Here is a 245,823-nt window from a genome sequence, read left to right on the forward strand (position 1 = left end):
ATTACCGCACATACATAAAATCAATCCAGATTAAACTGGATTTATCAAAGGAAGACATTAATTCAAAAACACATAGACTGTTTAATTCTATAAATAACTCAAATAAAAGATAAGAAACTCTACCTGTACCTATAACTCTGGCAGAGTTAATGGAAATTTCTTATTTGCAACTCTTTTGGCTTTGCACAATTTTTCATTCAACGGATAAAATCCATTATACAATTCATTAGGGGCCACAGTCTCCACCAATGGGATCACATCAAAAAAGTTTTCACTACACAGAGGGACAAGACAAGGTTGTCCACCGTAGTCCACCAACTCCAGATTCTCAAATGAATCTTCTCAAAACCACTCGCTGCAGCAATAACATATAAAAATAAAAAGTACATTGCAAAAAATTGGTCTTTATGCATCCCGATATTGCTCAATTTACAAGATCCATCGAATCACTCATAAAAACTCTATCACTTGTGAATGAGTTGTCCAAACTATGAAATTATTCTATAAATTAGTCAAAATCCACAATCTTGCCACTTAATAGAAATCATTGAAACCAAACTATCAACAATTCCTTTTTTGACTAATAATATTAAATACCATGGCATCTACATTTCCCTGAAATCTCTGACCCATTTCTTCTTAATCTTCTTAATCACCCTCCCACCCACACAATTCATAGATTCTAGATATAGATAATATATATATATATATAAGTTTCTATATCTATATCTATATCGATAATACATTATTAATACATTATTAATTGTTAATACATTACCTTTATGTAATGACTTAAGCTTATGTATAAGATATGATACATAAGCTTAAGTCATTACATAAAGGTAATGTATTAACAAAATGTTCCTTTTTTATGCAGCACTGATGGATTTGAAAAATTACTCAGATCATCATAGAAAGAAACATCCTTCTAAGACATAACTTAATTGCTATATTGTGTCAACATAATATTTTAGTTTTAATAAACTCAAACTTTTAAGGCAACTATTTTTTAAAGTTAATCAACAGTGTTTACAGTGTAGTTCAACATTCAAGAAATCAATGCTATTCTACATCTAGAGAGGTAACTATTTGAAGGGAAAACGTTTGGGGGTATCAACACATTTCTTTATTCTGACTGGTCAGAGAAATTAATTGTGAATATGTGTGCAAATTGATTGAGAATGCTGTGTGTGTGTTAGATGTTTCAGAATACTGAGTCAGCATTTGCCATTAATTACAGAGTATTTAGGATCATTCAGCTATAACTATAGTTGACCACTTTTTGAACATAAGTTCGTCCTTAAATGGAACTTGCTAAACATCTGTAATCAGCATTAGTTGACTGACTGACACATCATTAGTTAAAAAAATAAAATAAAATACATAATCATTAACTTGAAGTATACATGAGCATATGTGTGTTTGTTTAATGAATCATTTCTCCTACTTCCCCCATGGTTCTCCTCAGGGTATCTCTTTACCCCTATGTCAACATCTACATATATTGATTGCTGTTGACCTTTGACCTAGACCTGTCAAATTTGACAGTTAATGAAAATGCTCCTTTAAATCTCTCTACTGTCATCACATTGCTTACATTTACAGCATTTAGCAGATGCCCTTATCCAGAGTGACTTACAGTTGTGCTTTGTAGTCTCTGTCAAAAACACATCCTCTTGCTAGTTCACTAGGTCAAGGACTAAGAGTACCATTGGGACTAATCCCTGTTAGGGAGGTTAGTACAGTATGAAATGAAAACACAAAGCAAGGATTTCTTTTAAAATAGCAGATAAACAAAGTGCTAGTTCAAGTGCTTGGTGAATTGGTACATCTTTAGCCCAGTGACTCAGCTGTTTGTACAGGCAGGGGAGTTTATTCCTACAGCTGGGTGTCAGGACAGAGAAAAGACTTGATACCTTGTACCTTGAGAGATTGTGGGTCCAGTCGAGCTGAAGTGCTTTAAAGTACATGGGGACTGGTCCATTTTTGGCTTCGTAGAGAAGCATCAGATTTTTAAATGTCAAGCCAGTGAAGGGATCAACACTTATCAATGATGCTACAATGGAGCAGTTGTGCTGACATTCTCCAGATGGCTTCTCTTACTTCAGTGAATTAAATCAAAAGCTCATTCATTTTTTTTTTAATTATCTATTACATTACATTGTTGTACGTCCCTTCAACAATGTTTCATTATTGAATTGTGTCTAAGTGCAAGAATATGTTGCTTAAATTTGGTGAATAATAGGATTCAATGATTGTAATTTCAATATTGAACAAAATAATTATTATAATATTAATTATTACATTTTAGTATTATTTTAGCAGTTGGTGAGTATGGGTGTGACATTACTTTTCTGTCACAGAGGAAGAGGGGGGGTCATGTAAATTTAATCTTTTTTTGTTCTGTATTTTTCAGGTACCAGAGATCAGCAAGTAGATGAGGCACATGCACTGAGCGTGGATTGTAAGAAGAATGAGCACATAAAGCAACAAAGGCATTTATCTAAGTATAAGGAAAAGCAGGGTAAATGTGTATCCATCAAATCTACTGAAGACATAACTGATCAGTGTGTGCCTGAATGGTTTATATGGACATTAACACTAAGGACCTTCAAAGAAAAGAGTACATGGGTAACAAAGTTGAACTTTCAATGTAAGACATATTCTATTCTTTTCTGCTTCACCATGAACTAACTTGATTTTCAAGTCAACCAGATATTACACTTATTAGGTTAACACAATATAATGTCCCAACATAATTGTCAGTATTGTGGTATTGTTAAGTTTGCAGGTTTGCCATGGAAACTCAAGTTTTGTATGAGATATATAGAGTCCCCTCCCAAAGTATTGGAACAGCAAGGCCAATTCTTTTGTTTTTGCTATAAACTGAAGACATTTGGGTTTGAGATTAAAAGATGTATATGAGACAATAGATTCGAATTTCAGCTTTAATTTCCTGATGTTTACATCTAGATATGCAAAACAACTTAGAACATGGCACCTTTTGTTTGAACCCACCCATTTTTCAATTGTTCAAAAATATTGGAACATGTCAGCACCCGGTGTGCTCTATTAGATTCACTGTTTATACAATTACTAGCCCTAAATGTCTACTCTTGGTTTGAGCCCTGGGTTTCAGCAATTAAGACTGCAGTTGTTGTGTAATGGCTCTGATTGATTTTCTCTGCTTCAAAATGGCTTGCTTTTCTCCCATACACAGCTCTCTGGTCTTTTTTAACTGGAAGTGGCAGTGAACTGCACCAGAAGGTTTTTTTCTCGTTTTTGTTAACCGTACCACTATGTCCTGTAAACACTTGAAAACACTGAAAAACAGGGCTGCTGGAAAAAGAAGACATTTTTATACACAAGTTATAACAACAAATAGCAAATTTGTACATAATTTAGAACCAGACCCCCCTGGAACTTTGTAGCAAGCTTTCTGTCTTATATCTAAAATAAGCAAGCAAACTGTTGATGATGTCTTCCCCAAATCAAGAAACTGTTATTTGGGCTACAATTGACAATAGGTGTCTAATATTATTTTACCAGATTTACTTTAGAATTTCTTGATAATGAATTATGATTTTCTGAGAAGGTTTTCTTTTAGTAACAATAGAGAATGCCAAATCAGTCAAAAAGAGGACAAACAAAACATTTCAATCATTGCTAGACTCATATTTTATTGAACAACCTAGTTTGTCAATTAAAATGCACAGTACACCATCTGACAAATATTTAAAAAATGTAAATATAAAAACATTCAATATTTAACACTTTTCAGTAACAGTTACTAGACGTTTTAATCAAGTTTGGTTCATCAAATGAACAAACTAGTCACAATTTAATTATTAAACTTTTTAAAGACACCAAACATGCAAGGCTACAATTTTAGCATTATTACTGTCTAATACAACCACTGCTTTATCATAATTTGCAGATCCCTTTCAAGTTGCAAGTATCTGCTCCCAGAAAAAGACAAATACAATTTGTGTTTAATAACAAACTACATACCTATTATGTGGTAATACATAAAAATGTAAAAATGTGGAAATGAATGTCAGTAGAAACAGTAGAACAGTAGAAACTGTTTACTCATGGGTATTAAAGTAATGCTAACATTATTCATTATTGCATGGATGAATCCAACAAAATCATATAAGGTTTTGAAAGGATATTTAAATCAAGTACACAACACAAAAGGGACTACAACACAGTTTACATTAAACAAAGCTCTAAAGGGGGACTCTTACATGTAAAAATAAGTTCCATTTTATTTACTCGTCAGGCTTCCTCTTGGGTTTCTTGGGGTTCCTGGAACGACTCTTTGCTTTACACAGTGGACAGATGGGTGCATTGCGGTGAATTTGCTGGTGACAAGATAGGCATGCCTGTGTGCATAAGAATATGTTAGTAAAAACGATTCATAAAATTCTTTCTGCAGTGTGTCCATTCAAATGCCACAGTGCATGATGAGTCTTCTGTATTAAATAAGGTACATCATTTTGACACTGCATATCACAGTGCATTGTGGGAGTGTGTTAGTGTACTAGATATTCTCGACTATGCAGCTCATGTTTTAAGACTTGAGGTGAAAATATATACTTCACTTTCCCCATGTATCTGAGTGTGCACACAGCTGCAGTGTTCACATACTCACTTGCATATCTTACACAAATCTGGAGAATTAAAACTGGCATCCACTAGATGGCACATCAGAGCCAAAACATCTCAGGCCATCTTGCTTCCAAGTTGAGCTGCAATGTTCAGCGATTTCACGCACAGCAATGTTAAACAGACTGATGAGCTCCAGTTCACTTTAAAACTTTCTCCCGTGGGTGTGATTGCTGTCATGATCTGCACCTCAATTCAAAAACGTTAACCATACATCTAGAATTTCTCTAATCTAGAAAATCCAGAAGACTGGTACTCAAAACAGACACTGAATGTTTGTATTCAGTAACGATCAAGAATAGTACATAAGTATGTGATTTGAGACATGTCTGTTTATTCAGTTGCGGACACGGTGTTGCATGGCGGTTTACTGTCTCCATTATTAGGGCCCAAGCACTAGTGTGCAGGGCCCTATTGTTTTCCTAAGTGTTAATTATTATTATTATTATTATTATTATTAGGGCCCAAGCACTGAAAGTTTTATTATTATTTTTAAGGTTTTTGGGGCCCTTAACACGCTCAAAAAGTCATGAAATTTTGGATTTTGTGAAACGTGCATGCGGTGAACTTTTAAATACTCCTCCTAACATGATTGTCAGCAAACATGATTGTCAGCAAACTTGGTCAACATAATGCCAAGACATTGAGGATGCTAAATTGAGAATGGATTTTTGATATCTCTAACGGTTTCACCATGGCGAGGCAATACATTTATGGTGAAAATAGGGAAACAGGAAGTGTCTCATATCTTCTGCATGCATTGAGTGAATCCTCTTATATTTACTCGAATTGCCTCAAACTTGATCAGAATAATATCAAGGCACGGCTGATGTAAAATTGTAAAAGGATTTGTGATATCTTAAATAGTGTTGCCATGGTAACACATCAAACATTAATGCTCTTTTCGGGTGTTATCATGCTTAAAATTTCATGAAATTCAGCACACACATCAGAGCTGACATTATGCAAAGACACTGAGGATGCTAAATTGTGAATGGATTTTTGATAGTGTAGCAATGGCAAGGGAAACAGGATGAGTCTCATATCTTCTAAGTGCATTGTCTGATTTAGATCAAATTGGTGTTGTATGTTTGGTCATGGGGGCTATGTTGCACCCCCTTAAATGCATGTGCCCACTACACAATTACTTCACTACAATTAATTAATGGCTAATAAGGATAACAACATATATCTCTTATCTTCTTCATGCATTGTATCACCAAATATGACACAAATATAAGACATGGAAGCTGTTGTAAAGCCTTAGACCTGGGCTTAACCTAGCAGATCAGCACAAAACAAGTTATTCCACAAGATTTGCTTCACTATGCATTGTTTTCATACACCCACCGGGTGGCAATGGCACCATAGTGCTTGGGCCCGTCATCGCTGCTTGCAGCTATATTTTAAGTTGGTATTGCACCATACGGACCGGTCATGTTTATTTCTGAGGACGTGCACAAGAGATGCGCCAAACAACCACAGGATACATGGCTGGCCATCTTGTGTACATATAATTAACAGCAAGTATAAATCAGCCTTTATTCACAACACACTACAACAGACTGAACAACCTGATGCGCTGAAAGTGGCCTGTCATGACTTAAATCATGCAATTCCCTCCTCTGTGCTGTCAAACAATATGTGAAAAGTAACATAAGTGGAAACAAAATATCTTCTCTACCCTAATATTAAGGATGCCCTCCCCACTCTGGGAAAATTGGACAAATCCTTGGCAGCCAGACAAGATGCGACCACCAAGTCTAATAAAGTCTAGACACCAGATTCTGTGCTGGCATGGTTTGAGATCACAGACTGGGACATGTGCTATGATGACTATGAACAGACATTAATGGCCTCACCACTTAAGTGAGATCATGATCATTTCAACAAATAGTGAGGTGCTTCCCCAACAACAAGCTATGGATAACTAAGGGCATTAAGACACTTTATAATAAATGTTGCCTTCATGGCAGAAGATGCAGATCAAGCCAAGCATGTCCAAAAGGAAGCAAGCAGAACTCGATGCCAATGGCATCAAGAGGGACGCCTCCGCCACAAGCATAGTCCTCTTGTTATTAATTTGTATGCCAATATTTCATTATTTGTATGAAATAACCTTATAGTATACTTCAAACAGGAAGGTATTGAAGAAGCTATTCCAGACATTTGACATTGCTGTGACCTTGTTCCTGTTCGGATCAATTCCAATATCTAATCAATTCATCTGCTGGTTACAATGATAATTCTGTATAAATCCTAAAACTTTCAAACACTTGCTCTGGAGATGTAGCACTAAGAACAATCTTGGAGGGACATCTGGACAACCCAAAAACATAATGTGCATAAAAATAAATCCAAAAACAGAGTGGAACAATGGCTAAGAAAGAGCAACACCACAAGACATCTCAAAACCTGCATGTCAGCTGGGTGTGGTGCTCCAACATCTGTCTAATCTCTCTTTAATATTACAGATGGTGGCCGCATATTGGAAAATGACTTGTATTGTTCGTGTGCATAAAAAGGGATGTTCAGAGGAGTTGAAAGACTTCATAAATCACACTTGAAAATATTTTAAAGGTTTGTACTAAAGCAACTTAAGACCCTAAGATTATCAAGACCCTCTACAGTTATCAAACTGAAGTTATCAATATTGGTGTGGAGTATCGGTATTGGTGTGGAGGATGCTATTCAGTACCTGCATCACAGCGCCTATTCTCCCATGGGCAGACCAGGTAACATGGTAAGAATCATGTTCTTCAGCATTTCCAGTGCATTTAATACTATTCTACCAGTGTATTAGGGGAGGAGTTTAGTTTGTTGCAGGTCAGTGATGGAGTATGTCACCATGGCGACAGTCCTCATGTATTTCAGACACTTTTAATCAGAGTCTACACATCAGAGTTCAGGCACAAATCCAGTCTATGCCACCTCACAAAATACGCTGATGACTCATGGTGATAATGGAACGCATCAGTGAAGGGAAGAAGGAGAACTACAGGAGGTGGAGAGCTTTGTTGGGTAGTGTAAAGACATCAGCTCAATATCAGTAAAACAAAAGAGCTAGAGTTGAGGTTACCACCCATTTCCATCCTTAGAATGATGAAGTGTGAACTGCTATAAATTCCTTGGTGTGCAAATAAATGACATGTTTGACTGGGAGCACAATTCAGAGGCATTTCTCAAGAAGGTTCATTACAGGCTCTTCATTTTGCAGAAGTTGGCTTCATTTAGTCTGTGCACTGAACTCCTACAGAGACTCAAATAGAGGAGGATGATGGATAAATTGGATTCAATCCTTGCCCATGTCACTGATCCACTACACAGTTCACTGGGACAGCTCAGGAGCACTTTCAGTCCAAAGTGCAATACCTCTAAACCCTCTATTGCAACGACAGCCATTTGCATTCACAATGCAAATGTGTAATGTCACTGTTTTTATCATAGCTGATTAATATGTATCTATCAACTGATGTGGTCTGTAATACTGTAAATAGGCATTGCATCATAGTTTTATTACATGTTTCTAAGTGCAATATTCGTTTCAATAATTAAGATTCAATACCAGTATTCAGTATATTTCATAGTGCACAACTTCTAAGTGCAATTTTTTTCCTGGTTCAATAAGTGCATAATACATTATACTTTGTAATATACACTGCCTGGCCAAAAAAGGTGTTTGCATTTAAATGAGCAAATACTTAAAACCTATGATTGGATCATTATTACAGTGATTAATATGTTTCAGCTGGCAACAATTCTTTTAGCCCTAACTGATTCAGTGTGTAGCTTCTCACTGCTTAACAACTATGTCAGTTATTTTTTGCCAGGTACAGAATGTATGAATCAGGAAATAAATCAGGAAGACTGTTGGCAAGACTGGTGAAAGGCAGGCCAACAACTAATGTAATATCTTCATTAAAAGACAGCAGTGGTAGAACACATTATTTGACTAAGACAATAAATAGGCTTATGACAGAATATTACCCTCAACTTTATTCCTTCGATATCTCATCACCTGGATACCTCAAACATTTTATCAGGCAAATATATTTCTCATTCTCCAAAAAAAAAAAAACTCTGGATGAGTGTTCAGCATATCGCCCTATTTCTTTAATTAACACTGACAGCAAGATAAGGTCCTACTCTAAGGTCCTAGCTAGACATTTAGAGACATTTTGCCGTGTCTAATTAAACAAGATCAAACAAGATTCATACGTGACCGTCATTCATTTACCAACACAAGACATCTTCTTGGTATCATTCAATATTGTAGTCAGACTCAACAAAGAGCCTTGGTGGCTTTGCTTGATGCCGAGAAGGCGTTTGATTGTGTAGAGTGGACGTACCCCTTTGAGGTGTTGTGGCGATTTGGACTGAATTTTGTGAATTGGCTGCAGATACATTACAGATGGCCACAAGCCTCTATTTTGATAAATGGTATGTGCCTTTAATCTTAATCATGGAACTTGGCACGTGTGCCCTGTCGCCATTACTTTTTGCTTTGGTTCTTGAACTATTACTCGAGGCCATTCGAAGTCACGCAGATGTTATGGGTATTAACATTAACGGATAGAGACGTGATTGCTTTATGCGAGGACGAAATTTTATTGTTTTTGACTGGGCCTGAGAAGTCAGTGTCAGCTATCATCAAAATAATAAACACTTTCTGTTCCTTCTGAGGCTATAAAATAAGTTTCAGTAAGTCTAAGGCGATGCCCCTTGGAGCATAAGATGATATAAAGGCTTTGCCATCTCAATCCGTCTCATACAAGCTGCTACTGTTTTCTGTTTTTTTATGTGCACTACCTTGGGTTGGGCTGGGGGTGTGGTTGTGGGATTTATTTATTTATTTATTTATTTATTCTTTTTGTATGAGCTTCATTTAAACTTGTAATTTGTTTTTTTCAAAATTTTCAATAGTTTTGATTTTTGTTACATTGTACCTTGTATTTACTGTAAAAACAATAAATATTCAATAAAAAAAAAAAAGAAAAAAAAAAGTTAGTTGTTTTCTTGGCCTGCATCAAGCAAAGAAAACAACTAAGGAGACTTGAAATCACTGGAACTGGGATAGTGGTGAACTGTCAACTTTGCGGAAGAAATGTGGTCGGAAAAAAATCTTGAATGATCGTGATCAGAGAACTTTAAATGCTTGATGAAGTCACATCGTAAAAATTGAAAGCAGAACTCATGGCTATGTTTAGTTGTGAAAGTAAAAGCATTTCCACATGCACAATGCAACGAGACCTTACAGAACTGTACAGCTGTGTGGCCACAAGAAAGCCACTTGTTAGTGAGGCTAATTGGAAAAAAACGAATTCAGTTTGCTAGTGAGCATTAAGATAGGACAGTGGAGCAATGGAAAAAGATAATGTGGTCTGATGAGTCCAGATTTATCCTATTCCAAAGCGATGAGTAAGAAGGGAAGCGCTTGAATCGATGCACCTGTCATGCATAGTGCCTACTGCACAAGAATCTGGAGGCAGTGTTATGATCTGGGGTTGCTTCAATAGGTCAGGTCTAGGCTCAGCAACATTATGTGGCAATAAAATGAAGTCAGCCAAGTACCTGAATATACTGAATGACCAGGTTATACCGTCAATGGATTTTTTCTTCCCTGACAATGCCAAGATTCACCGAGCTCAAATTGTGAGAGTCGTTCAGGGAGCACGAGGAATCGTTTTCACACATGATCTGGTCACCACAGAGTCATGACCTTAACCCCATTGAAAGTCTCTGGGATGTACTGGAGAAGACTTTATGGAGTGGTTCAACTCTCCCATCCTCAATACAAGATCTCAGCCAAAAATTAATGCAACTCTGGATGGAAAAAATATTGTGACGTTGCATAATGCACGCTGTAATCAAAGCTAAAGGCGGTGCAATGAAATATTAAAGTGTGTAACCTTTTCTTTTGGCCAGGCTTTGTACTTACTTTCTTTTTTTTGCTCTTTTTAATTTTTAACTGTGCTAAATTTAAAGTTTATCTTACCTGGTCTTATCTCAAGTATTATTATAGCATAGTAACTACACTAACCATTACTACCATACCAACCAGATTTGTGATTTATTTCTGACCTTCATGGGTGGAGGCTGCTGTCTGAAAGTGGCCGGCTGCCGCGGGTCTTGTTTCCGTGAGACCTGAAGCTGTTGAGCAGCAGCTGCAGCTGCTGCTAGGGATTCAGGAATGATGGGCTCATGTGGCTCTTTCTGCCATTCAGCCTTCTGCTTCTCAAAGTAACTACATGGGAAAACAAGAGCCAGACTCTACACTTTAGTTTCTTTATAGAACACATGCAGCAGAATAGATTTTAGCCTGCCACAGAAAGGCACTTGATTAAGCTTGAAAAATTACTTACTCTAGTGAAAGCCTCTCCTCTTCCTCGTTAAGGTTGGGCAGCCGGTTCAGGCCAAGGGTCATTCTCAGAGCATCAACATGCTCCTTCAGGGGCTTGTATTCATCATGGAGGCGTCGTGTGGTCTCCAACAGTTTGTTCAGATCATTTTCCGACTGCTTGATGGTGCTCTCCATCTGCAGAAATCAAGGACACAAAAGAGACTTTAGCTCCCCCACCCATCTGGGTAGCAATCTAAATTGTATGAGCCAGCTTATCTAGTCTTAAAAAACTTTAACTTTTATTTAAAAAATGGTATTCTGGAACCACATTCCAATGCTATGCTCGACTAAAGCTTGTGTTGCAAGAGAGGGAAATAAGGGTCGTCCCTTTAAGATCACTAACTGTGGGTGTCGTGGTCCTGAGCGAAATGCATTATAGGTAATGTAGTTCGGAAGAAGTGTGCTTGTGTGTGCTCGTGTTGTGCTGTGCATTTCAGGGAAGGAAACAGGGAGGAAAAGTTTCTGTTTTGATTTCCTCTTAGTTTATTTCAGACCCATGGGCTCCGTTGCATAAGGGCAGTTACTTGGAGACCTATCAGACGAGCAACTGCTCCATTCTGATGTTGTCTTCTGATATTTTGTACAATTGCAATTATTTGTGAAATTAAAATGAAAGTAATCTAGCCAATTTCATTTAATTGTCTCAGTAATCTCTCTAATTTACAAAGATTTGAGGACATGCAAACCACAAAAGGTACACAATTTGCAATATACACAAAATTATGTACGGAAACAGCTCAAGGGCAGATTTCTTTTGCGATACACCAAAACTTATGCAACAATTTTATTCATGACGCACACCAGTTCATCAGTAAAAGGCCAATTAGATAGAAGCAGGCAGAAGACAACAAATTTTGCATACTTTTTTTTTTTTTTTTTTAAGAACTTTCATTTTGTCAATAACAGAAAAGTGCAAAAAGTGTATGGAAACTTGGCTTGTGATGTAAATATTAGTACCATGCTCTGTTTTTTGGTCACCCACCATCATTACTGCAAGCCAACAAATTTGCTGTATCTCATGCACAATAGTTCCTCGTTAAATGAGCGACATTGCCACATATTTTAACATAATGTTTCAAAAATGTCTGTTTTGAATTCCGTCCAAGAAAAAAAAAATTGGATGATATTTTAGTTAAATTAAAGGGGTGGACAAATTATAGATTTGTTACCCAGCACATCGTTAAAGGGAAAAAGTGAAAGCTCCAATATGCTGCCTAGTCTCATGTTTGTGTTGCCCGGAAATCAAACTGCCTATGCACAAAACACAAAGTGGTCACTAACGTAATGTACTAATGTATGGCAAGCTAGTTAGTTAAGTTCATTCATACAGACTAATGAAGAAACAAAAGCACGCATGAAATCCTAGGGAAGTGACAACTCTGTGTAGCCAATCATTAAAGGAAATTATTTGAGTCTAGCGTCTTCATCTCATTATGTTTAACTGCAAGGTGACTGCATGTTGTCCTAGAAGGACAATTACATAGCAGCTTTGCACTGCACTTAATTTTGCTCAGTTTAATTACATTTCCACATACGTGTGTGTTCTGAAAATCATCCATGCAAGCTAATTAATCTAAAATTTTTCTACCAACAGCCATAGCACACGTAGAGTGTAGGGTACACTATAGTTTCAGCACTGAGGTGTTTGAATCATGAAGTGCATTAAACAGGCACACCAAATAAAATGATTCTGACGAATGATAGCAAGGAGGGTTTTATCTTTCTCAGGTTGCTGGATGAGACAAAAAAGCTGGTGACATCAGCAGTCTACTGAACCTAGGCCTACTTGTCAGCCAAGAAACTATGAAAAAAAAAACTAATAGCCCGGACCCATAACCTGCTTGTACTGGGCTGCTCATTGTCTACCACTGAATTAGGTGGCTACATGAGATTACTGGAGCACTCATGCTCATCACAAGCCACACTTCAAAATCTCCCAAGAACTCCTCCTACTTTTATGAGTACTGTGATGGGAAACAGACACAGGTACTCAACCTAGGTACAGATAACTAGTACTGGATTTGTATTTAGTAACCATACCATACTTTCCAGTGGAGAAGTGCTATCAATGAAGCCCTCTTGTTCTGATACACACCACATTGATATCAGCATGGATCAGGCGCAGTTCCTCAACATGGGCCATCTTCTCCTGAAGGAGCAGGTCCATCTCCTGCTTGTATTCTCTCAGGTGTTTCTCTTCGGCTTCAAGGGCTTCAAACTCGCTCTTCAGCCTGGATTTGATCTTCTGCAGCTGGAGAGTTTTATTCCTAAAGTACATGTCGAAACAAAAAAAATAGACATCAAATGGAAAGATAGAAACTACGCAACTCCGACTTATTTGCGCCATGTCTATAAATTAAAAATAGTTTTATATAAGCAGTGTCCTTGCAATAATTCCCAACACATAAAATATCTGCTGCTAATGTTAGCCATTTATCTAGGCTTGCTCCTTTGTTCGGCAAACAATTATACACCATCTTGCCATCAAGACTCTATCTACCACAGCATCTACAAAAAAAACCAAACGTGGTACATGAATTCAGTGCGGGCAAAACGCGTTATGCATTAACACAAAGAACCTAAAATCACACAGCAGCTATTTATTGCACGCGTAACGTTGGTAAACCCAACCCAGAATCCAAATAAGCAAAGCAGATACACTGGCCAAACAGTAACGCGCTAGCTCGCTAGCCCACCGGCTACCATTGAATGAAGACGCGGGCATTTTTACCTTATTTCCAAAATGTTTTCTAATTTGCACATTATTTCTTGCTCATCTGTCATGGTCTCGAGTTTTTGATGTTACAGCGTCGGTTATTAAACGCTAATATTACCTAATATTAACTAATTATCCCAAAATCCGCGTGTAAATAAATACAACGCAGTTACAAGCAGCAGCTAACTGTACACGATAGCGCATGCGCAGATAAATTTACTGCCGCCGACGCGGTACGACTGTCTACGTGTTGTGCTGTTGAAATCACGGTGAACTGTCTGAAACAAAAAACTTTCTGACAATTCGTATCAAGGGCGAGGGAAGTAGGTGTGCTGAGGGCGCTGCAGCACGCCCGACTTCAAAGATTCCTTTAACTGCAGCTGCCAAATAATAATAATAATAATAATAATAATAATAATCGACTCGAGGCTTGAGGACAGAGGAGTCTGTGTTTTCCGGTTTCTCAGTAATATGACAAACTGCGTTTTGTCTCTTTACATTTAAGAAAGCTAAAGAGAGGCAACTGAGAGAACAACGTACATACACCTGCTATAACGGGAACAAACTCCCGTTTCGGGAAACTTGCTTACACTGACACTCGACATACCTTCCGTAAATGTTAAATAAACGTCTCCTAAAAGAAACTCACCATATACAGTCAGGACCATAAGCATTTGGACAATGACACAATTATGACAATGACACAATTATACAATGTCTCTGTACACCACAATGGATTTGAAATGAAACAATCAAGATGTGATTGAAATGCAGACTTTCAACTTTAATTCAAGGAGTTTAACAACAAAACAAAAAAAACGGATAAGCAGTTTCATGGCCAGGTGTGGCCTGTTTCCTTGTTATTTCATGACAAATTAAGGAGATAAACGGTCTGGAGTTCCAAGCCTTGAATTTGCATTTGGTTCAAAGCTTAGATAGTTTTTGGCTTCATCCAGCTGTTCTATGACATAACATTTCTACCTTGAAGTTACCCAACTTGGAAGTTTGGCTAACATTTTGTGGTTCTCTTCGCAGTCATTCAGTACATGGAGACCCTTAATATAAGACATGGCATTGCTACATGCTTGCAGAAAATCACTGAATTCCCTCAGCTTAATGTAGTCTTTTGGACCAATAATTGGCTAGCTGTTAAGCTTTTCGCACTCTTACGATGAAATGACCATATCCTTAAGCTTCTCCCATGCCTGTTGGTAGGGCTCCTCATCCTTTCTGTAAAAGCTGCCTTCCTGTACTGTCTTTCCTTTCCACTAACATACTTCTGCAAGTAGAAATGTTTGTCTGCTGGATTTGAGAACTTTGAAGCTTGCGTTCCATTCTATGAACTTTATAGGGTCACCTGAGAATACAGAAAGTTCTGGCGTTGGGAGTCTGATAAGAACAATCTCTTGTACTGTTTGGATTAAGGATGCTTCACTTTTTACAACTTGCTCTCTTTCACATCTTGTGCAAGAGATGACTGGACTGAGGTCATTTACCATATGCATGGCCTTGCTGTGCTCATTATTTTCCTTTGACTCTTCTTCCATGTACACCTTCAGTTTAGCTTCAATTACTTCAATATCTCTTTGATCCTACAGCTCTTTTATTTCTCTGCGCTGTGCATCAATGGCAGCTTCCATTTCAATTTCAGCTTTCTTTGCAGCTAACTGCACTGCTGCCTCTGCTCTCATTGCTGAAATGCTTAGTACATCTGAGCAAACATTGGGGCAGACACTTGACAAGTCTAGTGTGCTAAACAAGGTAGCTCCAGAAAGGGCATCCAAACCATCATCCACATGTGGCAGTGGATGTGCATGTTTGACAGTAATAGAGTTTAAAAATGTCTGTAATCAATACAAAATCTGTAGGAACCATCCTTCTTACAAACCAGTATAATTGGTGAGGCCCATGGGCTATGGCTAGGCTCAATTAAGCCAGCACCAAGAAGTTTCTGTACTTGTTTGTGGATTTCATATCTTAGGACAGGCGAGGTACAGTATGCTCTCTGATGCACAAGGGACACAGAGGATGTGTGTAGAGGATGTATGTTTGATTAAGGATGTATGTTTGATTAAGTCTAAGTGGTCTGTTTGGGCAGCTCAGTGTCTTTGTGAGTAGAATTAAGCAGATGAACTACAGGGAGGCCATTTTCAACATTAGAGAAACTACGAGCAACAGCTAGATCTTTGTCAAATGCAGCATTTGTTTCCAGAAATCCTTGAAATCCATTGAACTGAATTCCCATTTCTGTGGCACATGTAACTGAGGTGGGAACAACAAGCTCTGTCAAAGGGGGAACTAAGACCTGTGAGAGCAGGGACGCATTACAGCAAAAATGTGATGCTTCAGAGGAACTAAGAAGAGAAATTCTATCATTCTTAAACATGAAAACACCAGAGACTGTGTCAATTAATGCACCATGGGTTTTGAAAAAGTCCCACTGAAGAATGGCACCTGTCTAGAGTCTCGTACAACATACATGTCCATACTGAATATGTGTGAACCAAGGTGCAATGTGACAGTTAATGGGATGATGTTTCGGTGCAGGGATGTGTTGGTGTAATGTCTCTCTGATGAGTGACAAACAGCACAAGTGTCCAGGAAAACTCTGACTTCTTGAGTCCCTTTATATACGATGTCCAGGCTGTAGTGTCCACTGAAGAGACTGTGATGTTGCTATGGGCCACTGACAGTTTAGCTGAAGATTGGCCCTTGTCAGCTGATCTCGGTCCTCACCTGGGCTGATGCCATCCTTCGAATGGTATCTGTAGATGGGTTGAGAAGACACAGAGTCGTTGTATGCAACATATCTCTGCTGAGGGCTGAAGTGATGATCTGCTCTGTCGTGTCGTGAGGGTTTCTCATAGCTTTGCCACTGATGGTGGTTTGGGCTTGGGCTCCAGTTTGGTCTGCAATGGCTGTTACTGGAGTGTGCATGAGATCTTCCTCTGAAGTAAGGCTTATCTGCTGTGGTAAAAGGTTGATAGCAGGGAGATGCAATGCAGTGGTCGTCTCTGGCTCTCTCCAAGGAAGGTGATCTCCATTGATAGGTGAAATGAAGTTCAGGAGATGTCTCATGTGCAGTGCATTCTCCTTGTGTTCTCCCTCTTTTTTCCCTTGATGTGCAGTCTTAGTAATGAATTTTGAACCGAAGCAGCTCTATATGCAGTTACCAAAGTCTGCCACAAGAAGGATAAACATGCACATGTTTTAGAATGAGCAAGACAAAATCCTGACAAATCCTGGCAATGAGCCAGTCAGGAGGCACGTTTCTTTGTGTCACCGAAATAAAACGAAATAAATAACTATACTTCAAAAAGAAAACTCACACAAGCGTGGAATCGAAACTGCCCTAAAGTTATAAATATAGTCCATCTGAATAAAATCCACTGAACTGAAAACTTTACATGCAAAGCAAATTGGGTTTCAGTTGAAATATAGCCTCGAGTACAACTGTCCCAGAAAACCTGAAAAACAGCAGTAATTTATGAAAAACATCAGTAATTATGATTTTTTTTCTCTCTCTGGAACTGTAACAGCAACTTAGTCTCCAGTGGGTCAGATTTTTGCAATTTGTTACTATGTTTTTATTGCATGCACATTTCAGATTAGCCAATACTGAATGAAGATATGCAATGTGCATGCAGTCCCTGGTGACCTTGAAGAGAGTAACAAAAACTTGCTACAAAAAGTGCATTTTTTGTGTATTTTTAGCTGTTCCTGTGGTAAATACTGTAATATTACGTAAAATTTGGAGATTAGTGCTTTGATTTATGTATACGATGAAATGGTGTTAAACAGTACAATAACAATAACAACACTATTTCTTGTCAAACAGGAAGGCGAGTTTTCCAAGTTAGCAAAGACACCGCACAGCATGATCAAAACAATAGTGCAATATTGTGGCGTACTGTCTAATTTGTTAATATAACTCTATAATCTGTTTGATTTAAACAAATATTTTAATAAACCATTCATGTGACCTTAAATGGCACATGCTGTATATAACTGACTTTAAATGAAAATAATGATTTTTCTTTTTTTTTTTTTTTTTTACATATTATCAGGAAAATCATTAATGTGTTTTATTCCTCATACTAAATTTGTTAAAATTACTTCAGTGTGTTTAATTGAAAAGTTCTTCCATTTAGAATGCTGATTCATTGCCTAAAGATGACTGATCACACCACTTCTAATTTTATTATTTTGCCTTATTGGTAGTGCCAGTGTTATAGGAACAAAGCTTGTATGTGTTGGCTGGCTGGCTACATATAAGATGCCTGAATAAGCCTGCATCTTAACATAATCTAATGTGTGCCATTCCTGTACTTGCAGTGAAAGAGATCACAAGAAAACAGAGAAATTATAGTAGCTGTACAAAAATGGTTTTTGTTTTTTACATTAACAGATTCCCCCTCTTAATATATTAAAGATATTTGAAAATAGATTTTGGGGGGCTTAATGGGTACACAGACTCGACTAATAATATATACATAGATAAATTATTGTTTACATAAATAGAATATAAGTATGATAAAATTATAATTATCACATAAATATTTGAGGAAAAAAAACAATACATAAGTATGTACACTCACTTACCACTTTATTAAGGCCACCTGTACACCTACTCATTCATGAAATTATCTAATCAGCCAATCATGTGGCAGCAGTGCAGTCCATAAAATCACACAGATACAGGCCAGCAGCTTCAGTTAATGTTCAACCATCAGAATTGGGAAAAAAATGTGATCTCAGTGATTTTGACTCCATGATTGTTGGTGCCAGATGGGCTGGTCTCCTGAGATTTTCACACGCAGCAGTCTCTAGAGATTACTCAGAATGGTGCAATTAAGAAAAAACATCCAGTGAGCGGCAGTTCTGCGGACGGAAACGCCTTGTTGGTGAGAGAGGTCAATGGAGAATGGCTAATGGAGAAGAGCTGACAGCAAGGCTACAGTAACCATTCTGTACAATTGTGGTGAGCAGAAAAGCATCTCGGAATGCACAACACGTCAAAACACGTTGGGCTCCACTTCTGTCAGCCAAGAAGAGAAAGCTGATTCTGCAGTCACCAAAAGTGGACAGTTGAAGACTTGAAAAAGCCTGGTCTAATGAATCTTGATTTCTGCTGAGGCACACAGATGGTAGGGTCAGAATTTGGCAAGAACAGCATGAACCCAACTGTCTAGGCTAGAGGAGGAGGTGCAATGTGTGGGGAATGCTTCTTGGCAAAATTTTGGCCTGTTAATACCAGTCAATCATTGCTTGAATGTCACAGCCTATTTGAATATTGTTGCTGACTATATGCAGCCTTTCATGACCACAACCCATCTTCTAATCTGTCTAATTCCAGCATGATAATAGCAAAGGTCATCTCAAACTGATCCAAAGGTGAACTGGTTGCTAATGCACTGTAATACTCCAGGAATGCTGTCATCAGGAGGTCCTTGTAAAGTCCCGTCACCTTGATCCTTGGCATTGTTCATCCACATCTGGGCTGTCAAGTTCACCAAAATTGCAGTGTGGACCCCCTGGATGTTGTTAATCAAGACCACCAGATACAGTCTCTCCACCACACCAGATTGGGGAGCTGGTTGCTGTTCTGGGCATTCCTGTAGCATGACAGCCAGAGGTAGGACAACTGTGATGATCCATTGGCTAATCATTTCCCTTCCTCCCTTTTTTCTTGGGAACCTTGAAAATATAAAAAACAGAAATAATTATCTCCCCAGCCCTTTGAAGAACACCACTTAGGCAAACTAACCAAACAAATCATTCATCAGGATAACTAAACATTGGGAGAATTATTAATTTGGTTCTACATTTTATCAGTCATGTGAATTTTTGAGGCTTTCAACTGGTCCACATGAAACCATTTCCTGGTGGGTTGCTGGTTCATTCATTTGTAACAAAACTTGTATGTGGTATCCCACACACTGGGGTGGAAGCTACTATGGATGCACAAATAGGAGTACATTTGTTTAGCTCGCTATAGTCGATACACAGTTATCTGAGTTATCTGAGTTATCTTTATGTATAAATTTATGTAGTCCCTTGTAGTTCTGTGTTGTTCTGTGTTTTTCTTATTATGTAGCTCCTTGGTCCTGGAGGAACATTGTTTCGTTTCATTATGTACTAACTGGCTGTATATGGTTGAAATGACAATAAACTCCACTTGATTTGATTTGACTTATCAGCCACACTGGAGCAAGTTAGCATGAGCAGAATGGCCTAATAATAACTTGTTCGAGAAGAGAGTCAGTGGTATTTTGTAGGTAGACATTTGCCTCATCTGGATAATTGTACTGTCTAAGAGAAGGAGGATCAAGCCCTTGAATATTTACTTCAATGATACTAGGATCAGCTAAGGATCGTCTACAGATAACAGTGCATCCAAATCATAATTCTCCTTTTTAATCACATGTACCATGTGCACATCAGAATTTTCCACAAAATATTCTTTAGATTGAGGGTTAAGCCACATACAGTTATTAACATAATCATTATGTAGCTGCGCTTTCTCATTAGATAAGATACTAAAATGCTACCCCTGTCACCGATACTAAAACTATCAGTGCCAATTTGAAATGACAAACTATCAGACTGGAATACTAGAGATATTATGCCATCAAACCCCTCCAATGTTATTGTATTTCTGTTATTTCAAGGGGAGGATCAGAGGGAAGCACCTGAATCTACCAGCCAATCATAGAATCGGCCTCCAAAAGCAACATTTACAATTGGCCTACCAAAACTGTCTTGCAACGTAGGTGCTACTAGGATCACGGAGGCCTGAGAATCCTATGTGGGATTTGGAGTGGGTTGGTGTCTATATTCTTTAGAGCAGCCTGCAATTCAATTTTCTGCGCTTAGTTTCTCCATAGCAGTCTGCAGGTCACCAAGTTTTTTATTCACCTTGGAATACAGAGATGATTTTGGAGATTCCTGTCTTCTGGTAAACTTGCATTCTCTAGGAAAATATCCCTCTCTGCCAGATGAATAGCATACAATGGCCCCATTAGAATTAGAGGGTGGGGATCTTTCTTCCACATCCCTCTCTGCCTGTCTTGCATTTTTTCCAAGAAGCATTTTTCTGGACTGTATTCTGATTGGAGTGTTTACTATTGACAGCGGCTCTAGGAATGGATCTCCTGTCAGAGGCATTACTGTTATAAAACTGTGTCATTTTGGTGATTATCTCATCATAAAGGGACAAGTGCATCACATGCACTACCAAGGCACAATGAGTAATTACTTTGACCAATTAAAGCAGACTTAAATCTATCATCTTCTGAGGTAATGTCTATAATACCACTGTAAGTTATGAATGCATCCATAAGTCTCCCTGAAAATGCCACAGTATGTTCCCCTATCTTCTTTATAACCTCTGTAACATTTTCCCAATTAATGACTCTTGCCCCAACAATGCCTGTTTCCTCTCTCTCATTAGCTGTTTTATTTTTAACTTTATTGGAGAGAGCCCTAGCAAGAGTGGATGGAAAACACATAGTCACAAGCATACGCTTTAGTTAATCTGTGTACATTGCCATATCACTCCAAGCTAGCTAGAAAGTATAATGGGTCACATTTAATCAGTGACTCTAACTCAGTAGGGTTGAGGGGCCTAACAACAGTGGCAGTAACAGCCTTCTTCCTCACCAGGACGGACTGTTCTGGAAGACTGGATGGATGCCATAGGAAACCTAACTGTGTGATCAGAATATTGATCACATCAATACTTTTTGTTATTTTTTTTATTGGGCAACAGGGGACAGAGGACAAATAACAAAGAAGATAAAGAAAAAAATAGGAGACAGTATACCACAATTTGAGGTAAGGGACCAAGAAAAAAATATTATTAGGATGTTATTGTATGTTATTAGGAGGTATCAGCTCCCAAGTATGTCAGCAACGGGGACCAAGTGTCTAAATTTGAATTGCCAGTACAGGTAGCTCTGTCCAATATCCAATTGAGTACTATGACCTTTTTGGCAATTGTTAATGATGTTAGTATAAATGGTTGGTATTGCTGGGGTGTTTGAAGTGATGATAGATGACCCAATATTGTGATGGAAGGGCAGTGTGGGATGCTGATGCTATGGATCTCAGGCAGCCTGTTCAGGGGGACCAGAAGGACTAGATGTATGGACATTACCAGAGAGCATGATAGTAATCATCTGTGGAATTGAGGCAGCAGTATAATTGATGTAATGTGAAATGTGACCTGTGTAAATTCTTATATTGTATTAACTGAGTCTTAGTATTGCAAGACATAGAGAATATATTGCTGATTATGGTTTGCCAGTTTATTACTGTGTTCTCCAGGTTGAAATCTGATAACTATTTGTCTGTTGGGAAGGACGTTGAGTTGTCATGATTTAATAGGAGTTTATATACTTGTGATGTTATTTGTCTTGATTTGACTTGATTGAGTTTCTCATGAAGCTCAGGAAATGACAATGAAAATTGCAGATTGATTTTTTCTTTCATGACTGCTTTCAGAAGGTTGAAGGTAAGTTATATTTCTCTTGTAACTGGTTAAAGGTTACGAAAAAGCTACAATCGAATAGATATTCCAAACTGCTAACACCTCTCTCTTTCCAAGTCTGAAATATTCTGTGTTTTTTTTTTTTTTTTTTTTTTGGTTGGTTTTTTTTTTTGCTGATCTGGAACATGGGATTGTGCCATAGTGGGGTCAGAGTGGAAGGTGAGTGATGACTTAACGTTATATTGTTTGCTTTCCACCATGCAGTCAGAGTTGTATAAATAGTGTTGTTTATTAACAGGGATGGGTTTTAATGGAATTATCTATAAATGGTAAATCGTTCAAAGGCCAATTTTCGGTTATTGTCTGTTCAGTGTCTAAACATGTAGTATTTGTGTTATTTGTCCATGATCAAATGTACTGTAGTTGGTTAGAGAGGAAATAGTAATAAAAATTTGGAGCTTTGAGTCCAAATGGATTTTGATTTCTGGTTGATTTAGGGTTTTTTTCCTTTCCAGTAGAAAGAAGTTACAGCAGAATCAAGAGAGGGTAACTAGTTTTGTGTGGGTAGACAGGAGTCATTGAAAAAAGATAATTAATTTTTGGAACTATCTTCATTTTGATCTTTGAGGATTAGTCCATAAAAGTAATTTGTTCCTAAACAGATCTAAACAGATCTTCTTTTATCAATTGCAGTACATGTGTGAAATTAACCTTAAAGAGATCTTGAAGTTTCAAAGATATGATTCCTAGATATTTAATGGATGAGGTGATTGGTTTGAATGGTAGATCCTCAGCTCCAGCACTCCAGGGCAGGATAGACAGTGGAAGAATTTCTGATTTTGACCAGTCAGTTGAGTAATCAGACACCCTTCTGTACCTGTTTATCAAATAATGGAATGGCAGAAGGGACATTGATGGAACTGTTATAGAGAATGTCGTCTGCATAAAGGCCATTTTATGATGGCGTAAGTTATTCTGTAGTCCTGTAATGGTTTCTGTTGTCTCTGATTGCTGCAGCAAGTGGCTCTATGAATAATGCAAAAAGTAATGGTGACAACAGGCGTCCTTGTCTTGTTCCTCTGAGTAAGGTGAATAGTTTAGAGATATATCCATTAGTTATAACCGAGACTGTAGGTGAGTTAGTATTTTGATCCAGTTAATGAAATATTGCCCAAATCTGAAAAAAAAAAATTCTTTAAGGTAGCAAAGAGAAAAGGCCAGCATACCCTATCAAATGCCTTTGCAGCATCTAGGGATGAAATTATAGATGGGGTTTTATGGTAGGAGGCAGCTGTAGTGTTGCAGAGGTGTATAAGATTAAATAGTCTTAGCATATTTTTGGAGGAGTACCTCCCTTTAATGAAACTGGTCTGATATGGATTGACTAAGAAAAGTTTTACTGATTCTAGTCTGATAGAAATAGCCCTACTAAATATTTTTATGTCTATTTATTAATGATAGAGGCAATAGTTTGAGCATTTTGTGGTGTCTTTGTTTGGTTTTGTGATAAGTGAGATAAAAGTTCATATGTTGGGGTAAGGTTGGGTTATTTCAGATATCATTTGCATAAATAAAGGTGCACCAAAAGGCTAGCAATGCTTATAGAATTCTGCTGGGTAACAGTCTGGTCCTGGGGATTTATTGTTTGGCATGCATTGTAGTGCTAGCTGGAGTTCTACTGGAGTCAAATATAGGCCATTCAAGTGTATCAGATTGAGCTGTAATGAGTTGTGGAAAGGTGACAGTCCACAGAAAGGTGTTGATTTCTACTATTGAGATGTAACATTCTGGTTTGTAAAGATTTAAGTAATAAGATCTAAAATTATTGTTTATTTCCATTGGATCTTGGATGTTGTTTCCAGAGGTGACTTGCTAAGAGTTTATACCAGATTTAAAGTGTTCTTGGTACAATCTAAGAAGTAAGAATTCTGTTTGTTTTTTTGTTAATAGCGTTATGAAAAGTGAGGCAAGCATTTTGTTTTATTATTATTATTATTAGTAGTAGTAATAGTAGTAGTAGTAGTATATTTACCATAATAATAATAATAACAATAATAATAATAATAATAATAATAAAAATTTTATTTTTGGGGGCCAAGCACCCAGACTCAGTGAGCCACACATTCACAGACAAGCTACAATTGTTGCCTAAGCAATCACAGGAAAGCAGAGCCATAAGTTTAGGCAAAGGGATTCATGAGTCATTTGTAGTTTCAATCATGAAGTGTATGTTTTGACCACGGACAGTGGTGGAATTTTCTGACTGTAGGAGGAAAGGTCTAGATGAACAAATGGCATTGCTGCAGCATTGTTTAGACAGGTGTCAAGATGATGTGAGCCAAATTTGGTGAAGATGGGACAAAATTTGGAGGAGGAGGAGTAGCAAAAATGGCAGTTAGATGTAAGCATTTTTAGCATGTTATTGTTACTTTTGACCAGTAGGAAATCTATCAGGAAATTTGTTGCATAGCCTCAGGTCATGGTCCTGAAAAGACCAAGTTTTGTGTCAGTGTGTTGCTGAGATACAGTCTCACTTCCTGTTTGTGTCAAGTTGTTGCTGAGATACAGTCTCACTTCTTGTTTGGTGGCTTCACCATCAGATTTGCAGATTCGGACAAAACTGTTTTTCAAAACGGTTCAAAATTCTTTCGATAACTTTTGTGAGGCTTACTCTAAAGATGATGTGTCCAAATTGGGTGATGATTGGAGAAAATCAGTAGTAGAAGTAGTGAAAAAACAGTTTTTAACAAAATCCAAGATGGTTGACAGGAAAAAACACTTGAATTTCAGATGTTGGTGTGTGTTCACTTCTGCATACTCCAGGGAATTATAGGGAAAAAAACTGTGAATTTATCACAAACTCTTCAAATGATATCAGAAAAAAAAAAAAAGAAAGTTGATACAGTTCTTGACAACAAGGTGGCGCAGTCCCAAAACCTCTTGAGTATACATTCAGGGCATCGTCCTGAAGATACTTATCAAGTTGATGATACGTAGATGTCATGATGATATGTAGATGTATTACTGAGATACACCCTCATATCCTATTCTTTGCATTTGCCAGTGCGTTACAGGAGAACAGGTTTGAATATCAAAATTCCTTTGATAACTTTTGATCAGACGGGTCTCAAGATGATGAGATGGTGTAGCAAAAATGGCAATTAGATGTAAGAATTTTTGGCACGTTAATGTAGCTTTTGACCAGTAGGTGGCACTTTCACAAAATTTACTGCATAGCCTCAGGTCATGGTCCTGAAAATACCAAGTTTTGTGTCAGTGTACAAAGTTGTTGCTGAGATACAGCCTCACTTCCTGTTTGGCAGCTTCACCATCAGATTTGTTGGCCCATTACGGGCAAACCCTTACTCTGATGATGATTGGACAAAATTTGTAGGAGGAGTAGCGAAAAAACTGTGGGAAACTGATTTCATAGGGTGCATTGAACTCATCTCGACCATCCAGATGCCTGACTTTTAAATTTTGGACACAACTCAAAAGTTATGACCATAAATGTACTTACAAATTAGGCCCAAATTTGACCCGATGGTGGCACTAGAGCGTTGGCAACACTTCCAAATTTGTTCAGAATGTTCCTTAGACCCTCCCCAATGAGTGTGCCAAATTTCACAACTTTTTAACCAGATGGTTCTATGGGCTCCCATAGACACCCTAGCAAGAAGAAGAAGAAGAAGAAAACATAGAATAACAATAGGGTGCCTAAGCCCCTTTGGTGCTTGGCCCCATAATAATAATAATAATAATAATAATAATAATAATAATAATAATAATGCCATTGCTCATAATTTTATGACCAACACCTTCAATAACAACAGCAGCAACTGCAATAATTACTATAACAGTGATATTAATGATGGTTTGATCTAGTGGATGCAGGAGTTTGACTGCTGTACACAATTATGTGTGGTAATGACAAATATGAATAAATAATTGAATGAGTGAATGAATGTTTGGGTCTTTAAACAGAATGCCAATAATAAATGGTTTATCTTGTTTGAGACTCATCCAGGCGCTAAAATTGTTAGTCTCTTCAGGAGTGTTTGTATTTTCCCGAGGCTTCTAACATATTTGTGCTGTTTAAAAAAGTTCTAATTTTGCTACTATCAGGTCCAGTAGGTGCATTGTTAGACTGAAGAGCGTTTGATCTTTGTATTCAGATTCAAATTTGGATATCATCATTAGCATCACAATGCTATGTTTAGTTTCCATGAGAGAAACTGCAGTAGTTCCTGGCTGGACCTCCTTTTCTTTTTAGCAGCTGATGTTTGGCTTAGTTTGTCGGCCGGGGTCTTTGTTTTCGCTGATGAATCTGGTGCAAGAGTGCTAGTAAGCAGTGCTGGTGTCTCAGTTTTGGATGGTGATTCCACAGTTTTCTGTTGTTTTGGGCATCAGGCAAGTTAATGTACGAACTGAGGAAGAAGTCGGTGATATCGATGTTGGGTGTCAGGGAATCCAGATTTCGTCTCTTTCTCAGTTAATGTCTTGGGTATATATTTCCTTGCAAATGTAAATATCTTGCACTTTTAGAAGCATTATTTATGCTAATTGTTAAAGAGAACAATTGGTAAAGAGAAGGCTCACTGAGCTACTCCATGGTCACAGGGTTATCGTGTTATGTTCTGTCTCCTCCTGACCTTCTCTCTTAAAATTAAATATTTGTTAATTATTAAGCACAAACCAAAATGTGTTGGGTTGTGCCCTATTCTCCCCTATATCTCTATGATCACTACCCACCAAAACACAGTTTCTGTGAATTCCTGAAAGAAAAGTTGTTCTGGGGATGGTGACTCTGCAAAATTACCATCTACATCATCTGGCCAGGTTCAGGGTCTCTCCCAAGGTGCCGAAGACTTTCTACACTGGAGCTGTGGAGAGTCTTCTCACTGGAAACATCGCCACCTGGTTCGGAGGCACCATGGCCAAGGACCGGAATGTACTGTCCAGAGTGGTGAGGGTAGCTGAGAAGACCATCAGGACTTCTGTCCCCTGCATCACATACATTTACAACCAGCGATGCAAGACCAGGGCCAGGAGGATCGTAAAAGACTTTCACCAGCCCTGAAACAGTATCTTCTCAGTGCTCCCATCAGGGAAGTGCTACCGGATCCTGAGGACTAACACAGAGAGACTCAGAAGGAGTTTCTATCCTCAGGAAATCTGGCTACTGAATGAGGACACTTGAGAAGTCTACATATAACTCTACATCACACAGATACACACATACACAAACAGTTTGCACTATGGACAAACAAAAACTCTTGCTGTCTTGCAATATGAGATAATTTTTTGCACACTACATTCATCTAAAAGCTGCTAAGCATTCCTTCAAAAGCTGCTAAACATATTTTTACATATAACGTCTATATCTATCTACTAGATCCTATTCTATTTTATTTTTCTATTTTATTCATTATATTCTGCTTTTATTATGTAACACTGTTGCACTGTGGGATGAAGCACTAAGGAAAAACATTTCAGCACATTAATACATCACATGACACATGACAAATAAAGAACCATGAACCTTGAACCTTGAAACTTGCAGAGAGCCATCACAGAAGAAAAAAAGTTAAATTATATGTCCATCCAGACAACACAATGACAAATATTGACATTCTGACACAACGGATAATCTATGTGACCTAGTCCCAGTTTTGTCAATTTTCTTGGTAAAATGATAGGCTGAGCTTTGTATATGTGTGTTTTGTCTACAATGTAATCGACATCTGCATCAACAAGAGGTGTTGACTCAAGGTCTGGTCTGAGTCGGGTGAAAGCTAAAGAGTCTGCTACACAGCCATGTGGGCTACCTACATTCAAAATCTAAAGGAATCATGCCAGCCAGATTCACTGTAGAACAACGTCTGATACTTACATTAGGATAAGTGAGAAGAGATGAATAGGCCTGAATACGTGCCTGAGTCAAGACGAATCTACCTCGTTCTATTAGTTCCACTACTTTGTGATAAATATAAATGATTACAGGGTAGCCCATAGTTAACGTGGATGCTTTTTCATAAGCATAGTGTAAGGCAGCTAGCCCTTGTTGTAACATGAAGGATAGCCCTGTGCTACACTACCCAGTTTAGAGCTGTAGTATGCAATGGGTTGTTCCTTTTTGCCACTAAATGTTTCTTGCTTTAACACTGCTGAAGCATATCCATCTGTTCTATTTGCTACATACATGGAATGGTTTAGTGTAATCTGGGGTAGCTAGTGTAGGTGCAGTCTGAAGTTCCTTTTTGATGGATTCAAAGGCTAATAATGCATCACTGTTCCATGTTAGAGCTGAATGCAAATTCTGTAGTCCAGCTTGCTTTATAATTTCCCTCAGCAGTGCAGTTTTTACTGCATAGTCCTCTATCCAGTCTGAGCTGAAACCTGTCATACCAAGAAAAGTCATCATTTGTCCTACAGTCTGAGGCAATGGGGCCTTACTTATTCCTTCTAAATGGGTTGGTGTTATTGCTGTAGTTCCATGAGCTATCAGGCGGCCTAAATAGCATCCAGAGTTGTGCTAGTTTTTGTTGCATGTCTCTCTCTTGCCATCTGAGTTTTTGTTCATTTTTCCTGAAATGCTCTACTGCATGACCCACATGGTCACAGAATTCCTTGTGTGTTTTAGAGTTCAGACCAACCACTTCTTCGAGCTTGCTTTTTACTGCCGGAGGCATGGCATCCATCACAGCATTTCTGAACAATGTGGTCATTAGGGGATCACCTTCCGGATCACTTTCAGTCTCTTGTTTCCACCTTTTCAATTGTCTTTGCACATAAGTGGTTGGATTCTCTGTTACCCCAGCTGTTCTCCTTTTAGAGCTTTAGGGTTCCCCTGGGCTGGGGTACTCATTTCTTAGTACCTGCCACAGTGCTGGTCGACTTGGATCAAAAGCAGTTTAATCCATCTTTAGAGTGCCTACGGCCCCTCTCATGTTTGCTGCTGTAAGAAGTTCTTCCATCTTTTGCACCTCCCAGGATTTTTGCAAATAATGTTTTTATGTCTCCTGCTGCAAGTAATTTACCAGCGATCTCATCCTCAAAAATTTTTAGCCATTTATTTGCTCCACAATGGATGTCGGGGAGATGTGAGACCAGCTCATCGAGATCCTGTGTGGCTCAGGGCACATATTGGCCTTGTGTTCCCTTAATTAATATAGGCAATTCCCCTGCCCATAGTTTTGGATGTCAGAGTTGCTCCCTTGCTCTCAGGCACCTTTCTCCCTCACCCCGGGTCCATAAAGGAGTTCCCTCTTCTTCTTCCATATCTTCAAAATATAACTGTCTGCCTAAGACTCTCTTTTGTTCCCTTTATAATGGGTATCTATCCCTCACTGCTGACTATCCGCTTCTTCCCTTTTTCTGCTGTCTAAGATGCTCTTCTGTTTCTTTTAACTGCTCTTCTAATTTATCTGTCTCCTCATCTATTTCTTCACCTATACTCTGCCTGAGTCCTTCCTCATCCTCTCTTACCCACAATGTGCTATCTGCCTCCTGTTCTCCCACCCTTTTAATAGCTTCTCTTAATTGCTGATAGCAGTCAAGGGCTTTTCCTTTCTTTCTGTCTCACAATGCCAGTCCCCACTCTCTTTCCTGTGTACTTCTTCTACATCCCTTGTTTCCTGTTTCTCTAATTCAGCTTCCCCTCTAACATGCACAGTACCTGTTACCATTGGGAACTGTCCATTGGGTGGCTCTGGAGGGGCATATGGTGGTGGTCCCTTGAATGCCTCTTTCATCTTCTCCTTTGATTTTTTAATCATCATTTTTCAACAGCATTCCCGCTTGCTTCAAGTCTCATTCTTGTTTGAACAGTAACAATACTTCATTTTCTATCTCTTTTTTGGCTTCCCTTCTTGCTTTTATCTTTTATTTTATGATTTTTGATTAACGTTTCCATCTCCATGCATAAGGTCACATCAAATGATCCCTCAATTGGCCAGTTTGTGTTCAAGCCTCTGGTTCTCTTTTCCCACTTTTTTGACACTTTTACTGTGAGTTCTTTACACAAAGGGTGTTTGTTCTCTAACAACTCAACAAGGGTAGTTGCCATAATGAGTCTCTATAGTCTGAGCTTACTTATGGAATTATGAGAGCAGTCCATATTTAAAGTCACTACAGTCTTACTAAATGTCAGTCCTTCTATTGCTTATTAAATTAAACAGATATGTACACAGTGTTCTGAACTAAGCCCACATTGTATACATAACCTGCTAACAGGACAATTTTTCTATGTCTAAGAAGCATATAAGAAAACCCCAAGGGATATCTGATTTAAAGTTAACACTTATTCAATAAGCTGACATACTTAACCATAAAATATATCTGAGAAAAAAATGCAATTGTATATACTGCACAGCACATTCAGTGCTTCCTCACAGCATGCACACTCTCACCCTTACTCTCTTTCGCTCCTCCACTAACAATTAATCATAGAACGAAGCACTTAAGAAAACTATGCTGACTGTCCCCAGACATTCTACACAGTGTCTGCTATATGGAGCAATACTTAGAGCATAAACTCAAGAGCGGATTTAAATGGGTTAGTCCTTTTACACCCAGCACAAACCTCACATGCCACCCAGTAGAGATTGCAGTCCGCTGTCTGGATCACCATGGCTACCTCCAGGAGAATGCCCAAATAGCTACAGAACCATATATTTGGGATGTTATTATATGCACCTCTTTGTGCTATGAATATCCCAAAAACCTATATATATTGGTGTTTTTTTCCCCAACAGTCACAAAACAGACAGAAACAGCTCATTGGTCTGTCATATGGGAGCACTCTGATGTACACACTCTGGCATACATACTCCTTTTTCCTGGCTTACTGATTGGCTCACACAGTCATTCTGTCTCCAAAGAAACTTTGGAGCTTATCATTCATAACTTGTCTCCTTATCTACGGAGCTCATCATTCACTCACACTGGTCAGCGTGATGTAGTCACATCCATCTCTACCAGGTCACACTTAAGTGACAGTCCAGGAGAGGTACATGTCTAATATCCAGCCAAACACAGTTTATTTTTTCATGCGCACTTACACACACACACTAGGGGTCATGTAGAAAAATAAGGGGATGTGTTTTTTGACATTGGATTCCAGAAGTGTAGCCCAACTCTCACCTCTGCTGCTCACACACACACACACACAAACACACACACACTAGTTACACATGCTTGCTGTGGCAAGCAATACACAAACAAATAGCTCTCAAAAGGAAGACACACAGACAATCACCCACAGAAACCCCAAAACAGGGATAGCATATACAACACCAACAAGAGACAGACCAGAGCAACCAGAGCAAGAAGAGCTCTTTAACAACCCAAACCTTATTTACAGTGTTACACAGCTATATACTACTCTAGAGAGACTTGGAGACCACCCCTTCTGCTTCTTACCATGGAAGCGGTATCTGCAAGATTTAAACAGACACACTTGTCGATTGACTTCCCCAACACAAACAAGCTTATTACACTACAGAGCTATTTACCTGGCCACACTCGTCGATCCCCAACATGAACAAACTATTTACCTGGCCACACTCTTTTCATACTTATTTACATGTTTAACTGCTATCTATCAAAGCCCTTTTAACAGTAAAAACATCAAAACCCCTGTCTCCGTTATTTTTAGTTCATCTGGAGCCTTTTATGAGTGCTTAAACTGCCATAGACAAACCACAAGCGAACCACTCAAATATTATTCTAATGGCAAAAAAACTGCCTTACCTTTTTTCCACATCTGACAACTTGGGTTTTTCACAAGACCCAGCATTCCCATATATTCTTATGTTATTGTTTAAGGTAGTCTTTCTCACTTAAATTTACAGCTTGTTCCTGCTCTCCCCACTTAGCAGGATACCGATGCCTATGTAAGGTCATATGGATCACTTTCAGGCCTCCGTGTCACCTTGTGCACTATACTGGTTCCATACATCTATACCATTGAGGATTAAATAATATCAGATCTGAGTACACATTTTGTGGTTAATATTTTATGGTTCAATATTTCTATATCCTATGCCCGCACTGGCGATTTGCAGCAGCCTACTTGGATGATGTCGTGATCCACTTAAACACATGGGTGGACCACCTGCACTACCTCAGGGAGGTCCAGCATGAGCTCCAGAAGGCCAGGCTAACAGCCAACCCACAGAAGTGTCATCTGGGGCTGACCACGGCACAGTACCTGAGGTACCACATCGGCCAAGGCCTACTAAAGCCACAGAAAAAAAAGATTGAAATGATCAAAGAGTACCCATGACCAGCCTCGAAGGAACAGGTACGTGCCTTTCTGGGGTTGGCAGAGTATCGTTGGAGGATTGTCCCTAAATCCTCTCTAGCCTTCCCTCTCTCAGAATGAAGAAGGGATAATCAGACTGGTTTTGATGGTGTGAGGCAGCAGAGCAGGTGTTCAGGACACTGAAGCAGGTGTTCACCAGCTCACTAGTGCTGAGGAAGCCAGACATCTATAGGCCCTTCACCATGCACACTGATGCTTCAGAGACAGGTCTGGGTGCTGTGCTCTCCCAAACCTTCGATGGAGAAGAACACTTGGTGCTGTATGTGAGCAGAAAACTGAAATGCAGAAAGGTGGTATGCAGCCAAAGAACGAGAAGCCTGGCCATAAAATGAGCCATAGAGGAACTCTGTTACTACTTCTCTGGTAGGCAGTTCACCTTGGATGGCCAAGGCGAAGGATACAAATGCCCGCATATCCTGATGGTTTCTCTCATTGCAGGAGTTCTTGGTCCAGGTATAACATCGAGCAGGGTCCCACCACATCAGTGCTGACAGTCTCTCACAGAGGTATGGACCCTGGGCAAAAACACTGCCAACAGTAGGCTCAGAGCTGGGGGGCGGGCCTCCAGTCCGCACGCACAAATCACTGCACACTTCTTGCACGACTGCTGACTGGGTGCTGAACGGACAGCGCCACTTCAGCACCACTGTTATGGATGGCAAGCGAACACACGGCCAACAGGCGGGATGGAAGAATCGAGCACGGCTAGTGGCTGATAACGACTGCATCGGCTCCTCACCCTCCCAGAGAAGATGAGAGAGTATAAAAGGCTGCAGTGGGGTGAGCAATTTCTGTCTCCATGTACATGCTGACTCCTTTCAGTCTTCTCTTTACAGAGACTGACAACTGCAATGGTCACCTCCTGCACCACTCTGAGAGCTCTCATCCCCTGGTGTCCATGGGAATGCCCGAGACCTCTCAACACCGCCACGCCTGGCCCACACAGCCCACTGACACACCCTAGTGCCCCAACACAGCCCATGACCCTCAACACCAGCACTGCTCACACTGCCTGTATCACTACCCTGTCACTTCTATCTTCATTCATCCTGTCTCTGCCGTGTCTGAGTTCTGCCCATCGCTGCAACAAGTCACTACAATTCTTATTAAAATGAGCATGTAGCCTTAAACACTGGAATCTTCAGTGTCAGTCCAACATGATCTATCTCATACTCAGTATTACATATAGGACCATATAGGCCAATGCTATCTTCTTCATACAATAGCCATAGTGCATTTCCATGTCCATGTTCTGAATAAAAGATGTGTAAAAAATTATTATGATACCTGCATACAATAAAAGTGGAATTCTAAATAAAACGATACATTATGAAAATAATACATAATAATTAATTAACAGAAAATGTAAAATTGATAGTAGCCATAGCACCTTCATGGAAATGAAATGATACTTCCGTGGACTGCACTTTCCAAATTTGGTAATGTGGATCCTTTATTGCACAATGTTTCTGTATGGATTATTTTACTAAATAAAAGTACCATAATTTTTCAAAAACAAAATTAAAACAATGGCAAAACATTCTTTGAATACCATAGATTTTGTACGATTTTTTTTGTGTGCAGAACTCTTATGACGGGGGCTCAAAATGAAGTTCAAAATGTGGGACAGTGGAGGACTGTGATAGATTTAAATGTAATGTGTCTGCAGCCAAGCACAGTAGTTGGTTAATAAGACTAAACATCGAAAAGACAAAAAAGGTTCCTATGATATGATCAAATGCAGACCTTTATGCTATATACTGCCAATGTAATTTGGTATGTAGTTTATGACAATACCCAAAATGTGTAATACCCACATTTCAAATGTAGCATCATCATGATTTCAAAAGAAACTGAAAGACATTGTGTTCCCCCTGCACAAAACATCTGAGCTTAGCTTGGTGTTAAAATAACATTCAAAATCCTACAGGGCGCTAGCGGTAAGCAGCGGGAGTGACAGGACAGAATAAAAGCTTCTTAATTTCAGGTGACTGAACAAATATAACAAATATAGATTATACTAACATATTAATATACTACATTATATAACTAATATACAAATATAGTAGTATATTCCAGACTACACCAGTAGAGATCTCTGCTGTTTTAAAGGGTGGAAAGATAAAGCTGGAGACAAGATCTTCACAGAAAGTTCTACAGATGGGGAAATACAGGCGTGTTGTCAGAGGTCTGTTTCAGCCATTTCATGTAACTTTTCTCCCTTCCTGTCCAGCTAAATGGATGAAAGCCTACACAATATATAACAAGTTTTTAGGTCATTTATGTGGTAATGTTCAAAGAGGCTTTGCTCCTTGTATGATAAAAAGGTCTTCACATGACAACATGTACCATTTATCTATCTCCTTATGTACATTCTATCCACTTAGTTTAAGGTATGATATATCAGGTCAGAACACCCTGATACAGAACATGCCTTTCACTTACTGAAGAACTGAAGGCAGAAAGACCCACAAGCAAGCAGCAACTGAAGGTGGCTGCAGTGAAGACCTGGCAAAGCATCTCAAGGGAGGAAACTTTGGTGATTTGGGTATGTCCATGGACTCTAGACTTCAGGCAGTCATTGACTCTAAAGGATTTGCATCCAAGTATTAAATACTTTCTGCTCAGATTCAGTCAAATGGATACATTAGTCACCCCTTTATCTGGCCAATTCCCACACACAATATTGATACATATTGCCAGAACACTCTTACACCTAGAGGTCTGACCTAGAAATGAAAGGGAGGGTACATTTCCCTCTATACACCAGTGTAGGGTGTCAATCAACAGAATGTCAGTGAGGGACATTTAAATGCTGGATCACAACATTTAGACACACAAAAGAGCATGTGTCAAAATCACTTGGGATACCTATCACCCATGAGATACCTGCACTAATGCTGTATAAACTTGGAGTGCTTGCTGATATGGTGGGACCCAAACAATCTGTTTCTGGTTGCATTCAAGAGAACCAAAGAGAACCAAACCAACAAAACATAGGATACCTAGTTGGCACCAAAGAGGTGTGATTAGAGACGTATTTAATGTGCTCTCTCACGCACTCTTAAATGGTTGAATTCCGTTTAAGTCTTCTAATGCATAATAAAACTAATCCTTCAATTGCTACAACTACTCATTATGTCAAGAAACAATCCAACCATCTGATAATGATGCTGGAGAGAATTTAGGAGCAGGTCGAAGTGTGGCATTGCTAGCAATGGTGAATATTTTAGAAGTGCTGGAAAAGCACTGTAATGCTATCTCTGAGGAATTCAAGAGTGCATTTGCAAAATTAAGCTCCAAGCTCAACACCATCCAAACCACTGTTACATCTCAAGGTGAATATATCACATCCCTCGAGACATCGGCAGTGTGCAAAGAGTATTGAGAATTTGGAAGAAATAGTAGCGAGACTAACACATGATAACAACCAAATGGCAGACCAGCTAATCAACATGGAGGACTGCAGCAGATGGAAAAATCTTGGGATAGTGAAACTACCCGAATCCATGGAGGGACAGAAGCCATCTGTGTTCATCTCCGAGCTTGGTCCTGAAGTTCTGCCATCTCTGACAGTGTTTGACAGATGTCACTGGACTGCAGTACTGGGGTGGCTGCCATTTCGGGTCATGTAAGCGGGGAGTTGAAAATTCATCTAAATATGGAAGGTAAACAGGGGAGTAGATGGGGACTGAATTCTAGTCTTCTGCAGGATGAGGAATTCACCAAGAAGATGGCTAAGGGTTTGAAAACTTTATTTGAGATAAATTTGATAAACCAATGATAAGAAATAAGGATTTATTAGATTCACAACTTACAGAATAGGAGATCTGATCAGCTATTCTACCTATGAAAGCTGATAAATCTCCAGTGGTTGATGGACTCCTGGTGGAATATTATAAAGCATTACATTCAGTTTTAAACAGATTGATTATTGTAGATAACTAAAGCCTTAGCACTACATTTAGATAAATATGGCCACCACAGACTCCCATCACACACATTCCAACTCATCTGATTACTAATCACAGAAACTTGGATTCAATTACACTCCACAGTATTTAAGAACTCTCAGCCATCCCACTCATTGCAAAATATACACTAAATCATCATCCTATCCTGTGTCTCTTTCCGTAACTGTGTCGCTGGTCGCTTGCTGTGTAAACAGACCCTCCCTCATCAGTACATCTCTTGCGCTGTCATACTGTCATACCAGTTGTATGCAAACATGTATTTAGTCATAGTTTTTCTGGTTTTGATCTAGTTTCTGGTTTCCTCATTTTTGCTCTTTGCCTAGCCCAGTTTATGCTGCTTGCCTGACCATTGCCTGTTCTCTGACCTTGTTTTTATCTCACATTTTGGATCTGTCTGCAAGCTTTATCAATAAAGGTTTTGTTTGCCTGCAACTGCATCAGAATCTGATGCCTGACAGAATACTTCGACAATGTATGCAGCAGGTGACACAATGTATGGAGTCAGGCGTTAGTGGTACAGGGCTGCCTCATCAGAGAGCAACAACAGCAGATAGTCATACATCAATGCACAGCTAGCACAGCTCAATGCCACCAGCTTCGCTAGCTTCTCCAGCAGCAACCTCCCTATCAGCTTCCTCAATTAAGCTCACTTAATTTTCACAGGAGAGGACGATGATTTAGTACCCAAAAAGAACGCACAACCTGTAATATGGGGATGGTTTGGTTTTCAGAGAACAGTTACTCAACAAAATACCATCTTTTGCAAACTATGCAAGATGAAAATAGCCACAAAGGCGGGTAGCACAGCCTCAAGCAGCATACTGTCCTGTACAAGCAATGAATGAAACTCCGTGAGCCATCAGTAGCTTCGGCCTCTTCTTCTTCATCTGCCGAAAAATCTGGTAGGCCTATCATTCCAAAACAAAGCTGGCTGAATCATTCTCTTGCAGTGTGCCATATGCAAGAAATAGTAAAAAGTGGGAAGACATTACACATCGGCAGTTATGTTTCACATAGCCAAAGATATGCTATCTGTCAGTACTGTTGAAAGACCCGGTTTCAAGTGATTGCTTAAGACAGTCGACCCCCAATATAATTTGCCATGTTGTAAATACTTTGTTTTTTGTTGAGAAGTTATCTTAGATAACACACTTTGTGACCACTTCCATCCTGTGGATGAGCCAAACCTGCGAGCCATACCTCAATCTAACTATACATTTTATTGATGACTGGGAGCTAAAATCAGCTTGTCTGCAACCCAGTTACTTTCCCAATGAGCACACGAGAGATGTACACACTTTTGCAAGTATGCATCACAACTGTCAACGGGAACAATATTGTAAAAGCAGTGGAGTTGAATAAGTGGACAAGGCTACAGTGTTTCAGATATTGCCTTCATCTTGTTGTTGGTAAGTGTTTTAAGATGATGAATTTTATGTCGATCTAAACTGCAAGTGAATAATTTTCCAAAGTGTGTGTGTGTGTGTGTGTGTGTGTGTGAGCGTGTGCTAGAGGGAGCTAGTCTCATTTTGTGATAGTATAATTGTGTGTGTGTGTGTGTGTATGTGTGTGTGTGTGTGTGTGTGTTTGTCAGGGAGAGAGCATGGTATATGCTTTGGTTTCAAACTTCAGACTGGAATAGTTTGACTCTTAACAAAGTTAGGTTAAAGGAAATGGAGTGTATACTTTTTTTCTTTTTTTTTTCAAACTATTTTCACTGAGTGAAGCATGAGGGATTCCCACATTGAGTGCAGTACTTGTGTGTGCATGAAAATTGGAGCTAGCTTCTCACACAGCTGGAGAAGGAGAGGAGAACTTGCCAATGTCTAGAAAGACCTCAGTTACCAAGTCACCAGCTTATTACAGAGTCACCTACAAGGTAGGGATCCAGGGAACAAATGATTCGTCGAGTCCTGGAGCAAGAACCAGGCATAAGCAAAGTCCTTGTCTCTAATAACATGGCAAGACATTTACTGCCTACCTAGTATGACCTTGAGGTGCTGGAGTGTGCTTACAAAGCTCTACGGTCACTGCTAGATTTCAATGATGCATTGTTAGGTGAGGACAATGTGACAAACCAGTGCTTTCTCTGTTCAACACCAACATACTTGCACCTCAAGAGGAAGATACTGACTGCATCAAATCAAACAAAAACTCCATTTTGGAGTACCTCAATGATCCTGAGACCAGCAGGCTGTTGGATATTTGCTACCTCACTGATCCAAGGTTTAGATGAGTTACAGTCCCTACTTGCTAACACTTACTTTGAATCTGACGCTGTGGTGTCCATTCCAACAGCAAGTGCAGAAGCTCCACCTGAGCCACCAGCCTGAAAAAAGGAGATACTGGGGAGCTTCTTTAAAGAGGCAGCATCCTCCAGCAGCATCCTCTTCTTCTAGAGTTTTGTCTAGAGGCAGTTTACTTGCAATCTGCAAATGCTGACAGTGACAAAATCCACTTCAGTGGTGGAGAATCCATGAGGAAAATTTCCCAAAATGTGTAGAACTAGCCAAGAAGTACTTTTGTGTTCCAGCAACTAGTTCCCCATCTCAGAGAGTTTTTAGTGGACACATATTGTCATGCCACAGAGCATCTCTTAAACCAGAAACAGTTGATAGACGTGTTCATAGCTAAAAACTGCACAGTGTAAATTGCTCTAAAGAAGCTGACAGATTGCACTTTTTGTACCCATTTTTGCACACTTTCTTCATATTGTTACATTTAAATATAATTGAACAAAATTCCTTGTGTTCATTTACATGAAAGGATAAAAAAAAATTAAAACTTTAAGTACTAGTATGCACTAAAATAAACTAATAAACTGCACTTTGTTTTGTGCTTTTCATATTGTTATTTTGGTTCCTTTGAGTATGGTTGAATATCAATCCATGTGTTAATATACATCAGTGTAAAATATAGTACTGGTACTTTTAAGAAGCTGCCAGACTGAACTTTTGTGCCAGATTTGTACCTTTTTCTTCATATTGTTCTACTGGTACATAATGATACATGTGTTTTACATCAGTGTGAAATCATATACTTGAAATGTTATCTACTAAAAAAAAAGGAAGATTGCATTTTGTATCATTTTCTTCATAGATTTATATTGGTACATTCAAATAAATACGATTTTAAAAATGTTCCTTTTGTGTTCTTTTAGTAAAAAGCAGTAGGTAGTCATTAGGTTAGATCATTTTTTTAACTGTGTGTTTTTGCCCAAAACATTTTGTATGTGCTTTGTAGCAATAGCTGTTCTATCCAAATCATGTTTTTTAATGAGGCAAAAGAAAATCACATTTTTTAATTATTCTAGAGCAAATGCAAAAATATTGAGATATTTGAGTTTGAAATACTAAATATTGTCAAAAATTTATTGTCAAATTTTGAGATATCAAATTTTTAGGTATATCACCCGGCCATAGTCCGAAATATCAATGACGTTAAAAATGCTTGATAAAAATAACTTCGATGCATGAATCAAAATCAATTCATGATGTTCTCACACAGTCTCACAGCGTGAATCAGTTAATCAGGTTGTTGGATAGGGGATGGGGAACTCATTCTGTGAGTCATTCTCATTCTCACAGTCAGGCAAACTTTCTCTGATTGGTATATCAGTCTCCACCTGAAGCCATCTCCCACCTTACACATCCAGACAAGGCCATCACGCTTTAAGCAGGCCAGTGGTGCGTGCTGAACACGTGAGAGAGTGTATCATTGTAGCATTTCTCCTCTGCTCCATGTGGGTTTGGGAATAAAAAATGATTTGTTCATATATAGAATTAAATTGCTTTCCATTTCAACTGACTAAGCACCCTTATAGCAACATGAGCACATTTGCTCTGATTACATTTAGGAAAGTGGACATTGCTGCACATTGCACGGTGATATTGGCACTCACCCTGTAAGGAGCTCTGATGTACCATCTTGTCAGTTTAATTATGCCAAACAATACAGGTGACATGATGGAGCTTAAAGATAGCTGGGATATCTCTCTAGACCTGGGACCAACTCAGCACATAGTTCCAAGAGCATTATTGCTCTTTAAAATTTAAATCAGCTAATTAGCCAGTCATCATGGCAAGAAAATCGTTGTGGTGTCTAAAATTATGTTCTTGCCTTATTCTTCCATTGGCACTGTCTTCTAGCATTGCCAAAAATGCCACTGTGCCACAGCCAATGTGTCATTCTCTAGCCTATTTTTATCATTATTGTTACAACCCCAAGATGAGCCCAGGGGAGACTCAAGGTGAGAAATAGGTGGTTAACAAGTGGTAAAAGGAACTGCCTAGCTAGGCTTGTGACCAAAAAGGAGAGTTCACAGCAATACTTTTGTATAACAGAGTTTACTAGATTTTCCCTTTTTTTTACTATTAGCATGGTACATTGAGGGACACAAACATGCAAGATGTAAGATAAAGGTATTTAAGATTGATGTTTGTAACAAAGGGGCTGGACTCCAGTGGTGGTAAAAGAAAGAAAAAAAATATAACAAAAAGTCTTCCCTATTGTCAATTTGCTCACACACTCACCTAGAAACCAAAAGGAAACCAAAATGTCTAACTACTCAGGTCTTCCGTCACTAACATAAGTACAAGGGTTGGCACTTCCCTCTTCCCTAGGGTTATTTTCCTACATGCTGTGTGGTGTATGAGCACACTCTTGCTTACCTGCCCGAGCCTTAGTAAATAGCAAACTCACACAAAGTAGGGACTGAAGACATGACCCACACAAAGTGAAACACAACACGAAACAATGGAGCAAAACGGGCTGTAATTCTCTACATATCCACAGAGAGCCGCTAATTCCTACTGTTTATAAAATCTATGCATGGCTGAAAAGCTTCTGTAAATATATCCCTAATTTCCCTGACAATTATTTCTTTATAAATCCCAGTTTCTGCAAGGGAGGTTGCATACGCACATGCCATACCCAAGGCCAATTCTTTTCTTTTTGCTATACACTTAAGACATTTGGGTTTGAGATCAAAAGATGAATATGAGATGATAGATCAGAATTTCAGCTTTCATTCCCTGATATTTGTATATCGATGTGTTAAACAACTTAGAACATGGCACCTTTGATGGTATACCACCCAATATTTAGGTGAGCAAAAGTATTGAACCAGATAGTCTTAAAGTAAACATTTAACATTTAATATTTGGTTGCATATCACTTGCTTGCAATAACTGCATCAAGCTGGCAAACCACCGATACCACCAATCTGTTACATTCTTCTTTTGTGATGCTTTTCCCAGGCTTGTACTGTAGCTTTTTTCAGTTTTTTCAGTTGATGTTGATGTTGATGTAGCGACGTGCCACAGCAATGGCCAGAACATAAACACAGTAGAGGCCGGGTAGGTGCAAACACAAAGGGTTTATTGGGTTAAGGATTGGCAGGGTGGTGGTGTAGGGGTGTGTGTGCAGTGCAGACTGGCATGTGGTGGTGCTTGGGAGTGGTGTCTCTGTGGGCTCTGTGGGTTAAACTGTGTTCATGCCCACATTCTCCACCAGTGCAGCGACTCACCGCAGCAACAGGAAGAACACAGACACAGTAGAGGCCAGGAAGGTGCAAACACAAAGGGTTTACTGGATTAAGGAGTGACAAGGTGGTGGTGTAGGAGGGGTGTGTGCAGTGCAGGCTGGCGTGTGGTGGCGCTTGGGAGTGGGCTGGCGGATGGCGGGTGAGCTTCACTGTTGGCATTAATGTCGCTGTCATCGCTGTCAATGCTGCCTGGAACAGAGAGACAGAAAACAGCCAGTTTAGTGAGGAGACAGAATCTGCTCACCCCACTGCAGCTGCAGCGCCCTTTTATATTCTTTCCTCTTCTCTGTGAGGGTGAGGCACTGCCGCAGTTTTCATTGGCTGCCAGCAGTGCTCTATTCTTCCTCCCTGCCCCCTGCCATGAGCTCGCCAGCTCTCCAAAATGGTGGTGCAGAAGTGGCACTGTCTGTTTAGCACCCCATCAGGAGAACTTGTCACTTGGTGTGCACAGACTGGAGGCCTGCTGTCACAGTACCCTCCACCTCAGCTCCAAGCTCACTGTTTGGCAGTGTTTGTGCCCAGAGCCTGTACCTTCTTGATAGTTTGTTGATGTTGCTGTGGTGGGCCCCTGCTTGGTGTTGGACATTGAGCAAGAAGATGTGTGAAAAGCACATGTCATTTGGTGCACACGGACTGGAGGCCCACCATCACAGGGAGTTTCTCCCTTCAGTCTCCTCTTCAGGAGGTGAAATGCATGCTCATTTGGCTTAAGGTGTGGTGATTGATTTGCCCAGCCTAAAACCTTCCTCTTTTTTCCAATGATGAAGTCTTTTGTTGTGTTGGCAGTGTGTTTTGGGTCACTGTCTTGCTGCATGATGAATTTCTGCCGAATTAGATTGGATGCATGTCTCTGTAAACTGGAAGACAATGTTTCTGTAGACTTTTGAATTTATTCTGCTGCTACCATCATGAGTTACATCATCAATAAAGATTAATGAGTCTGTTACAGAAGCAGCCATGCAAGCCCATGCCACAATACTACCTCCACTGTGCTTGACTGATGAGCTTATATGTTTTGGATCATGAGCAGATCCGTTCCTTCTCCATGCCTTGGCCTTCCCAAAATTTTGGTAGAGGTTAACCTTTGTTCCAAAATGTTTGTGGCTCATCTCTGTATTTCTTTGTGAATTCCAATCTGGCATCTATTTACTGCCGATGAGTCTCTGGTCGTCATGTTGGTTTATCATTTTAACAGTAAATGCAGTCTTCACAGGCAAAACCCAGGGCTCAAACCAAGAACAGACATTCAGAGCAATTAATTCTTTAAACAATCAATGTAACAGGGCACAACTGGGCAACAAGAAACACTTGTCAGTCACATGTTCCAATATTTCTAAAAAGAACACTTGAAAAATGTGTGGGTTTAAACAAAAAGCTGCCATGTTCTAAGTTGTTTAACACATCCAGATGTAAATACCAGGAAATGAAAGCTGAAATTCTGATCCATCATCTCATATTAATCTTTTGGTCTCAAACATAAAAGTCTTCAGTGTATAGCAAAAACAATAGAATTGGCTTTGAATCAGAATCAGAAACAGCCAATCTTAACTGCCCGCTTCAGGGTCCTGGAAGTGTACAGGTCCTGAAGAGGGGGCAGAATGCAGCCAATCACTTTCTCAGCAGAGCGAATGACATGCTGCAGTCGGCAATGGCAGCAGCGTACCAAATGGTGATGGAGGAGGTGAGTATGGACTCGATAATGGAGGTGTAGAAGTGCACCATTATTGTCTTTGGTAGGTTGAACTTATTTAGCTGCCCCAGGAAGTACATCTGCTGGTGCACTTTTTAAGCATGACCCATTTGAGTCCTGGGTGATGGTTCCCAAGAAGCGGAAGGAGTCCACAGTATCGACTGGGGAGTCACACAGGATGATGGGGGCGGGTAGGGCTGGGTTCTTCCTGAAGTCTACCACCATCTCCACTGTTTTCACAGCAGTGAGCTTCAGGTTGTTCTGACTCCACCAGGTCACCACATGGTCAATCTCCCACCTGTAGGCAGACTCATGCCCCTCAGAGATGAGCCCAGTGAGGGTGGTGTCACGCACAAACTTCAACAGTTTGACGGACTGGTGACTGGAGGTCCAGGTGTTGGTGTACAGGGAGAAGAGTAGAGGAGAAAAAGCACAGCCTTGAGGGAACCAGTACTGATGGTCTGGGAGTCAGAGACATATTTTCCCAGTCTCACATGCTGCCTCCTGTCAGTCAGGAAGTCTGTGATCCACCTGTAGGTGGAATCAGGCACACTCAGCTGGGAGAGACTGTCCTGTAGCAGACCCAGGATGACTGTATTGAAAGCAGAGCTGACATCCACAAACGGTACCCTGGCATAGGTTCCTGAGGAGTCCAGATGCTCATGACCCTGTTGCCAGTTCACCGGGTGTCCTTCCTTGGACCAGTTTTGGTAGGTACTAACCATTGCATAGTGGGAACACCCCACAAGACCAGCTGTTTTGGAGATGCTCTGACCCAGTTGTCTAGCCAGCACAATTTGGCCCTTGTGAAAGTCGCTCTGATTCTTACACTTGCCTATTTCTCCTACTTCCAACACATAAACGTTGAGAACTGACTGTTCACCTGCTGCCCAATATATCCCACCCCCTGACAGGTGGTACTGTAATGAGATAATCAATGTTATTCACTCCACTTGTCAGTGGTTTTAATGTTATGACTGATCGATGTATATTCAATTCAATTCAATTTTATTTGTATAGCGCTTTTAACAATGAACATTGTCTCAAAGCAGCTTTACAGAACATAAGAAACAAAAAGAATGCAAACAGAAACAAAAACAGGCAAACAGTCCTAGATGTTAGACAAAATTATCCCTAGTGAGCAAGCCTGAGTCGACTGAGGCGACTGTGGCAAGGAAAAACTCCCTTAGATGATATGAGGAAGAAACCTTGAGAGGAACCAGACTCAAAAGGGAACCCATCCTCATTTGGGTGACACTGGAGAGTGTGATATGAATAGTTGTGAGCTGTGGAAAAGCTATTATGTATTGCTGTATTGCTAAGTAACTAGCTTGCCACAACCAAATGCATTGGAAAAAAATTATTCTGCTCAAAAATCTAGGCTATGTTAGTAAAATAAGCATTACTATGAAATATGTGGTACTTAAATTACAAAATTTCCTGAATATTTTTCTCTGAAATATTTTAACACTGTTTGCATCCTGTCTAATTGCACAAGTTAAATTATTAACACATCTGCAGCTATATTGCATATTAAAGTGGTTACTGAAAGTAAATGAGTAATATATCATTCATTATATGCTATATTATTTTCTATTAATTGTCACAGTGTAAATTTACAGTTCTGTCAACTTACTGATACTGGTGTAATATGTAGGTGAACTAAACAAAGCTAATACAACTAGCTGTATATGGTCGATAAAACATTGAATTGACAAAGCTTTCATTTTCTATTTCATCCAGCATTATAGAGTTGTCACCACAACTTAAAATAAACAGTTCACTGAACTTTAACTAAACCAACTAAATATTTTAGGGTCACTAGAACATTTTAAGTTGAAGGGGCTTGAAATTCTTTTTTTACAGTGAATTTGTAAGCTCATTGCTCATATTTTCTATCATTCTTAAATGATTGTTCGTGATTGTTATTAAAAGAAAATCTCTGAATATCATATGGCCATTATAATGAAACTGCATAAAAAAGGGCACGATTTTGACTTGCAGAAACACTGCAAGTGTGTCAACGCTTTATAGTAGGTTCTTATACCATATCAAGCGAATTTTTCTGATTGTTGTGAAACATAACAAACCTAAAAACCAAAGTAAATCTGGTAAAATACTATTAGATGGCTATTGTCAACTGGCTATTGTCAACAGTTAACTTGCTTACTCAGACAGAAGATAGAAAGCTTGCCAGAAAGTACCACAGAGTGTCTGGTTCAGGAGTTCAGTAAAGTTATGTTCTGTAAACTGCTATGTTGTTTTAATTTGTGAATGAAAATGTCTTCTTTTTTCCCAGAAGGCCTGTTTTTTCAGCATTTTCCAGTGTTTCCAGGGCATAGAGGTAGGGATAACAAAAAAGAAAACCCTGCCGGTATAGACCATGGTACAAATAATGGCATTGTGATACACCCTTAGTATGCAGTATGTTTAGATTATATTTTGCGTGCTAATATAAAGATTTATTTTTTTTTTTTTTTGCCTGAGCAAATCAAGACAAAGTTACAAAGTGTACTGCGAGGGTCAGATTGAGCTGCAGAACAGAACATGTTCAAGAAAGGCTGTGTGCAGCCACTCTTAAGGGATCTTAAAATAGAATTTTAGTATTGGAGCCATTATTGAACTTAAATATGTTTAGTAATATACGCTGAGCATGCAATCTTTAGGGACTAAGAAAATAAGCAATAAATGTCTCTATAAAACATTGAATTAACAAATATGTCTCTCAAATATGCCCTCTCTGTGTCTCTCTTTTCCTTCTATTTTTGTTAGGTACTATAAAATGGATCAATTCAATTCAGTTCAATTAAATTTTATTTGTATAGTGCTTTTAACAATGGACATTGTCACAAAGCAGCTTTACAGAAATAAATGGATTCACAAAAATATATTGTAAATATTTGAATTTATCACTGTGAATTTATCCCTAATAAGCAAGCCAGTGGCAATGGTGGCAAGGAAAAACTCCCCGAGATGATGTGAGGAAGAAACTTTGAGAGGAACCAGGCTCAAAAGGGAACCCATCCTCATCTGGGTGCAACGGATAGTGCGATTATAAATAAATCCCTTCTATTATTGTGTACTATATGGACAAATAGTGCAACTGTGCAACCAATAAATTCATCACAGTTTTTGCAAGAAGTCCGGCTGGTTAAAATCTATCCACTGTCCACTGATGGAGTCTTGAGTATGAAGCTGCTCGTGGCAACTGCAGCCCCAAAGCCACTACAGCAATCACAGACAAACCTGAGTGAACGTGTGAGAGTGAGGGGGCGACAGCATACAAACATCCCAGTTCACCACAACACACTATGCCTGTGAAACCCTCCAGACGTGCTCCTTTACCTAAGAAAACTATTCACAAAAGGCTTGACTAAAAAAAAATATGTTTTCAGTCTAGACTTAAACACTGAGTCTGTGTCTGAGCCCCGAACACTAAGAGGAAGGCTGTTCCATAACTGTAGGGCTTTGTAAGAGAAAGCTCTACCCCCAGCTGTAGCCCGCATTATTCGAGGTACCAACAAATAGCCTGCACCTTTTGATCTGAGTAGGCATAAAGATCATAAAAGACCAAAAGTTCGCTCAGGTACTGTGGCGCTAGACCATTTAGTGCTTTATAGGTCAATAGTAGTATTTTATAATCAATACGAAATTTGATTGGGAGCCAATGCAGTGTGGATAAGATAGGGGTGATGTGGTCATATCTTCTGGTTCTAGTAAGGACTCTCGCTGCTGCATTCTGGACTAACTGGAGCTTGTTTATGCATCTACTGGAACATCCAGACAGTAAGGCATTACAATAATCCAACCTAGAGGTAACAAAAGGATGAACTAATTTTTCTGCATCGTGTAGTGACAATATATTTCTTATTTTAGCAATATTTCTGAGATGAAAGAAAGCAATCCTAGTTATATTATCTACATGAGCTTCAAAAGAAAGACTAGAGTCGATAATCACACCCAGGTGTTTTACTGCTGCACATGAAACAGAAAGGCCACCCAGAGTTGTTATGTAATCAGAAAGCTTACTTCTAGCTGCATGTGGTCCTAGTACAAGTACTTCTGTCTTGTCAGAATTAAGTAAGAGAAAGTTAATAAGCATCCAGTTTCTAATGTCTTTTACACATTCCTCAACTTTATTAAGCTGGTTTCTGTCATCTGGCTTTGCTGAAACATACAACTGTGTGTCATCAGCGTAACAGTGGAAGCTAATACCATGCTTACGGATAATTTTGCCCAGAGGTAGCATATATAGAGAAAAGAGCAGAGGGCCTAAAACAGAGCCTTGTGGGACACCAAACTTTACCTTAGCATGAGAAGAGAAGTCACCATTTACGTTTACCAACTGATAACGATCAGTCAAATAAGACCTGAGCCAGGAAAGGGCTGTTCCCTTAATGCCTACCACATTTTCTGGTCTATCGAGGTGAATAGCATGATCAATGGTATCAAAAGCTGCACTAAGGTTAAGCAGCAAGGAGACACAACCCTGATCAGAGGCCAGTAGTAAGTCATTTACAACTTTTACCAGTGCTGTCTCTGTGCTATGATGAGGCCTAAATCCTGACTGATACATTTCATGAATGTTATTCCTATGTAAGTATGAGCATAGCTGCTGTGCTACAACCTTTTCTAGGACCTTGGAGATAAAGGGGAGGTTTGATATTGGTCTATAGTTAGACAGCTGACAGGGTTCAAGGTCCGGTTTTTTAATCAAGGGCTTGATAACTGCTAATTTAAAAGATTTAGGTACATAGCCAATGCTAAGGGAAGAATTGATTATCTTTAAAAGAGGTTTGATTGTTTCAGGAATTATCTGTTTGAGGAAACAAGTAGGTAAAGGATCTAGCATACAGGTTGATGATTTTGATGATGAAATTAGTGAAATTAGTTCAGTCTCTTCAAGGGGAGTAAAGCATTGTAGTTGTTTATCTAATATTATTATATTATCATCTACAGGGTTAGTTATAGAACTGTCCAGTTTTATATTAATAGTCTGAATTTCTAGCCTGATATTTTCAATCTTACCATTGAAAAAATTCATGAAGTCACCGCTGCTATATAATGATTGTGTGCGTGTTTCTATTGTGGTCTTATTCCTAGTTAATTTTGCTACAGTATTAAATAAGAATCTAGGATTATTTCTGTTATCTTCAATTAGGGTGGAGAGATACATTGATCTAGCAGCACTAAGAGCTTTCTTATAGCTCAAAAGGCTCTCCTTCCATGCTATTTGAAATACTACCAATTTAGTTTGACGCCATTTACGTTCTAGTTTTCGAGTGGTCTGTTTTAAAGTTCGTGTGTGATCGCTATACCAGGGTGCTAGCCTTTTCTCCCTAATTATTTTTCTTTTAAGTGGAGCTATCTTATCTAGCGAGTTGCAGAACGCTGATTCTAAACATTCAGTTGCCTGGTCAAGTTCTTTGGGATCAGACGGTGATCCAATCATGGTTAATAAATGTGGGAGATTACTGATAAAACTGTGCAGTTGTTGACGTGAACGTACGTTTGACACGGTGACGTGGCAAGGTGCATATACTATGATTAATATACATTTTAAATGAGATGAGGTAATGATCTGAGATAGTTTCAGACTGTGGACATGAGACTATATTTTCTATATTTAATCCGAATGTTAGTATTAAATCAAGAGTGTGACCACCACTATGGGTGGGTCCTATTACATTCTGATTAACCCCTACTGAATCAAGAATGGACACAGCTGCTGTTCTCAGAGGGTCATCTGGATTATCAAAATGAATATTAAAGTCTCCAACAATTAATGCCTTGTCTAAAGAAACAACCAGGTTAGAGATGAAATCCGCAAATTCGCATAGGAATCTGTGGGAGTCTGTAAATAATAATTACTGGAATCACCTGGGTAGACCTATTTTTAGTGGCTACGTATGTTATGTTAGAATAAAGAACTTCAAATGCGTTGAATTTATGACTAGGTTTTTGTGTGACGCCTAGATTATCATTATAGATGACTGCGATGCCTCCTCCTCTGCCAGTTAGACGGGGCTGATGTATGTAACTGTACCTGGGAGGACTAGCTTCATTTAATGCTACAAACTCATTTGGTTTAATCCACGTTTCTGTTAAACACAGTACATCAAACTCCTGATCAGTAATGGTTTCATTAACAATAAGCGCTTTAGAGGTAAGAGATCATCTGTAGCTTCAGATCAACGGTGCTGGCTATGTATTCGGTTTGGTTTAATTTTATGTTAATTAGGTTACTAAAACAAACTGTCTGAGTATGTCTATAATTTTGTTTAGCTCGGGGAACAGACACAGTCTCAATACGGTGGAACCTAAGTGACGACTCAGTGCAGCTAGCAGACGGTCGGTTTAGCCTGCTTGTCTGCTCCCTGGCCTTGGCCCTGGATTGTCACCGATTTACTAGGCCTGTTCTTAGACTATGTGCTATGCTGCAAGAAATGAGAGCAGCACCTTCTCGAGTGGGATGGATACCGTCCCGCCCTAACAGGCCAGCCTTGCCCTCAAAGTTAGTCCAATTATCTATAAAGCCCACATTGTTTTCGGAGCATCACCTGGACATCCAGCAGTTCAGCGACCATAACCTGCTGTAAGCTACATCGCCACGCCACATAGGGATGGGGCCAGTGCATACTACTGCATCGGACATCGCCTTCGCTAATTTACACACCTCTACCATGTTACTCTTAGTAACCTCAGACTGACGAAGGCGTATATCATTAGCTCCTACATGAATAACTATCTTTGAGAACCTATGCTTGCCTAAGACCCTAAGATTACCTGCTATGTCCGGTGCCCTGGCTCCCGGTATACACCTAACTAAAGCTGCTGGTGCCCCTAAAGGCCTAGCTAATTTCACAGTACATTATTGGGAAGATGTTCCAAGCTCTTTGAGCAGTACTTAATTTTTTGGTTTTGTTCTACAGGCAAAAACCTGTGCTTAAAGGTGGTGGTCTAGATGCTATTGAAAAATTGCACCCCAGATGGTTCTACTTAACAATCCTGGAAACCTTTGTATCTACTCACAGGTAATTTTAATAATCTGAATCACTTAAGTGGCAGTGTAATTCTACTCTGAATATGACTAACATTCTCTCTGTAAATATTGACTTTTGTTTTTTTGAGTCATTTTTGGACTTGAAGTTACCAAGTCTTAATATTTCCCTTTCTGATTACTCTTACAATAAACATTGTAAGTAACCACATTCTGTATTCCTGTTAATCACTGTTGATCAAATCATGGCAAAGCTCTATAAGTTTATAGAATTTTGTAACAGAAACACTGTTAAACACATCTTTTTGAACAGCAAAAAGCTGTAAACATTTTATCAGTAACATGCTGTATTTTTATTTATAGTAACTAACAGGCAGCTGGTTGTCAACTACAAACTGTGATTTTTGTATAGTGTTCAATCCTGTAGCAATCAAATAGAAAGAGTGCTGCAACCCACTAATTTGTGCCTATGCTTAACGTCAGTTCTTCAGGTTTTCTGTAGGTTTTAGCATGATTCATTAAAACTATAATAAATTTTTTATAAACAAACATTTTACATGTTGGTGCCATTCTCAAATCATTTTTTTATTCATTTTGTTTTGTTTGTTTGTTTGTATAGACACAATTAAGGTTAATTTTCTCTATTAGAATTGACAGAATCTTTATTTTAATTAGGTTTCTTGTATATGCCACAGTACACCACTGATCTTTAGACTGCAGGAGAACACCAATAAACTGTGCAATGCAATTTGTTTTAGTAGTACACTGCTGTGATATAAATATTTTTAACAGTGATGCACTGTTCCTCAAAGTCCTGTAAAATTGCAGTCAGCCACCAAAAGTACATTGTTATACATTAAATGAATTGTACACTTATGCAATCTTAAGATCAAAATGTATTGCTAAACAAAAAAAACATCAACAAAAAAAACCAGATCAAACTAGCAAACTAAAAACACCCTATGCATTTCTTGGCCTCAATTTAGTAACTGTCAAAGCACATTATAAGAAATAAAAGAAATATATTTCTGTGGCCTTGCTTTCAACTAGGCCTTGATACAACACTCAATAGTAAATATATCGTTTTTCACCCTAGCTCAGGTTTCTTCCCAAGAACACCTCCCAAATAAATGGCAGCTACTCAAAGTTGCCTAGGGAGTGAAAAGATCTGTTCATTTCGCCCTGTGGTGGACTGAATAAACACAATAAAAATACAAAGTACAAACACCAGCAGTGCAAAGGAGTGCTTTAAAATCAGGGAGGCTTCCCAAGTTACTTTTCCTTACTGTAAACAAAGATGGCTTATTATAAATACACCCATTTGGCTGTATGACAATGTGAAAGCAATGATAAATGCAGTTTACAAGGATTAGTTTAATTTTTTTTGTGTGTCTTGGTTTTATTAGGTAAATAGAGGTGAAGTAGAGAAAAAAATTAATAAATTATGTGCTTTGGCATCCCATGAAGTGCATATTCTTACCTTGAGCTCAGTGTTCCTGGGACAGGCTATGGATCCACCATTATTCATTCATTCACTATTATTCATCCTATAGTATGTCATTAAATAGCTACTATGATTTATTCTGAAACTACAAAAAAGAAAAATGTTTCTTTGTTTTAACTACTTCACTATGTAACTACATACATTTCCTTGTTTTACTATTACTGAATAATAAGCATTAAGATGAATAACTTGAATAATAATCCAGAGATTATATTATTTTAGCTGTTTGAGAAATCTAAAATTGAGATACAGTATATTTTATTATTATATTTATGCATCATAAGGGTAAAAGTAATCACAAGTTTGATGAATCTAGACCATTATTTTTCAACAATCCATATCACCATTTTGTTCACAAAATTAGATTTTTTGATTACAAATGATTAAAATTACAGTGATCCCATAAAGCCAAGTAGGAACAGTATACATTAAATGAAACATTATTAATTATAAACAAATAAGTACAAAAAAATCCCATTGTAATTGTAATAAAGTTGAGAAAAAGTTATGCAAATAAATTGCAGTGCGTAAAAGCAAAAGGTGCATGGTATATGGTACACGTCGTATATAGAAATACGACAGGAATTTTACGTATAAGTTGAGTGTAGTTATGAATGCAAAAATGTTTTTTCTTTACATTAGATTGGTTTGCTTTTCACAGACCAAACTTTAAAATGTCTGGATTCCTGGATATATTACAATCATGTAGAGAGATTATTTTATTAGATTCATTATCTCAACATGATATTTTAATTGTTTGCATTAAAATATAAATTTTACATATTAGAGACTTTTTGATGCCAGATGGAAGGATCAAATATTTGGAGAGTAATTGTAGAGTCTTTTGTTTTGCTTTATTCAAACAATATGTGCTACATATAAAAATATCAGTACAAACACTTGCAAAATCAAAGAGGCTTCCCAAGTCATTTTCCCTACTGTAAACATATAGCTTATTATAAATACTCATTTTGGCATATCAAAATGTGAAACCAATGAACAAAGGAGTTTACAAGGATAAGATTAATTTAAATTTTTTGTATAGATTAAAATTAGGTAAATTAGGGTTGGGTGAAGTAGAAGGAAAACATTTATTAATCAATATGTAATTCATATAAATTAATTATAAATTAATTAATAGGTGATACATTAATATGTATGATGAGGCATATGTAAATGTAAAAACAATGTATCCTTAGATCCAATAAGAATATAAGCATTGGTATAAGGATTTTTACTGTAGCTGTGGATAAATCAATGGCAATTTAAACATTTTTACACAGCTCCTTTCCAAGTAAATTATTTACATGTGGACATGTTGGTTTTTTTTCATGGTATATGATAAAAGATAATTTCAAAATCTTATCAAGACAATCACTGAGACATTGAGTCCCAATTTCCTGTATTGACAAATAGTTACTGTTCTCTTTATTTAATCTGTATTCATATTGTATATTCAAACCCTCCAATGGTGACATTATATTCAGGATGTAATAATTATAATGTAACATGTATGTTGAATTGTTGTTCTTTATTACTTGTCAGGTGTATTTGTATGTGAGAATATTTTCTGCTGCAGTGATTTGCTAAGCATGCCCTTTTTCACTGACTCTCTTTTAACCTATCGAGCTTTTATATGGAAGGATTGATCTATATTGGAAAAGTATTTAAACACTCTAGCTTTAGATCACCACTTTTATTTACACAACCCCATAGGAGTTTTCTCCACATGCCACAGTATTGATGAAGTAGTATATTTAATTATTGTTTATTTGATAAGGAGTTATGGTGATGTTTTCAAAAAGAAAATCTAGCAAATGAAGAAGTAACACTGTAAGCTATTTTGGTCCTCTAAGATAATATTTGGAAAAGAGCATTCCTCTGAAAGTATTCTATTTATAATCATAGACTGCAAGGACAAAAAAAAATATTCAGATGGTGTGGGGTAATATGTCTCTCAGCAGCAGTTTTGTCTTCATAAATTAACCAGAGCCAGCAACTAAAAAATAGCTTAGTTTGAAATATACTCCTTTCATCAATTCTGCCCATGTGGTTCACTTGCGAAGCAAAAGTTACATGGAAATGGGCTGAAAAAAAATGGAGTAGCCAAAGTATACATTTTATATTTTTGGTATTACAGAAGTTGCCAAATCATGGGCTTCCGCAACAAAGTGTCTGCAAAGAACTTAAAATACGTTATCCTGTTTTTTTTATCTTTACTTTAAACAAAAGCTTCATTCCAATCATAAGGAATTTTTTAATTTTTTAAATTTGGCCTAAATGCAGTTAAAGGAGAAAGTCTGAGGTTTAGTCAATGCAAAATGACATTCAGTCAAGCTTATTGTATCTGCCTAATCACAAAAAGTGCTGCAACTGTCCAGTTGTGTTCTTTGCATTGCCAATTTCACAAAACAATCCCAAAAAAGACATTCTGAAAATATACTATCATCACGTACTCCTATCAACAAGCATTTAACTTCCTTTTAACAGACAGGCCCTCTTCTTGCTGAGGCTTTATGGGAGCGTGTTCTTTTTCCCTAAAGTATTTCACTGTGATCCTCTTTTAAGGAGGAACATGAAGCAGTACACTGTAATGGCCTGGCAGTGGTAATGCAATCTGATACCTACATCTGCTCTCTCCAGCTGCTCAGACCTCAACTGCCCACAAAAAGAGATGGTGCAGATAGGAGCAACACATGGGACATTACCAGGCAAAAAAAACTCCTTTTTGGAGTTGCTTTCCAGAATGAGTGCACTTGTCCTCCCTTTCATACAAAGAAATGCTGTAGAGCAAAGATGCCTTCAAAAATAATGAAATTAAATCTTTCTGCATTAAAAAAAAATACTATAAAGAGCAGTAAGCAGTAATAAATGAAACAAAGTCAATATTTGGTGTGATGACCCTTTGCTTTAAAAAAAATTGTAGTCTCAGGTACAATTTGTGCAGTGTAATAAGAAAATTAGCTGCTAAGTTTCTGACCATCTTGCAGAACCAGCCACAGTTCTTCTGGAGACTTTAACTGTCGCACATGTTTCTTATTTTTGCAGCAAAACCCAGCAGCCTTCATTATGTTTTTTGTCTGAAAAATGGTCTCTTATGTAATATGCTGCTTTCTTTACTGATGTACAGACATTTTTCTGTAACACTTAATATTGTGCTGGAAAACTAATGTTTGGAAATCTAAAATGTTTTTGTACTGACTCGATAATGTAGAAGTCATAAAATAAAAATCTATAACAGAGTTCGTACTAAAAAAATAGGGTGCCTGTACTTTTGCACAGTAGTGCGTCTTAGAATTATGCCTAAAAAGTTCTACCTTGATCTCATTAGACCATAACACATTTTCCCACGTGGTTTTGGCAAAATGTAGGAAGGCTTGGAGGTTTTTTGTTTTTTTTTTCGTGAGAAAGGGCTTCTGTCTAGCCACCCTACCCCACAGCCCAGACGTGAAGAATACAAGAGATTCTTTTCACATGCAGGGAGTGACCAGTACCTGACAGATATTCCTGCAGCTTTTTTAATGTTGCTCTATGTCTCTTGGCAGCCTCCCTGATAAGTTTTCATCTTGTCCTTTTGTCTATTTTGGAGAGAAATTCTGTTCTTGGTAATGTCACTGTGGTTCCCCAAGATGGCTTAGATCTTTTGCTCCCCTGGCTCAGGCCTCTAAAATTACTAATTTTTACCTGTCAAACTGGCCCTATAGTATATTAGCTCTGTAAATGTAAGAAACTATGGCTTCATAATCTAAAGGAATTCTGTCTGATATTGATGCCTTTGCTGAATCTTTGTTGGAGAAACAGTGTGATTACAACTTGCTCAGCTCCAGTAGACGGTGAAAGACACCAATGTAAAGTTTGGTGCCAATCAGTCTGAGGTAGGCTTGCACACAAGTATCGCTCTAATAAGCTCTGGTTTAATAAGTATATGAAAGGACTCTCTAGTCAATGGAACTCAAGATGGCAGACATGGAAGACAGGAGCAGACGTTGTAACGTCTGCATTAATGGCCTGAAGAAAGGGCTTAAAGGCTCTAATGCTGTTCAATTCCTCACCATGTCTCTACCTAAATGGTTCCCTCTCTTGGCAACCTTCAGATTGAAATTATGCAGAGTCTGCTGGTGGTGGCATGGATGATCCTCTACCTTCCACCAGATGACAGGAGGATGAAGAGTCCATGGGATGGGTGAGAGGGGTCGTCCGCAATACTGCCAGCTTTGCGGATGCAGTATTGTTATAAGTGAAATCAATGGTGGGAAGAGAGACCCCAATGACCTTATCAGCTGTTCTCACAATCTGCTGTAGCATCTTCTCATTGCAGTTCCTGTACCACACAGTGAGACAGCTCGTCAGGATGCTATAATGTCCCTCTGTAGAAGGTAGTGAGGAGGGGAGCGGGGCGTTTGGATCTCTTCAGCCTTCACACGAAGTGGAGGTGCTGCTGGGCCTTTTTAGCTAGGCTGGTGGTGTTGAGAGTCCAGGAGAGGTCTGCTGTCATGTGCACACCAAGATGATTGTGGAATGATTGTGTTGAACGCTGAACTGAAGTCTATGAACAGCATCCTTACATAATTGTACTTTTGGTCCAGGTGAGTCAGAGAAGGGTGGATGGTAGCAGAAATGGCATCCTCTGTTGAGCAGCTGGGATAGTAGGAGGACTGAAATGGGTCCAGTGAGATGGGAACACTGCTCTGTGTTTCACAACTAGCCACTCAAAGCACTTCATGATGGTAAGTGCAAGTGCAACAGGAAGTCATTCAGGGAGGGCACAGAGATGATGGTGGTCATCTTGAAGCACACAGGGATGATTGCTTGGCTCGGGAAAATGTTGAAGATTACTGTAAGGACATCTGCAAGCTGATCAGCACATTTCCTGAGCACCAAGCCAGGTATGTTCTCAGGACCATCACCTTTCTGTGGGTTAATTCTAGACAGATTCTTCCCAACATCTACTGCAGACAGACTATTTGGTCAGTTGGAGTCAGGGTGTTCTTCCCTAATGGCATGTTCTCCTGTGCTTCGAACCTTGTGTAGAAATTGTTCAGTGCATCATGCCAGCAGGGAAGACCACCCTGACTCCCATCTATCCTGCTATCCTGAAAATTAAAGATGGGACTCAAATTCTTCACATCCCCTAAGGAAGCTGAGGATTCCCTTGCCTTATTATCAGACTTTTGAACATGGCTAATTCTGTGTAATGGTCATTTTTAATGGTTCTTTTTCTGTTGTCTGCATTTTGTTTTGTTTATAGTGTCATCTTTCTGTCATGTCAGTTATAGTGTCATGTTTCTGTCATGTCAGTTGCACTGGGGCTTATTTAATCAGATAATTAAAGATTTTGTGAGTGAGAGGGGTACAACATTGCACTTACCTTGTAGGAACTGACATTGGCATGTATATGCATACAGTGTTTTTATTTTTGGCCATGAACACCTCTGTTTTAGCTACTTCTCAGTAAATGGGAACAGTGATACTAGGTAATGGGTGAGCTTCTGTTTTTGGTTTGGAATTGTGGACGATAAAAGGCTATTCACAAGCAAGTCAATCTCTGAGTTTACTGAAACAAAAACACACTGACATTGCATTGTTACAGGAAATGCATTTGTTAAGCACAGACACTGGTCACTTAGCCAATAGGTTTTACCATACAACTGCATTTTCCTCATCTAAAACGAAAACTTAAGGAGTAATCCTTATAACACAACATAATTTCAAAACCAGAGTACTGAATACTTGGGCAGACACTGCAGGCAAAAATGTGATTGTTAAACTAGAATTCACAACAGGATGGTGGCACTCATCATTGTATCCCGCTAACATATTTGACAAAACTTTTTATGACCCAGTCACACAATAAGGGTTTTTTGTTCTGCCGCCTTGAGCATTATTTTTGCAACATTCTAACATTCTCTTTCTTATTGAATAATAGTGACTATAAATCTCAATTTATAACAGAGTGTGGTGAATTTATTACATTTAATGTTGGCTCTGTGGAAGATCTCAGGATATTATGGAATGCTATTAATGTGTTTACAAGGAGTAAATCTAAATGTACTGATGTAATAAAAAAAAGAAATGAATGGTATTTTAAAACAACACAGAATTTCAAATCCACGGAATGAGACAGTGCTATTATTTTTATGGTGCCAGGCCTAGTCATCATCTTTCTATTAAAACAGCAAGACCCCAGGCAAATAAATAATTGTTTCCAATTCCATTGTTTCTTTTACGCAAACCTATATAAATCACAAATTTCATAAGATAAAGATAGGTGGAACTATTGGACGATGCCCCAGATTTCTAGGACAGATTCAGTTAAGCTCAATAATCCAGTCTCACTAGACAATCTGAAAGAAGCGGCCCTTGACATGAAGAGAGACAAATCAACTGGCATGGATGAAATTCCTCCCGAATTTTATGTAACTTTCTGGGAACAACTGGGTCCTTTTCTTTTTGATTGTTTTAATCAAATAAGATATTTTCTTAAGGGATGTCAATTCTGATTTCTTTACTTTTAAAGAAGGGTAAAGATCCAACAGACAGTGCCAACTGCCACCCATTCAATCTTTTAAATTCTGATCTAGAAATTTACGCCAAGCTCCTGTCTCATCGTCTACAGGACCACTTACGCTTTTTAATTAATTGTGACCAGACAGGATTCATAAAATCAAAATTAGCAACAGATAATGTTAAGAGACTTTTACATATAATTGATGCCACAGTGGAAAGTAAAATACCCATGGTACTACTTTCTCTTGATGCTATGAAAGCCTTTGACAGACTGGAGTCAGTGGGTTTTGGAGAAGGTTTTATTCATATGATTAAGGACTTATATGCCAATCCTCAGCAATAATCTTAACTGGACCAACTTGCTCCTCTCTATTTCCAATTTCTAGATCCTCTCTTCAAGGCTGCCCGCTCAGTCCTGGGCTATTTTCTCTTAAACCTTTAGCAAAGATGATGTGCCAATCTACAAAGGTCTCACTTCTGTTCGTGATACTAAATATCATCTAGCTTTGTATGCTGATGATGTGTTAGTTTTTCTAGAAAGCCCCACACAATCTGTACAGTGTCATGCCAACACCGGAATCCACTGAGAACTCCAATTCCCAGAACACACTGCGGCATATAAACATGGCTGCTGCAGACTACAATTCCCAACACCTCTCCCCACTGGCACAATATCACTCACCAGAATACTAATCATGCGCACCTGTTTTCAATCACTCCCACACCCAATAAATACACAGACTTTCACATAACTCTACAAAGTAATGCTCACTGTTTCATTATCTGACTTACCAAGCCTTTGTTGATGTGTTTGCTATCTGGTTTTTGTACTTTGGAGTTTGTTTCTGTATTGCTGTTTGCTGATTGCCTGAATTTTTGTCTGCTCCTGATTACGAGTTTGCCTCATGCTTTGGATTTGTTTGGTAGTTTTAATAATCGTTTACAACTGCATCTGTCTCCGACTCATGACATATAGCATCTTTGACCATTTGTAAAAATTTGGAAGTTTGTATGGATATAGAATTAACTGGTCAAAGTAAATAAAACTGCCAAAATCTCACCTACTTACACCAATGTCCCTACAGTAAACAATTTAAATACTTATTTCAATTAGGAATCAAAATTTCCCCATGTAAACCATATTGCAAAACATATCTTGAAGCTTTGAATAATATTCAGGTAGATTTGGATAGATGGACCAGCCTCGCTATGTCTTTACAGGCCTGTATATCAATTATCATAATTAATATTATGCCTAAATTTTCTTAGCTCTGTGCTTTCTTTCTTCTACTTGCAGCTTTGGTCAGCACTGAAAGCACATAGTGTCCAATGGAAATTTCCTGTGCCCACTCACCCAATTAGTGATTTTTTTTCCCCCCGCAGAAACAATTCAAGGATGCAATTGTCAGATTATTATTATTTTATTTTTTATTTTTTTCAAATTGTCTTGGAGGCTGCATATATTACACTTCCATTGGACAAGCTTTTGAGATGTGATTGCTCAAGTTTAGATCCTGGCTTTAGTTAAAATGCTATGTGGTCTAATATTCAAGACTCATCTCATAACACTGATCATCAGCAAAATTCTCACTGATTATATGCATACAACGTATTTAACCCCTCTTAAACTCCACCATATGAATGTCGTAAGTGATCTCTTATGCAGACTGTGTCAAACAAAGGTACCAGGTACAGTTCTTCATATGATTTGGGACTGGAACAGCTGATCTTTATTTGGGGTTAATCAGAATTACTTACTTTTGAACATGGTAATTACTTTTACTTTTAAACTTTAGTTTAAATGTGCTTGGTTAACTCTGGGCACATTTTAGAAGGGTGTGCACACTTATGCAACCAGGTTCTTGTTGGTAAAGTTTTTGCTTTTTCCTTTTCTGCCTAAAATGCTTCTATTTGTTTTTCACTTGAATGTTGTTGATTGCTATATCACATTAAAGCTGGAAAAAGATCTGACTTGATTTATCTTGGTTTCATTTTTTTTACTCACAAACACCTGCAATTTTAACAGGGGTGTGTAGATTTTTTTTTATGTTCACTGTATTTGATTTGAGCAGCATCTCAAAGGGGGTTTTAAGAGGTAATTGTGTCAGAGGGTTGGTTTACAGAAGGGAATACACCAGGAGTGGTGAGGTTCAGAGACTGCCATGTTAAATCAACACTGTCTTGAGATGGAGGTGAAGATGGATGCAAATGTAGTTTGAGGTTTTATTACAGGGACTGGTGAACAAATCCAAAACAGTGTTCAAAAACATCATCCAATAACAGGCAACAGTCAGGCGATCAGCAAACATCTATACTTGGGCAAAATCCAAAATCATAAATGAGATGCAGAACAAAGTCAAACCAGAAAAACAATACATGAAAATAAAAGCTTGGTAAGTTCAGATACACACTGAGCATTACTTAACAATGTCAGTGTGGAACTGGAGTCCTTATATACTGTGTGGAGTAGATTGTGTTCAGGTGTGTGTGATTAGAAGTAAGTTGAATGTGAACGTGACAAGGTCAATGGGTGTTACGCAGTGTAGTCCATGGCAGCCATCTTTTTAGGCCACGGTGTGTTCTGGGAACGGAGATTCTTGTTGATTCCACTGTTGACCTGACAAACACAAAACTGCTCAATCTGGTAAAGAAAAATAAGTTATTATTTACAATGGTTTCCTTCAAAAGCCTATTTACAAAAATATTTACAAAAATAAACAGACATCAGGGTCTAGCAAAATGAAATACTCAATTAAAGCAAATGGTACTCAACTAAACATAAAGAAATTATTCCTCACACAGCTGAGATTCTAGAACAATGGGGCAAGGTTCAGGTCATGTCCTTCCTCTAGCACTGTGTGTCTGCAAATGAGAAACCCTTGTCATTTAGCAGCTCCCAGAATTCCCACTTCTGTTGGACTAGTCCACCTTAACAAAAATAATGGAAAACGCATTGTTTAACAGAAATAAACTTTTCCTCCATTAAACAAAAATAAATGTACATCAAGACACATGATTCTCATAATTTAAAGCATGAGCTTGTATACTTCGCTCTACACTTCACAATGTGTACCACCATTTAAAACATGTATGCACATCTCCATTCAAAAAAAAAGTGATAATATAGGACTTGTCAGCGCCATACTTGACCATAAACTTGAATAGCTGGAGCCCCAAAGACCACCTTGTAATTCTGGCATTGCTGTCCTTCATTCTTTAGAGCCACAAGGCCCTGTAGTCTGTTTCCAAGATGAATTCCTTGCCCACCAGTTAATATTATAATTGTCCATCACCCCATTTTATGGCCAGGCACTCTTTTTCCACTGTAATGTATCTAGTCTCCTGTGGGAACAGCTTCTAATGTACTGCAGTGGCTTCTGACCTTACCCTCACCCTGGGGCAGCATAGCCCCAAGACCCACTCCTAAGGCATCAGTCTGCATGGTAAAAGGTAAGTTGAAATCAGGGCTCTGGAGCACTGGGCCCTAGCGCATGGTCTCTTTCGGGTCCTGGAAAGCCTGTTCACAGACTTCGCTCCATGCCACCATGTTTGGTGTGGATTTGCGGATAAGGTCTGTCAACACAGCGGTGCAGCTGTACCATGTTTGATGCACCATGTTTGATGCAAATTTGCGATTAAGGTCTGTCAACACTGCAGCGCAGCTGGAGAAATCCTAAATGAATCGTCGGTACCAACTGACAAGCCTCAGAAAGGATTGAACTCCTCTCTTTGTAGTAGAGGGAGGGCAGCATTGGATTGCATTCACCTTGCTGACCTGAGCCTTGATAACCCCACCCCAGTTAGCACACCTCAGGCTTGGCCAAGACACATTTTGCAACATTGACCACCAGTCCAGCCAGGTGAATGTACGTGAAAATGTCCTTGAGGTGGTATAGGGGCTCCTCCCTTGAGGAGCTACAGTCACCTCCAAAAGTATTGGAATGGCAAGGGCAATTCTTTTTTTTTCCAATATACTGAAGACATTTGGGTTTTAGATCAAAAGATGAATATGAGACAATAGATCAGAATTTCAGCTTTCACTTCCTGATATTTACAACTAGATATGTTAAACAACTTAGAACATGGCACTTTCTGTTTGAACCCACTCATTTTTCAAGTGACCAAAAATATTGGAACATGTGACTGCCAGGCGTTTCTTGTTGCCCAGGTGTTCCCTGTTATATTGATTGTTTTAACAATTAATAGCTCTGAATGTTTACTCTTGGATTGAGCCCTGGGTTTCACCTGTGAAGACTGCATTTCTTGTTAAAAATGATAAACCAACATGAAGACCAGAGAGCTGTCTATGGGAGAAAAGCAAACCATTTTAAACTTGAAAAAAAGCCATTGCACAAGCATTGGGTCAATATAACAATTTGGAATGTTCTGAAAACAACTGTAGATGATGACAGAAACATTGTGAGAGCTGTGAAGAAAAACCCAAAAACAACAGTCAGTGACATCACCAAAAACATCCACAGGACAGGGTTGAAGGTATCACAGTTCACCGAAGTCTTTGAAGAAGACTTTGAGAGCAGAAATATAGAGACCATACCACAAGATGTAACCCCTTCATCAGCAGTATGAATTGGAAGGCCAGATTGGATTGCGCAAAGAAATACAGAGAGCCACAAAATTCTGGATCCAAGATTAACTTCTACCAAAGTGATGGAAATGCCAAAGTGTGTAGAAAGAAAGGATTTGCTCATGAGTGGTGCTACAGATGTTCAACAAAGGCCTTGATCCTGTCACCGCTTCTGTCTTTCCCGATGGTCATATCAAGCCTGCTGCTGAGCTATACACTGCAGGAGGGTGGCCCCCAGGCTTGTGTCATCAGCTGCAGCTCCGAGTTCTGCCTCCATTCAGAATGTTGCTCTTGTGTGTCCCTACTGATCACTGATCCTTTTCCACTGCCACCATGTTTTAAGAGGTGATCATATCCGAGGTATGATTTACAGAAAGGAATTCACCAGGTGTGGAGCGGATCAGAGACTTGCATGTTTAATAAACACAAAAGACAAGCACCTCTCACTGATCTCTTTACTGTGGCATTAAAAAGGAAAGCCTCTGTTATTGTGGGAGACTCTTCTCTTCCCCTGTATAGTTCTTTCCAGTCACTTCCCTCTGGCAGACGGTATAAAGTGCCTTTAGTGAAAAGGGCCAAGTATAAGAAGACCTTTATCCCAACTGCGATTGGTATTTTAAATAGGATCTTAAAATGAATTTTTTTATGTATTATTATAGTTGTGAAGTGATGTATGTAATGTAAAGTGTTGTTGTCTTTAGCCTTTTGTCTAAAGACAATTTTCTACCCTATATGGGATAGACAATAAAGCTTTTGAATTGTAATGAAAACTGCTCAGTCGAGTAAAGAAAAATAAGTTAATGTTTATAGTGGTTCCCTTAAAGAGCCTATTTACAAAAATATTTGCAAAAAACAGGCATGAAGGTCTAGCAAAATGAAATAAGCAATTAAAGCAGATGGTGCTCCACTAAATACAATGGAATTATTCCAAATACAGCTGAGGTTCTAGAATAATGGGGCTTACAAGGTTCAGGTCATGTCTTCCCTCTTCCCTCTTCCCTCCCTCGTCATTTAGCAGCTCCCAGAATTCCTGCTTTCGGTGGACCAATCCACCTTAACTAAAATGATGGTGGGAATATTGACTGAATAAACAGAATAAATAAACAAAATGCATTGTATAACAGAAAAAACTATTCGTCAATTAAACAGTAAAAATAAACATGCATCATGATTATAGAAATGAAACATCCTCAATGCATAATTACAAATCAAAGCAATATAGCATACACCACTGTGATTTCAAATGTCCCTTTAAAATACCTGCACAAAATGAGTGCGCTTTGTAATGGCTGCTGGTATACAGGAACTGGTAGAACATCTAATGCCTTGTGTTCATTATACTGTTTAAAATATAGACTGTATGTTAAGCTAAAACTTTGTGTGTGCACTGCTATTCCATGTAATAATGGTGGTGTTCTCGTAATTCAACACATGAGCTTGTATACTTTGCTCTACACTTTAGAATGTGCATCTCAATGCAATAATGCTGCCATACCGCTATAGTGTATAGAATGCAATTTCGAGTATGGATAAAAAAAAAAGACAAAACACTGTAGAGACATTATAAATGCAGAAATAAAATCTCTCTGCCTGATATTATTAAAATAAAGTATTTCTGTTAATGATGTTTTTGCGACATAAAAATAATTGTTTATGCTGACAGAGTTTAAGTTACTTTTGATGGCACAAGCAGGACTAACAAAGCAGATTATTTTGTTTATTACCTTATTTGGTTTTTGGGTGTATAGTGTCAGTGACACAGTATGTATAACTAAACAGCAACAATCACTGTTGATACCATTATCCAAAGACTTGTATTACTTTGACCCTAATATTTTGTTTGGTCTGTGATTATGGGCATATCCAACATTATGTTGCTTGTTCATTTTCTGTCATAGTGGCTGGCTAGTGCATGTTGTTAGGACTTGGACTATCTTGGCCTCTAGAGGCGGCTATTGCTTCTGTGTTTTGTGTTTTTGTTTTGACAGCCATGTGCCTTGTGCCCCGCCTAGTCCTCATTACTTACACCTGTTTTCAGTTTGCCCCCTTGATTTGTTTGTGTATTTATACCCCCTCAGTTTGGCCTCTTGTCACAGAGTCTTTGTGCTGTGATGTTTAAGACTAGTAACCTCTGTTCCGTGGTCCTTACATATGTCTTTGTGTTGTTTTTGGTACTTTGCTTTCTTGTGAACTTTTTGGACTTTGAATTTGCCGTTGTTGGATCTTCTGAGCGTTTGGATTTTTGCCTCTTCTTTTCTGATTTTTGGTTTCTTGGACTGTGCACTTTTTGATTTTTTTTTATTTTTTCCCTTGTATCTTCTGAGCGTTTGGATTATACTTTTGTTATTTTTTGCCTTGGATTTTGGATCTTAATTAATAAACTGTTTCCTTTACTCTACTCTCGCCTCACTCCTTTGCACTTGAGTTATTCCCCTGGTGGCCTAGTGGGGGTTTGCTGGATTACTACACCAGCGACCCGGGTTCGATTCCCAGCAAAACCTTAACACATGTATCATTATTACTTCTTCTTCTTATTATTATTATAATACACCTGAGCGGGGGGCATTTCACCACTCCTATAGGTTTACTACCTTCGATTTCACTTCCACCACAGCTTATGATTTTTATTTTGAAGAGTCCTCATTCTGACATGCGTAATGAAAGACCCAGACAGTATAGAATCAAAGCAGTACGTATATCGCCATTGTCACTCAATGTGCCGCACTGCATTCTATTCACTCATTATCGAGCTCTGTTCAGAAAGACAGACAGACAGAGACACAGACAAACAGCACTAGATGATGAGCTGTTATCTACTAACACTACCTCTCATCCTATGGAAAGACGAGGGGAAAAGAAGGGGTTCTGTAGTTTAGGGGAGGGTGGGAGAGACGTTTTTGTTGTTAGCCTTTTTTCTAGCTTTACATTTCTGGGCCTGTTTGAGCAAGAAAGGATGATATTGTTCTTGTTCAGCAGGCAGTTCCCATGACAGGAAAGGAGATTGTGAACTTTCACCTCACTGGTAGTGCCTGTTGGCAGGCATGTACTTCTATGTGTGTGTTCCAATGCAGACAGGTTTCAACTGGAACAAGGAGAACCATGAAGAGGCTGGGATTTTTTTTTTTTAATCTCAAAATACAGTGAAATAGCATGTTGCTTAAAGTAAATGCTCTTAAATAAATTACAATCTTGGGAATTAAACAGCTACCGATATCTTGGCTCACACAGATTGATGCCTGAGTCAAGTGAGGTCATAGGACAGCTTGTTTGAATTAATATATTTATGACAGCTCTCAGAGGATGAGATTGTTGATGGCAAAGTGGGTCATGGGTCAAAATATTGAATTATTAGTATTGAATTAATAATTAATTCTGTGATATGATAATCATCCTTCCTCCACAGATTACTCTAAGGTGATACCAGCATCTCAAATGTTTTGAAAGAGATGCCAAAGCACGGACATATTTGGTAGGATTTTCTCTCTGACAGACTTTTTCCTTCAACAGAATAGCATTATCAGCAAGTTTCCTGTCAAACATTGTTAAATGAGGCCCAGAATCAGAAAAACATATCACACATACACATATCCATCCATCCACCCATCCATCCCAAAATGACAAATATTATGCTTTTCATGGTCTTAATAACAAATCATTGTTCAGGAAATTAACAAGAATTAAATAAATAAATAAAAATTTCTTTAAAGGTTTAAGCCTTGTGGCCCTTGATGCATCAGGTGTGGCAGATAACCAAAAAATGGCTAATCTTTTAAATAAAAAAAAACACATCCCAGAAGATATTTTTGGAAACTTTTGTACACCCAGATGTGTTAATTTGAATTTTACATCAAACATTTTAATCATTATCATGATTTTACCTTTGAGTACAAGAAGACTATATAAGTGATTTTCCCTGTTTCTAGCTTTCCCCAAACAGTTCACTGCAGCAAAAGTAAACGAGCAAATGGTGGCACAGGAGATCTTAGGAGTGCATTTGTTCTTTTTTATTGTAATTCTTGCTAATTTCCTGACCAATGATTTTTGTTAAAACCATTAAAAGCTTTATATATATATATATATATATATATATATATATATATATATATATATATATATATATATATATATATATATAAGAACACATATGGAATCTTCACATTTTCTCAGTCTCATGAGGTAGTCACCTGAAATGGTTTTCCAACAATCTTGAAGGAGTTCCCAGAGGTGTTGACTACTTGTTGGCTGCTTTTCCTTCACTCTCCAGTCCAACTCATCCCAAACATCTCAACTGGAGTTCGATTGGGTGATTGTGGAGGCCAGGTCATCTGATGCAGCACTCCATCACTCTCCTTCTTGGACAAATAGCTCTTACATAACCTAGAGGTGTGTTTGGGGTCATTGTCCTGTTGGAAAACAAATGATGGCCCCACTAAGTGCACACCAGATGGGATGGCATGTCTCTGCAAAATGCTGTCGTAGCCATGCTGGTTAAGTGTGCCCTAAATTTTGACTAAGTCACCAACAGTGTCACCAGCAAAGCACCCCCACACCATCACACCTCCTCCTCCATGCTTCACAGTGGGAACCACACATTCACGAACCGTCCATTCACCCTCTCGACATCTAACAAAGACACAGCAGTTAGAACCAAAAATCTCACTGATCTAATGTCCATTCCTTGTGTTTCCTGGCCCAAGCAAGTCTCTTCTGCTTGTTGTTCTTCCGAAGTAATGGTTTCTTTGCCGCAATTCAGCCATGAAGGCCTGACAGTGGATGTTGAAATATGTCTGCCACTTGAACTCCAAGAAGCATTTATGTGGGCTGTAATCTGAGGTGCTGTAAATTGGCGGTTTCTGAGGCTGGTAATTCTAATAAACTTATCCTCTGCAGCAGAAGTAGCTCTTGGTCTTCCTTTCCTGGGACGGTCCTCATTTCATCATAGTGTTTGATGGTTTTGGCAACTGCACTTGCGGATACATTCAAAGTTCTTGAGATTTTTTGGATTGACTGAGCTTCATTTCTTAAAGTAAGTGATGGACTGTCTTTTCTCTTTACTTAACTGAGTGTTTCTTGCCATAATATGGATTTGTACAGTAGTTAGTAGCACTGAACAAGTCAACTGATGGTTTAATGGTCTTCACATTAAGAAGGTAAGAAATGTCACAAATTAACTCTTGACAAGGCACACCTGTGAATTGAAAACCATTCCAGGTGACTACCTCGTGAATCTGATGAGAGAATTCCAAGAGTGTGCCAAGCTGTCATCAAAGCTAAATGTAGCTACTTTGGACAATCTAAAATGTAAAACATATTCTGGGACATCTTGCATAGGCTCGTAAAGTCAGCCTGTAAGGTATTAAAACTCAAGTTGGAGATTCCATGCTAGGCTGTTGCAAATTGTAGCAATTAGAAGTGACTCACCCCTTTCAGAAAGATCTTCATAAGTTTATAAGCTCCCAGGGAGATGCCATCCACAATGCTGAGATATTTTGCAATGGCAGGTGCACATCATTAGTGCTGATAGGAGATGGCAGTCCCTGGAGAAAGGTCAGCATTTTAGAAATCAGGCAGTGCTCCAGATCCCGTTGGTGAGGTGCACACCACAGAGCAAAGCTTGTGTACTGGTTGTTTTTGTGTTCAGAACTCTTTCCTCGACTGATATGTCACAGCCTCAGTCCAAGGGGCCAACCCCACAGACACAGGTGACCGGAGTGGGGGTGCCAAATCTCTTTGACCATTGAGGACAGCAGATCTGCTTGGGAAGGAATTTACCAGGGTGTTTTGACCACTAATGAAAACCTTAGAGTCTTAGAGAATGTGTTCTCTTGTCATTGGTAAGAAAGCTACTGGTGCTTTGCCAAGCTTGCCAAGATCTGGAACGGTTCTAGGGCAGACATTTCATAATGTTTCACTAGAATAAAACACTCAAAGTGTAAATAATACACTCACCATGGCAGAACATGGATGACAGGCATTAGCTGTAGTTCCAGAAAGATTACCTGTAGTGCTGACCATAGTCACAAGACGATAAGTGGATAGATCTTAATGGTGTACATGTAGTCCACCATTGCAAAAATGTATGATGCAAAAATAAGAACAGGGAAAGATGATTGTTTGACAAAATTATTTATTACAAATACGTCACATTGTGACTCTTTTGGACAATCTTGGCATGTGTGCGCACACACAAAAGGTATCCAGGTGTTTCTAACCACCCTTGGCAGTTAGTGGGGATGAAATAGAAATCAAGGTTTCCTAGGTATAATGTAAAATTCAGTGTAATGTAATAATTCAATGTAATAATCTTAACCCTTAACAAAGACCCCCTACAACTTTCTCACTTTATCCACTTTGATGTATAAAAATTTGTGTATTATAAAAAGCATGTACAACAATGTACTCCTCTAGGCACCAATTTTCATAACTGTTCCCATGATGTGGCTGATAATGGTACCATATATATATTACATCCTCACTGTAAATAATCCCCATCATAAAGAGTTATTAAAATATTACCAGACTATGTCCTTGGCATGTTAAGAGAGTGTTTATTCTCATGTAGAAGATAAAACGAGTGGAAAAATGCCTTTGCCACAAATCAGTATAATGTTGCTTTCAATAGCCCTATTTGGATTGGATTAGTTCAGGGGAACATTGATAATAATTTTTTTTACATGTCTCCTCAGTCATAAAAATCTTTCATCTGGACAGCAAGAAGAAAGACAGACGTGCATTTGGATAGGACTAAAATTATCCAACGACCACTGAGTTTGGTGAAAAACAGTAGATAATTCAGCCCGCAATTTTCTTAGAGGAGTACAGAAAAAAAAACCACTGACATAGCTGATCCGGTTGGTAATAAATTCAAATCAATTATAATTATAATTCAATCCAATAAATTCATTGGTAATAAATTCAATTCAATTATAATTATAATTAAATCCAAGGACAAAGGATCACCTGTAAAACAGGACATTATCCAAGGACCCACGTAAATTTAATCCCATCCAGATAGGACTAAAGACTCAATTTTAGCAGGAAGTACATCAACCCCCTATCCCCCTTACTTGATGATATAAATTACAGTACAAGCACTCCAGCTTGAGCTCAGCTACTTTGCCAGGATCTGCATGGCCAGATGCTGAGGCTGGTAATTGCCATAGTGCATTTACATGCAAATTACTGATCACACACATCACACTGATCACATTACTGATCACTCTTTAAACTCATGATTGCAAGTTGTATTTTGGTTGTACTGCATGGAAGGAGTATGGAGTTCTTTCAAGGAAAGCCATATCATAATATCAAGGCCAAAACTCATTTTAAAATTTTTGTTAATAGGCTCTGAGGAGCCACTTCTCATATGCATGGGAGATTTTGTCTGAATGTTATATAAGTATTTGTCTCAAGCCTTACATAATCTAGTCTGTAATAAGGCTGGACATCAGGTTTCCTCTGATAATTTTCCCCAGCATATTGGCTGAATGGCCTGCTATCTTGCTCATAAAAGCAAACAAGACAAGTCACAGTGAAGACAATAAATGTATCATTAGTACTTTGCAGCTGCAGCCTGCAAGAGGATTGAGCTTCTCTTGTTACTGCTTTTGGAAGAGGCTATGGTGACTCTTCCAGCTTGTCCACACAGTGTTATTACTTTACACAGGTGATCTGATGCCTGCAAATAGGTTCTATGCTATGCATGGTTATGATGATCCATGCACTTTTTCTTTATCCTAACCACAGTTGTAAGGCCAGTATATAAATAACCTTGATCAATTCTGCATAAACTAAATGCTTATTCAGGATGTAGTATGAAGTGACAAGAATAGATTACCAGTTAACCCTTGTATAATGAACTTCCTAAGATGTCAGTATGCAATTTAACTCAATACAACAGGTAAACACTACTTGTCAATATGGGACACATCTGTATTATCAGTTGTTGGATGGATCTGCTGAGATTATGACAAATCCATCAATATGTTTACTTTTGCAATGCTTTCTTATCAGAGTTTGATAATCTCTGAGGCCAGAGAAACTTCTTGTATGTGTTTGCAAGGAGAAAAAACTATTGACATAGCTCTTCGTAATAACAAATGAAATCTCAGCTCTAAAATCAAAGGCATTGCCTCCATGTTGGGCTGCTCACATACTGATGTTGATTGTGCTATATTTTCTGAGGCTAACACTTTGCTAAATAAAAATAAAATATATAAAATTATTTTTTATTCATTTTTAAGACTGATTTAGATTTTGTTTCTAGCAGGGCTGTGTGTCACTGATACAAATTGAATATAAACTCAACATTCAAAATTAGCCTTTTTTTAGTGGTGAGTGTTTGTGGTTCACATAATAGGTACATACCTTTTTTGTAAACCCTATGATACTGAAAAAAATAATGTTCCAAAGGAGAGACAATAAAAGGTAAGGCACGAACATATATCAGACCAAAGTACTAATAAACAATCCCACGATGGACAATGACAGACAGAATATCTGGTCTTGGATTCAATGACCGAGGTGTCAAGCAATGAACCAAAAACAGTGTTTTTGTGTGTATGTGTGTGTATGCGTCTCGGAAAGAAAGAGCTCTGCACTGCACTTCCACTTTCACAGCCGCTCTGGCAGATAAAGTGAGCAGTCCTCCAGAGACTGTGTTAATTAGCCCCTCCCATCCCTGTGCAGTTTCATTTCACTATTTTATAGTGAGTTAGCAGTCAATTGCCTGAAAAAGTGCAGAGAAATACCCTGTAAAGCAGATCTCACAGTGGCTACGTTTACATGCACATCAATATCCAATATTATTCAGAATTTGGCAATATTCTAATTAGCACTGAGTCATGCAAACGGGGCAATTCAATTGCCCAATTCAGATTAAGACAATAGTCTGATTCCCCCAATTCCCACCCCTGGAATATGTAAACACCTTATTCAGAAAATCCACTGAAAGGAGATATATGCTCAGTCCACAAAGAATTGTGCTAACAGATTAGCTGTAGGCTAGGTATTTAGGAATGGCAACTAAGGCATACTTACAACAACCGTGTATACAGGAATATTCTGATGCCTGTACACATATAAACATCATATTCGGACTATGGCTGCAACCCGAATATAGACCTTATATGGAATTTGATGTGCATGTAAATATAGGCAGTGATGAATACATTACAGACATAGAGAAGGACTCATTCAGCCTTTTGGTTTAGGCTGCACTGTGCTTCTGGAATCACCTACATCCTGTGGAAGCCCATCACATGGATGGTGCCCAGAGATTTCCACAGGTATTACCATATGCATTTTATCACTGCAGAGGTTCTCAGCAGGGTGGGGCATCCCTGAGGTTTCACTAAGGATAGACATCCACATTTATTAGCCCACCTATGGAATTGAACATCTAGCTTGGCTTGGGTTAATAATGCTATCAAATTGTGCTGATGTTGGAAGGAGGAGGCATTTGAGTGAAGTTCTTAGACTGAATTCCATGCTCCCATACACAATCCCAGACACTTTGGCATATGCATTGTCTTTATGAAAAAAATTAAAATAATTTAACTGCCAAAGTAACACATCTGAATGTGAAACAGGCCAAGGAAAAATTCTTCCTATTCAGGCAGTTTGCAGTGTGTTCTCGGCTGGGCTGACATATCCATTTCTATTGTGGGAACAGGCAAAATACAAAGGCCTGGGTAATTACTTTCCTCATGAACAAATAAAATGTGATAATTTGTTTTTATTTTCAGGGCATGCATTGCTTATACATTATGAGTTCAATAACGGTGGCTTCAAAGCCTCACATTCTCTGTATTGTCACTATTGCCTGGATAATTTCCAGTAGAAAACTGAAAATAAGATATATGACAGTGATATTTAATTCAATTTAATTTTTTTTATACAGTGCTTTTAACAATGGACATTGTCACAGCTTTACAGAATCTGGATATAAGATTTAAATACAAAAAATTAATTTATCCCTAATGAGCAAGGCAGAGGCGATGGTGTCAAGGAAAAACTCCCTGACATGACAGGAATAAACTTTGAGCGAAACTAGACTGAAAAGGGATTATAAATAATAGTAAAAATGCTAATTGTATTAACAGGAACTTGATTATAAGTATCATTAGAGTTTTAACTTTATGTCTATCATATCAAACTGAAGTTATCAACTGTTAAATGATTAAGAATTAAGTGTAAATTGTTCTTAGAAATTGTGGTCCTTAGGCTATCTAATGGAACTATGCACAGTAATCTCATAGTGATATTTGGGCTATCCATATGGGGCCATCCTCAGTAGCAGTGAGTGATTTTCAATTGATGAAAGCTCCAAGCAGAAGTGGGGCATCAGGATATATCAGGCAGGTCCAGAGGACAGAAGCAGTCAGGATCACTGGTAACTCAGGAGTAGCATGCAGAGAGAGAGCGAGAGAGAGAAAGAGAAAGAGAGAGAGAACACAATTCATTAGCTGTGCTCTTGTCCTGTAATGGTTAAACAAGTACATTGTGAAGAATGTCCAAGCAGGGTATTCTGTCCTCTGCATGCGTGTGCGTTGAGCATGCATATACAGATAGCCAAACATTGTAAAGAGATGAGGAGGCTTCAATGACCACTCAGATGATTAAGTAAATTTTCTCTTTACTTGACTTTGTTGAGTGCAATCAAGTTGTTTCTCTCAATTTCTATTACATTCTTTGTAAAACTGCAAAATAAATACAAAAATGCTTATTTTACATATAAATAAACAAAATACACAAATTCGTTATTGCCATGTTTACATTAACATCGCTAAATTACGGTAGTTATGGTATCACATGGCGATCTTTTGAATGTCTGCATAATGCATGTGAAACCGTTAACATGCTTTCAGTATATATAAATATTAACAAGATACAGACACAAAGTATATAAAATAACAAATATAAATTATAAACTTACAAGGAAAGCTTCTCCAGGGCATTACACAATGGATTGAGGACAGTTGAAAAGAGCATGCGATCTCTCTGCTGCGAAATGGCTGCTGTGCTTTTCGTGCTTGAAAGCATAACAAATAAAGTTTCATCGACCGGTAGTTTGACTTAACCTATGACGAACAGCGCCCTCCAGAGGGGCGGAAGGAGTAACGTTAGACATGGCATAATACTCCCCGCCTGGTATTAAGTATAATACCACTCTTAATTTCTGTATTCACAGGGTAATTTAAGACATAAGCAAGATAACCTCTGTAATAGGTCATAAGAAAGTTTTAGCAGTACCACTCTTAGTGATGTTCAGTTCCAGTTTTCTGACTTTGCCATCTAAGTACACGATAGCTTTGGTGACCAGATCCATTGGCCATTTGCTCCTTTTTACCTGATTATCTTTCAGAAAGACCAGGTCTCCTTCTTTGATATTAGGTTTGTTGTCTTGCCATTTCTTACGGGGCTGAAGGGATGCAAGGTCTTGTCGTCTCCACCTTTCCCAAAATATGCTTGCAAGATACTGCACTCTTTTCCACTCTTTTTCAGGGTCGGTAGAAATGGATACGAGAGGTCTTGCGTTGACAATAGCACACAGCCATTAGAGTTGACAGCATTTCGTGAGTCAAATGCGAGTAGCTGATTTGAGGAAGCATGGAGTCCAAAATCCGTCTTGAAAGTCCGTTCATCCTCTCCCATGCTCCTCCCATGTGAGACGAATGAGGTGGGTTAAAGAGGTGCTCCTTCTGTGAAGATTCAACCTTGATGATTTACTTTCTCGTGGTAATGATTTGTTAGGAGGGTTGCTATGTAACTATGGCCAGGAATGATAAGAGGATGTATCTCACTGCTGAGGAGTGCGGACTGTTCTTTTCTGCCTCCAATTCTTAGGAGTCCGTCCTCCAGGACCGGGTTCAGCCTCTTGAGGGAACTTTGATTGGGAATGGCATTTTCATTCTCCAGACAAGCAATTTCTGCTTTATAAGCCTCCTTTCGTACGCATCTGATGATGACACTTTCAGCTTGACTTAGTAACTCAGGTGTGTATGAACTCTCGCAACGGTGCCAGCCATGGCATGACTTTTCCACGGCATGAAAGTCATTGCTCACATTGCTCTTTCATTCAAAAACAATGACTTTTCATTGTTTTTGAATGACAGAGCAATGTGAACAAGTGAAGCTGTGGCTCTTCTTAAGGAATTCCAAGAAGAAAATCTTTCGAAAGGGTGAGAACCGTGACCGAGTTCAGGGTTTAAACAGGTTGTGGCATGCGCTCGCACTTCCACGTCTGTATCTGGATCGATGAGACTATGAGGAGCCTCTTTCACAGGAGTGGATGCTGAATGCTGCAAAAATGGTGGACCAGTGAGCCAGTTTGTTTCAGTTAGGCGGCACACAGGAACTGGTCTAGTAGCAACATCGGCAGGGTTTTGTGAGGTTGGAAAGTACCCCCACTGCTCTGGGTGAGTGAATTTTCTGAGCCTTTTGCACTCTGTTGCTGACGTACACATAAAATCATCGGGGCTCATTTCAGATGTACCCCAGAACGACCTTGCTGTCTGTGTAGAACAGTAGGGTGTCAGGTTTGATGTCTAGTTCTTGGACAATTTGTTCCGCTATTTCAACTGCAGGGACGGCCGCACACAGTTCAAGTCTGGGAACTGTATGTACTGTTTGTGGAGCTTGCTTGGCTTTTCCCATAATGAACCCTACGTGACACATTCCATCATGATCCATTACTTTCAAGTATGCGACTGCGGATATGGTCTGAACGGATGCATCCGAGAAGACATGAATCTCCTTTTTTACTGAGTGAGAAATGGACAATGGAGTATAAGTTCTGGGGATTTTGAGCTGCTCTAAGTCTTGCAATGAGTCTTTCCAGAGGTTCCATTCTGCTTCCTTTTTCAGCTGCAAGGGGGGTATCCCAGTCTGACTTTGTGTTTGAAAGTTCACGGAGTAACAGTTTTCCTTGGATGGTGATTGGCGCCACCAAGCCGAGAGGGTCAAACAGGCTATTTACAGCTTCACCATACAAGGCAGCATGTCTGAGGCCATAAATGGCAACAGCTGGGGAGGGGCTATTGCTGAAGACGTGAACTTTGCATGCTTTCAGACATATCATTGTTCTTGAACCACAGAAAGTGGAGGAAGTTCCTATGGTCTTCTCTGACAACAAATCTGTGGAACATTTGCTCTATGTCCACAGTGATGGCTATTGGCTCATGCCTGAATCATAGCAGGACCCCCAGTAAACTGTTGTTGAGATCTGGGCCTATTAGCAGCACATCGTTCAAAGATACGCCATGGAACTGAGCACTGGAGTCAAACGCTACGCGAATTTGGCCAGGCTTGCGTGGGTGATATACACCGAAGGAAGGTAAGTACCAGCAGTCCTCCCTGGGTTCACAGGAGGTACTAGCTCAGCATGATCATTATCTAAGATCCTCTGCATAAACTCTACAAAGTGCTCTCTCATCTCCGGTTTCTTGCGTAGTGTGCGACAGAGAGAGTTGAAACGACTCTGAGCTTGCTCTCTGTTATTTGGAAGATGTTGTTTAGGTGAACGAAATGGAAGGGGTGCTACCCAGCTATTAGTGTCATCCATGAACATTTCTTTGTCCATTAACTGAATGAACTGCCTATCCTCAACTGAAGGGGCAATCTTTTCATCGTCTTTTGTTCTTTCGAAGACTGAGGTGGCTAATGGGCTGGGAGCAAGCTGGGGAAGGAGAGAGACTTTAACACTTGGCTGTGCAGTTAATTTCTCCTTGAGGTAGAGTTTATTGAGACATGGGCTAAAGCAGGATGGACGCCCATCTTCTAGAACATTTGTGCGGTAAACACTTATAGTTGAAGGTTTGTGAGCAGCACTGAGACACACCTCGCCAACCACAACCCAGCCTAGGTCCAGTCTTTGAGCATAGGGAGCATTTTGTGGCCCAGTGCGTTGGTCTCTTACCTTGTGGACTTGGAGAATATCGCATCCGAGAAGGAGAAGTATTTGAGCGTTTGGATCTAGAGGAGGGATAAGATGAGCAATAGATTTGAGATGTGGGTGGTGTTTTGCTGCTTCAGGTGTGGGTATTTCTGATCTGTTTTCGGGAATGTAGTTGCACTCAATGAGCGTAGGGAGTGGGACTGAAAGATTACCATCTAGAGGGTGTGCGATGAAGTCCATAGCTCGCCTCCCAGACATTTCTGTGACTCCGGCGGATGTGCACAGAGTGTAGGGAAATTCTGTGCTCTTGAGATTGAAGAGGTCAAAGAACTCAGACCTGGCAAGTGAACGATTACTTTGATCGTCGAAAATAGCATAGACGTTCAGTGATTTGTCTGGATCTCCCTTGGGGTGAACTCTGATGAGACAGATTTTCGAACAGGATCGTGAACTATTATTGTCCCAACAGACCTCTGTACATTTAGAGTTAATGGAAGGATTTGCACTTTCCTTCTCCCCGCCATGCTCGGTGTTGTGCGCTTTTAGCGTCCATGGAAGTGGTCCAGGATGAAGAGCTTTGACATGTTTGTTGCTGCCACACTCTGTGCACTGTATGCTAACATCACAGTCTTTGGCCACATGATTGTTGAAGAACAACATCTGAAAGAGATATTATGCTCCTTCAAAAACGTTTTCCATTCCTCAATGCTCTTAGCTCTGAAGGCTCTGCACCGTTTGAAGGGATGGGTTTTTTTGTGAATAGGGCATTGTCTGTTGATATCTGGCTTACTGTTCGGCGAATCGGTAAAGCTGGTTGTTTGTGCAATCTCAGTTTTGTGAGTAGAGATGAAGCTTTTCAGTGGTCCGCCTCTTTTCACTGAGATTTCTGGTTTTACATGGGCAGTTGAAGATAAGTGGAATGTGAAACTTGGATCATTGTGCATGTAGGCTTCCCAGCATATAAACTCTGTGAAAAATGTGAATGGAAGAAATGGTACCTGGAACTGAAGCTTGTATTGGGACCCTTGGGACATCCACTTCTCTTGGAGGTTAGGAGGAAGTTTGTTGACAATAGGTGCCACACCCCGCGCTGTGTCCAGAAAAGAGAGCCCAGGTAAGTAGCCTGCAAAGCTTTGCTTACTCCACCTCCTTGAGCAGATCTGCAAGTTCTCTTAACTTTTGGGGTTCTTTGATGCTGATTTTAGGGAAACAGTTCAGCTTATCAAAGAGCGACTTTTCCGCACTCCCAAAGCTTTCTTCTAGACGGGACCATGCCATTCTACAGCCGGCTGCCGGATCAGCAACATGAACAGCTCTTACTCTTTTAACTTGTTCTGAGGACTGTGGTCCTACACATCTTATCGAAGATCGAGCTCCTCACTAGAAGTGAGTGATAATCCTTCTAGAGCATTAATAAATGACGATTTCCAGGCTAAGTAATTTTCTGGGTGATCATCAAACTTACTAAGCCCTGAGTTCACAAGCTCACGATGCACCAGGTATCTGGCTATTTCACTCATACCTGCATGGTCAGTAGAGGCTGGCTGTTGTGTTGTACTGCTGAGATAAGAAGTCTGAGGTTTGTTCGATTTCTCTGAAACCGGAATTTGCCCATATGCTTGGTTATGAGAGAGCGAAGTGTATGGCAGGTTAACAGGAGTGTGCTGGGGAAATAGTAGCTGTGACCTGTACATTCTAGGTTGACTTACTTGGTATGGTTTAGGAGTAGACATGCGGTTCAGTCTGTCAGCATTTTGTGTGACATGGCTTGTGGCAGTCGTGATGGGCAGTGCAGGCGGTATCATGAACTGTTCATGATCACGGGAGTCAGGCTCTGCTTTACCGGGAGGGAGACGGTGAAAACTTGATCCAGAAAGATTGTCCACATAGTCCTTTGTGCGCTTTTCAACAGTCTCCTGTGGAAATGCTGTGACATCAATCGCCATATTAATTTCTCCCGACTCTATTTCTGCTGCAGCTGCTTCCAGAAGCTCAGCCTCTTTTGCTGCCGCTGCAACCTCCTTTTTATGCTGTAGAGATAACAGTTCAGATTCCAGTTTAGCCTTTTCTAGCAGTACTTCTGCCTCTCTTTGGACGAATGTTGTACGTGCTCTTACTGCTTCCGCTTTAGCTCGTGTTCTGGTTGCTGCCATACTTGCTGTGGACGATCTTGAGCTCTTGGAAGATGCCAGTGTCACTGACCTGGTTTCCAGTTGACTGAGTGAGACATTCGATGTGGTCTGCTGTTGCTCCTCAGCTTTCTCTTTAACATTCATCTTGAGCCAATTGCAATGGGTGAAATAACTGGATAGCTGTCCTCCTTGTAAGTGCTGTGTTCTGCCCGTCGTGATGATGCTTTTTCACTATTCTGACTTTTGCATGCGTGTGCATTGAGCATGCATATATAGATAGCCAAACATTGTAAAGAGATGAGGAGGCTTCAATGACCACTCAGATGATTAAGTAAATTTTCTCTTTACTTGACTTTGTTGAGTGCAATCAAGTTGTTTCTCTCAATCTCTATCACATTCTTTGTGAAACTGCAAAATAAATACTGCAAAAAAAAAAAATGCTTATTTTACATATAAATAAACAAAATACACAAACTCATTATGCAATGTTTACATTAACATTGCTAAATTACGGTAGTTATGGTATCACATGGCGATCTTTTGAATGTCTGCATAATGCACGTGAAACCGTTAACATGCTTTCAATATATATAAATATTAGCAAGATACAGACAAAGTATATAAAATAACAAATATAAATTATAAACTTACAAGCAAAGCTTCTCCAGGGCATTACACAATGGATTGAGAACAGATGAAAAGAGCATGCGATCTCGCTGCTGCGAAATGGCTGCTGTGCTTTTCATGCTTGAAAGCATAACAAATAAAGTTTTATTGTCCAGTAGTTTGCCTTAACCTATGATGAACAGCGCCCTCCAGAGAGGAGGAAGGAGTAACGTTAGACTTGGCATAATATAGGGACTCTGGCAAGACTAGCTATGACAGCATTTATAAAAAGGAGAGCCAGAAGGTAATGCAGACATGAGGGCACTGTGTCATGGCCAGCCACTCCACTGTCAACAAACCTGAACGAACACATGGGTGGGGTAGGCGACAATATCCAAACATCCCAGTTTGCCAAAACATTCTACTGGAGCTAACTGGAGCTTGTTTATGCACCTACTTGAAATGCAGACAGCAAAGCATTACAATAATCCAACCTAGAGGTAACAAAAACATGAACTAGGATTTTTGCATCATGTAGTCATGTATTTCTTATCTTAGCAATATTTCTGAGATGAAAGGAGGTTATCCTTGTAATATTATATATATTAGCTTCAAATGAGAGACTGGAGTCAATAATCACACCAAGGTCTTTACTGCTGTACATGATAGGGTTCTGATAAAAATAAGAACACCCTTCCTATTATTCATTAAGAGAGTAATTAGCAGCCAAGTATTACAAATGATTACAAGATTAGTTAATCATCAAGAAGTGTCACTACCTCTGTAAAATGTGTATCTACATCATGCCAAAGAGAAAGGACATCAGCCATGACATCAGAGAAGCAATTATTGCTGCTCATCATTCTAGGAACGGTTACAAGTCCATTTCCGAACACACAACACATCAAACTTTGAGGTGGATGGGCTACAACAACAGAAGACCACATCAGGTTTCACTCCTTTCAGCCAAGAACAAGAATGTGAGGCTATCATGGGCACAGACTCACCCAAACTGGCCAGCTGAAGACTGTGTGACCAGGTGATTTTTTTTCTCTAAACTGAAACACTAACAGCCTCTCATCCTAGGCCAGGAAAACAAGGTGTGTAAATGTCTATATGAGTTCTAAGTTACATAAACATGATATGAGCATAACATAAAGACAGCTAATGTATTTTGAATGGCACTGTAGCCAGCTAAACTGAGTCATTTGGTCGTAACAATACTGAAGCAGGCTAAACTTAACCAGATATTATAAATTTTAAAAGACAGAATTCAGTCATTGTCCTCATTTTATATTTAATATTTTCTTAAATATTAAATGTTTTTAAAGGTTTACTACTGGTACCATTGAGGTGGGAATTGTGGTTCATATCAAGTAGGTCCCTCAGCCTAGTAATAATAGTAGTACATATCTGATATGACAAGTTTGAGACATTTGAGTGACTGGATTATTAATGTGCAGCTTATATGGTAAATCAAATGCAAACCCTTCCTTCATTCTCCAATTTTAACATTTTTAAAGCAAATACCCCTCACATGCAAGAAAAAATGCATGGAAACAGTCTATTTAGAAGTATATTTTTAAAAGATTTTTGATGGAGAAGAATCAGGGCTCAGCCCTGGATGATTAAGAGTCCAGCTAATGCCCCTGGTTGCTGGCACTTAAAATACATGTTCACAGCTATGTGTTTCCTTTTGTTCACAATGCAATCCATTTATTACAGTTATTTTATATGTACTATAAAACATGAAAGGAACAGCAAAACAGATGATGGTGAGATACAATGGTTGAAATACAATGGTTTAATAAATTTTATGTGAGACACAGTGGAGTAGGCTGGGGTATTCTGAATGCACAGCTTCCAGACAATTAAAGTGGAATTATATAAGCAATGGCTTCAATAATTTAGAGACTGCCCTCTGGTGTAGCTGCATGCCAGTCCACAGTAACATTTCACATTCTTGCAGAAAGTGGTGTGGAGCCCTTGGGGAAATGGTTGAACTGTGGACTCAGAAAGAAAGTTAATTGTAATCTTGTGATTTTCTCCCATGGACAACAGATGAGAGTAACCTGATATGCTTCAATCCAAAACTTGAATTAACTTGAAAACTTGAAGTTATCTTAAGTGCATAACTTTAATAAATAAATCTATAATATCAAAATACTCTTTATCTTTAATTTTTTTGGGGATTCTTTCACTTAGTTCTCTTAACCTTGGCTAAAACCAGTGCTTTTCCAGTGACTTTGTGCTCTTTGAGGATGAAGTAAGTGATAGCATCAGCATCAATAAATATTTGTAACACCTGACTTATTTAGATAGCATTTATATACCATAAGCTTGCTCAATTTTGCATTATTAGAGAAAATTCTAATGAGCAGAAGTCAGCCATAAAGATAACATCTCTCCAAATGCTTTCCTTTTTAGCCTACCCACTGCACTCCAGCACATTTGTTCATGTAAAGCGAAACATAATCTACTGAGATTTTACTCAGTAAAGAACAATACCATTAATGAAACCCCACTGAAAATTGCTGGTGGCACATTGTTTTCTTCATACCATTTTTTTCTTTTTGACTGTGATTTGCAGCTTATGCTTCCAAATATGTGTCAGACAGCAGTTCATATAGTACTGTTTTTATTGTAATTACCATAGCAGCAGCTGTTTCCTTCATCTGTGAAGACTGCAGGAGTTTGCTACTCTTGGTAATTGAACGATTGATAGGGTGTGGATATTGATGTGCAGACATGGGCGCTATTGTGCAAGGAAAGCTGGTGACAAGGCAGATGGAGAAATGCTACATCTGATCTGACACTGGTCACAAAGTACACATGAAAGTCTCAAACAGGTAACATTCATTCCCACCAGCCCCAATCTGCAAAGCTACAATTTAGCCAAGTGACCAATTTGTCTTCATGTCCTTCTAAGAAAAAAACATAAAACTCAATATGGAGATAATAGTTCTTATAACAGAGCGCTGTTGAATTCTCACATCTGATTGGCCAAAAGGCGTTGATTAATTTCTGGCTGTAATTTAAATCACAGTCATTCTGATATGTTATCCTTGTCAGTTTAGCGCCGATATCAGAGCAAGACTACAGCACCCATCAGCCACTGCACACCACATGGTCACAAGCACCTGAACAATGAATACCATTATATAAATCATGTTTGTATAGCACTCCTTGTCTAGCATCTGTTGTGAGTAGCATCGTTGTGTGTTGCTGTATCCATGCCATGCTCATGTATGTTTAATGTTTGTTCTTGTTACATAGTCCTAGTCGTTGTTCAACTGTGTATCACTTTAAATAAAATACTCTGTACTTGTGTCCATCTCCAACCAATCCCCGACAGAATGCTAGACCCAACCATGGATGTAGCAGAGTTTATTCAAATCGTTACTGACCAGGCCAAGCAGATCCAGGAGAACCAATGGCAGCTCAACTGGAACAAGATTATCCTGGACCAGCTCCAAGCCGGGCTCCCTCAAAAAATCTACAACCCTTGCATAGGCTGAGCCTAGTCAATCAAACACAGGCAGCAGGGCAACAGCAGGGCTCATACCAGAGGCTGAGGAAGTGGCCTCCCCAGTGCAGCTTACACTAGAGGACCAGCTAATGGCTGAGGCTGATGAGGTGGCCTTCCCAGCACAACCCAAGTTAGAGGCAGAGGGAGAGGCCTCAACTGCCAGAGGCCGAAGGGGCAGCCTCACCAGATCAGCCAATGCCAGAAGCCAACGGGGAGGCCTCATTGGCCCAGCCAACACCAGAGGCTGACGTGGCGGCCTCACCAGCCCAGCTAACACCAGAGGCCAACAGGGTGGCCTCTACATAAAAGTTCGTGCCAGAGGTCAATGGAGCAGCCTCACCAACCCAGCTAATGCCAGAGGCTGACACGGCAGCCTCACCAGCCCAGCTAACACCAGCAGCCAACGGAGTGGCCTCTACAGACAAGCTCATGACAGAAGCCGACCGGGAAGCCGACCGGGAAGCCTCCCAAGGGACGTTCAAGTCAGAGGACGACTAGGAGGCCTCCCAAGATATGCCCAAGCCAGTTCTCTCAGGTTAGCACTGATAGCGGCGAATGACTACAGCACCCATCAGCCACTGCACACCACATGTTCACGTCACACACTGAGTCACATGATCACAAGCACCTGAACCACATTTATGCACAATGAGCACCAATATGTAAGTCATGTTTGTACAGCACTCTTGGTCTAGCATCTGTTGTGAGTAGTGTCATTATATGTTGCTATATTCATGCTTGTCTAGTTTATGTTCTGTAGTCGTAACCTAGTCGTTGTTCACGTGTGTATCACTTTAAATAAAAATACTCCACACTCACATCTGTCTCTAACCAATCTGTGACAATCATTAGTATAGTAACAACTCATTCACAGGGACTTGAATTGAGGACAATCTACATAATCTAACCATAAGGCTAATAATAAATGGATTATAATATATGTTGCTATTTTACAAAGAAAAAAGTTTTCTGTGAGAGTCTTGGGTGTTAGCATGTTGTAACATTCAGTAAGTTTCCTCCACAGGAAAGTCTTCAGGAAGCAGCAGTTTCCAATTTCTCTGTAACATAAAAAGCTTTGTTTTGTTTCATATTAGCTTCAAGAGTGAGAAATAAGAGTGGCTGGTTAGGAATGACTGATGCTAGGGACACCACTTTTTGATATGCCCTGTTTTGTTGCCCTTACCAGTTTTTGAAGGTGTAATCTGTTAAAAATTTTTACATATAACAGCTTGTGGAACAAACTCATGAAAAAAGTTTTCTACAAATATCAGTTTAGCCCTATTCTCACTGTTAATTCCTCAGGGTGGTGTCTGTAATGAAGTGATTCTTCTTCTACACTCTCGCGTTGTGACATAAGTTTACACAGCGCATGTTAGGAAACATTTACAGTATCTTTTCCTGATATTATCACTATTATTTATTTGCAGAAAACTACAGTCATGATATTGTGGCATATGTGACTATAAAGTGGGGCTTTGTACTGGCTGGAGCTGTCATTACAATGGACAATTTAATCAGCCTGCAGGATCTCACTTTTTTGCTTTACACTTTTTTCCCTTCGAATGGACTCCCAGTAAAGACACAATATAGGTGATGTAAACCATGCATCTCAATTTTAAAGGAATTCAAAAGTTATTACTCTGTTATTGCCAGAGAGTTTAAAAAGCTAAGAACTATGAGGGCAATTCCAAAAATCCAAAAACCAGAGAACAACGCTAGATCAAAAAAACAGAATATCTAGACACAGAATGAAAGGCTTCCAATCTTCATGACAAATTCACCAATTAGTAAGAGGTACACAAACCCAGATAATAGATATGCCAAAATTGCTTTCAGATTACAGCTGATAATGATCCCATACTAGTAATAAAATCATTGGTTATAACTCCCTGGACGGCCAAGTGTTTATATAACAAGACCAGCCAGGCTAATTTATCTCAAATTAAACATTAGTGCAACCAGCTGTCGCACTGAAACTGCTCTAATTGAAGACAACAGGCCTATGGTTTTCTTTCATCTTGGCTTCATCTTGCCTATTTTGCTGTATTATAAAACAAAATTTAATGAGTAATGAGAGCAATGATGTGCAATAAACCCAGAGTGGTAAATTACGTAAATTATCTGTGAAACAGGGTGTCCCAAAAGTCTGCATACATAGGGAACCATGGGTGCCAGCACCACACAGATTGTGCCTTCGTCAGTGGATGTTCATGCATGTCCATTTCTCAGCTGATCTGCAACACTTCCAGTCTTTTTGAATTTGTTAATAAGTTTGGCAACAGTGTTGTGTGTGATGTGCTTGCCATGTTTCCTGTTAAAGTCCATTGTAACCATGCAACAGCTTCCTGTTCCAGCCATGAGAATGATTTCAATAGTTCAAAGTTCTCCTTTTGTCAAAGGCATTCTTGAAGGCTGAAAAATATATATATAATATAAACTAAGTATGAAAAAGTTTAGAAGACATTTTGCTAAAAAGTATTAATTTCCTCTATGTATGGAGACTTTTGGGACACCCTTTAGAAGCATATACTAATATTTCTACTCATGCAAACATCAAAGTAGTAATGATGCCTTACGTTTGGGGGTATTTTATCTTACTATTGTCTGGTAAAAATACTTACAACAAAACATTTTTCATTATGAGTACAGGAAATATTTTGGGAATTAGCCAGAGACTTGGTGTACAACAATACCTAAGTTGCAAATGTCAAATGGATAGGAGGCCTTTTTGACCTCTGAGAAATGCAATTGATTCAAGCCTCTGCATTTTTGCACATGTGAATTTGGGGAGAAATAATGCAGTTAAAAGCTTTTAAGGGATTTTGTGCATTTAAGTGAACATACACTCTTGCTTCTTGTTTGCAATGTAGAAAGCAAAAAATGTACCTGCTTAAAAAGCCCATCATTTATTTTCTCAGGGTTGATGACTGCCCAACAGCTGTTTAAATATGGGTGATATTACGGGGTGACTTCATGTCCAGGAGGACACCTGAGATGGCAGAGTAGTGGGCAACCTGGAGCAATCTATTCTCCTTTAAGCAGAAAGCTCAATTATTCGGCTACAGCATCTGTTGACTCTCAGACAAAGAGTCATTTAGCTCGTTCTGCTGCCCTGAAATCAAGGTGTCAGCTCTATGAATTTCTGATCATGTGTTTTTTTACATGCTTTAACTATAAATGTTGATTAAGAATTATTTAATTATTATTTGGTATATTTATAGAGCTAATGAAAAACACCTAATCTGAAATATGAATCATAATATAATATTAATATATTTATATATATATAATATTATTAATATATATACTGTAATATTAATTATCTAATGTCCTCCCTACTTTTAATCTCCTCGATTTACTCACCCTCTATATTTGACCCATATGTGCTGGTTAGTGTCAACATTTTTAAATATGCCTCAGGATGTCTGGATCGCTAGCTGTGGAAAGGCTTGGCTTGCAGATGCTGAGCCAAAAAAAATAAATAAAATTAGCTTTGCGTTTCAGAAATGCTGCCTCTGCAAGCCCAGATTGTTTGGGCATGCCCAGCACTAAAGCCATAGGACTGAACTGCAAATTTCATTATTTAAATATGTTCTGGTTTTATATTGTTCACAAATGTTTTTATGACACTGTGTGACTTTGCAAGAACACTAATGTGTGTGTGTGTGTATATATATATATATATATATATATATATATATATATATATATATATATATATATTATATATATATATATATATATATGATATATATGATTTGTCTCTAGTTTTGTGTTTTGTTAGGGTCTTTGTCACTACTTGTAGCATGAGGTAGTACCTGCAGCCCAGTCAGCGTGCACAGGTTGTCCAGCTCCTCCAGGATGGCACATCCACATGTGCTGTCTCAAGGAGTTTTGGTGTGTATCCCAGCACAGTTTCAAGAGCATACAGGAGATACTGGGAGATGGGCCGTTACCCAAGGAGAGCTGGACAGGGCCATAGAAGGGCAACAACCCAGCAGCAGGACTGGAATCTGATCCTTTGTGCGAGGAGGAACAGGAGGAGCACTGGCAGAGCCCTACAAAATGACCTCCAGCAGGCTACTGGTGTGCATGTTTCTGACCAAACTGTCAGAAACAGACTCCATGAGGGTGGCATGAGGGCCTGATGTCCTCTAGTGGGACCTGTGCTCACAGCCCAGCACCGTGCAGCTCGATAGGCATTTGCCAGAGAACATCAGAATTGGCAAGTCCCCCATTGGCACCCCGTTCTCTTCACGGATGAGAGCAGTTTCACACTGAGCATACGTGACAGACGTGAAAGAGTCTGGAGATGCCGTGGGGAATGTTATGCTGCCTGCAACATCATCCAGCATGACCGGTTTTGCGATGGGTCAGTGATGGTCTGGGGAGGAATATCCTTGGAGGGTCACACAGACCTCCATGTGCTAGCCAACGGTACCCTTACTGCTGTTAGATACTGGGATGAAATCCTCAGAGCCATTGCCAGACCTTACGCTGGTGCAGTGGGCCCTGGGTTCCTCCTTGTGCATGACAATGCCCAGCCTCATGTGGCCAGAGTGTGTAGGCAGTTTCTGGATGATGAAGACATTGATGCCATTGACTGGCCCTCACGTTCCCCAGACCTCTGGGACATTATGTATTGGAGCATCCGAAGCCACGAAGTAGCAGCACGGACTGTCCAGGAGCTCACTGATGCCCTGATTCAGGTCTGGGAGGAGATCCCCAGGACACCATCCGCCATCTCATCAAACGCTGTCGGGAGTGACAGGCACGTGGGGGCCATACACGCTACTGACTTACATTATGAGTTGCCATGATAAAATTGCAAGTTGGATCAGCCTGTAATTTCAATTTTTTACTTTGATTTTCGGTGTGATTTTGAATCCAGCCCTCGGTGTGCTGATGACTTTGGCTTCCATTAACCATTGTGACATCATTTTGTTCTCAACAAATTACACAATGTATATAAGTAAAGATTTTCAACTTGAATATTTCGTTCATCGAGATCCAATGTGTGATTTAAGTGTTCCCTTGATTTTTTTGAGCAGTATATATACATATTTCTGTAAAGCTGCACTGTGACAATGTCCATTGTTAAAAGCGCTATACAAATAAAATTGAATTGAACTGAATACAAATCAAAAGCTTCAGTTAATGTTCACATCAAACATCAGAATGGGGAAAAAGTGTGATTTCTGTTATTTTAACCATGGAAAGGTTGTTGGTACCAGATGGGCTGGCCTGAGTATTTCAGAAACTGCTGATCTCCTGGGATTTTTTACAAGAGTCTCTAGAGTTTATACAGAATGGTGCAAAAAAAAAAAAAAACTTCCTGTGAGGGTCTGCAGGCTGAAACACCTTGTCGATGAGACCATAGGACAATGACCAGACAGGTCTGTGCTGAAAGGAGGTGGATGGGCTACAACAGCAGAAGACCACATCAAGTTTGACTCCTGTCAGCCAAGAACAAGAATCTGAGGCTATCATGGGCACAGACTCACAGAAACTGGACAGTTGAAAACTGTCTTCAACTGTCCAGGTTGTGTGCGTCTGTGCCTATGAAAATCCCAGAAGATCAGAGATAACCTCTGTGAGGTTAAAGTCACAGAGATCACACTTTTTCTTCATTCTGATGTTTGACATGAACATTAATTGAAGCTCTTAACCGGTATCTGTATGACTTTTTGCACTGCACTGCTGCCACATGATTGGCTGATTGGATAACTGCATAAATGAGCAGGTGTACAGGTGTTCCTATTAAATTGGACAGTGAGCGTACATGTTACTTAGATAGTGTTCTAATAAACAACAAATAGACTGTCAGAGAGCACAAAATCTAAAAAGAAGGAAATGTAGGAAGGATAGTGGCCTTGGGGCAGAAACAAAACACCCTTTGAAAAATACAGACAAACAAAAAGGTTTTGAGTAAATACCTAAAAGAATGCAGGCTGAAGAAAAGAGAGCAAAAAGGATAGCAGATAAGTCACTTACCCGTGCAGTGATGGGGAGAGAGACGGAAAGAGAGAATGAAGACCTGTGGTGTCATCGTATTGGGTTTCTAATGGCGGAGAGCTTGTAGCCACAGCATTCCACTGCTTTCTGTCAGTGTTCATGCTCCAGCGGTGCTGCTGACAGAGCAGTACTGTGTCTGGCCTTGTATGGCGCCTCAGTGGCTAGTGCAGCAAATACCAGCTATGTCTTAGCTTACTGCACGCCATTGTCCTTTGGAGTCTGTTTCAATGGCCGAACAAAAACATAATCAAGAAGACTGCAGTTCCCTCATGTGAGACATGCTGGCCAACAAAAGAGACAAAACTGTAGATATAATGGGAGGAAATGAAAATAAGATCCAAACAACAATTAGGCCTTTTCACCAGCCTAAGAATGGTGTGGAAATTAACTTGGCCATTAACCCTTAAATCCAGAGCTGTGATGTGGTTATAATTAGCCAGGAGAATTACTTGTTTAAAAAAAAGAGTGTTTTATTTCACTCTGAGATTCCAATAAGATGCTCAATAGATGCTTAAGATGCTTAATAAGGCTTAAAGGCAGTGGAGACAAAGCGTTCATTTCACACACAAGCTACAGTAGGCCTTTCTCTTATGTTAAAAGAAGATACAACATTTGAGTTTTATAACTGCAATCTGGGAAAAAAATTATTTTGCAAATATCAAAGGCTGAAACCATGTAGACATAATGTATCTAAAAAGCCACTGTTTTACAGATTTGTGCAGAACAGAATATTTACAGTGGGGTCCAAATTTCTGAGACCACATTGAAAATCTAGATTTTTTTTTTTTTCATTTAAGATCGGAAATAAACAGAAGGTTTGAGAATTTTGAAATATTTAAAACAAAGACAGTAAATGTTCAATATCTTGAATATTTAGTATTCAAGATTCTGCACTATTTCAAGGTCCCTGATTAAATGTACGCAAATTTGTGATACTGACCATATTAACTACTTTGCACAAAAGGTCAGATTCTCCTCACATCTAATCTCTTCTATTGAAGCATGTGTTCATGGATTTGATGTAAAATGGATTATAAGGTTTTGCACAATCTTTTGTCCATGCCAGCTCTAGTGCACACTGTCATTAAAGAAAAAAGTAGACACAGCAAATACTGAGAGACTCTGAAATTCATGTAAATATTTCAAAGATTCTACTTTTCACTCACACTCTTGTCAATAATATAATTTGTAATGAAAATTGTTGTATTAAATTAGAAAAGAATGCTAGTAGTCTCAGACCTTTGGACCCCACTGTATTTTTACTTTCTTCTGAGGAAAACATTCTTTGAAACAATACAGACATAGTCCTAAACTCATAGTCCTAAAAGGTGGATAAAGTAATTTCACAGTAATATCCATTACATTCTTTGTATATGTGCTTGTAGTTGAGTACTTCCCCCGGACTCCTCCAGCCTTGTATCTAGTAATGGGAAATGTGCTACACGCTATGCAGCTTGTTACTATGCCAGTGACCTCTGGGAGGTCAGGTGGCCCATAATTCAATGCAGACTGAGACATTTTGACAGCAATTAAAAGTCTGCAATTAACTGCTGAAAAGTGTCTTTAATGACTAAAAAAAAGTTAATCTGTGGTTTGACGGGAACACTAGACATCTTCAGTAAGAGCACTTTATTTCAATACATGTTTTATATGGGACTGTTAATGGCTTTGTGTTTAGACTGAGCCACAGGACTGTTTGGACTTATAATTAACAGTGTGAGCCAGATGCATAGGGGAATCCTGATGTCACCACTTTGCCTCATGCCGGAATTTTATACACCCCAAGCAGCTTTTAAAAGATGAATTCATCAAATGATGAATGTTGATGAATGTTGTTGACCATGAAAGCAACCTATGTTGAATTGAAAGCAAAGCATGGCTAATAAAATTCATACCATCTAGTCACATTGCATATTTGCCTTTTTTTATTTAGCAAACCACCACTGTATTTTACTTTTGCTGTGGTGGCATGAGTTTGGGAGGCTTTTCCCCTCTTCTTCAAGCTGGGTTGATCTTAAGTAAAAACATATGTGAGAAACATTTATGGAAAAGCAATTTATTTGTGATGGTTGGTGTTGGAAATTTGGAAGTGAAATATTTATAATATTTGCCCAGAAGCTGAACATCTGTCTTCTACCCTGATAAAAAAAGGCACGATAATGTAAACATACTGGAACAAGATAAGTATTTGATTTATAAAATAACATAGCATACACTCACCATCCACTTTAATAGGAACACCTGTACACCTGCTCATTTAAGCAGTTATCCAATCAGCCAATCATGTGGCAGCAGAACAATGAATAAAATCATGCAGATACAGGCGAAGAGCTTCAGTTAATGTTCATATCAAACATCGGAATGAAGAAAAAGTATGATTGATCGTGGCATGGGCGTGAAGATGGGTATAGTTCAGGCATGTGTAGAATATGAGAGATTGTTGTGACATGCAGGGTGTGACCAGTACCTCCCAGGCATTCCTGCTGCTCCTTTAAAGTTACTGTAGGTCTCTTGGCAGCCTCCCTGATCTATTTTGGAGGGCCCTCCTGTTCTTGGTAATGTCACTGTGGTGCCCCATTTTCTACACTTGTTGATGACCTTCACGGTGTTCCAAGGTACATCTAAAGTTTTGGAAATTATTTTGTACCCCTCTCCTGAACAATACCTTTTGGCAGTGAGATCCCGTGCATGCTTTGTAAGCTCTTTGTGGACCATAGATTCAGCAGTCATTTAAAACTAAGAAAATATCAAGAAAATCCTACAGAAACAGCTAGTCTTTAATTGGGGTTAATCAGAATCATTTAACTGATGACAGGTGTATGATAACTTTTGAGCATGAGTTTGAATGTGATTGGTTAATTCTAAGCACAGTCACACACCCTAGAAAAGGGTGTCCACACACTTATGCAGGTTACTGTAATTTTTTTTCTCCTAAAATGCTTCTATTTGTTTATCACTTGAATTCTGAGTTGATTGCTATATCACATTAAATTTTAACAGACTATTTAGGGGTGTGTAGATTAGACTATCAACTGTACCTTTAGCCAGACTCTTTTGTCCATTCTGATTATTGCTGACAGACCTGTAGTGTAAATATTATGGACATAAACCTATGGCAAATGTCTGAGATGTAGGATCTAAAAATATTAAAATAATAAAAAAAAAAAACATTAAAATTTACATTGGGTTAAAATGCCTTTTTAAGTCACTAACTGTTCCTGCACCTGTGGACTAGAAAATATGGCAAACACCTTTCCCAACTCTGCCTCAGTTTTAAAGGCTCCACTTTGATTTTGATTGATGAGCGGCAGCTCCCAGGAGACATGATTGTACATGTCTTGGTCTAATATCATCAATATGTGGGCTGACAGGAGATAAAAAAAAATGCATGAACTCTTGCTATATCACAGGCACACAAGAGAGGCTGACACCTTGTGCTCCATTATGTTCCACCTTCCCAGATAAGTCTGCTTTATGCATGTGGTTTCCTTGCAGTGACTAAATTTGGGATCATATCAATAACACTATGGCTTCACCACTGTGTGCTGCGGTGTTGTGTTAACTGCACATATCTTCCTTACGCAGACTTGATGAATCTCACTGGCTTATGAAATTCTGTTGTGCGACTTGATAATTTGCACTAGAAAAGATGGCAAAGATTTTTAACTCATCCAACAATCATATTCATGTGACATGAAAATGCAATATTAACTGGCAGAGTCACATTATTGATTCTGTGGTGAAATACAGAAACCATCTGTAAGCTGGAAGAAGAAAAATACAGGAGAGCTCTACACCTCAGTACACTACTTGGCTTTAATCATGTCACATTTGATGGACTTGGGAACTGATTATCAGCCCAGCATTACACTAATTCATCCTAATCATTCAATGGGTTAAGATCTTAAAACATTATTTTGGCATCCATAATTCTCAGTGCTGTACTGGAAGCTTCTGTTCTATAGAATGTACCTATGCTTCCTCCTCACTGCAGTGCATTAGCAGTTTGTTGTATTGACTATTGTATGGAATGAATGTGAAGCCCTGGAGAAAGGCAGGGGAATATTTTAATAAATGCACACTGGCTCCACTTAATGTGGGTTTCATGGTAGCCAAAAGAAAAATAAAAACAGATGAGCCTACCTGTGGGCATGCACACTGCACTGCATTAATTTCAGAGCTCACATTCCATGGCAAGCTTTGCCACAGGCCATCTGTTCCCTTTCCCTTTATCAGTGTTATTGACTTTCTATAATAAAGGGAGACATTTGTTGCTGAAGCATCTGACACTCCATAAAGTTTAATAATCATTGTCTTTGACACAGACAAACCTGATGAATGCATACAAGTAATTAGTCCCATGGCCATGCGTGCATAAGTGCAAATCAGTTCTAATAAAAGGAAGGAAGCAAATCAGGCAAGGAAAATGCAAACTAAACAATTCTGACCATCCACAAGATCCAGCATGCAGCAAGCTGAGTCATTCTTGCAAAAATGCTGTTGTGAAGAGATACAATCTCACATGATCATCATGCACGCATGATCCTGCTTTGACTAAGGTTTCAGAACAAGTCCATCTGTGCAGGCTTGATTCCAAGGCATATCGGTAAATGAGCTGTGATCTAGCCATGTGTGATAACTGTTCATATGAAGATACTGTTATTGTGAACACAAAATATCCTATGTGTAAGGTATGCAATAATATCATATCAGAATATTGGTTTGCCAATAGGGTGCCGGCAAAACAGTTATGCCTCATTTTAAATATCTGTGAAAAACTATGACTTCAATTAAATTTTATTTAATGTCAAAAAAAAGAAAAAAATTTTTTTATTATTATTTAAATTATTTAAAATTATTTTAAAAATTATTTAACAGGAGAAAGTAGAGAAAATGAATAATTTGGGGTACTTTTTACCTTAAGCCCCAATTTGTCAGAAAAGTATCTCGTGAATATCACACCTGATATTACATGACTGTTTCCCTCCACAGCCCTACACAGACTGCTTACGTAGACAGCATTTTGTGCTTAAAAGCCATCATATATGGCAGGACAGTTGCTTTCTAAAAGTTCCAAATTTGAAGGCATCAGAAATGACAACATGCAAGGTCGCTGAAGGGAGCGCTAATTGCAAGGCCTTCTGAGTTTGAATAGCTGCCAGTAAGACAGATTCAGGCAAATGTGCTATAATAAAATACAATATCATAATAAAAGGTTTTGAAATAATCAGATTGAAGACCATGTTGGATATCATAGCTGGATGACTGCACAGGATATGCACTGACAGCTCTGAGAAAACAAATGTAACTCTGGACACTCTGTGAAAGAGGATGGGAACAAGTACATCTCCATTGCCCAGGCTTGACTGAAACAATAACTCTTGGACTAATAACTTGGTTCTTGGAGCCACTCAATCTCCAGCTCTAGTCAATTAGGACTCTGAGACTAAGAATATGGAAAGCAAGAACTCAAGCAGGCAGACGAAAAAAAAAAATCATACTCAGTCATTATTCCTCAATATCTCCTAGTAAACTAGACTTTCTGTCCATGAAAAGCAGCACTCCCTGCTGTAGCATCTCTCCAACATCTGCAATACAAGGCAATTTTTAACATCAACTGGCTGAAGTGGTTGGATAAACATTTAACCTTCTGCAACACTATGACACTTGGGGTCTTAGCCTTTGGTTATGTGATACCAGGATCAGGTCGAAGTCTGACATGTTACTTCCATTTTTTCCAAACTTTCTTTCTTGAGCAACAGCAGATATCATAGCTGTCAGCTTTCCATTTAATTCTCTGTGTACTCCTTAAAGATTACTGTAAAAAAAAAATGAACAGACAAAATTCAAAATGGAAAATTCACCTTGACATTTTTTATTCTGTCACACAAGCACTATCAGGTTTAAAATACTGTTTTGTATTACACCATAGGAAAAAGAAAAAAAAGTGGTGTACGTGACAAAAACAACATGGAGATATAAAGAGAGGAAACCAGGCTTTGTAAGCATGTACACCCAACATAATACTATGACACAGCTGTCAGTTCCACAAGTAATGAGAACCAATCCATTTTGTAAAGGCAAAATGTATCTAGTAAAAAGATTCACCAGGGTCACTGACATGAAGCTACACAAACCTGAAAAAAATCTAAACAACCCACACATCAACTACATCCATGGAAGGGAAGTGAGGGCTAACACATGGTACAATACTGAGCAAAACACCAACATATAACTCTGAACTGTGAATTCCTGGTTAAAAATGGGAAAGAAATACTAGGCAAAACCTGAGGAACCTGGTACCTTATGTAATAATGATAAGTGATGTATGTAAAACCCTAGAGTGTCTTATTTTTCAGCTCCATTTTGTTGTTGGGAGACTATGCAAAAGTGACTGAATAATTAACAGGTCTTTGCATCTAGCTTGACCACCATCAAGCAAATAATGAGACCTTTTGGACAGTGTGCACTCATAGCAGGGACCTACAAAAGTGAAGTCAAGGTTGTCTCAGCAATATAGGTGTCATTATGTCATGTACTTTCTTGCTCCCAGAAGCCACCGAAAGACAGAGCTGGGAAATGAGGTAAAGTTCATAAAGTTCACATACCTTCTGATTTATCAGAATGACAGAGACATGGCAAGGCAAACCTCACTATGTAAATATTCAACCTGAAAACAAACATGTGATTAATTTAACGTGCACACAGTTAAAGGCACTGTCCTGTGATATAAAATAATGGGTGTCCCAAAATAGAATGAAGTGCTATAATTTAGGTGCTAATCTTAGTGCTTGTTAGAGATAAATGGTGGTTATGGTCAAGCTCATAGCTGCGACCATATTGAGATGATTTTTCTGGTTATCTTCCATGTCCATAAGTAGAATGGTTTAGATTTATAATTTGGTATCTGGGTTCAACAATGTCTATCTTAAATGGAAAAACATGTCTGGCACTTTGGGTATGTCTGGATGCTGTGCATCAGTCTCTCATAGAGTACTGAAATTTTAGCTTTGTCCCACTCAGAAAAGTGAAAAGAGAGAATTTATACAAAATGCAATTTAAAGAGACAACTATTTACAAAAAACATCATTACAAAAATTCTGTATTCTTTGCTTACACAGCACTCAGGTAAATTAGATTTTCTTTTTATTGTTTATCCACATATTTACATTGACTCAAATTGAGTACATTGAGTAAATATGTAATTTTTTTGCCAGATTGTAAATAACATAGACAATAGCTAAAAATAAAACAGTAAAAGAGAAAGGAAATACTCCCAGAAGACAATGGAAATTACTTCCACTCTCCTAGAGATGCTGATGCTGTATTTCTTACTTTTTTTTTTATATATATTTTATATATATATAAGGAGAATGTCTACAATCATTGTCTATGGAGATAAACACAGGGCAAAAGGAAGTCAAAGTTTTACTGTTAATCGTTTGTCAGTATTAATAATTTAATAATTTATTAATTCATCCATTCATTTATTCATTAACTTTACATTGTTATTAATTAATCAAATCAACTAATTGATTAATTTATTAATTTTTTAAATTAATTTTCTTTTAACATGGATGACCGTCCTTTGCTATGCTGCCTACTTTTTTTAATAAAAAGAAACTGTTTTAATAAAAAGAAATGTTTGAATATTCTCTTACAAATTCTGTGCCAGACAAATTTGATTTAAATTTATTCTTGATAAATTACTATCAAACAGACAGTAACCTTCAAAATTGAAAATGATCATGATTTACTTAAAAGAAAAACAAAATAACCTCCAATATTGTCTTGTATTGAGATGATTAAATTGTCACAAGACCACATGCTCACCCTCTGTCATAATGACCAAAAGGAACTTATTTGTATTTATATTTTGGAAAAAAACAATTTCTGATAATCTGTGTTTCTGTCATCTCTTGTTCCAGTATTCACATCTAAGCCACACTTCTTCAGGCTATGATATTTAATTTTTTGTCTGTTCAGTTTTGCTTTTGACACACAAGTTTCCTTCCAGCTCCTGTGCTATTGAACTGCCTGAACTAATATCCATTTTTTCCTACTTTAACTAACTATTCGATGTGTGAGCAGAGGCTTAGCTTCCAAACAAGCATTCTGCTTGATCCCAGAAATATTTGTTAGTTGACATTTTATTTTAGTTCCTAAGTCATGAATCATGCTTGTGTGTTGCTGAAACGCTAATTAAAATTGGTAATATTTAAATCATTAATACTTGCATGTACGTTTCCCATCATTAATCCTGTTCCACTGAGCTGCTCAGAATCCACGATTTTCTGTTGGTTGCCTTGACATGAGCACAAGAAATACAGGGGTCAAAAATACAAGGGACAGAGGCTGGTTGTACTTGGAAATGTGTACATAAACTCATGATGAAGAACATCATTACTACCTATATGCAAAAGAACAGTTGAATGATTGTTTAGTATGCATGTTTGCAACAGGGATTGTAAAGTGAATTGTTACATTACATTGTGGGAAAAACATGCCTAAAACAAAGCTGAAAATCAACACTTACAATGAATTTCATCAAAAATAGTAAGGCAAACATATGTTCTCCTTTATATGTCCTCCTTCTGCCACGTTACCTGAGCATTTAAAAGGCTCCAAGTACGACCAGATGGTCGACCAGAAATAGCAGGATTTAATAACAAACATCTAAAACATGTTCTCGGGTTCAGTGTATGGTTTCTAGATGCTTTGTTTCTTGAGTATTGCACAGGAAACCAATTTTTTTGTTTTGTTCTAAGCCAATAAGCATATCATGTAACTTGAGATCACTCTAAATAGCACTTTACCCAGTTCACCTTGTATGAAAACTAAGGAAGAAGAAACAGGTAGAAAGTTCAACTTTAGCCTACAATAACAAACTATTTTATCATCTTCTTTTCATACAGGCTGTACATTCAACTGTTTCTCTTATGGTCACTTCCCTTCACCTCCTTATTTTACAAAATCTTCCCATGTCCGAGGTTAAGGTAAGAAAAACTCTGCAGCTCGCAAAAAGCTCCTTTAATGGAAGTCTAACAGAAAAAACATGTGATCTTAGTTTTTCCAGGATCACACCTTGTAGTAAATGTTAGCTGGGCTCTGGGGTGGCATCTCCTGCACTATATAGACAGGATGCCCATAACCCTCGCTAACTTTTTCATAATGCGGGCAGTAGTTGTTCTCGGTCCGTAAAGGAATGATGACGTCACTGGGCTCAGAGCCACTGCTCCCCACAATCTTGGGGGTGGCCAGTGTGCTGAGTGAGAGAGCGGTTGGCCGTGGCTGCGTGGGTTTTTGTGAACGCTTGCGCACTTTGATGAGCAGAACAATGAGGAGCACAATGAGGATGAGGAAGATGACACAACCAGCGCCAATAGATAAGAACACAGCAATCTTGGAGCCCAATATGCCTTCTATGCTGTCATTCTTGTTCTCCTGGTTGATGGTATCTATAAAAATGGAAGATCAAAAAGACACTGTAATTTAAATGTAAAAAAAAGTGTGTGCTTGTCGGTACAGATGTAATAGTATTAGCACTGACTAGTATGCTAGTACTCTAGTAGTACACTAGCCTAGTAGCTTGTGAAAAGCATGATTAGGAGAAGCATGTTTTTTTTAACACCTGTAGCCTCTCTGATTCAAAATAAAGAGGAAGCAACTTTTTCAGAGGGAGTGTGGGCTTGATTAAGTTTAAATGTTTATTTTGCCTCACATAATATAAGCAGTATTATGACTAATAGTTTGTTTTATAATATGTTTCATAAAAATTTCACAGACTTTTGAAAAATTAAGAATGTGTGATTTGAAATTATGTTTCTGAAATTTGGAAGATGGACAGGGTCTCATTCTGACAGGTGTCCAGAGGCGCTGTTTGAACTGAAAACTATGTCCTGTGAATTGGCCTTTATACTCAGGTCATTCAACAGCCCAATGTTTTATTTTTACATTAATTAAACTGCAAGTGGACAGCCACAGGATAAACACTCTGTGCTTTGAAACTTGTAAGTAGTGACTGAAATACAATTCAAAAACAATGTAAAAGATTATGACAGTCAGATGCACCTGTATATTTTGATCTTTTGCAAAATCACGAGCACAAAAATGCTGAAATATGGAAAAATCTGGATTCTGTGGGAATAACGCAGAAACGGGCTTACTGCACATCTGATTTTATTTCATCCTTTTATTGGACAAATTTATTTATTGTCCTGGGTGGACTCAGCCTCACAAACAGGCAGCCCTGTGCAAGTTTCTGTTGAGATTTCATTTATGGCATTTGGCAGACTCTCTTTTCCAATACGACTTATATGTACATATACAACTGAGCAGTTAAGGGTTAAGGGCTTGGGTTAAGGGCTTGGGTTAAGGGCTTTGCTCAAGGGCCCAGCAGTGGCAGCACATGTGAGATTTGAACTCATGCTCTTCTGATCAGAAGTCCAATGGGCAATGAGCTACCACTCCCCTTGTGCTGAAATCCGAGGAGACAAGAAGACCTGTTTGTTAAATTGTTCCAAAGTGCAGATGACAGGTGCCACTGATTTCACCTAAAACCACCCTGATGACTAACCTTAATAGATGCACAGGGCTCTATCTTTGTTTCTCTTTGTTCTGGTTCTAGTTGTACTTAACAGAGGATACTAAGATAATAATAAGGTCATACCAGTGTTTCCAGCTTCCAGGGGTCCTTCCTGGTCTGATTTTGCAGGGTTTAAACTAGCATCAGGTTCAGGTACAGAGGATTCTGCCTGATCTGTGTCTGGCACTGGCATGTTGGGGTCTGTGAGAGAGATAAAGGGAGGAACAACAAAAGCCTAATAAAATATGCATCCCACACACTTTCATATTACATGGAGAACATGGCCAAATATTAAAATTTCAGCTTCTCATCAGCTGAATTTGTTAGGGTAGAAAACAAAAACAAAAGCTCTTGTTAAATATTTCCTACTTTCAGACACCTTTCTTTTCTTGACAATTAAATAATGGTATCTATAAGAACCACTTGTAAAAATGTCATGTTTAAGGCATTATTGCTTTAAAACAAATTAAATATTTGAATACCATGTATCTTCTTTACTGTTTGCTGTAGTATATTAAATCTTGTACACATAACAGGATGTATGTCAAATTGCTATATTTTACATGACCAAGTACCCTCATTATGAAGCATACCATCTGCATGAATATCTATGAATTTCTCAAGAACCACTCTCCTAAATAAAACCACTGGCTACTAGAGAAGCAGCATTCTGGACTGTATAAAGGCTGACTTCCCACATTTGTGAAATGCATCACAACAACAGGGCTACAGGACGAGATTGTTTTAAATATGCACATTGAACAAACACCTGCACATTGAACAAATGTGGCAGAATGTGCCTTATGTCCAAGCCACACAAAAAAATGTGTGTAGGGCAAGGAAAGACTGCACACTCATATCCGATAGATTTTTATCATTATTTTATATATTAATCATTATTTATGCTGGTAAAAGGCAATAATATGTCTTATTTACTGCAGTAGCTTAGAGTCTTTCTGGAAAAATGTCAGAATAAGAAGGGGGAAACAGGCTGTAAGATGGTGGTTACCGGCTGGGTTCAGCATGTCCTCTATGTTGTGGCTGACTTCCTCTGAAGCACACTCTTCCATTTACATTTACATTTATGGCATTTGGCAGACGCCCTTATCCAGAGCGACTTACAATAGTGCTTTGAAGTCTATCAAAAATACATTCTGATTCTTCCAGCTGTGCTCACATGGAATCAGGGGGTAAAGGGGGTGTTTAAAAAGAGAACTGTTATCCCAGTCTGATGAACCCTTATTGTGCTATCAAATCTCATCCCTCATTTCCTGTTCTTCATATCTGAGTATTCTGAATGAGTGGGTTTGGACCATGGGAGTGTGTGTGAAGGATTGCGAGGCTCCTCTAGGCTTTACATTGCGGTTTGTGTCATCTGTGGTATCCTTGCATTTTAAAGAAACAAGATCAATCTTGATAGCACTGTGCTTTGTATCTGGCCCATAGCAGGTCATTGTGGGTATTACTCAGAGGGGCGAGAACTGCTTGAGATTGTGCACGTCAGCTGCTGAAGGTGTCTGCTTTTGTCATATTGCCACATTTTGAAATCCCTATTTTTTCTGTTATCTGCTTCTGTGCCATAAATATTCATTAATTGTCTCTCAACTGGGTTTTGAGTGACATGCAAGGAGAACTTTGCTCCTTATTGTTTTTTCCAGCTATCCATTATGCATTGTGAGGCAAGCTCTATCAAATGCACATAAACCTGCTAAGACTTTCACGTACTCCAATGGTGCAAGTTCAGAATTCTTGAGCTGTGGCTGTTCTGAATACAATGGCTTGTTTAGCTACCTGTGAGGACTCCAGCAACACAGCAGAAAATTAATGGTCTTACTAGGTTAGGCACAGCCATTTTTTTTTCATGCTCAGGAGGACTATGACGTTCATTATCACTCATCCATTTCAAGGGCCCCAGCTGGCTCCCATTCAGCCGTTCTGTCTTGGGCACACATTTCTGTTTTGTAGGTTTCCACACCAGACCCCAAACATGCAATTAAGAAATCCTGGTATGCAGATTTCCCTACCCATTCCCACTGTATTATTTCATCACCAGACCTCTCAAACAAGTGGTGTGAATTTTTTGCTGTCAAATTTCAAATGAGAGAAATCAAATGCCTCATGTTTGTGGTTTATCCTATTTCAATTAAATCTATGTGAACAGCACTTTTCATAGTAAATATTTTCTTGAACATGTAAGCATGATGGGATGCCAAAATATAGCTGAAAAATAAAAATTACAAACGTTATATTTGTTTTGCAAGCTATTGCTCGTACATTTGCTGTTAGACTTCCAGTGCACTTTATCGAAATATAAGGGACACAGAGTCGCTATTGATAATGCAATTTTGGTGTTCACTTACTTTGGCTGACCTTCATGATGACTTTCATGGACCTTGTTTTGCAAACACCTCCTTCTCGGTTCTCCAGACCTTCCAGAGACCCAGTGGACGTGGCTAGAGAAAGGAAAACATCACAAAAGGAACACTATATACAGTCAGGTCCATAAATATTGGGACATTGACACAATTCTAACATTTTTGGCTCTATACACCACCACAATGGATTTCAAATGAAACGAACAAGATGTTTTTTAACTGCAGACTGTCAGCTTTAATTTGAGGGTATTTACATCCAAATCAGGTGAACGGTGTAGGAATTACAACAGTTTGCATATGTGCCTCCCACTTGTTAAGGGACCAAAAGTAATGGGACAGAATAATAATCATAAATCAAACTTTCACTTTTTAATACTTGGTTGCAAATCCTTTGCAGTCAATTACAACCCGAAGTCTGGAACGCATAGACATCACCAGACGCTGGGTTTCATCCCTGGTGATGCTCTGCCAGGCCTCTACTGCAACTGTCTTCAGTTCCTGCTTGTTCTTGGGGCATTTTCCCTTCAGTTTTGTCTTCAGCAAGTGAAATGCATGCTCAATCGGATTCAGGTCAGGTGATTGACTTGGCCATTGCATAACAGTCCACTTCTTTCCCTTCAAAAACTCTTTGGTTGCTTTTGCAGTATGCTTTGGGTCATTGTCCATCTGCACTGTGAAGCGCCGTCCAATGAGTTCTGAAGCATTTGGCTGAATATGAGCAGATAATATTGCCCGAAACACTTTAGAATTCATCCTGCTGCTTTTGTCAGCAGTCACATCATCAATAAATACAAGAAAACCAGTTCCATTGGTAGCCATACATACCCACGCCATGACACTAGCACCACCATGCTTCACTGATGAGGTGGTATGCTTAGGATCATGAGCAGTTCCGTTCCTTCTCCATACTCTTCTCTTCCCATCACTCTGGTACAAGTTGATCTTGGTCTCATCTGTCCATAGGATGTTGTTCCAGAACTGTGAAGGCTTTTTTAGATGTCGTTTGGCAAACTCTAATCTGGCCTTCCTGTTTTTGAGGCTCACCAATGGTTTACATCTTGTGGTGAACCCTCTGTATTCACTCTGGTGAAGTCTTCTCTTGATTGTTGACTTTGACACACATTCACCTACCTCCTGGAGAGTGTTCTTGATCTGGCCAACTGTTGTGAAGGGTGTTTTCTTCACCAGGGAAAGAATTCTTCGGTCATCCACCACAGTTGTTTTCCATGGTCTTCAGGGTCTTTTGGTGTTGCTGAGCTCACCGGTGTGTTCCTTCTTTTTAAGAATGTTCCAAACAGTTGTTTTGGCCACGCCTAATGTTTTTGCTATCTCACTGATGGGTTTGTTTTGTTTTTTCAGCCTAATGATGGCTTGCTTCACTGATAGTGACAGCTCTTTGGATCTCATCTTGAGAGTTGACAGCAACAGACTCCAAATGCAAACAGCACACTTGAAATGAACTCTGGACCTTTTATCTACTCATTGTAATTGGGATAATGAGGGAATAACACACACCTGGCCATGGAACAGCTGAGAAGCCAATTGTCCCATCACTTTTGGTCCCTTAACAAGTGGGAGGCACATATGCAAACTGTTGTAATTCCTACACCGTTCACCTGATTTGGATGTAAATACCCTCAAATTAAAGCTGACAGTCTGCAGTTAAAGCACATCTTGTTCGTTTCATTTGAAATCCATTGTGGTGGTGTATAGAGCCAAAAATGTTAGAATTGTGTCACTGTCCCAATATTTATGGACCTGACTGTACATGGGCCTGAATGCCTAACGTAACTACCCACAGCCTTATGAATGTTTTACTGGCATTACCACAGTCATTAAATTGTTGCACTACGTACTATGCTAGGTGGGATATTACTGGATCGAGTTCTGGCAGCAAACTCAGTCTCTCTCATTAGTGCCACCATTCAAAATGTCAGTGTAAAATAATACTAGTGAGTAAATATAGCAAGGAGCCTAGGGCCCAGAAGCATGCATTTCTTTTTCTGCATGGCTCATACTTAGGGGAATGGCTGTCAAGAGTCTGGGGCTTTAACATATGGCAAACAGTGGTTAAAAGGAGGAAAGAAATGGGCCCTGTGTGCCTCCACAGAACAAAGGTGAGTAGTTAAAGAATGAATCTCTTTCAGACAGGTAGCTTCACAGCTTAATGCTTATTTTCAACCAGCCATGCAAACTCATTTTTGCATTAACATAACAATGTTGTGCATAAATATCTATATCATTTACATACTGACAAAAGTATGCAATCCAAGATTCAATGGAACACTAGCCATCATACCACTACACCAGTATTACAAAAGAGTTTATTGTAAGATCAGTTTTTTACAGTAACTGGCCATTAGTGCTCTTACAGTACTTTATCACCATACAGTGCAATAAGGCATACAGAAATACGCAGAGGCACAGACAATATTATCAAGGACTAACACAAAACAAGTGAACACCTGTTCAGGATAGAGGCAGTGATAGAACAAAAAACAAATCAAACACGAGCACATGGTGTTCATCATCATGGCAAGCATGATGCGAAGGAGAAATTATGACAGACTCGATCGAGGTAAGGATAGTTCTGTGTACGTAGACACAGTGTGGTAAAAAGGGCTATTATATGTCGCATGTCAAATTCTGACTTTTACTTTAAATACTCTTGTACTTTACTATTTTTTTGTTCTTTTGAGACAAACCCAGTTCACATATATCTAAGCAACATCTGAGAAATGTCCATTGGAAATCTTCTGATTATAAGACATAATAAAGAAGAATTAACTCAATCTATACACAATCTGCCAGAGCCTTGCTGAGTTCAAATACAATAAATTAAAAGTATAAATGATAAAGGAGATGAGGAGGAAAAAGGAAAAAAAAAGCACTTTTAATAATTAAAACAATTTTACACATATACAGTGAGAGTAAAAAGTATTTGATCCCTTGCTGATTTTGTTGGTTTGCCCACTAATAAAGAGATGATCATTCTATACTTTTAATGGTAGATGTATTCTAACATGGAGAGACAGAATATCAAAACGAAAATCCAGAAAATAACTTTAAAGAATATATTTTAATTGATTTGTATTTCATTGAGGGAAATAAGTATTTGATCCCTCTAGCCAAAAGCACTTAATACTTGGTGGCACAGCTTTTGTTTGCAAGCACAGCGGACAGATGTTTGTTGTAGTTAACCACAAGGTTAGCACACATATCAGGGGGAATTTTGGCCCACTCTTCTTTGCAGATCCTCTCTAAATCATTAAGGTTGGTGGGCTGTCGCTTGGCAACTCGGACCTTCAGCTCCCTCCATAGATTTTCGATTGGATTGAGGTCCGGAGACTGGCTGGGCCACTCCATGACCTTAATGTGGTTCTTCTAGAGCCACTCCTTTGTTGCCTTTGCTGTATGCTTCGGGTCGTTGTCATGTTGGAGGACCCAACCACGGCCCATTTTCAACTTCCTGGCAGAGGGGAGGAGGTTGTCCCTCAGGACTGCACGGTACATGGCTCCATCCATCTTCCCACTGATGCGGTGAAGTAGCCCTGTGCCCTTGGCAGAGAAACACCCCCAAAACATAATGCTTCCACCTCCATGCTTGACGGTGGGCACAGTGTTCCTGGGGTCATAGGCAGCATTTTTCTTCCTCCACACATGACGAGTAGAGTTTAGGCCAAATAGTTCAATTTTGGTCTCATCTGACCACAGAACCTTCTCCCAATCACTTTGTACATCTTTGAGGTGATCATTGGCATACTTTAGGCGGGCCTCCACATGTGCCTTCTTAAGCAGGGGTACCTTTCGGGCACTGCAGGATTTTAATCCATTGCGGCGCAAAGTGTTGCCAATTGTTTTCCTGGTGACTGTGGTCCCAGCTGCCTTGAGGTCATTCACTAACTCCCGCTGTGTGGTTGCAGGCCGATTTCTCACAGTTCTCATGATCATTGCCACCCCATGAGGTGAAATCTTCTGTGGAGCACCAGACCGAGGTCTACTGATGGTCACGTTATACTTCTTAAATTTTCTCACAATTGCACCAATGGTTGTTACTTTAATACCCAGCATCTTGCTAATGTTTTTGTAGCCCATTCCAGATTTGTGCAGGTCAACAATCCTGTCTCTGAGGTCCTGAGAGAGTTCTCTGGTCTTACCCATGTTGGAGAGTTTGGAATCTGTCTGATTGTCTGATTCTGTGAACAGGTGTCTTTCATACAGGTGATTAGTTAGAACAGGTGTCTTCAATTCATGTAACAAGTTGATTGGGAGTGTCTAACTGGTCTGTGAAAGCCAGAACTCCTAATGCATACTAGGGGATCAAATACTTATTTCCCTCAGTGAAATACAAATCAATTAATATATATTCTTTAAAGTTATTTTCTGGATTTTCGTTTTGATATTCTGTCTCTCCATGTTAGAATACATCTACCATTAAAAGTATAGAATGATCATGTCTTTATTAGTGGGAAAACCAACAAAATCAGCAAGGGATCAAATACTTTTTACTCTCACTGTACATAACTGCACACATACAGTCAGGTCCAGAAGTATTTGGAAAGTGACACAATTTTTGTAATTTTGCCCCCATACACTACCACAATGGATTTAAAAATGAAGCAATCAAGATGTGATTGAAGTGTAGACTTTCAGCTTTAATTCAAGGGGTTTAACAAAAATACTGCATTAACCATTTAGGAATTACAGCCATTTTTTACAGAGTCTCTCCATTTTCACAGGCGCAAAAGTAATTGGACAAACTAAATAATCATAAATATTAGGATTATTTTCAATACATGCTTTGGATCATGAGCCCTTCCTTTCCTTCTCCATACTCTTCTCTTCCCATCATTCTGGTACAAGTTAATCTTGCATCAGAACTTAAATCAAAGTTTAATCTGGGTGTTACTAGTGGTTCTTGGGTGTTACTAGTGGTTTGCATCTTGGGGTAAACCATCTGTATTTACATTCATGAAGGTGTCTCTTGATTGTAGACTTTGACAGTGATATACTTACCTCCTCCACAATGTTTTTGACTTGGCTAGATGTTGTGAAGGGTTTTTTCAGAATCAGAATCAGAATTAGCTTTATTCGCCAAGTGTGTGCGCAGACACACAAGGAATTTGTTGTGGTTTTTTAAGGTGGTTTTTTAAGGTGCTCCTTGGTACCCACATGCATACATACATACATATCTGACATGAGAACAGAAAACATTTAAATAGTAAGACTTAACAATAAAATAATAATAATAATAATAATGTGTATGAATCCGGAACAGAAGATTTATGTACAGATTTGTGCATTATTTACTCTGTATACAGCTGTATAAATAAAGAGATATGCATATGTATTAACATAATACATGAGAAAGAACCAGTAACTAGAGATGGAGGATGAATTACAGGAATGAATTACAGAACACAGGTAATGATTCCTGTGTTAGCTGTTTAAGCTGGAGATGGCATGGGGGAAAAAACAGTTTTTATGCCTAGATGTTCTAGTGCACAGAGATCTGTAACGTCTGCCTGAAGGGAGAAGTGCAAACAGGTTGTGGCCGGGGTGAGAGGGGTCTGTGATGATGTTACCTACCCGTTTCTTCACTCTGGAGTTGTACAAGTCCTTAAGGTTGGGCAGGTGCATACCAATGATCCTTTCTGCTGTCCTAACAGTCAGTTGAAGTCTGTCTTCTTATAACTGATTTGCTGGCTGACCCAAACCAGACAGTTATAGAAGAGCACAGAACCGACTCAATAACAGCTGAGTAAAACTGTGTCATCTGTGCCTGTGGCAGGTTGAACTTTTTCAGTTGACGAAGGAAGAACAACCTCTGCTGGGCCTTTTTCACAATGGAGTCAATGTGAATGTCCCACTTCAGGTCCTGAGAGATGGTGGTGCACACAAACTTGAATGACTCCACTGCAGCCACAGTGCTATACATGATGGTGAGAAGGGGGAGAGCAGGGGGGTTTCTCCTGAAGTCCACTATCATGTCCACAGATGCACCTGACAGCCAGCTGCTCAACCTCCTGTCTGTAAGCAGACTCATCGCCGTCCTGGATGAGACCGATGACTGTAGTATCTGCAAACTTCAGGAGTTTTTAGAGGTGCAGTCATTTGTGTAGAGGGAGAAAAGCAGTGAGGAGAGAACGCAGCCCTGAGGAGCTCCAGTGCTGATGGTGCGGGTGTTGGATGTGAATTTTCCTAGCCTCACTAGCTGCTGCCTGTCTGTCAAAAAGCTGGTGATCCACTGACAGATGGAGGTGGGTACAGAGAGCTGTGTCAGTTTATATAGAAGGGTATCTGGGATGATGGTGATGAAAGCGGTCCACAAACAGGATCCTTGTATAAGTCCCTGGTTTGTCCCGATGTTGGAGGATGTAGTGCAATCCCATATTGACTCCATCATCCACAGACCTGCTTGCTCGGTAGGCAAACTACAGGGGGTCCAGCAAGGGTCCAGTAATGTCCTTCAAGTAGGCCAACACCAGCCTCTCAAATGACTTCATGACCACAGATGTTAAAGCAACAGGTCTGTAGTCATTTAGTCCTGTGATTTTTGGTTTCTCGGGTACAGGAATGATGGTGGAGCGTTTGAAGCAGAAGTGGACTTCACACAGCTTCAGTGATCTGTTGAAGATCAATGTGAAGATGGATGATAGCTGGACAGCACAGGCTTTGAGGCAGGCTGGAGAGACACCATCTGGGCCTTTGGCTTTCCTTATCTTCTGTTTCCTGAAGACTTTGCGTACATCATCTTCACAGATCTTCAGTACAGGCTGAGAAACAGTAGGGGGGAGGGAGGGGGAGGGTGTTGATGGCTGTGTTGTGAGACGGTCAGAGCGGGAGTGGGATGTCAGACCAGGCTTTTCAAACCTACTGTAGAACTCATTCAGGTCTTCAGCCAGTTGTTGATTGGCCTCAGTGCTAGGGTATGGGGTCTTGTAGCTGGTGATGGCTTTCAGGCCTTTCCACACTGTGTATTTGGCCTGTTTGTACAAGGCTTTGTCCCCACTTCTGTAGGTGTCCTCTTTGGCCTGGCGAAGTTGTTTGAGTTTTGCACTGAACCAAGGTTTGTCGTTGGTAAATGTTAAATAAGTCCTGGTGGGAACACACGTCCTCACAGAAACTCCAATCAGTGCAGTCGAAGCAGGCTTGTAAATCCCGCTCTTCTTCAGTAGTCCATCTCTTTACAGTTTTTACTACAGGCTTAGCAGATTTAAGTTTCTGCTTGTAGGCCGGTAGAAGATGAACCAATCAGTGATCAGAGAGTCCCAGAGCTGCTCGGGGGACAGAGTGGTATGCAAGAGAAAGAGTCCGGGTAATGATGCTCTGTGTGTGTGATCTGATCGGCCATCAGTTCCAGCGCACACACGTCAGGAGGAATGTACTCACCAGAATAAACGAGGAAAACTCCCGTGGCGAATAAAAAGGCTTACAGTAAATAAACAGAGCTTCCAAATTTGGGCAGCACATCATCTTTAAAACTGTCACATCTGTACACCAGCCTTCACTGATATAAAAACATAATCCACAGCCTCTCGTTTTCCCCGATGACTCGGTGATGCCATCCGCTCTGAACAGCCGGAAGCCTGTTAGATGAAGCGCGCTGTCTGAGATGGTTCCGTTCAGCCAGGTTTCCGTGAAGCAAAGCACAGCAGAGTTTAAACAGTCCTTGTTTGTGCGGGTGAGGAGTTGTAGTTCATCTGATTTATTTGCTAGGGAGCGGAGATTCTGGTGAATCTGCACTGTCAGAAACTGCGCTGTCAGAATCCCTAGCACTGTCGGAATTTCACGAGCGCACCAGCGCGCTTCCCTTGTTTGTGTCTCCTGGAGCGCTTGTATAGGATCTCAGCTCCTCCGACTAAAATGTCCGGTAAAACGTCTGAATGCTCAAACGTCGGCAAGAAGTTATTTGGTGTGCCATTTCTGATGTCCAGGAGTTTGTTTCTTGTAAAGCTTATCGGAAAAAAGTTGCTTAAGAAAGGACAAACAAACAAAAATAGTACGAGTACCAAGGAACAACAAACTGAGGCTGCCATGTACGGCGCCATCTTGATCATTAAAAAAAAAAACTTTTGTGGCCTTTTGGTGCTGTTGAGCTTGCCAGTGCTGTAGGATCTGAAGTGAACAGGCAAGGAAAGCAAAGAAGCCATAAAGATAGGAATCCTGCTTTCGGACTTTGTAGAGCCAAGTTAATTACCGCTTGTTTACTGATTGCTGGATTTCAACTGTCCTGTGAACAAATCAGCAACTGACAGGACATCCCTGACCAGAGGACGAACCCTCTCAGCCAAGAGGAACCTCTGTCAAACTTATTGATCTAGGCCATTGGCCAAGACCAGATGGCTCACCCAACACGATGGTAAAACTGATAACTACAGGAAAGGCGGGGGGGGACTCACCCAAGGACCCTCATGGAATGAGACCTTTGTTCTCCCCAGGAACACCACCCTTCGCACATTCCACAGAACCCAGCTTTAACAGAATACATAAGGCTACTTTACATCTCCTGTAAGGACAATGACTTTTAAGATGATGCACCATAGGTTGGAAACTTGTTGCCTCTTTTAATGTCATTCCGTATATGTATCATGCTTATAGCCACCAGGTCATTATGATGCTTTTTGATCGTTTAACAGGGATCATAGTGTTCGTGTGTGTAACAGCAGGTATGTCATGTTTGGTATGTGTGTGATCACTATTGAATTTCCTAAGGGTTGGTATAATGTAAAGTTGAGTACAATGTATTACATGCATGTTATCAAATTCCTGACCTAAGTTGTAACTTAACCTTGTGCAAAGTTTGCAAAGCACATAACTCAGAGACCAGAATGTTAATTAGTGTCAGAGGAGGAGAATACAGTTTACACCCTGCCCCAAGATCCTGCTGATTGGAGCATACACTTTGGGGTCAGCCCAACTGGAAAGGGTTAAAACCCCCTGACACAAAGGAAACTCTGAGTCTCATCCAACACATCTCTGCAGGAGTCTCATCCAACACACCTCTGCAAGAGTCTCATCCAATCCATCTTTGAGAGAGTCCAACGCATCTTTGCAAGAGTCTCCATCCACATCTGAAGGAAGTCTCATCAACCAAGAGCTTTAGAAGTTCATTACAAGGAGATCACGCTTGCTCCAAGACTCCGCATCCAGACTGGTTCTTGCAAAGCCTCCAACTCTTGCCTTCGCACCGCTGTGAACCATTCATGAAAGTTTTGCAACCTGCCTACGAGACTCCGCCGACAAAGAGATTACTTTCTCCTCAGAGGAAGAGCGTGACTTGGATGATGAGCGTTTGCATTTTGAAGAGCGAGTGGACCCAGCGGAGGATATCATTCCTGACGAGTAAGCCTTTTATTATTACCTTCAAAAATGTTGCTAACCCTTATATATATATATATATATATATATATATATATATATATATATATATATATATATATATAAGATTACCTATATGGTAATATTCTTTGTGGTTGATAGTGTTAGAATATTGTTTCTTTGTTATTGGCATTCTGTTTTCTCATCAAGTATATGCCAAGTATATGCCAAGGTACTGTGAAAAATAAATGCTAACAGTTGTTTACAACATTCTTTTAGGAGTGTAAATACACCACTCTCGCCTTCACCTGCATCTCGCACAGGAAGTGGACGCAGGTATTGGTCAGTTTTCAACTCCATTCAGAATCTTATAGAGCAAGTGTGCATTCACTATTTAACAGATGATACAGATGTTAATTTGATTTATTTACTGTAATGACCTGCATAATGAGCCTTTCAGTCAGGAATGTGGCTGAGAGGGAAGTGCTATGAAAAAGAATGTGAGGACAAAAGAAATTTATATATATATATATATATATATATATATATATATATATATATTGTAGTTTATTTAGAATATAGTAAAAGCCCATGTAAAATGTGTGCTATGTGGTAATTGTGTTCTTTGTTCTATAAATTAGTACTAGTATTAGTATAAATCAGTGAACATCACAATAATGTTAATGTTAACACAGAGACTGATGTTGACATATGGGCTTTTACTATATTCTAAATAAACTACAATATATATATATATATATATATATATATATATATATATATATATATATATATATATATAAATTTCTTTTGTCCTCACATTCTTTTTCATAGCACTTCCCTCTCAGCCACATTCCTGACTGAAAGGCTCATTATGCAGGTCATTATGCGGGTCTTTGTCTTCTCAGGTGTCAATCACATTATTATGCATGATCATTCACGCCCTCTTGCATATGCCCTTCCGAAACAAAAAGTGTCTTAGAAAATTTAAATCAGTATATTGTTTTCTGTGAATGAGTGAACAAGATGATTATCACATAATTTTGATGCAAAAACTCTAGGCTACAAGATCCAGTTTTCGAAAGTCTTGTGAAACAATGTTCTGTATGTGTTTTATGGCCTTATTTCAGTGACTTAAAAATTTTAGTTTTTCACCAAACATGCATAAACACTGTTTTCTCAAAAACACAATCATGTATAAACATGCTGCTCACATATTATTGTAGCCCAGTTTGTGCTGATTACAGTGTTATCAGACTTTAGCCATTAATATGTTCAAAAGCAACTGAAAAAAAGCACAAATGTCAGGGCATGTCAAAATTTGACCCCAAAAAAAAAAAAAGACCCCAGAGGGTTAAGGGTACTGCCTTGGCGTGTGGATAGGCAGGAGGATAGTGGGGGCTGTGCTACCAGAGGAACATAGTCGGTGCTTCCGATGCCTCCGACCCGATGCCTCCAACCCGACTCGCTAGCTGAAACCGTCCAACCCACCGAGGGCCACTTGTCCATGTGCATGGACTGAGGGACACAGCTAGCCCTTCTGCCTGCATCCAGGACTCCTCCTACCCTGGCACCACAGAAGAAGAGACTGTCACTGCTGATGGCTCCCTGGAGTTCGGCAGCCCCTCTTCCAGCACATGCTTTTCCCTCATGAGTGCTGGTAAAGAGGGCTGACTGGCACGATGGCAGCGACTGTGGCAAGCTCCGACATGCGGGAAGTGAGGGCCAATCCCAGTCTCACTCTAACCTTTTTTTTTCCTTTTGCTCCTTCCCAATGTGCCACGGAGTCCCAGAGAGCTGAGGTTCGTATTCAAGGGGGTATACATCAGGCCTTGGTGGATTCAGGCAGTGTTCAGACCTTAATCCACCAAAGCCTCATTCAAGATGAAGCTTTGGAGAGGTGTTGTTTGAAGAGGTTTTGGGAGGTGATAATGTGGTGTATTCATGAGGATGTGCGCATATATCCTATGGTGCCTCTCACAGTCACTTTTAAGGGACAAAACCATAGTCTGAAGGTGGCGGTTAGTCCCACCCAGCAATTTTGGGCACTGATTGGCTGGAGTTTAGGGAATTAGCTGCAGATTCAGGACTGGGTGGGTCCCGACCATTAGCACGGTATGCATTCCGGGTACATTACATTCTTTAAGATTAGTTGCAAGAATGAGAATTCTGCATTCTGGATTAAGCTGGTGTTGAAGCGACATCTGTGTTTCTGTTTGCTTGAGGATTGTTGAAATTGAAGACTATACAAAACTGGGGTGTGGTCAGAGATAATATTTGGGAGAATTTCAGTAGATGTTATGAAATTATTTAAATAAGGAAAAACAAATATGTAGTCTATCTGGGAGTATGTGTTATGTCAAGAGGAGAAGAATTAGAAAGTAGAAAGTGTAAAAGAATCGAGGAACTCAGTGGTAAATGTGTTGATCCTACAGACCAAGAGTAAATGTTTTGAAAAGTTTAGTAAAGTGTTACACATTTTACTAAAAATCTTAGGGTCATAGATGTTAGGGCAATAAACACAACTCATTTTGTTAACTCATTGTTAATTATTGTATTTACATATGTAAGTCTCCCCGCGTCATCACCTCCAGAAGACACAAGTTTTGTGCAAAATCTTCTCGCGAATTATGATTAGATCAGATTTAGCTCTATTAGTTGTTGAAGAATATGACATGTATTTATAAGATCTATTTTGGAATCTGTGAACATCTTAAGTAATTAAGACATTTTTTAAGAAATTCTAGACATTTAGTGTTTTATCAAGGTGTTTAATCCGTGAACATTCCATGACACTACATGAACCACCATGTAAAGATTTGTGCAATCGTGCTGATAGGATAATAAGGAAACGTAAACAGAAAATATATTGTGAAAAGCTCTGGCAGGAAAAATTAATCATAAGTGTTAGTGAGGTTCTGGAAATAATTCCACTCACAAGAGATAAGGCAAGTGCTCTCCCTTAGACTCTCCATAAAACTTCTTTAGACCTGTGTCTTTTTTGGTACCACACATCTCAAATCTGCACCCTGGTACAGGTATCAAATATCTAGATCTAGTTAAACAAAATCACAGTAAACATAACTCTACATTACGGTTATACTTAGTTTAGAGCATAATGAGAGACACCCCAAGGGCATATTACTGATGCATTTTACTTCCTAATTGACATCAAAATTGTTTCATATAAAGGAAATGACTGCCATTGAGTGCCATGAACTAGCTAGCTATGAATGTTTTCCACAAACTTTATGCTACCAGGTTGGGAGCTAATAATCCACCAACAAACAACCTTGAACAGTTCAAATTATCTTTGAAGCTAACTTGCACAAAACCAATAAGATCTGCTTACCAGTGAGTTACTTACTAGCAATGGAACTAAAACCTCTAATGAATTGGTTGGCCAGTCTTGGACTGCTGTCACTTTGCCTTGGTCTATGATAACCCCTTCCAAGTTAATGACATAGCCCAGGAATGAGATTTGTGTGATGTGAAATACACACTTTTCTCCTTTTACAGCTTAGAGCTTAGAGCTTGTTCTCCAATAATTTCTTAATCACTTGCTTGACATACAATGGATACGTGGATTTTTTTGGATGGAGAGCAAATCAGAACGTCATCTATAAAGGCACTGACAAAGTTTCCCAGCATTTCTCGAAGAACATCATTAATAAGGCGTTAATAAACAGAGAGGCGGCGCAAGAGAGCCCATACCACATTCCGCAGTACTCGTTGTGACCAGAGGTGGTGTTAAAGGCCATGTTCGTATAAACTCCTTCTCAGATGCGCACCAGGTTACACGCACTGTGCAGGTCTAGTTTGGTGAAGATCTTTGCTTCACTTAACTGTTCCAGGGCTGCAGGGACTAAAGGCAGAGGATATTGATACTTGTCAGAGATTCGATTGAGCCCTCAATAATCTATACAAGGTCTGAGGCCTCCTCCTTTCTTTGATAAAAAAAGAAGCCTACTGAGGCAGGAAAAGTATCTGGCCTGATGTATCCCTGGGCCAGTGCTTCTGAGTTATACACCTGCATGGCTTGATTCTCTGTGGCTGAGAGTGGATACACTCAGTTTCTAGGGGGCATGGAGATCGATCGCACCATCGTGTGGGAGATGAGGAGGCAGCCCACTTGCTTTGGCTTTGCAGAAAACTTCCCAGAGGGAATGGTTACTGTGCAGGCTGTGCAGGTTACTGTGCAGTGCACTTTCCATGGAAGTGGATGTTGTCAGTACAGCTGGAACTCTCAGACAAGATTCTAGATAGTGTGGAGACCAATTCAGTATTTCTCTGTCTTTCCATTAAATTTGAGGGTTATGTTGTTGGATCCAGGGGAATACAAGGACCAGTGAATACTTGGACGTGACAGTGATCAAGAGAGAAATGGTTTCCTGATGGCAGTGCACTGACTTGTAGTTGGAGAGGTTCAGTGCTGTGCGTGAAAATTCCTCCACCAATGTCCAGTGCTTGTATGTGGAGTGGGTGGAGTAGCAGTTGGGAATCCAGATGGAGTTTGCAGTTGGGAATCCTCGACGAGGTTAATGAAGTTTCCTGAGGCTCTGAAAACAATCAATGCTGTAAACACCGAAACACCTTCTGAGTATTTTAACTGAACAAGGATTGAAAAAGCTTGATGAGACAGATATTTTGATGGACACACTGAAGGTGGGTACTTTTGGGGGAAGCCCTCTCCTTCATGATTGTGGGCTCCTGGGGGCTGTCGTGGAGCTGGATATGCAGGACATTTAGCGACTCTATGCTCTTCTCTATCCCCTCCAATTTCTGTCCCCTCTGAAGCATGAAACATCTTGATAAAGCACTCACAAGAAGAAATCTGTCCTCCTCCTTGATTCCATACTGCAGTTGCCTACATATGGCACTTTGTCAGGGGTTTATGAACAGAGCCACATTTTGCTGGTTGGAGAGTTCACAGTATTTAGAAAAATACAGCGAGCACTGGAGAAGGAATGCTTTGCATTGAGCCGGATCGCCAGCATATTTGTCGGGGCAAACAAAGAGCGAGGGAGCTGACAAGTTGTTCTGACTTGTGTAGTTGGCATGGTGAATAGCTGTGCAAGCATGATATTGAGTACAGCAATCTACTGTTGTTGCTCCCGTACGAAGTGGCCTTGCACCATAGTTGCCTGTTGCCAGTCAAACATCCCTGCTGTCTAAAACTTGACGGTGAAGCATTTTGTCAGGCAGCAGAGACGGGGACAATTACAGAGGAGGATCTTTATTAAAATCACTGGCAATAATAAACAAGTCCAAATTGTGAGGCAAATCTCAGAAACACTAAAACAGGTAGAAGAACAGGCAAGGTACAAACTGGATATCACAGAACAAGACAAAGATTGAGTCGAAGAGCCAAAGGCAAAAATGAGAGTCAAAACCAGAACATCAAACAAAGGTTTAGTATGTCAAGTGAGAACACAAACTGAACGAATACTTCACAATGTGTTGGTGAATGTGCTTATATACTGTGAGTGCTGACAGAGTCCAGGTGTGTGATCAGAAATCGGTGACTGTGAAATTGACTGAACATGGTGCATGGGTGTTGAAGTGTCCATAGTGTCCATAGTGTCCATGTTTGTAGACAATGGTGCATTGTGGGAAATGGAGTCCAGTGCCAATTCTGGTGTTGTCATGAGATCATGGGTTCCCAAACTTTTTGGAAAAACATCAGTAAATGAATTTTATGAATTTTATGAATTATGAATTTTCTGCAACCCCACGCTTTGAGCACCATACATGATTTTATTTTATCATATGTCAGTAACATATGTGGAAGATAAGGGACAACTACAAAACCAAAGTAATATTCCTTGCACTGATTTACCATTCTAGTGGGAAGGGTGAGCCTACATTTCTTGACACAGCTTCTCAATGTCAGGTGTGTCTGAAAGGGCTCATCTCATTTACACTGTCACATCCAGCTTTGAATGATACTTAGATTTAATCCAGCATCACACAGACAGGAGCTTGAAAAGTGGACCATCATTTTGGGTGCATGCAAAGATGGGTAAAACAATATCTGGGAAAAACGCTGCCACACATTATGGTTCTTCTACAGTCACACTTATAAATCCATATTCAATATATATTAATTTATTAATAATGTTATAAATTCATATTCAATAAATGTTAATTCTTTCTGTTGCTCCACTGAGTCAGAGTCACTCTGTGTTATTGAGGAACTACAAGAGGGTTGGAGTAAGTGCAGCATGTAAGAAAGAGAAAAATACTAAAATAGCAAAAACACTCTGTGATTTAGAGTAGCATTTCAGAAATAAGGGACAATACTCAAATAGGCTGTGGCAGTCAAGCAACGATTGATGGGTATTAACGGGCCCAAAGTGTGCCAAGAAAACATTCCCCACACCATTACACCACCTCCACCAGCCTGGACTGTTGACACAAGGCAGGGTGGGTCCATGGATTCATGCTGTTGGTGCCAAATTCTGTCAAAATCAGTGAGATCACATTTTTTCCTCATTCTGATGGGTGAACATTAACTGAAGCTGCTGGCCCATATCTGCATGATTTTATGCACTGCACTGCTGCCACATGATTGGCTGATTAGATAATTGCATGAATGAGTAGGTATACAGGTGTTCCTAATAAAGTGCTCAGAGAGAGAGAGAGAGTGTGTGTGTGTGTGTGTAAATACACACAATCATGGGAAAAAGAAAGTACACCCTCCTTCATTTCTATGTTTTTATTTATGTTTTTATTTATATTGTTTATTCTATAAACAAACAAATAACAGATTTCAATATGTAGTCATTTTTTTCCAAAAAGTAAACCAACATTCAGAAACTGGGTGGGAAAACTTAAGTACACCCTATAATTCAGTAACATGTAGAATCATGCACCGATCAGCCATAACATTACAACCACTTGCCTAATGCGGTGTAGGTACCCCTTCTGCCACCACAACAACTCTGACCCGTCAAGGCCTCTGAGGGTGTTCTGTGGTATCTGGCACCAAGACCTTAGCAGCATATCCTTTAAGTCCTGTAAGTTGCAAGGTGGGGCCTCCATGGATCAGACTTATTTGTCCAGCACAGCCCACAGATGCTCGATTGGATTGAGATCTGGAGAATTTGGAGGCCAAGTCAACACCTTGAACTGTTTCCCTAACCATTCCTGAACAATTTTTGCTGTGTGGCTGTCGAAAGAGGCTACTGCCATTAGGGAATACCGTTGCCATGAAGTGGTGTACTTGGTCTGCAACAATCTTTAGGCGGTACGTGTCAAAGTAACATCCAAATGAATGCCAGGACCAAAGATTTCCCAGAAGAACACTGCATAGAGCATCACACTGCTGGCTTGCCTGCTTCCCAAAATGCATCCTAGTGCCATCTCTTCCCCAGGTGAGTGACACAAACGCACCCGGCCATACACAAGATGTAAATGAAAACGTGACCAGACCAGATGGGCTAGCCTTTGCTCCCCACACAAATCAGAGAGCCTTTGGCGTCCATGACCTTGTCACCAGTTCACCACTTGCCCTTCCTTGGACCACTTTTGGTAGGTGCTGCATACCAGGTACAAGTACTGCATACCACTGCATACCAGGAACACCCCACAAGACCTGTCATTTTGGAGATGCTCTGACCCAGTTGTCTAGCCATCATAATTTGGCCTTTGTCAAAGTCGCTCAGATCCTTACGCTTGCCCATTTTTCCTGCTTTCAACACATCAACTTCGAGAAGTGACTATTCACTTGCTGACTAATATATCTCACCCCTTGTCAGGTGCCATTGTAAAGAGATAATCAATGTTATTCACTTCACCTGTCAGTGGTTTTAATGTTATGGCTGATTGGTGTATTTAATAACAATAACTTGCAGTAAATGTTTTCTGTAGGAGTTTATTAGTCTCAAACATTGTTTTGGAGAAATTTTGGCCCACTCTTCTTTACAACATTGCTTAAGTTCATTGATGTTTGAGGGCATTTATTTATGCACAGCAGCCATAAGATCTCGCCACAGCATCTCAATGGGTTTGAGTTCTAGACTTTGACTTGGCCATTCCAACAGCTTGTTTTTTTTTCTTCTTTAGCCATTCAGATGTTAATTCCCTAGTGTGCCTTGGATCACTGTCTTGTTGCATGACCCAGGTCTTGGCCCAGGTTAAGCTGCTGACAGATTGCTGACAGACTGATTGTGCTATCATGAACATAAACATTTGATATGCTTACAGAGGCCTGTAGGTCACATGATGTAGCTTTTGGGTTTTTCTTTATATGTCTGAGCATTAAACGGTCTGATGTTGGGCTGAATTTGCTGGGATGCCCACTCCTGGGAAGACTGCCAAATGTCTTGAAGGCTCTCCAATCCTTCTTGCTGTAGAATGGCAGAATCCTTCCCAGATTGCTGAGCAGTAACTGAGGTCATGGATGATGTCCTTTCTTCTTGGCACAATGTAGACACACACCTGAGTGCTACAGAACACCAAACTGCCAAAAGGACCGCTTTTATAGAGGTAGTCACGCTTGATGATTAACTAATCTTGTGCATTTCATTAATAACACCTGGCTGCTAATTACTCTCTTAATGACTGTGGAAGTAGCAAGAGTGTACTTTTAAGGAAGGGCATAATTTTTCCCACCTGGTTTCTGACTGTTGGTTTAATTTTTGAAAGAAAAAAAAAAGCTACATATTAAAATCCTTTGTGTGCTTTGCCAAGTTTGGAGTGGAAGAACTTGAGTGGCCTCCACAGAACCCAGACCTCAACCCCACTGAGTTGCTTTTGAAGTATGCTTTGCCATCTGCACTGTGCAGCACTGTCCAATGAGTTTTGAAGTATTGGGCTGAAAGTGAGGAGATAATATAGCCCTATACACTTCAGAATCCATCCTGCTGATTTTGACAGGAGTCATATCATCAATAAACACAAGGGAACCAGTTCCCATTGGCAGCCAGTGTGGCAATGCCCACACCATGGGATGAGGTGGTATGCTTGGAATCACAAGCAGTTCCTTCCATTCTCCAGACTCTTTTTTTCCCCCCCATAATTCTGGTACAAGTTTATCTTTGTCTTATCTATCCATAGGATGTTGTTCCAGATTTCTTTGGGCTTTTTAGATGTTATTGCCAAACTCTAATCTAGTCTTCTTGATTTCGACAATTACCAATGGTTTACATCTTTTGCTAAACCCTCTGTATTTACTCTGGTGAGGTCTTCTCTTGATTGTTGACTTTAACAGAGATATGCCTACCTCCTGGAGGGTGTTCTTGATCTGGCCAACTGTTGTGAAGGGTTTGTTTTCTTTACCAGGGAAAGAATTCTTGTGTCATCCACCACATTTATTTTTCTTCCAGGCCTTTTGGTGCTCCTGAGCTCACCAATGCATTCTTTCTTTTCAATTACATACCAAGTAGTTGATTTTGGTGCATACAACGTTTTTGCTATCTCTCTAATGGGTTTGATTTGATGTTTCAGCCTAATGGTGGCTTGCATCACTGGCAATTTGGACATCATATTGAAAGTTAACAGCTACAGATTCCAAATGCAAATGCCACACTTGAAATGAACTGTAGACCTATAATTTGCTTGCATGCAAGTAAAATATTGAGGGAAAAGGACACACCTGGCCATGGAATAACTGAGCAGCCAACTGTCCAATTACTTTTGGTTCCTTGAAAAGGGGAAGACTACATATAAAGTTGCTGTAATTCCTGCACTCTTAATGCAATTTGGATGTAAATATTCTCTGATTGAAGCTGAAAGTCTGCACATTGAGATCATATTCATTATTTAATTTCAACTTCAATATGCTGTGGTAGACAGCTAAAATAACAATAACTCTGTCAATGTACAAATATTTATGGACCTGACTGTGTGTGTGAAATACCCATTGTGCTATTGCTGCAGTGTACACTGGAGTGACCTCTGAGCATCTGAGAATTGTTTTCTTTTGGCACAAAGCAATTATTTCACATCACACTCAAATGAAAAAAAAACCCAACAACAATGATCGATTCTGTGGACATCATAAGTGTTTTGACATGTAATTTTCCAAACAGGCACAATCACTTTTAAAAAACCTCATCAAATTTTAAAGAGGCAGCTTAACCTTTCTATTACAATAATCTTTTCTCTTGCACTGCAGGACTGAAAGCCTGGCACCAGATATTTTGCGGAAAGAGAATAACCACTTTATCGGCAATAATACTGGAAAAAACAACAAAGCTGAAACAAAATAAATTTAAAAAGTGGAGGGCTATCTTCCTAACAAGTGGTGGGCTATCTTCCTAAAGATAAGTAACAGCATTTCAGGAGAGCCAAATAAGTGTTGCTTTTTGAGACATCTGTTTTATCTTGGCCACTGTGGTGCATTTAATATTTGGACTTCAATTGGGGCTTAAAGAGCTTTGATAGCAAACACTGGAGAAGCTGGATCTCCCAACAGGGGGCTTAAGTGAGCCTTGCAGCCCTCTTCAATTTGTTACTATCTAAGAGAACATATACTGTCCCCACTGAAAGTATTGGAACAGCAATACATATGTGTTTGCTATATACTGAAGACATTTATATATAGATGTGTTGGACAACTTAGAACATAGCACCTCTGGTTGCAGACCACTCAATTTTTAGGTGAACAAAAGTATTGGAACAGATAGACTCAAAGTAAATAACACTTAATATTTGTTTGCACATTTCTCGCCTTCATTATCTCGCCATGTGATAAAGCTCCACCCAATTAGATTGGATAATGTGGAAGCAGGGGCGTGGTTGAAGTGGTCAGTTCTCGAAGTTGATGTGGTGGTGTAGCAACTCGCAGCTGTGATGGGCAGAACACAGACACAGAAGGAAGAGGAACAGCAGGAAGTTAGGGAAACAGCAGCACTTTTATTTACAAAGTGAAAGTTGATGGTGTTTGTGTGTGAGTGAGAGAGAGAGAGAGAGAGAAATAAATATAACTTATGTGGAGTGAGAGTGCAGGAGGTGGCGCAGAAATGTAGTCTTAGGGGCGTTCCAGCGGCGGGGCAGCGTGTATGAGCAGAATCCTCGACGCTGGCGTCTATGTCTGATATTACATAAAGAGAGATCAGTCAGCACTTTTATACTGAAGTGCTGTGAAGAGCTGCACTTGGTGTAATTAGTTGCCAGCCATGTCCTGTTCTGCCACCCTGTGCTCCTGTGCTTTCTACAACAGTTATGCAAGGAACGCTTGCACTTCGGCGTACATGGGAGGACAGCCCGCCATCACAGTTGGAAGCAGGAAAAATGGGCAAGTGTAAGGATTAGAGAGACTTTGACAACGGCCAAATTGTGATGGCTAGAAGACTGGGTCAGAGCATCTCCAAAATGGCAGGTCTTGTGGGGTGTTCCCGATATGCATTGGTTAGTACCTACCAAAACTGGTCCAAGGAAGGCCAACCGGTAAACCAGCGAAAGGGTCATGGGCACCCAAGGCTCACTGATGTGCATGGGAAGCGAAGGGTATCCCACGGAAGACCTATTGTAGCACAAATTGCTGAAAAGGTTTATGCTGGCTATGATAGAAAGGGGTCAGAATACATAGTGCATTGCAGCTTGCTGTGTATGGCGCTGCATAGCCACAGATCGCTCAGAGTGCTCATGCTGACCCCTGTCCACCACAGAAAGCGCCTACAATGGTCGCATGAGCATCAAAACTGGACTATGGAACAATGGAAGAAGGTGGCCTGTTCTGACGAATCACAGTTTCTTTTACATCGTGTGGATGGCCAGGTAAGTGTGCTTCGCTTACTTGGGGAAGAGATGGCACCTGGATGCACTATGGGAAGAAGGCAAGCCAGCGGAGGCAGTGTGATGCTCTGTGCAATGTTCTGTTGGGAAATCTTGGGTCCTGGCATTCATGTGGATGTTACATTGGCACATACCACCTACATAAACTTTGTTGCAGACCAAGTACACCCCTTCATGGCAATGATATTCCCTAATGGCAGTGGCCTCTTTCAGCAGGATAATGCACCCAACCACACTTAAAAAATTGTTCAAAAATTGTTCAAACGCTCTCAAATACGGGACTGCAGGACAATCTTCAAGTGTGCCCTCGAAGCGTGAGGCTGGCCAGACTCACAGTGGTTGGTTTGCTTGCTTCCGCTACTGTCGGGGGAAGCCCAGCTCATGTCCCAACAGCTACCAGTCGCACCACTGTTTCCACTCACTGACGCTCAGTGAGCTTGGCCACCCGTTTGCATTCGCCCAACAGCTCTGAGACACTTGTCAAAGATGGCTGCTGGCAGAGGAGAGTGGTGTCGAAGATGTACTCGACCTAGTGGTTCCAGAGCATTTTGTTGCCCCGGGTTCCGTGGTGGATGGTGAAATGGGTCCAGTGCCACCATCCAGTGTCACTAGAAGAGGTGGTCCAACTGGCAGTGGACCACTTGGCGGCGTAGCCGGGGTAAGTGAACCCCCCCTCTCCCTCCCTCTCTCTCTCACGCTCGTTCTTCCCCTTTGTCTCTCTGCCCTTCCCAGCCTTGCACCATGGAAAAGGGGGCCATTTCCCTACCCCTCCCTCTCCCCCATGTCTGTCTCTTCTCCCCCTCAGGTTGGCCTAGGCCAGTGTGCTGGCATTGTGGGAAACCCAGGCATTTCCAAGATCAATGCTACGTGATGGAGGTGGGGCCATTGGTCCGGGTCCCTGATGCACCACAGGCTGCCTCGTACCGTACACTGGTGAGTATTCAAGGGGATACATACCATGCATTGGTGGATTCAGGCTGTAACCAAACTGCCACTGGTTACAGTAACTGTTTCTAGGTAAGGCATTGAGTGCAGCATACTGGGTGCAGGTGAGGTGTGTGCATGGGGATGTGCACGTATATCCCCTGATGGTTGTCTCGATCCAATTCCAGGGACAAAAGCACAAAATAGAGGCGGTGGTTAGTCCCCGCCTCACCCATCCCCTGATTTTGGGGACAAATTGGCCAGAATTTAAATGCTGTTGAGTGGAATGTATGTAAATGGGCCCTGCAACAATGTAGCACGGTGTGGGATGCATGCAGAGCTGGCTGGGGAGGCATTACTTGTCCCATCAATGTCAGCTCCGCAATAGGAAAGCATGGATGGTGGGGAGGGTGGTGTTCCCTTCCATTAATCAAGGTCCCCTTTGAAAGAATTGGTATGGACCTCGTCAGGCCATTGGAATGGACTGCACAAGGGCATCGCTTTCTGTTGGTCCTGGTAGATTACGAAATGCGATACCCCACAAACATGCCACTTCGTAATATCTCAGCTTGCAGTGTTGTGGAGGCACTCTTGAATATCATCTCCCAGGTTGGGATCCTGAAAGAGATCCTGAACGATGAAGGCCCCACGTTTATGTCACGCACCCTTTGCAAACTATACAAACTCTTTGAGATTAAATTGATTCATACCAGCATTTACCATCTATTTTCAGATGGATGGCCTAGTCGAACGGTTTACCCAAACCCTTAAAATATGGTTTAGAAGTCCATACATGAGGATGCTCAGAATTGGTGTAAGTGGCTCAAAGCCCTATTATTTGCATCAAAGGAGTTCTCCCCATTTTAAATAGTATATGGCCGCAGACTTTGCTGCATCTGAGATATCACCAGAGAAATTGTGAGGAGGGACCTTCAGAGAGCAAGACTCCACACATTAGGGCAATTAACATAGAAGAATTTGCTACAGACGCAAGAATGTCAGTCCTGGCTGTATAATAGGGGCTCTCGGCTATGCGAGTTTTCACAGGGAGATAAAGTGCTCGTATAACCCACATCAAGCTCTAAACCACTCACCAAGTGGCAAGGTCCCTTCAAGGTCACATGGCGAGTCGGGAACATTGAGGTAAGGCGAACAGATAGAGGTGGGGCACAGCAGATATTCCATCTCAACCTCCTTATATCATGGAGAGAGGTGGTCCCCATGGCTTTGATAACAGTTGTTCTGGAGAGGGAGGAGCTAGAACTGGAGGGGTATCTAAAAATGGAGGCTCAATCCACCCCAGTACCTTTTGGAGACCATCTGTCAGGTTGCCATTTTTCCGACATGTTTTCGCTTCTACCCGGTCGCAATAATCTCATAGAACACCACACTGAGACACCCCCAGGTATGGTGGTACGCAGCCGCCCCTATCATTCCCCCAAACTCAAAAAAATAGTGGTGTGGGAAGCGCTCACGGCCATGCTCGATATGGGGGTAATCGAGGAGTCCCACAGTGGCTGGTACAGTCCGGTGGTCCTGGTTCCCAAGGCAGACTGCTCGGTCTGGGTCTGTGTGGACTTATAAAAGTCAATATTGATCGGTTAAGTATGGCTCACATTTATTCAACACTGGATTTGACAAAGGGATATCAACAGATCCCCTTGACTCCCATATCTCATGAGAAAATGACCTTTTATACTATGTTTGGTTTACACCAATTCGTGACCCTTCTTTTTGGGTTGCTCAGAGACCCAGGGGTGTTCCAACGACTCATGGACGAAATCCTATGAACGCTGCCTATGCCACTGCCTATCTGGATGACATTATTATTTATAGTAATGTTGGCAGTGACGCATTCAGCATCTGAGGGCTGGCCTGAGATCATTGAGACGGGCAAGACTCACAGCAAACACGAAGAAATGTGCAATTGAATGGGTGGAAGTACAGTATCTTCCACTTGGGCCATGTGCAGTTGTGTCCCCAAATTGAAAAGACAGCAACGATTACGGTCTGCCCAAGACCCAAGATGAAAAAGGAGGTGAGACAGTTTCTGGGGCTGGCTGGCTATTAGTGTAGGTTAATATTCAGATGTCACCAGCCCAATGACTGACCTCACTAAACAGGGTGCGCCAGATCCAGTCTAGTGGACGGAGCTGTGCCAACAGGCTTTTATTCAGGTAAAAGATGCACTCTGTGGTGGACCACTTTTACATTCTCCAAACTTCTCTCCCCTATGTTTTGCAGACTGATGCATCAGACAGAGGGCTAGGGGCCGTATTGTCCCAGGTGGTGGAGGTGGAGAAGCGCCCCATGCTGTACATATTTGGGGGTACAAATTCTCTGAGTGCGAGAGTAAGTAGAGCAAGATCGAGAAAAAGTGTCTGGCCATCAAGTGGGCAGTCTCCACCCTCTGATACTATCTGTTGGGATGAGCCTTCACAATCTGTTCAGACCACACCCCGATTCAGTGGCTATACCACATGAAGGATGCCAACGTGCAGATCCCTCATTGGTATCTGGCACTTAACCCGTTTAAGTTTGAGGTGGTCCACAGGCCGGGGGTGTTGATGGATGTGGTGGATTTCCTCTTTTGGCATGGGGGGGGGAGTCGGGAGCAGGCTGGGGAGGCTCGCCGGCCTGGGTCAGTTGGTGGGGATATGTGGAAGTGGGGGCATGGTCGAGCACAAGGGCGAATTGTGAATGGAGGGCGGAGCTGTGAAAAGTGAGTGTTAAGGATCTACACCTGTGCAGGATTTTTCTAACGAGTTTTCTTTGTTTCAGTGAGAGGCGGCAAGTATAAAAATGGGAGAGTCGAGAGCCATGGGTGAGAGAGCTGAGCAGCACAGAGCTGTGTGTGTGTGTGTGTGTGTGTGTGTGTGTGTGTTAATATATGTGCCTAGTGAGATAAAAAAATCACCAAAAAAGTGAAGAAAAAGAAATTAGAAGAAGCGCTCTTTTTGAGTTGTCCCAAGCCTGCCTACTGTCTCCTCATTTTGATGCGAACCCGTCAGAGTGTCACAGATGCATTTCATTATAAATTGGAAGACAGAATGTTTCTGTAGACTTCTGAATTCATTCTGCTACCATCATCAAGCCTTACATCATCAACAAACATTAGTGAGCTTGTTCCAGAAGCAGCCATACAAGCCCACGCCATGATACTACCTCCACCATGCTTGACCCATGAGCTCGTATGTTTTGGATAATGAGCAGATCCTTTTTTTTCCACACTTTGGCCTTTCCCTCACTTTTAGGTTAAACTTGGTCCAAGAACTTTTGTGGCTCATCTCTGTATTTCTTTGCAAATTCCAATCTGGCCTTCCGATTATTACTGCTGATGAGTGAGTGATTTGCATCTGGAACACATCTAGATGTTAATATCAGAAAATGAAGGCTGAAATTCTGATCTTTCATCTCATATTCATCTTTTGATCTCAAACCCAAATGTCTTCAGTGTATAGAAAAATCAAAAGAATAGGGCTTGCTGTTGAAATACCTTTGGAGGGGACTGTAAAACAGCAGTTTTTATTGGCACATCTTTCACCATCAGGAAGTGTGTCATCAGTTATGACTAATTACAGACACTAACTAGCAAAACTGTGCATTGTATCATTGTGTTTTCATTGTGTTTCCAAGTTTTTTTTTTTGAAGTCTAACAACAATGCATGGATATTAGCAGCCAGAGGAGGTTAAGGCATCATTTAAAAAAACACAACAAAATAACCATAAGAAAACACAATCAATATCCAAGCAGAACATGAACAAACACATGCAAGGCCTTGCAACAAAATAATGAAAGTGCTGAAACAAAAAGAGGTCCATTATTCTGTAGCAGGTGCACTTAGGGAAGTGGACAAGGATTAATATTAATAATTATGTGGGGTGATACCAAACTACATGCTCAGGTAGGTGATTCATATTTAAGTGATTCTGCTTAAATATGGATGCTGCTCTTGTTTTTGCCCCATAACATCCTTTGGTCCATTTTAACAGATGAAAAAAGTCAGTGTCAGAAACCATAGTCTGTTCGATATACTGATCAACTGAACAAAGATATTTGAGACAAGTGTGCAATGATTTATCAATGCATTTTGTACGACTGCAAGATATAAGTTTTCCTTATCGTTTTGTAATATTAATCTTGTAGTTTCAAGAAACAAGGTGTCAAGGCTGAAAGATTACATTTGGCATGAATGGGACATTGTGAGCTGTCAGGAACAGTTTCTTCTGAGAAAAAAAAAACTCATGGGCTGAATCCTTAAGTTTCTCCCCTACTCACTGTATGGCTGATCAATCATAACTGCAAATGGCCTACTGATCATAATCACAAAGAAAGGACCCCATGTCTGGCCTCAAATTCACATGCCAGAAAGGTAATGAATCGGGAAGTTAATCAAAATCACAGTCACTTTCAATACAACAGATATTACAGATATAAAAAAATCATTCCCTCACCAGCCTCTCTTTCTTTCTCTCACTTAGAAAGGCTTAGATTTGAGAATTCAACTGTGATATAAAGATCTTTATGTACTAAACAATTTTAATGAGGCTAATTATTAATTATTCAAAGTGTTTGAAATGGATGAAATTTCTGAACTGATTTCACATTTCAAAATCCAGGTTTCAAAAAAACAACTTAACATCACTGCAACTCTTGAAAACAGGATGGATTGAATACAATGTGAGAACTGACAGCTTGTTTGAAATGCAGTAGTGTACAGCTTACATTTACAGGTGTAAAAATAAAATTTGACTTGAAAATTAAACATATATTATAAATGTGTTGTTTCAAGAGGATTGCAGGGAAACAATGAGTTTTTCTCTGAGGTTTATTAATGCTAAATGATGTGTGATATAACGAGTGATTCAGAAAGCACTCTGCTTAAGCTTCCTGAAGAGCCACTCAAGACAAGGTGTGAAATGTCTGACTGTAAAATCTGAAATACTCAGATGAGTTTTAACCCCCATAATTATTTGGCTTTCAATTTCACACTTTATTATATATATGCCAAAAACAACTGCACTACAAATGACTGTATGGGCCCTTCAAGCTGGCTGGTACAGAATAAAAAATAGGCTCAGTAAAGGCCTTGGTGAGGGAAGGGGAAAAAAATTAATTTAAATTATCAGTAGAGAGGCTTGTGCACAATGCTCATACTTGTGCTTGTTTGTCTGTCTGTGTCTCTGCATGTGCGTATGTGGTTCATGTACCCAGCTCTGTGTGTGTCCATGTTGGGTTATACCATTTTCCCCACTGTGCATCTGCAGTGACTTTTACATTGAAGAGAAAAAAATCTGTCTAACAAAAATATGAATATTATCCTTCAAACTGTGTAAGGGAACTATCCCTACCTAAGCACAAAGAGCGAAAATAAATCATGTTAGCATAATAAGTCCATCCATCTTAGAAAAGGAAGGCCAAATCACTACTCTCTCGACATCATTGCAGAATTATGCTCTCTCTACATGCCGACTGTTGATCTATTTCAAGCACTGGCTTGTTTTTCAGTCACATTTCATTAAATCCACTCCCTGTCAAGACAAGGAGCCCACAAGTTCCAGAAGACTCAAGGAGACCATCTGTCCTCCACAGAGACTCATTGTGCGCAGCAAGAGAGAAAGAGCAAGAGAGAGAAAAAAAGCAGAGGGAGGGGAAGTAAGCTTATTACATCTCACCTGTCTATAGCACGCCAGCACTGAGCACACCAAAGTCCCCTCCAACCAACTGCAGCGCTGTAAACATAAAGTGGCTGTTGACGAGTCCTCAGTCACTCTGCATATGCATACACAGGTAGCATACAATACTCTCAGTTCTCCTGGCCCCTAGATAAAACCCAGACACAGCCAAGCCACCTTATACTGACAAGAATTATTGTATGCAAAATTTTATGCTGATTTACGGCCCCACTCTATACACAAAAGCTAATGGAATGATATTTTAATGGACATTCAGCACTGATCTCAACTGTCACAATGCAATCTGAACGAAAGAAATGAAGGTTACACCAAATGTGAATCAAAGTCAATGCACAAACAACATCTCAAGACTGCTATGCAGCCAGATCAGACAGGGTCAGAAAAGATGACAAACAGGAGACTAGTACACTATCAGACTTGAAAAATGGCTCATAAGATTGTGTGTCCAGATGGAAAAAGCTGGTATCAATCCGATGGGTTTCTTATTACTAAATCTGGAGTAGATGGAGATGACTTCTATTTCTGTCTATGGTCAGGCTCCTTTCCCTCCAACTGGGTTCCACTGACCTGTGACAGATGATTATTGTTTCCACCAACATTAGTATGGAATAAGGAGGGTAAAGAGAAAGAATGGAGAAGAAAGAGAAAGAGGCAATGGAGCAAGAGAGACAAACACAAACTCCACTTGAAGAAATATGATAGAAGTGAAAGAGAAATAAAATGCAACCTACCTCTGTCACTCAACTAAACCATGTTTTCGTCTGTTTTTCCCATTTCTTATGTAAATCTGCTCCACAAAGCATGGCCAACTGCATTAACCGTGCAAGGCTATAACTAGGCACTCAGAACCATGTGATGTGTGATGCAAAAGGAGAGGTTATGATATATGAAAGGAAGAAACAGAGATTAGAGTCAAATGTCAGTGTATTGAAACAGATGCATGACACCTCAAGAAAGTTATTCCAAATAAAATGAGTCCAAGCTACAATGGGATGTGCTCTGAGAAGAAGTCAAATGATCAACTGCAAGATATAAATGCTGTGATGGTTAATGTGGCATACACCTCTAGTCATTAGCATTGAGCACCTATGTTCACACTGCCTTGTACACGTACTGCAGCTCAGGCTGAAACTTCAGGATCCTTTTCAAAATGAAAAACTAGCCAGACCCACTGTACGCCAATAATATGAATCACAGTTTTTCATGCAAAGCAAACCAAGCATGAATTTATATGATTATTAGAGTGCTAAAAGCGCATTACAATATTACAAACTGCATCTTTAAGAAAACTCAAGAAGCCCATAGCAGGATAATTTTACTGTTCTGCCAAAAAAAAAGAGTACTTCCATTTTCAGGGGCTCAAAGGTATTTGGACAATTGACTGACAAGAAGTTAATTGACCAGGTGCAGTCCATTCCCTCGTTGCTTCAAGACAAATTAAGCAGATAAAAGGTCTGGAGTTGAGATCAGGTATTGAGTTGGCATTTGGCACCTGTTCGACTGGAGCTATCAATATGAAGTCCAAGGAGATTTCAATGCAAGTGAAGGAGGCCATCATTAGGATGAAAAAACAACATATGTCTATAAGAGAGATAGCAAAAAACCTAGGTGTGGCCAAATCAACAACATTGAAAGGCCTGGAAGACCACGGAAGACAACTAAAGTGGATGATCGCAGAATCCTTTCCTTGGTGAAGAAAAATCCCTTCACAACATCAACAGAAGTCAAGAATACACTGGAGAAGGTAGGCGTATCATTGTCAAAATCTACAATCAAGAGACGCCTTCATGAATGTAAATACAGAGGGTTTACAACAAGGTGGTAACATTCAAGAACAGGAAAGGCAGATTAGACTTTGCCAGAAAACATCTAAAAAAAAGCCTCCCATGTTCTGGAATAAGATTCTTTGGACTGATGAAACCAAGATTAACTTGTACCAGAATGGTGGGAAGAGAAAAGTATGGTGAAACAAAGGAACATGTCATGATTCAAAGTATACCACATCATGTGTCAAACATGGTGGAAGGAGTATTATGGCATGGACATGTTCATTGATGATGTAACTGCTGACAGAAGTAGCAAGATGAATTCTGAGGTGTGTAGGGCTATACTCTCTGCTCACATTCAGCCAAATGCTACAAAACTGATAGGACGCCGCTTCACAGTGCGGTGGATAATGGCCCTAAACATACTGCGAAAGCAACTCAAGACTTTTTGAAGGCAAAGAAATGGAATATTCTTCAATGGCCAAGTCAGTCGCCTGATCTCAACCCAATAGAGCATGCTTTTCATTTACTGAAGACAAGACTGAAGGCAGAAAGACCCACAAACAAGCAGCAACTGAAGGTGGCTGCAGTGAAGGCCTGGCAAAGCATCTCCAGGGAGGAAACTCAGAATTTGAGTTTTGAGAACATGGGCTCCAGACTTCAGGCAGTCATTGACTGCAAAGGATTTTCATACAAGAATTAAAATTATGGTTATATTTACAATTATGTCACTTTGTCCAAATACCTTTGTGCCCCTGAAAATGGATGTACTTTGCTGAAAGTAGCTGTAATTCCTAAATGGTAATATATATAATATATCTGCTGTCTGTTTTGGCTGCTGTCATATCTATATATATATATATATATATATATATATATATATATATATATATATATATATACATATATATATATATATATATATATATATATATATATATATATATATATATATACAATTTTTTTTTTCAAATCTACCTAGCTACTGTTCCCCGATACTCTTCTTTTACCTAACAGCTCACATGGCTAATATGATATAAACCAAACTCGTTATCGCTCATTGACAGGGATTTGGAATCTAAGACTAATAATAAAAAAACACAGCCAATTGATTTTACTGCTAAAAGGACCATTTTTGCTGAATTTTTAATTAAAATCTTGGGTATCTGCTCCTCTTGTTTTTCAGTTTCTTCTTATCAAAAGGCTTTTCTAAAATGAGATCAACATTAGCAGTGTCTGCATTTCATGTGTTGGGATTTCATCCCAAAAACCACCTAAACTGCTAACTGAAGACGAAGAAGGAAGTGACTGCTAGCTAGCTAGGCTTATAAACAACAAATTTCAGAAATGAATGCAAATAATCAAACAAAACTTTATACTTACAAATTACACTTACTGCAGGCTCCAGAGATTCCCACTGGCATAGATATGTTAAGTATGAGATCTCAGTCATGTTCATTCCCAATTTACTGACTGGCAGGTGGTTACAGGTTCCACCCCTTTGAAAGGTCTAGCAATCATCATAAAGAGAAGGCTTGCATTCAGGTGGGACAAGTGAAGAGGGCATTGTCAAATAAACATTGCGCGAAACGCACCCGCCCACACTGCATTCACTCCCAATGAAGCTGTGCACCTGGGCAGGACTCAAAAATGATGCATTAAAAGCCTGTTGTCCAATGAGTGTTAATCTTTCATCACATTAACCACAGAGTACATGAACACATAATACACAATAATTGACACACAGGCTTCAATAGCTGTCTATCAGCACTATGACAGGGGCTTCGAAGGAGATTTTCATGCATGTGAAGCACTTTTTGGAGTATTTCACTGTAACCTTTTCCCACACAATGCATTCATAGAAAATAAACATTGGAGGATGTTACATACTGAAAGAATAAATAAATAAATAAATAAAAAAGTATGCCATGCTGTACTCTGGTGATGCAGCAGGATTGGCAGCTGTTACTTAGTTTCATACCTATTCAAAATCAGTAGCAAATCTGAAAATCCACTCCTAGGAGACTAGAATTTAGGAAATTGACACAATAATATAAAAAAAAAAAGAAAAAAAAAAAAAAAAAAAGACACAGACGCACACAAACACATAGCCAGGCTCCCCAACAAAAAAAAAGGTCCGATAACATTTAGACAGAGACCAGTGATAAAGTCATCTCAAAAAAGCGGAGAAAGAATGGAGCAATCAGAGCCTTTTAATGGCTGAATGACTTTAGCAGGCCTTGGTGTCTGACATGGATCTGGTGGTCCAGACCTTGACTTTAGATCAGGGGGTTATCTGTGTCTGGCCCCCTGCTGGGACCTATTGACCCTGAGTTCCTGATTAAGCATGGATTTCAGGCAGATGAGCCCTGCAGGAATGAGGTTATGTGGCAGCCTCAGACGATGATCATGAGAGGGACGAAGGGAATGGGAGACCTGGACAAGTCAGCACCTGCACCATTTGTTTTTTGTTTTAACTTTTGACTCCCTAGGTGGAGCAAGCAGAAGGGAATGTCATTCAGGACTACATTGACCCTCAGCCCACATAAGAAATAGACAGCAGAGGGCAGAGGTAATGAAAAAAGAGAGAAAGAGACAAAGAGAAAGAAAGATATATTAAGATCCAAGATCTTTAAAACATATTTTATCCCCAGCATTCAATACTTTTTTATATTAAATAAACTAATGTCCCAATTTCTCCACACTATTTAAGGCTGTGATTGTGCACAAGGAACATTATGCAAAAACATAATTTGCATGTGTTAATCTCTGTGCAATGTGGGTAAAAAATAAATTCCAGTTTCTCTGAATCTGCAATGCATGTTTCATCATTGCAAGCTACTCACATGAAAAAGTATATTAGGGAAATGGGACAGTACTGCACTATTCCCTTCCCTCTCAAGAAACATTAACAGTATATTAACAGAAACCTTGACATGAAATGAGCATTACAGAGATTATACACTAAGATGACACAGATGTGGTAATGAAAAAGTGAATGAATGCTTGGCTTACATGTGATGTAGTAATCTTTGTTCTTACTGAACTCCAGACCCATGTAGTTGGGGCTGAATTCCTGGAACTTGATGGTGAATTTGATGTCCTTCTGAGGTTTATTACAGGTAACCAACACATATGGGTCTAGTACAGTGCTGCAGGACTCTGCTTGTTCTTTCTTTACAAGATAGAGCTTGTAATACTCATACAGCTGGCCTGAATCTGCCTTCGGACAGATAATATCCATCTTGTCTCCGATATCAGGATAGATCACCAGTCCTTTGCCACTCTGGAACCTGGATAACAAAGAGAGATGAAATGCAGGTTATAAATTTCCCCAACATTTGAACATGTATTTGTATACACATGGGTGCCTGGTGTGAAAGTGTCCAACATAAAGTAACATGACTGCAAAGGACACAGCATGTGATTTACATCATTTTCATACACATCAGACCATTCATTGAGCCCTTGCGCCCCATGGACAGGGCCGGAGTCCTCCTGGACCACTCCCATCAGGACAGAAATGTTTAATCATGAGATCAGTGATCAGTCATCATAATTTTCTATTGATTTGCAGTGACCCTTCCCTCTAGGAAGACCAAAACCATGCCAGGAAAATGCCCTGAGGAAAAACATAATAGAGCTATTAGACCCTCTCATTGTATGGGTCAAGCATTCAGGCCTGTAACATTCTCCTGGTATAGCCACACGTACTCACTTTTCAAGAATATGGTGAAGGATCACTCATCAACTATCAACCAATGCCTATGTTTTTGCACATCTGAACTCATAGGTGCACTCATCTTTGTATTGAGGAGTTTATGCACTACAACCTGAAAATAATATCCCTCTCTATGTGGACAGACTGTTCTCGCTGACATTCTTCTGACCATAATTTTACAACCCCATTTACTGTCTTTCCCATAGATCTGTGTGCACGTCACTTTACTAACTGTTCCTTTTAAAACACACTTGAGCAATTCTGAGTGGAGCTTCTGCCATCTGTGCCCCAATAATGAATCTTCTTTCAAAGTCACCTAGACTTTTTCATCTTGAAAACTTCATCCAAAATTGTGGTCAACTGGGCCTGCTCTGTATTGTTATACATGCCATGTAGCATGGTAGGATGTTAATTGCTTAACTGTATCATGCAGTTCACCTTGAATGAAGCTTCTGCATTTGTTAGACTTGTTTGTCACCAGCCTATTCACAGTCTTAACAGAGAGACTCACAGTGGTGGGATTAATTTTGCCTTGTAGTGTTAGAATCAGAAACAGAATGAGCTTTTATTGCCAAGTGTGCTCACACATACACACAAGGAATTTGACTTGGTATGAAGCTATCAAGTTACTGAAGCAAGTTGTATTAGGAAAGTTATTCCTTTCAACATGGTCATCATTTGTTGCCTCTCATACATTATATTCAGTAAGCTCAAAGCATCTTTTTAAATCTAATCCTTTTAAAACACTGTCACCAATCAGATGAGGGCTTTTCAAATCAGTTTTTAACATAGGGTTAATGAATACAACAAGAGAGTGTTTCCCATCTGTTGATTTATTTGGGGCAAAAGTAGAAGGGCATGATTTGAAGCTGCAGGAAGACTCTGAGAGAGGAAAAGCTCTGTCTGACATAAAACAGCTGATTTGTTTTGAATTAGGCCTAAGCCTGAAAATCATGGTTGCTGTCTTTTAGTGAGCTTAACTATATAATATATTATATAGTATAAATTGTTTATTTAGCATATACCAAACCTTTAGTAATTTTGGCCTGTTAAGTCTGCACTCCTGTCATTTTGCATTTGCCTGACAGGTGTGAACACACATGAGGCAAACAGACCCGGATAAATCTGGTATTATGAGTTGACTGTGTACAACAGGCTGTTGTGACTGAGATGGCATCCTGGTGTGCTGTCCAACTGTTTGAAATCTAAACATAAAAGAGTCATGATTTAATGAAGTCTCCATAAAAATTACTATTACAGAATAATGAGGTTTGGCAATCCCAGCTTTTTTCCTATTTTTGAACTTGAATGGAATCCTCACATCAATTACATACACATTAATTCTGAGAGATTTAGTGGAACTAGGTGTCATTTGTCCAAATCACTCCAGCTGTTTGCCTATTTATGCTAAAGAACACAAGACCTCAATATCAAGTTCTAATTGTATTTACAAGATGCAGCAGTGAGGCATAAACATGTTGCCATGGCAATGCTGGGCTTTGACCACTTTGACCACCTGACCTACTCCTCTTTCTCTCCCTCCCTAAATTTCTTTCTTTTTTTCTCCCCGCTATCTCTGATTCTGTCTCTGGTTCCCTTTCTTTCTCTCCCTCCTGTCTATCCCCCTGTTTCTACCCTCCTCTTTTTCTCCATCCAACAAATTATTTCTTTGAATTTTACAGTAATGAGTTTATAAGTTTTAAGTTCATAAGTTATATGTCGTAGGATAAATAGAAAAGAGAAAGAGAAAGGACTGAACCCCATAAGAGCTTTTATTAGAAAGAATGAGACATAGTTACAGGAGTTGGACTCTGATATGTGTGCTTAAAATCACATACAAAAGGGTTTGGCAAAACAGTTAAACAGAAACTTGCATTTAAAGGAATGCATGAGAATAAAATGCCTTTGATTTAATTTTACTAACAAATTATAACTTTGCATCCGGTTGCCTCCGAGTGTGACATTCTTATCTCTGAGGCCTTTGTGAAGTGTTAAGCATAATGAGGTTTTGGCTCAACTTGAAGACTGGAAGTACCATCATAGATGTGAGCTAATGCAGATAGAAGAAATAGGGCACCAATTAGCTTTTACCCCTTTTTAAAAGCCCTCCACTTGGCAACTGTCATCTATATTTGACCACAAAGAGTGTGCTGTTGTCTGCTGTTTCCATGTTTTTGGAGAGTTTACAACTGCACTATTTTAGCTACAAGGAAGGAGCTAATACAGCACAACTGCTGAAAGAAAGGAGCAGAAAAGGTTAAACATTCCTTCCTAGTTAACTGATAGGAAGGAATATTTAACTGTCTGACTAGCAGAGCTACTAACTGGTGTTACTAGAAAACTGTAAGTAGACAAACCTTAGTTCAATTAATATAAATATCACTTTATGGTATTAAATATAAGTGTTCGTGCAAAATCTACATTAAACACTTTCATGGCAGCAAAACCTATGTGACAAGGGCAGTTTGGGGGCAGGGGTGTGGGATGCTTTCTCAAAACAAAACACAAAATCTCTCTGTGAGAACTCAACGCTTAACCCTTCACACTTCCCCTGAGGAAAAAAAATAGGCACATGATTTTCCCCTCTGGCCCCCATTTCACAACCTCAACTCTACCCCCTCAAGCCCAGCCTGAAACACCCTTATGCTCAAGCAGGGTTTCAAAAGAACAGTGGGGTGCACAAATAGGCTGGAAAGCCAGACCAGGCCTGCCCCATTCCTTCAAGTGCCGGCATTCATATCTCCCTGCACAAACCCTTCACTGGGAATTAAGTAACGTGAGATCCAAATCCTGTTTAGGGTGTCTTGGACAACCACTGGCAAGCTGTACACATAACAATCTGAAGCTTGAGACAAGTCTCAAATTGATCTGTCTAACAGAAAAACAGCGAGAACAATATTTTTTCCCCACACATATTCTTTTTTTCTTGTTGGACATGATAATTTCCCTCTGACTGTCAGTATGGCAGATCATATAATTTATTTCCCCTTTATTCAGTAAAGCAATTAGTGCACAAAATAAAAATCTGATTTAATGCACACTTTTCTTGTAATTTATGCATGTCAAAAAAATATAGATCTCATTCCTTGGCTCTGTACTGAAATTCTTAAGTATAATTTGATTGCTCATATATAATGCTTAATTAACCACTTATTTATTCAGCCTTATCTGAAATATGTGTAATTTGAAGTCTTCCAGTGAACATTGTCTGCATTTTTTATGGCCTTGACACACACAGTTCAACTCTTTCAAGCTCTTTCCAATTCATTTGAGTATATAAACGACAACAGCATGTTCATGGCTTTGACAACCCCCAGTCAAATCTAAACAATGCCAAAGAGCAGGCTAGTGCTCGAGAGTCTGGAGGATCTTGGATGTGTGGGGGAAAGTAGACACCTTGGTATAAAAAAAAAAAAAATGAAAACACTCAGGAAAATTTGACAGGGGTATAAGAAAATGTGCCTGCATGTCTATGCTCAAGGTGCTATGTCAAATTTCACTGTAAAAGGAGAGAGACCTCACTAGATTTCTAGAAGCCCATGGCAAAGGCAGACAGAGGAATTTTTTATATGTAAAAATTTAACTTTAATATTCTAAAACCTGGGACTACACCATTCACTAGTTTTTACGAAACTTTATGGTTTATGGTTATTAAGTTCTGAACCATAATACTACCATGTCTTTACTATGGTAGTTAATGTTAATTATGGCTACCGGAATTTAAACCATAATGGGACCATGATTTTACTGCAGTGCTTTGGCGTGTTTAAGTTTTGTATATTCAACCATAATAATACTATGGTTTTATAAGAATGCTTTATAAATGAAATGAAAATGAAATGAAATGAAGTGAAAGCCTTTATTGTCATTGTATATCTCCGTATACAACGAAATTAGGAGCACTGCTCCTGACTGGTGTTATAAAAAACAAACATAAAACATCATACAATAAATAGACTATAAAATGAGTATACCATATAGTATAGAAGTATGTATGTATGTACAGCAAGTATACAGTATAAAGTATATACAGCAAGTGACTAAGTCATAGTATTGCACATTGAACATTGAGAACATTCTGAAAAGTGACCAGTGATAGAATAGCACATTACCGTCTACACTGGTGTAAACAGTTTAGTATAAACAGAGTACAGATTGAAATGGAATAAGTGACCATAGTTGAGTAAGTGACCAGAGATAGCAATTGCACACTTACATTCTACATTTAGTGCATTTGAGAGTTTAGAGTGCTGATAAATAAAGTGACCAGTATTGCACAGAGACATTCTATATATGATATCAAACAGCAAGTGTAGACAAAAGTAGAGACTGTTGAAATAAGTCACTGTAGTTGGACACAGTGATCAGGAGGTAGTACTGTACATTAACATTTTACGTTTAGTGCATTTGTGAGTTTATAGTCCTGATAGCATTAGGCAAAAACTGTCCTGAAACCGAGTGGTCCTTGTTCTTAAGGATCTGTACCGCCTGCCCGAGGGCAGGAGATCAAACAAGTGGTAGCCTGGGTGTGATGTGTCCTTGATAATGTTTTTGGCCCTAGTGAGATAGCGGGAGCAGGCAATATCTTCCAGGGAGGGTAGAGAGCAGCCAGTGATTTTTTGGGCTGTGTTTATTATCCTTTGGAGGGCTCTCTTGTCTGCTGCAGTGCAACTGGAGTACGACAATGAAATGCTGTATACTAGCACGCTTTCGATGGTGGAGCGGTAAAAGGCCACCAGCAGCTTGCACTCCAGGTTGTTTTTCCTGAGCAATAGTCACTGTGATGGAGTAACATTATACTATTGTATCCTCCAGTAAATAATAAATACTGGTAAATACTTACAGTTAGGTCCGGAAGTATTTGGACAATGGCGGAGTTTTTGTGATTTTGCCTTTATACACCACCACAGTGGATCTGAAATAAAACAATCAAGATGTCATCGAAGTGTAGACTTTCAGCTTTATTTTAAGAGGTTCCACAAAAATATGGCATTTATCATTTAGGAATTACAGCCATTTTAAGCAAAGTACTTCCATTTTCAGGGGCTCAAAGGTATTTGGACAATTGACTGACAAGATGTTAATTGACCAGGTGCAGTCCATTCCCTCGTTACTTCAAGACAAATGAAGCAGATAAAAGGTCTGGAGTTGATATCAGGTATTGAGCTGGCATTTGGCAGCTGTTCGACTGGAGCTACCAATATGAAGTCCAAGGAGATCTCAATGCAAGTTGAAGGAGGCCATCATTAGGATGAAAAAACAAAAGAGACCTATCAGAGAGATAGAAAAAACTTTAAGAGTGTCCAAATCAACAATCTGGTACATTCTTAAAAAGAAGGAATGCACTGGTGAGCTCAGCAACACCAAAAGGCCTGGAAGTCCACGGAAGACAACTAAAGTGGATGATCGCAGAATCCTTTCCTTGGTGAAGAAAAAACCCCTTCACAACATCAACAGAAGTCAAGAATCCTCTGGAGAAGGAAGGCGTATCATTGTCAAAATCTACAATCAAGAGACGCCTTCATGAATGTAAATACAGAGGGTTTACAGCAAGGTGCAAACCACTGGTAACATTCAAGGACAGGAAAGGAAAGGTAGATTAGACTTTGCCAGAAAACATCTAAAAAAGCCTCCCATGTTCTGGAATAAGATTCTTTGGACTGATGAAACCTAGATTAACTTGTACCAGAATGATGGGAAGAGAAAAGTATGGTGAAAGAAAGGAACAGCTCGTGATCCAAAGTATACCACATCACGTGTCAAACATGGTGGATGAAGTTTTGGCATGGGCATGTATGGCTGCCAATGGAACGGGCTCACTGGTGTTTATTGATGATGTGACTGCTGACAGAAGTAGCAAGGTGAATTCTGAGGTGTATAGGGCTATACTCTCTGCTCACATTCAGCCAAATGCTACAAAAACGATAGGATGCCGCTTCACAGTGCGGGTGGATAACGGCCCTAAACATACTGCGAAAGCAACTCAAGACTTTTTGAAGGCAAAGAAATGGAATATTCTTCAATGGCCAAGTCAGTCGCCTGATCTCAACCCAATAGAGCATGCTTTTCACTTACGGAAGACAAGACTGAAGGCAAGAAGACCCACAAACAAGCAGCAACTGAAGGCGGCTGCAGTGAAGGCCAGGCAAAGCATCTCCAGGGAGGAAACTCAGTGGAAACTTGGTGATGTCCATGGGCTCCAGACTTCAGGCAGTCATTGACTGCAAAGGATTTTCATCCAAGTATTAAAATTATGGTTATATTTACAATTATGTCACTTTGTCCAAATACCTTTGAGCCCCTGAAAATGGAAGAACTTTGCTTAAAATGGCTGTAATTCCTAAATGGTAATTGCCATATTTTTGTGGAACCTCTTAAAATAAAGCTGAAAGTCTACACTTCGGTCACATCTTGATTGTTTTATTTCAGATCCACTGTGGTGGTGTATAAAGGCAAAATCACAAAAACTCCGTCACTGTCCAAATACTTCCGTACCTGACTGTATATTCCTTATGTTAACTGTTTTGTTACACTTATGACACTACCATATGTTACTATATAGTTTAAGGTTTGATGTTGGGCTAATTTCTTTATATGTATTTATTTATATGTATGTTACTTATATGTAAGAAGAAACCATAGTTTATTTTTTCCCCCAAGCCTTTTCTGGTTCAGTTATATACACTCACCATCAAATTTAACAGGAACGCCTGTACACCTGCACATTTATGTAGGTATCCTACATGCAGATACAGGACAAGAGATTCAGTTAATGTTCACATCAAACAACAAAATGAGGAAAATAATGATCTCTGTAAATTTAACCATGGCATGGTTGTTGGTACCAGATGTGCTGGTTCGAGTATTTCAGAAACTGCTGATTTCCTGGGATTTTCACACACAACAATTGAGTGAGTGACAGTTCTGTGGAAAGTGCCTTGTTGATAAGAGAGGTCAGAGGAAAATTACCAGACCGGTTTGAGCTGACAGGAAGGATACCGTAACTCATATAATCACTCTTTACAACCATGTTGAGCAGAATAGCATGTCAGCATGCACAAAACATCAAGCGTTGAGGTGGATCAGCTACAACAGCAGAAGACCACGTCAGGTTCCATTCCTGTCAGACAAGAACAGGAATCTGAGGCTATCACGGGCTCACGCTCACCCAAACTGGACAGTTGAAGATTAGAAAATAAATCACCTGGTCTTTGTCCAGTCTTCAACTGTCAAGTTTCAGTGAGTCCCAGGGTAACATCTAAGGACCTACAGGTCACTCTGCATTGAGTAATGCCCTAGAGGAGAGTAACAGTGTTGCTGAATTTCCTCCATTTGTATATCATCTGCCTCACAGTGGATTGGTGGAGGCCAGACTCTTTAGAAATGGTTTTGTAAACTTTTCCAGCCTGGTGAGCATCAACAACTCTTTTTTTGAGGTCCTCAGGAATCTCCTTTGATCGAAGTATTGCACACTTCCATAAACCTGTGTAGTGAAGACCAGAGTTTGATAGTGAAGACCCAAGTTTTTGTTCTTGAAACATGGGTGAGCCTGCTAAACTCATGCCTGATTGCCATCTCCTTGATTGAAACACCTGACCTCAATTACCCCTTTAAATTAACTCATACTCCTAGAGGTTCACATACTTTTTCCAAAAAGATATTTAATGTTGGATAATTTTGCTCAATAAATTATTGTTAAAACTATGTTTTTGCAACATTTGTTTCATTTGGTTCTCTTTATCTATTTTTAGGACTTAGATATTCTTTAATGGATATTCTTTAACAGACTTTAATATTCATTTTGATAACCCAGAAGACCCTCTGAGAACAAGGGTTGTGTCCATTCTAGATTCAGTAGGGGCTAATCAGAATGTAATAGGACACATTCACAGTGGTGGTCACACTCTTGATTTAATGCTAACATTCGGATTAAATATATAAAATATAGTTACATTTCCACAGTCTGAAGCTATCTCAGATCATTACCTCATCTCATTTAAAATGTATCTTAATCATAATATATGCACCTTGCTATCCCACCATGTCAGAATCAGAATCAGAGAATCAGAATTATTGCCAGGTATGTTTACACATACGAGGAATTTGTTTTAGTGACAGAAGCTCCACAGTGCAACAGAATGACAGTGACAAGACAAGACACAGAAAATAAAAAATAAATAGATAAAAAGAATAAATAGAAAACTTACATTCAAACTTGCATGCACATCAGCAACTGCACAGTTTTATCAGTAATCCCAGAGTTACCAACCATGATTGGATCACCGTCTAATCCCAAAGAACTTGACCAGGCAAATGAATGCTTAGAATCAAATAAAAAAATAATTACAGAGAAAAAGCTAGCACCCTGGAATAACAATCACACACTCACCTTAAAACAGACCACTCAAAAATTAGAACGTAAATGGCGTCAAACTAAATTGGTAAAGGACATTAAACACTGGATGCTTATTAACTTTCTCTTACTTAAGAGACAGAACTACTTGTACTAGGAACACATGAAGCTAGACGTAAGCTTTCTGATTACATAATAACTCTAGATGGCCTTTCTGTTTCATCATGTGCAGCAGTAAAAGACCTTAGTGTGATTATTGACTCTAGTCTTTCATTTGAAGCTCATGTAGATAATATTACTATAATAGATAATAGCTTTCTTTCATCACAGAAATATTGCTAAAATATGAAATATGAGAATATAAGAAATATGCCACTAAACGATGCAGAAAAATTAGTTAATGCTTTTGTTACCTCTAGGTTGAATTATTGTAATGCCTTGCTGTCTGGATGCTCCATTAGATGCATAAGCTCCAGTTAGTCCAGAATGCAGCAGCGAGAGTCCTTACTAGAACCAGAAGATATGACCACATCACCCCTATCTTATCCACACTGAATTGGCTCCCAATCAAATTTCCTATTGATTATAAAATACTACTATTGACCTATAAAGCACTGAATGGTCTCACGCCGCAGTACGTGAGTGAACTTTTGGTCTTTTATGATCCGCCACACCTACTTCGATCAAAAGGCCTATTTGTTGGTACCTCGAATAGTGAAGGCTGCAGCAGGGGGTAGAACTTTCTCTTAGAAAGTCCCACAGTTATGGAACAGCCTTCCAGTTAGTGTTCAGGGCTCAGACACAGTCTCAATGGGTAAGTCTAGACTGAAAACATATTTGTTTAGTCAAGCCTTTTGTGAATAGTTTTTTCTTAGGTAAAGGAGCAGGTCTGGAGGGTTCGCAGACATAGTGTTGTGGTGAACTGGGATGTCTGGATGTTGTCGCCCCCCCCCCCAACTCTCACGCGTTCACTCAGGTTTGTTGACAGTGGAGTGGCTGGCCGCTTTATATCCCAGGGTGCCCTCATGTCTGTGTTACCTTCTGGCTCTCCCTTTTATTTATACCGTCACAGCTAGTCTTGCCGGAGTCCTTGCTTACACTCTGAAAACAAAGTACATTGTCCTTAACCATTATGGGACAAAAACTTACCTAACAATCCCTCCCTCTCTCTGCCAAGCTAGACATGCTACTCCTGAGATGCCAGTGATCCTGACCCCTTCTGCTCTCCGGACCTGCCTCATCCATCCTGATGCCCTACTTCTGGTTGGAGTTCTCATCACTGCTGCTGGGGGCAACCCCACATGGACAGCCTTAGATCATTGGGATTGCTGGGAATGGTGCCACTTTGGGGCCGTGGAGATGGCTTGGGGATCTCATATAGGGAGTTGTACTATAATGGCTTGGGACTGTGATTGCTGTGGTGGCTTTGGGGCTGTGGTTGCCACAAGCAGCTTTGTACTCAGGATTCCATCAGTGGACAGTCGATAGGTTTAACAAACCAGACTTCTTGTGAAAACTGTGATGAATTTACTGGTTGCACAACTGCACTATTTGTCCATATAGTACACAATTATAGAAGGAATCTATTTATAATTGCACTATCCGTTAGCACCCAGATGAGGATGGGTTCCCTTTTGAGTCTGGTTCCTCTCAAGGTTTCTTCCTCATATCATCTCAGGGAGTTTTTCCTTGCCACCCATTAGGGATAAATTCACAATTTACAATTTATGTTGGCTTAATTTTATTTGAATGTATTTATTTCTGTAAAGCTGCTTTGTGACAATGTGCAGTGTTAAAAGCGCTATACAAATAAAACTGAACTGAATTGAACTACCTCATTCATGCTTGACTGATGAGCTTGTATGTTTTGGATCACGAGCAGCTCCTTTATTTCTCCATTCTTTGGCATTTCCATCAGTTTGATAGCAGTTAACCTTGGTTCCAGAACTTTTGTGGCTCATCTCTATATTAGTTTGCAAATTCCAATCTGGCCTTCCGATTCTTCCTGCTGATGAGTGGTTGCAACTTGTGGTAAGGCTTATATATTTCTGCTGTCGAAGACATCTTCAAATGGTGGATAATGATACCTTCACCCCTGCCCTGTGGAAGTTGTTGGTCACTGACTGTTGTTTTTGGGTTTTTCTTCACAGTTCTCACAAAGTTTCTGTCATCAAATGCTGTGGTTTTCCTTGACTGTGCTGTTTAATGGCTGGTTGTTAATACACCAGTGGTTTCTTTCTTTTTCAGGACATTCCAAATTGTTGTATTGGCTATGGCCAATTCTTGTGCAATGGCTCTGATCAATTTTCCTTCTTTTCTCAGCTTCAAAATGGCTTGCTTTGCTCCGACAGACAGCTCTATAGTATTCGTGTTGGTTTATCCTTTTTTTTTCTTTTTTTAAACAGTCTTCGTAGGCGAAACCCAGGGATCAAACCACGAGTAGATATTCAGAGCTATTAACTGTTTAAACACTCAATCTAGGAGGGCACAACTGGGCACCATGAAACAACTTTCGGCTCTTCAAAGGCAGGCAGAATTTGAGTTTGACACCTCTGCAGTTCATGTTGCACATGCATCCATGACAAAAGTTTTTAGCTTTGAATGTGTAACTGGAAAGCTAATCATCCTGATAATGATTAAGGTCACCTTGCACGAAATCACAGCAGATGAAAAAGAACATCCTGAAAGAACATCCTTCCATCATTGTTGATGGAAGTATTCATTTTTACCTATGCATTGTTTCTCCACTTTCTGCCTGTTGAAAAGACAAAGGGGTTCACTCTTGTCCAGTTCTGGGGTCTAGGGAAATCCAGTCAAGGGCCATCATCCCCAAGAGCTCTCTAGCATCCAATGGCTTTTTGACGCTGAGTAGTTTTTGGCATGTGCAGGCCCAGCTTGGCTGCTATGAGCGCCACGCCTGCAGAGGAGATCTTTACACACCATGGAGAGTCCATCTGGGCCATGTTTTCTACCTTGATAGAGGGCAGCTGGCTTGGCTGTGGCCACTTGAGCAAGAGAAGCAACGGAGGAAAGAAAAAGAGGTTTCTATGTTAGGATTCTATGTCTGGTTACAAGCTTCTAAATCTTACCCAAACCTGACATGTATTCTCCTCTCCTCTTAAGTTTTTTTTCCTCTCTCCCTGGTACACTTGGTGAATGTATGTGGAATATTAATCAGACTTGAGGTGTCTAGTTTCATACAGTACTGTACAATCATCTCAGACACCCTGTCTTATGAAACCCATGTGTTGGTGCAATGGCCCACACTACTGCAGCAACTAAGCCTAACATTTATCTCCTCACAGTAGAGGAAACAGAATTTTTCACATTGAGGACTGAAGAAATGTGACACCAATCTTTGCTGTATTCCCAGTTCTGTATTCCCTGCTACTGACTGAACAAATTGTCTGTTTTGGGATGGTGGGACAGTTTTCACTCACAAAGCCACACAATGTTCAGAATAATGTGTAGGGGAAAACTTCAGCCTGCCTGTCTGCTATGATATCTTCATGGCATGCTGATGTAATCTGAACAGGGAGGTCAAACGAAACCTTCCGGTAATGCATTTCTTTGTTAATATAAAGTTAATATCAAGTTGCCATTTGTGTTAAAAAAAAGACTTCCAGCCTTTAATCTCATAATTCTTAATTAAAGAAGGTTTTATTTACTCACATTATATATATATATACAACAAAATAATAAGATGGTCATATGGATGAAGGAAATATGGATGAAGTTACAGAAATATAGAGTACTATCTCCTGCTGTATAAATTGTATGACAGCTTATGTATATAGTCAGGTTCATAAGTATTTGGGCAGTGACGCAATTTTCATAATTTTGCCTCTGTACATCACCACAATGGATTTGAAATGAAGCAATCAAGATGTGACTGAAGTGTAGACTTTCAGCTTTATTTCAAAGAGTTGTTTTTTTACAGAGTCTCTCCAATTTCACAGGCTCAAAAGTAACAGGACAAACAAACAATCATAACTGTTAGGATTATTTTTAATACTTGGATGCAAATCCTTTGCTGTGTTTACACGCACATCAATATTCCGATATTAATCAGAATTTGGCAATATTCTAATTAGTACTGAGTCATGTAAACACTTGCAATCCAAATGCCCGATTCAGATTAAGACAATATTCTGATTCCCCAAATTCAGATTCCCACCCCTGGAATATGCCTGTTTTAATCAGAAATTTGTTGCATGTAAACACTTTATTCAGAAAATCCACTGAAAGGAGATATATGCACATGCTCGGTCCGCAAGGAATTGTGGGTGCTAACATATGCTTAGCTGTAGGCTAGGTATTTAGGAATGGCAACTCAAGCATACTTACAACAACCAACTTACATTCCTGTATACAGGAATACTCCGATGCCTGTACGCATATAAACATTGTATTCAGAATATGGCTGCCTTCAGTTGCTGCTTGTTTGTGGGTCTTTCTGCCTTCAGTAAGTGAAAAGCATACTCAGTTGTGGTCAAATGACTCAGCCATTTAAGAACATTCCATTTCTTTGCCTTAAGGAGCTCTTGGGTTGCTTTCGTGGTATGTATTGGGTCATTATCCATCTATACTGTGAAGCACTGCCCTAACATTTTTGCAGCATTTGAATGAATCTGAGCAGAAAGTATAGCTCTATACACGTCAGAATTCATCTGGCTACTTCTATCAGCAGTCACATCATCAATAAACACCAGTGACCCAGTTCCATTGGCAGCCATACATGCCCATGCCATAACACTGCCTCCACATGTTTGACAGACAATGGTATGCTCTGTTGTGTCCTTTGGATGATAAGCCCTTCCTTTCCTTCTCCATATTCTTTCCATCATTCTGCTACAAGTTAATCTCGCATCAGAACTAGTCAGGCTTTTTTTAGAGGGTTATTTTTTTCTTTTTAGCAAAGTCTAATCTGCCCTTTCTGTTTTTGAATGTTACCAGTGGTTTGCATCTTGAGGTAAACTGTCTGTATTTACATTCATAAAGGCATATCTTGATTGTAGGCTTTACAATGATATGCCTACCTCCTCCAGAGTGTTCCTGACTTCGCTAGATTTTGTGAAGTTGTTTTTCTTCACTAAGGAAAGAACTCTGCGATCATCCACTTTAGCTGTCTTCCGTGGCCTTCCAGGCCTTTTAGTGTTGCTGAGCTCGCCAATGCATTCTTTCTTTTTAAAAATGTACCAAAGTGTTGATTTGGCCACTTCTAAAGTTTCTGTTATCTCACTGCTAGGTCTGTTTTTTTTTTTTTTTTTCAGACTAATGATGGCCTCTTTCACTTGCATTGACACCTCTTTGGACCGCATATTGAGAGCGAAAAGAGACCTTTTATCTCCTTAACTTGTCATGAAACAACGAGGAAACAGGCCACACCTAGCCATGAAACTGCTTATCAGTCAACTGTCCCATTACTTTGAGCCTCTGTAAAACTCTGTAAAAAAAAAAAAAAACAAATGGCTGTGATTCCTACATGGTTAAAGCAATATTTTGGTTAAACCCCTTGAATTAAAGCTGAACCAAGCAATAGCCACACCTGGTTCCACCTGTTTAATCATTTGAGCTTGCATTTCAACAGACTATTACATGGGACTCTTGCAGGCCATTTTGAGTATTTTTGTTTTGGAGGTTTTTCCTTTTCTTCCCCAAAATTTGCTACATACATTGATCATGATGAACCTTTACTATTCAAATTGAACGAAGTATTCTTTTTTCATACAAAAATGGTTGCTTTATGCAAAACTGGTTGCTGTATTTGAGTTATAAGTAATCAACTTTGTATTTTTACCACTACAAACTAATACTAATGTGGAAGAACTCTTATTACCAATAGTAATGTACATGTACACATAGACTTTCAATTGTATCTTCTGAAAAGACAAAGTAAAAGATAGCAAATCACTTCCATAGTTCATATGTCAAAATGACAGACAAAACCACTGAAGTGGGATGATGGGACCCAGATACACAGTTTTAATGGACAATTCTGACAGCCAGTGAACATAGTTTAAAAAAATGTGGCTCTGGCACATAATAAAACAGCTCTCAATGCAGCATTTTTCCCACTTTGCAATCACCACGACCTTCCCACAAGCGTGTTCTGGCTAGAAAAATAGCATCTCTTAGGAACACACAAGTCCTTAGGGAAATTCCCCTGCAGAGGAGCATGCACACTGGTCACCAGAAACAAAACAAGGCAAGTGAAGGTGCGAACAGCCAGTGTGTTTGTTTTAAGCAGGTAATTCTGTGACAGCAATTGGTTTTGCATGTCATCTCATAAACTTTCAACATTTATGTTTCTGATCACTTTTTGAACTATTTAAGGGCATTTTATGGCATTTTCATTTTTATATGCAGTGTGGTTTACTTCTTATATTCAGCCTACAGTTAATTTTAGAAAAGTCTTATGACATTCATATTAAGATAAAATTTAAAAGGAAAAAAGGATTCATGTAAATTTCAAACCATACATACAGGAGAGATAATGCTTCACAGGCTCACACTTGCCTCGTCTGTCATGAGGATGAAGCAGGTTTAATCTTGTTCAGCCACATTATTCTACAGTCTAGTGCAGACTTCTACTCATGATGATTGAGGGTGCTCTAAATTTAGTCAGTGATCCAGCTATCTCATGCACTGAGCAGCACACTTACACTGAGCAGTGCACCTATGCACACAGCGAGCACAGGCACACCAAGACAAAAAGCCATATAATATGGGGTATTTATGATGTACATCCCCACAATTTCAGAAGCTTGAGAAGCCAACTGCAAAGTCTCATCTCTCTAATGGTTGGCTTTCATTCATTTGATTGTCTACAACATCGCGCACACACAATAAAAGCACAAAAACTGGCAAATTTGCAATTCTAATCATCCCCTCAACAATTCTGGACAGCCAAGAAACAGGCAGCATTCTCCTCTGGGATATCATTTGCCTGACTAGAAAATAATGATGTGCCATCATTGCCATGGATACCGCACAATATCCCAAAAGAAAAGAATTGAAAGGATATTAATACAAAAGCTCAGCGCACAAAATGAATTAGTGTGGAGATTAGGCTGATAGGAGGTTAATGAGTCTTCCAGCTTTTCTAAGAGAGCTCATATTTCCCTGCAACCCTGCAGCTTGCGATCCAACACCTGGGGCTGAGCATGTATTAGCAGGTCCCCCCTCCCACCATTTCCAACTCGACGCCAGCCTAAAACGCACCAAATGGACAGACCAGCAGCTCTTGGAGGAACAGTCTGCCAAAAAATGAATTAATTGAGCACATTACCTGTAAAACCAACAAACTCAGTTTCTCAAGGTAAATGACATGGATATTATAGACAAAGCTATCTGTTACATTCTCTGCCACTTGAATTATAGGAAAATGATTCAAACAGTTTGGTAATATCAATAAATCAAAAAAAATTGACATTTCAGTAGCATGGTGGGCTTACAGGCAAAACATCAGTCCTGGACAATATTATGTGTTTGTTTGATTGGACATGAAAGGAGGCAGTTATCTGACTACATCAGTCTTCTTTGCCAGGTGTTCTATTTGTTGTGAGCCCCAGAATGCGACTCAAATGTGACAGCAGAAAAACATTTCTATATATCAGTCATGGCCACGGTTATGACACTAGGAAAATGAATTACAAAGAAATTCCCATTTTTCGGAAAAAGTATTACCCTTTTGCACAATAGTAACAATGCTTCTGGTCATGTCATCATGTTAGCATTTTGCATATTTTATTGTAGTGAATCCATTTTTATTGACAGACATTACATATTTATTTGAGACATTCTGAATGTTTGATCCAAACCAAACATTTTTTTGCTTTATTGTTATTAAATAATATTTCCACAGAAATGACCGGTTAGTTATATGCACTAATCAGCCAAAACATTAAAACCACCTGCCTAATATTGTGTAGGTCCCCCTTGTGCCGCCAAAACAGCTTTAAGTCCTGTAAGTTGAGAGGTGGGGCCTCCATGGATCAGACTAGTTTGTCCAATACATTGAGCTCTGGGGAATTTTGAGGCCAAGTCAACATTGTATATGGTTGTATGTGTATATAATAACATTTGCATTGTCTCTTCACTGTTGACAGCAACAACAACAAAAAAAAACTGCTCTGCTTCTCCAGTCCACATTGTATAAAACTGTCCACTAATTTTTTTTTTTCAGGCTTAAAGACAAGCTCTTGTATTTTATATTTTTAGCATGTATCATACTTTTTTGTATAACAGAACATAAAAATGAAACTCACCTAGATATTCATACAAAAAATATCTAGGGCCTTATTATGTCTATGTTTAAATATGTTCTTTTACAACAATATTTATAACTGTAATTAAAATGAAAAAAAAAGAAAGAAAGAAAGAAAGGCTTTAGAGAAAAATGCACCAATATTCACCAGGGGCAAGGCTCAAAACAAATTTGGTGCAGAGACACTTTTGGGTAAATGGAAAAAGTTTCATTAATTAAAATTAATTAAATAATGAATTAAGATTTTTTTTTTGGATATAGAAACAAAGCCAATGAAGGGGCAATCACAGGGCTACATTCTAGCACACTACAGACAAATAACCCAAACACTTGAGGCAGCCAAGATGCACATTGACTTTGATGTGGCCGGTGTGTTATGTTTCATAATGTTGCCACAACATGGACAACTCCTGACCATTTCTTTGTCTCCTTTACCCTGACTCAAACTGACTCAAAAAAAGTTTGACATCAAAATTTTTTAGCAGCCCTGTTCTTGGTTCTCAGGTTAGTTTCCACAGTTGCATATGGATTTAATAGCTAAACACATAAAAATAAACACGGGAGGTAAAAGAAAACAGCTGAAGCAAAGATGAAACAGCTTCTTTCCAATGACTAAAAAAATGCCTGAGCCAAATAGACTATAATAAGATCCTGACGGAGAGGAGAGAAAAGCAGAACCCCGACAGTTTCAAATGGATGTGGAAGGGAGGGCAAGCATGCACTGCCAAAATGGGCTCATTGGAACATCTACCTCTCCCTGTGCTCCACACCAAGCCATAACAGTGACATCTTCATTATATACACTGATCAGCCATAACTTTAAAACCACTGACAGATGAAGTGGATACCACTGATTATTTCATTACAGTGCCACCTGTCAATGGGTGGGATATATTAGGCAGCAAGTGAACAGTCAGTTCTTGAAGTTGATGTGTCGGATGCAGGAAAAATGGGCAAGTGTAAGGTTCTGAGTGACTCTGACGAAGGGCCAAATTGTGATGGCTAGATGACTGCGTCAGAGTATCTCCAACACAGCAGGTCTTGTGGGGTGTTCCCGGTATGCAGTGGTTAGTACCTACCAAAAGTGGTCCAAGGAAGGACAACCAGCAAACCTGCAACAGGGTCACCGGCGCCCAAGGCTCATCGATGTGCATGGGGAGCGAAGGCTAGCCCGTCTGGTCTAATCTCACAGAAGAGCTACTATAGCACAAATTGCTGAAAAAGTTAATGTTGGCTATATTGTCAGAACACACCGTACATCATAGCCTGCTGCGTACTGGGCTGCGTAGCCACAGACCAGTCAGAGTGCCCATGCTGACCCCTGTTCACTGCCAGAAGCACCTGCCTGTTCAGGAATGGTTTGAGGAACATAACAAAGAGTTCAAAGTGTTGATTTGGCCTCCAAATTCCCCAGATCTCAATCCGATCAAGCATCTGTGGGATGTGCTGGACAAACAAGTCCGAACCATGGAGGCCCCACCTCGCAACTTACAAGACTTAAAGGATCTGCTGCTAACATCTTGGTGCCAGATACCACAGCACACCTACAGAGGTCTTGTGGACATGCCTTGAAATGTCAGAGCTGTTTTGGTGGCACAAGAGGGACCTGCACAATATTAGGCAGGTGGTTTTAATGTTATGGCTGATCAGTGTAGGTTAACTATTTATATTATATCTATGCATGCATTTTTATAATTTTACTTTTACATTTTAGTTTATTATAAATTTATTATTATTAAAAAATAGTTTATTTATTATTTAGTTTATTATTAAATTTTTATTTTACGTTATCTTATTTTATCTTTATTTTTTACTTTATTTCTTATATGTATTTGTCTTATGTATATATCTTATCTTAAATCAAGAAGATCCTAAAGAGGCAGCTGATCTTTATTTTTGGGTTAATCAGAATCACTTCAGTTATGACAAGTGATTGATAATTACTTTTAATCATGAGTTTGAATGTGATTGGTTAATTCTGAAGACAGTCATATGCCCAATTATAAGTGGTTGTGCAACCAGGTTATTGTAAGTTTTTTCTTTTTCTTTTTTTTCCTAAAATGTTTGTTTGTTTTTCATTTGAATTTCGTTGGTTGCTATATCCCATTGGTATTGGTAAATTGGTATAAGATCTGAAATGATTTATCTTGGTTTCATTTTTTTTACATTACAAAAACCTGCAATTTTAACAGGTGCGTGCAGACTCTTTATATCCACTGTATATATAAATTATGCAAATGTGCACATATGTGGAACAAAATATTTGTTTATGGTTTTGTTAATAGAATAAGCCTTTTCGGTTCCTATAGTGTGAATGAAGTGTTGGGGGGTATGCAAGGATCAGTTGGGAACCCCTACAGCAAAGTGATTGAGCCTGGCCGTCACAGCTGCCACACAGCTTGGAGTGCAGAGGCCCATTGTCTTGGGAGCTGAGCAGGGACAGTAACCACATGATTTTCATCCAGGCCTTTCTTAACTGCAGACTGAGCACCATTTCATGCTGGGAGTTTGCATTGAAATGCCTGAACAGGGATATTAAAGTCCCGGCAGAATGGGTTAAAAACTGTCCAAAAGAACTCCCCCTCCCATCTCTAAAGTCAAAAATGCACACTAGGTAGTGTGATGGTTGCCTCAAGAAGCACCAGTATGAGGCGTGGGAAGGGTCAAAATATATGAGACAAGAATTCCCAATAAATCAAACAGGGCTCCAATCTGACACACAGGCCCAGAGCAGTAATAGCAGTAATAAAATAATAAAATCCTGTCATATGTTCTACTATTTGTATGCCTGTCTAAGGATTTTCATTTCTTTTCTCTTAATCCCATGGGTGTACTAGAAATGTTTTATAATAAATATTGAGGACTGCAAGCTTACATCTGGTGCAGTGACACATTTACTGAGTAGTGCAGCCAGCATTAACAGCATCATCTATTCAATTAGATCTGCACCCAGAAATGGGCTCTAATGGGTTTTGAAATGCCTGTCACATCCATCCGTTCCATGGCCCCTTCTACTCGGAGCAATGCCATAGTACAATGATCTCATGACACTGGTCCTTCTCCGATCTTTTCAAATCTCATACAAACTTTTCCCCCCTTTTCCTCTTTCCCCATACACCCTTTCTTCTTTTGCTGTCCTTTCCACCCCCCTGTGCCTAACATAGGGAAATAATCTGTGGCCTGAGTGTGAAGTGGTGAGTTGATGGGCTGTGCTATCCAATATTGAGGCTCAGCTTAGCGTTGACACCAGTTCACACTCTTCACCAGGCCTCCAATTTGCACTTTCAGCCTTGAAGGCAGTTGCTATGAATGAACTTCCTTTTTTTGGATGGGAGGGGACAGCGTCAGGACCAGCCTCATTAAATTTCAGGCACTGGCTCAAAAGTTGGAACCAGTGTTGCTAATAACATTTGCCATCGCAACTGAAGAATTCAGTGCCTATTTTCAAAACCATTTCATTTCAGACAATGAGCGCAATACCACAAGTGGCAGTAACAGAAGTTGTTTTGCACATTGGCAGGTAACTACTACCAAATGAATGCAACAAAAGGATTTTATGTTAATTTTATATTTTATCTATTTTAAGGCTTGTGAAGGGGTAACAGGTATTCATGTAAACACTAACCAATGCCTCTTGCTGAGAAAAATGCATGGAAAAGATATTGCCTATTGGAAAAGCTCTTAATGATGACTCCCAGACATCAAGGTGCATGAAAAGAGCAACCAGTATTGTGAGTAAAAGAGCAACACAGCTGTGCAAGATATCTCTTTAAACCCAAGGCAGACCAGTTGCTTCTTATAAGCAAAATAGCAGTTCATCTGGTTCTCACACAACGACGAGTTTCAGTTGGGCATTCTTCCCCTGGCCTAAGGAATTCTGAGAAGGCTCCTAGTTCCTGCTCTTTGTAATGGAGATCCACAGCACTGCAAATGCTTTAAACACCCTACATTTTGTATATAAATTTTGTCTTAATATTTTAGCAGGACTATCTTATGCCTGCTTCATCAGTGTGTCAACAGCAAAAAAAAAAAAAAAAAAATTCAACATTACGAGAGTTTTATGTTAGATAATAGACATTTCTGATTTAAAAAAAAAAACCTTCATCAAGGTTGTCTGGGATTTTACCTGCAGAGACAGAAGAACTGTGGTAGGTTTTCCTGAGAAAACTGCAGTTTACCTAAGGAGAATTTATGCAATTTTAAACAAAAAATTATTATTTGATTTTAGTGGTTGTTTAACTACTTAGCGCTCAATATAATAAGTCATTTATTTAAAAAATAATAAATTCATTTTTACGTTACAGAATTTTTTAGATGTGCCTAAGACTTTTGCACAGTACTGTATATATCAGTTGGATCAGAGCCTAGGAGAGGGGGGAAGGGGATCGTGGCAGTTTTCCTGGGAAGTTTTCATGATTAGAACAGAGAATGACACTTATGATCACAGAAATGCCTCTGCTGATGTCAGGACTACCCCTCACCAACTGACAGTAAATCTATAGGCCACTCAGGAACTCACAATTTATTGTACATGACACTGAAGCTAAACCAGGAAAGAGTAAAGGATCGTATTGGAGACCTTCAAGCGGAGAAAACAAAGTAGCTGGAACAGAGGTGGCAGTTTCTGTGCAAATGCACTCTCGCTTTATTTCCGTTTGCTGGGCTTGTTTACAGCCTGGCCTGGATAAATATTGGGATACTGACCTTCCTCAAATGTGTCATATGTAGATGAGATGAGAGCTCCAAAAAAATCACAGCATCTCGAAACTGCTGCCTGTTTTGTATTTTCCCTTGCTTTTGTTTTTAAGAGGGATGCACAAAATACAGTACTTATGGTCTTGAATTGGGAGTAGTGTCTAAAATCTCAGATTTAACATGTAAATGTATTCCAAACTTGAAACAGTTGAAACAGTTCAACTCTCACACTAAGCAGCACATTTTTTTGCAAAAGACAGTTACCTCAACTTGGGGGTAGCAATATCAGAATAAAATAAAATAAAATGGGCCAACCGTACTATCTTCTCACAAATAATTCATGGCCTGTTTTGGAGAGCTGTGTAGCACTGTATTGTTTTTGTTCCCAGCGAGGAAAAAAATAATTTATTAGCTGAATTAATTTATGAATTAATTTATTGGCTGAGTCAGCAGTTCCTTTATTTCTAAAGATCCTTTATTTCTAAGTTATCTGCAGATGTCGACCAGCTATACAAGTACGGTGACCACCAAAACTAACTGCAGCAAAACAATTAATTCTTTCTGGTCACTACGCACACAATATCTTTGAACTTTATCTTTCAGTAGCACTTAATTTATTTCCAGAGTCTTAGTGAGCCCATGGCTGAACACATGCATTTTTAATCAGTTGGTGGGTTGTAGTATAATATTTGTACTTTATTAGTACATTTGCATGAATAGAAATTGCAAAAGAAGATGGATATTTACTGGTTTGTGTTAGTACGTAAATTAATGATCTTCAGCTAAACTTAAATACCAAAAGTAATTAACATTACCTTTTGAGAACAATTAAGGAATTGTTCAAACAACTGGTGGCAGCCAAAAAGAATTAATAAATTCTGCTTCAAATGTTTGTAGAACGTTTGAAGAAAATCAACTAATATTATGAAGTCATGTTTACAGGTAATTCACTGGTTAGTAAGAAAAAAAAAATCCTGATATAGTAAATATAACAAACAAATTTCCTGGTATAGTTTATAAAATGTACTGCAACTCCAGATTGATTTATCTTATTAAGTGAACTTCCTCACAGGTTTAAACCAGTTAGTATAATCAGGTATTTTCAGGAATGAAAATAAACAACTTTCAATTGCTATATTGAGGTAAATTACTTGAAATAAAACATCGAAATTCACTCTTATCACACTGACAGGTAAGAAGCTACACAACTCTTCTGTGGTGGTAAGGCAAATGTGCAACGTATACCTCGAATAATCCTACAAAACACGTTTATGTGTCTATATTAAAGTATTGACCATTTCTGACCCTACAGGCATCGACTATTAATGTATTGTTCATGGCTGTGCTATTAGGTCTATAATAAATGCATGCAGCAAAAGACTCAGTGTTAAATTAACACATGTCGCGTTTATAAACTCCTGGACACGAATGAACAACTTGAGTTATTTCAGCTTTAGCAATATTGCTATGCGATTATATACAATTTTGGCACTAACCGATAGGTTTGGGTAAAGTTCCCCTTAACACAGGCTGTTACAGTTCTGCTGGACTGTTAGTGATAATTCAATACTATATGTTTGGATTTCATAAAAACGTTTCTTAACTCAACAAACTAAAAGTTGGAGGTGTGCTTCCATCGTTGCAATGATATTTAATGCATACATCTAGTTTTGGGATGAGGTTCACGCTAAGAACACTGCTCATGTCAGAACTTGTATTAGCAAGGGGACAGGGAACATAGAAGCAATACTTACTTGGGATTTTGCGAGCTCCAAATTATGGTGTCCAAGGACTTGGCTAACGGTAGTGTGAACCTGCAGGCGACCATACAAATCCAGATGTAAAATGAACCGCAACCTCCTCCAGCCATTGCCAATGCTACCCGAGATGATTCTCAAATGGATATATTAAAATTAGCGCTGGTTGTCATTATGGAGCATGGTGGACTCATATCCCTCCGAGCTGCTCCTTCTCGCAGTTTTACAGAACAAGTCTTTGTCTGAACCACATAAAAAATTTAGACTGAGTAGACCCCGTGACCAAATGTTAACAGTTCGTAAATGAGTTATTCCATTAAAACCGTGGCTTCACACTGCGAAATTTATCACTGCATCAAAAAAGGTGCATCGGATCGCCGTTAAGCGTTTTAAAAACCTGATTTCGACAGAGGTACTGCAGCCAAGGCTGAATATCCGCGTTATTGTTATCGCTCGGCACAGAAACGGGACTTCTGCCTGTCGCTGCGATACATCACGAACCGCGGTTTTGTGCATCTGTCCAGATAACTCATTTTACGTCTCGCCACCGGATTTGGTCTCGTTACCGCGAAATTCCAAGGTGATTCTTTTATTCAGAAGCTCTGCTTCGCGCGGTTATCTTTCATCACACGCTGCAAACTCAGGTTTATTTTCTCAGAGGTGGACGCAACTTCGATTCACCGCGCAGCGTGCAGTGGCGATTGGACCGGTAGCGCGCGTGCCTCTTTCTGAATGCGTAGGTCACGCAGGAGGCCGTTCGTGCAGACTGGGTCAGCCCCCTTCAACGCACCATAGCCAATCACAGCACAGATCCAACATCGCGGTTTTCCTCATGTTCGGAAAACGTGGACCAAAGCTACAGTGCGTAGGGCTTTTTTTGTTGTTATTGTTGTTGTTGTTGTTTTATTTTTTGTTTTGTTTTTGGTTAAGCATGAAAACATAAGCATGTCTACTCTAAAACACGATATTCCTGAGCTGCTGTCAGTCGCCCTCGGAAATTTATAATAATTCAGAGTAACTGACCAAGCTGTGCAGTTCTATTTGAAGACAAATTTCAAAGCACCAGCTCATATGTGTTCAATAAACATCCAAATGCTCATGATAATTGAAGTCAAAGGCACAAAAAAAAAGAGGTAGAAGAAGAAGAAACGCAGGACAGCCTGAAAACTCAACGGAACTGCACAAGACATATCATAACAGAAAGAAAACTTCAGTTTGGCCAGGGGTTCCAAAAGACCCCAAAGTGACATTATGAACTGTCTGCAACACCAAGCCTTGATCAACCTACATTATTTTAAAATTCCAGATTTATAATATAGGACTAATGTAACATTTGACTATTTTATGTCAGTAATATACGTATTACCAAAGGAATATTGCACTGACTTACCAGTCTAGTAGGAAGTGTTGTGTTGTTACAGTAAAATAATCCATGCTGGGGTTGTGTGATATGGTCCAACGCACAGCAGAAGAGACTGGTTATACTTGGAGCATGACTTTGTGTGTGCATGCACCAGCAGCAGCAATATGAGCAGCATTGGTCACACACCAGTGAAGATTTAAAAGCAACATTCACCTGATGGCACATCACAGCCAAAACATCCTTGACTGTCAGGTCTCCAAATTGAACTATAAAATGTTTAGTGATTATATGCACAGCAATGTTAAAAACACTGATGAATTCTGCCTCTCTTAAAACTTTCCAGCGCCGCCGTGATTATTGTCATGGTCTGAACCTCAAACTGAAAACTCTTTCCTATATCTTGCTGAACTATGCTAGTGCTGCATTTCATTATAGTGAAAAAGACAAATAAAATGTACACTATTAATTTAAATGTGGCTTATCTAAATGTGACTCACAGTAACGTTCAAAAATAAAATCAATCTTTGATATTTCTAATTCTATTTCTAATATTAATTTGTAAAATAAGTGAATGAAACAGAATAGGAAATTGTGAGTTTCTCTTGTGATCCTACTTTGTGAATTAAGCAACCCCATGTGGGGTCATGACCCCTAGTTTGGGAACCCCTGATTTAGGTATTGTGTTGTGCTGTGTTCTGATCTTGCAGAAAGAACATTAGAGTAGAACGTTAGATTGTGGAACTGCTCGGTTGGGTTGGAGATTCACAAATACAGCACTGTGGGATTACAATAAATGATGATGTCAATGTTAGCAAGCTAACTAGCTAACATTAGCATGCAACGTAAATGACAAATTCTTGGTAAAGGAAAGATATTTTGTTCTTTTATGTAGTCACACTGATTTTTGTACTACTTAGAGCTCGATAAAGGTGGCAGATCCCATTCCAAATTTAGTCCCCCCTTCACTGTTGTAATAACCTTCGCTCTTCTGAGAAGGCATTCCACTAGATTTTAGAATGTGGCTTGTACGGATTCAGCCACAAGAGCGTTAGTGAAGTCAGCCACTGATGTTGGGCAAGAAGGTCTGGTGCGTAGTCAACATTCCAATTCATCCCAAAGGTGAGAAGGTCAGGTGTCCACATACATTTGGCTATATAGTGTATATTGTCTGCTTAAATTAGCCCACCACAAACCACATAATACGTATGTAGGTACACCAATGGTGTTTATTATTTAGGCATCTTATTTAGCTCAGAGAATACTTGTTGAATGTTTATTATGTGCTGCTCACAGCCTTTAGATAAATGTGTGCACTAGTTCACAATGCAAAAATTCTAATTCTTACATCCTGTAACTTTAAATATGTAAATTAGGTAAACCCAAAGTCAACCAGTACTTTTGTGTAAAGACCTTTTGTTTCAGTTCATTACGCCAGTGGTTGTGGGGTCTCTGGAGGACTAGTGGATTTGATTTCCGGCCAGGGAACCAACCCTAGCCACTGGGGTTGCATGCAACAGTGTGCTCTCAGTGCCGGTCCCAAGCCCGGATAAAATTGGGGAGGGTTGCGTCAGGAAGGGCATCCGGCGTAAAAACTGCTCCAAATCAAATAGGCAGACCAATGATCCACTGTGGCCACTCCCTAACGGGGAGCAGCCGAAAGAAGAACGACAGCAACAACATTATGCCAGTGGTTCTCAAAGTTATGACCAAGAACTTAGAGGAATGCGTGAATTGTAGCCACTCTACTGGGAAGGGTTTCTGCTAGATTTTGGAATGTGGCTTTGGGGATTTATGCCCATTCAGCCACAAGAGCATTAGTGATGTCGGGCAGTGATGTCGGGCAAGAAGGCCTGGCATGAGTGGGCATTACAGTTCATCTCAGAGGAGTTCAGTGTTCTATTTTCTGAGGTCAGGGCTCTGTGTGGGCCACCTGAGTTGTTCCACATCAACCTTGGCAAATTATGTCTTTATGGACCTCGCTTTGTGCACAGGGGCATTATCATTCAGGAACAGCTTTGGGCTAGGCCTCTTTAGTTCCAGCAAAGGGAAATCATAATTCTACAGCATACAAAGTTTCTAAACAATTGTGTGCCTCCAACATTTTGGCAACAGTTTGATGAATGCCCAAATATGGGTGTGATGGTCAGGTATCCACACACTTTGGGCCATTTAGTGTACTTTCAAGATCTCCAAGGGTCTTGGTATGTCTGAAAGTATTAAAAAAAAAAAAAGCTTTTGACTTAAGTCAAAATTTGTTATTTAAAATTTGGACATGGAAAAAAGTATTTGAGTTCTGAAAAGCCTCTATCCAACACCAAAAATAATAGGTTTTTACATACAACAGCCAAATTTCTACACTGAATTCTGGAACTGATTGATCAGGTCAGGCTTAAAAATAAAGCTTTTGGGCTGTATCAACAGTGAGTACAGTACAAAACTCAGAATGCATGTTAAATATATAATGAGGTGTGGGACTGGTTTGAGTGTGATGGGTGATCTATCTATTTTGTATTATATTTATATAGTTTATGTATTATGTCACCCCTAGACTTTATTGTGCAACTGACCAACACTCTAAAATGGAGTGGAGGCTACCGAGATCATGAGTGATAACTGTATGAGCAGAAGATTGCTTAATTGTATTACAACATGACTGCAAAAAATATGACATACAAAAAGGACTTCAAGCCCTTTAATGCCCTCTGTGTGTATAAATAGAACTATTTCAACACATCAGTTTTGCAGTCGAGGCCAAATGTTTACATACACCTAGAGTAAAGATATTCTTTCTCAGTATTTTTTCCACACACTTCATGTTACCATACAGTTCTTTTGGCAAGTCAGTTAGGGCATCTACTTTGTTCATATCAGAGGTAATTTAATGATAATAATGGTAAAAATCATTTAAAATATTAGATTAGAGTCAGATTAGAGACAGATTTATTTCACTTTATACCATGGGAAAATCCTGAGAAAAAAAAATTGCGTACCCCAAGCATTTGATACAAGTTAAGCAATGTAAAGACCATGCCACCAAACAATAGCGGATAAATGTTTGACCCACTGAAAATATGATATAGTAATTAAAACCTGTAAATAAATGTTTCTTAGCTATTAGTTTGACTTTACACAGGAAACATATGGTACCATGAAATGTGTGGAGTTGTGAAAAAGTGAGTTTTAATGTCTTTAGCCTTGGTGCATGTATACTCAGTTGTATGCTTTATTACCAGTCAGACTGTCCAGAGGTCAAGTGTTCTCAACCAGATTTACCGACAGGAGAATATTAATCCTATACAGTAGGTGAAACATGTGTAATGGTTTACTCTTAGCCTTAAAGGACTGAAAGTCACTTACTCACTAACTACTTGAAAAGCAGTGTAAATATAAAAAATGAGATTCTCAAGCAAAGGAAAAGTAAAGCTAGTTTCTGATTACTAGTTTCTGATCACAATATTTAAAAGTATAGGAATACAATGGAGAAGCATTGTATGCCTTTAAACATTAGACTCTTTTAAATATGACCACTATCTTTTATGGAAAATTTTCTTAAAATACCATGGCAAAACAAAATGATTAACGGGGGAACTTGTTTTTATGTGTTTTTAAACGGCTATATAGCTTTTCAGACCTTCAGATTTTTCTGTCGTGGTTTGATTCGTTAGGGCAGCAGGCCATTTCCTTGACATAATAGCAATATAACCACCCTGCACTGTCAACACCCTTGAAAATATAATTTCAGAAGTTTACCTGGCGATAACAGCTTTTTGTCTCATTAACTCTCTCTTTATATATCAGTTGTAATGGCCACCTTGTTGTTCACAGGCCCTACATTAGGTTAGTTACACAGAGGGGGCAGTTGTGGCCTAATGGATAGAGAGTCGGCCTTGCAACCCAAAGGTGAACCTGAAGGTTGTGGGTTCAAGTCTCAGGGTGCCACAGCAAAAAAGGCTGTCCACTGCTGTGTGTGTGTTAAATGCAGATGGTTTAAATGCAGAGCACAAATTCCGAGTATGGGTCACCATACTTGGCCACAAGTCACTTCACTTCACTTCAGAGGGTAATATCTCTCTCAGCAGGAAACTGTGATCATGTATACACTGTATAACATAAAAACAGTTTTCATATATTAAAATGATCCATCTTCACATTTACTCAAGAATAAATAATATTCTAATATTCTAATAATAATTATAAAAATATTATATTATAAAAATAATAATAATAATATAATAAAGAGCAAATAATAATTTTAAAAAATCAGTAGATGATATATTATATATAATATATATATAAATATATTATTTGCACATGCTTATTTGAAGTATGCATAGAATTACAGATATAAGGATATAAGGATTTCTGCAATAATGGAAATACAAGCATGTTATCCAGTATGATTTTCCTGAGCAACTTGTCTGTCAAACACTGCTTTGAGATGGCAAGGAAAAATGACTAATTGTGTGAGTGGGCCCAGGCTGTTCTGAGTAGAAAGAATGCCTACATAAGGGGGATTAGGGAATGACAAAAGCCGGTGCCTTTATCCAGTTTAATTAAGACACACTCATTTCATGTGTGATTTGCAGGACCTGCAGCTTCTGTAGCTCTCTCTGTGTCAATGCTAATGAAACATACACTTCAGCATAAGTGCTGTGCCTCAGCCAGGGTGTAATGATGGGAAGAGATGCAAGCAGCCCTATTTTGTTTTTAGATGTCTGTAGCCACTTGCTGCAAGACACAAAGATGTAAAAGGAGACTTCAAAGCTGCCTGTGAAAGGGTCACTTAATGGAAGGATAAGAAGTCCCCTAGACCACTCTGATCCGGCTGTCCTCCCTTGTTTGTCCCTCAACATGTCTTAAATAGAAATAGGGCCAGAGGATGTGGTCCATGATTCACTTGCTCTGGGTGATTTGCTGAAGGCAAAAAAATCAGAAAGGTTTTCTGTGTCTACCTTTTTTTTTTTTTTTTTACAAATAAATAAATTTATATGCCCACATTAAATAATAATGGAATGGAACACCGTGTCACATTTAGTTATTGTGACTTACTAAGAAGGCTTGGCTTGGTACATGCTTCAAGTAGCAAAACACAGTAAAACAGTAGAGTCTGGTAGCATTCTGCTAAGCTGTATATCACAGAATGCCTGCCATTTAGTATAAAGGCGGCTCCCATTACCACTTGTTTCAGTAATCCAGAGGTTTTGAAACCTCCCAAATGGTTTTATGCATTCATTCTGGGATTTTTTTTCCTCATGGAGAAGGGCTAAGGACTTCCCAGCATTCTTTGTGGCTGTTTTTTTTACCTTGCTTTCACAAGGCCCTGCAACATTTACTGTGGTCCTTTGTTTTATAAGGCTCTGTAAAAATATCTGTACCATTCCCTGATGTGGGGAAAAGAGGTGACGGGAGGCAGGCTGGGTTGGAGCACACGAAGCGGTTTTGTTGTTACTTTCACTTTTCCCTTTTTTACTTACTGTTCAGCTGTGCAGCTTTGAATCTCATGCGCATATATATACTGATCAGCCATTATGACCACTGACAGGTGAAGTGAATAATATTGATTATCTCATTACAATAGCACCTGTCAAGGGTTGAGATATATTAGGCAGCAGTGACCAGTCGGTTCTCGAAGTTGATGTGTTGGACGCAGGAAAAATGGGCAAGCGTAAAGATTAGAGAGACTTTGACAACGGCCAAATTGTGAAGGCTAGATTACTGGGTCAGAGCATCTTTAAAACGGCAGGCCTTATGGGGTGTTTCCAGTATGCAGTGGTTAGTACCTACCAAAAGTGGGCCAAGGAAGGGCAACCGGTGAACTAGCGACTAGGTCATGGGTCCCAAGGCTCACTGATGTGCGTGGGGAGTGAAGGTTAGTCCGTCTGGTCTGATCCCACAGGAGAGCTATTGTAGCACAAATTGCTGAAAAGTTAAAGCTGGCTATGATAGAAAGGTGTCAGAACACACAGTGCATCGCAGCTTGCTGTGTATGGGGCTGTGTAGCCACAGACCTGTCAGAGTGCCCATGCTGACTTCTGTCCACTGCCAAAAGTGCCTACAATGGACAGGTGAGCATCAGAACTGGACCACGGAGCAATGGAAGAAGGTGGCCTGGTTTGATAAATCGCATTTTCTTTTACATCATGTGGAAGGCCGTGTGCGTGTACATTGTTTACCAGGGGAAGAGATGGCACCAGCATGTACTATGGGAAGAACGCAAGCTGGCGGAGGCAGTGTGATGCTCTGGGCAATGTTCTGCTGGGAAACTTTGGGTCCTGGCATTCATGTGGATGCTATTTTGACACATAGCACCTACCTAAACATTGCTGCAGACCAGGTACACCCCTTCATGGCAAAGATATTCCCTAATGGCAGTGACCTCTTTTGGCATGATAATGCGCCCTGCCACACTGTAAAAATTGTTCAGGAATGGTTCGAGGAACATGACAAAGAGTTCAAGGTGTTGAATTGGCCTCCAAATTCCCCAGATCTCAATCCAGTCAAACATCTGTGGGGTGTGCTGGCCATCAAATCCGATCCATGGAGGCCCCACCTCACAACTTACAGGACTTAAAGGATCTGCTGTTAACGTCTTTGTGCCAGATACCACAGCACACCTTCAGGGATCTAGTGGAGTTCATGCCTCGACGGGTCAGGGCTGTTTTGGCAGCAAAAGGGGGACCAACACAATATTAGGCAGGTGGTCATAATGTTATGGCTGATCGGTACACACACACACACACACACACACACACACACACACACACACACACCGAGCTCTCCTCTCTCCAGCTCCCTCTCTCGAGGTGCTCATCTCTCCCCTCCTTATGATCTCCAGCTCACTGCAACACAGTACAATAATTAGGAAATTTCCCACAGGTGTGTGTAATCCATGTGGCTTACCTTCTCCCGCTCCGCCCTCCATTCACAAGATGGCTCTCAGCCATGCCTCTGCCTCCACATACCCCCACTGCCTGACTCGGGCCGGGGAGCCGTCCGGCCTGCCACCCACTCCCCCTGCCTGGTTGGAGAGGAAGTCTGTGACAGCCATCTGTCTGTGGCCTGTGGACCACCTGGACCTTGAATCCTAACAGGTAGTACTGGAGGATGAAAACTGCCCGCTTGATGGCCAGGCACTCTTTTTCTATGGTGCTGTACTTAGTGTCCTGCACGGAGAGCTTATGGCCGATGTACAGCACCTGGCATTCCTCTACCGCCACCACCTGGGACAACACCGCCCCCAGTCCAATGTGTCCATCTGCAAAACAAAGGGGACAGAGAAGTCAGGAGTATGCAACAGGGGATCTCCACAGAGTGCAGCCTTTACCTGCATGAAAGCCTGCTGGCATGACTCTGTCCATGATCTGGCACTCCCTTTTTAGTGAGATCAGTTAGAGGGCTGGTAAAGTCAGAATAATAAGGCACAAACCTAGCCCAGGAACTGTCTCACCTCCTTTTTGGTCTTGGGTCTCGGGTCGTGATCACTGCAGTCTTATCAATTTGGAGTTTGCTGCAAGTTCCCCCCATCTCAAGGACCTCAGAACAGCCCTCGGATGTTTCAGATGCTGCTACCAATCATTACTATGAATGCTAATGTCATCGAGGTATGAAGTGGCATAGTCATTGTGTCCATGAGTCATTGGAATGTCGCAGGAGCTCCAAACAAGCCAAACGGAAGTGTGGCAAACTGGTGTGAACAAAACAGAGTGGAAAAGGCCTTTTTTTCACAAGATAATGGAGTCAAAGGAATCTGCCAATATCCCTTTGTCAAATCAAGTCGAATAAAAATGAGCCACACCTCACCAATCGAGCAGGTTGTCAATGCGAGGCATTGGGTAAGCATCAAATTTAGACACCGTGCTGACTTTTATAAAGTCCTCAAGCTGTACGCCTGACCTCATAGTCAACAGTCCCAACCCGCTGTGTGACCTCAAAGGGCCCTTGCCACTTGGCGAGTAATTTAGAGCTTGATGTGGGAAGTAAAATGAATGGTGTTTATTCCCTTAGCCGAGTATATCTGTTATACAGTTGGGACTGGCCCTGATGCAAATTCTCCTGTGTTATGTGACTCAGAATGTGGAATTTTGCTCTCAGGTCAAGAACGTACGGAATTTCACTCTGACTGTTAGGAGGTCCCTCCTCCCAGTTTTCCCTAATGACATCTAGGATGCCATGAGGCTTTTGTCTGTATAATAACTCAAAGGGGGAATACCCTGTGGAGGCTTGCAGGACCTCTCCTACTGCGAATAACAGGGGCTCTAGCCATTTATCTAAATTCCGCAAATCATCGTGAACGAACATCCGAATCATGTTTTTAAGCATGCGATTAAACCGTTTGACCAGCTGCATGTGATTGAATCAGCTGTAAAAGTGTGATGGTTACAAAACTCATGAACACTCTTTGGTGGCTGGTGAGCCAGAAGAGGAGAACCCAGTACTGGAGGTTCTTACTGCACTTTTGGGCTTTGCTTCGAGGGTTAAGGCTACCTGCCCACTGGTGAGGTCAAGGGCGGAAATGAAATGGGCTCTCCCCTGGTGCTCCACTATATCGTCCACATGGGGAAAGGGGTAACTGTCGAACTCCAACAGTAGGGGATAATCAGAACACAAGAGAACCCACTCATAATGGCAGACACACTCTTGATTTAATACTAACATTTGGATTGAATATGGAAAATATAGTCACATTACCCCAGTCTGAAACTATCTCAGTTCATTACCTTATCTCATGTCAATGTATCTTAGTCATAATATATGCACTTCGCCATGCTACTGCGTCAAACATATATTCACATCAGATACTGTACATAATTTAACCTTGATTTAATCACCGTTTGACCCCACAGAACATGATCAGGTGACCGAATACTTGCCAATGTTCTGCTACACTCTAGATAATGTAGCTCCATTTAAAAGAATAGCAATTATAGCAAAAAAACTAACACCCGGTTACAACAATAACACATGCACCTTAAACAGACCACTTGAAAATTAGAATACAATTGGTGTCAAACTAACTTGGTAGTATTCCAAACAACATGGAAGGAGAGGTTTCTGAGATATAGAAAAGCTCTTAGTGCTACTAGATCAACGTATCTCTCCACCCTAATGGATAACAAAAATAATCCTAGAATTTTATTTAATACTGTATCAAAATTAATTAGGAATAAGACCACCACAGAAGCATGCACAACATCAATACACAGTAATGATGAATTCATTAATTTTTTCAATGACAAAATTAAAAATATCAAGCAAAAACTCAGATGATTAATTTAAAGCCAGACAATTTGATAACTAACCATGTTGTTTGGAATACTACCAAGTTAGTTTGACAATACCAGTGATTCTGACTCCTGCCCTCCGGACCTGCCTGATCCATCCTGATGCCCCACTTCTGCTTGGAGCCTTGCTCACCTGAAAATTGTTCACTGCTGCGGCATATTGCCCTGCATGGATAGCCTACAGATCACCGTGGGTTTACTGTGGATGGTACAATACAGACACCCTAAAGATGGCTGTGGATATTCTTTCTTGGATAGCCTTAAGACAGCAATTGCTCAGAACAGTTTACACTCAAGTTTCCATCACTGAACAGTTATGGAAACTTCAGTTTGATACAAGAAACTTAAAACTCTTTAAAAGTTTTAAGTCTTTTAAAACACTTGCTTGACTTTATAGTATACACTTATAGAAGTGGAATGATTTATGATCACAATATCTGGTTTCACCCAGATGAGGATGGGTTCCCTTTTGAGTCTGTTTCCTCTCAAGGGTTTTTCATCATTACCTCAGGGAGTTTTTCCCTTGCCACCATCACTTCTTGCTTGCTCATTAGGGATAAATTTAAATTAAACTTTTATATCCAGATTTCTGGAAAGCTGCTATGTAACAATATCCATTGTAAATAGTGCTATACAAATAAAACAGAATTGAATTGATTTGAATGAATTCTTGAATGGACGAGCTTAATTTACTAAATTTACTTAATTTGCAGTGCCAGCTATAACACATGACACTGTAGATGGTCACCCATGAAACTGAAATCTGAAATGAGCTGAAATTTGGTGTAGTGCATGGTTGTACTAATCTGTGAGTGGATTTCTACTGTTGACTGTGTTACTTCAAAAACATGGCCACTATCAGCCAATCAGTTTGCAGCACACATTTCACAGTATTACCATTGAACTACAGTCACATAAGTTGAACAGTATGTTCATTTTTGGTTGCTTTGATGTTCTATGCAAATTGGCAAGAACTAGCCACTAGTGGTGTGATCTGCAAAAGGTGCTTGCCCCATGCAGATTGCCACTTGCAGCTATATTTTTCTTCTTCTTCTTCTGATTCTCTACTGAAATGATTTGTGCAAACCAAGCAGTAAGTCTTATGGACATGAACCTTGGTCTATGGGTAGTACTCCATACCCCTACCCAGGCAATTGAGATGGAAGTTTACATTTTGGTCAATATCTCATGAACTGTGAGCCCTACAAACAAAATTATTAAAAAAATTTTTTTTAATGATTCCTTGGGTTCTCCCAAACAACAAAAGCCTCAAGAACCATTTAGCTACACTCACTTATATTTTTTTTACTAAACTCCATAATATGTGAAACTTAGGATGTTGGACCTCTTGGTGTCAACTTGGTGTCAATGTACTAAGGAAAGTGTGAAATTCAATAATTATCAAAAACATGTTGAGATTTGAAAACAATATGGCCACACATCAATTGATTCTGATGAGCTGGAGCCTAATTTTCTCAAACATCTGTAAATTATTTTTCCTTGCATAGATGCAGATAAATGTTTAAATGCTTATAACAAGATTCTGAGCTCAGAGACAAATTTTGGGTTGTGGTTTGACATATGGGGTGGAGCTAAGGTCAGATACTCTTTCTCAGTAACCATAAGTCTAATTGAGCTGAACTTTAGTTTGCTGTATCTCTGTACTAATCTGTAAACTGATTTTTGATGATGACCTAATTACTTTAAAAAAACGTAGCCACCATCAGCCAATCAGGTTTGAGAAGGCATTTGACAGGGTAAACATCATACTATTGTCATGAAAATCAAATTTGTGATCATTTGCATCATATGTGAAACCCACTTTTACAAACTTGTTCTAGGATCTTTTTGCCAATCTTCACAAATTTGGTGTCAAACTACTCAGAAGAATGTGAACCTTCTTCTTCTTCTTATGATTTTCCGCTGAAACAAATTGTGCAGACCAAACCATAAGTTGTACAAACATGAAACTTGGTGAACAGCTAGCACTTTGTGCCCATATCCTGGCAAGCAAGATGAGCACAATCAGCCAGTGGTGCTATAGTGCAACTGTTAATTTTCAGGCTATATCTCATGATCCATGAGGCTCTAGCCCATGATTCATTCCATGGATTTGTATGAAACATGATTACTTAAAAAACATGGCTGCTTTGGACAAATCAGATTTCATGAGGCATGTGACAGAGTTTCCATTGAGCTATAGTCATGTACTGTACAGTGGTGCTTGAAAGTTTGTGAACCCTTCAGAATTTTCTATACATCTATATAAATATGACCTAAAACATCATCAGATTTTCCTAAAGTCCTAAAAGTAGACAAAGAGTACCCAATTTTACAAATCTGACAAAAATATTATACTTGGACATTTATTTATTGAGGAAAATGATCCAATATTACATATCTGCGAGTGACAAAAATGTGTGAAAGTCTAGGATTAGTGGTCAATTTGAAGGTGAAATTATGACTCTGCCACTCATTGCCTGACACCCATGCTGCCACGCTATGATGACAGTGGCTCTCCAGCCACATTCCTCATTGCAGCCCATGATCCAGAAAACCAGAAACCCTTACTCTTCCTCCACCAGCACAACCATTCCCCCTCACTTCTCCACTGAATCAATAAACTCACACGTTTGCACTAATTCTGCCTGTAGTGTGTCTGTGTTCTGCCTGCCGCAGCTGCAAGATGCTATACCAAAGCCTGACCTTAGTCCAGTAGAAATGTTGTGGAAGGACCTGAAGCAAGCAGTTCATGTGGGGAACCCACAAACATTCCAGAGTTGTTCTGTACTGAGGAATGGGCTAAAATTCCTCCAAGCCGATGCGCAGGACTGATCAACAGTTACTGGAAACATTTAGTTGCAGTTATTGCTGCACAAGGGGTCACACCAGATACTGAAAGCAAAGGTTCACATACTTTTGCTACTCACAGATATGTAATGTTTGATTATTTTCCTCAATAAATAAATGACCATATCTCATTTGTTTAACTGGATTTTCTTTGTCTACTTTTAGGACTAGCGTGAAAATCTGATGATGTTTTAGGTCATATTTATGCAGAAATTATGCAAAATTCTATGGGTTCACAAACTTTCAAGCACCTCTGTAACTTGAAATGTAGGTTCAGTTTGGAACCTTCTAGTACCTGATGCAATCTCACTCAAAGAAGAAGGTGAACTTCAATGATTATCAAATCATTTTGAGACGTGTAAACAATATGGTAGCTACACATTAATCAATTCTAAGCAGGTGGTAAGCAACTTGAAACAAGGTTCTGAGGTCATCTGCAAAGGTTGGGGCATGGTCATCCATAGGGGCAGTCCAAATAACTGTTTCTCAGGAACCAAAAGTCCAACTGACCTAAAAATTGGTATGGTTTATCAATCTGCTAATCTGTAACTAGATTTTTAATCATCACTGAATTACTTTAAAAACATGGCTGCCCTCAGCCAATCATTTTTCAGCAGGCCTTTCAATTCAATTTTATTTATATAGTGCTTTTAACAATGGACATCGTCACAAAGCAGCTTTACAGAAATCCAGATTTATACATTTGAAATTCTAAATTTATAAATCTATCCCTATTGAGCAAGCCAGAGGTGACAGTAGCAAGGAAAAAGAGGGTGTGAGTGTGAGTGTGAATATACGGTAGGTTGATGATTCAACATGCTTATCTTAAGAGTACGAAATAAAATGTTATATTTTCCTTATGTTTTGTTTTCTAGCTCTTTGATAGCTCTGTAGCATGGCTGGTGATGTATCCATTGGCAGAGTGAACTGGTTGATTAAAAAAGATAGACATTGATATGTTGGTTTTATTTAATATTTTAAATGTGTGATTACTAATTTGTGTGTGGGTTTTTATTATAGGGCAACACACCAATTGCTATCTATTGTTTTAGAGTTTTAGTGCTCTGTTTGATTCATGTGTGTGTTTTTTAAAACGGAAATGGAGTATATTGGAAAGATTTTTTAAGCACACCTGTGGCTCATTGACTGTCACTGTGTATTACTGTTTCACCTTTGTCAATGACAATGCATGCCCTCAAATACATACTCTGGGTAAAATCAGGGTATTGTAAAATGTTTAAACTTTTATGCTAGAGTTGATTAGGATTACTGTGAGCCCTAAGGTGACATTCTGTATGTTTGTTTCTTTTATGATTCTCCCAGGTGGCATCACTTTTGCGGTGGACTCAAATGCGGTGTTTTGAGTTTTGGATGCAGTGGTTTGTAGTGGGGTTTCACAGGTTAAAGATAGAGGGTGTGTTGATCTGATTTCTTCCTTTGAATCATTTTTTTTTCTCACTCCATCTGTACATCAGTGTACTGCCTGGGTTTGTTCTTTTTTGTTTTATTTTGTTTCCATATACCCATTATTACCTGAATGTTGAAGTTTTTTATGATGGTCAATAAAACGGCTCTGTAAAAGCTTCATTTAAACATGAAAGTATACTTGGTTGGGCTCACTGGGTGAGCTGGGTTACACATGCCTTCCTTGTACCCAGAGAGATGGTGGGACCAGTCGAGCAGTACTTGAGGATCAAAGGGAGCATGGTACAGTGCAGCATGTGATAAGTAATATAAGGTAGGTGGGTGCTGGTCATTTTTTTTTTTTCTTGGTAGGCAAGCATCAGTGTTTTAAATCTGATGTTGGCAGCTACAAGAAGCCAGTGGAGGAAGCATAGCAATGGGGTGGTGTAGGAGAACTTAGGAAGGTTGAAAACAATGCTGCTGCATTTTGGATCAGATGCAGAGGTCCAATGGTGTACAGAGACAGAACTGCCAGGATTGAGTTGCAGTAGTCCAATTGCGAAATGACAAGGGACTGAACAAGTGACTGAGTGGCTTGTGTGGACAATAATGAACAAATCTTTCTGATGATGTAAAGAAGAAATCTGCATGTGAGATTAGTAGTGTGAGAGGAGAAGGACTGTTGATTGTCCATAGATACCCCATGGTTGTGTACAGTGACAGAAGGTGATATCTGAGAGTTCTCCAGGGAGCTCACAGATCCTGACGTGGGGACAGCATTTCAGTTTTGCTGGGATTAAGTTTCAGCTGATGAGCTGTCATCGATGATGAGATGTCTGCAAGACATGCTGAGATCTGAGCAGAAACATGAGTGTCTGAGGGAGGAAAGGAGTGGGTAAGTTTAGTGTCATCTGCATAGGAGTGGTATGAAAACCCATGTGAGAATCTGACCTCACCAACAGATTGAGAATAGAGGGAGAACAGAAGGATACCAGGTTCTAAGCCTTGTGATACACCAGTGTAAAATCTGCATGGAGCAGATGTGTATCCCCTCCTTGTCATCTGATATGACTGACCCTCCAGGTAGGAAGCAAACCATTGCCATTCTGTGCCACTAATTCCAAAACTCATAAGGACAGACAAGAGAGTCTTGTGGGTGACCATGTCGAAAGCTCCAGAAAGGCTGAGGATGAAGAGGAATGATGACGGTTTGGCTGAACTAGTGGCATGGAGCTTCTCAGTAACTGCCACAAGGGCAGTTGCTGTGGAATGTGCCACTTTGAAGCCAGACTATTTAGGATCTTGGAGGTTGTTCTTTGAGAGATAGAGAAACCATTGATTGTAGAAGGTGCATTCAAGGATTTTAGAAAGAAAAGAGAGAAGTGATACTGGTCGGTACAGTGACAGTGTGCATGCTTCTGTGATGGTCTTATTCCTAGTTAATTTTGCTACAATTAGAGGAATCTTTGTCATCTTCAATTAGGGTGGAGTGATATGCTGATTTAGCAGAACTAAGCACTTTTCTAGAGCATGGAGGCTCTTTTTCCATGCCGTTTGGAATACTACCAATACTACCACCATGTGCAGTAGCTTACATGAATGTACATTTTACATGGTAGTGTGGTAAAGTACATATATTATGACAGATATTTTAAATGAGATGAGGTAATGATCTGAGATAGCTTCAGACTGTGGACGTGTGACTATATATTCTATATTTATTCTGAATGTTAGTTATAAATCAAGAGTGTGACCACCTTTATGAGTAGGTCCTATTACATTCTGATTAACCTCTACTGAATCTAGAATAGACACAAATGCTTTTCTCAGAGGTTCTAGTGGATTATCCAAATGAATATTAAAGTCTCCAACAATTACTGCTTTGTCTACAGAAACAACCAGGTTTGAGATGAAATCTGCAAAGGATTTCAAATGCATCAAATTCATGGTTTTTGTGTGTTGCCTAGAATATCATTACAAATAACTGCGACATCTCCTCCTCTGCCAGATAGCATTAAGCTATTGTCACAAAATTTGATAAGTATGTTCATCTGTGGTTTCTTTACTGTTATATCTAACTTGACAAGAACTGGCTACTGTGGGGTTGATTTGTGAAGAGTGTTTGGATCATTTGGGACTATATTTAGGAGTCCAAGCATGTAGTGCTAGAACCCTATTGGTTTTGTCAGGATTTTTAGGGGTCCAAGCACATAGTGCTTTGTTTTTGTTAGGATTTTCTCTTTCTTCTTCTTCTTCTTCTTCTCTGCTGAAATGGGTCATGCAGACCAAACTGTAAGTTGTAAGGACGTGAAACTTGGTCAACAGGCAGTACTGCAGGGTAGAACCCAGGCAAGCATTTGCCTGGTGGTGCTATAGTGCAAGCATTTACTTTTTGACCCATACCATGAAAATCCTAATTCTGAGACTGAAATTTTTTCCCACTAGTTTCTGCCATAATGGAGTTTTGCTAATTTGCATAATATGCAAAATCAGCTTTTGCAATCTATTCCTAGGATTCCTAGGATTTTTCCTAGGAAAAATTCCTATCTCTTCTGTCAAACCACTCACCATCTACTTGCAGAGATTTGCTTGAATCTTTAAAGACTTATACAGGACAAAATTCTGAGGTCAGATACATGGGCATGGTGATACACAGGGGGCAGAGTTAAGTAATTGTGTTATCTGTGTGCTATTTGTGTTTGTGCACACAAAAACAAACATATCTCTTGGAATGTAAGGTGTACAGTAAAATTTCTTTTTTAGCCTTATTCTTTTGCTTAGTTCATATAAAATTGCCTTTTGGACAATTTAGCAACTCACATTTGTGATACATTGCATAATAAGTGATCATAATTTTGCAAACTAGTCCTAGGTTGTTTTTTTTTTGCCAATCTTCACAATATTGATGTGAGAGTGTGAACTTCAATAATTATCAAAAACTGCTGACATTTGTAAACAATACAGCTGCCATACATCACTGAATGATAAGGAGGCAGAGCTGGTTTACTCAAATATCTGTAACTCATCACTGGTCATATGAATTTGAACCAAACTTGAAATAAATGTTCAGTACAAGGTTCTGAGGAGGTCTGCAAAGGTTGGGGCTTGGTCATTGATAGGGGGAGGGGTTAAGTCCAAATAGCTGTTTTTCAGGAACCAAAAGTCCAAGTGGGCTAAACTTTGGTGTGCTGCGTCATTCTGCACTGTAACCGGATTGTTAATCATCACAGAATTATTTTAAAAACATGCCCACCTTCAGTAAATCAGTTTTCAGCAGGCAATTCACACAATTGCCATTTCAATTGTGCACAAGGCTCGGTCAGCTGCCAGATCCCACTTAAGTTTATTTGAACCCCTTTTCAATAGTGAGGATAGAGGGCTGGCAATGGAGCTGAACCCTCTGTTGAATCTCCTGTAGAAGTGGGCTCTGTTGAATCTTCTGTAGAAGTGGGCGATGCCTAGGATTCTTTGTAGCTCTTTGACTGTGGTGGGAGTTGTCCATTCTTTGACAGCAGTGACCTTGTGCACTGATGATGTAACCAAAAAAACAACATTCTAGAGACATAACCCCAATTAGTCTAGTTATCAGTTGTGTGTGTAGTCAGGGACCAACAACCAGTAGTGCAAATCAATCCAGGTGATTTATTTATCTATATACAAGTGGAAAAGTGTGTTGTGCCAAGTGATAGTGGTAATATTTACAAATTATTTACAATAACATGTAACAAGACACAAAAGGGGAAAAGGGATGCGAGCGGCACCAAAGCAAAGAAATGAACAAAACAAAACAAGTCTAACTATTTTGTAACCATCTAACCTAACTATAACAAAAGATAGAAAAATAAATCTTCAGCATCCAGGACGCGCTAACTCTATCTATCCAAACCAAAAGTACAGAGGGTGGTGCTCGCTCCTAACCTAGTGTGTCTAATACAAAAAAAGGGAATTCCTATGTGCTGTCCAATGTATGTCACGTGATGTACTTACCTGTCCACTTTTCCCCAACACTAACAAAGTCACAAACCAGGGTAACGAACACTAAGTTTAACTATACAAACAAGTGACTTGAACAAAGTGGGGGAAACATGGAACAAATGACATACAAGAACAAAACACAGTAAGGCAGCGTAACTAGAACACAAAAAAAAACAGAGGTACAACAGGGTTTTCGTTTTAACAGCCAGAACAACAACTTCCGCATGAATGAATGGCTGGGGGTTTTAAATAGGCGGGGTCAGAGATGGATTGATTGTCACGGCCGATGATATCAGCGGGGATAATCACGATGGACAGGAATGTTATCCAATGAGGCATTTGCTGCAGAGAGAGAGAAAGAGAGGGAGGGCAAGAGAAAAGGGGGGAGAACAAAACACAAAAACACGTGGACATACCCCAGAACGTAACACATGGAATTTCTCTTTGATGTAAAGATTATTTCTGTGAAGATGTGACAACACTTGCTTGACAACACTTGCTTGACATTTACACTGGTTTTTAGGGATGATGAGTAGATCACGATGTCATCTATGTAAGCAATTATGATTTTTACCAACATGTCTCTGACCATGTCATTAATAACACTCATAGTGGCCAGAGGTGGTGCTAAATGCCCTTTTCTATTCATCCTTTTCCTTGATGTGGATTGAGGTTGTAAATACTGTGCAGCTCCAGCTTGGTGAATATTTGGGCCTGTCTGAGCTCTTCAAGGGCTGAAGGGCTAGTGGTAGATAGCGATACTTAACTGTGATCTGGTTCAAACCTTGATAGTTTATACAGAGCCTGACTTTGCTGAGCACTTCAATGTATTCCTCATATTCTGATGAGATTTCCACTTTCAGTCAAGGTGGATGTGGTCAGAACTGTAGGTACGTGGAGGAATTGATCAAGGAATTGTGGTGACAATGATCTGATGATCAGCTGATGATCTCTCTCTTGGCTCAGGAGATATTGGGATTGTGTGCCTGCATCCAAGCAAAGCTGAGGGACAATGGGGTTCTTGGAAGTTTTGGTCACTAGGAATGAGATAGTGTCATGGTACAAGGTGCTAACTTGGAGTTGGTGGGATCTGCACTGCAAAAAAATGACAGCAAGTAAAACTATCTTGAATATAGTGGAATTAATCTAGTATTTCCTATTACAAGATTACAACAAACCAAATATAAAATTACTAAGACCTAGTTCTAGATATTTTTACTAATTTCAAGCTTGAAATAGTCTTGTCCTGTTGGCAGATAATTTTGCTAATTTTTAATCATTTATTTCTACAAATAAGCAAAAATATGTATAAAAAACTTAATGGTTAATTGTAATCTTATAATAGGAAATACTAGATAAATCTAGCTATATTCAAGATAGATTCATTTAGTAAGATGTCAGTTTTTGCAGTGTGGCACAATGGGCTATGGATCCTCTTCCCATGGGGCCTCCATCGAGGGCTTGGATGTGATGAGGGTTCTGCAGACGTTGCACGGTGTAGTTGAGCTTCTCGATGGTCATTCTGTTGATTTAGATACCAGACGGCACCAGAGTCGATCAGTGCTGAAAAAGTAGAGAGACCTTCTGAGTGCCTTATCTGAAAGAGAATGGAAAATGCTCGAGGAGATAAATATCAAGAAGCACTCATCATAAGCAGCTGGTTGTTGACCCGCTCCTTGACCCATGATGAATGTGGTGAGAGACATGAAGGGCATTGTGAATAATGATTTTGTTAATTCAATGTGCTCTTCTAAAAAGAAAATATGACCAAGGTTTAAAGGATAAGTTGACTGAGCATTTCTCTGCTACACTTACATTATACTTACACTTACGTTAAGTTAATTCATAATTTTATCCATAAAAGCAGATAAGCATGTATTTGATTAAGCTGTCCTCCAGTTTCCTTTATGTATTTAACACTGGCCTTGAATATCATTTCATAGTTATTTTAGTATATTTACAATGCCCAAAACATAAACTTCAAATTTATTGAGATTACATTAAACTGTCAGACACAAACACTCATCTGCTACATGTACAGCTCACTTTAAATAAGTGTAGTTCATAAGCATTGTATTCTAAGAATTTAAGAAGCTGTCTCCTCCAATGTTCTTGGTGCAAAAAAACCAACACACCTTTACATAGACTTTATAGGGCCAATACTATTAATTAATCAATAGTGTCATATTTAGGTATTGAGGTATGAGGTATGACGAAGGGGTCTGAATACTTTCTGAATGCACTGTAATATTGGCCTTGAATAGCATTACATAGTTTTTGAATGTTTCCTAAAATATAAAGAAGGGCTTGACATACATACACACAACCATACACAGTACGATGTGCAGTGAAATGCCTTTTATGACTGTCTGGTGACAAAAGAGAATTTACTTCCATATAAATAGAAAAAGGAAAATCGATATATATATATATAAAAAATAAAAGATATAAAAGATAGGTGGCAAAAAAAATTTATGAACTGTACGTGGTATATAAAGTGCATATACTGTATGTGCAGTTGTATGTGCAATATAATGCTGTGCAACATCGAGCTGAGGAGTTGAAGTGAGAAAGCTAACAATATAATAAATCTTTATAAATATATGATGTGCGTATTGACAGGAATGTTGGGTGTGTGGGTGCTCTGCAAAGAAATCCAAGGTATGTATCTATATGTCTATGTATAAATAGTCTTAGGTGGTGTCATGGTTTAGGGCCCAAGTGGCCTACAGGAAAAAGTTCGTCTTCATTCTCTGTGTTGGCCTTCAGGGAGTGGAAGTGCTTCCCTGACTGCAACAGAGAGAAGAGTCCATTGTTAGGATGGCTGAGGTCCTTCATTATCGTCCTGCCCTTGGTCCAGCACCACTTGCTGTAGATAGACTGCAGGTCAGGGAGCTCAGTTCGGATGGTACGCTCAGCTGATTGGTTCCTTGGTTTCATGTGTCTTGTTCTCATTGGTTGGTTTTGTCATGTGTTCTCCTTGTCTTGTATAAAAGTTGCTCACACACGCTCCTAGTTTGCTGATTATTGTATAGCCATCCCTTGTTCCCAGTTTCCATGTTCCCTAGTTTCCCTGTGTTTTTGATCCTTGGACTGTTTTCCTTGTTTTTGATTGTTTGCTGCCTGCCCTGACCATTGCCTGTGTTTTGGATTACTCTTTTGCCTCTACCTTAGATTACACTGTTTACTGGTGCTCGACCCTGCCTGTTTTGACCACGTGTGTAATAAAGCCTGGCATTTGGATCCCCAACTCCGTTGTCACGACCCCCTACATTGCAACAGGTCTTGTGAGATGTGAACTCCAAAGTACTGTAAAATGTCCACTCTCTCCACTGGGGCACTGTTGATCCTAAGGGGATGGTCTCTCCTCTCCTGCCTTGTGCTGAAGTCCACTATCAACTCCTTTGTCCTGCTGATGTTCAGTTGGAGGTTGTTCTTGTGGCACCAGTTTCCCTTAGCACCGCTTCTCCTCCTTCACCAATCTGTGCGTGTCTTAGGACGTCTTATATTCGTCCATGTTACCGGTGGTGAGCCCCATGTTACAGGCAACGGTGCATGAGTGTCACAGATGGTTTTTTCCACGCATGGCTTCTAGTTGGGAAAGGTTCTGATGGTGGTTTTATGGACTGTATCATCCAACAGCTTCCCAATAAATCCCACAACCGCTTCCATAAACAGGTTGAGATCATCGGAGCTACTGTTTGAATCTAGGCATGAGGAAGATGGTGGCATGTCTGATTTCCCAAATGGTGGATGAGACTGTGCCTTGTAGCTGTCTCTGATTGGAGTGTAGCAATGGTCCAGGATCCTTTCACCCCTGGAGGGGCAGGTGATGTGTTGGTGGAAATTTGCCACTGTTAAAGTCACCCACCACAATGACTGCAGTGTCCTGGTGATGAGTCTGACATTGAGTGAGAGCCTCATGTAGTTCACATAATGCAGTGTCCGTGTCCACCTGAAGTGGAATATAATGGCACTGACTATGACTGAGGAAGGTAGAAAGGTAGGTGACATTTGATGGTCAGGAGCTCCAGGTTGGGTGTGCAGGAACATATGAAAGGAACTATGCTCACGCTGTCACAACAGCTGCTGTTCACTGTCAGACACACTCTGTTTCCCCTTGACTTCCCTGAATCCATTGCCCTGTCCATGTGATAAACCAAGAAGAACTCAGCTGGCTGGTCTGGTACTGCTGGGTTCAGCCATGTCTCAGTGAAGCAGAGGAGGTTGCAGTCCCAAATGCAGGATGCTAGGCAGGGGAGCAGGGTGTGCTTGAGCCCTCAGCCTGTTCCTGATGCCAGCTCATTTCCCTCAGGGCAAATGATAATTTGACAATTCAGATTTAGAAAGTTTTTAATATTTCGTTCCCCACACACAAAATAGGTTGATGTGTTATCAGGCCTGGAGAGGATACAAGACCATAGTCAACAGCTTGGTGTACCAGTGGATTTGAGACTTACTCCACATCCCATACACAAATAAATCTTCCTTAATCTCACCCCTCAAAATGCAGAATTTTCAAAACATCTGCATCTTGTGCTGCAGCAACTAAAAGGAGAACAAAACCTTGTGTAGGGCAGATATAAGGTCTGGAGAGAAAGTATGGAAAGATTTACTTGGCCGGAAAAGATATGGGCTGCATCAGCTCATAGTCCAGCTGAGTATAAGCCAGGGATAACAGTGCCCTTAGGCCTATCAGAGGTGCACCAGCAATATTTCTAGCAGACCCCAGAAAGTCCCTAGAACCATGTCAAAATGCTTAATGTCATATAGGCACATGTAAAGGATTTACTTCTGAGTTGTGTTGTGTCAAAAATAAAGGTCTCCCACACAATGATGAGGCTGCAATATGTGATTTATTTCTTGCTGCTGGGTCTGTATTGAAACATAAGAGAAAACATCAGACACCTCTCACAGTGGAGACCTCTTTTGCCTGGCCGTGCCTCTCATCGCCATGAAATCCAGTGAAAGAGAGCCAGCATAATTATAACATAACAATTATAGCATCAGATATAATAGTACTAACAATAATGGTAATAATGATAATAATAACAAATTAACAATATTATTAGAATATGATCCATTTACATACCTGTACTGAAACATAACAGACAATATCATACACCTCTCACACTGAAAACCTCTTGTCTGGCAGTGCCTGTTAATCATCAAATAACATCTCAATACACTTTGATATAATAAAAATACCTTCAAGCATCACATGGATCATGCAAAAGAAACAAAAATGAAACATTGCACTATTGCAAGTGTATACTTCTCACAAAACAGTTTCAAGTGGAGCTACAACTCTTTTTGATGAAAAAAAATACGTTTTCTCCATAAAAGTGCACACGTACTGCATGTGTAGCAGCGGTAATTGCCCAAACTCGAATTTCGATTAAACATAGTTTAAAATGTTCCCAACATAGATTACTAATCCCACATTAAAGAAAACTTAACAAGTAGTCATGTTTAACATTGAAGGTCTACAAACAATAAGTAAATAACTGTCTTTTTAAACAATTCTGTGGAGCTGATGAACATGTACCTCTCTTTGCCATGGAATCCAAAAGAGAGCAAACCCTGAAATGACATCAACTTTACTCTTACGTTCACACATAACATAACTCAATATGGTCCTTGACGTTTTATACATATTAAACAATTTGTAAGAAAACTAAACTGGCATGGATATACAAACATATTTACATTAAAAACATGAAAATAACAATTGTTATTTTGTTACACTTGTGATCACATGACCATGGCTTACTCCACAGTGTAACGTTACTCAGTATGAATTCTTTCAAAATAAAATACCCCAAAACTGGTACCATTAATCAATAATAAACTCAATAATCTAATGTAACAACATACCCCTGCTACACACACACACGTTCCTAAAATGAATATGTAACAAAAAAAATCTGCTGCTGAGTAAACACTGATCCCGAAGCTCAGTGATTGTTTTTCTTTCACTAAGCTGCTTTTTACCTCCCTTCCTCCCGGTCTTTCTTCCCAAAGCCCTCAGGTCTCTCCCACCCAATAACCCCCAAAAACAAGTCCTGTCAAACATGACAGCTTGCAGAGGTCATCATTGAATTAATTTTGTGCCAAAAGTATGTAATCCATTTATGTAAACCACAAAGAAAATATTAAATATCAAAATTTAAATTTCTTTCTCATTTTTGTTTCTTTTTTGTAAATTTACAGATACCTTTTTTCTGAAATTTTTTGTTAATGGTGGTCAATATTTGTCTTTAATTGCTTTTGATTTTTAGCACATTTGTACTCAACCCGATTTTTTGTGTGCTTTGCGGAGCACCATAAAGAGACTAAGCTGTTTGCCCAGGTTCAGGTTTTGCAAAAAATGGAGGTCAGCATCAAAGTAATGCATTATATTCCTGTGCTATTATTAATGTTAATATATTTTACATCCAACCTACCAGCAATCTGTAAAGATAAGTCTGACTCTTAAGTGTATTTATTCCTTTTCATACAGTATATGCTGTATATCCATATTCACATCATTTTTTTGTTGCTTTGTTACCACCTCTACAGTGTCAGTCTTGCAAAGATCTTTTTTTCTTGCCATGCAGGATGAACACTGTCAACATTCTTTAGCATCTACATTTATCCTGAACACATGTAATGTTCTTTGAATAAAAATAAAAGGATTAAAAATAACAAGCAGCTATAATGTTTGCTGATGTTTTAAAGTATACTGCCCTCCTTTGGTAGTAAACCAACTAACAAATGCCACATAAGCGTGGCACTCTGCATTTCAACACTGATTCTGATCACTTCACCCATGTTGGGTCTTGCCAGATGGATGCTGGAGGCCAAGAAAAGTAAAATGGGGTCAACTAGGCAACGCCTCTGGGGTTTCTGTGACCTTGAAAAAAAGGGAGTTAGGATGAATAAAGTGCAACTTAGTATAAAACAGCTCACATCCCATCCAAGGCCTATGTTTCTGTTCTGGCAGCAGGGAGGATTATGATTAATCAGCCCATTATAAGAATTACCCTGCATCATTTTCACTATTATTTAACCATGCTATTCAAATGCACCAGGACATCCCTTAAACTCATTAGCGGAAAGGAAGTTACTAAGTTTCTATGGCCTGCTGTGAACGCAATTATTTTCTTGAGTGAGACCTGTACAGTTCCTCATTTTATGTTCAGATGTCTGATCACTGAACACTCTGCAAAAACGTGACCCCTGCCTCCATTCCTTGCCATACTTACCAGAGTGTAACATAGATTAATCATGCAAATTCAAATTATAGACAGAAATTAGGACGAAAACAACAATGTTCCAGTACTACATGCTTGGAAGTCTAATTACACATAGTAATGGGGTAACGGGGGAGGCCCAAATGCAGAGTTGGCTTAAGGGATTAGAATGCAAGTGGAAACATTTAAAATCTCAAACTCAGTTGGTTAGATTTTAATGTTTCCACCTGCCTAAAGCAGGAATGGAACCCAGGACCTTAGTGTAACCGTATGCTTCTGTGGTCTGCGTTGTGTGGAAAATTAGCGAAGAACGACAGGAGAGTGCCGGATTGGGTCTGCATAGAGAATGTATTTTTATATAGACAGATCGTCACGACAGCTTCAGCTCACACATCAGTAACACTCTTCCGTTCAGGAGAGAAGAGGAAAAGAAGGAAACAAGAAGAAAAAGCAGTAACCCCGTACACTGAAACTTATACAGAGGAACGTATGAAACGTGACAATATTGATATTAAAAGAGAGGTTAGGTTAGGTTTCACTAGATTTTGCGTAACATCATGTATAGCATACAGAAGAGTAATTCATAATCAAAGAGAGAAAAAGAAAAAAAAAAAAATAAATAAACAAAATTATACAAAAAATACTCAACTCTACAGTTAAATTACTTAGCAATCAGGTGTAACCCCCCAAACATACAGTCTGAAAAAGGTCTACCAACATTATTGCTGTCCACTGAAGGACTAGGAAAGGCAAAGGTTAGCTACTCCTTTACCCAACCATAGGAAGACATGCCATATACACATCTTATCGAAAGATCACATCCAAGATTGCATAATTGTCTATCTTAATAGACTACACACAAATGTGTATTATTCCTTTTTAAGGAAATTTAAAACAAGAAATACATGAAGAGACAGAAAAATAAGAAAAAAAAGTAATACACAGAAAAACTCTGTATCAACTCATCATTACGTCTTCTCCAAAGAGATTCACAACAAACAGGTTAAACATAGTCTGAATGAGCCTATTTAATGGCTTTACCAGTCTTAACAGACTATACACAATTACATATTATACACAGTCCACGTGGAAGTCAACACCAGCAAAAGTAACATCACACTCACTGGTAGCATATGTTACCAAATCCCCTTCAACTTCCGCACCATCACTTGCCTGAGCAGCTTCCTCACACATCACATTCTGCTCATCCAATTCATCTCTGTCTGCTACAGAAACTCCAGTGCTGCTAGAGAGGTCAGCAATCCACTGAGTAGTCCTTTCTTCTGCAAGATGCTCAAAACTAGAGCCCTCAAGCTCATCATCACTCAAACTGGATAACTGTTCCTCAACAGCGTCTGTATCAGGCAATGGCAGAAAGTCAACCGGCATAATCAGATTCCTATGAACAGTTTTAACAACACCAGAAGGGCTTCTGAGTTTGTATGTGTTCAACAAGGAATTTTTGTTGATCACTACATAAACTGTACTCTCCCAATGATCTGCCAGTTTCTTTTTACCTCTTTCACCTTTGTTGGCCAATAAAACTCTTTGACCAATGTCAACTGATTGTCCCTTACACCATTTGTTATACATTTCTGCCTGTCTATGTTGTTGTTTTTCTGAATGTGACTGTGCAAGTTTCATAGCCTTGCAGAGGTCATGCTTGAGTGACTGCACATACTTGTCAATATCAACTGTTTCTCTATTCAAAAGTACACTTTCAAACATAAGGTCAACAGGTAGTCTTGGAGTACGGCCATACATGAGAAAGAAAGGTGAAAAGCCTGTTGTTTCATGAACTGTACAATTATATGCAAAAGTCAAGGTGTTCAACATTTGCAGCCATCTGACTTTAGATCTGGGGGGCAGCGCACGAATCATGTTACCAAGAGTGCGGTTCATTCTTTCCACCTGACCATTGCCCATTGGGTGGTATGGTGTGGTATGAGTTTTGTCAATATCAGCCAACTGACACAGCTCCGCAATCAACAAACTCTCAAAATTGGCACCCTGGTCAGAGTGAATGCTAGAAGGAAAACCATAAACGCAAAAGAAATTATTCCAAAGAACCCATGCCACTGTCTTTGCAGATTGGTTAGGGTAAGCATATGCAAATGCCCACTTCGTGAAGTGGTCAGTGACTACTAAAACATCAATAGACTTATTGTTGTGGTCTTCAGCTGACCAAAAGTCTATATAGACTTATTCAAGTGGCGACGAAGTGGTAATGGAAACTAATGGGGCCCTAGCCTCTGGCTCAGGAGCCTTGCTCACAATGCATCTCTTACAGTTGTAGACGTAGTCCTTGACATCTTTCCTCATCGTATCCCAATAAAATCTGTCTGGCCAACCCCAATGAGCGCTGCTGACCCTGATGGCCCGCATCATCATGCCTTTCAACACTGCCATTTGAAGCGATTCAGGTACAACATATTGGTAAGTTTTCTGTTTTGTCACTGGGTGCTTGGACACACGATACACTATCCCCACGTGGTCAGTTTACCCCACTGTTTCAATATCCTTAATGTCCCATGTGATTCATAAACTTTTTCATGTCTTGAGGGACGACGACTGCGGTCAATAAAAAACTTGACCCGGCTGACAACAGCATCATTGACTTGTTCAGTAAGGAGTTCATCATGGTTAAAAATGGGCACAGGGTTCTGCCCCACTGCAACAAGAGACTCTAAGTGCACATGTGAAATAGCTCTTACAGTACCTGCATCTTCCCAATGCTGATATGTTTGCATGACAGCAGAAATCTCATCACTGCACACCTGTACACTTCCTGCAGTACACACAACTTTAAGGGTAGCGTCTCCAGGCTCAATCTGAGCATTCACATCCCTCATCTCAGGTAGCTCCGCTGAGAGCCAAAACATATTCTGAACATCATCCTTTTTGAAATTGGCCGTCTGCTTAAGAAGGGTGGAATAAGGAGCCCTAGTCAATCTGTGCAAAATTTTAGACTGCACAAAAGGCTCTCTACTGAGGGCATCAGCCACCACATTTTTAGTGCCCGGAATATACTGGATGTCAAAGTCGAATGGTGCCAATTGCGCCACCCAGCGCTGCTCGCAGGCGTCCAACCTGGGCTTGGTCAGTATGTACTTCAAGGAATTGTTGTCGGTCCACACAGTGAACCTGTGATCGCATAACCAATGGCTAAATTTATTACAAATTGCCCATTTCATTGCAAAAAATTCAAGGCGATGTGCCTGAGCATGAGTTAGAGATTTGCTGGCAAAAGCTATTGGTTGTGCTATGTCACTGTTGTGATGAATTTGCGACAACACTGTGCCAAGTCTGGCTGTAGATTCGTCAACAGGTAAAACTGAACGGCTTACTAAAGTCAGGGTGAGCCAAAAGCACTTCTTCAACGAGTGCTGCCTTAAGATCCTGAACTGCCTGTTTACACTCCTGGGTCCAGTCATCTGGGCCAAGTTTGAGGGACAGCAAAGGCCTTTTACTGCTTTTTGATTTACAAGGCTTTTTCTGACCACTAATCAGAGCAAACAAGGGTTTGGCCAGTACAGAACAGTTTTCAATAAAGTTATGATAGTAGTTTACCATCCTTAAAAAGGAACGTATTTTGGAAGGCGATGGAGTGACACCATCTAACTCCATCAAATCAGCCTCTGTCACATCCCTTGCACATCCCATCAAATTGTTTATGATTTCATCGATGCGTTCTTGTTCAGAATAATTCCCTTTTTAAAGGTAAGCTCTCATCAAATCTTCCCATTCAAAGACTGAACACTTATCTGAGCTGTCACCACGAAAGTATGGTGGCTCTTTACCACTTTTCAGTAAAAGATTCATCTTTGAAGCATCAATGATGGTGGTACCACACTGATTCACATGTGAGCCCCTCTGACAGTCATAACACAAGTTGGGGGTAGGTAGCTGATTGTTAGGAAACAAGCTGGCTTTAATCGACTGACAGATATCAGAGCTCAGTTGTTTTACTTGTTCATTAGATAGTGCTACAGTAGATTCTGATAAAATCATTTCAAGAGGTGGTATATCATAAGACACTGGAGTAGAAAACCGTACTCTATTAGCATCAAAATCAATGTCATTCGTCTTCCCAGGAGTACATGGACCATAGTACATGGACCACTGATAGCCACCAAATTTACTGGTATCATTGTTAGAGTGCATCATTAATCACCATACTACAAAAAAAAAATAAAATAATAATTGCATCCACAACCGAATAAATGATTTAGCACTTTGATTTTACAGCTCTAATAAATTGATCAATTACTTAAAACATTTGAGGCACTATCATATCAAATCAATGTTCACTTAGTACGTCTTAATCTTGCTGGTATAAAAATACCATAACCTTAGTCCATGCGTCCCCTCGATGAAGCGGAAAAGCGCTGAAGTCCGATGTCTCCTAGTCTGTGCAGCAACCTTGGGAGTTCGGCAGCCGCTGAACAATCGCACGGGTCACGGCACCAGTGTAACCGTATGCTTCTGTGGTCTGCGTTGTGTGGAAAATTAGCGAAGAACGACAGGAGAGCGCCGGATTGGGTCTGCATAGAGAATGTATTTTCATATAGACAGATCGTCACGACAGCTTCAGCTCACACATCAGTAACACTCTTCCGTTCGGGAAAGAGGAGGAAAAGAAGGAAACAAGAAGAAAAAGCAGTAACCCCGTACACTTAAACTGAAACACGACAATATTGATGTTAAAACGACAAAAATATGATTCGTCAATGCATTCCTGCATAGAGAATGTATTTTTATAAAGACAGATCGTCACGACAGCTTCAGCTCACACGTCAGTAACACTGTCAACAAAAATAGCATTCCAAAGTATACCAATCCACATCAATGAAACATGTATGTTAAGTATATATAACAGATTTTACATTTGTAAATAACAACAAAAATAGATAAAAACAACTTAAACATTATGTATTTCTGTGTGTGAATTATTTTTTAACCAATGCTAACTATTAATCTGTAGCATGGGACACAGCATACCTCTTCCGTTCGGGAGAGAGGAGGAAAAGACAATACAGCAGGTATAGCTGTCTGGACTGAACCACTTTGATGTTGGGGGGCAGACCCTTTTTAATATATTTTTACAAACACTGGTTTAAACAATTATAGAACAGCATTGAATGCATATAAACAGGAAAATATAGTGAAATAAAACTATTTTAACCTTATTACATTAACCCTCAGAAACTAACATGCTACATAATTGTCTGCCAAAGCACAGGTAGCACACTGGATAAAGAACTTGGTCCTGGAACCCGGCTGAGGGCAATTAGCTCATGTCTCCCTCTGGTGGCCAATGTTAACCTAGCAGGCAAACCAGCTCCAGGCATGGTCATCACAACAGAGGATGGTTTTGTGGAAAGAACTGAAAGCAACATGGTAGTTTAGATAAGTGACAGTATGACAGATTTTTTTTCTCTAACAGCCAGAAAACATCAGGACCAACAAATGAACTGCTAACATTATCACTGATAACAAAAAACAGGCAAAATTGTCTATAAGAAGCAGAGCCAAAAGAGTAATACAAAAATGGGCAAACCAGAGACCAAAATCAAGAGACAATAGTCAAACACAAGTAAACAAACATGGAAAAAAGGCTTAATAATGCAAAGCAAGTGTGGCAAAAACAAAACTAAACAAAGAACAAAGAAAACTGGAAAGTATATACACTCAATGTCCACTGTATTAGGAACACCTATACACCTGCACATTCATGCAGTTATCTAATCAGCCAATCATGTGGCAGCAGCACAATACAAAAAGTCATGCAGATACAGATCAAGAGCTTCAGTTCAGCTTCACATCAAACATCAGAATGAAGAAAATGTGTGAAAAAGTGTGAGCTCTGTGACTTGGATCGTGGCATCGTGGTTGTACCAGATGGGCTGGTTTGAGTATTCAAAAACTGCTGATCTCCTGGGAATTTCACACACAACAATCTCTAGTGTTTACACAGAATGGAGCAAAAAACAAAAATGTGATCTGTATCTACATGATTTTATGCATTGTTTTGATGTCACATGATTGGCTGATTGGATGACTGCATAAATGAGCAGGTGTATAGGTGTTCCTATTAACCTGGTTGATGAGTGTATTGTACAGTGTGACTAGCCCGGAGTTTTCCACTCCAGACCACCAGAGGGTGCGCTCCCCCAAATATTAACCCCTTTCTTCAGTGGTGTTTCCTATTTCTTGTTGAACTTCTATAAAAACCATATGAACTTGAAGGTCTGTGTGAAGCCTTACAGTTTACTTGCCAATCTTGTGAGTTCTGAGCCATGTTTTTTGGAACGATTCATTATGTTTGACTTTGCCTTACCCTTCTTTTGACACTGATTCTGCTATTTTGGTATTTTGTCCCTGCCTGGTACATAGAGTTGAGGTCATAAGTTTACATATGCCTTGCAGAATCTTCAAATTGTTAATAATTTAAAAAATAAGAGGGATCATAAATTTTTTTTTTAAATTTAGTACTGCCCTGAATAAGCTGTTTCACATAACAAATGTTTACGTATAGTACACAAGACACAATAATAACTGAATTTACACAAATGAACCAGTTCAAAAGTTTACATATGCTTGATTCTTAATACTGTGTGTTTTTACCTGGATGATTAATAACTATTTTTGTGTTTTGTGATAGTTGTTCATGAGTCCCTTGTTTGTCCTGAGCAGTTAAACTGCCCACTGTTCTTCAGAAAAATCCTCTTTGCCTACTGTCTCAATGAGCGCTGTCAAAATGGCTTTATACACTTGCTGCTTGCAAGATCTTCTAGGGATTTCTGAGAACAATGTCATCTGTCACATCTGTAAGAAGGAGAAGGGCTTTAAATTGTATGTTTTGATTTATATCAACAATTTTGAGGGTAAGTATTTTCAAGCTAACAAGCTATCTAGCTTCATTTGTGACAGTTCATACTCTTATACGTTTAATTTTCTATCTAGTTAACTTTTTTTTTAATATTCTGTTTTAATTAGTTTGACTAATGTTATTATGTTATTTGAATATGATTCTTTAGGACTATAAATGTCACAAATTTTGTGCTTTTTTCAGTTTCTTATAAGGATCAGGTGACAGGAGATATCAGATGTGAGGGTGACTTGTTTCAGATCTATGAGGAAGTCAGAGAAGCCACATAGTCTGAGAGTAGGGAGACAAAAGTAGAGAACTGAAGGATGAATTTATTTTTCATATTTAGGGGTTCAAGCTCAAAGCACTGAAACCCTATTATTTTTGTAAGGATTTTTATCAGGTATTCAAGCATGAAGTGCTGCAACCCTGTTGTTTTTGTAGGGATTTTTAGGGGTTAAAGCACGAAATGATGAAATATTAATGTTTTTGTAAGGAATATTTATTATTATTATTATTATTATTATTATTATTATTATTATTAAGGGTTCAAGCACAAAGTGATGAACGTACTCAGTTACTAATGTAACCTCAGTTCCCTGAGGTACGGGAACGAGTACTGCGTCGCTAGACGCTATGGGGAAAACCCCTTTTTCTCCGATGACTGAAGCCTTTACAATTACGCAGTGAAACTGCACGGCCATTGGTTTGTGCAGTGCAATATAGCGAACCAATGGCTCGGCAGCGGAACTGCACACGACTATGGCAAGGAAGCCTGCCAGGATGGGCAGAGCCATCTGGCTATATAAGCGGGCATAGCACCATTGGATCTCACGTCAAATCGACTGAAGCGATGACTCCGAATTGTGCAACGTTATGGCACGACCTGCAACGCAGTACTCGTTCCTGTATCTCAGGGAACCGAGGTTATGTTAGTAACCGAGTACGTTCCCTTTCGATACTACACTTGTACTGCGTTGCTAGACGCTATGGGGAACCAATACAATCACACCGTGCCATGAAAGGCATGAACTGGCCTTGAGCAATAAGGCTCAGAGGGACAAGTTTAAGAAGGGTGAAACCCGCAGGAGGCAGGAGGGCTGAACTTACTGAGGACAGCCCAGCCTAAGAAAATTGTTCTAAAATAATCCCGTGTTGTCTCATCACTTTTTAGAAAGGGCCAAGAATGCACCGGGAATACACCCGTCATAAACAGGCACGTAGCCCTCAGGCAGATAGGATCCAAGCCTGCAAGGTCGGAACGTCCAGGCTATAAACGAACAACTGGGTTGTTCCGGCCCACAGACTGTCCTGCTATAGGAGCATGGGAAGCTGCTATAGCTGCCACATAGACCTTGAGCGTGGAAGGGGAGTGACCCTTGCCCAACAGCTCTTGTTGAAAGGATAATATCACTGATATGTCGCAGGAAATAGAGTCTTTGCCACGGGTTGCGCACCAGGCAGAGAAGACCGACCATTTAAGGGCATAGAGGCATCTTGTGGACGGGGCTCTAGCCTGTGATATAGTATTTAGGACACTTTCAGGGAGATCTACTGATTCCCGTCGAGAGCCCAAAGGTGCAACGCTCACAACTCGGGTTGGGGGTGCCAAATTGTCCTGTTCGCCTGACAGAGGAGGTCCCGCCTCAGGGGAATGGGCCACAGGGCTGCCGTAAGCAGCTGAGATAACTCAGAGAACCAAAGTTGGTTTCTCCAGAGCAGGGCCACTAGGAGGACTCTGTGTTTGTGGTCCCTGATTCGTCTGATTACCTGAGGGATCAGAGCGATCGGGGGAAAGCATACAGAAGGAGGTTGGGCCAATCATGGGCCAACGCATCCTCGCTCTTTGAAAAATATATCAGGCAGTGAGAGTTGTCTTTTGAGGCGAAGAGGTCAACCTCTGCCTTGCCAAACACCTCCCAGATTTTCTGAACCGTCTGCGGGAGCATCCACTCCTCTGAGGGGACGTTGCTCCGAGATAGCATGTCTGCTCCTTGGTTCAGCACGCCAGGGACATGTGCTGCCCTCAACGACCGCAGATTGAGATGTGCCCACTCCAAGAGGCGTTTTACCATCTCGAAAAGGTGTTTCGAGGAGAGCCCGCCTTGGCGAGTTATATATAATCGACTACTGTCGTGCTGTCCGAGCGGACTAGCACGTGGTGCCCCTTCAGGTCTGGCAAGAAGGTCTGAAGGGCTCAACATACTGCCATCATCTCGAGGCAGTTGATGTATAGCTGACCTTCTGCGACTGACCAGGAGCCGAAGGCCGGTTTGCCCTCGCACAGAGCTCCCCAACTCGTGTTGGAAGCATCCGTCAAGACAACCTTCCTTCCATGAACAGTGCCCATGGTTACGCCCTGCTTGAACCATTGAGGGTCCTTCCAGGAGGCCAGAGCCGCTACGCAGGCCTGGGTCACCCTGATACGAAGGCAACCGTGACGCCACGCACAGGGCGGCATTTGTTGTTTCAGCCAGTACTGAAAGGGTCTCATGCGAAGCCGGCCCAACCGTAAGTACTGGTGATGCGGAGGCCATGAGGCCTAGCATCCTTTGAAATGTTTTGAGGGGGTGAAGGGCTCCAATTTTGAAGGAGGCCGCGAGCTGCTGTATGGCTAGCGCATGTTCTGGCGCGACTGCCACCCTCATGCGGGCTGAGTCAAAAACTGCCCCCAGGAATGAAGTTCTTTGGCTGGGGGACAGTGAGCTCTTGACGAAATTGACCCTGAGTCCTAGGCACTCCAAGTGGCTGAGGAGGAGGGATCTGTGGGACACTAGCTTGGCCTCTGACTGGGCTAAGATGAGCCAGTTGTCGAGGTAATTCAGAATGCGTATTCCTTTCTGTCTCAGAGGAGAAAGAGCCGCATCTGTGCACTTCGTAAAAGTGCAAGGAGCCAGGGACAGTCCGAAGGGCAGGACCGTGTATTGATAAGCCACTCCCTCGAAGGTGAATCTCAAGAATCGTCTGTGCTGGGACACTACCTGGATGTGAAAGTATGCGTCCTTCAGATCCAGAGAAAAGAACCAGTCCCCTGGGCATATTTGCGAGAGGATCTGATTCAAAGTAGTCATCCTGAACAGCCGCTTTTTATGAGTGCGCGGTTCAGGTGTCTGAGATCGAGGATGGTCCGAATGCCGCCACCCTTTTTGGGGATGAGGAAGTAACGGCTGTAGAATCCTGACTTGCTCTGCGCTGGTGGAACCATTTCTATGGCACCCTTTGCCAGTAGGGCCATCACCTTGGAGCGTAGGACGTGAGCGTCCTTGCTCTGCACTAAGGTGGGAACCACACCGCTGAATCGCGGGGGTCTTCCAGCGAACTGGAGTAAGTAACCTTGTTTTATAATCCCCAAAACCCAATCCGACACTCCGGGAATGGCCTGCCAGGCCTCTGCCTGTGTGGCGAGGGGTTGGATTGGTTCAATTGGCAGATCGCCGTGAGGGGACCTGACACTCGTTATAAGTGGAAGAGGAAATTTGCTCTCTGTCTAAAAATGTTTGTTTTATTTTTCTCGCTATAACAGCGGCTGCTTGTGTGGGTACTTTCAGAATGGGCCCAGTGTCCACAACAGCATTTACAAACCCACTGCCACCGGCACCCGGAACAGAATGGGGTGCTTGGGGGCCTAACAGAGATGGTTTGGGGGGTGGTCTGGCGATGGCAAGACTTCGCCCCCTCCTCTTCCTGTCTGGTAGATCAGGACAACGCCCGAGGCGCAGGATCCAGCGTCAGCTTGGGCCGGGGTCCTTGGCGCCTCAGGAATGTGTGGCGTCTGGCCGAGCAGGAGCATTGCAGGGGCTCAGGCTTTTGAGTAGGCTGAGCAGGCGCAGGCACAGGTCTAGCCGGCTGCTGCGTTGGAGCAGGTTTGGGGTGACTGGTGACCCTCGCAGAGCTTGAGCGCTTCGGCAAGAAGTGTCGCAATGACTGGGACGACTTCTGTGCAGCAGTAAAACACTCAGCAAACCCTTCGACGGCGGGTCCGAACAGCCCCGTGGGAGAGACCGGAGAGTCGAGGAAAGTAACCTTGTCCGCCTCTTTGATCTCCATCAGGTTCAGCCATAAGTGGCACTCCAACACCACTAAATTGGCCATTGACCTCCCAATGGCCTGAGCCGTCGCCTTCGTAGCTCGAAGGGCCAGGTCCTTCGCACTGTGTAGCTCCTTGAAAGTCGCAGGATCGGGCCCCGACTCGTCCATAATTTGGAGGAGTTTGGCCTGAATGACCTGGAGCATGGCCATGGACTGCAGAGCTGAGGCCGCCTGCCCGGCGGAGGAGTAAGCTCGTCCAGCAAGGGCAGACGTTGTCCTGCACGGTTTCGAGGGGTGCGTGACCTTAGCTCTCCATCCGATGGCAGTGAACAGGCAGGGGTGTGCGGCCACTGACTCATCCAGCAGAGGTAGTCTCTCATAGCCCTTTTCGTCCGCGCCGTCAACCGTGGAGAACGCAGATGAAACGGATGTGCGAAGGCGAGCCGAGTAGGGAGCGCGCCACGACTTCATGAGCTCGTCGTGGATCTCTGGGAAAAAAAGGCGCGGCTCGCTGGCGAGGGGCCTGACGGCGCCCCGGCAGGAACCTTTCGTCCAGACAGCTCTGAGTGGGCTCCTCCGGTGTGGACCACTCTAATCCCAGCTCTTCCACCGCTTTAGAGAGGAGGAAGAGCTCGGTGTCCATCCCCGTCTTGGTGACGCTGGGATCCATAGACGGCAGAGGGGCGGGGTCAAAGGAAGAGCCCGAAATATACTCCTCGTCTGACGCTGCTAGAGACATGCTGTCGTCTAGCAGTTTGTCCTCGATCACGCCGAATGAGACCATGTCACTCGCATCAGCTGAGGAACGCTGGTCTGGGCGCTCAAAGAGGACGGGAGAATCCTATCTGCACGGTGAGAGGGAGGCACGCGGGGCGCTGAGCCTCTCTGCCCTGCTGTTTTTCCCTTGCAGGTCGCTGGTAGAAAGAAAACGGGGGGTGGGGTGCGAAGGGCGGAGAAAGCGATCCGAGCACGCAGAGAGGAGAGACTCATGCTCACGCAGTGTGAGCACTCCATCTCCGTCAGAGCGGCTTCTGCATGGGGTCTGCCCAGGCAGGAAATGCACTCTGTCGTCGTCAGCGTGCAGGGCGGTTCTGCACGAGCTGCAACGACGACGGGGCATTTGTAACAACACCGCTTTGTTCTTTTAGAGGGAAAAAAGCTCTTTTAGCGCTTTTGCTTTTTTTGCTCGCCGGATGGTGGCAGGGGACGAGCTGGTATCTGCGCCAGACGCTGATAGGGGCTCGAAGCTCGGTGGGAACAGCAGGACGGCGCAGGTGAGTAACTCTTGTCCGCAGCGAGGCGTGTAGACGGCGAGCGGCTTCAAGTCTAGTAGCTCAGCGGAGAGATGACGTTATGGTGCTATGCCCGCTTATATAGCCAGATGGCTCCTTGGCTTCCTTGCCATAGGCGTGTGCAGTTCCGCTGCCGAGCCATTGGTTTGCTTTATTGCACTGCACGAACCAATGGCCGTGCAGTTTCACTGCGTGATTGTAAAGGCTTCAGTCAACTGAGAAAAAGGAGTTTTCCCCATAGCATCTAGCAACGCAGTACGAGTGTAGTATCGAAAGGGAGCTATGGAACGATTGGTCCAATTGACTTGAAAATTTGCATGCAGTGTCTTTGTCAAAGGTCCAATCAATATTTATGAGGACAGTCACGAATCTCGAAAAACATGTCTGCCATTGCCCAATTAATTTTCAGCAGCTATTTGACAAGGAATGAAACTTGATGGAGCTCCTCATTCTGAACAACTTTGCCTCAAGAACCATTGGAGTCAGTCTAATTGTTCATTTTTTTGTAAACAACAGTTTTTATTAAATAACCAGCACAAAAAAACCAGATTAGAACATATAATGTAATATAAGCCTCCCCCCGACACCTCCCCAGGTAGACTATTACAGTAATAAGGAGTTGTGAGACATTGCAGGATAAAAAAACACACCCAAACATACATTAGAATATCAGAAAGAAGAAACAAATGATTTGACAATTTCAAAGGAGTTAAAATAAATTCTATGAAGTAATTTCCAATGGATCATCGGATGGTTTGTGTTTTTTGAGGATAATGTAATTGTCTCCCAGACTTGATCAGAGAAGAGATCTAGAATCTCACCATTAATGTCCTTAGTCCCGATAGTTACTAAGGGGAGTTGTTTTTGAGGAGAAACGAATAAATAAATGAAGCAGAGACAGTAGAATTTTCAGATGGGAGGATTAGCTTTCATAAAGGGATGCACAGGCAATTATGCATCCCAGGGAATGCCGTATGCATGGAATGCAGCCCTAATGCGCACATACATGGAAAAGGGAGTGCCTGGGAAATTAAAAAATGGGCCTTAATGTCCTGGAATGATTTCAGACCTTTGTCATCATAAATGTTGCCTAAACAATTTACTTTGTATTTTACCCATTATGGACAATGAAAAGGGTTCTTTCCTGATAAAAAAAATATTGTTATGGAAGAGAGGTGAGTGGCAATCTGTCCCAGGTGGAAATTAGATGTGTTATGATCGGGCCATAACGAAGTTTACATTGTCTAAGTGAAACACCAGTGAAAACTAGATGCTTTAGGTTGTGAGGAGAAACAAGAGATTCTTCAATTGTCCACCATGAAACTGACATGTTGACAGTGCACGAAATGTAAAAGAGTCAGCATATAACTTAAACTTTGGGAAGGACCAACCCCTATCTGTTCTATTGCACTGTAAAGTGGATAACTTAGTTTGGGGACATTTACTATTCCAGATGTAACAAGAAATTTCTGAATTGAGTTTGTTTCAATAGCCAACAGATAACAGGGGTAATGGAATCATAGAGGAATAGTAATTGATACGAGGAAGGATGTTCATTTTGACGACAGATATTCTTCCATGGAAAGAAGTGGGAAGGTGTGGCCAGTTTGACAGGTCTGAGGTGACTCTTGCTAAATTGTTATTCAGATTTTTATTGATGATGTCCTGTAAAGAAGGATGGGTATCAACCCCCAAGTATTTGAAGGAACGCACCACGGGAATAAAACCAGAAAATGTCACAGATCCAACACCAAAATTGATATGGAGCAGATATGATTTAGTCCAGTTAATTTAGTATCCAGATAGATAACCAAACTGATCAAATAAATTTAAAGCATGGGGGACTGACTGAACTGGCTTGTCTAGAAACAGTAATATATTGTCTGTGAATAAATATATGTGTTGAAAGGTATTTCTAACAGATATGGGAAGTATAGGTTCTGACTGATGTACAACTTGAGCAAATGGCTCTAAGGACAAAACAAACAGTACTGCTGAAAGAGAGCAACCCTGACGAGTGCCTTTTCCAATAGAGAAAGGTTGTGAACATATCTGACTTGTGAGAAAGGAGCCTGTGGGATTGGCATATAAGCACTTCCCACAAATAGTTCCACTCATGTTATTATGTTATTTGAATATTATTATATGGCATGGTCAAATTCTTTCATTGCTTCTAAAGAGAATATTGCACCTGGAGAAGTCACATGTTCTGCTGAGTGAATTATATGAAGCAGTCTTCGGAGATTATCTGAGGCAGAGTGTGACTTAATAAAATCTGTTTGGTCGTGATGAACAAGTTTAGTCATAAAGTCTTCTAAATGGTGGGCTAAAACTTTTGCATATGTCTTGACATCTATACTGATTAGGGAGAGTGGACGGTAACTAGAACACGATGTACGGTCCTTGTCTCTTTTTAAGAGAAGGGATAAAATAGCTCTATTGATGCCTTGCCGAAAGGATCCTTGATTGATTGAATAGTTTATCATACCTAGCATAGAAATGATAAACTACTTGAGTCGGGGAGGTTTGAGATATGATACTTGAGTCAAAGTAACACCCCCGCAAATACTTTATTTTGAGTCTACCTTCAGCCCACCCATCACCCCCAGAACAACCCTGTAACAACAAAGCCACCCCACAGAACTGGTGCAGACTGAGGCACAAACAAGCACCAGTCTGCCAGCCTCCCCTGTCACAAACAGTGATGTCAGTATCGGCCTGTACAACATTAGTACCTTGCCATTAGCCCTATTATGAGAAAACATAGTAACTTCCTGAGTTTGCATTAGTGCTGAAATGGGATAGAGACTTACAAATTAAATATGTTGTGCAGCATGGAAAGAGGAGACAATACAAAAAAAAAGTTATAACTTATGTCCGTAAGTTAGTAGATACCTTGCCTGTTTGCCTAAATGAAAAACACTACCAGTAGTCGACCATCACATACTGTCCAAATTTACCAAGTTACTTAATTATAACAGCTTCTTCTACCATGTCGATACTTGAAGGATGGGGTCAGGGAGTCGAGCTTAGGAATTGTCACTCTTCCTCCAGGGAGTACAATAGCTTGTTCTCATCATGTTTCATGACAGTTTTATACTAAGTTTTATACTATACTTTTATACTAAGTTCAGGATGGCTGGGTGCAGGAGAAAGTTCTGCATCCCTGCCTCTCTCATTTCTTTCCTTAATGATGCAAAGGAGCTCTGTTTCTTTGCCGTCACAGGGGAGAAGTCAGAGAAAAATCTCAATGTTGCACCGTCGCTTGTTCTTACCAGACTGTGATGTCGGGCTTGATATAGACTCAAATTTCTGTCATTATAGTGTAGGAGTTGAAGAGAAACACTTGTGGTTTGGAGTGATTGGTTGAAGCTCTGAAGTAAACTCGGTGTGCTCATTCAACTTCTATCTGTTTGCCCACTAACGATGGTATCCAGATCGGTAATGATCGCTTTAGAAAGCCAATTGGATCATCTTTCTCTGCCCCTTCAGGTAACCCTATCAGCCAGAGGTTGCTGCATCTGCTGCGGTCCTGTAGTTCTATCACCTGATGTTTGAGGGCATCCAGATGTTCCAGGGCATTTGTTCCCCGGTAAGAAAGTCTATTTTGGAGCACATAGTTGGAATTGTGGTCATGTGTGAGAAGAATTCACTACGAATTGCCACTAGCTCAGTGCTCAAAATATCTTCAACCTGCATGACATTGGCTGCCATATTGTCCTCCATGTCCACTCGAACGGCTGCAGATCCTGATTTAGTTTTCTTCTGTATTGCAGAGGATGATGGTGACGGATAATCTAGTTTCCGACTGTAAGCCATTTAGCAAACTGGCACCAAACGGAAAGATTGTCAAAATAAGTCGAAAAAGCAGTAACAGGAGGGCCAAGTGCGCTGAGCTCTGTTAATGTGCATCTGGGCCCATGAAAGCGTCACGTGATCGCCCTTAGTCAAATTGTTCATTGAATGTACTTTAAAAACATACTTTTGTGAACTAGTCCTAGTTTTTTTTCATTCTATCAATTGTTTGGACTCCTTAGATCAATAATTACCAAAAAAAAAGCTGAACTTTTGATTCATCTCTGTGATTTCAGGCAAAAAAGTTTGAAGAGGGCATGACCACTTTTACTGAAATTTCTATAACTCTTGAACAGTATGAGATATTTTCACGAAACTTGGCACACTTATGTATTGGTTCAATCTGACATCACATGCACAAAATGGCGGATCTTGGCTACATGATGTTGCTATAACAGGACAAAACATGAAATTGGCTCTAAATATGGAACCCTTGGTCCAATCGACTTGAGATTGTGCACAAAGTGTCTTTGTCCAAGGTCCCATCAGTGTCTATGAGGACAGTTGTGAATCTTGAAAAACATACTCGCCATTCGCCAATCAATATTCAGTAGCTATAGACAAGGTTAATGAAGGCCGATCAGAACAAAACTTGGTGGGCCTGTTTGACTCCCTGCCCCTGAAGTCAAAAATTGGCCACTGGGAGATCCTGTCACATTGTGTGTGTTTAAATTATCGTATATTATGTGCACATGGTATTCATATCATATGTTAGATCTTCTCATTCTGAACAACTTTGCCTCATGAACCACTGGTGTCAGTCAAATTGTTCATTAAGTATTTGAGATTATTTATAAAAAAACACTTTTGTGAACTAGTCCTCAATCACAAAAAACAGCATAGTACAATTCTCTGGGCTCTCTAGGTCAATTATTAATCAAAAGGATATGTCAAACTTTTTTATTTCGATAATCATAACAGGGTTATTTACAAAAATGAGTATGGCTTAGTGTACCCAATAGTCAATAACTCCTAAAGGAAAACTCATCACCAGGGGCGCCATAACAGAGGGGAGCATTAGGACGATTCTAAGGGCCCTGGTCACACAGGGGGCCCAGCAGAACCCCATACTTTGGCGTATGATTTTGGTATTTAGCCAAAATCTTCACACAATAATCTATTAGGACATACGCTATAATGAAAGCACCCCTCTGTGCCAAGAGCGTGTGTGTCCCCTTAAGACTTTCGCGGGTTATTCAGAAACAGGGCACTTCACAAACCGGTTCTGAACATCATTCAGGTAGATGGCAAGACTCAAGAGATGGCGCAGCCAAAATCAGGATAGCAAAAGAGGAAAGAAAAGCACGAAAAAGAGGAGAGAGCGAGGCGGGGAAGACAGCTAGTCACCCAGTTTTTCCAAAAAAAGGTGATTTATTGTTTCCCGTTTTATGTTATGATTCTGAAGCTAGTCTTTATGAAGCTGTTTTAAGTAACATAAAATAGAAATTCTCTCAGAAATTCTCTCAGTGTCTCAGTGATGTTTATCCACCCCAATGTTGAAACAATATTTCCATGCAATCGAACAATAGTAATGGAGCAGCATTCATAAAAATATGGAAAATCACCAAGCAACAATAAAACTGCTCTAGTGATGTATATTCAAGGTTTCCGCAGGATTGGAACAGTTTTCTTTGAGAAATCGATCGAAATTTACGCTGTAGTCATGTAAATCTGCTTTAATTATCACGGGTGAGTTTATGAAATAAGTGTTGTAATAACGTCCGATTTGTGAGTGAATCGTTTGAGTTGGTTCGTTTCAATGAATTGGAGAAACCCATTGATAAAACTAGTCTGATCGATTCATTCACAAATAGAACTGATTTTTCTCAAGTTCAGTGATCCTGTCGCTGTTTCTGTGTGCTAGTGTGTGAAACTTATAATTCACTCGGTGAATAATAATAATAATAATAATACATTTCCTTGTTCTTGTATAAGCTATTCCTTTACCTATGGGGCCTGGAGTACAAATTAGCCAGGGGGCCCAGAAACCCTAGGGGTGCCCCTGCTCGTCACTGTAAGCACATGCAGCATATATGATTCTTAAGAAGCCTGCAAAATTTGATGGAGATCAGATAATAGATGGCACTACAACAGTTTACAACAAATGTTTAAAAATGCTATTTCTTTATGGTAAATTACCATATATTTCCTAAAATTATCTTGCCATTTCTCTGATTTGTGTGCTTATAGGTTTGCACAGTATTAAGCAATATCTTTTTACGCATGTCTTTAAAGGAGCTAAGTGCTTAAACCCTGCTTATTATTATTATTTATTTATTTTTCTGCCCTATAACTGATCGTGCAGACCAAACCGTAGGGCCTAGAGGCTTGAAACTTTGAGGGATGGTAAAACTCCACTGATTTACAATGGCGCAAAATCTCCCCCCGATCTGCAACACGGTGGCGCTACAGTGATCAAAACAAAAAAAATCTGCAAAAATGTATATCTCCGGTTTCATTTGCATCATGAAATATTTTCCGCCATTTTGAATTTTTTGAAAAACCTACTTTTGCAAACTCCTCCTAGAATGTTCGTTGCACCTTCACCAAATTTTGTTCACATCATCGTCACACAATGAAGACCATAACTTATTCAAAGATTTTTGATAGAACAAACTGTTCACGTAAAGTTCGCGTCAAAGAATATGACGGCAAGCACGCCAAAATGAACATAAAGTTATATGTCGGCAATGCTTTGGCATATTAACACTAAACTTGGTGTGTCTTATAAAAACCATGACCTGAGGGTACATGAGCAGTATTGAAACAGTGCAACCTATTGGTCACACGAAATGGAAAACTGTTCTTTTTGCTTATACATTCTTTATAATTTGTCCTGACATCATGGACATGGTATCTTTAGATTCAGTGAAGCATACTGAGTCGAATGATACCCAATTTTACTATGTCGGCATCGATGACCATTTTGGGCATCAGCCATGTTTAATTGTGGGTTAAGATGCTGTATTTTTTTAAACGTGCTGGGGTATCATTACAAAACTCGGTATGTGTTATCGTCTCAAGTTTGGGGGCAGCCCCATCCAGCAGACATATGGCCAGTGGCCCAGTAGCGGGCCAACGGTGGCAAAGTTAGCGGCCGGCCCACCTACGGCAGCCACCTGCAGTCCACCAGCGTTTTGCTCATCGTTTTTCCAGCGGATCACTAGCGACAGCCACCATTTTTCTGACAGTGGTCCACTTTGGGGCTGCTGGTTTATACTAAGTTCTTGCTGGTGGCCCATGGTCAGACCACGGTTCATATTATGAATCTTTCCACACACTATCCAAAATAATGTTCTTCTAAACAATAATGAATCAAAAACAAAGCACACAACTCTTAATAAACATTGCAATTATTAATAATTTTATTGAACAGATCCAAGACACAAATGCCCAAAATATTGATAAATATATTTATAAATATATATCATTTGTAAAAATGTATTATTTTATTATGTATTATTGTATGTGTGTAATATATATATATATATATATATATATATATATATATATATATATATATATATATATATATATATATATAAGATAACAATAAATAAAAGGACTAAGATAACAATAAATTATGTTTTATGTATATATTGTATATATCAGGCGTCACGCCCTGAACAGTCTAGGGTTGGTAAGGCCGGTGACAAGAAAAAAAATTAAAGAATAATTTCGCGCCTCCTCTCCTGTCCCAGCTCACAAGCTGAAAGGTTTGTTTATTATTTCTTAAATCATTGATTAGAAGCGCATAACTTCGGAAGGGGATCCAGGCCAAAATAACGAACCAAAGTTAAACTAACTAGGGGTTTAGAAAAGTTTAAATTACCTAACAAAGGAAACACCCCCCAAAGAAATACAGAAGTCTTCCCTAACTCCCTAGCTGGCCAAAAACCAGGAGAAAACGGAGTTCACAAAATAAAAGGCAATCCCCAACCGACTGCTTCAGAAATAACGAATAATTGTTTACAAATAACGAATATTTACAAACAAAACTCTTGAGTGCCGGGTTAGAGAGGAATCAAATAGCTTAATCTTTGCGAGTCTCCGCGGCACACCTGAAAAGAAAAAAAATGACTACTCACACAGACTATTTCAACGGCAAGTCAAAAACGCCATTGTTCAACAACACTACACAACAATCAAACGTTGTCTGGGGCAGGAGACAGAAGACGGAACAGCACAACACCCGCGGCGGAGCTTCACGACGCGCACACAACAGAAGCTCTCCCCCACTGCTCTGCTTCCCAGCATTCAAACGCTCCCGCTCACAACGCAATCTCCTGCAGCTGGTCCCAATCAAGCGCTGTCAGAAGGAGAGAGAGGGAGAGAGTGAGAGAGAGAGAGAGAGAGAGAGAGAGAAAACTGCGCACAGTCTGTACATTCATATGTAATGACATCTAATAAGCCTCATCTTACTGTTTATGATAATGCTTTGCTTAAATTGCCAGCAGGGCATTATATTTGTTTGATATAAACAGCAACAGTCACATTAACAACAAAATGGGTGTTAACTAATTCAAATTAATTAATCCACATGCTTCTTCATGGGTTTAATCTGAAAAATTACCTCAGAAAAGATATTTCCAAGAAGTGTGTTCTGACAAGTTGGAATAGCTAGCCATTATTACATTTATTGTTTAAACAGCAACACGAAACACTCATAATAAAATAAACAACTAAAATGTACATAAACGAATGTAAATTAATCAATATACCATCATTTGTCATATTTAATTGAAAAAAATTACCTCAGAAATTAACTCTGAAATATCGTCTGTACTTACCTGAAGCAAGAACCAGTTCAATCCAGAATGGCATCCATTAACTATGCAAAATTCCAACGCTGTCATTTGCCGACCATTTTATTCGATTATTATTTTAAGAAAAACAAATAATACACTCATAATCTAATTAACAATCAAAATGGATGTAAATTAAATCCTATTTATTAGTCCAGCAGCATTTTGACAAATTTTAAATGGAAAAAATACCTCAGAAATGTGAAGGGAGGACTGCGTCAATCCAGAATGACAGTGTATTACCTTTACAAAGTTCCAATTAGTTTATAGTTTATAATTAGTTTCAATTAGCTTATAGTTTTAACAGCAACAGATGATACACTCATTATTAAATTAACAACTAAAAATGCGTCATTATTTACTATATTAATATACATTATAATTTGTTATATTAATGATTTTTAAGACATTATTATTATTATTATCATTATTATTATTTTCCCAGCACTTTTAATTTATACATTAGCGGTCTGCTAGAGTCATTGCCAACTATCTGTTTGCTGCTGGTCTGCCGATGGAGGCACACCCACGGCAAGCCCTGGTGGCGTGCCACCCAAAAAACACTGGACTGACAGGTCATTGTTAGCTGGGCACCTTGTGGTGAAAAAAAAAAATTCTAAAAATGCTAATAAGTTTTCATTTCTTTAACCTTTCATCTTCAGACAATAAAAACCAAAGTTATTCAAAGAGTTCTGATAAACCAAACCGTTCGTGTATAATGCCTCAACGAATATGATGGTGAACATGTCAAAATTAATGTGAGGTTATATCTCTGCACCACTCTGGTGTATTGACACCAAACTTGATGTGTCTTATAACAACCATGACCTGAGGGTACATGAGCAGTTTCAGACCAGTGCCACCTACTGGTCATGATATATGAAAAATTGCTATATTTCTATAGAGATCGGGTAATAGGTAGCACTATAACAGTTAAAAATGTTAATAAAAATGCTATATTTCTATGATAGATTACCTGAAATTGCTGAAAATTGTCTCGTTTCATCTCCAGTTTAAGTGCTTACACACTTGCGAAATAATACATAATATCATTTTACACATACACTTAAGTTCTTAAAGTGCTTGAACCCCAATAATTGCTGCTCACACCTATATTTTAAAATCAGGTTTCTATGAATTCCTACATTTATAAAAATGCAGGCATGACAACCATGACAACATTCACTAAAAAAAAAGTGTAGTATTTTGGAGGGAACGAAGGTCATTATGCATATATACTTTGGGGTCATTAATTTATTATTATTTTTTTTATTATTTGTTTAATTATCTGTACAGATTGTGTTAAAGGACTCCAACCCTGTCATACTGTCCCTGTGTAGTTGTTCCTGTGTTGCTGGGACAGCACTGTGCAACCACATTGTTGCACTACTGTACTAAGCAGCACATTGCTCTCAGCTAGGCATCAGTGCAGTTCCTCTAGTTTGTAGCTGTACTGAAACTGAACAGAGCTGGCACAAACCCAGAACAATGGTAAGTTTAAGTGAATTTTTCAAGGATTTTTAGAATAAGATAAATGATTAATGCTTTCCTAACCCTGTTCCTTGAGGCACACAAACAGTACATGTTTTAAATTCAACTCATCAGTTTGTTGTTAGACCAAGACCTAAAATGGGTGTGTCAGATTAGTGAGATGTCCAAGACATGTATTGTTGGTGTGCCTCCAGAAACAGGGCTGGTAAACACTGGCTTATCCTAATGTGCCCATAGATATTCCTAGGGAGTCCGGCCTGGTCCTCTTAGTGGGATAGTGGTTCTATCTCCACAGACTAAAGAGAGGAAACTCGCTGATGGCTTAAGGTGCACACTGCAATCAATTACAAATTTAATGTTGTATTATAATATGGGATTGTTCACCATATGGACAAAGGGATAGTTCACAAAGAAGGAATGCTCACCCTCATGTCATTCCAAACCCATATGACTTTCTTTCTTCTGTGGAACACAAAAATAGATGTTAGGCAGAATGACAGGTTCAGTCACCATTCACTTTCATTACACTTTTTTCTCCCATACAATAAAGATAATGGTGACTGAGCCTGTCTTTCTGTGTAACATCTCCTTTTGTGTTCCACAGAAGCTAGAGAGTCGTACGGGTCTGGAACAACATGAAGGTGAGTAAACGATGACATTAATTTTGGGGTGAACTATCCCTTTAACTGGCAATGAGAAATAGTTTTGAGGTCAAAAAGGGCAATTGATTTTTCAGTAGTACTTCGCAATTCAGGAATACTCTATATAAAGGTGTTACCAGCAAACTGCCTGACCTCTGAGTCCTGCAAGTGGCAGAGATGTATAAGGACTTTGCCAGCACTACAACCCCTTTAGTCACCACAGTGGGTATGTCCAGTGAGGTTTCATTGGTGGATTCTGCCTTTGGTAAAGTTCAGGCTTGGAGTGTACTGTCGTACCAGCAGCAAGCAGCAACAACCCGCAGCATTACTCCCCTTCAAGATGCCCCACCACCGCCACGTCTGCCACTTGATGGTAACAGCCATGACCCATCTGTGTGCTTGTTTGTACATGGACTACTACACATGAGGTCGCTGGCAGTGTTGTGGAGTAGTTAACTAAAAGTAGTGACACTACTAAATTAACTACATTTTTCAGAAGCTTGACAGTAGCTCCTTCACTTTAAAAATAGTGTAACTTTTTCAAAAGAGTAGCAATTGGTCACACTACATTGCTACTCTTTTGAAAAAGTAACTCATTACTGGAAAAGCTACGGTATCTGCGGTGCTCGCTTGCTTCACAGGAATTAAGAGCCTCATTGTAGCTTATATGGATAGGAAGAGACCGTCTGATGGACAAATAAAGTGACCAACCACAGTTTACACAGTTTACTTACAAATAAAACAAAATTTTTGTAAGTTCCTATCTTAAATTATTATATTATTAAATATAATTTATTATTATTTCCATGATTCATTAATTAATCAGTGGTAATTAAAAAAAATTATAATAATTTATGGCTGCATATATAATTATTGGCTTATCAGAAGTATCGATTATTCAAGTTCGACACACTAATCCTTATTATCCATGATGAAGCGGAAGATGACGACTGATTCCGATCATGAGAAAACCAATTACGCATGGCCTTATTTGTCGAAGTTCATGTGTCTTAAGGAATTGAACAATAAATCTTGCACCTTTATATGTAATCTTTGCAAACCAAAGATTAAAATATGATTGACGTCTAAGAGTTCAAACACAAATTTAAGGATGCATATAGAGGTGAGTGCGATTGTCATTTTAAATTCATAAGTAGTAATGTGCACATTATTTAAAATTAGCAGGCTATTTTTCTTATTATTATTAGTATTAATTTCAATACTTTATTTTATAATTTGTAAGTTCAATATTGGTGTTCCTGCCATGTGAGCAGTTGTTCAGTGTTGGAAACCAGAGTGCTTGATTACAGTTTTATTCTTGCAGTGGTTTGGGCATAAAATGTTGGATATTTCTTGTTTCAATATATAGTATCTACTTAGCACTACTATAGCACTTTGAGCTTGAATTTGACATACACTGCCTCAGTTAATTCTCTCACTTTCAGTATGAAATACAGTTTGAGTATTAATTATATCTTTGGATAGTCTATAAATAAAACAAGATTCTATAAATTCATAATTGTTCTGAGTTATCTTCAAATTTTGTTTAATTTCTATATGCAAAATTATACACAGTTATTCATAAGCTGATTCTCAATCATGACAATCATTTAAGTAGCTTCAATGGGCAACAGTTGTAGAATGTCATGATTTTAAAAAAGTAGTTAGCTACACTACAAGTTACTAACAAAAAGTAACTTGTAGTGTAGCTATCTACTTTTTTACAAGGGCAGCTTGACTGTAGCTTAACTGCTTCAAACTATGAGTAACTTGCCAAGACCAGAGTGTATCTCTGGATCTGTCAGAAAACCACGAGTAACATCGTATTGATTTAGAGAGGTTTGCCATGTATGGGGAAGAGCTCTGCTGAACACTTGGCTGAAAAGATCTGCAAAGGAACTTGCCAGACAGCAGACATGAAGGGAGGACTGAAATGGAAAAGTTTAAATTACCGAAATGGAAATGTGCAAAGTGAACTTCTATCCTTGTGGATTTTTAATTCACCCAGATGCACCTTGGCTTGGCACCTCTACTGATGGCATTGTTTATGACCTCAGCGAGCACCAAGCTATTGGCCTTTTGTAGATAAAGTGCCCAAATGTAAAAAAGTTATGTTGACTTCCCTTACCTAGAAGTTGTAGAAGAAACAACAGCACGCATACTACTGGCAAGTACAAGGTCAGATGCTGATCTCAAGATTGGACTGGTGTGATTTTGTTCTATACGCACGGGATGCAGTTCTATATGCACAGGATGACATGATGATGGATGGCATCCAGGCCACCACCAACTACAGGACATCATCACCTGCCTGTGACAGTGATGCCTCCCTCCCAGATGCACTGAATGACTTCTACGCTCGGTCTGAGGCACAGAATGGCATGACGGCGAGGAAGACCACCCCTCCTTCCAATGACCAGGTGCTATGTCTAACCACGGCCGATGTGAGGAAGGCTCTACACAGAGTCAACCCACGGAAGGCTGTTGGACCAGACAACATTCCTGGCAGGGTGCTCAGAGGATGTGCAGCCCAGCTGGCAGATGTTTTTACTGACATCTTCAACACCTCCCTGAGCAGCACCATTGTTCTGACGTCCTTCAAGGCTAAAGAGATGGTTGTTAACTTCAGAAGAGCACAGAGAGACCACTCTCCGCTGAACATCGGCGGCTCTTCCGTGGAGATCGTCAAGAGCACCAAGTTTCTTGGTGTTCACCTGGCAGAGAACCTCACCTGGTCGCTCAACACCAGTTCCATAACAAAGAAAGCCCAGCAGCGTCTCTACTTTCTGCGAAGGCTGAGGAAAGCACATCTCCCACCCCACATCCTCACCATGTTCTACAGAGGGACTATCGAGAGCATCCTGAGCAGTTGCACCACTGCCTGGTTTGGAAATTGCACCGTTTCGCAAGACCCTGCAGCGGATACTGAGGACAGCTGAGAAGATCACTGGGGTCTCTCTTCCCTCCATCACGGACATTTACACCTCACGCTGCATCCGCAAAGCCACCAGCATTGTGGATCACCCCACACACCCCTCTCACACACTCCTGCCGTCTGGTCAACGGTACCGAAGCATTCGGGCCCTCAAAACCAGACTGTGCAATAGTTTCTTCCCCCATGCAATCAGACTCCTCAATACTCAGTAACTGGACTGAAGGAACACACACACACACACACACACATACCTCCAATACTCAGAAACTGGACTGACTGAAGGTATACACACACATACCAATACACACACAACGTAGCATCCTCTATGCAATTTTTTTGCAAGTTTTTGCACGTTTATGCTGCTACATTACTCATTATATTATACTGTTCATAGGCTGCTACTCTGTTGTTCTGTGTTGTTCGGTGTTTCTTATGTAGCACCTTGGTCCTGGAGAAATGTCGTTTTGTTTCACTATGTACTTGTATATGGCTGAAATGACAAACTCCACTTGACTTGATCCAGCGCATCTACAAAGACAGCAGAATGTTTAAAACCATTTGACAGAGGGCTGATCCATTTCTTTTTTTATTTCTAATTTCCTGCCAAGATCTTTGAAATGTAAATAGTTACAAGTTGTTTTACATTGTATCAAAGTTATTTATTTACATATTTTCAGAAACACTCTATCAAAGTTATTTATGTTTACAGTACAGTGGTATGAAGCAAATGCTTTATAAATTATTTGTGTCAAAGTTTTTATATTTACAAGTTTATATATTTTTTTATATTTTGACAGGTAAACAGGTCTGTAAACGTTACAAAAAAAGTCATAGCACTCTAAGTAGTGCTGAAAGTCTGTGGCAGGTTTGGTGCATGTAGCTTGAAAGCTCTGGGAGGAAGAGCTTTTTAAAATTTTGGGTGTAATAATAATAACTAGATAGGTAAAGTTTGTCACAACAAACTTTGATGTTGGCTTGACAAAGCCAGTCTGAAAGTTTAAAATAGTTATTGCTTTGAAATCTGAAGGTAATGTGCAGTTTTAAGACAGAAAGGGAGACAGATAGAGTGCCAATGCTTGTAGAGCTGATTGATTGATTGATTGGATGGATGGATGGATGGATAGTGTGCCAATACTAGCTAGGGTGGGCACAGTAGCTTAGTGGTTAGCACCGTTGTCTTGGACCTCTGGAGTTGGGGGTTCATTTCCTACCTCCGCCCCTTGTGTGTGGACTTTATTCTCCCCTTCGGGGGTTTCCTCTGGTATTGGCATTTCCAAATTGTCTGGAGTGTGTGAGTGTATGTGCGATTGTGCCCTGCAATGGGTTGGTACCCTGTCCAGGGTGTCCCCTTCTGTGTCTCCTGGGATAGGCTCCAGTTTATCCCGCAACCATGTGTAGGATAAGCGATACAGAGGATGTATAGATAGGGTGCCAATATTGTAGAGTTGATTAGATAGAACAATAGATAGAGAGAGAGATACATAGGGTGCGAATACTTGTAGAGTTGGTTAGATAGATAGGGTGTCAATACTTGTAGCGTTGACTAGATAGATATAGTGCAAATACTTATAGAGATAGATAGGTTGCCAATACTTGTGAAGTTGTATAGATAGAGTGCCAATAATTGTAGAATTAATTAGATAGATCGATGTATAGGGTGCCAGTACTTGTAGAGTTGATTCCATCAATAGATAGATAGGGTGCCAATACTTGTAGACTTGGATAGACAGGGTGAGTTGATTAGATAGATAGAGTGCCAATACTTGTAGACTTGGATAGATAGGGTGAGTTGATTAGATAGATAGATAGATAGATAGGGTGCCAGTACTTGTAGAGTTGATAGACAGATATATAAGGTGCTGTAATTCCGATCAGTTAGAAAAGTCATAGCACACTAATTCAGAACAGGCTGAAGGTCTATGGTAAGTTGGGTGCATGTAGCTTAAAAGCTCTAGGAGGAGTAGCATTTTGAAATTTTGGGTCTCAGAAGAATATTAAAAAATAATAGTAAGCTTATAAAGCAGAATTAAATAATAATAATAATAATAATAATAATAATAATAATAATAATTGAGATAACAATAGTGATGCTTTGCTATGCTAGCACCATTAATAATAATGAGCTTAAAAAGCAGAACAGTATGTTGCTGCCGATACTTGTAGAGTTGGATAGATAGATAGATAGATAGATAGAGTGCCAGTACTTGTAGAGTTGATTAGATAGATTGATGCATAGGGTGCCAATACTTGTAGAGTTGGATAGATAGAGTGCCAATACGTGTAGAGTTGATTAGATACATAGATAGGGTACCAATACTTGCAGAGTTAATCAGATAAATAAAAAAAATGGGGTGCCAATACTTGTAGAGTTGGATAGATAGATAGGGTGCAAATACATGTAGAGTTGATTCTATCGATAGATAGGGTGCTAGTATGTGTAGAGTTGATTAGATAGATAGATAGATGGGGTGCCAATACTTGTAGAGTTGATTAGATACATAGAAAGGGTACCAATACTTATAGAGTTGATCAGATAGATTCAAAAATAGGGTGCCAATACATGTGGAGTTGATTATATAGACGGATAGATAGATAGATAGATAGATAGATAGATAGATAGATAGATAGATAGATAGAGAGAGAGATAAATAGGGTGCCGTTACTTGTAGAGTGGAGATATAGACAGATAGATAGGGTGCCAATACTTGTAGAGTGGGATAGATGGATAGATAGAGTGTTAATAGTAAATAGATAGATGGAGAGAATGATTGAAAGATAAATGGAGAGACAGACTGATGCATGTAGATAAAGAGAGTTTTAGTGTTTGAAAGATGGAGGGAGTGAGAGAGTGATACAGGTAGAGGATACAGGAGAGAGAGAGAGAGTGTGTGTGCATGCTACTGGTAGACTGATAGAGAAATGGAATGAGAGAGTGTGTGGCATTGATAGAGAGATAGATGAAGTGAGAGTCTCTGTAACAGGTATATTGACAGAGTGAGAGGGAGAGAAGAGGGGCTTTAAGCTGTGTGCACACAGGTGTGTGTGAGTTTTGACAGCTGGAGTTTGAAATCTTAAACATTCTGAGCCAGGCTCTGGACATTCTGTCAGTGTAAGTGTATGGGAGTTTTTGGGATATTTGATCGTCCGCTATGGGAAAACTGTAAGTCCTATCAGTTAGATGATGCATGATCAGTCTGAACAGATCAGCATGATCAGTCTGAATAGCTTGAAGGACTGTGCTGAGTTCGGTGGAAGTAGCTTGAAAGCTCAAGAAGTTATAAGAGTCAGAAATGTTTAATGGAATTCAGTGGAAAATTTGGCCAATTTGAGCTTTCGTAATAAGAAAACTGTAAGTCAGGGGGTGAATACTTTTGCATATATTTCATATATTTTTATTGTAATTTCACAATAAAGGTGAAAAAGGTTCTGACATGGTTTAACTTAGTTTCATTTTTTTTACATCACAAAAACGTGCCATTTTAACAGGAGTGTGTAGACTTTTTATATCCACTGTGTGTCTCTTAGACCTGTATGGGCTGACCACTACATTAACCCCTGTGCTGCTGAACCAAACCTACGTGAGATCCAAACAAGAGTTTTTTTTACCACCCGGAAATAGGAACGGATGCTGGAAAAAGACAACCAACACTAAAATAAGGTAAATTATCTGTTGCTCACATTCCTCACTTTGGCTGCAGAGAGTGGATGGAACGAGCCTGCACTGAAAACCATGTTTTGGCAAAGCCTTGATGATATGCTCCAAGCTGAGCTTGCCTGCAGAGACAATTCCAACACTTAACCAGTTCATCCAGATTGTTTTAATTGTCCAGATAATCTGATTAAAGCCTGTAAACCACAGCACTCTCTGACCAGGCTTCTTCAGTCATTCTCATCCTGAGAACAAACCTAAACCCATGGAAGTGGCTCACACAAGCCTCTCCTCAGGGAAATGGAATGTCATAAGTACCTGTGTTTTTATTGTGGGAACAAGAGACATTGTTGTGCCTCCTGAACTCTGAGACCAGAGAATAAGCATCATGACCAGGTGAGCTACAATATCACTCCCATGATTGAAAACGTATCTCACTGCTTGTAAAGTTATCCTGGTGCTCTGTCATCTCTGCTGACATGCTGAAAATCTCTCTTGTTCTCTTTATTACTACAATTAATAGTAATAAGTAGTAATTGTAGTACTTGTAGTTATTACTACAAATATTTATATCAGACTGTTAATTGCACATTATTGCTATTTGCACATCTGCATTTTATTCACTGTATGTGCCCACTGCATCATATTGCATCATCTTGCTGCATCATCATGCTGCTTACCACTACCTGTATACTGTTTATCTCAACTAACTGCACCATAATTCTTATTTATTTCATTTTTCTTAATTGCCATTTGCATTACTGGTATGCATCATACTGTTTACCTTTAGCTGTACACTATTAACTTATTTCACCATAACCTTGTTACCTCATTTTAACTTATTTGCTATTTGCAATTGTTTGCAATTTGCTGGTTGAATGCTAACTGCATTTTGTAGTCTCTGTACTCGTACTCTGACAATGATAATAAAGTTGAACCTAACCTAACAGGCCCCCTGATTTTAAAAGCTCTTGACAGCACCCCACGAGGATACCACAAGGATGCACACAGGCCCATTGCCCATTCCAGATGCACACAGGCCCATTGCATGAAGAGACCCTCTCATTTATGATCACCAAATCCCCACACAATCCTGTCATCCACTGGCTCCCCCGATTATCCACCCATGACCGCATACTCTCTGGGAAGAGAGGTGAGCTATTTAGTGCAACCTGTTTTGAACATTGTCTCTCCCATTTCACTCTACCCTTATAGAAAGCCCAGAAACCCAGACTGAAGTGAGAATTCCAGCACCCTATGCTTGCTTGAGAGAATTGTTCAGCAAGGCTAAGGCATCCAAGTTACCACCCCACTGATCCTGGGACAGGTCTATTGAACTTGGCAGCCCGACTGACCTGCCTCCTCAAAAGGAATGCCCAGCAGTCTCAAATGGAATCCTGAAGGCTTCGATGAATTCGACACCCTGAAATGATGGTTTTGAGGGCTGGTTGTATGGGATTTTGAGACATCTCCAGACCACCAGGGCAAAATTCAATGTTTTGTCTAAGGATCATGTAGTTATAGGACTTGCACTGTGGCTTCTGAGCTCTGACCCACTCCTCTTGGCATATCCTCTTTGACTCCCCACGGTTATGAGAGTCCCTATAATGGGCTTGGAATTTCAAAATCTTCAATGTTTTCAAAGGGATTGAAGTCAGGAGATTGGCTAAACCATGCAAAGCCTTCTTGAGCAATTATAGCTGTATGCTTGGGGTCAGTGTCTTGGTGAAACGTTCATCTTCTTCCCAGATTCAGTTTTTGGATTTGTGAGTAGGAACATGGATACGTGATCTGATTGTCCAACACTGGGGAGAGGAGTAGCTTTTTTTAGGCCTTAATAATGTTTGTGTAAACATGTTTAAGAATGTTGTCTCCTCTTGTAGGGCAAGAGATGTTTTGATAATATTTGGGGAGTGTCGTCCTCAAATTAGTGTGATTAAAATCCCCAGCAATGACAAAAGCTCCTTCCGGATGCATTGTTTGCAGTAGAAAAACATTCAAAAACAAGTGGATGATTTTGTCGGCTGTATAAAGTGATCACGAGGATGTGACGAGCAACCAAGCATAACATAACTAGAAAAAGCATAGCTAATTTGCAAAACATGGTGAGATGCTGAGCCTGACGTTGTGCAGTCTACATATTGGTCTACATATGCCGCCCTATCTGCCTCTGGGTTGAGCTTGGCTAGAGAGTACGCCCTGTCTGGTTCTGGCTTAAGCTCTTTCATGCAGCAGCCTGTGTTTGGTTATAGCCCCCCAGCAGTGAACTGGTTAAGCATCAAGTTACCTGCACATCAAATTCCATTTAAGGTCTATATTGGGGTTGCAACCATATTCTGAATATGATGTTTATATGCGTACAGGCATCAGAATATTCCTGTAAACATGGTTATTGTAAGTTTGCCCGAGTTGCCATTCCTAAATACCTAGCAGAGGCAATACACAGGTTATAGGGTTGTTTGTCTATGCCCTCTGCTCTAGCAAAGGCAGAGGGAGGGTTTAAACTTATAATGCCAATCATTGAAAAGGCAACACCAAAACAAACTGTGTGCTAGAGAAATGAGGGCAAGAAGAGTGCACGGCACTGACTCCCTAATTTGACTGACCACTGTCTTACAAAAAAGTTGTGTCTGAAGAGCACTGACCTTCTGGAAACATATGGAGCATATTCTCTTGCTCTGACCATGGGATCTACTGTTCTGATTGTGCTTCTGCCCAGAGGAAAACCACTTTCTTGGGACAGAGGTTTTCTAAATGTATTTGGACTTTGGCCAGCCCTAAACCTCAAAGGCTGATTTGATGGCAGAATTGAAATTTATACCGCTGCAGTTTAGTTATCAGAATCCACGTCTCTATGCATTTGAATGTCAGGGAGCTAGTAATCTCAGTGATGTTCTTTTACAATCTGCTGTATGTCCATGTACAGTCAGGTCCATAATCATTTGGACAGTGACACAATTTTAATAATTTTGCCTCTGTATACCACCACAATTGAAATGCAAATCCTTGTGCCTGCCTGAAATCTGCCTGAAGTCTGGAGCCCATGGACATCAACAAATGCTGAGTTTCCTCCCTTGAGATGTTTTGCCAGGCCTTTACCCCAGCTGCCTTCACTTGCTGCTTGTTTGTGGGTCTTCTTGCCTTCAGTTTTGTCTTCAGTAAGTAAAAAGCATGTTCAATTGGGTTGACGTCTGGTGATTGACTCAGCCATTTAAGAGCATTTCATTTCCTTGCCTTAAAAAGTTCTTGGGTTGCATTCCCTGTACATTTTAGGTCATTATCCATTTGTACCGTAAAGTGCCGTCATATCAGTTTTGCAGCATTTGACTGAATCTGAGCAGAAAGTATAGCTCTATATACTTCAGCATTCATCCTGCTACTTCTATCAGCAGTCACAGCATCAATAAACACCAGTGACCCAGTTCCATTGGCAGCCATACATGCCCATGCCATAAAACTGCCTCCACATGTTTGACGGATGATGTGGTATGTTTTGGATCATGAGCCATTCTTTTCCTTCTCCATTCATCATTCTGGTATGAGTTAATCTTGCATCAGAACTGGTTGGGCTTTTTTAGAGTTTTTTTTTTTTTTAAGCAAAGTCTAATCTGGCCTTTCTGTGCTTGAGTGTTACCAGTGGTATGTATCTTGAGGTAAAACGTCTGTCATAAAGGCATCTCTTGATTGTAGACTTTGACAATGATACGCCTACCTCCTCCAGTGTGTTCTTGACTTGACTAGATGTTGTGAAGGGGTTTTTCTTCAACAACAAAAGAATTCTGCAATCATCCACTTTAGTTGTCTTCTGGCATCTTCCAGGCCTTTTTGCTGAGCTTGACAATGCATTCCTTCTTTTTAAGAATGTACCATATTGTTGTTTTGGCCACTCCTAAAGTTTCTGGTATCTCTCTGATGGGTCTGATTTTTTTTTTCAGCCTAATCATGGCCTCCTTCACTTGCATTGACTTGTAGAGCAGTTCCTGTCTCCAGTCTCAAGGGTATGAGTGAGGTCTAGCTGCACCAGAAAAGAAGGAAGAATGCAAAAAAAGCTGACATTCTGTAAGTAAAAACAACTATTATAGGATGCATGAGAAATACTAAGATGATGAAGAAATACTAAGAGTTTGTCTTTGTATCCACAGATAACAGCATGTCCTCCCTATCCTCACGAGCCTCCACTGCTGGCATCCCCATCATCTCCAGCCAACTTGCTGTCATTGACTGTGTCTCCCTTAGCACCCGCAGCACTCTCTACATCTGAACTAACAGCTGATGAGGACAAACAAGCCATGGGAGTAGATTACAAGAAACTTGCTAAAGAAGTACTGACATTATCAATGGGTGGCACAGAACCAGAACTGACCAAGACATTTGCTGAGGGTCCAACAGGTACCACTAAGTCAAACCACGAGTATCAACCCTCTCAGGGGGCAGCTAGTTCACCTTATTAAAAATTGTCCTCAACTTTTTGTCCTCAACAATAAATCAAAATTTGCAGACTCTAAACCAGATCCATTCATTAAAAATTGTTAATTGTTAAAGGTAAGGTAATTCTCTTTCTGGTAGATACAAGAGCCACATATTCAGTGTTGTCTAAAACTGTGCTTTCTGATGTGACCTTAAGTTCTGATTCAGTTATTACTGTAGAAGCATCAGGGCTTCCTGTGGTTGAACCATTTCGTCAGCCATTAGCCACTAAATTAGGAACTAAGGTGATTAATCAAAAGTTCCTAGTATCTGAATATTGTCCATTTAACCTTATGGGTAGAGACTTATTAACAAAATTCAACATCGAAATTTCATGTGATGCAGGCAGCATAGATGTACGTAATCATGAAATTGGTCTGTTTTCACTGTGTCATCTTAACCCATGTTTTTACTCATGGAATGTCACAGACTGTGCTGCTTATCAGTCTCTGTATTCTGGGATGAATACTGAAGGTTGGGAATTTTCAGGTTTTTGCATTTTACTAGTCTGTACCTCCATACTGGTCCTGATGCTGCTTATGAGAATGAATGGTTTCCAGGACCTTTAAATGTAACTTTAACAAACAGCATCATATTTTAGTCACGTACATCTCAGCCGTGAGCCCCAAACTCTATGTAGATTTGAGGAAAGTATGCCTCATTTCCCAGTGGCTAAAAAGGAAGCAGTTGGAAGGAAGTTGGAAAATGGGTTAAAATTGCTATAGCATGTACTGATTGGATAGACAAAAGTGCCTTTATATTTTCATAATCTCTACAAACAAAGCGCTTTCCTAATTTTCTAAACACTGCAGTGATAAGCACCCTAACTGTTTACATTGACAATATACTATTAGCAAGCCCCAGTAAGGAAGCCTGCTGTCAGGATACTGAGGCTTTGCTAATGTTTTTTGCTAAAAATGTCCATAAGTGTGCACATGACAAGTTACAACTGATTAAACAATCTGTTAAGTATTTAGGCCATGTTATTTCTAATGAGGCTTGACCCAGACAGGATATTTCCAAATTGCCTAAAACACGCACCAAGAAGCAGGCTATGTCCCTTGAATGATGAATTATTGCTGTGCTTGGATACCTGATTCTACTGCAATTTTGCAACCATTATCAGATTTGGCTCACATATCCGCTTCAAATGACTGCTTTTGAGCACTTTAAATCCACCGTGACTAGTTCTCCATGCTTATTCCAAGCTGTTTCGGTTATATATATATATATATGAGCATAATTATTTTATGTCTGGAATTTTAACACAATCACATCGCAAAAAATGGAAACATGTTGCTTATTACTCTAAACATCTCAATCATGTACAGCGTGGGCATCCACCCTGTATAAGATCTCTGACAGCTGTCACAGAAGCTGTCCTTTGTGCTTCTGACTTAGTTGCTATGCACGACCTTGAGGTACATGTGCCACATGGTGCGCATAAAATTATTACTTTCATCTGCATATGCTGTATGTGATCAATACTGTATGTGTCAATGAGAGTCACAAGTTACTCTCTTCACTCTCAGCTCAGGCTGCTGAGCTCTTTGCTTTGAATTGAGCATGTATTCTTGCTGAGGGTAAAACACTGACTGTTTTTACTGATAGTAATTATGCTTTTAGAGCATTGCATGACACTGGGGTGTTGTATAAACACTGAGAGTTTCTCACTTCGTCAGGCAAACCCATTGTTCACAAAGTCCTGATCATAATTTTGTTAGAGGCTGTTCAACTGCTTAAATCTGTTTCTGTGTGTAAGAGCATGGTACACACATGTGACATTGACCCCGTTTCTCAAGGAAATGCATTGGCTGATTTAACAGCTAAGAAGTCATTCTTTGTAAAGTCTTTGGACACACATACTCTGCAGATGTTGTTGCAACCTGATGTCTCTCTGACTAATCATCATGATTTGCATCTTTTACAGCAAGCTGCTACTGAACAGGAACTGCACTTGGTTGGACACTCAAAACAGACCGGCTATTCCAAAAACAGCCTTTACATATTTGGCAAAAATTGCTCATGGTGCAGACCATGTATCTAAGGGATGCATGGTAGACATGGTAAATAGATACTGGTACGCACCTGGATTTTCAACTTTTGCAAAACAGTTTTGTAATAAATGAGTCACATGCTTAGAAATGAATGTTGGTAAAGTTCTGCTCAGGGATACAGTTATTGGTTAGTGATTGTTGACATGTTTTCAAAATATCCTGAATGATTTGCGTCCAGGAAACCGGATGCACTCACTGTGGCCAAACTGGTCAGAGAAGTAATAACTGGGATCCCTAAGAAACTTTCATCAGCTAATGGTACTCCGTTTGTGAATAATCACATACCTGTCTGAAAAGTTTAACTTTGACTTAAAACAACACTGTGCCTAGCACCAAGATTGAACCAGACAGCAAAGCTAAAATTAGCTAAAATAATGACAGATACAGGCCTTAATTGGGTTCAGGCACTATCATTGGCGCTCATGTATCTTAGGGGACAGGCAAATATACAAATGAGGGTAAGCCTACTGGACATTTTAACTGGTCTCCCAGAACCCCTTCTCTTCCTTTTAGGTCACCTCAGCTAGAAGGATCCCTGCAGCAGATGGATGATCAATTAGTGAAATACAGTATATGTCTGAATTGTGCAAAACTGTTGAGCATATGTGTTCACAGGTTAAAGATGCGTTACTCACACCACTTGAGGGGTCTGTACATAATCTGAAAGTCGGAAAGTTGGATAATGAAGGATCATAGAAGAAAAGCTTGGCACAGACCAAGGTGGTGTGGACTATGGAGATTTCTCCTGATGACCCCAGCAGCCATCAGGGTGGCTGAAAAGGAGACCTGGATTCATTGCTCCTACTGCTGGAAATTAAACTCATCAGATCTCACACCAGGCATGCCTCTCGAAGGGCCAAAAGAGTCTCCTAGGGAGACCAACAGTGGTCTGGACTAGTGAAGAGTGCTCTAGTATGGTGGAAGGTTAAGTATGGTGGCATGTGCAGTCACCACAGCCACTCCAGGTCCCAACAAGGGTGCTTTTTGTTTATCTGTATCACCACTAGAACACCAGTTGATACCTAAAACACACACACAGAACTGTTGGACATAAAGGAAAGATATAGTGACAGCTCCCTGGAGCTACCAGAGGAGTTAGCAAACAAACTAAATAGCCTCAGGCTTCTCCATACACCAGGCTCACTATCCGCAACCTCATACAGACAGCCTTTTCACAGATGGTGTGAGTGGACATGTAAGTCCAGTAAGCATAGCGGGGCAAAGGCTAGGCTAAAAGCCTATTCTACTAGAGTGGCGGTTCCCTCAATATTCCTGGTTAATGTCTGCCCATTGGATAATAAAATGGACCTGCTTAGACTCAGACTGTTGGCTCATTGGGAGATGTGGATTTGCTGTGCACTAATTTTAACAGAGAGATGGGCTAACATGCTATCGAGCAGACAGAACACCATCGTCCGGTTAGAACAGAGGTGGAGGGCTATGTATATACCTCAACAAGGACTGGTGAACTCCACAATCATCAACAGTCACTGCTCAGCAGCAGCAGAATACCTGGTGATTAAGTGCAAGCCATTCTATCTGCCAAAAAATTCAGAGCAATTTATACACTGCCTGGCCAAAAAAAATGTCGCACAATCTAATATTCTGTATTTTGCTTTGATTACGGCACGCATTCGTCCTGGCATTGTTTCAACAACCTTATGCAACTTCACAACATTTATTTCCATCCAGCATTAATTTTTGGCTGAGATCTTGCATTGAGGACAGGAGAGTCTAACCACTCCGTAAAGTCTTCTCCAGCACATCCCAAAGACTTTCAATGGGGTTGAGGTCAGGACTCTGTGGTGGCCAATTCATGTGTGAAAATGATTCCTCATGCTCCTTGAACGACTCTTTCACAAGTTAAGCCTGATGAATCTTAGCATTTTCATCCTGGAATATGCCTGTGCCATCAGGGACGAAAAAGTCCATTGACGGGATAACCTGGTCATTCAGTACATTCAGGTGCTCAGCTGACTTCATTTTATTGCCTCACAATGAGGCTGAGCCTAGACCTGACCAGTTGATGCAAACCCAGATCATAACACTGCCTCCAGAGGCTTGTACAGTAGGCACTATGCATGATGGGTGAATCACTTCATGCATTTCCCTTCTTACCCTCACACGCCCATTGCTTTGGAATAGGGTAAATCTGATTTTATCAGACCACATTACCTTTTTCCATTGCACCATAGTCCAGTCTTTATGCTCCCTAGCAAATTGAAGTCATTTTTTCTGATTAGCCTCACTAACAAATGGCTTTCTTGTGGCCACACAGCTGTTTAGTCCAAATCCTGTAAGTTCTCATCACATTGTGCATGTGGAAATGCTCTTACTTTCACTATTAAACATAGCCGTGAATTCTCCTGTCAATTTTTTTACAATGTGACATCACCAAGATTTTTCATTCAGATATGGCTGAATGGATCAGTAGAAGCTTTGCAGGTTTGCTTTGAGTGCATTGATTTTAACATATTTAAGGAAGCCACTACACAGGAAGACTATATGGACTTAAATGAATACGCATATGCTGTCACAGGATGCATAAGTAAGTGTGTGGATGATGTCAGGATCACTCGCACTGTAACCTCTGAACCCAATCAGAAACCTTGGCTTAATGCTGAAGTGGGTGCTTTCCTGAAAGCAGGCAGCAAGGTGTTCAAGAAGGGAGACAAGATAGCACTATGCACAGCCAGGATCAAGTTAAATGTCAGCATTAAAAGAGCCAAGACCAATAAAGCCAATGAAGCCAATAACAGACTACAACAAGTCCCTTCTAGTCTGCACTAGACTAGATGACTCCCTCCTGGATGACTTTTATGCCCAAATTGAGTCATAAAACCCATCAACAGAAATAACATCTAACCTTGACACCTGGACCCTATCTGTTACCACAATAGATGAGAGAAGAACTCTCTTAAAGATCAACCCCAGAAAAGCCAAGGGACCTGATAACATCCCAGGATGAGTAATTATGGAGTGCGCCCATCAGCTAACAGAGGTATTCATGGACATTTTTAACATCTCCTTAGCCCAAGCTGTCATTCCCACTTTTTTCAAGAATACAACAATCATTCCAATACCAAAAAAATCTCAAGCTACATGCTTTAACGACTATCATCCAATAGAGCTAATCTCCATCATCATGAAGTGCTTCGAATGATTGGTCATGTCATACGGTGCACACGCTCCACTGAGGATGCTGTCTCCTCTGTGCTTCACCTATCTTTGACACATCTGGAGAGCAAACATTCTTATGTAAGGCTGTTGTTTATAGATTTGAGCTCTGCTTTTAATACTGTTATTCCCCTGAAGTTAAAGGACAAACTCCTCTCAATAGGTTTTCAATCCTCAATCTTCCACTGGGACCTGGACTTTCTGAGTCGCTCCAAACAGTAAGGATCAATAATAAAACATTTCGCACCATCACCTTCAACACTGGAACACCCTAGGGTTGTGTTCTAAGCCCCCTTTTATTCACTCTGTTCACACATGATTATGTTACTCAACATCAGAGCAACCAGATCATTAAATTTGCGGATGACACCACAGCTGTGGGACTCATCACAAATAATGATGAAATGGCATACAGGGATGAGGTGCAACAACTTGAGGACTGGTGCAAGGATAATAACCTTGTCTTGTGTCAGCAAAACAAAGGAGATAGTGGTGGACTTTAGGAGGTCACAGTCTACACACCAACCTATATACATCAACACCTGTTGAAAATGCATTCAGCGATCCTTACCAGCTTCTACAGGAGTTTCACTGAGTCTATCCTGACCCACAGCATTACAGTCTGGTATGATAACTGTGCTGAATCAGATAGGAAAACACTCCAGAGGGTGATGAGGAATGCCCAGCGAGTTACAGGCACCAGCCTCCCTAATATTAATAACATCTACACAGAACAGTTTACAAGAAAGGACCAAAGCATCTGGCCAGACTCCACTCATCCATCACACAAACTGTTCACCAGTTGCGGGGTGGGGCCTCTATGGATCGGATTTGTTTGTCCAGCACATCCCCCAGATGCTCGATCAGATTGAGATCTGGGGAATTTGGAGGCCAAGTGAACACCTTGAACACTTTGTCATGTTCCTCAAACCATTCCTGAACAATTTTTGCAGTGTGGCAGGGTGCATTATCCTGCTGAAAGAGGCCACTGTCATTAGGGAATACTGTTGCCATGAAGGAGTGTACTTGGTCTGCACCAATGTTTAGGTAGGTGGTACGTGTCAAAGTAACATCCATGTGAATGCCAGGACCCAAGGTTTCCCAGCAGAACATTTCCCAGAGCATCACACGGCCTCTGCCAGCATGGGCACTTTGACCGGCTGTGGTTACACAGCTCCATACGGAGCAAGCTGCGATGCACTGTGTATTCTGACACCGTTCTATCATAGCTTTAACTTTTTTCAGCAATTTGTGATACAGTAGCTCTTCTGTGGGATCGGACGAGACAGGCTAGCCCTCGCTCCCCATGCTCATCAGTGAGCACCTCTGACACTGTCGCTGGTTCACTGGTTTTTCTTCCTTGGACCACTTTTGGTAGGTACTAACCACTGCATACCGGGAACACCCCACACGACCCCACTTTGGAGATGTTCTAACCCAGTTGTCTAGCCATCCCAATTTGGCCCTTTGACCCTCAATTTAGCCCTTTGGCCCTCAAAGTTGCTCAAATCCTTGCCCATTTTTCCTGCTTTCAACAGATCAACTTCGATAACTGACTGTTTACTTGCTGCCTCATACATCCCACCCCTTGACAGGTGCCATTGTAATGAGATAGTCAATGTTATTCATGTCACCTGTCAGTGGTTTTAATGTTATGGCTGATAGTCATATACAGTTAGGTCCATAAGAATTTGGACAGTGACACAATTTTTGTAATTTTGCTTCTAGAGCACTACAATAGATTTGAAATGAAGCAAATAAGATGTGATTGAAGTATAGACTTTTAGCTTTAGTTCAAGGGGTTTTTACAAAACTATTGCATTAACTGTTTAGGAATTACAGCCATTTTTTACAGAGTTCCTCCATTTTTACAGGCTAAAAAGTAATTGCACAATTGACTGATAAGCAGTTTCATAGACAGGTGTGGTCTGTTTCCTCATTATTTCATGACAAATAAAGGAGATGAAAGGTCCGGAGCTGATTCCAAGCATTGAATTTGCATTTGGTAGCTGTTCATGGGAACTCTCAATATTCAGTCCAAAGAGGTATACATACAAGGTAAGGAGGCCATCATTAGGCTGAAAAAAAACAAAAGACATATAAGAGACATTTTTTAATAGAACAATATCATATTTAATGTCTGTTTGCTGTATACTTTTTTTAGATTGTTAAGTGTTATGTGTAGCACCCTGACTCATGAGAAACTGTATTTCGTTCGAAACTCAGCCTTGTGTTGAATTAGAATGACAGTAAACTTGCTTACTTACTTACTTACTAAGTGGGAAAGAACAGAAATGGATGCCATTGTGGGCTAGAAAAATATTTTGTAGTTTGTTTGGACACTCACCAGGCTGCACTCGTTGTAAGATAATGGAATGGAGACAACTCATTCCACAGAAACCGCTATACAGAGGGCCAAGGTGTACCGGCATCCATTCTACTGACAAGCAGACAGACAATCTTCATGATAAAGAATAAGTTGTATAGTGGTCATAGATATAGGAATATATCTACTAGAGACTTTCAACTACACTCACTACATAACATCTTTAACGTTCAAGGTGGTCCTAGTCCAAATTTTAGAGCACACACTAACATCATACAGAGAATTTACTCATCAATGTGGAATCACAGTTGTTAGCTCTAGACATTAACAACAAAAGAAGGCGGTGTGTAAAATGTTGAATACCACCTGTTGTTTCCATATACCAGATCACAGTCAGAATATTCCTGATCTGATTAATCACATGTGTACTGTAGTGCCCACTCCTCCCCCAGATGATTGGGATCCTTGGTCATGGCTATCGGCCCTTTTTGGTAAAAGGTATGGATACATTGGAATGATTATCCCGGTTGTTACGATCATTTTAGCCATGTGTCTCGCCCCCTGCATATGTTCATGTTGTCAGTCTTATCTCCAGCATATGACTCACTTACTTAACCAAATGATTGTGAAGAAGTTTAAAGAGATAAGTGGGACATTTGTCTGTCCACATTTCTGATTCTAGAAGTACGTTCCGGCAGATGAGTAAGTTGTTTTGAGGTAATTTCCATTGTAAATTCTATTTGCTTGTGTTTTCCCTTATGCCTGAACCCAGGTGATAAATGCACTACCCTCCACAAAATGTAGGTGAGAGGAATTTTCTCTCACACAGAGTTTTTTCCTCCCTCTGGAAACAGGATAAGATACATTGTAATGTAAATAAGCTTTTCTCTTAGAGAAAGGGAGAAATGTGGTAAAAGAAAACAGATGAATATTCTGTTCACTTGAGAAGGGTAAAGATACGTTATGATACATGATGTTCTTTTACTAACTTGCTGTACATGCATGTAGATTTGTAGACTAGTACCTGTCTCCAAGTCTCAAGGGTATGAGTGAGGACAAACTGCACTAGAAAAGAAGGAAGAATGCAACAAGGTGAGGTTGACAGTGTCAACTATTATGGGCTGCAGTGAGGAAGACTAAAATGATGAAGATTATGTTATGTAATCAGGAACAAGACCATGTAAATGTAGGAAATTAGCAACTGAGATTAAGCTGCCTGCATTCTCCACCAAAATCTAGCAGATCGGCTCAGAAGTGGAAATTTTGCAAAGTTAATATTTTAATAGCTGATCAACTATTCGTCCAGTGATATGTTGAAATTACTGTGTTTATTAATTCTGCATAAGATATTACCTCTGTGGCCACCAAAAATAGTATTGTGAATATGGTGAAAACACTATATTAAGGGCACAGTAACAAGATTGGCAGGTTAAGGCAGTAAATGATGAACACAGAGACACAAGACACTTGCCTTTAAAATCAGACTTCTCTATTCTAAAACACAGAAATGAACCTAACACATAAACACATACACACAAATGTCAAAAAGAGAAGGGTTTTGAACAGAGAATGAATGAAATCCAAAGTTTCTAGGACTGTATGCTGTTTCTCAGTCCATGACCTGAACGAACCATCAACTTATCAATTTAACCTTCTTTCCTTTCTTTAGAAGGGCTTTAAACTTTGTATTAAAAGGACCTGTTCAGTGAGAATCTGGAGGTACTGTACTTGCATTTGTGTTGTCTCTTTTGACAGGGATTCCTTCATTGGGTCATTGTCTGAGGGCTTTCCCGCCAATGTGGGTTGACAGTGGTCTGGCTTCTGAGTGGCATCTCGGGAGACCAGTCAGGATTGTGAATGGAGTGAGGTGAATTGAGTCTCGTAGGTGGGTTGCAGAAGAGCTTTGATGAGTGAAATGGTGGTTCTTGGTAGTGCAAAAGCAAGAGTTAGAGGCTTTGCAAGAACCAGTCTTGATGTCAGAGTCTCGGAGCGAGTGTGATCTTGTGATGTTGAGGGGCGAAAACTTCTGGAGCTCTTGGTGCCTCTTAATGGATGACTCAACTCTGCTTGACTGTTCTTGACTTGACTCTGATGACTCTATGACTCCCAATAGACTTGAGTCGACTCTTGAAGTTGTTAATGGGATGACTCAACTCTGCTTGACTGTTCTTGACTTGACTCTGATGACTTGATGACTCCCAATAGACTTGAGTCGACTCTTGAAGTCGTTAATGGGATGACTCAACTCTGATTGACTGTTCTTGACTTGACTCTGATGACTCGATGACTCCCAATAGACTTGAGTCGACTCTTGAAGTTGTTAATGGGATGACTCAACTCTGCTTGACTGTTCTTGACTTGACTCTGATGACTCGATGACTCCCAATAGACTTGAGTCGACTCTTGAAGTTGTTAATGGGATGACTCAACTCTGCTTGACTGTGCTTGACTTGACTCTGATGACTCGATGACTCCCAATAGACTTGAGGCGACTCTTGAAGTTGTTAATGGGTGAGGACTCCCAGTTTCCTTTGTGTCCGAGAGTTTTAACCCTTTCTGGCATGATCTTAGGGTGGGGTGTGACTGCATTCTCCGCCTACAACTTGACACAGTCCATTGTATTGGACAACATGTAATTTCAAGCCTTTTTTATAGAGTGTGGATCAAACCTTTAGTCCCAACTATCAATATGTACATTTAACAATATTCTACTCAAATTTACTCACTTTCCTCACTTGAAAATCATTCAACAAACACACACATACCAACAAGACATATATTGGTTGTTGTTAACACGCTGCTACTAATCAACCAAAATAATCATATTCATAATGAAACATAATCATGCATTTTAAATTATCAAATGACTAATGGTGACTTTGTGGCTATAAGCATGATAAGTGGAGAATGAAACATGGAAGAAAATAGGCAGTTGCAGTTGTTTCAGTTCCACAGTCATTGTCTGTCTGTGTAATGTGAGGATGGTGGTGAGAACAGGGTGATAATTGTGTTCTTGGGGGGGAAGAACAAAGGTCTTATTACAGTCCTCAGCCTGTGTTAAGCCTTTCTTGAGGCCTCCCTGGGTAAGTCACCGCCCCCCTCCTTTGGCCTTAGGTTATCAGATTTATGGCTGAGGGTCCTTGGGTTTTATCCTGTGGACCAACCATCTGGTCTTGGTCAATGGCCTAAATCAATTGGTTCAGCAGGGTTCCTTTTGGTTGTGAGAGTTCATCTTCTGGTCAGGGATGTTCTAATGTTTTATGGTTCCTGTGGCAAACTAAATGGAGTATTTGTGTAAAGTTTGGTCTAGGTTTCTGTGGTGGTGTTGCTGCCTGTTCACTTAGAACCGTACATAAGGATAAGTCTTGGGCCATTATTGTGTTAAAACATGATAATCAGTGTAATCTTTCACCCAATAAGCCGTTAATTTCTTTGTTCTCTACACCTTACATAATTCATGAATGTAACCATATATACTACTGTTTTTCATTTCAGTCCTCGTAGCACTCTGAGCTAAGGTATGGTATGGTAGATTAAGAGTGGCTACCTGGGCTCATCAGCAATTGCTGAGTGAATAACATATTTAGTTGAGAATGTGCTCCACTTGCTCGATATATGCAGACCAGGATTCATTTTCAACTTTATATTTGTGTTCTAATTTGTGCCATTTTACACAGTGTACCAACTACTATACTGCAGCTCTCATCCATATGGATTGCTATTTTCACCTCATTGCCAATTATTTCAATTCAATTCAATTCAATTCATTTTTATTTGTATAGTGCTTTTTACGAAGGTCATTGTCTCAAAGCAGCTTTACACAAACAAAAGTAAAGTGAAGTGTGTGTGTGTGCCGTCTCTGATGAGCAAGCAGGGCGACGGTGGCAAGGAAAAACTCCCTGAGATGGTGATAGGAAGAAACCTTGAGAGGAACCAGGCTCAACAGAGAATCCATCCTCATATGGGTTTACACTGTAGTGTGCGTGTGTGTGAGCACAATGTGTGTTGGTGTAGTCCATGGAAAACAGCTGAAGCGTTTTCGTGGCAGTATGAAGCATTGCCGGTGGACAGGTCCAGAGTGAAGGGGGGGGGGGGGAGGTCTGGATCACCGGCAGCTCAGGAGTGTAGCTCGGCAGAAGGAGAAGGAAAGTGGTTAGGTACACTCACAGTCACCGTGTGGAGATAAAACTCAACATCCACGAGTCCCCCAGATCTACTCCTTTGATAAAAACACTAGTCGCTAAATGCTAGGTTAAATAAATAAGTCTTCAACCTCGACTTAAACACTGAGACCGTGTCTGCTTCACGTACATTAACTGGGAGACTATTCCATAATTTTGGGGCTTGGTAAGAGAAAGCTCTGCCCCCTGCCATGGTTTTGGCAATGCGTGGTACTGATAGACAGCCTGCATCCTTAGAGTGAAGTAGGCACGGCGGAACGTAAGGTACTAACATATCGCTTAAATACTGCGAAGCGAGACCGTTTAATGCTTTATAGGTTAGGAGTAATATTTTAAAATCGATGCGGAATCTTACTGGGAGCCAGTGTAATGTAGATAAGACTGGCGTGATATGCTCATACTTCCTAGTCCTAGTAAGGACCCTCGCTGCTGCGTTCTGAACTATCTGAAGCTTATTTATGCATCTAGACGAACATCCAGATAGTAAAGCATTACAGTAATCTAATCTGGACGTGATAAATGCATGGACTAGTTTTTCAGCATCACTTAGCGAAAGTATATTTCTAATCTTAGCGATATTTCTGAGGTGGAAAAATGCTAACCTGCTTACATTATCTACATGCGCCTCAAATGAGAGATTAGAGTCTATAATCACACCGAGATCTTTTAGACTACTTGAAACAGAGAGACCATCTAAAGTAACAGTGTGATCTCTAAACTTACTTCTAGCGGCTTGTGGTCCCAGTACCAGAACCTCTGTTTTTTCTGGGTTTAGCAGGAGAAAGTTGCTTAGCATCCAGTCTCTTATGTCTATCGCACATGCCTCAACTTTCTTTAACTGGCTATTCTCATCTGGCCTAGCTGAGACGTATAACTGTGTGTCATCAGCATAACAATGGAAGCTAATATTATGTTTACGGATTATGTTACCTAAAGGGAGCATGTATAACGTGAAAAGCAGTGGGCCTAAGACTGAACCCTGCGGAACGCCATATTCTACTCGATAACGTGCTGAGTGGTCACCGTTTACATCTACAAACTGATAACGATCAGTTAAATAAGATCTAAACCAGTCGAGGGCTGAGCCCTTAATTCCTACGACCTTTTCTAGTCTGTGAAGGAGGATATTATGGTCGATAGTGTCGAACGCTGCGCTAAGGTCGAGTAAAATTAATAGACTAATGCAACCCCCATCAGAGGCTAATAGCAAGTCATTGACTACTTTAACTAGTGCTGTCTCTGTGCTGTGGTGGGGCCTGAAACCTGACTGATAAAGTTCATAGATATTATTACTTTGTAGATATGAAATTAGCTGCTGCGCTACTACTTTCTCTAATATTTTAGATAGAAAGGGAAGGTTTGAAATCGGCCTATAGTTAGTTAAGTCGTTAGGGTCAAGGTCTGGTTTCTTCACTAGTGGTTTAATAACAGCTAATTTAAGTGATTTTGGAACGTACCCATTGCTCAGTGAGGAGTTAATTATTTTAAGCAGGGGTTCACTTACGGTTCCAACTATTTGCTTAAGAAGACGTGTTGGTACCGGATCTAATAGACAGGTTGATGATTTAGCAGAAGAGATGAGCGAGATTAAATCATTCTCTTCAAGAGGAGTAAAACTTTCTAAGCTCTGACCTATGGTTAGTCTATCCTCCCAGTCTATTGTATAATTTGGACTTTGGGCCTGTATCTTCTGCCTAATGTTTTTAATTTTGCTATCAAAGAATTTCATGAAATCGTTACTTTTGTATGCTGTTATTGTGGAGATTTCTGTCGATGTCTTATTCCTAGTTAATTCTGCTATGGTGTTAAATAAGAATTTAGGATTACTTTTATTATTTTCTATAAGCGTTGATAAGTAAGTGGACCTAGCTTGCCTTAGAGCTTTTTTATAGGCTAAAATACTGTCTTTCCATGCTATTTTAAATGCTAGGAGTTTGGTCTGGTGCCATTTACGCTCTAGCTTTCGGGCGTTCTGTTTTAGAGAGCGGGTGTGATCACTATACCACAGAGCGAGTTTCTTATCTTTAATTGTTTTTCTTCTAAGTGGGGCTACATTATCTAAGGTACAGCGGAATGTCGACTCTAAAAATTCTGTCGCCTGTTTGAGTTCTAAAGGGTCTGATGGTGACCCTATACTAGCGGATAATTCTGGTAGGTGATTAATAAAGCTCTGCGCGGTCGCAGGTGTTATTGTACGGCTAATTCGGTAGCGCGGTTCTGTGTGTACAATGCTACTGTGTACAATGCACACAAAACGAAATCAGACTGTGATCTGATATTGCCTCAGACTGCGGGATTATCACTATATCGGTTATATTAACTCCAAAAGATAATATTAAGTCTAACGTATGACCTGCTTTATGTGTGGATCCTACAACACACTGATTGACTCCCAATGAGTCAAGTATGGATGTAAACGCTATCTTCAGTGGGTTGCCTATATTCTCAAAATGAATGTTAAAGTCTCCGGTAATTAACGCTCAGTCCACAGAAACAACTAGGTTTGATAGGAAATCTGTAAATTCACTAAGAAATTCAGAGTACGGTCCTGGGGGTCTGTAGATAATAACTAACGGAAGGGACTGTGATGACTTATCATTAGCGACTGCACTTATGTTACTATAAAGTGCTTCAAATGAATTAAAGTTTTGTCCTAGTTTCTGTACGATGGTCAGATTATCCTTATGAATAACTGCGACGCCTCCTCCTCTACCGGTTAAACGAGGCTGATGTATGTAGCTATAAGCGGGCGGACTAGCTTCATTTAATGCAACATAATTGTTCTGCCTACTCCACGTTTCTGTTAAACATAACGCGTCATACTCCTTGTCCGTGATCAGTTCATTAACTAAGAGCGTTTTAGACTCAAGAGATCTGATATTTAGCAAACCTAGCTTTAGAGTAGAGGTGCAGGCTGTGCTCTCAGTATTATTATCTAATGTAGGTATGTTTATTAAATTGCTAAAACAGACTTTAGTCTTTCTTAATTTTAATACAGCACGGGGAACAGACACAGTCTCAATGCTATGTACCCTAGGTGACGACTCTAGGCAGCTAGCAGACGGTTGGGTTAAGCCAATTGTATCAGTCTGGTGAGTTGAACAGTAGCCATTATAATTGCAATCTAAGGTATGGCTTACCAGTCAGATGGTGCGTAGTGTCCTAGAGATGTTGTCCGAGAGAACCGCTGCTCCAGCTCTGAATTATTTCTGTGAGGTAATGATAAGATGGACATGTGCAATCTCTCTTTAGGTTAGAACTTCACTCAATTGCATGTCAAAACCTAAATCTACAGCAACTGAAATGTATCAACTGAAGTGCATGTAGAGCTACCAACCAATACACTACAACACTAATAAAAATATAATGTGAAAAGCTATATGTGAACTGAGTGAACCCACAAACCCAACCATTAGCTAGTTGACATTTATGGGATGCAGGGTTCATTGCCCTTGTTTGCATCAAATTAGAATAATGATCTAGGTTGGATGTAACAGCTGAGATGAGAGGCACGCTTTTGACAGCATCTCCTGACTTGTGCAATGCACAAACCCAGATAAGGTGACTATAGAGAAGTGCTGGATTGTAGTTTTTAAAAAAGGAGAAGCACAGCTGTCTGTCAGCATACAAGGCCAACAGTACATTTAGAGGCCTGGTCCACCCAAAAAGTTATCTTGTAGCTACAGGGGTTACACTGTAGTCTTGTTAACATTATTCACAAAAAACATTTTTTAACTCACTAGGAGCTACAAGACGAAACTCATTGAGTGATGTTGTTCAGCATTCAGTGTAACATTTTCTGTGATGTGCAGCCATGTAGCAGGCTAATTAATAGATAAAAAGTGTGTGAATGAAATGATTTAATAAATATATGATGAGGCAGTGGGCCATTCTGACTATTTCTTCTGTTTAACTCCTCACTTGAATAAAATTGTTTTAAAAGTTGCAACCAAAAATTAACCCGACAGACATTTTCCCAGTTCCTATTGTAGCCTAATTTCCATTCTACTTCAGGACTCCTACTTTATGTAGGCTAATGTTAAAATGATGATGAAAGGTAGGGCAACCTTTTTATGTTTATGTTTCATCTGTATTGATTGAGAAAGCTCCTCAAAATGCAGGATTTAATTTCACATAGGCTGGCTATGTGGCTATAGCATTTTGGATAATTGTAATTGTATTTCATTGAAATTCTAGTTGGCTTACCCAAATGTCAAAAACATAGCAGTATAAACATCTCTGATTGTTCTCAGCCTATTTTCTGCCACCAGTTGTGGCAACAGTTGGCATTTGTGATGACAGTACTTTGTGTTGTGAACTGAAGTGAATTAGGCCACTAGTAGGCTTAGCAAACTGGCAAAACAGCAAACCTCTTGATTTGATTTAAGGAATAGGGCTCTGTCTATCTTTAGAGGAACACAAAGCTAAGATGATTATCATATGATTATGATGATGATTTTAAAAAACAGAATTCAGTACAGAGAAGTATTAAGGAAGCAAAAACTATGTACAGTATAATACTGATCAGCTATATGCAAACAGATGATTCAAATTAAAACTGTGGAGAACAATAAACAAATTAAAATTAGATGAGAAAAAATATTACATCTAATATATGCCTGACTATTGATGGTAAAATGAAATTTGATCAAACTAAATTGGCAAATAAATGAAATGGATTGTTTTCATCCATTGCAAATATGCTGGTCGGTAACATGGCATCCAAGTGGTTGAAGAGACACTGGAGTAGAGAAGAGATGCTGGCTCTTATTTCGGTGAACCAAAGTTCCAGAAACAATTTGAAAATACAATAAAACAATAATCACCAAGTATACGAGAACCACACCACACCCAACACACTGCACTCTCCCACATGGACCAAAGGAAAGGAACTACATGTGGATGCTGTTTGTGGATTACAGCTCTGCCTTTAACACCATTGTCCCCTCACACTTCTGCAAAAAGCTCCAGAATCTGGGGTTAAACTCCTCCATCTGCCACTGGATTCTGGTCTTCCAGACTGGATGCCCCCAGGTGGTCAGGATGGGAAACCACACCTCCTCCACACTCACCCTCAGTACTGGAGCCCCTCAGGGCTGCGTTCTCAGCTCTCTGCTGTACTCTCTGTACACCAGTGACTGCAAAGCCACACACATCTCCAACAAGTTGGTGAAATTCACCGATGACACAGCGGTGGTAGGCCTCATCACCAACAACGATGAGAAGGCCGACTTAGAGGAAGTAGGCATCCTCTCCACATGGTGTTAAAATAACAATCTCTCCCTGAAAGTCATCAAGACTGAGGAAATGATTATTGATTACGGCAAGAAGCAGGTGAGGAACTACAGCTCCCTGTTGATCAACGGGGCCACAGTCGAGAGGGTGAGCAGATTTAAATACCACCTCACAGAAGACCTCTCATGGACAACACACACAAATAGCTTGGTGACAAGGGCACACCAGCATCTCTAACATCTACTATGTCTGGCCAGGTTCAAGGTCTCTAACTGGGTGGTTAAGGCTTTCTACACTGGGGCTGTGGAGAGTCTTCTCACTGGGATCATTGCCACCTGGTTCGGAGGCACCATGGCCATGGATCAAAAGGTGCTGTCCAGAGTGGTGAGGGCAGCAGAGAAGGCCATCAGGACTTCTATCCCCTGTATCACAAACCAGCGATGCAAGACCAGGGCTAGGAGGATTGTAAAAGACTTTCACCACCCTGGAAACAAAAGCTTCTCAGTGCTCCCATCAAGGAAGTGCTACCAGATCCTGAGGATCAACTCAGAGAGTCTCAGGAGGAGTTTCTACCCTCAGGCAATCTGGCTACTGAATGAGGACACTTGAGAGGTCTGCATATTTCTACCTCACACACAGACACACACAAACAGTTTGTACTATGAAAAAACAATTTTTTTTGCACAATACATTGGTACTCTATACACTATACAATGCTGTATATTTCCTTTTTCAACATATTCTATTTATGTATATACATATTCTATACATTACATTTCTCTATAGGCTGGCGGCTGCTACATTTTTTTAATCATATAGTCTACTAGATTTTATTATGTTCTGTAAATACAGCAAATAGCACCAGTCAAGCATCTTTTTTAAATGTGAGCTGAAATCTGCATAGAAAATCATGGACATGTGCATCCAGACTGAACTAAAATTATCAGACTCCCACTGAGTTTGGCAAAAAACAGTAGGTAATTCAGGCTGTAATCTCAATGGAGGCCTGAGAAAAATATTGACATGGCCGATCCAGACAGAAACAAAGTCACAGAGGAGCAAAATAGGAAATTAACCCAGGACCCTATGTAAATTTATTCCCAGATAGCACTTTAGTTGTTTGGCATTTGTTTCTCTGAACCTCCTTTTCTTGGAGCAGCAGCGGCAGTTTGAGATGGTCAGCAGCACATAGAGTCATGCTCCCTACACAGCTTTGTCTGAGTTTTTTTGGGGGCGAGGGCTCCAGTCAAGGTCAGTGATTCTGTCACCAATCACTCTCCCCACCCCACCGAGGATATCGCCCTTCCCCACCCCGCCCCACTGGGGTCATCGCTCCACCACCTTGCCCTGCAGAGGATGTCACTCCGCCACTTTGCTCCACTGAGGACATTGCTCCCTATCCTTTCCTGCTGGGAACATCGCTCCACCACCCTGCACTGCTGAGGATGTCTTTCCACCTCCCTGCTTGGCTGAGGATGTCGCACCACCTGCCTGCTCGGCTGAGGATGTAGCTCTGCCTCTGGCTTTGGCATGGCTGTTGGCAAACCAAATATACCCCAACACCCAGATATTGCCATTTAAGTAAAACAGTGTAAATTCTATTAGGATTTAAACCTAAGTTACATAAAACAACTGAGTTAATGGTTAGAGTAGGAGATTATATTACAGTCACGTCCATAAGTATTTGGACAGTGACACAATTTTTGTAATTTTGCCTTTGTACACCACCACAATGGATTTGAAATGAAGCAATCAAGATGTGATTGAATTGTAGACTTTCAGCTTTAATTCAAGAGGTTTAACAAAATTATTGAATTAACAATGTCCACATTGTCCTTCCATTTTCACAGGCTCAAAAGTAACTGGACAAACTAACATAATCATAAATATTAGGATTATTTTTAATCCTTGGATACAAATCCTTTGCAGTCAATGACTACCTGATGTCTGGAACCCATAGACATCACCAAATGCTGAGTTTCCTCCCTTGACATGCTTTGCCAGGCCTTTACTGCAGCCTCCTTTAGTTGCTACTTGTTTGTGGGTATTTCTGCCTTCAGTTTTGTCTAACAGTCATAATACTTGGTTGCAAATCCAATAAAAAAAAAAATTCAGTTATGGTCCTTGATGTACAACAGCAAAGATAGCACATGCAACGTTAAAAAGTAGGCAGCATTTAATATACCATTTTACACACACAATTTTTAAATTAATTACTCCAGAATATGGTCACAATGTCAGAATTTTTTTTTCTTTATTTACATTATAACACTAACAGAATTTTTTGTATCAATGTCAAGAAGCAAACTATTCCATTCACATGATCCTGAATATCAAAACAACCTCTTATCAATCACTGTATTAAATCTAACTAAATTAAGGTTGGCTATACACTACGTCTTATATCTGTCAAAATAGTTTGACGGGTAATCTGGAGCTGTAGTATTAATTATTCTACATACCATGTTTAGCCTGAACTGAGCTGATTTGCGTTCCACTGGTAACCAGGTGAGTTCTTTAAATTGACTTTAAATTGACTCTAAATTGACTACATGGTTCTAGCGATGTAGTGTTAGAACCAGAATCATTTTCTTTCATGTTCCCTGCAGTTTCTTTAACCATGCCTTTGCCAAGCCAAATCATCTAGGAATTACTGGCATAATCAAAATGACACAGTACCAGGCTTTATACCAGCTTCAAACAATCCCTACCCAAAAACTGTGACTCTCTGGCAGGGAATGTAATCATTTTCCTAGAACTTTCATAGCCATATATACTCCACTTGAGCCATTATCCAAGACACAGGCAAGATATTTAACAGAGTTTATGACTGTTAGTTTGTCCAATTACTTTTGGTCCCTTAAAGTGCATTTCAGTGTTCAGCATTCAACTGATTTGGATGTAAACACCATTAAATTAAAGCTGAAAGTCTATACTTTTTTATTCATTATTTAAGTTCAACTTCAATATACTGTGGTAGACAGCTGAAATAACAATATCTTTGTCAATGTCCAAATATATATGGACCTGACTATGCATTTTTGTGTGTGTGTGTGTGTGTTTTCTGTGTTTTTATATTGATTTTTTTAGATCCCACTATAGTAAGAAATTTATTTAACATTCTGCAGATTGAGGCACATATTTACAGTAAATAAGTAAAGTTGTTTTAAATAGTTGGCCTATAATCCAAAATATTGCCATTTTCTAGAGAGTAGGACACACTAATCAGAGTATATTCGCAACAAACACAACCATTTACCATGGGAGTTCTTAACCTTTTTTGTCCATTTATCCCATTTTAAGGGTTCAAAATTCTTACAAAGCTTATCAGCCTTAAGAGGTGCTCTGAACTGAATGAAGGCTAATGACATTGTAATAATAATCTAACAGTTTTAATTATTATTAAATATTACATATGTCAAGTTTATATGCTTAGAACTTTATTATAAAGGTTGAGAAAAATCACCTGTGACCCCATCTGCATCTCATGACCCTAAGGTTAAGAACATATGCCATAAAGCGTGCAGTGGGCTAAAAAGACACCTCATCCAAGGCACCAAGAAGCGTCCAAGAAGAATTTCCCGAAAATGCAGGTAAACTACGCAGCATCCATTTTTCTCTCCAATTTGGTCACCTGCCAATTCTCACCCACCAGCCAGCTCTCTCCCCTATCATATGACAGCTAACAGCCAGGAAGAGTGAGGGCTAATACATTTTTCCTCTGAGACACATGAAGCCAGCCAACCACATCTTTTCAAAGTGCTACTCACGCACAGGTTAACACACTCAGAGGAAAGCATTGTCTTCCCTCTTCCGCATACATGACCTTACAGATGCCTACAATTGGCTAGTGTCACTGTGAATGACAGGGAAGACACAGCAGCAGCCTCCATAACAATAATAGCAATATTGATAACATCGGTAATAATTAAGGAGGTGAACAAATACATGAACAAATAAGCAAATAATGAAGCAATATAATATCCTATTATTGGAAGAGGAAAGTTAAAGGGGAAAGAAGAAAAAAAATAAAGTAACTAAAAATAAGTAAATAAATAAATAAGTAATAAACTTTTAATAATACACAAATAAATAGGAATGTATGTGGTATCAATCTGTATTTATTTAAAGTTTGAAATGGTTTAGGAATGTTTTCCAGTTTTCTTCGAAGGGGGGCATATAATTTTTATGGAGAGCTGTGATTTTTGCCATAGATATATACTCTATTAATAGATTATTCCACTGATTTAAATTGAGTAAGCACTTTGACTTCCAGTTTTGAAGAATTGCTTTCTTGGCGATGGTTAAAGAAATCAGCAAACTATCCTTGTGTTTGGCTGGTATGTTGATCAGTGTGAGGTCCCTAAGGAGACAGAGAGATGGAGAAGGGCGGATTTCGCAGCTTATGATAGCCGAAAGTTTTTGTTTGACTGACAACCAAAATTTTTGGACTGGTGGACACACCCAAATTGCATGTAAATAATAATCTGTGATGCCTATGGTACATTGTGAGCAGATGTCACTATCGACTAATCCCATTTTGTATTTTTTATATTGTGTAATATGTATTCTATGAATGATTTTGTATTGGATGAGCTGTAAGTTAGTGTTTGTTGTCATTATGAATGTATTTTTACAGATGTCTCTTCAGAAATCGAAGTTGAGAGAGTTGGAAAGGTCATGGTTCCATTTAATTTTAGGGACATACATGGTGCTATCTGTATTGACTAGAAGTTAGTATAATTCAGAAATAATTTTTTTTCTGATCTTTAAATTGGATTATGTCATCTAATATCTTGGGGAATTAAGTGTATTATCTGTTATGTCAAGTTTACTCTAATAATTGATTTAATTTGTATATATTGAACTTCTGTCTTCCAAATTTGTAAGACTCATTCAATAAATCTTTGAATGAGAGGAAGTGATTATTGTTTAGGAGATGATGAAGATGTGTAATTCCTTTCTGTTCCCATGTGCAGTAGTAACTATGAGTCTTGTAAAGGTGGAAGTCTGGATTGTGCCAAATGGGGGTATATTTACTTGGTGTTAGAGAAGAATTGGTGATTATCAAAGCATTCCACCAGACTGTCAGAGTTGTAGAGATAGCTCTACAACTATATAAGATATGTAAGATGTGTTTTTAAAACAGGCATGGTTCTTGAGCGAAGTGTTGAGGAATGGAAAATTTGCAAGTGTGAGGTTTTAACAGTATGTTTGTTCAAGTCAAGTCAAATTAAGTCAAATCAAGTGGCTTTTATTGTCATTTCAACCATATACAGCTAGTTAGTACACAGTGAAATGAAACAACGTTCCTCCAGGACCAAGGTGCTACATAAAACAAACACACTACAGAAGACTACATATATTTACATAAAGTGCACAGTGCAAACATGTACAGACAGCACAAGACAGTACAAAACAACCAACCAAGACAATGGGCACAGCAAGTTACAGTGCAGTGCTGACTAGTACACAGTTCTAGTATAAAGTGAATCAGATGACACTTGTGCAAAAGAGTAACAATATAAGTTGCTGTAAATGTAAACGTAATGTAAACATAAGGAGTAGTAGCCGGGTAGAGAGTATAAAGATTATATACAGTATATAATAAATATTTGTAGCAGCAGAAATTGAATATGGAGATGTGCAAAAATTGCAAGTAGTGATGGGGCTAGAAATTTGGTCCATGGAGGAGCCGCCGATGTTCAGCAGAGAGTGGTCACTCTGTGCTCTCCTGAAGTCAACAACCATCTCTTTAGTTTTGTCCACGTTCAGAGACAAGTTGTTGGCTCTGCACCAGTCCGTTAGCCGCTGCACCTCCTCTCTGTATGCTGACTCATCGTTCTTGCTGATGAGACCCACCACAGTTGTGTCACTGGCGAACTTGATGATGTGATTCGAGCTGTGCATTGCTACACAGTCGTGAGTCAGCAGGGTGAACAGCAGTGGACTGAGCACATAGCCCTGGGGGCCCCAGTGCTCAGTGTTGTGGTGTTGGAGATGCTGTTCCCCATCCTGACTGACTGAGGTCTCCCAGTCAGGAAGTCCAGGATCTAGTTGCAGAGGGAGGTGTTCGGGCCCAGCAAGTTCAGCTTTCCAATCAGGTTCTGAGGAATGATTGTGTTGAATGCTGAACTGAAGTCTATGAACAGCATCCGAACATGTGTCTTTTTTGTCCAGGTGGGTGAGGGCCAGATGGAGGGTGGTGATGATGGCATCATCCGTTGAGAGGTTGGAACGGTATGCGAATTGCAGGGGGTCCAGTGAGGGGGGCAGTAGGGTCTTGATGTGCCTCATGATGAGCCTCTCGAAGCACTTCATGATGATGGGTGTAAGTGCAACGGGAGGGTAGTCGTTGAGGCAGGACACTGGAGACTTCTTTGGCAAGGGGACGATGATGGTGGCCTTGAAGCATGTTGGAACAATCGCGCTGCTCAGGGAGGTGCTGAAGATGTCCAAGATCTGCCAGCTGGTCTGCACATTCTCTGAGCAGAGCGCCTCCTTAGCATTAGCACTGGGGGGAATGTATACTCCGATTATAAGGACAGTGGTGAATTCCCATGGTAAATAAAATGATCTGCATCTAACAGTCACAAACTCCACCAACGATGAGCAGTAGCTAGAAACTAGCACCGAGTTCTTGCACCATTCCGTGTTGATGTAAGCACACAAGCCACCGCCGCGAGCCTTACCGCACAGAGCTGTGCTTCTGTCGGCACAAAACGAGGCTAGCCCATCTAGCTGAATGGCGGCGGCCGGAACTCTGTTGCTGAGCCATGTCTCTGTGAAAACAAAGATGCAGCAGTCTCTAAACTCACGCCGCGTAGTTTGCTGGAGTCGGATGTAGTCCAGTTTACTGTCCAAGGAGAAGACTTTGGAGAGCAGGATGGATGGGAGAGCCGGCCGGTTAGGGTATGTTTTTAGCCTAGCAGGACCCCGCCATCTTGCTGCGCTTCTGCTTTCTCACACACTGCTTACGACGTCCCCTCCCCCAGGCTACCAGCATCAGGCGACGCCAAGGGCTGGAAGTCTGGTCCCCGCAGCAAGCCAAGATCGTGTAGCTTCTTCAGCAGATCATCATGTAGATCAGTTGTTGCATAATTTCTGTAACTTTTTAGTGTCTGGCGATGGTACACACAAACACCAGTTGCTCTGATGTCCGTGTGCTGTTAAAAAGTCGGGCTAAGAACAAAATAGCACCATTTTGGATCTGGAGTGGCTGCTGCATGTTACGGCCACGCCACCATCTTGGATCGTCATCTTGTTTCAGTTGTATCCATGAGATGTTGTTATTGCTTTGATGAATCCATTTCACTAAATATTGCAGTTGATTTTCCAGATAATAATACAAAAAAATTGGTCCTTCTAAACCTCCATGAGATTTATTTTTTGTGATGTAGAATATTTAATTTTTGCTTTTTTATTCCTCCATTAAAAATGGCAGAATGAAGAATTAAGCAATTGAAACTATTTTTCTGTAGGCATAACAGGGAGCATTGAGAAAAGAGAATTAATCTGAGGGAGAATTTTCATTTTGATAGTTGCTATTCGTCCTATTAATGAAAGAGTAAGATTCATCCAACATCTAAGGTCATCAGCTATTGTTTTAAGCAGTGGAGTGTAGTTAACTGAGAACAACTCTGACAGCCTGGAGGAGATGTTAATGCTTAAATACTTAATATACCAACACAGAGTGGAAGAAATGAATCCTGAGCTGCATAATCCCAAGCCTCAACAGAGAGCGGAAGTATGGTAGATTTATTCCAGTTTTTAGTGTAGTTTAATATTTTGGAAAAAGTATTGATAACTTTAAATGTTTTCTGAAGTGAAGATTTAGGGCTCTGCAAGTACAGTAAGATATCATCTGCATAGAGACTAATTTTATCTTGTGCATTTATGGTATGAATTCTGTTGATTTTAGTATTCTGTCTTATAAATACTGCAATCAGTTCTATGAAAATGGCAAACAGCGAAGGGGAGAGTGGATATCCTTGCCATGTTCCTTGGTGAAGTGTAAATACGGGCGAAGTGATCTCATTTGTGGTGACTGTGGCTTTAGTGCAGTGTACAATATTTTTATCCAATGGATGAACGACTCCCCGAAGCCAAATTTGTGTAATGTGTGGAATAGAAATGTCCAGTTGACCTTATCAAATGCTTTCTCAGCATCCAGTGATGCAACGATTGTATTAATTTTGGACTGTTGAGAAATATTTATCAGGTTAAATAATCTATGGATGTTATCTGAAGAGTACCTTTTTTGATAAAGCCTGTCTGATCGGGATGGATTAATGTGGGGGTCACTGTTTTTAGTCTGGTGGCTAAAGCTTTTGTAATTATTTTCAGATCTGTATTCATTAATGAGTGGGGTCGGTAACTGGTGGGTTGCGTTGGGTCTTTGTTTGATTTAAGTAACACTGTTATAGCTGCCGTGTTCATATGCAAGGGGATTTAATATATGTGTTTGATTTCCTTTGTCAGTCTGCTGAATAATGGTGATATTATGTCCAAGAAGTGTTTATAAAATTCAACACCATAAAATTCAGACCATCAGGTCCGGGTGATTTATTATTTGACATCTAGAAGAGGGCTTTATGAAGTTCTTCTAGTGATAGAGGAGCATTGAGAGTGTTAGCTATTTCTTTGGAGAGTTGAGGTGTAACGAATCCGGCCTCTGTGGTTCCCCCTGATTGTCACCAGAGGTCACCATCACCCGAGTATTGACTTTCCTCTTTAAACTACATTTCACATCACCCCGCGCCCAGCACTGATTACGAGCTCACCTGCAGCCTATTACCGGGACTACTTAAGCCTCTGCTGCTCGCTCACTCTTTGCGAAGTCTTGTTTTGCCTCGGCTGACATTTCTGAGCTTTTGTATCTTCTTTGTTGTATTACCGTGTTTGACCTTGGACTGTTATTTCTCATTTCTGGATTCTTTGCTGCCTGCCCTGACCATCCGCCTGTTTGATTACTCTGCCTTTGTCTCGCCTCTGATCACCCTGTTTTGCTGTTGCTCGACCACGCCTGTACGACTGTGTCTGCCTTTTATTAAACGCTGCTAATGGATCCCCATTCTGTTGACTCCGCGTTACGTGAGGTATATCTAGGTTATTTAAGAATTATTGTATTTTTCCTAGATTTGGTTCTTGTTCTGATGAATACAAGTTATTGTAGAATGTGCGAAAGGTATTGTTTATTTCTAGTGGATCTTGCATGATTTCTCCTGTTGAATTTGAGATTATTGTTTTGTGTTTTTTACGCTGTAAAAGATTTGCCAAGTATTTACCTGATTTATTGTTGCTTTGAAAATTATTATATATGAGTTGTTGTATAATAAACTGTGTTTTTTATGTATAATTTCTTGCAGTTGGTTTTGGGCATTCCTCGATTCAGAGAGTGTTTGATCACCCAAGTTAGTGTATCTATCTTCTCTTCCAGCTGAGTTTCTAATTCCAATTCTTTTTTCTTATTATTTGATGAATATGATGTTATTATTCCCCTGATTACTACTTTTGCTGTTTCCCATAATACTGATACTGTAGTCTCCGGGGAGTCGTTCCCTTCCACTCTCTTCGTTTTAATGTAATAAATTCTGGATCTTTGAGTAGTGAAATATTGAGGCGCCATCTAGGAGAAGGTTTTGTGTAGGGTTCTATACTTAGAGTTAGAGATACAGGTGCGTGGTCACTGATTATAATTGGATGTATTGTATTTGTTACGTATGTCATTAATTTATTGCTTATAAGAAAATAGTCTAATTGGAAAAATGATTGATGTAGGGGAGAAAAGTATGAATATTCTCTCAGTGTTGGATTCGATAATCTCCAACTGGCCAAAGTCATTCATATATTGTTTTATTATATCTGTGGAGTGCCAGTTTCTATGATTACCTTTAGTACGATCTATTTT

General features: G+C 39.9%; 3 protein-coding genes and 1 long non-coding RNA gene across 12 annotated transcripts; 1 reads left to right on the plus strand and 3 right to left on the minus strand.

Annotated features, from left to right (window-relative positions):
* Nucleotides 1-3,654: 3,654 nt before the first annotated feature.
* On the minus strand, nt 3,655-14,011 carry LOC113542810 (zinc finger C4H2 domain-containing protein). The gene is made up of 5 exons (XM_026940584.3): nt 13,803-14,011; nt 13,167-13,338; nt 11,034-11,206; nt 10,753-10,915; nt 3,655-4,388 (listed from the first exon to the last, which is right to left on the minus strand). Exons 1-5 carry the CDS (start codon nt 13,853-13,855, stop codon nt 4,275-4,277), a joined length of 675 nt encoding a protein of 224 aa, XP_026796385.1. The 5' UTR covers nt 13,856-14,011; the 3' UTR covers nt 3,655-4,274.
* A 60,803-nt stretch (nt 14,012-74,814) lies between these two features.
* On the minus strand, nt 74,815-95,416 carry LOC128318568 (uncharacterized). 4 transcript variants are annotated; one of them, XM_053235255.1, is made up of 4 exons: nt 95,287-95,416; nt 95,091-95,177; nt 93,733-93,838; nt 74,815-79,861 (listed from the first exon to the last, which is right to left on the minus strand). In XM_053235255.1, exon 4 carries the CDS (start codon nt 77,965-77,967, stop codon nt 76,699-76,701), a length of 1,269 nt encoding a protein of 422 aa, XP_053091230.1. In that variant the 5' UTR covers nt 77,968-79,861; nt 93,733-93,838; nt 95,091-95,177; nt 95,287-95,416; the 3' UTR covers nt 74,815-76,698. The 4 variants fall into 3 exon arrangements, with proteins under 4 accessions (XP_053091230.1, XP_053091229.1, XP_053091228.1 ...); XM_053235254.1 differs by having other exon boundaries at nt 93,733-95,177; XM_053235253.1 differs by having other exon boundaries at nt 93,733-95,301.
* Nucleotides 95,417-95,443: 27 nt separating this feature from the next.
* On the minus strand, nt 95,444-159,535 carry LOC113542750 (ephrin-B1). Of its 5 annotated transcripts, none has more exons than XM_026940471.3 (6): nt 158,792-159,535; nt 146,803-147,078; nt 135,015-135,292; nt 102,535-102,627; nt 100,259-100,375; nt 95,444-99,047 (listed from the first exon to the last, which is right to left on the minus strand). In XM_026940471.3, exons 2-6 carry the CDS (start codon nt 146,808-146,810, stop codon nt 98,668-98,670), a joined length of 876 nt encoding a protein of 291 aa, XP_026796272.1. In that variant the 5' UTR covers nt 146,811-147,078; nt 158,792-159,535; the 3' UTR covers nt 95,444-98,667. The 5 variants fall into 5 exon arrangements, with proteins under 5 accessions (XP_026796272.1, XP_053091234.1, XP_026796271.1 ...); XM_053235259.1 differs by lacking the exon at nt 146,803-147,078 and adding an exon at nt 140,564-140,635 and having other exon boundaries at nt 158,792-158,889; XM_026940470.3 differs by lacking the exon at nt 146,803-147,078.
* LOC128318569 (uncharacterized) lies at nt 103,742-219,030 on the plus strand. Of its 2 annotated transcripts, none has more exons than XR_008301963.1 (4): nt 103,742-104,666; nt 214,347-214,479; nt 218,406-218,529; nt 218,613-219,030. It is a non-coding gene; the product is annotated as an uncharacterized LOC128318569 (long non-coding RNA). The 2 variants fall into 2 exon arrangements; XR_008301964.1 differs by lacking the exon at nt 103,742-104,666 and adding an exon at nt 200,562-200,686.
* Nucleotides 219,031-245,823: the final 26,793 nt, after the last annotated feature.

This window comes from Pangasianodon hypophthalmus, chromosome 7, assembly GCF_027358585.1.
Source record: "Pangasianodon hypophthalmus isolate fPanHyp1 chromosome 7, fPanHyp1.pri, whole genome shotgun sequence".
NCBI classification, from domain to species: domain Eukaryota; kingdom Metazoa; phylum Chordata; class Actinopteri; order Siluriformes; family Pangasiidae; genus Pangasianodon; species Pangasianodon hypophthalmus.

Bases quoted from the DNA above. Each gene is read 5' to 3' on its own strand.
- LOC113542810 (XM_026940584.3), bottom strand. From the start codon at position 13,855: ATGACAGATGAGCAAGAAATAATGTGCAAATTAGAAAACATTTTGGAA. The intron at 13,339-13,802 runs GTAAAAATGCCC...CATGTACTTTAG, and splicing joins GAAAACATTTTGGAAATAAG to GAATAAAACTCTCCAGCTGC. The intron at 4,389-10,752 runs GTCAGAAATAAA...TTATGCACACAG, and splicing joins AGCAGCCTCCACCCATGAAG to GCATGCCTATCTTGTCACCA.
- LOC128318568 (XM_053235255.1), bottom strand. From the start codon at position 77,967: ATGTTGTTCTTCAACAATCATGTGGCCAAAGACTGTGATGTTAGCATA.
- LOC113542750 (XM_053235257.1), bottom strand. From the start codon at position 145,350: ATGAGAACTCCAACCAGAAGTAGGGCATCAGGATGGATGAGGCAGGTC. The intron at 135,293-145,222 runs GTAAGTTTTTGT...TTTGTTATCCAG, and splicing joins AGAGAGGGAGGGATTGTTAG to GTTCCAGAGTGGCAAAGGAC. The intron at 102,628-135,014 runs GTAAGCCAAGCA...TCCTTTCTCTAG, and splicing joins CAAAGATTACTACATCACAT to CCACGTCCACTGGGTCTCTG.